At 38.8% G+C, this 288,358-nt stretch overlaps 2 protein-coding genes across 12 annotated transcripts; one reads left to right on the forward strand and one right to left on the reverse strand.

The window, feature by feature from the left end:
* Positions 1 to 694: 694 nt before the first annotated feature.
* LOC126267402 (hrp65 protein-like) lies at positions 695 to 140,947 on the reverse strand. 11 transcript variants are annotated; one of them, XM_049972630.1, is made up of 15 exons: positions 140,861 to 140,947; positions 140,594 to 140,754; positions 140,205 to 140,415; positions 118,190 to 118,408; positions 117,921 to 118,091; positions 103,332 to 103,462; positions 98,755 to 98,863; positions 95,758 to 95,944; positions 95,155 to 95,345; positions 94,279 to 94,390; positions 93,648 to 93,673; positions 16,648 to 16,732; positions 6,853 to 6,898; positions 1,066 to 1,168; positions 695 to 953 (listed from the first exon to the last, which is right to left on the reverse strand). In XM_049972630.1, exons 3-12 carry the CDS (start codon positions 140,409 to 140,411, stop codon positions 16,676 to 16,678), a joined length of 1,410 nt encoding a protein of 469 aa, XP_049828587.1. In that variant the 5' UTR covers positions 140,412 to 140,415; positions 140,594 to 140,754; positions 140,861 to 140,947; the 3' UTR covers positions 695 to 953; positions 1,066 to 1,168; positions 6,853 to 6,898; positions 16,648 to 16,675. The 11 variants fall into 11 exon arrangements, with proteins under 11 accessions (XP_049828587.1, XP_049828584.1, XP_049828582.1 ...); XM_049972627.1 differs by having other exon boundaries at positions 6,643 to 6,898; XM_049972625.1 differs by having other exon boundaries at positions 6,643 to 6,898; positions 140,570 to 140,754.
* A 498-nt stretch (positions 140,948 to 141,445) lies between these two features.
* Positions 141,446 to 185,571, forward strand: LOC126267405 (magnesium-dependent phosphatase 1-like). Its single transcript, XM_049972633.1, has 4 exons — positions 141,446 to 141,535; positions 141,742 to 141,802; positions 141,897 to 142,115; positions 185,176 to 185,571. Exons 1-4 carry the CDS (start codon positions 141,493 to 141,495, stop codon positions 185,345 to 185,347), a joined length of 495 nt encoding a protein of 164 aa, XP_049828590.1. The 5' UTR covers positions 141,446 to 141,492; the 3' UTR covers positions 185,348 to 185,571.
* Positions 185,572 to 288,358: the final 102,787 nt, after the last annotated feature.

Raw genomic sequence — 288,358 nt, forward strand, 5'->3', positions numbered from 1 at the left:
GTTGTGTGTGTGTGTGTGTGTGTGTGTGTGTGTGTGTAAAACATTCCACATGGGAAAAATGCAACTAAAAACAAAGATGATGTGACTTAGACACACGTACATACACACAAAGTTCAAGCTTTCGCAACCAACGGTGGCTTCATCAGGAGAGAGGGAAAGACGAAAGCATGTGGGTTTTAAGGGAGAGGGTAAGGAGTCATTCCAATCCCGAGAGCATGAAGACTTACCTTAGGGGGGGAAAAAGGACAGGTGTACACTCGCGCGCGCGCACACACACGCGCACACACACACACACACACACACACACACACACACACACACACACACACACACACACACACACACACACATTCATCTGCACATACACAAACACTATATATGCACTTCTGAAAGTAACTGTTGCTTCAATGTTTAATACTGATACAGCAATTGTGAACCAATTAAAAGATAAATTTTTGTGTTTTCATCGGTAACACCAAAGTTTCATGCAAATTTGTTCTTTCATAAATGTTTTAAAAATGCGAAAGTAATTCAGACACAATCAATCGCTCCACCCTTTCCTACAGTGGTTCACCTACCTGTAAAATGTCCCCAGAAATATTGACAGTAGTTGCTGGAGATTCAAAAGGTTAAGTTTCCAATAAGCAATATCCCAACCATACTTGCAAGATGAGACATCATGTGAACATTCACATACTAAGTAGGAAGTTGTATCTGTTGTTTTTCAACAAAGGTTTACACATTCATTGCAAAATGAGAAAGATTAAAAGAACAGAAAGGTTGTTACGACATTTCTCTCATGTATAAAAACAGGCTGGACAGCAAGGCTACAGAAATCATCTTCCCCGCTGATACTCCAACTTAATTCATCGTAGCTGGAACAGTTTTGCCTTTCTTCAGCTGCAAGACTTCAAATCAAAATGCTTCCATGCAGCTCTAGATTTTCTGGCACCCTATAACAACAACAACAACAACAAAATAAAAAGCTGCACATCCTTGATTGCACAATTTTCATATAACATTGTATATTCACTATTAAAAATAAATTTACAGCAATATACTTACTTTTTAATTACGTTACAGAAGTATCACAAGTGGAACCACCTATGCTGTCGCTAGTATCATCTCAACAGGTATTTGGCAGCACTATCCAAATTCACCGCACTACCTGTAAAAAATTGAGAGAACTTTGAAGTGATGGCCAAACAGTATACAAGTTTCAGGTATTACAAATAACTAAAAGCAAACACTGCAGTAGTAGTATTAGCACATTGTTGAACACTGTTCATTTTAATTTTAAATTCTGGTTTCACAGGACCAAATTGAGGAGCAAATTTCTGTAGTCATGGAACGAGTCAGTACATGAAATAATACAACAACACAAAATAATAATAATAATAATAATAATAATAATAATAATATTATAAACAAATCATTGTACTTCAAGTGGGCCAGTTTCAGATATAGTCTCCACTTTACCATTTCTGAATCCACTTAAATTTTTCGAGTAGACTCAATGATTTTTGGATGCATATGTACGAAGTTTCAGCTTGATATCTTCTTTGGTTCCATTTTTATAGTCTCTCGTAGAAAGGTGTCCCAATTTTGCACCAACTACATGCATGATGAAGTGCCAAATTTGATTAACTTTTATGAAAGGTACTCCAACCCTTTTACAGATGTGGACGAGTTAACCCACCATGCTCTGTCACTCTCCAGGTGCTGAGAACATGTTTAAATGCAGTCCTCAAGTTTTCCTTAAGCTCTATTGACATTTTTACTCATGCCATTTTGCCAATCTCTCATTGCAACAGGTAACTGCTTCTGTATCTCTGTGAATTAAAAAAAGTTTTGCTTATTTATCACACAATTGTGTGCCACGTTGCTTGCTCTCACCTGTACAAAAACTCACTTTGATATCTGTAACTTTTACGAAATTGAGATTGTTATGACCAAGATTCCAGACACACAGGGAAGGAATTGGGCACACTGGCAGATACAGAAACAAGTGGACTGAATTGGGTATGCCGCACGTTGCTGTCTGCTGGATATGAAACCCAACAACACGAGAACAAAAAGCTATATTGTTCTGCTCTAAATTTTAAATAAATTTTTATTTCTTATCCACATTTCGTACACAGAAATGTCCAAGATAAAATCAACCACATGCAAAGTTTATGAAATGTATTTTCACCTCTGCAAATACACTAATATTACGTGAAATGTTTCACTTTGTTTAAAGTAGCATAGTAACTATGTCAAATTCTGAAAATATTCGAGTCCTTTGTCAAGCGAAGATATCAGAATGTAAGATGATGATGATGTTGATAATGATGATGATGCCTTCAGACCAGAGAAATAGTTTGATGCTGCTTTCCATGCTATTCCAGCTGTGGAGCTGCTTCATCTCCCAGTAAAATGTACAAATGTCAAATTGTTTCACCAAATACTTTTCTTAAGATGAGTATTTTGTAGTGGCTGGAACTCCATATCTCATTGTAGGTAGCAGTGTTAGGGAAATCAGTACAGCTATAACAAAGCCTTGCTTAGCACGGGGTGCAGAGACCACATCTGCAGCAGTCAAAGGATTAGCTTACAAGCCCCTGCTTTTGTATACTCAACTAAGTTTAAGCTTCAAATGTTTGGTGCATCAGTTACATACTAAACCTGCCAGACAAGAAACATAAATCAACAAGAGTATTTATTGACTTATCGAAAACTTCTGACATGGTGGATCTGCTGTCAAATCTTGTAAAATATGGTATTCAGGGCATATCCAACAATTGGATCAGTTCCTTCCTGAGTAATCGTAAGCAAGCATTGTGCATCAAAAACATGAATGTAAAAACTATTTCTGACATTTGTCAGATGATAACCTAATTACATATGCTGCACCTCAAGGATCAGTAATGGGACACCTCCTGTTCCTCCTATACTTCAATAATTATAAGCTTAAATGCAAATGGTCATAAAATGATTACATTTGCAGATGACACCACAATTCTATTTAAAGGGAAAGTAAGGAAGGATTCTCGAGGGGAGAGACCCGAGGGTAAGGGGAGAGACCCGAGGGTAAGGGGAGAGACCCGAGGGTAAGGGGAGAGACCCGAGGGTAAGGGGAGAGACCCGAGGGGAAGGGGAGAGACCCGAGGGGAAGGGGAGAGACCCGAGGGGAAGGGGAGAGACCCGAGGGGAAGGGGAGAGACCCGAGGGGAAGGGGAGAGACCCGAGGGGAAGGGGAGAGACCCGAGGGGAAGGGGAGAGACCCGAGGGGAAGGGGAGAGACCCGAGGGGAAGGGGAGAGACCCGAGGGGAAGGGGAGAGACCCGAGGGGAAGGGGAGAGACCCGAGGGGAAGGGGAGAGACCCGAGGGGAAGGGGAGAGACCCGAGGGGAAGGGGAGAGACCCGAGGGGAAGGGGAGAGACCCGAGGGGAAGGGGAGAGACCCGAGGGGAAGGGGAGAGACCCGAGGGGAAGGGGAGAGACCCGAGGGGAAGGGGAGAGACCCGAGGGGAAGGGGAGAGACCCGAGGGGAAGGGGAGAGACCCGAGGGGAAGGGGAGAGACCCGAGGGGAAGGGGAGAGACCCGAGGGGAAGGGGAGAGACCCGAGGGGAAGGGGAGAGACCCGAGGGGAAGGGGAGAGACCCGAGGGGAAGGGGAGAGACCCGAGGGGAAGGGGAGAGACCCGAGGGGAAGGGGAGAGACCCGAGGGGAAGGGGAGAGACCCGAGGGGAAGGGGAGAGACCCGAGGGGAAGGGGAGAGACCCGAGGGGAAGGGGAGAGACCCGAGGGGAAGGGGAGAGACCCGAGGGGAAGGGGAGAGACCCGAGGGGAAGGGGAGAGACCCGAGGGGAAGGGGAGAGACCCGAGGGGAAGGGGAGAGACCCGAGGGGAAGGGGAGAGACCCGAGGGGAAGGGGAGAGACCCGAGGGGAAGGGGGGAGACCCGAGGGGAAGGGGGGAGACCCGAGGGGAAGGGGGGAGACCCGAGGGGAAGGGGGGAGACCCGAGGGGAAGGGGGGAGACCCGAGGGGAAGGGGGGAGACCCGAGGGGAAGGGGGGAGACCCGAGGGGAAGGGGGGAGACCCGAGGGGAAGGGGGGAGACCCGAGGGGAAGGGGGGAGACCCGAGGGGGGAGACCCGAGGGGGGAGACCCGAGGGGGGAGACCCGAGGGGGGAGACCCGAGGGGGGAGACCCGAGGGGGGAGACCCGAGGGGGGAGACCCGAGGGGGGAGACCCGAGGGGGGAGACCCGAGGGGGGAGACCCGAGGGGGGAGACCCGAGGGGGGAGACCCGAGGGGGGAGACCCGAGGGGGGAGACCCGAGGGGGGAGACCCGAGGGGGGAGACCCGAGGGGGGAGACCCGAGGGGGGAGACCCGAGGGGGGAGACCCGAGGGGGGAGACCCGAGGGGGGAGACCCGAGGGGGGAGACCCGAGGGGGGAGACCCGAGGGGGGAGACCCGAGGGGGGAGACCCGAGGGGGGAGACCCGAGGGGGGAGACCCGAGGGGGGAGACCCGAGGGGGGAGACCCGAGGGGGGAGACCCGAGGGGGGAGACCCGAGGGGGGAGACCCGAGGGGGGAGACCCGAGGGGGGAGACCCGAGGGGGGAGACCCGAGGGGGGAGACCCGAGGGGGGAGACCCGAGGGGGGAGACCCGAGGGGGGAGACCCGAGGGGGGAGACCCGAGGGGGGAGACCCGAGGGGGGAGACCCGAGGGGGGAGACCCGAGGGGGGAGACCCGAGGGGGGAGACCCGAGGGGGGAGACCCGAGGGGGGAGACTCGAGGGGGGAGACTCGAGGGGGGAGACTCGAGGGGGGAGACTCGAGGGGGGAGACTCGAGGGGGGAGACTCGAGGGGGGAGACTCGAGGGGGGAGACTCGAGGGGGGAGACTCGAGGGGGGAGACTCGAGGGGGGAGACTCGAGGGGGGAGACTCGAGGGGGGAGACTCGAGGGGGGAGACTCGAGGGGGGAGACTCGAGGGGGGAGACTCGAGGGGGGAGACTCGAGGGGGGAGACTCGAGGGGGGAGACTCGAGGGGGGAGACTCGAGGGGGGAGACTCGAGGGGGGAGACTCGAGGGGGGAGACTCGAGGGGGGAGACTCGAGGGGGGGAGACTCGAGGGGGGAGACTCGAGGGGGGAGACTCGAGGGGGGAGACTCGAGGAGAGACTCGAGGAGAGACTCGAGGAGAGACTCGAGGAGAGACTCGAGGAGAGACTCGAGGAGAGACTCGAGGAGAGACTCGAGGAGAGACTCGAGGAGAGACTCGAGGAGAGACTCGAGGAGAGACTCGAGGAGAGACTCGAGGAGAGACTCGAGGAGAGACTCCACTGGAGCGATTTTAACCAAATCTGGTACATGCATACCTCAGTGTCAGGCAACAATCATTGTATGGGTAAGAACTAACTACTTATCATAGTTCAGGAAATATGACAATATAAATATCTATATGTATGAAAAAAGAAAAAGCCACATCCTGCATAAAGTTTTAACACATTTATTCTTGAGACACATTTATTCTTAAGACGCTAAGACACTACTAGAGTCACATGAACTTATGAAAACCTCTGACAACTGGCAGCATTTTTGCCAGCTTAGAACTACAAAGTTCAAACAGGTAAAGGGGAAAATGACAGCCGTCTATAGAGCTGCAGAAAAGTGTAGGCATAGGGATGTTTACAAAATTGTGCTACAGATGTGTGAAGCAGCTGTGCACAGCATACAGAAACTGTCCGGTCTCATATTTCTTAATTTGGATGTTGCAATTTTACATCTGTACATTCTACACATTTCTCTGCTCAACTATTTCATAATTTCAAAGGTTTTTCATGAATACAGGGAAGACATTTTTTCAATACTTCCCTACAAACACAGTTCATGTTTTGTTTTCTAATAGAAAACTGACGAAATGAACACCTATGCAATGCTGGGCTTTTCAGGTGTGTGTGTGTGTGTGTGTGTGTGTGTGTGTGGGGGGGGGGGGGGGGGGGGGGGAGGAGGATGCACTTTACATGTTACATCTTTTCATTACAATCGAATAGATTATGAACTCCAAAGAAATAAAAAAATGCAACTGCCACTTCCTAGGTTAGGCTGACAGCACTAAATGGGAGAAGTGCTACCCTGTTCTGCTTGTCTCATCTCCCGATCGGCAGATAAATGCCAACACCTCACATGACAAAATAACAAAAGTTTAACAATTACTATTTACTTATTCCCCTTTCCAGGTTCCTTCAGAAAGACCAAGACTGCACTTTGCGTATTTCTGTATGGTCTACTTACTATTATGCAGTATACTGAGTAAATATTTATTACGAAAAAGCCAGGATGGAATAATGACAATATTATGAAAAGGATAGACTGTTATTCACTATATAGTGGAGATGCTGAATCACAGACAGAGACTCAACGTTTCACTGTATGGTGAATAACAATCTATCGTTTTCCGGTTACCGTCAACAACTAGAGATGTACACCCGTTTTAAAAGATTAGCAAACAACAAACTCTCTGCAGTTTAGATAAAGTGTTCACTAAATTTACTTTTCTAGTTAATTTAAAACAAGTTCATACAGTATCACAGCAAAAAATTAAAATTATTAAAATTACAAAAAGATTGTTGAGCTGTCTAATACTTACTTATTAGCATACTCCCAGTATAGCCAGTACAAATGATCACAAAGAAAGTACTATCAGTTTTCAGAGCCACAGGTTTTTGCTGAGTAGAGGAAACTGTTCTACACTTTGAAGAGGTATGCAAATTGTCAAAGGCCCAGCCCAACTGTCTCTCTGTGAACTGAATAAATTTCTGAACAGAAATTTCCTTTTCACACAGTAAAGATGTCTTACCATTTTGCTCTTCTCCGTCATTTTCAACCACAAATCAGTCCCTGCACTGAAAGAAATGAAAGGAATAACATCAGTTTATGTATTAATCTTTTATATACTTTCATCTAAATGTAACTGTGTAATGTTAGCTACAGCAACATCCCGAATACATAAATGAGGAGGGGAGGGGAGAGAAGAGGAAAGGGAGAAAGATAAATCTGATCTTGTTGGGGGAGTCAATCAACAGAGTACACAGTCATGTTGATAAGAATACAGATTACTTCAGTATTTGAGTGTGCCACTAGTTATATTTTCTTGACACTTGACAAATTCACATGCACACACTGCACCTGCACATATCGCATAAGAGTACACATACAAATAAACATTTTTAGGAGCGGGGCCACCTGATATTTCTGAAACAGAACAAAATGTGAAAAATGTGATTAGCCAGGTACGCACCTGTCAGGGCCTCACAGAATAGGCAGGAATGCACAATCCACCGATGTAAACAAACATAACTTACTTTGTTTTAAAATAGCATATTATGTTTTTTTCTACTGAAAAGGAAACTAGAGGTACGGTTCGTGAGAGCAGGCTTTTTTCAGTGCCCTAAACTTAATACCTTCTGAAAAATGTTGATTTTTAAACAATGACGACAGCAATGAACTAAGAATGCCTACAACAGGCTTCAGGACAGTGAAAGCAGATCACATTACAGCAGGAGCTGTGGCACCGTTTAGGAAGTATAAGATTTAGTGCAGTGAAAAAAAGTTTGTCATCACATTCCTTTAGCTTTCATTTCAGTAGGGGGAAAAACCTGTGCCATTTTACAAAAATATACCTGTTTTGATGTGATGTTTGTTTACTTGTTGGGATTTTTCATTTCTGTCCGTTGTTTGAGTCTGACATAGACGAATCCCTGGCCAATTACATTTTTCATGTGTGTTTTATTTCAGGAACAGAAGAGATAGCAAAGTAATGTGGGACACACTATACACAGCAGTTCAGTTCCTATTAACCTTTTGGCTACAATGGACTGCCACAGCAGTTGTAGTATACCGAGCCTTTTCTGAGATTGGCAGCAGCAGCTGTTTTGAGACACACACTAGATCATCATTGTAACATGATGAAATAAAGAGGTCAATTTGTGATTGTTGCACGGCTGCTGAACTAACACAGTTTTAAATCAAACACACATAATTACCTAAATTACTTTGTTGCCAATTCAATGTATACTTATGGTGACATTTCACAACACTTTATACAGTAGTTTGCTGAAAATCCAAAAGATTACATTTAAATGTTTATCCCGTAATTTTGGTACAATCTGCTTCCTTGCAGTATGGTGTGAGACAGCTGTGTTGTTGCTGACTGTTGTAAACATGTGGAAATATTCTAAATAAATTATCCCAACCCTCAGTACCAATCCAAAACCCATAATGAGAACAAGGCTGAGAAATTGTCAGTGCACTGGAAATCCTCAGCACTGAGTACTGCAAGAGGCATGGCAATGCTGTGCCACAGGCATGATTACTAAGGGGCAATCCATTTCAAATCACCCAGGCGATGTTGCTTAACATTTTTGATTTTCTTGATCATGACTTCCCTATAGACAGCCATTCACAAAACACTGTTTTAAAATTTTTTGTAAGTGATAGTTTTTTCTGGCAGCCATTTTTACAATGGCGGTTGGGCAAATTTTAGTGGAAATCGACATTTGCGGAAAGTTTAATTGCCATGTTATGTTAAAAGATATCAGAATAATTCAAAAACCAATGTGCTCAGCATGAAATGAACTTCAGGCATATTTTGTTTTTATTTCTCTATCATGCAGGAGAGTCACTCAAACACTTTCTGTAAAGACTTTGAAAAATTTATCAATCTTCACTTTTTAAGGCCTTCAATTTTCTTGAAGGAAGAGACACACACTAATAATATGTTATCTCTGTGTTGTGTACTTACATAACTACCTGCAGTAAAAGTTGCAGTCCTGAGAATGCACTCCTGTTTTTTTTTCTAGAGCTTTTCAAAAATGGCCATAACCCTTCTGACACCAATTTTCCCAGGTCAATATCTAAAAAGGGACTGAATGAAAACAAGTCAAAATTTTTCAGAATGTTCTTGATTCTCATGGGCATATCTCACAAAAAAATGACAGACTCAACTACATTGAGAGTAATAGAGCAGCAAATTTCAGTAAAAACACTACCCCACTATTACAGTTGACATTGCTCAAATGATGTTTAAATCATTACATACAATAAATTATCAAATATTTTTACTTTTAAATAACAATGGGCAGAGATAACAATTGGTAAGAGTTCTAATTCTTAAAATTAACAGTACATTTGTTGTACTACACTTGCGTACAGTATACACACAATGTTTCTCCATGTATACAGATTTAAAACTTGAGTTGTAGGTACTTGCCAGCTGCAATTTTCATTAGGGAGTTAAACACGATATTTCATTGCATAGTTTGTCAGTTATGTTGGGTGTTCTACCAGACACACTGTGAATTCCAGTGGAGTTACTTTTCATATTACTTTCTTTGCAGGACCCAACAGAATAAACAAGGGAATAAGAGTTTTGTAAGTTTAGATCTGAAGTCTCCCACCTTCAACTGTTTTCAAAAATAGTAGATTTTTCCAGCATTGAAATGAGTTGTTTTGTGGGTGAACTAATAAGTGAACAGTGCCATAAACAACACTACAAGAAGAAAGTGCATCAAGAATTAATAAGAGTGAGTGACTTGCCAGCTGAAGAACAATGTTTGTTAAAATTAAGAATTTCAAAAGAAATTTCTAATATTTGTTATTACCACAAAGATAAATATTTAGAAAAATACAACCACAGTTTTGGTAAAAAGTACTGAGCCATCTCGTACTCACAAAAAGCCAGTTAAAAACTGGCTTGCATAAAATACTAGTTGAACACCCCTAATTCCTGGACAAGCTCCAAGCCCAACTTGCGCATCAAGAATATTTGTAAATAAACCAGCTGAAAAAGTGGCAATTAGTGTTGAGAATGAACCTAAATTTCTTCCTGGGCCTTTTGAATTGGTTGACGATGATCCTGTGCATCAAGTAGAATCAATCTGTGAAACTTTGGAATTATCTCCTTTACGTATAATAAAGTTCAACAAAGACCAGCAACTATCAGCTTTACAAAGAAAAACTGATAAAATTACAAGTTCTGTCAAGTGAAAATTGGAAGAATCTTTCCAAAATGACTTAGATGCTCAGAATGGAAATAGTACAGAAAATGTACAAAGTGAGTATGATACACCTATTACCAAAATGAAAGAAAAATTCAACGTTTCCAGTAAAGATGACAAAATTAAAATAATTAGCCTCTTGCCAAGATCATGGTCAAAGAAAAAAATAATCGAGGAATTTGGTGCATCTGAATCCATGGTGAAGTTAACTAGGCAGCTAGTCATGGATCAAGGTATCTTACCACATCTTTCGAAAAGACAAGGTGCCAAAAAAATCAGTTAAGTTTTTATTAATAGTGTTAAAGAATTTTACGAGGATGATGACAATAGTCGCATGTGTCCTGGTAAAAAGGAATTTGTTTCAACTGTGATTGACAATGTCAAGGTGCAGAAGCAGAAAAGGTTAATTATTCTCTTGCTGAATGAGCTCTACAGCCTCTATAAACAGAAATACCCAGATAACAAAATTGGCCGCTCTGTTTTGTGTTCTACAACCAAAGCGGTTCTTCCGGGTTCATCAGGAACTCATACTCTATGCGTTTGCAAGCATAATCAAAACACAAAGCTTATGATGGAAGGAGCAAAGCTTAATGCAACTTATAAAGACCTTGTAGCTTTCATAGTACGTGATATTGATAATGAAAAATGTATGCTTGACATATGTGCAGGATGTCCTGGACCAGATACCCTACTTGATATCTTAAAAAATGAACTTGACATTTTGCTTGATTAAGTAGTTTTCAAACAATGGGTACAAACAGAGAGTTGAGCTTATTACACAGGTAGGTAATGCCCAGTGAAGAATTTGTACAGTCTCTTGTCGATAAACTGGCGCTTTTAAAATCCCATCACTTTATCTCAAAACCTCAAGCTCAATATTTTAAGGAAACTAAAGAAAACCTGCAAGAAACCCACTGTTTAGTGATTTTGCAGAAAACTAAACATTTACAGTACAGGATGAAATTCAAAGTTTTCACTAGACTAATGCACAAGCGACACTGCATCTGTTTGTCATCTACTTTAAAAAAGAAGACACGTGTTGCAAATCTATTTGTGTAATTAGTGACCACCTGCAACATAATACCACAACTTTGTATGCATTTCAACATCACCTCATTAGAGAAATGAAGAATATCATACGTAATGTTGAAAAGATAATCTACTTTAGTGATGGCGCAAGCAGCCAGTACAAAAGTAAGAAAACTTCATTAATATCTGCCAACACAAAATTGATTTTGGTTTACCAGCAGAGTGGAATTTCTTTGCCTCATCACACGGAAAGAATTCTTGCGACGGGATAGGCGGAACAACAAAAAGAAAAGTTACATGAACTTCCCTTCAAAGACCTTACACAGAACAGATCCTGACTCCACAAGATTTGTTCAAATACTGTCAACAGAATATTACTGGAATTAGATATATATTTGTTTCTTCAACTGCAATTGAAGAAATCAAAACAAAGCTGACAGAGATTTGATTGTTGTTTACCATTGAAAGGAACAAGAAGCTATCACAGATATGTTCCCGTAAGTGACAATCAAATAAGATGTTACTTCCAAAGGCTCCAACTTTGATGATGATCAAACTTCAATACTTTTCACAAATGTATCATATTTTACAAATAACGATTTTGTTGTTTGTATGATGAGAAGTGGTAGCTTGGAAAAATTTAAGAAAAAAGTGAAGATAATGGTGTTTTATTGCATTTCTGTCACCCTTCTCGCCTTTCAACTTTCCAAAAATGATACTGCTTTGGTGCCTGCAAACAAAATAGCACAAAAGCTGACTCCACTGGAACTCACAACTGTGTCTGGTAGACCACACAACATAACTGATGAACTATGCAATGAAATATCATGTTTGTTTAACTCCCTAATGAAAATTGCAGCTGGCAAGTAGTTACAACTGAAGTTTTAAATCTGTATACATGGAGAAACATTATTGTGTGTATACTGTATGCAAGTGTAGTACAACAAATGTACTGTTAATTTTAAGAATTAGAACTCTTACCAATTGTTATTTAAAAGTAAAAATATTTGATCATTTATTGTATGTAATGACAAACATCATTTGACCAATGTCAACTGTAATAATGGGATAGCGTTTTTACTGAAATTTGCTGCTCTGTTACTCTCAATGTAGTTGAGTCTCAGTCATAATTTTTTTGTGAGATATGCCCATGAGAATCAAGAACATTCTGAAAAAAATTGACCTGTTTTCATTCAGTCCCTTTTTAGATACTGACCTGTGAAAATTGACATCAGAAGGGTTTTGGCCATTTTTTAAAAGCTCCAGAAAAAAAACAGGAGTGCATTCTCAGGACTGCAACTTTTACTGCAGGTAGTTATGTAAGTACACAACACAGAGATAACATATTATTAGTAAGTCTCTCTTCCTTCATGAAAATTGAAGGCCTTAAAAACCCAACTGCCACTGTAAAAATGGCTGCCAGCAAAAAACTGACTTCTAAAAAATTTTAAAACAGTGTTTTGTGAATGTGTGTCTATAGGGAAGTCATTATAAAAAATCAAGAAAATAAAAAATGTTGAGTGACATTAGAAATGGATTGCCCTTAAGTCCTACATTTAGTATTCTCACACCATTGCTGAAATGTGCTAGATTCTGATCCTGCTCAAAACTTATTAATCCCTCAGAATGTCATTGTTACACTAATGGAATCATCACATTCCCTATACGCAAGTTCACTGAGCTGTGTTGAGCTTACCAGTTAATCTGTGAAACATTCATAATCCGCAGAAAATGATCCAACCCAACACTACATACAAACACTGCCACTATGAGGTGACTTACTGATATATTTGGAGTCATAAAGTCCACCTTTCACCCTGCATAATAGTCTGACCACTTTTGCTGAAGGAAATATAAATTGATCTATACAGGGTGCGTTCCGAAAGTAATGCAATTATTTTTTTTAAAGTAATTTATTGAACAGATTTGCACAAACACTTAAAATTCTTCAAAGTACTGTCCTTGGGCCTCTACACATTTTTTTTCCAGCGACTCTGCCATGACCGGTACGCGCCCTGGAAGGCGTCTTCTGGGACCTCTCGCAAGGTCTTCGTCACGGCGGATTGGATCTCGTCTATGGACGAAAAACGGGTTCCTTTCAGGGCTGACTTAATCCTAGGAAACAAAAAGAAGTCAGCTGGGGCGAGGTCAGGACTATAGGGGGGGTGGGGCAGCGTTGGCACCTGGTGTTTGGCCAGGAACTCGCGGACTCTTAGCGCGTTGTGGCAAGGTGCGTTGTCGTGATGGAGTTGTCAGGTAGCGGAGATGTCCTTTCTCGTCCTGACGACCCTTTTGCGGAGTCTTTCCAGCACATCCACGTAGTAGGCAGCGTTAACTGTCTGTCCTTGAGGAACAAACTCCTTATGGACCACTCCTTTGCTGTCGAAAAAGACAATGAGCATTGTTTTCACTTTTGATTTGCTCATTCTTGCCTTTTTGGGCTTGGGGGACTGATCAGCGTGCCACTCAGAGCTTTGGCGTTTTGTTTCTGGGTCGTATTCAAAAACCCAGGTTTCATCACCAGTGATGACGTTGTCCAAATAATCAGGTTCAATTTCAACACGTTGCAAAAGTTCACTTGTAATTTCCGCTCGGATGGTCTTTTCGTCGTCTGACAACACCTTGGGCACAAGCTTGGCGCACACTTTCCTCATCGCTAAATCTTCAGTAACAATGCGAAAAACAACAGTAGACGACAAGTTCAGTTCATTGGCAACTATCCTGATACTCAATCGACGGTCAGAGTCCAACAGTTGTGGCACACGAGCCACATTGTTGTCGGTTTTGCTGGTTGACGGCCGCCCAGAGCGTTGTTCGTCGTGAACCTCTTCCCGGCCTTCCTTAAAGGTCTTTAACCACCTCGAAACTTGTGAGTAGGACAGAGCAGAGTCCCCATAAGCCTCACGAATCATTTTATTAGTCTCCTCAAAAGATTTGTTCAGTTTAGCACAAAACTTAATCGCGTAACGTTGCTCGATCGTAGATTCCATTTTTTCCGTGACACGGTCGGCGCGCAGAGGTTTACAATAACAGACGTCCTGCCGCTTCCACAGCTCGGAGAGCACTGAAACCGGTTTCGCGGCAAAGATTAGCGTCCCCCCCACCTACTCCATGTGGCCCGCTCCCACTCCGACTACTAGGAGCGGCGCGGGAAATTCAATTGCATTACTTTCGGAACGTACCCAGTACTCAGTATCTGCTTCTACAGACAGCTTGGCAGAGTACTTTACTGTTGTCTGCATTTCCAAGAAAAATATCTACTGTAAATAGAATTAATACTGTATGGAGCACAATCAATTCAAACAATATGTTTTAAAACCCTTTTCTTATTCTTAGCTGTGCTTCAGCCATGTCCGCTAGCTACAAAACAGGAATAAACTCTGATGGTTATTTTGGTGTTCCTTCAGCATGTCACATCCATCCTTAGTAGAGTGCAGGTTCACAAGATCTTCAAATTTGCTGAAGATAGGTCCACTATGGTAATTTACTGTTCCCACAATTTGTATAGTTGAGACTTAGTAATACAGTGGGAAATATATGGCAACTTATTGCACACCAATTTCCCAATAATTGGAATTATTCACCTGACTTCACTTCACATTCTTGTGTGAAACCTGTGGTATGTTCCAACTAATTCACAGTCAAGATGTAACATGAATTGCAAATTTAATTATTCAACTTGAGAAGGTCACTCCATACACATGGTGTCCCAGGAGGAATGGTCAATATTAGAGGATATCTGCCAGTAACAAACATTGGAACCAAAATAATCTATTAATACAAGCTCTAAAATGATACATTTCTACCAAAGTAGTTCTCATAGTTCTTAAGGTACACATTTTAGAACCCATTATTACTAGACTTTTTTGCTTTGAATGATCGTTGTTGTCATATCCTTTAATACTGACAATGCCTCCTGGAGCAATGTGTAAAGTTTTCTTTTTTAAGTTGTGAGCTTTGTATCTTTATCACCGGAGTAATGACAGTTCTCATTATTGCAGCAACATAGTAATACAATGGTCCAGCATTTCTGCTGGTGTGGAACTACCTGTAATATTCTGTTCCAATCTCAACTAAGAAAAATATTTTTGTATCAGTCTTTCTTCCTCTTATAATCAAGGTGTAAACTGCCACATCTATCAGGAAAAGAATCTTAGGAAAACTACACATTTCTACTGCTGCTACTGCTGCAAAGATTGGAAAATCAGTGTTTGAAAACCATCAACATTGCACACTACTGTGAAGAATGTTTGTTGTTATTTCTTGCATATACCAGAGCCGGTTTCCCAGTGGCGAGCTGACAGCGGTAGCCACCACTGAATTTAGAGGCTGTCATGAAATTTACCAAAACTGTTCCAGACATGGCATTAATTTACAGCCGATTTAATGTTCCGTAAGTGTGGGATATTAGATGCATACTGTGACACAAAATGATTATGTTTCACGTAGTACAGTGGAGACCATCATAGAACTTCATTTGTTGCACCAAAAAATGTATATTACAAAAACCAGAGGGTGGGGTGGGGTGGACAATCACTGGTGAATATTTATTAAATGTATCTCAATAATGACGGGACGTAAAAATCGAACGATGTAAAAATCGAACAATGGAAAATCCAGGATGTAATGTAACAATATTAGAGAAGGAAAGTTGCTACTCACCAATAGCAGAGATGCCAAGTTGCGATAGGCACACAAAAAGATATAATTGTGCGAATATTTTTGTTGTGCCTACTGCGACTCAGCAACTTCGCTATATGGTGAGTAGCAACTTTCCTTCTCTAATATAATGACAACATGTAGTATTTCCAGGAGCATTTGTGTTATCACTTTGACAAGTCTAAAATACTGAAAGAACAATTTGCAAGTAAGTAACATGTCCTCTGTGTACGAAACACACAGATCAATATTTACATTTAGTGTTTGATTTGCATCAGTACTGTCGAAACAAAAGAATAACTCTGGCTGTTATTTAAGGAGGCCAACTTTGTATCCTTAATTGTATACACAACACTAGTAAAATTACCTTTGAATTAACAATTTACCAATAGAGTTATTTTTAAACAAGTATTACCGTAATATATTATTACACTGTCTCCAGTGGCATTTATTGGAAAAACAGTGACAATACAGTAAACAACTACAGTGGTGAATAAGGGAAACACATCACATTGTGTATGATTACAGGACAGTTGTGGATATATGAAGCAGTTCAGCCTACCACAGTGAAATAACAGGACAAAACCTCATGATACAGAACTATGTTTACAGTACTCTGGGGAAACAAATTTGTTTTCTAGCACATAATATAATTTATATTAAGGCATGTATACTATTCACCTCTACAAATTAGTGTCAAGCAGACATGAACACCTTGGAGGGAGGGAGAGAGGGAGGGGGGGGGGGGGGGGGAGAGAGAGAGAGAGGGGGGGGAGGGGGGGGGGGCAGGTGGCACAGAGGGGGAGGGAAGAGTACAAGGTACACAGTATTAACAGTTAAATATTCCACATGTTTTTCAACAAATTGCAGAAAGCAGCCACAGCATACAGAAAGAAACAGTTACTCACTTTATCTCACTGTGTATCATTGCACTGATCAATAGTAGTGTTCACAGTCAGCATAGTATATCTGCCAATGATCTTCATAGCTCACCTGTGAAACAGAACAATTATTGTTTAATTCTGCTTAATCAACGAGAGAATGGAAGTGATTTCCCAGCATGGGAAAAAAAAAGTTCAATCCCGAGGAATATACACACCAACAGTTTATAGTTTGGCTCCGTTCTCATATCTATAACCATAGGCACCAATTGAATCCGTCACAAATATGCAAAGACATGACATATGTGGAAAATTACTTATTTTGCAATCCATCTGTGACTAAAATAAGCAGTGTTATATTTATGCTGGATCTAAACTGAAGTGCAATACCCTGCATTACAGGCTACCAATATTATTGCAATGATTAACTACAGACAGTCAAAACCATCTGAGGGCAGACAAAACCACCCGAGGCCAACATTTTATTTGTTGGTGAACATTTTGACAAAATGGCATATGATTAGAAACTGATGTCCATTAACATATAATACAAGGCCAATTTTTACAGCGATACATAATTTGACCACATTCTTGACAATTACACATTTAATTACTGGACAAGTTCATGCCATAATACTGAGGCTGATCCACAAGTAACAACTTATTCTGTTTTTGTGGCTTTGCTGTTTATGTCGGCCATACAGACAAATGTGCAACATGTTTTTGCTAAACTTGTCTGTACACGACTACTAATCACTGAAAATCAGATCTATGAAATTGGCTGATTAAAAATAATATTGAGGATGGTGAACTGATTTTGTACCTGTATCAACTTTAGACACATTTGTTGGATCTTACAGTATCACCTGTGAAAATTGCAACACGATGAAGGGCAGATTCGTCAGAAACAAACTTTTATATGTAATATGGTGCATAAATGATTAGAATGGCAGAACTGTACATCATCAATACTGTGTAAGGACTACAAGTGCTGCAACAGCGGTAGGAGCAGGTTGGTTGGTTGATTTGGGGGAGGACGACCAAACAGCGAGATCATCAGTGCCACGGGATTAGGGAAAGATGGGGAAGGAAGTAGGCTGTGCCTTTTTAAAGGAATCATTCTAACATTTGCCTTAAATGATTTAGGAAAATCACAGAAAACCTAAATCAGGATGGCTGTACACGAGTGAACAGACGTCCTGAATGCAAATTGGTAGGAGGAGTGATAATGAATAACCATACCTCAGCTCTGGTAAATTTTTAGGCCCAGGATGCAGTACCTGTCTTTCTTCGAAGATGACTCAAATTCCCAAGCTTATGTGAGCAGAAATTAATCTGCAGAAATATAGCTTGAGGAAAAATCTGAACGAGGCTATGCCTCAGACTAAAATTTTCTGATGTAGCCTTCTGTTCACATGCCCTCAATTAACATGAGAAACACCTGCTCTATTAAATAATGCTAAAAATAATCACACTTGTGTTTCTTATCAGTGAATGTTTCTATCATGCTGAGGGTAGAATAGTAAAAGTATGCAGTTTGTTACAAAGGTTGAAGGAGAGCCTACTTTAAACAAATTTTGCCATCCACAGTGGATGAACCGGTATGATCTATTACAGCCACACACAATAGTGGATGATAATCCCCATACTGCTGCCACAATACGAGTTCTAGTATGTATTCTCAACTGTACACAACTCTTGTATGAACTAGTTTCAAGACATCCATTTCTACTGTGTAGTAGCATGCTCTGAATGAATTGCTGTGTCCTCATAATACATAAACTGCAGAACCTCCCCACGCACCGTCCTTTCAACTTCAATAACACACCGATATTGCACGCACACGCACACACACACACACACACACACACACACACACACACACACACACACACACACACACACACGCCAGTACTTACGTTTTACTAAACAGATTTCTGAATATGGCAAGACACTGTTTCTTATCAGACATGAGATGTTACTGCTGATTCTGAAAGACTACCTCCCATTAAAATTAAATTTAGTGCTATTACACTGGTCTAAATGTTAAAAGTTTGGATTCATTTATGCTATTTCAGACTGTTGCAATTTCCACATATACTGTGTTTTTATATCATCTTTAGGGGCATTAATGCATCTTTTTAAATGTAGTGTAGCAGTAATTCTGAATGGCATGAATTCAACAAGTTCTTGGTACATTTCCAAAGTATGCAGTATCAGATATCTCACACAGGTCACAAAATTATGGGTTGTTGGTTTGTGGGTGTGGAACTGGTGCCCAATAGCATCTCAAATGCATTTCATTGGGTACAGATCAGGCAAATCTGGTGGTCACGACACCAACGCAAGTTCAATATTGTGCTACTCAAACAACTGTAGCACAGTTTTGTCCTTGTGACAAATGCACTTATCCTGCCACAACATCCCATTGCTATCAGAGAAGACATCGAGCAGCTAGGAACGCAAATGGTCAGGTATGTCACATAGTCTACAGCAGTTATGGTACTTTGAATTAATACCACATGCCTCAAGGAAGTCAGGCTCATGTCCCTCACTGAGCTGCATTCATGGGAGATTGCATGTTTTGAGCAATAGTTTGCCGGGACTAACATCTATACAGCCATAACCACTGACTTGGTCACAAGTAACTCTGTTCATCTGACCAGGCAACATGTTTCCATTGATCCACATCCAATCTCTCTAATCCTGTGCAGACTGCAATCTTAAATGATGGTGTCATTGAGTCAACATTGAAATGCACAGTTTTTTAGGCCTACAGTCAATTGTGTGTGCTGAATGGTTTGCACCAAACACTTTTGTCTGCTTAGGTCAACAAATCAGCCACAGACCACCACATATCTTGTTTCACAGTACAGGCAAGCCTCTGACATCTGATGAGGCACACATCCAATACCTTGTCACCTATTCATGGTTTCATTGTCTTTCAACCACTTTCAATAGATGCTCACGACGGCAGCCCTTTTTTAATGTCAGTGGATTTCTCCCATTTGCAGGACAAGTCAACTGCTTCGCTTACATACTTTTATTATGGCATCATGTGCCTGCATCACCACCTTTCAATAACACAGTCACAATGTTCTGGCTCATTTCGTGGTTGTCCAAGAAACAGCAGGCAATGAAATGTTTCTACATTATTAGATTGACGGAATTTGTTGCCGCTCATGGTGTGTGTTCAGCAACAATGAGACACTAAAATATTTTTGAGATCATATCACAAATGTACATTGTCATAGAAAGTAGAGAGATTATTTATGCTGAATTATGCCAAAATTTTGATGCTTAAAAGGATGCTAGGGGAAAGAAATCCTCTCAAAAACTAATAATATGCTGCACACAACTTTCAATGTGCAGTACCCATAACAGAAAATGTTAGAAAGGAATACAATTCCTGCACTGAGGTAAAATTTAGCAACTCAAAAGTAGAGTACAGTATTTTTCATCTGAATTGCTAGACATGAAATTCACTCATGAAAAAATGTTTATCTCCTTAGTTATAGGGTCATTCCTTCCAAGTCTATCCTTTTCATTTTCTAAACTGCTGAATTTTTGCTACATAACCTTTTTTCAAAAATTAAAACTTCCTCATTATTAAGTTATCAAATTGGGCTTTATTTTCCTCGAATTTGCATGCCCAAGTTCTTAAGACTTAAAAAGCCCTTTTCAGCTATACATAGGTTATGTACTGAGGTTCACTACTACTTTCCCTGTTGTTGAATTATTGTTTATCAACATAACGGTCCACATGGCTTTCTTCATATTTTTTCTACATACTAAATACTGCATCTTGAACTTGTGGAAAACACACTTACAGCGATAAGGAAGTAGTTTCTTTGATAATATAAACCGTTACTAATTTATTCTTCCATTTGTGATGCAACACAAGATAGCACAGTAACACCCATTAAAATTATTTTAATTGCTTCTACACTATCTTGCATCAATAGGTGTTTTTTTTATAACTTACATTCACAAAGTTTCAGTAATCTGCTGACAACAGTCCTAAATCTCATTTAAAGCCTAACCTTTGCACTTAGCTCACACTGAAGACTTACAAAACAACAAAAATTACCATATCATCAAGTAAGACTGCAATAGGTTTCTTATGAAGGTCCATGATCTCTCTTAAGAAGCTGTACACACAATGCTGAAGTGTACTGAATCTATATCTGTTTATTACCACAATGACACACATTACCAACTGATGCCTGGATAAAACTCTTCCCCACTTAATTTAAATGGCAAAAGCCTACTGACCAATGCATAGAATGATTGATCGTCAAATACCTGAGACACCCTATTAATTAAACAATGGATTTATGTCGAAATTTTCATAGCCAAATTATGTATGGGGCACGGACAAATGAGGTATCAAACTGGATTAGCATTGGTCTAATTTTGCAAAAAAGTAATTAAAAACTTCCTAGCCGTTTAAAACTGTGCGAGACTGGGACTCAAACATGGGACCTTTGCCTTTCGTTGCCAAGTGCTCTACCAACTGAGCTATATGAGCCTAAATCATGATGCGCCCTCACAGCTTTACTTCCATCAGTACCTAATCTCCTACCTTCCAAACCTTAATTTCTCCTGCATACTGCACTCCTGGAAAAAAAGTGTAAGTTTGAGAGGTAGGATATTAGGCAGCAACATAAATAAAGCTGTGAGGGACTGCTTGAATTTCCCAGCTGGCAGATCACTAACCTGCTAAAGTCACAAAACTAAGGTTTGACACACACACACACACACACACACACACACACACACACACACACACACACACACACACACACACACACACTTAATCTGCATAAAAGTTTCAGAACATACACACTACTTAGGGTGAAAATTCATCTGGAAGGGATTTAATTGCTCGATAAGAGTAATTACGAAAAATCCACAAACAAACATCCTCTAGGACTCCTTAAAATCCCAAGTTGAACACTGATAATTTAAAATCTCAATCAACCCCTCATTTGCTTCCTCTTTATTTACGTACTCTTCAAATAACAATAATAACAATAATAATCATAATAACAATAACAAGAAGATGAAGAATCTGTATTAGCCGTTCAGTATTTTCTTATACAATGGGCTTTGTCGATAAGTTCAATTACAGTATAAAGATGGTTATATACTAAAAACTATGTACATATAAATCATACGAATGTTAGTGTAGTACAACAGCAAACATTTGGAATTTTATATAGTGTTAATTTCACAATAAAAAGAAAACATTATATAAATTTATATTAAGTGGAGAGTATTCATGTTGATGACACTATTTCATTATCATATACATGTTGATAACACTATGTCATTATCCTAAGATATTGATACAAATATAGAGCATTGGAAATAGGTGTATGCCTATATGTTAGATATTGTTTTTTCCAAATTTAGGTCCTACTACAGGCAGAGGTACCTTTCTCTATGCCAAAACAGCAAATCTGTATATTGAGCAAGCAGCGAAGGAAACAAAAGAAAAATTCAGAGTAGGTATTAAAATCCATGGAGAAGAAATAAAACTCTGAGGTTCGCCGATGACATTGTAATTCTATCAGAGACAGCAAAGGACCTGGAAGAGCAGCTGAACGGAATGGACAGTGTCTTGAAAGGAGGATACCATATGAAAATCAACAAAAGCAAAACGAGGAAATGGAATGTAGTCTAATGAAGTTGGGTGTTGCTGAGGGAATTAGGTTAGGAAATGAGAAAGTAGTAAAGGAATTTTGCTATTTTGGGAGCAAATTAACTGATGAGGGTCGAAGTGGAGAGGATATAAAATGTATACTGGCAATGGCAAGGAAAGCGTATCTGAAGAAGAGAAATTTGTTAACATTGAGTATAGATTTAAGTGTCAGGAAAGTATCTGTATGGAGTGTAGCCATGTATGGAATTGAAACATGGACGATAAATAGTTTGGACAAGAAGAGAATAGAAGCTTTCGAAATGTGGTGCTCCAGAAGAATGCTGAAGATTATATGAGTAGATCACACAACTAATGAGGAGGTATTGAATAGAATTGGGGAGAAGAGAAATTTGTGACAGCTTTACTAGAAGGGGTCGGTTGGTAGGACATTCTGAGGCATCAAGGGATCACCAATTTAGCATTGGAGGGCAGCGTGGTGGGTAAAAATCGTAGAGGGAGACCAAGAGATGAATACACTAAGCAGATTCAGAAGAATGTAGGCTACAGTAGTTACTGGGAGATGAAGCTTGCACAGGATAGAGTAGCAGGGAGAGCTGCACTTTGTGTTCATCAACTGAGTAAAATGATTTACCTTTGAGCCATTGATCCAATGCTGTCTTAAATTTATTTTTAGATACTGTTTGTACAATTTTAGGGAGCATAGTAAACAGTTCAAGGGCTACATTTTTGTAACTATTATGTATCTTGGACAATCTAAAGTACGGCAGATCAATTTTGTGGTTTCGTCTTGTATTATGGGTGTGGACAGATGTGTAGTGCAAACAAGGAACCTTCGTAAGTTTTTTTGATATGTTCCCTGCATGTATCACTAGGAGATATACATCGAAGAGCTTTTCTTTGCCATCTAAAAATCTATACTGAATAGAAAGAATTTCCCCAGAGCACAATATCATATGAAAGATGGGGGTGGATATAAGCAAAATATGAATGCTGCAGTAAGTTTTGCCTGACATTATTCCTAAGCTTATAAAGTAGGAACATAGCATGTGCAAGTTTAGAACAGACATATGTGAAATGTTTATCCCAGTTAAGTTTGTGGTCCATCATCAAACCTAACAGTTTAACACACTTATTCTCTTTGTTTGATTCCTTCAAATTAAAGAATATTTCCTCAGTTTTTGTTTCATTTATGTATAGTGAGTTTGCACTAAACCAATTTTTCAAATATACGATTTTTTCTCTTACTGATACAAGAGTCTGTCCTAAATTGATCAAAGTTGTATTGTCCGCATAGAGGACTGTTTTACAGAGTAAATACTGTGGCATATCATTAATATACACTACAAACAAGAAAGGCCAAATATGTAGCCCTGTGGCACACCTTTTTATGGTTTGTGGGTTTGACAGCTGTCCATTTTACACTAACAATTTGTACTCTGTTGCTTAAGTAAGATTCAAATAATTTCGAGGTGTCCTGTTCAATGTCAGTGTCTTAATTTCATGATCAGAGTACTATGAGATACTATGTCAAATGCTTTACTCAGGTCTAGGAGAGTAGCACAGGAGATTAATTTGTTTTCAAAGCCATCATATGTATCACAAACAATATTTTCAACTGCTTTAACTGTGGATAGTTTATACCTGAATCCATACTGTGAGTCACTTAACAGGTTATTCCTCTCAAAATAGTGATTCATTTGTTGGTGAACACAGTTTTCGATTATTTTAGATATTATTGGGATTAATGAGATAGGGAGATACTCAGATTTGATTTATCTCCTTTCTTAAATATGGGAATGGTTACTGCTATTTTCAAACAGTCGGGGAAAATACCTTGCTGTAATATATGGTTAATGACAGTGGTTAGAGGGGACAGAAGTTCACTGTATCGTCTTTATGACAAAGTTTGACAAACCATAGAAGTCCTCTGCTCTGGAACTACTTAGTTTGCCTACTGCTTTGCTAACATTTTCAATTACTGTTGCCCAGCAGAATTAATAAATTTATAATAATAATAATAAACTAATATTTAAATATTTTATTTAATATTTTCTGAACAAAATAAAAAAGCCAAATGTTTTATGAAATGAAATATCAACTAAAATAGACTGAAGAAACATTTTCTGTATTAGAGAAATATTTGGTGCACATCTGAATGATTGGTGAAATCACAGAAAATGAGGTGCCGATTGAGAATTTAAAGCCCAATGTGCAAATCTGAAGCAAAGAATTTTAAAGAGCATCGGAGGATATTTTTCTAGCAGATTATGCATATCATATCATATCATGCAGTTTGCTGTTGTGTGGCCTTAACAAATTTCCATATTCCATACCCAATGGTGTAAAACGTGCACCAATTTTACAGTTTAAACAATGTATCACTAGACATTACTCCAAAGATCATCAGTAAAGTGAGAGTTTTTTCCTTACAAGTGCTGTTGACATTGTTGTTCCTGCTCACTGATGTTTCCGATTTAAAAAATCAGGTTACAATACAGAATAAAATGGAGCCATATAACAGACCATTTACAATCGAGCTGCAGATACTGTTTATCGCTCACTCTACGTATTTAACACAGGTGTGTTCCTGCTGCTTTGTGAACCAATGCCAAGCACATTTTTCCTTCACTGTTCAAATTGCTGTACATCATTTTCAGCATCATCCAAAGGTGCATTAATTTCTCTATTTTATTTCTCACGTTAGACAAATCATTTGACCATTTTTTGTATTCTGATTTTTTACATGCTTTTTGTAAACTGCTGAATTACCACATGGTCATATCAATAGTTTCATTCACGTACTGCAGACATTGTGAAAGCACCTGTCGCTACAGATATGTTAAGAGGTGGGGGCGATTTGGCGGTTACTTTGGGCTATTGTAGTATTGCTGGTACCAAGAAGTTAAATTTGTTGATCTGATTTTATGTTCCTTGTCCAAACAATATTAACTTCTCTTACATAATAATTACAAACTTGGGGAACACTGTAAAATGAACTAATATATTCTCTGCTTACCTTTATAATTTGTAATGTGTAATACTGTGTTAAACACCCATCAGCCAGACATCAAGATTATTTACGTAATAGCATGCTGGTGGTCCTTTTGCATGCAAAATATATGAAATGCTGACTAGATGCAAATGACAGTGTATTTGTGCTGGGTACTGCATTTGGTGCAAAATGGCAGGTAGTTTGTTCGCTCTGAACTGTCAGTTGATATTTCATGCTCCACAACTTTATTAAGACATTCTCATATCTTCCACACAAAACTGTGATAGCAATATTTTCCAGTAATTACTTTCTCATCTGGTACATCCCATTATACACTTCAAAGTCAGCCAGTTAAAACTACTTACAGAAAAGGCAGCCTCACTGTAGCTTTTAGAGCTACACATACAAAATGGCAATCTTAAGTTGTTTCATATGAGCAACGGGGCCTTAAGTGCTTAGTCATTTAATACCCAGAGTATGGTTTCCTGTATGTCAGCATTCTAGGATGATCATCCCATGTTCTATAACAGACGCATTATCCATCTAAAATGTAGTTCTTTCATAATTACAACCATAAATATTCCTTCTCGTGGCTGTTCCACATAAACATACTCCGAAACTGATCATTCATAGGGATGAGAACCAAGTGCTTGTCATAAAAAATTACCACTGCTTCAAACATTAAGCACGTCTCTATGACCATTCGAAAATAAGTTACATGGCGCACTGAGATTGACGCCTTGCCTGAAGTATTACAGGATGCGCGCCAGAGGTAACACCTACTGTTCGCAGTGAACTATGTAGTTACAGGCTAGAAAGTCCTCTACACCATACAACACACAAGGAAGGAATTTGCTGGGTCATTCAATATTGGTTATTCATCTGATGTAAATAAGAAACATCTATATACTAAGAGGTGGCAAAGAGCTAGGCTATAAAGACAAATCTGTGGGAATCATGTCCAGTCAGTGCTAGGATGTTTTCTTTTGGTTAGTGTTTCTTTCACCTGACAATGAGTTATTAATACGACAAAAGTAAAGTTGAGTCACATTTCGGAAGCCACATTAAGCTGTAGGTCGTTTTACTTGATAGGCAGTAGGCCTGTTGATAAAATATCAATCTTTTCCAAAAAATTGATACATATCGGCGCTCGGCCTTACCAACAAAAACTGCAACATTTAGCTTCACCATGTAATTTTGACATTACAACTGCTAGGTCGCTGGCGTTGGCAGAAATGAGAAAACAGGGAAGCCAAAGTGTTTCAGACAAACCTGATATGTGACGACGGACCCATTTTATAGTGCCACTTAACACTACTAGCAAAGTGATTGTCACCACGCGCAAATATGCATAGTTTTTCTTTCAATTTCTGCCTTAAGGAGGTTAGGCAGGCTGTTTGCTTGATGATGTTAAGAATATCTTCTAATAAAGCCAATACTTATACAGCTCTAAAATCAGCAGTATATTTACAATCTGCAGCTAATATTTTTATAGGCAGGTATGTGTATATTTTTTTCCGTTGATATATTGAGAGCCGATAATGAAAAAAAGGAGGGGGGGGGGGGGGAGAGAGAGAGAGAGAGAGAGAGAGAGAGAGAGAGAGAGAGAGAGAGAGAGAGAGAGAGAGAGAGAGAGAGAGAGACCTATTGCCCAAGTCAGTTTAAAGATTAGAAAAGCAAAACTGTCCACCTCCAACACAGCATGCTTAGTAAAGCACTGCAATGTTTTAAATCTTTTTTACTGGCGGAACTTAGGAGTCCCAGCAGATTGTGTGTGGAATTATGTACCTCAGGAGCCTATTACACTTGTAGGCACAGACAGGTCCCATTCCACACACTTTTGTGATTCCTACACTTGATATTAGCACAGTCTGGAAGCATTTTGAAAATTTTTACATCGCCTGGGATGTGAACAGCTGTACAGAAAATGGCCGTTTGGTAGGTGAAACAACACTGCTAGGTTTAAATATGAACTGAAGTAAGCTGCACAATGTAAGGAATGTTGTTTAGTCTATGATGAGTTGATTGTAAATAAAGTTGTTTATGCTACAATGAGTTAAGTGTTGACCAAGACCTGGTTTTCAAAACAGTGTACAAAGTACAGCAGGTTCGGGTCCCCCCCACCCCGTACACAAAGACAAATGAGTGGTGTAAAGGAACAAGTCATCATTCATACTTCAAGTTGTTTTTGTTTTGGCAATTGAGAAAGATTTGCCACCTTAAGTACCAGAAATTTGATACATTGAATCTAGAACATCCAGTTGCTCAGAAGTAACAGCAGTAAGTTGGAATGTTAATGGAAAATTGAGTAGTGTCTGGATATATGCTCAAACAGCGTAATTATTATGATAATTGCCCATAAGCAGGAGATCCAGATCTGAGTTGGACCCTGACAAGTTTTCAGTATCCACGGCATTTTCAAGTTTCATTTCTAGAACAATTTTAGGTCAACAAACCAAGCATTAAAATTGATAACTTCATACTGCACAAATGAAACTAAAGAGTTAAACATAAGAATGTAATATGAAGGTGCAACAACAACTAATTTTACAAATGAAGCAAAATATACATTATCAACAAAACGTCAGAACAAATTCCAAAACAAAAGTTCCTGCTACTTCGCCTTCGACCTATCTATCCTTTAAAGTAGGGGAACAGCTGGTACAGTATGACTTCACAGCAACTGTTTGTTAACACTTTCACTGTGGCTAATGCTAATCAGCATCAACACAAATCACTATCCCAGTGATACTAAAGCTTATAAGCATGTCCGTCCACAGGTGTTATATTAATTTTTGTTTTGCATACCAAGGAATAGTTTTTTGCCTACAAACGCACGCCCCCCCCCCCCCCCCCACTACACACACACACACACACACACACACACACACACACACACACACACACACTTTTCCTGAGCCTCCCATGAATCACCCAATATCATTTAATATTGGAACATTCTAAAAAACCACCTGAAGTGGGTGTTTTCTCATCTACCACAACTGTGCACTTACATCACACCTACTCCCAACCACTTGTCGCATGTGTAACAACACTATGGAATGCTCACGTTCAAGGCCTATCTGCTAAAATTTCTGCAGAGCATTTCATTTGGGGATGACCACCGACCAGCTGGCCACTCCAATGAACAGCTACTGCCAAAAAATGGCCAAGAGCAGAGTTCATCACTCAGTGGAGAACACACTGCTGACAAAAGGCTCAATTCCAATGACTGCTTCACAACCCATGGCATTCAAAGGATTCCCTAGCACTAGCTTCTTTGAACTGCTTTAGACGGATGTTCTCCTTGCAACACGTACTTCAATACCTAAATCATTCTTGCCTCAAAATTCACTAGCCCCTGCCCCTAGAACCCTAATTTCACCTATTCTGCACTCTCACCCTCCTACCTGTAGCCTCCGTCTTCCTCTGTTCAATCTCCCGTCCCACATGACAATGTGCAATATACATAACTCTCCCTGACCGCAGCCACAACTAACAAGCTCATCAGTGCCACAATCCCATCTCTCATCTGCTGCCTCACCCTCCCAGGTGTCAGCCAACCTGCCTCAACCCCCCTCCACACTACCTTTGTCCTATCACCCAGTCTAGTAACAAGCAGAATGTATTCAGTTGAGACAATTTAGCTGTAGAAGAACCTACTCATATAAGGTGACACACAGCATGCTAGCTTACGAGACAGGAAGGACAGTCGGAGGCAGATCAAATCCACATGGCAAGTTAACAACTGGCTGGTGAACAGGGCAGCTTTTATGTAGTTTTTAGGCGTTTTCTTACGCTCGTTTAGACACATGCTAGGCTGGACCTGTTCCCACAACAGAAAATGATAAGACACTAAAACACTACTACACACAGAACTAAGTTTACACATCATGGACAGGTGGGCATCACTTCCTTCCGTAAGTAACTGATGACTGCAGCAAGAGGCAGCCCATTCGGCCACAAAATTAAATAAATTTGACAAATCTTGAGAACAGCAGATTCCGCACTGCAGAGGATAATCCAAAGAAGATTAAATAGTGCATGCAGGCATGCACATGTGTATACGTTGGGAGGGGGAGGAGTGTGGCTCTATAGCTCTGCAAGGTTTTACCGTAAAGCTAGTAACACTCTCAGCCTATTTTGTGTGTCTTGGCACCTCAACTGTTTAGTGCATTGTTACCTTTACTCTGAGTTATTTATATTCTACCAACGACTTTGTATCATATTTAATGTGCTTGATTTTAAATTTAGCAGCTGAAAACCGATTGATTCATGTAAGAGCAGAAAGAGGTGGTAGTCACAGCTTATCAGATTTCTTGGCAGCTGTACAAAATAGATTCATCTACTGTACTTACTGCCTGTCCCTTCAAAACTTCAATTCACATGAAAGTCTGCAACTTATCTACAGAACAACTGTGCAGCTGACAGATCATCACTATATTATTTCAGAATGCTTTTGAAAAGAGTCACAAAAACAACTGGGTACCATAAAAGAAGACATGCATTGCTGTGGGAAGGCACAATCAATAACAAAATTAGAGTGTACTGCTGTTATGTTGATTCAGAGCATAAGGAAAAATATAGGCAATCACTAGTTAGTTCTGGGCAAAATATGCAACAATTTTGTCAAATTCTAAGATAATCCATACTTCTAAAACCAAAAAGAAGGTACTTTTCCATCAATGTTAGATAAAGCCTGTAGTTAATTAACAAGAAAATTCTAACAAATTTTTGCCTATGTTGAAGAAATAAAATAAATCCACGAGTTTTGCACATGCGAGCGTGGGGGAGATTCATTTTGCTTCCCAGAGGTGAAAGACGCCAATTACTTGAAAATACAAAGACATTATCTTGAGCATTATTCATAGAAAAGAAGTGATCATCATTACTGCAAGACAGTGGGTGGAGACAGCAAGTCGCTATGAACCACGTATCGGTCACCCACAAAGTGAGCCAATTTGTGTTTGTGTTTAGCATGGAAATAACTGGTTTAGTTAACATCCGGGTCCAGGCCATGGTCACGAAAAATAGATTTCATGTAAGAACTCTTAACTGAAGTTTGGTACATTATTAAATAAGGTTGCAAAACACAATTTTTACAGTAGAAAACTGCCAAACATCCATGACTGGAGATGACACTGCACACACTTTCTGTATAGTTTGATTACATACAATAAATTCCGGGCTACTTATTCCGAGTGCCTTATTTTCTTAACTAGCAATGCATTTTGCTTTTAGTTTTTCCAATATTGCATGGCACTTTATTTTGACATTTTGCAAGCTTCCAGAACTAGTCTTCATTTCTGTTTTCATATACGAGCTCTGAACACACACACACACACACACACACACACACACACACACACACACACAGTGTGTACTTTCCTCTAGGCAAATATGGCTGCAATGATAAATTCTGCTTATCTGTGAGTAGCACATAATACTGAACAGCTAAATTCTTGTGTGTCCAAAATGACAGCATAAAAAAATTAAAATGAATTTAATATGGAGCATAATTTTAACTTACCTGCCCAAATCTCTTCTCATACTTCTTATGACAGTGATTTTTCCATCTTCAACTTCTTGCAACCAATTTAGAAGGCTATTTTTCTTTTGTTCAGTGTCATCCTCCACTGCCAAAGAGTTCCACAATATTCAAGAAGCGAGGGAGACAAATACCACATGATACTCCGTAACTCAGAAAGCATCCTATTATACAAAAATACTCAACCCACAACAAAAGAAAGTAAGGCTGTGTATGCACAAAAAGTAAGCTGGAGGTGAAATATTGGATGAAAACAACGGTGAAGATATTGATGAAGGATATGAAGCACTAATAGAGGAGCTGAATGGAATAACAAATGCTTGACAGACCTGTAAAATACTGGATAGAGCTGGCTATTCGCCTTTATTCAATGCTTTAGGGACTGCTATGCAGAAGCAAAAATGGAGGGGGGAAAAAAAAAAACTGGACTTCTTATTCATAGTATGTCAACGAAAAACGGGGTATAACTAACTGAAAACGTAATTGAGGTTTTACAGAATACGGTAAGAATAATTTTAAGGAAACGTCAATAAACCAACTTTTTGCAAAACAATGCAGTGTATCTATTTTGTAGTCTTAGGAGCAAATAATAATGAGAGATTAAGCAGAACTGAAAGTTATGAATTAGCAGACAACCACAAATAATTTAATCTTTTTTTAAATAAAGCAATGGAAATGCCAAGTAGGAATATCAACTATACAGGATAAGACAGATTGCTACTTACTGTAAATATGACATGCTAAGTTGCAGACACGTACAACTGAAAGACACTTACACATAAGTGTTTCGCCACTGACTTCGTCGGAAAGAGAGAAAAACACACCACTCATTCACACAATCAAGCACACCTCACACACACATGACTGCAGACTCCAACAGGTCGGGCCAGAATGCAATTACCACATGGAATTGGAGCAGCAATCTGGAGCGGCCAGGAAAGGGAAAGCAATACCAGTGTAAGGATGGGTGACGACAGTATGAAGTGTGCACGGACTAGAAACCCAATAGGTGCAGATTCAGGATTTTATGGGACATGGAGGTGGGGAAAAATGGGCTGTAATCATTGTACAGCGATTTATATTTGTTATGACCTTGGACAACAACATGCTTTTTTCAATGGCTGCTTCAATACTCTAACCAGCTGGATCCTCCTCTCCACCACCAGCTTTTCTGAAAGCACAAATGGGAATTAACCCAACAACACATTATCCACTTCTGGCCTAAACCTACGGTGACATTGTGTTTCCACAACCTTCACCCAACAGTCCCCCCCCCCCCCCCCGTTCCACCACCTCTCCACCCTAATCTCCCACCCTCTGTCAACAAACCTCCCTGCCCCACAACCTGCAGATAATGTGCCTGTTGGCATTGTAGACCCTGCAAACAGCACTTCTCTTTTCATACACCAATACACTGCTTCGCCCCTTCCCTGTCACCACCAGATTGCTGCTTCCATTCCACACGACAGCTGCATTCTGGCTCGAACTGCTGGAGCTGGCAGTCTCTCTCTCACTTGCGTGCACGTTCTCAATGAAGACTGGCTGAAATGTTATGACTAAGTGTCTTAACTGTGCGTGTGCAACTTAATGTGTTAAGTTTTATAGTAAGTGGCACTCTACCTTTTCCTATGTTGTTGAGTTTTTAAATAAGGACATTTCTGTGCTTTTGTCAGCTTTGAGGTCAATTCGCTTTTTTCAGTTGAATACATTGCACACAAAATTTGAGATTCTGAAAGGTCTTCAGAATATGCAACTATGTTGGGCAAAATACCTTTACATCCAGAAAAAATGTTGCATGTAGTAGTACGCTAAATATGGTTAAAATTATGGATTTTCCTGCAATACAAACTTTAACCTTATTTTCCTATTACCAAAGTACAGTTTAAGTATGCACATTGTTCTGAAAATAATGCTTTTACCCTCATCCCAATTTTACAATTTGGGAGTTTTGTCATGTATATCCATCCAGGTGACCCAAAAGACTCACCTACTATTTCACACTTGACAATGTAACCAAGAATCCCTTTTGCATGAATGAAACATTGGTCTTAAGTTTTACAGGAGATGCAATATACTTAGGTGATCAACCACTGCTTCATTTGTTTTAGGCATGCACTGGTGAACCCTTGTCTCAATCATAACAAAGTAAAGTGCATACATTGGATTCCTTTCTTTCCTAATCTGAATATTCCTTAGAAATCTTTTTACAAATTTACTTTTGGTCAGCCTTCAACAGCAGCATACATCTTACACAATGCTTTCATATAATTCTGTTTTTCTTCTTTTGTGTCTATAAAGGTTGACGTCTCATATACCTCTCATCACAGATCTTTCTGTATTATTTGTCCACTTCACTGATGTCATATACACCTGCAACTTTGGATGTCCTTGACATATGTCCCCTTCAAGATAGTACAGTCACCTTTGACTTCAGCCGTCCATCTCCCAAGTACTGAAAACAATGCAGCCAATTCCTACAACTTCATCACTTTATAAGCATTTCCATTCTGACATCTTCTCTTTAAAAAGACATGGTATTCCAGTTTCCACAATTGCATGAAATACTCCACAAAACCAGTAAAACAATCCTACAGACAGACTCACTGCAAGACAGAACAAGAAAAAACATTTTGCAGTTCCTGGCTGATATCTTTTCACCATACCCTTTGGAAAGGTGAAAATATATTATTTAAGCAATGTGTTTCTGGAAAAAAAAGAATGGTAACCTTTAAGCGGGTTTGAACCATATTCCTCCCGAATGTGAGTCCAGTGTGCTAACCACTGTGCCATCTTGCTCCCAAACTTTGAATATGCTTTGAGCAGAAGATATAATTCTACAAAACTTCCTGTACCCACTAAAATACCCATATTCAGGAATTGTTTCGTGCTCACCTGACAATAAGACAAAATATTTGCTCTAGAATTTCTTGCTCACAGGAAGTGGACAACGAAGGGCCATGTGACAGAGTCTGGACAGGCAAAGCCCATTTCTATTTCTAAGGATATGTCAATACACAGAACTGCAGAACATGCCCAATGGAAAAAATCCACTCCCACATCAACCAGTACCTCTTTATTCTGCAAAGGCAACTGCCTGGTGCAGGTTGATGGCATCATGCTGACACCCCCCCCCCCCTTTCATCAGAGTAACTACTTTTACTGTGAACATGCAAGTGCACTGCCTCAACCCCCCCCCCCCCCCCCCCAGACAGGCAGGCAATTCCTTGATGCCTCAAACCAATTTCTTCTTTTAATTAAGATGCACTGTAAGTTTTTCCCCCTCCAAATTTAATTCAGTATCACTTCCTTTGTTAATTTACCCATCTTCAGAATTTATCTATAATATCATATTTCAATGCTATCTTCCTGTCTGGATTGCCTACTGTATACATTTTACTTCTACGCAAAACCATACTCCTGACATTCACAGGAGACTTCCAACACTTAAATTTATATATGTTAAATTCCACTAAATCCTTTCTTTGCTACTGCCAGTCTGCATTTGATATATTCCCTATTTGCCCATATAACAGCACTAATCTACTACTATTAGTGCTGCATTTCCTAATCTAATTCCTCCAGCCTCACCTGATCTGATTACATTCCATTAACTTGTTTTAACTATTGTTGATTTTCATTTTATCACTCTTCATAATGCTATACCAGTCAACTGCTCTTGCAAGCCATTTGACATTTAGTATAAAGTAAAATGTCATCAACTAACTTCAGATTTTATTTTTGTTGGATTTCATTCCTCTTCCAAATATCTCCTTGGCTTCCTTCACAGTTTGCACAATGCTCAGAGACAGGCTACAAACTTATTTCATTACCTTCGCAATCAGTGCTTCCCTTTCATGTCTTAGAACTCATTACTCTGGATTTTTCACATGTTGTAAATAACCCTTCCCTTCCTGTATTTTATTTCTGCTATCATCAAAATTTAAATGTGTAGTGCAGTCCTCACTGCCAGAAGCTTTCGCAAATCCACAAATGCTAAAAATGCAGACTTACCTTTCTTCAAATTAAGATTACATGTAGTGTCAGTATTGACATACGTCGTCAGTACTGGCTCACTTGCTCCTACATTTCTCCATATCCCAAACTAGCCATCCCAAGGTTAGCTCCTACTCTATTTACCATTCTTCCATGAATAATTCATACCAATATTTCAAAACTACGACATACTAAACTGATGGTTCCGTAGTATTCACACTGTCAGCCTCTGACTTCCTTGGTATTGGAATTATTACATTCTTCCTTAAGTATTTAGGGATTTTACATTTCTTTGTATCTTGTACACCAAGTGGAACAATTTTGTCATAGTTGTCTGTCCCAAACACCTCAATAATTCTGAGGGAATGTTCGTCACCTCCAGGGTCCTTGTTTCCACTGACTTATCTTCGAAAACTAATATTCGCTTTGTATTGCATTAATTTCCCACACTACAGTCCAACATTCCATAAGAGTCGCACTAAAACTTGCATCTATTTCCGATTTATTCAGTTTATCCACCTGGCGTCAAAATTCATCTGAACATTATGATACCAATCTGAAACCTTCCCATATACCCAACATCTATGTATACAACCACCTAAAATGATTCTTAAACGGAATGTTTGTGATTAGATTATGCTCTGTGCCAAATTCTGTAAGGTGACTTCCTCTCAACCACCCCACATTCTTTTGTTTCCTTCCCTCACTTCTATTACCAAATTCCATCCACCCAGCACAATTAAACATGTCGTCTCCTGTAACTATTCATCTGCGCAACTATCAGGCATATAACCTATTACTGTTGACATTGGTGTTGTCTTTGAGTATCTTTGCTACAATAATGTGTTTAATACATTGTTTGTAGTAGCTTACTCACATTCTTATCTTATTCATTAAGAGGCCTACTCCTGCAGTACCACTACATGATGTGTGTTGGTAACCCTGTACTGACTTTACCAGAAGTTGTCCTCTTCCTGCCACCACCCTTCACTAATTTCCACAAATTCAACCTATCCATTTTCCTTTCTGAATTATCTAACCTAACTAGCTGCCTACGGAATAAAATACTCCGCACAATGATACCTGTAGAATGAGTTGTTTTTCCTGACAACAGCATCCTCCTGAGCAATTCACACACAGGTCCAAATGGGGACTATATTAGCTCCGGAATATTTTACCCACGAGGATGCTATCACCATTTAACCATGCGGTAGAGTTGCCTGTCCTTTGAAAAAATAACAGCTGTAATTTCTTGTCACTTTCAGCAGTTTGTAGTACCAGTACAGTAAGACCTTTCAAGTTGATGTTGCAAGGCCAGATCAGTCAATTACCCAGATTGTTGCCTCAGCAACTACACAAAAGACTGCCGACTTTCTCCAGGAACAGCAGGTGAGCCTCACCTCTCCAAAGTTACCCACTGTTACAGTTGCACCTATAGTAAAACCATTGGTGTTGAGGCACACACGAAAAAAATGTCTGCGAAGGCCTTGATTGATGAAATGTATAATTTCCTCATCAAATAATTCAAACCAATTTACCAGACTATGAATCCTTGTTGAGTGACAATTTCTTCTCCACTGCACCAACAGTAAACTCAATGTAAACCGTTGACAAATTCACCACCCTCCTTCCAATGACCCACATACTAGCAGCCCCAGAACAATGTGATCAATAACTGGAAATTAATGATTTTTCTGGCACTATGCCAACAGCATGTACAGGCAAAAAAGTCAGATATCATTTAACACTGACTATAGCCCCGAATATTAAGCCAATAGGCAATACACCAAAAAGTCACTACAAAAGCCTAAACAATTTGTTAAACCTTTTCTATTCACTAACTTTAAAGTTTTTATTCTCACATGCTTCAGAAAAATTCAGTCTACAAGAAAAATTGAGAGTAAAAAAATTAAGCAACATGCTTTTAATGTATTTTTGTTACTATGCAACTTCCAATTTATACCTTGTTCAAGCACCAATGAAACCAAACTAAGATACATTAAACAATGTTTTAGGCGTCTTTAAATGGGCAGAAACCCAATTAGTAAGTTATGTTCCAGACATTCAGATGATTTAATTCTGCAACTTCAATTTAACAGCAGCTTGAACTGAATACCTGCAGGAAAGCATAAAAATATGTTCATCACATATTAGATGCATGTATTAATTCATTACTAACAGCAAGACTAAACTTATGCCTAATGAAACCCAAGAAAAAGGAAAAATGAACAGAGTAATCATGAAACTCAAAGAACAGAAATGCAGCTAATATATAGTAATACGTTAGCAACATGCTACTTCAAGCACTTGTATGGGAGCTTCTGTTACGAGTATATTAATTCATGCATTACTGTACATTACGTACAGTGAAACTGGTCGGAAGGTGACATTCAATTATTATGTCTTAATTTTATTTGATCTCCTGAACAATTTGATTTATTATTTGTCAAATAATTCTAACTTTTTATCATTTCAAAGTTAACACTGCAAACTCAATAAAATCTAGCTGTCATGCATTGACCACACTCCCTTCTCTCTGAAAGTTTTCATTCTACAAGACTGTGGGTTTCAGTTGTTTATTCCTCGATTTCATGTTCATGATAAGAGGTTGGATGCATTGCATAAACAAAAGTGGTGGTATTTCACTTGCATCTAGCACTTTGCAAGCTTAATTGTACAGATAGCACACTTTAAATTTTGAAGGAAAATTTACAGATGAAACATTGTTAAGAGTCCAGCATTATTATGGAATGACAATAAGTTACAACCCATATGGGCTACAAAAAATTAAGAGCAGTGTGGGCTACATTCTTACACATATCACCCACTGATGATACCCTTATAAAAGACTTTGGCCACCAGGTGCTGAGTTATAGCACAAGTACTGTGAAGCACAGGCAGCAGGTAGGGGGGGACAAACTTTGGCACAGAAACAGCATACCATCCACAGTGATGGAGGTTATTAAACCAATATATTGAGTGTCAGCTCATAGTGGTCCTTCCAAATGTCTCCATGGTTGAACCCAAGACCTGACACTTAAAACCACACACTAAATACAGAAATTTTACATAGTTATGCATCTTGGTGTTTGATATGCTGCAATAACTTAACAATGGTGCCAGCACAACTTTATAGCACTCAAGAGCCAACACTTCAAGCCTTCCAGCAAATTTATCAATTTAGAATTGTGAAATTCCAGCGTGCAGCAGAAGAAATGACTAAAGGAGCAACAGGCAGGAAAAGAATATAGACAATGCTGATTATGGGCTTGGCTGTTTCTAAGCACTATTATCTAAACTTTGAACTTGCTGAAAATGACTTTTTTAAAAATATTTGACCCATTACCTCAGAAATCATTACAGATTTCTTTACCAGATTTTAAACTTTGTTACCTCTTAGTACACTGTACCTAAGTAAATCTACCTCCTCCAATTTCTTAATTACAGGTGGAAAAAATTGAGTTTTTAAAGAAAAAAATTTAACACAATTTAAGAAAATTAATTATGCCTAAGTCCTGAATCTGCTTCACTAATCAAAAAAGGAGCTTTAAGTTTCCTAAAACTTCAGGGCTATCAAAATTTCTGAGATAATGTGTCATCAATTTTAACATTCACGTTTAGGGCATACTTACTCCCCTTAAAATTACTGCTCATATGTGACAGGACAAAATAATGTTTAGCAGATGTGCCAAAGAGCTACTATGAAGGAAGACATGTAATAACTCTACCATCAAGTGCACATTCCAGGCGGTATTCTAAACTGTTCTGGTCGACAGTCCAATGCATGTACATTATTAACAAGAGTATATTTGACAAGTGTGAAAGTTAATCTTGTATGCATGAATGTATTTATGTATTTATTTATTTAATGGGTGTGGAAGCATTTGACACATGAAAGAAAGCTGAAGAACTCTAAATACAGGGTGATTGTAATTAAGGTTAACTTTCAAAATGCTGTAGAACGAACACTGCTGGCAATGACATCAAACTGCAACGGGATATTATCAGGGATAACTGTATGGCAGAAGAAAAAGTGTACAAGTCTATCAATAGATGGCACTGTACGTGTCAGAATAGGTAAATGAAAACACCTGTCATGAACAAGACCCATTGAAGTTTGCATAAACACACCGGTTATACGGCTTTTCCTCCTTTCCCAACTGCAACATTCGCCATGACTGCCTCAATGCAGTATCATGCTCTGCTTGTAAATCTGTATTACAAGAATGACTACTGTGCACACGTTGCTCTGCAGAAGTTCCCGACACTTAATGATTTGAAAAAAGTCATTGGCCCGATGACTGCCGTGGGGTCTGGAGAAAATGGTTCAGAAATTTGAAAAGATGAGTCCTTTTGGTGTGCAACCTGGTAGAGGGACGGAACAAATTAATTTGACATCAACGGCAGCAGTGGCCACAGCATTGCAGGAGGAGACAAGTGGTGGTATGCGAACATGTAAGGCACGAAGAATTGCCCGAACACTGGACATACCTGTGAGCAAAGTGCCTAAAATCCTATGAAACATCCTTCTATGCCCTATCCATTCAAAATGACCCATGTGCATGAGTTGCTTCCTGTTGACCTCCCAGCAGGAGAGACCTTTGCTTTAGAATTTCTTCTTCACATGGAAGCAGATAAGGATTGGCCGTGGAAGATTTTGTGGAGGAACGAAGCCCACCTTCATTTGACACGGTAAGTCAATACACAATAAACAGAACTGTCAAATAACGGCAACAAAAAATCCACACGCAAATCAACCAGTATCACATCATCCTGAAAATGTTACTGTGTGGTGCGGGTTTGCGGCATCATTTATCATACAGCCATATGTTTTCGAAAAGGCAGTTGCTTCCGGTACTGTTACCTGTACAGTCCCTGGTAAACACTACGAGTGTGTTGTGCAACAATGTCACTCCAGCTCTCCAACAGTGTGGATGGGAACATTTTTATGCAAGATGGCACACCTCCGTACATTGCAAATCCAGTTAAGCAGCTAGTGGAGTGCCATTTTGGAAATGCTAGAATTATCAGCTGCCGTTTCCCTACAGCCTGGCTGTCCCGAACACCTGATCTTAAGCCGTGTGACTTCTGACTGTGTGGCTATATGAAAGATGTATTCAGTGTTCTGATTGTAAACTTAGCAGCATGGAAGGCATACTCTGCGCAACACATTCCGAATGTGACCCCAGAAACACATTGAACACTTGTGGAACATGCCGTTTCTCGATTTCAACTTGTTGCAGATAACGGTGGACAGCATATTGAACACGTTTTGCACCAGTCACTTAGAAATTAATAATCTGATTTGATTTTGATTGACGCTTTTCATGCGGCTTTAGGCGTCAAGGCCAATAAAAACCAATATTTCCCGTCCTATGTGATTTGACCTTGCTAAGATGGATGGGCTTATGTAACAGTATCACACCTGTACACCCACGCACACAGTAGTACAGTTAGTTTAACGTCAAATGTAAAATGAGTCATACAGCAATGACTGAATTGGTCATTTGCAGTCAACCACTATTAAATTATGACGCTTAAAGCACCATCTATTGCTACATTTTGTAACTTTTTCTTCTGCCATATGTTTTCCACTTCTAGCAATTTCACGTCATTCTGACCAGGGGTGTAATTTCTACAACAGTTTGAAAGTTTAACTTTAATTATAATCACCCTGTACATTTTACAAAAGTGACAAATACATAAAAGCTACAAGGTAAATTAAGATAAGCTAATCTTGAAACAAGTCAAGGAAAGTAAACTTTAAAATATATTGCTGCATGCTCTGTTTTCTCATGTGAATTAATTCACCACCAATGCTCATTCACCATTAGCATGGAAAAAAATTATAGGCAAACTTTTGTCTTAGCACACTGTAAAATATTACAAAGAACATAACTGGCCAGTTACAGTTTTGTTGTAAGAGACACTCAACTATTCATAGCTAATACATAAGGTGGGTTATTTTCTCTTTGAGCTAACTGACCTCTGTTAGCCTTCCCCAACTCAACTCCCCCTCCATCCATTTTCCTTTCTTCTCCAGATGAAGAAAATTTAACCTCTTTGCCAACTATTCTGTCTACTTTTAATAGTATTTTTTTCCAAACAAATTCTTCTGAGACAAATACCAATCAGAAAAGCTTCTGTAAGTGGAAACTCTAATGGAGTTGTCCAAATTAGTACATATGCATGATATTTCATGTTCTATCAGCTTTAACCACAAGGTCAAAAATTTCTATCTTTATTAAAACACTGTATTGTTTATTAGCAATTAGCTGAGAGTATTGGCAAGTGTTATAATCCCAGAAGTGGCATTTACAAACACACTGTATGACTGAACATCTCCACCAGAAGTACTTTTCAGACTATGCATCCACAAGCAAAGCTGCCAACCATACAGATATGTTTTGTTTGAATATGCCAAATTCTACATTGATTTAACGGTTTAAACACAGGAGGAAGAAGCCAAGTATGCAGTAAATTAAAATGTCAGTTAAGCACATGCTCATACCTATTAACTTATGAGAAGCAGGAATACCAGGGAAGCACTAAATTATAATCATTCTTGTAGACCCAATAAATGGGGCCTACAATTATAATGTACACTACTTTGTCAGGTACTGACTCTGAAGGCACTGACTCATTAAGAGGCAAAGAAGTATCCCTGCCATACTGGTGCCCGTAACACACAGATAGGAGGAACATGTATTTTTATTTAGAATATGAACAAAACTTTTTGATCTGCAGAACAGTGGAAATTACTGTGGTGGAGTGATGAGTCACAGTGCATATGGCATAAGTAAACATGTGGTTGCCAAGCAAACATAATGCAACAGTGAATTGAGACGAAGTCCAGGGATGGGGTGATATTGTGAGCTGCTTTTACCTCATTAGGTCAAGTGCCATTGGGTTTTGGTCAATAGCAAAAAGAGTGCAATGTACAATTTTTTTTTTTAAATCTGATCTCTCCTTTTTCATCTTATGAGGAATGGTTATTCCAGGTAATTGCTTTACATCTTTTCTACATCAGGATAAAAATTCTTCCGCATCAGGACATTTCCATCACAGTTTCCAAGTAAACAAAAATTATGGTTAAATTCTCACAATCTTAAGACCTATTGTCCTCAACATTGCAAAGATCTGAATTGCAACTAGCTTTATGAACATTAAAAATTAATTACTACATACAATCTATGTTATCCTACAACAGTAATAAAACAAAAATCCATCTTTAATGATAAGCCACAGAATACATCAGTTTCTACTAGGCCATTCTAATTCACCTTTCAATGTACTCTTCAGGGAGCCTAGCTGAATTAACAACCTTATAACTTATCAGTTTGAGAGGAGTGGGATGATTGTCACTGGTTTGATTCATACCACCAATCTTCCCCTTCTGTGCCAATTCCACCTCAAGAGCACACCTCAAGTTTACATTCCAATCCCCAACCTCTGCAATGTTTTTGAACATCGCAGATCAATTTACTACTGTGAAAATTTTTGCATGGTGTCGTAACTGTCTTCTAGTTACAATGTTCCACATATTTGTTTCCTGATTTTAAGAAGAAACTCATTTCATATTTTAACACTCTACTGCATTGTCAATCATTCTGGATAACACCATATCAAATTGTTCAATTTATTTTCTGGCTTTTCCAGTCGACAACTCATTTCAGTGCAATGTTGTGCTCCAAATGCACATTCTCCTGATTTTTTCCTTCAAAGCAAGCCCAGCATTCAATACTAGTATATCTTTTAGTGGGGAACACCCTCCTTCCGTGCACTGTAGTGGTGTGCAACTAGGCAGGTTGTGCTTTCTGTGCACAGAGGGACAGAATACTTTGCAGCACTGCCTATTAGCTTTCCATCTGTGTTGCTTCAGCTGTTTACTACAATGGTAACTGACAACACTGGGTTGAGTCCCAGATTTGGCCATGTTTCTGCTCCTGACCCTGCCTTTATAAACTTACACTCAAAACTACAACTCTTTCTTCTTAACATAACACATGCTGTATTTACTTTGTGACACTCATCATGAACACTACTGTAAGTCTCTTCACCAAACATACATTAACAGAAATTGTTCTACACACCAACAAAGTGCACACTGCAGTCAGATGTGGTAGTATGACATTATCGGTTAGAGCAGCAGGTCATAATTGCCGAACAACAAAAAATCACCCCACCATCTGCTTCTTTCCTGCACCTCTAGTCTGCATCTCATATCCTCTTTGCTTCTCCATCACACTTTACTTTGTCCCCAATAGAGCAGAATTCTTGCACTGCCTACTACTTGGTCCCCATTTTTGGTGTTAACACTACCACTAACTTCTGCTACTATTAATTACTTTTATCTTTCTTTAAAATTCATCCAATTTATATTCTGGGCCCAGGTGATGCATTCAACATACCTTCTTGGAAGTCTCAATTTTGCCAAGCATAACAATATCAGCAAGATTTTTTTCATTGATATATTTTAACCCTGAATTTTAGTCCCACCAACACTTCTTTTATTTCTGTCTCTGATTCTGCAATCTACAGGCAGAACATTAGGGAATAAAGAATGTCTCTGCCTTATGTCCTCTTATTACAAGCACTTCATTTTGTCTTCCATTCTCACAGTTCCTGCAACATACACCTTACAATTTAAACTTTCAAACACATTTTACTGCTCAACAGATCCTATGACAGTGCATTTAGTCCATTATCAACCAACATCGGTACTGCCTCTCTGGTGCTGTTATGTTACCTTTCCTATGTTTTCTTTTCCATTCTTCTGTATTATTCTTGTTGACTTCTGAGCTGTCTAGTTGACTGTGTGACAGATCTGTCACTTGTCTGTCTTTGATATCTTCAGCATTGTGTGGATAATATTCCTGTGGAAGTTTAATGGTAAGTCCCCAATCTCAAAGATTCTACAAGCAAACTTTAATAACTCATTGTCCCTAGCCCCAATAATTTTAAAAATTCCGAATGAATACAGCGTATTCCTTCTGCCTCGTTTGATTGCAAGCCTTTCAAATACTCCAAATGCTGGTCCTCTAAGTCTTAAAAATTGTTTATCATGTCAGCAGAAAGTCTCTCCCCCTCCCCCAAAAAAACCACTTGCTCCTGCAATTTCACAACATAATTCCTTGTGTGTTTACATCCTTACAATTTCACAATATGTTAGTTTTTTTTAAATATAAATGTAGATAATGTGACCATAAATTACGTACTTATGTTAGTAATGGGATTCTGGGTATTGGTTTGCAGTGGTCTGATCATTAATATCTGAGTTTCTAATTTCCGTGAATTTTAGCCACGTAACAACTACTGAACTTATATTCATATGGTGTGTTTTTCTCTGACACGTCTGAAAGAACAGACACCATTGATGACCTGCAGCCGTCTAGAATGAAATAAGAATTATATATTAATACCTTCAGCTGCTGACGGGCATTGATATACATCAACGGGGACAGGTGAAAATGTGTGCCCCGACTGGGACTCGAACCCAGGATCTACTACTTACATAGCAGACGCTCTATCCACCTGAGCCACCGAGGGTAAAGGGGATAGTGCGACTGCTGGGACATCTAGCGCACACCTCAGTGGCTCAGATGGATAGAGCATCTGCCATGTAAGCAGGAGATCCCAGGTTAGAGTCCCTGTTGATATACATCAATGCCTGTCTGCAGCTGAAGGTATAAATATATAATTCTAATAATACTGAATGTTACCATAAATATGCCAGCATCCACTATGCGATGTACAGGGACTGCCTGCTTGGAAGAATATGACCAGGACAGAGCACTTTCCGAGCTTAACTGATCTATCACCGCCACATTATTGGCAACAATAGGGAATGCTACTTACCCAACTGAAGCAGTGACAAAAAAATTGAAAACCATTTCACCTCCTAGTCTGGAATTTTCCTAAAAATTGCTTCAACATTAAAAGGATCAGAAATGGTGAATTTGGTAGATATTTAGGTAGGTGCAGAATGGAAACACACACACACACACACACACACACACACACACACACACACACACACACACACAGAGAGAGAGAGAGAGAGAGAGAGAGAGAGAGAGAGAGAGAGAGAGAGACCAGTAATGGACGAGGTTGTTCAGGATCAAGTTCCGATCTGCAGTGAAACAGATGTGCTATCACAGGTAAGTATACAAAATAAGCTGTAAAACAAGTACCCACACCACAGTTATTTCCACAGGTATTCATTCTTCTCAGGACGTCTTCAGTTTTACATACCAATTTATTGTAATTCAGTTCTGCCTGATACAGCTGAAAAATAGTAATTACTGATAATTGAAAAAATGATTGATAGATTTATGTAATCTTGGCACAGGCCAATCAAAACAATCTGCTATTATTTTATTGCTCACCAACTTGTTCGAACTTGTCTGCAATTGTGGAGGGAACAGAATATGCATTAACAGACAGCCAACAAAAAGAAAAGAACTTTCATACATACTAGTCTGCTGCGAAACATCTCTTATTTGACAAGTGGTGGTATATCCTTCATACTTCAATTTCATATTGGTTTCCCAACAATTTAAGGAAGTAACTGTAGTAATGTATCATTAGCAAAACCAGGGACAAACATTTCTCAGTACCTTGCATGAAATTACAGACGTGTGATGCAGCACAATGAATAGGACATGGATACAGCAAGGCTCATGTGAAAAGGCACTTACACTATCACATATAATTTAATCTGTTGTGTTACTTTCAAAATAGCTTATCTACAAAAATACTACCATTTTATGCATTGGCATAGGGCCTCCAAGTGCCACAATAGTCAGTAGCGTATTATACCCTTAATATGAAACCCAGGGTTCTCATTTCTGTTATTCTGACAAACTTAAAAACCCAATTATACTCGGGGCAACTTAAGAAGACCCATTTGAAAAAATAATATCCTGCTTAAATCCATTTCGGAACCGATAGTTACTTGTTTGGCTGCTGGAGAACATCTGGTACTACAATTTAAAGTCTGGCTGCCATCTGACATTGAATTTAGCAGCTCAGAAAGTGAAGACAAATGTGATGTCACTTCAGTAGGCATGCAAGAACAGTTCCTCTGCTGAGCGACAAGTGTGGTATGAAATCACTACGTTCATTGTGCTCCAGCCAGGTTCTCCAAGACATATGTTCACAGGAACTGCTGTGAAATACATAGTTAGGACTCCATAGCTACACAGAAACTACATAACATCAAGTTCCAGGATACTTTCTTCTAAACTCCAGTGCAAGAGTATACTCGGGATTTTATTACTAGTGATCTTCAAAAAGGTTTCACTCATTATTTTGAGGTTTAAAATTAATCTAAATACATGGTTAGACTTCACAGCTATAGAGAAACTAAAAAAGATCTTAAGTATCGAGATATATTAGTCAATGTCCACTGCAGTCTACTCGGGGTTTCATTCTTTGCAATTCTTTTATTTTGAGCTTTAAATGCCATCTTTGTACATATATAAGTTATTTTGTTCATTAGAGGATGCTTTCCCTTAATAAGAAAATTATTTTTGGAACATAATTTGGAACAAATCTTTAAGGGTTGAATGAGAAAGTGAAAAGCATCCTCAACTCTTTCAGTACAGAAATCAATTCAAAACCACACAATACTTAGTGGATTGCAATGAAGTTACAAAACAATTGTCCATACGGTAACTGTGTACTTGACTGCGAGTTCAATCCATGTATAAGCTACCTGTTCAACTACCTGATAAATGGACATAAGAGGAATTTTGAATTACAACCATACATGTAGTATCAGTAGATTGCTTTATGTGTGTAAGGGCACGAGTCCTGTTCCACCCCACATCCGATTTACACAGTGCTAAAAAGTGAGAATGTGTCCAAGCAACACTGTAAATTGGCCATGAGCTGCTACTCTACTTTCTCTCTCAGGTGCAGAAACTGAGTATTTCTTTATCTTAAAGCAACCATGCCGCACTGTCAATTCATTCTCTCTCATTCTCTCTCTCTCTCTCTCTCTCTCTCTCTCTGTCTCTCTCTCTGTCTCTCTCATTCTCTCTCTCTCTCTCTCTCTCTCTCTCTCTGTCTCTCTCTCTGTCTCTCTCTCTCTGTCTCTCTCTCTCTGTCTCTCTCTCTCTGTCTCTCTCTCTCTGTCTCTCTCTCTCTGTCTCTCTCTCTCTGTCTCTCTCTCTCTGTCTCTGTCTGTCTGTGTCTATACAACTGTCAAATTTAAACTGTCACAAGGCTTTCAGAAGTGCAAAAGCATATGAGTATACTTTCAACTACTGATACTTTATTAAAATGACTAGCAGACATTTCAGCAAGTGAAATGGTAGGGTGCTAGCCATAACCCTTCTTTACCAGATGTCACATATGCTTCCTGGGATGCAGTCTTGTCAGAAATGGCTGTTATTTGTTGCACAGCTCTAAAAGGTTTTCCTTTTTAGATAAAAAAGTGAAAATCACTATTGTTCAACATATCTTCTTTCAGATATAGACCTTACCGGCAACTTTGCAGAAATCACTTGGTTCAAAATATTATATCCCAACTACATGGTCTCAGCACAGCTTGATTGTAAATTTGCTTCATTTTCTGTCTAAAATGCTCTGAAATTATGTAATCTACAATTTTGAAACGAAGTGTAATAACTGGATACTCTGCATTCGTTGAACACACCACAGTGTGTACAAAATTTGGGGAACAATTTTTGTAAGGCTGAAAGTGAGTCATATCTTACCCCAGTCCTGAAACTGGTAAGTTAATAAATCCAAAGACGCATTTACGAGGTCTGTTCAAAAAAATCCACAACTTCATCCACAAATTTTTTAAACACTTATTTATTGAGCATTGTCTCTTTGAAATACCTCATCTGCAGCTGATACATCGCTCCCAACAAACACTGTTCCCACTTCCCACAGCAATCTTTGTACACCTCTTGTTGGATCACACAAAGCGCCGTCTGACTTTATCTTTTGTATCGTTGCAAATCCTCGTCCTCTGAACGGGGATTTCAACTCTGGAAATAAAAAGGAAACTATCGGCATGGCTTTGACAGTTGACCTGACCAGACAATCATTTTTGGTTATGGAGAACCTAAGAACCTATCTTGAGACACTTAAGACTGAACCTTGGTCTAAATACCCTCACCAGACTCAAGTCTAATCACCAGTTATGACTTTCTCATAGGTGTAATCCAAAAGCTCTTCACTGACTGCAAGGTGAATGTCTAACTTGGCAGCAACACAATGCAGTCCAGGATTTCGTGACGTGATCCTACTGAAATGTTACATTCTTCTGCAATCTCTTTGACACTCAATCTTCAACTGGCACTCACAGTTTTGTTGACATTCCTGACAAATGTTGTCAGTCGACACCGAAGAGCATCCTGAATGAGGGGCACCTAGTGCCCTCTTGCCTACTTTTAAACTGTGTGAACCATTCGCAACACTGAATACAGTTTAAGCATTCATCAATACTCACTTCCTGCATAATTTGATGCGCCTGTAGAAGTTTCCTTCAGTTTCGCAGAAAATTTAATGCAGATGCGTTGCACCTCTAACGCGACAATTTGTAATTCGCTAACTGTGCGACACAGCGTTCTGCTCCGTACAGCACTTAACAATAGCTAACATATGACAGTAATCCCAAAAGCAAGGTCTCCAATATATATATATATATGAAAAAATGAGCCCCGACCGGGACTCGAACCCGGGATATCCTGCTTACATGGCAGACGGTCTATCCATCTGAGCCATCGAGGACACAGAGGATTGCGCGACTGCAGGAATCGGTAACGCGCCACGAGTAATTAGTATAATGGGTGGGGGCATTACGAATATAGTGTGGGACAATATGTTGTGAATTTGGGTTTCGCGGGAGGCGTGCCAGAGATAAATCCCTGCAGTCACGCTATCCTCTGTGTCCTCGGTGGCTCAGATGTATAGTCTGCCATGTAAGCAGGAGATCCCGGGTTCGAGTCCCAGTTGAGGCACACATTTTCATCTGTCCCCGTTGACATATGTCAACACCTGTAAGCAGCTAAGGGTGTTTATTTCATTGTAATTTCTACAATGGCTTACATCAGTTTACAGCCTCAAAATTTAACTATTTTTCGGCATAATCACAATTTCTGTCCATGCATTTTTGTAAACGCTGTGGCAGTTTTTGTATGCCCATGTCATACCAGCTCGTCACCATGTTGTTCAGAAAGTTATGAACCTCTTCTTTCACCTTGTCATCGGAGCTGAATCGCTTTCCAGCCAAATGTTCTTTTAACCTAGGGAGTAGGTGATAGTCACTGGGCACTAAGTCAGGTGGGTGGGTGGGTGATTATATTCTACTGAAACTGTTGCAGGAGGGCAACGGTTTGCCAAGGGATGTGTGGGCGAGCGTTGTCATGGAGAATGTGTACGCCCTTGCTCAACATTCCTGTACTCCGGTTCTGAATTGCCCATTTGAATTTTTTTTTTAGAGTCTAACAGTACCTATCAGCGTTAACTGTGGTCCCAGCGATTCAGCTCCGAAGGAGAGGTGAAAGACAAGGTTCATAATTTTCTCAACAGCATGGTGGCGAGCTGGAATGACACGGGCATACAAAAACTGTCACAGCATCTACAAAAATGCAGCAACAGAAATGGTGGTTATTTTGAAAAATAGCTGAATGTTCAAGCTGTAAACTGATGTAAACAATTGTAGAATAAACAGCTCTATGTACTTTTGAGATTACCCTCATACATACAACCATGAGACTTCTGGCAGTTATGTAGGGATGGCAACCACCATTTCACTCTAACACAACATTGGCACAAAATTATGAATGTTCTGTAGTTTTTTGAACAGACCTCGTATTTTGCTGGTCGATAATAGTGGAAACTGTTAATCAAGACAGGGCCTTTATTTTTAATGGAAAGATGTACTTTAACTGCATTAGGAACAACCATTAGAATGATAAACACCAAAATAAGTAGTAATGATATTTTTTATTTTTGCAGCTGTTGTGGAACAAAAAGGGAGGGGGAAAGCCCCAAGATGCTGTCAAGGAGCAAGACCACTTTTTTCCTCCTTGCAGGTAAGTGGGGTTGGCATACAACTGTGTGTAAATTGGCAGTGGTTTGCAAAAATCCTGTTTAAACCTTAATGAGCCCTGTAAGATGCATGTAGCACAATCACACTGGAGGGGCAGAAGACCAGCAGAACCCACTCCCAATAAGCTGCAATAAATTGATTTTTAAATATTTGGCACAGAAAGTATGCAAAGCAGGCTACTCACTGTTACAGCCTTTCCTTAGAACACTGCATTATGGTATAATTGCATGATGGTGTAATGTCTCGTCCCCCTTACGATACATTTCATTTCAGACAAACTTTACAAGACATGAACATAACACTGAATCTCAATCACAGGTGTTTTCTTGACCTGTATATTTTGGTACTTGGGAAATCTTCCAGCAAACAATTTATCCCTAGTAAGTCAAATGGCCATATCAATCTAACTACAGCTGCACAACCTCTTCAGCGGATTGTTTTATCCGCAAAGTTTTCACCGGCACATGTAAGCCAAAGCCAAATTGTATATGAGGGAGGGAGCGAGGGAGGGACTAAGCATCTCCGCTGTCTATTACTTCAATGATCTGTATACTTTTTTGCCACTGGGAAATTAGATTGATCAATTGGATTTTAATCTTTGACAGGTGGTTTTAAAGGACCCCAACTGGAATGCACTGTTTCCAACAACTCTTTGAGCCATCAATCATTTAAAACTCTTTTAAATAAAGAGTCACCATTCCTATGCAGCTCTTCACAGAGGTCCACCTGCCTCTGGATATAGTTAAGTACTAAAATACAGGTTTCTTGCCTTCCAACTGAGGGTGCTACAGCAGGCTCCTCTAATGTGGCGGCCAGCATGTCAGTGATTTTTTCCACCTTTGTTGCTGCACCGCAGCTTGGCGTGGCTTACTATCCAGAGCAGATAAAGGTCAATTTGCTTGGATGGCTACAAAAGCAGACAAAAATCTTGTATAACATGACAATCTATGTCCCTTATTTGTGTGTGGAACATTTCCTCTTCCCACTGGCTATCAAGGTAAAGTTATGGTAGCATGTATTTTGTCCCATCACATCAACTCAATTCAGGTCGCATGATCTCAACTTGCGAGGCTGTCCTCAGCTGTTTTTATACAGGAAATGCGCATACACAATATGGGAGCACATTTAAGTGGATGCTGGAACCAAAATTTGTACGAAAATGACATTTATCGGGGACACACGATTTTGAAGTGTTCAGAGAGAGCCTTTATATTTGAGAAGGAATACAGAGTTGCAAAATGCAAAAAATTAAAAAATGGGTAAAAAATAATGTCACTAAGTGCGAGCGCGCATGCACTTATAGGAGTGTGAATATTATGAATATTCATTTTATAAATATTTTAGAGTAGCAAAGCTCTAATTTTTTGTTTCTTGCATCAAATTGCAGCCAGAATTATTAAAAGTAACAGTGTTACGAGCTGCCATTACAACCCAAGAAAAACTGGTTTGCTGACAGTTAAGTTTAGTTGCAAGTGCAGTGCAGTGCAAATTTTTGTGCAGCAAGTATATCTCCCTAAATAACTTTACTGTCAAGGTTTACAGGTTTTCTTTACAATTTGTAAATGACTTTGAATGGCTCAAGTGCCTTATTTGCACTGGGGTTAGCTAGTGAAACAAGACAATTACTGACCACCAATGGTTGCAAACAGCCACACAACCTACAGTGCTTTTTCACTTCAAGTTGCAGCCACATTGAACTCCATTTCAATGTAAAAGGTTCAATATGGGTACATATAAAAATCCACAGTATAAATATAGTAGAGGGCACGTAATTTAGAGAAGTGCTATTGAACATCCATTTCTGGCACATAACACCACAAATGGGAGATGGTTGAAGATTTTTAGGCATCAGATCTATCCCATTTTTAATTTGTTCTGCAATCCTCCTTTCCTAACGAAGTGAGGATCACCATCTGATCATGTTGTGAAATTCAGAATGCTCTGTTTCAATTAATATTTCAGCATTCATTGTAAAATCAAATTTTAACAAAAGAAATAACGAAACAATTTATAACAAAAACAATGGATAACAAAGACTTACAATAACAACTGATATCAACCACAGATAGCATGTTGAAACTAAGTGTAGCAGGCAGAAAAAAATGAGCTTTGGGTCACAAGACCAAAAACAATGATGTTAGCTGTCTGAAGATTCTTTCCAAGAAACCTGTGACATGACGTGATGTGGAAGTCAGTGTGGATGCTATGATTTTAAATGCAATGCTGGCCTTTTTTCTTCCCTTTTCTTATAGCATTGCATTCGCCTAACGTTTGTGGCACTTCTAATGCAGCTCCTTGTAGATATGGAACTGTTTTGCCCATCTCTTCCAACATTCCTGCAGTACTTTCTTCCTGTGAGCCTCATCAAACTCTGTCATAATTGCAGCAGTAGCCTGGTGACAGCCCGAGTCTCGTGGTTCCCACCGTTGTATTGGAGCAGAATGAAATTATGTCTGCAAACCACCCTAGACACGCCAGACTGATATAGTCTGCTGCAGGTCGGTGTGTAGGCGCAGTGACACACACACCTTTCTCTTCTTGTGCTCTGTCCTTTGTGATGTGATCGCAGGAGTGCATTGAAAATGTGAAATCTCAGCTTAGCTACTCAAGTCTAAGTGACAAGTCTACATTTTCTTTACCAGCCATTATCCATCAACTGACAAATACAGCCCAACTTTATAAAAACAATTTTTTTATCTTTTACTTCATGAGGGAAATGTGCAAAACAGGTCCTACGAAGACCTGTTAGTTCATACGTAGTTGTGCTCCACATGTGAACACAGATAACCTGTGTGTGCATCTTACTTCTGAAAGTTGCCACATTGTAGCAACACCTTAGTGGTATGTCACGAAAACATTACACATATATGACTGACATCACTGAAGGTGGACTGTTTGTTAAGACAATTAAGCAATGCTACAAGTCCTCTAAGCACTGACATTTTCTGAAGTGATGACACAAATCCCCAAGTAGGATCTTACTGTTTACCAACCATCATCCCACAGCATCTCTTATTAACTTCCCAACAGCTGAAGAATACTTCAAACAAATACATCAAGTTTCTGGGCAACACTATATCTACACAGAGCAATACATAGACAAAAAGTTTCTATTTCTGCATTATGAATACCACACCTAATAATGTCACATTGCACAAGATGTCAAATACTGAAATTCAATTTTTCAAAACCATGGAAATTTTGTTGTGCACATTTTTCCAATTTATCTTTCATATATAAAACGTATGTTTGAGGAAATATGGGACATTTTATTTGGTCTCAAGTGTACCAAAGTGCAGCATTCTTCTGCCATACATCACTGTATTTCACTCTGAGGAATATTTTTCTAACAGGGTTTGTCATACCTGAAACAGACTACCAATATCTATAATTTTGCCGTTGCTATTAACGTGCATTTTTTGTTTACTGGAATGTAGTTTTGTGAATTTCTAATCTATTTTCATTTGGATGCATTGTTCTGTGCTTGTTTCTGGCATATTAACACAGAAGATGCCTAGAATTTGTTGCTTCGACCATAAATAATGCAACTTGTGAACTGATACACAATAAAGTGTGTTTCAACACTGAGTGCTTCAAGAAGGAAACCTTTTTCAATGTAATGAAAATGGAGGCTGTGAATCTGAGGGTTCATGCAATATTACTGTTGATATTAATATAGTGTCACAGTTAATGTTGGACAATTATGTGCAAGCACCGCTTTGGTGTGCAGTCTCTCTGTAGCGGATGATGAGAATGCCAGAAATAGCCTAGCTACACATTTTATCTGTAGTCTGCAGTAACTGCACCCTTGGTGTGTCTTCTTTGACATCTCCAATCTTGAACAAAGGATATGATGTGAATGTGATGATAGCGCATGGCATGTGCTGTATGTGTTGGGGACAGAAGGCAGCAACAACATTTTGTGCTGTGACAAATCTTTCACTCCCCCAGCAAAATTTGAGATCTATTATGGCTTACCACTTAGTGGAATAAAAGAAGTTGCAGAATCAATGAGAAGTGCTGCTGAAGAATTTATTGCCAAAAATGATGGTGACGGGGACATAGTGGTTGCTTTTGATGGTACGTGGCAAAACTGAGGACATGTTTCGTTGACTGGAGTGGATACAATTGTTACTATGGCTTCTGCATACATTGGCAAAATACTGGCTGTTTCGAATTCCGATAACTTGAAACAGGAGTTGGATCACCTTAAGGTTGTTTTCAGGCAGAATGGGTATTCTGATCACCAAATTACTCGTGCTTTTCAATTCGGACCCCCACGAGAACCAACGGTGGACACGTCCAAATCAGTTGCTTTTTTACCCTTCTTGGGAAGCATTTCTTCGAAAATTTCAAGAATCCTCAGGAAATATATTAAAAAGTGTCCTTATTCCTTTGGCCAAAACTAGATCCCCTCTTGGATCGGTTAAAGATGATTTGGGACCAAGAAAGCCTGGGGTATACAAGATTCCTGTCACTGCGGAAAGGCCTACATTGGATAGACCATTCGTACAGTTCAAGATCAATGTGTGGAACATCAACTGCATACCCGTCAGCTCCAGCCAGAAAAATCAGCCGTTGCTGAACACTGTCTTAATGCAGGGCACAATATGTTGTATAAAGAGACGCAAATTATTGCCTTGGCTTCCTGTTACTGAGACTGCGTATTGAAAGTATCAATTGAAATACGCCTGTCTGAGGACGATATTAAGAGAGATACAGGTTTTCCTTCAAGTAAGACATGAAATCCTATTTTATCACAGATAAAACAACAACGGTCTGGTTTCCGACCGGCTGCATTTTAATTTTGTGATTCTTCGCTTTTGACAGTTTTCACAGCTGGCGCTGCTGCAATTATTCTCCTCACAGAGGGCAGCTCTTCCGTTGCTCGCGCACGCGCAATGGCCAGTACCCGTGGTATAAAGGAGCCGCCGAATCTGAGGTCTCTTCAGTTCCGGCGTGATTGTGCAGTCAATCGCACCTGAAGATGGCGGCCAGATGGTCCGCCGAAATATCATGTCGCCAGGACGATGGAACCCGGTTGCAAACCCGTGAAAAATCATCAGTGTATGATACGCCGGGAAAATCTACGTTATATATTATGGCTTACCAATAAGAAGGCATAAAGGTGACCAGTAAAGCACAATGCAAGCAGTTTGGGCTGTATACTATCACAAAAATGTCCACAGACAATGTCATCCACAACTTGTGCCCAAAGGGAAATGAACCATTTAGTGATTACCAAAGACCAATTGCCAGTGGTGAAGAATGTCATTACAGGAATTTTCTTGTATCTGCTCTAATGGAAGCAATTAAACATAGAAACAGGGACCTTTAGAATGAAAACTTATTTAAGAAATATCTCCATGACAGTAGCCAAAACCCAAATGAAAGTTTTAATCAGTGTATATGGGAAAAATTGCCAAAAACCACTTCTGGGGGAAGAAATGCACTTGCTATTCATGTTTATGGTGCACCTTCACATTTTAGTGATAGTTTGCATTGTAGAAAAATGTTCTACAGAAAATGGGAACTGAGCCCAGAGTAATAATCTGCATGAAAGCTTTGCATGCAATAGAGAGCTTGTAGAAAAGGCACAAATCATTTTTGAAGGTGACAAACTCAAGAAGAGTTCAGCACAAGAATGTGAAAAGGAAGAAAACCAATACAGAAAGTGAAAAAGGGCCTGCTTATGGTGCTGGACAGTTCTAAAAGAATGCCAAATACAAAATGCAGTGGGCATTTTCCACCGAACACAAATTTGTGTACATAGGTACAGGTAACACCCAAACTTTCAAACACTGTTGCTTATAACACACAACCTCCTTAATCCAAAATTCTAGCATTTTCCAGGTATATTAAAATGCGGTAGAAAACAAGATAATGAACTACAAATTCTGAGTTTATAACATGAAATTGAAATTTCAAGTACTTATTCATATCTCATCAAATAAATTCTAGAATTTCCAACACCTGTGAGTATGCTCTGCAAATTGGAATGTCCGTGGTACCTCTACTGCTCCCAGTTGGGGGTTTTGGTTTCATTTCATTAATGTGGGTAGGACATCAAAAGGTGAACAAGCAGCTCTGAGAGCTCTATGGACATATGCCTTTAATGCTGAGACAATACTATGAACCAAAGAAGATGTGCCACGACTACAAAGCTCATTGCAGCCGACCAGTTAAAGCATGGGCCCACTGTGAGAAACGAATTGAGCTCTTCAATATTACCAATCTAGAGTTATTAAATGTGGTCCAGCCAATCAAAGATTCAATTATATTCTTTTTCTCTTTATTTCTTAATTATGTTTTGAGTGAAGTCATGTAGAAACACATCTTTATTGGAATAGGGAACTTGATTCACTTCTCTGTTGGTGCTTCTGTTTCAATGTGTCAACTGATGAACTGAAATAAAACTACAGCTACAACAGATCATAAAATAGTATAATGAGACAGGTAGAAAATGAAATAGTGATAATCATGTAGAAAAAATAGTGACTCAACCACCAACAACAAATAATGTGGAAAACATTTATTGTTGAGCATAGTTGCATGCACTCCTGAAACAAAATTAATTTTCTAACTTTGGCCAGCCCTGGCCCCAAGTATGAATCCAAAAGTGTGTGCCATGATGCATTACAGTGGTTCTCACGCACTCTTTGCCCACTGTTCCTTTGTGGTGCTGGCATGTCTAGCTGTTTGCAGTTTAAGTATGTTGCAAACTGTTCTTTCCTTATTTACAAAACAATGTAATTCAAATAAGGAACAGAAGCTACTGATCCACTCTCAAAAATACAAATATTTCTACTAGGTTTATATTTAGGTTTCTTGACAGTTAGCATGTTGCTGAAAGTAAAAACACTGCACTGCACTAGACTACTTTACACAAGTGCAATTTTATGCCAGCATCCTACTAGCTGCAAATCTTATTTGTATTTGAAACTGAGTGACAATTCAGTACTTTCATGTTTACCTAAATTGTGTAATGATATTTAAACAATACATAATAAATGAAGTTTCTTTGACCAGAGGTAGAGGGGGAAAAACACTTCAAATGCAATGACAACACTGACTGGAGAATGGTCAGACATTTTGTTCAACGTGCATATGAGAAACCTTTCGTAAATTCTTTTAGCAGCACTGTTACTAAGATTTTCAAAGTTGATGCACTTCATCTACAAATTAACTGCTGCAAAAGTTATTAGGAAATATACCTGCTGTTAAAGTGTCTATCTTAACAGACTGCTCCCCCGTGGTTAATAATTTTCCCTACATCTGTTCTTTGTCCCCTACATAACTCAAAATTGGCTTAATAATATCGCCAGGGAAATTCACAACAAATCCCACCTAGATGCAATGAAACACAAAACTATGTTCCTTGTTACAATTTCAAAAACCATTGTATCTTAAATACCTTAAGAATTGCTTTGTGGAAAGAACAATGAAAACTGATCAATAAAAGGAAACAAAAGAAAAATTCTAAATAGAAAGTACTTACCACTTTAATGGGCTGACCAAATCTTCCAAACCTACACTGTATTAAAATTGAAAAGAATCAGTTTGTATCAGAAACCTGCACAATTCTCTACTGGCTAATGCCCAAGTTATGCAAGTTGTCCCGCAGTTTTCAGTAAGTATGTTTATCAACTATTAATTCAAGCAGCCAGAAACAAATCTCCAAATAGTACATGCACAAACACTGCCAAATGAGATGTTCATGCACATTTCTAGCCTAGCCAGCCACTGCATCCATAATCCTTTCCGAGCTGCTAGTACCTGTATCCAGCGGGGAGATTTGATTTTTGATGGTTTTGTTAATCGCTCTGCACTCACTAATAGTGATGTTCAAGATTAGGGCCAGTATCAATTCCATGAAGGAAAACATAGAAATTTGTGCTTTGCTACAAATATATATATATATATATATATATATATATATATATATATATATATATATATATATATATATATATATATATAAATAAAACAGAAAGAAACTTCCACATGGGAAAAATATATTAAAAATAAAGATTCCAAGACTTACCAAGCGGGAAAGCGCCGGCAGACAGGCACATGAACAAAACACACAAACACACACACAGAATTACTAGCTTTCGCAACCGATGGTTGCTTCTTCAGGAAGGAGAGGGAAAGACGAAAGGATGTGGGTTTTAAGGGAGAGGGTAAGGAGTCATTCCAATCCCGGGAGCGGAAAGACTTCCCTTAGGGGAAAAAAAGGACAGGTGTACACTCGCACACACACACACACACACACATATCCATCCGCACATGTCTGCTTGTGTCTGTGTATGTGCGGATGGATATGTGTGTGTGTGTGTGTGTGCGAGTGTACACCTGTCCTTTTTTTCCCCTAAGGGAAGTCTTTCCGCTCCCGGGATTGGAATGACTCCTTACCCTCTCCCTTAAAACCCACATCCTTTCGTCTTTCCCTCTCCTTCCTGAAGAAGCAACCATCGGTTGCGAAAGCTAGTAATTCTGTGTGTGTGTTTGTGTGTTTTGTTCATGTGCCTGTCTGCCGGCGCTTTCCCGCTTGGTAAGTCTTGGAATCTTTATTTTTAATATATATATATATATATATATATAAGCAAGCAAAGTAAGGACAACATAGAAATCTGTACACAGTTTGTGGTAAATAAAAATTCTGTAGATCGTGAAGTGTTCCAAATGTTCAGCAACTTATGCTGATAAACATTTGATAAAGTACAAATGAGAAAATCTAGACAAAAGCAGTAGTATGAAGTAAGGTAATAATATATGGATTCACAGATGTTCCGTTGTTCCCCTTAATGAAAGATACTGTGGTTGCAGCCATTTGGAACACTGAAGGGAAAGACTGATAAAACTTCACAGGCTGCAGTGAATAATGGTCTTCCCCTAGATCCAACAGTGCAAAGGAATTGCTGTCCCATCCCACTACTGCCCCACCACAAATGGTGGAAGTAGTGAAGTAGTATGATCAGAAAAACTCCAGTGATGACAGTATTGCTTTCACTTACTGTGTGTGTGTGTGTGTGTGTGTGTGTGTGTGTGTGTGTGTGTGTGTGTGTGTGTGTGTGTGTGTGATCTTTCTATTACTGTTAACATCTCTCTGCATTTATAAGTGCAGGATTCGTCTCACTTGTAATTCCCAAGAGATGCTCATACAGACATACTTATTATTCATGATACCATAGTTAATAGTGCAAGTATTGGTAATCAACACTGTTTCATTAAAAGTTTATTTCATTGTAGGAAAGGATGAAAAGATAAGGAAAGCTTTACAGGATTTCAACAAATCATGTTCCTCACAGTGCCCTTCATTGTAGCTTTGTAATTACCAGGAATAGGATGCTAAAAATGCCAGCACTGCAGGTTTTTGAATACACTAACACAATTATAATGGCCCTAAAGGATCTGTGGATGGAATATCTGTTACAGAATAATTGTCAAATTGGTAAAAGTGAATCTACGTAGATGCAATTTAAGATTTTATAATATGTCTTTAAGCAGCCTATATCTTTGTATTATTAAATATCTGAGAGTCACCTGAAAAGATATGACAAATGTAACAGCAAAAAAGATGAAGTATAGGGCTAGTGCTAAAATTGAAGAGCAGACTTTATTTTTCCTCAGCAAAAAATAAGTCATTCTACTCACATTTACAAACACTTCTTAGAGGCTTCATCAAAAAGATGGCTGGTAAAAAAACTGAAAGGGAAGGCTACAACCAGAAACTACAGACTCAGATTTTTTGTAACGACTTGCAGAATTTACTTCCGAGTTCTACTGACATTGCCATGTAAGCTATTATTTAAATATGTACACTATACTAAAAGCCTGCAAGAAAAGGATTTTCTGCTTTAAATGACCTCACATACCAAGTTTTCAGACACACTTCATTTTCCAAAACTGAACTATTAAAAGTACATCAAATGTTACTTTTATTGTTCCTTTTCTTGTCCATTTCCCCTTTCCTCTACCCTTTGCTAAGAGATTATTTCAACAACAACCATACCAGGAACACATTACTTTGCCGATGTTTCCTGTGGGGAGCATAAGACCCAATTTTCTGCTTTGAGCATTGATTAAATTTAACAAGCAAAGCACAATGAACAGCTTTATGAAGTAACAAGATAAATAGGAACACTGCATCCTGTTCAAATGAAACTTACTCCTGACACACATTAAAATGTAAAGGATGAAGAATGAAGCTATGGCTGCAGTTTTATAACATAGCCTATAATTTTTCAATGTACAATTTCACAGACATAATAAACTGACTAAAGGGAGTTCTTGTCCACAGCTGGCTGTAAAATTTTGACTGCAACGTGCTATCTGCTGATTTCAATTTCAATGGAGTGCCAAGTAATGTGTTGACCATATGTGCCATACAGCACTGCTGTAATGCAGTGAGAGAACTAGTGAGTGCAGGAAAGGTGCCAGCTTCATTGCTTCTTAGTTGAACCTGACCTCTGCAGTACCAGAGGGTATAACCGGGAACATCATATGAGGCACAATGAACATTACGTAGACTGACAACAGAGCCCTGTTGTATCTCAGTAAAACTTCATGTTGTGGTATGGAGGCAGAATAATTAGTTATTTGTATGTCAGTATTTTGCAACAACTAACATGAACTGATGAAAATGTGTGAATCCACACCCGACAACAGGTTTTAGATCTTATTTAACAACTGCTGAACCTACAGTACAAGTTATTTGGTTTTCCAACAATTCATATGTAATGAAAATTATGTTCAGCCGAATGTACAGCGTCGTTTCACTACTTGAGGGGGCCACATGAAACCCAAGTGATTTTATAGCAATGAAACTTTGTGCAAACATCTATAAGGACATGTGGAAGAGAGATTTACACATGAGAGGGTAACTTATAAAGAATCTACAATGTTTACATTCCAAGTTACAAATGTTGCCCTCTGTGATTACCATCTGCATCCACAATAGCCTGGAACTGCACTAGAGATGTTCAGTTTTTGTGCCAGAGCTCATGCACTGCTTTAAGATCACACACTGCATTCAGAATTCTCAACCATGGCAACACCAACTTCAATAATTTGTGGTGCAATTTGCCATTGGTCTCTTCCAGGAGCAATTCCCAAATCAGTCAGAACTTTTTAATCATGTTCTTCAACCTCAGTGCAGAAAGATGACCTCTTCATATTCCTTTACCAAGTCGGTACTCACAATGAGCGTAAGCACAACTGCCATTTTGATAGGGCTTCCCTGGGGCATTTCTGATATTACTTCTGATGAACACTTGCCATAAAGGATACCACACCAAGTTATTTTAACAGAAGACACTCATATCTTGAGAATCTATTCTGTATGCTTGGATCTTCATTTGATAGTCTGCAGTGGGGCACTGTGTCCTACTGCTTTCCAGAAATCTAGGACATTGCACATAACATTGTACGAGGAAAGAGGAAGACAAGTTTTTATACAAGAGATGCTTTCAAAACCTGTGCTGATTTGTAGATAAGTTTTTCTGTCTCACGGAACTTTATTATCTTTATAACTAAGAGTACTCTTTCAATGGCAATGTGGTGATTAAAACACACATTAAAATACTTTCATTCTTGTTTGAAATGCTCTGACAACTCAGTTCATTCAACAGTACAACAGCAATCCTTTGCCTTCATTACTGTCCTCCCCATTGTCTCACATAGCACCTTACATGTACAATACACACAAGCTAACTACAATATATATGAGCGACACTGAAAAGTAACGGTCTGATTTTTTAAACATAAATCACAGACTTTTCAAAAAATAAAAATAAATTTGTTTGCTTACATATTTTTTCCAAATATGTTTCCATATTGGCTCACATGTGTCAACATTCTATGAGCTTGTGTATCCATGATTGACAGACGTCAACCGCCTGTTACGACACCCAGTCTAACTGTTTCATCCACCTAATTACCTTTTGTGAAACACTGCCTGCTTCATCAAGTTAGTCACCTTTCTTGAAGCACTAGCCATCGAGATAATCCTCTAGGAAGCGCAACTCACTAAACTCTCTCAGTCCCAAGTCTGGACTGTATGGTGGGTTAACAATCTGTTCCCATCCTAAAGTTCTGATCATAATTTGGGTGTGAATGGCAGTGTAGGGTCAAACTCCTCAGCAACAGAACTCCAGACATTAGAAGTCCACAGTGCTTTTCCTGTATTGCACATCAGACTATTCACGGTAATGCAGTATATGACTGTGTGTATTGTTCTTGCTGCTACCCATTAACATGGTTCCCTTAAACTTGCTTGTTGTGACTGCTTGCTTGGCCCCGACAAACTGCTGTTCTAAGTGCCCTCAATCTGCTAAATTTCAACTTTTCAGAATTCAGGCACTACAATGCTGAAGTTCAAATTGTGATTTTCTGGTCCTAACTAATCTCAGTCCATGTATTGACAAAATCTTTCAATCATTGATGGTCAGCCTGATAATAGTTCATCATGGACATTTTCCTACCTGTCCTTTAAACCTCTCATCCACTTATGCACTTTACTGTCATTACTCACATTGAGACCAGACACTCCACATCTGTTGGCGACTTTACACTGCTGCCACATCCTTGCTATCAAAAATCCAATTACTGACTATTTCACAGTTGGCACGTTGATCCAGTATTGTAAACAATTTTAACTGACACTAAAAAGCACACCACAACAATACCAATGGAAATGGTCCCATCAGATAAGCAAGGGACACGGTGCGCATGCACGTTTCAGTGTGTGCGATGTTCTATTGACTACAGCGATTCGGACCAAACTTTCCAAATATATCTCTCATTATCATATTACACAGAGCTATTTCAAATCCTCGCTGTATTTACCATGTCCAAACCAGCACTCACTGCCAAGTTCCTTCAATGTCAGTTCTCTGCAATCTTTAATAAAGAATACTCCATATGAATAGCAGCAATGGAAATCACCTCTCAGTATAATCTTACAGGGGAATAGAATTGACTATCAATAGTGAATGGGTGTGCAAACCTAGGAAATTTAAACTTAAATCATTTCCACAACTAATTATTAATTGAAATACTGGAAATGAGCATCACTAAAGTCTGAAACATCAAAATTTAAGAAAATGGGAAAGCATGGCATTTACTCTGTAGATCATTTTATTCACAAGAATGCAAATTATGATAGTATCACATCGTAAAGTCCGACAGAAAAAGTGTTGCAGAAGTGTAGTGAAAGTTTCAAGTGCTATGCTTCACTTTAAGGAATCAGTGAATGTGCATAGCATATTTCACCTATTTCTAAGCAATAACAAAGAACACAGTACTGATACCACTGACAACAAGAAATAAAATTCCCTATATTTCACTAAGAAAAATTGATCATGGCTAATACATCCTTTTTACAGCACTCAATTTGGTTGGGCAATTCAAGGTGAGGACTATTTCTTATCATGGGAGGTCATGCAGTTTGAATCGAAAATTACACAATAATTGCTTTTATTTCATTTTGCTGCAAAACATGCTGTTGAATTCTAATGATTTCAATTTGCATCATGTGATAGTTCTCTCGGCAGCAGCTGTCCTATAGTTTGTTACGTACAGCTTTCATTGAATTCTTAGGTCTTCTCACCTTGCCTTTCATACACATCAAAGCACTGGAAAGATTCACATTGAAAATAGCTGAAATGAAGAAAAATGTCCTCTTTCATGTTACTTGTAGAAAGGCACAAGAAACGGACTATAATGTGCTTGAACAGTCCACAGGTGTACTGCTGGTGCACAGTGTCCAACAGGTACAATATTTCGGCAATCAGACACGTCGCCATCGTCAAGTGGGCAGCCTGAGCCCTAGAGGGCTGGCAGCCGTCTTCAATCCCCTTCCTCACGAGGCATTTTCTCTGCGGTCCCGCGCATCAGCGGCCAGTGAGACGCTGGCATTGGCATCTGTAACTGCCTCATCCGCCCTAGTCGCCCATTTGTTTACTTCACTGAGTATTAGTTACAACTCAATGCTGGTTCCCATGCTCTGCTGAGGTTGTAGCCATTATCACACGAGGGGAGAGGATTTAAGACAGGCACCAGCCCTCAGCAGCTCAATTTGTCACCACACCTGACATATTGTGCCCATTGGACACAATGGACCGGCAGTACAACCGTGGTCTGAGCAAGAAGTACACCGTGTTCAACGCCATGGACAGACATGCTCAAGCACATTTGGAAGCCCTAGTGTCATGAGTAAAGGAATTTTTAACGCTATTGCATAGAGAGGAGGAGTTTTCAAGTAAAAGGACACTTCTCTCATACTAATCCAACAAGATATTAGCTATGGCACATCCAGTGGCTTACAGGGAGGGGGGCGACCACCGCAATGTTGGCACTTTCAGTGTTTTTAGTCTTCAGTTGTTGGTAATTTTTCAATATTACTAACAGAGACTGCTGTTCTGTTAAGTTATATACATGTGCGTGAATGCAACTGCATCACACAGCATACATTTCAGTCTCTGAAACACCACTGGTAAGCACAAGGTAACAACTATGAGTGATCCCCATATTTACCACCAAATGACAAAAAAGGCACTTTAATTTGAATTTAGCCTCTCTGAGGTGTGTAATATTGTTTCCAGCTATGGCAGAAACAAATATGCGACAATCTTTTTCCTTGTTCTGTAATGCCAAACAATCAACAAATCTGCATCATAAACGGATGTGTGATAAAACAAGTAGTTACTGGCCAGTGGATACGAACAATGTTATCACTGCACAATTAACTGAAGATTGATAAAATTTAATACACCACTTCTAGTATTTTTATGCTCACTGAATTAATCATTTAGGCTCTCGCCCGCCATTTCTTAAACTTTTTCCCACCAGACTAGCAATTTTTAAATTCCCATAACTGACACGCTACCTAGCAATACTGTCTTCTCTACACCAACAGTGTCCCTGAGTTGAACAAAGTCATGAAACCCATATGAGTGGCCTATGTAAGTTTTTAATTATGGTAAAGATTCTTACAGTTAATGGTCCGACATTCCTAGTGAGAATTTAGCTGTGAAATTTCTCTTATCAATTCTATTAACATATCTGCCAACCTTGAGAAGTGGCTGTCAGTAATTACATTGCAAATATGGAAGTGGGTATTATTATTATTACTATTATTATTATTATTATCATCATTATCATTATCACAGGGTGTATACGTGGAAAAACTCCCGGATTTCCTGGTTAAAAAATTTTCTCCCGGGTGAAAATGCACTTTCTCCGTGTATACTCTTCCTCGGCATTGTAAAGCTCAATCCTTTGAACGTTCATGGTTTTCTATACCAATTTAGAATTTTCTGGCACTTCCATTAGCAAGATCACTCTTACATAGTGCAAACACACAAATAAGTTAATGGTTTAAATAAATATACATAGCATTGACATATAATATTGGTATCTAATATTAATAAGCCGAAGAAAAATTAAGCTTTCAAGTATTATGATTATCTTTTTTGTGCGTGCTACTCTAAGATACATCACACAAATGTGCAAGTAAAATTTTTAAAGTAAATTTCTGATGATCTGGGCTCTAAATTCTTCTGAATAGAAGTCCTCAAAAGAGTTGATTTTGAAATCTGAGTCAAACACTTTGTGATTTAAGAAATTCATCATACAGTCTTGCACATAGCTCATCTTGCACGAAAGGAAATTTGCTTTGAATGTGACGCTTTTCAAAGCACCATTCGCAATACTTTCCCGCGACCTGTTAGAAATAGGTTCGTTTCAGCAGTTGCAAGATAGTGCCAGATAACAGCAGTCACCGCGCTTGCACAGCTACGATGACGTAGGAATTCCATATATATGTTTGTACATGTAAAACATGTGAAGATCTTACATTACGTCATAAAAGAAACGAGACCTCAGAGGATACTTCAAAAGCATCAGAATTTTGTGAATCATACGAAAATGCACAATTCGGCTTACAATGCACACTCTAATGTAAATTTTCTTGGAGTACCAGTACCATATTATCTCATGTTTGGCTCTTTATTATGGCATAATGCCATACATACACTTTAAATGCAGCGAACAGTTGAAACTAGCCAACAGTGTTAAATTAAATACTTCATTTCAAATAAATTGACTGCCTCAGCAGAAAAATTAAATGAAAGCCAAACCTCTTTAGCAAACCGGCAAAAATAACTTCATTGGTCCGCAAAGCGATTATTCAGGGTATATATGGCCCGGGAGATCCAGGAAAAACCCGGGAATTTTTTCATCTGGGACAAATCCAGGAAAAACCCGGGAATTTTTTAGAATTCCGGGATTTTTCATTGTTTTAGATTTCAGTTAAAGTTTTGTAGGTGTGACGTGTAAGATCTGATACGCTCTCAAAGAACTTTAGTCCACTACTGCTGACTAATACTGCAGCAATGATACAAAAATCAGAGACTAACACCAAAATAAAAGTTTAGTTGTACAGAAATGGGTAATTTAGACAATGCACAGACCAGTTTGCCGCCACCGAAAAGTGTCAAAGGCTTTAGGTCAAAGATTATACAGTATGTCCATAACAACTAATGTGCATTCGATATGCGTCACGTCAGAATTGTTTACATTTCTAACTGATCACCAGAAAATATTACGAATAGTGCCTTGAGATGCATTACTTACAAAATAAATTTCCACTCAAGATGATTTATGTTACGTGTGAGAATGAGCAGACAGTGCAGCGTATTTCTTAAATAACAGGGCGTTATAACTCACATTCAAAACTTCCAACACTTTGGGGATCAGCCACTAGAAAGATGTCGGGCCCAGAAGGTAAGTCATTTACGCCACTATTTAAAATTTTACCGGCACATTTGTATTTGATATGACTTAACGTGTAACACACTAAAAAAAAGACCGAGCTTCAAGTTAGTTTTCATATTTAATGTTCTTTCATAGATAACAAATTATGCTATCAATGGCAAAAAGAATAACTGACCTTCAAAAAAATGTGCATAATGTGTTACTGAGCAATGTCAAGTCTTTTCATGCCAGAACAACTTTTCTACGCAACTGATAATCATTTTGGTGCAATTTTAATTGCCAAATTAGAGCCTGTTAGTAGGCCTATGGACTACCTATCATTTTAGGACTAATAACAGTGGATGCCAATAGACAACACAATTCTCATTCGTACATACACATCTATTTACGAGTTAACCGGCGCAGAAATGCACTTTGCTGATTTGAGCGAGCTCGGCCTACCTTCGTAATGTACGCGCCGCAGCCTGTCTTTCTCGTAGGCCTCGTGCTCTGAATAACTGCCGTCACTTGCTAGCGAGATTACGTGACATGAGCTATGACTGGCTGACAAAAGTCCATCGCTCAACGCAATCTCTACTTTACAGTTTCGGAAGCTACCGTGCTGTAATTTGTGTACACACTTTCGCAATACGAAAATAAACTTTGTGCATATTGTCTCACGTCAAACAACTTTCCAAACGCAATGTTTTTCCTGGATTTCGTTTCCTAAAATACTGGGATGTCCCCCGGTATAAGACCTTTACGATTCAAATGACTGCTACGTTTTACAGCTCCGAGGGAAAGCATACTGTTACTTAACATGGATGTATTTTCACATGCTTTATACGTAATTTCATCTGGGAGAAATTAGGTTTTTAACCGGGAAATCCGGGAATTTTTTCTTGTCCACGTAGACACCCTGTTAATGCTTGACTGTCAAAGGTGGAAATAATAGCTGAAACTAGTAATATACTTTGGCCTTCCATAATTATGTGAAAGTATTTTAATTAATTTGATAGCTCCCGACCACAAAAATCCATTTTGTTTTCATTTAACGTGAGAGCAACAAATTAAGAGGAAACAAAATAACTGAACGTAAACACAGGTCGCGTGGAGACAACCCACCTCCCCACATCTGAAACTTCTCTGTGCATCAGCCCCAGATTTACTATTTCCGAACTGGGGCAATAGTAAGTAGTGGCACCCAGCCACACTTCTGTAACAGGAAGCGGGAGAAGATACTACTAATATGCAACTCAACTGTGCATGCGAAACAGCCCACGCGCAATGAATCTAATTGAAACAGTTGTCGAAGCATTGCAATCTTCCTAAAGCCTTTGACACACTGCTGTCGGCAGACGCTTTTATCAGCACTATTTTTTGTTGTATATGGCGCATTTCCTTGGCAACTTCATATGTAGTAAAAACCTGAGAAATCCACCCGTTTTTGTTACTTGCTATCTAATCGACTTAATGCCAGAACGTCACATTGGCCGCTCTTCCCTCTGAAACGGCTACATTTTCGTGTGCAAAGCTATGTCGCGTGCTCCGGTATGCGGAGACACTAAAAGCACCTTAGAACACAGAAGAAGCTTCTAAGTTGATGTAATAGCCAGTGAGAAGCAGTACAATTCAAGTTTTAGTTATCGATTATTGACTTTTTAGCCGGTTTTGGTGCCTTGGACATGAGCTAGGACCTGAAGATTTGGCATGAAGGGAGGACTAGCACCCGCGTTGCACGGGAGAATGTAAAAAGTGTTCATATACAGTAAAAACCTGAGAAATCCGTCCATTTTCTTCATTTGCTATCGAATCGACTTAATGCCAGATTGTCATATTGGCAGTTGTTTTCTCTGAAACTGTTACATTTATCGTGTGCAAAGATAAATCGCGTGCTCCGGTATGCGGAGACACTAAAAGCACCATATTAGAACACAGAAGAAGCTTCTAAATTGATGTAATAGCCAGTAAGAAGCAGTATTATTCTGCAGTAGTGGGATACGGTGACATTCTTTGTTAGAGTATTGGTTCTTACCAGTCAAAATCACAAACATTTAACTGGAAACTAAAACAATGAAAAATTCCCGATTTTTCCCAGTTTTCTCCCAGACGAAAAAATCCCAGGTTTTTCTCGGATCTCCCGGTTTGTATACACCCTGTATAGTTGTGGGGTGCGGGTGGTGGGTTAAGAGTGTAACATGCCATTGTGAAAGTCATTTAGAGAGAGAGCCAAAACTCTGAAAGAGGGCAACCGATTTCCTTCCCCATCGTTGACTACAGGAACAATTTTGCCATTGGTTGGAGAGATTTAGCTGGAAACTTTTAGAAATCAGAATTGTGTTTTAGCCCTTTAAACATTATTTAAGACACTTTCTGGCCCTAAATAAAGAAGATTTTCTAGCAATTAAAACAATTGAAAATGAAAAACCAGGTTACATGGAAAAAGCTAAAAAGGTGCTTTACAAACATTTGTGTAATTTACAAATACTGCAAAATTAATACATATCTCTCAAATTATTGATTAAAATGAAAGTAAAACATGTAAACAAAATCCACTTACATCATGAAATGAGATGCCTGTCTTCAGTGTTTTATACAAACGTATTCAAGACTTTCTCATCCACTGCCTCTTCTTCTTGGGTCTGCATCTAATTCAATAATACAGAATCTTCACTGGTGACATGACAATTTTCTCTTGAGTGATAATCTTGTTGCACTTTTCGAAGCCAGAGTCTTATACTTAGAAAACTTATTTTGGTGACATGTTATTCCTGAAGGTAAATGATTCACTTTACTCATGATCAAAGCACTCCAAGCTTCCTGTATTCATGTTAGATTGAAGTTCAGTAACATTTTTCCTAACAGGATTAAAAACTGTTGCAGGCAGCAGGGCTGTGAGGAATAAGCAGTAACAAGCATAAGCTTGCTCAGTGATGGATGCTTTTTAATCCCTTATGCATCACACATGGCAGATAATTTGCAGCAAACAGTATCAGCTCTCTTCTTCCACCATTTCAAAGTCATTCAAATTATCTTTAAATTTTTTTCCCTACAATCATTCAGATTTTCTTTTCCTACCTACAATACCTAGAGCTAAGTCTTAAGAAGTCGTCATGTAGTGGAAAATTTCCTTTGACATAATTACACGAGTTAATAGAAAATCTGACAACTTCATAAAATTTTTTACTACAGATTTTTCAAGCTTAGTATGATGAATGCGGCTTCTGGTGTCCACATCAATGACAATACCTTTGTCCCCTTTGTGATACCTGTTTTTGTTTTAATTTCAGTTCCAGCAGTCTACCAACACTGCGACAAATCATAAATAAGATTTCAGGACACTAAGACGTCTTAATTACTGGCTCTTCTTTCAGAAGGGATAGATTTGGGCGGGTGTGTTCCCACAGTCCAATTATTCTTTCTATTGATTGTAGCAGACAGTTATTTTATGAGGTTTAATGTCACATTTTGACAATGTTTAAAGTAGACTGTCCTTTTGAACTCTTTGAGAAAGAAAATATCCATTACAAATTCTTCAGCATCAAAATACTGTGGGGTTTTTCACACTTTTGGTGCAGCTAAGTGAAGCACGTGGCAGGAACAAGATTGAATTCTTATGTGTGGTTGCACTCCATAATAAAAAAAAGAAAAAAGAAGAGGCAAAAGCAACTCTTTTGTCCCATTATTGTATATGCATTATCGCATGCAAATAAAATGCAGGTTTTTCCAGGAAATTCCTTTTCTTAGCAGTTCAGCAATCAAGAGATTAAAAATTCCTTTGCCAGGATAGTATTGTGGTAGACCTCTTTCCCTGTTTAACATCAAAGTAACAATTTGACAATGTTTCACATTTTTAATGTCTGTGCTACCATCAGATGCAAGATAAAAGGTTCTCTTTGAAGTATTCTACTACATTATTGAGTGTACCAGATAAAGAACAACTGCAGTAGTTTTTCTTCTACAACTTTTTTTAGCAATCTGAGAATTGGAGACATATTGGAATAGTTGTGAAATTTGATCTGTACAAGAAAATGTGCAGTCAGTGTTCTAAAGTAAACTAAAAAGTATATCAGCATTGGTGACAGTTTTCCTCAACAGGTTTTATTTGAAATAATGACAGTGATGCATTTTAAGACTTTAGGTTTGTTAGGTCCCCATCTACTTTAGATAAAATAAGACGACCCCAATCTTACCGACCACCATGCTTTATAGAAATGTCTCTTAAACTGTACAAAATACATGCTATCCTGATTTGAGTTTTCCAAACTTTACCATTCTTTACTATACTGTTTCTGAACTTTCTATCCAGTTGTACATTTTCTGTTGCACTGACAGCCACTGCAACACCACTTTGAAATTACACAACATTATTATCCAAGTGGTTTCACCCAGGATATCTTTCACACTGCTCAATTTCACATAACCATTTTTGTCAGGCTTTTCTTTACATACACTTAACTGTTGGTGAAGGAACAAAAAGAGTCATCTCCTTACATCTTTAACAAAGATGTTTTCAATTTCTAAATGGAGAAGTATTATTACCAAAAACAATGTAGCGACTACTGAAAATCGCAATAGTCTATAAACAATGCACACAGTATGGCCTTCGGATGTGTCGTCTGACACACACTAGACAGACAACCTGATCACTCAGAATACCACGCGAAACTCAAAGGGGACTGTCCGATTTTTTTCAGAGTCATTCATTTGAATTAAAAATTCAAGACAGCTCAGGGTTCCTATTTACTAGGTAATAGTTTGTTATTTATTACATAATTTTTGTTCTCTTATGTAAATAACACAGAACTATGCTCCGATACATGTGCACACTACTGCCACCTAGTTCACCTATGCAGATTCACAGATAGTTACAACTTGCGCATGTTGATGACAATTTTTTAGTCCCACCAACAGATGGCTCTCATACTAGATCTATACCTCCATCATTTGCAGACAGGTTTACTATGTACTCTGCAAAGAGATTACTATCTATAAAATATTTCAGCAGCACATGACTGGCAGAAAGCAAACAGTAACTTTCAGATTTTTTAAAACATAAAATCTGTAGTATTCATTTCCATAATTTAACACCTCTCTGTGACGAAGGTGATAAATATATAGTAATCACTGACAAAGTTTGCAGCTGTGCATTAACTAGGCAATTCCAACGGATAACTTCTTGGCTACTACCAAGTCAATCATCCCTCACCAGGACTGCATAATGACACTTTTCCATTGTGGAATGTAATGACTAGTGAACCATTTTAAAATCCTTAAAAGAATTTGCGAACTTCCATATTATAACGTAGCACAACATTAACATATTTAATCCACACAGCATTACTGTAAAACAAGAAGCAAAATTTTCCATAACATTAATATCTTCCGAACAATTTCTAATACTTTCATAGCAAAGCTACTACTACAAGAGGTCACTGACAGTTACTCACCAACAGCTTTGATGTTTTCTTGAAGGTCTTCAATGTTCTGCACTATGATGCTCATTTAAGGTCAGCATGTGTTGACACTTCAAGCTCAAACTCTGATATGACTGGATTATTAAGGAGTTATTTATCAAAATTTTTGGAGGAACCAAAATTTTGACCCTACCACCTGTGGTTCGATTTTTTTCTTTCATCAATGCGTTGCAAACATTGTAGTAAGAGACACCAACAAGAACTGCACTTTGAAGAGGTGCCTTGAAGTTTTTGTACCCCCATCACTAGCCAATAACTGGAGGAGGATTGCAAAAGTGGCACTAACTAGCATACTGCCATTCATATTGGTACTGGTCTTAATTCTTGGAGAAATTACTTAAAATTGCATTTCAGCACTCTGGAAAAGGCGTGTATCCAGTACCAGTTCACAACTTAATGTTATGAAAGCAGTTCACTTACTCAAAAGGAAAATCCACTAATGCTGATTAAACCTTGCTAACTTTTTCCTTGTAGAATGCAATGCAAGACAACTGTACTCACTTTCTCTTGGTTGCTTTTGACCATGTAGGCACATATAATTTTTACAGCCAATGTTCCATGACGTCTGACAAATGCAGGGTGTGGTATGGATTGTTCTCTCATTTTACAACAGGTTTTTCTATATACTTTGCACAGAAAGGAGAAAAATTACAAACTGAACACTACTTGGGAAGTAACATTACTAGGGCCTATACATTTAGATGTTAAAAAATACTTTAAACGTGACAATATTTTTAATTCTAATTCAGTTTATATGAAGATGAACAATATATGGTACACATGAATGCTATGCAAGCTGCTAAAGAATTACAATACACAATGAGATTCATCCTCTAGTTGTCCATCACAAATGACTATTACAAAACACTACTGTATACTGGGACAATGAAAGCTCCACCTCGCAAGACTTCAGTCCCGTAAATTTACAGTAAGCAAGTTGCTTGCTCACATCGATACCCCTTCTCGACAGCCAGCTAACATGTTTGAAATTTTGTACTTTGAAACCCAGTTTGTTTCCAATCAATCATCTGAATTTATTTTTTAAACATTTGGGCTGTAGATCCACCAACAAGTTCTCTCCATGTCATGACCATGCTGGATTTCTCAGGAAACAAGTTAGCCAATACACAATGCATATATGCCACATTAAACGAAAAAAACAATTCTATTCTTTGTCACTTTAATTTCCATAGCATCCCAATTGACATTAAATAATCTGTCTAGCTACAGAGGCAAAACCATCAAAATTTCCATGGAATACAGGACTGCTCGAACAAAGTACGCCGCCGCCTTATAACTGGTGTGGCTGACAGTGGTAACATTTGATTTTTGGTCTTGAATACATGAATTATTGTTGGCAATGCGTGTAAAACGACCTGCCATTACCTTTGTATATGCTGCAACATACATTATTAACATTGAAATATGTTAACTTCACATAACCTGGACACTAAATTTGCACTCCCTCATTAAATGAACTTGCAACCATCACACACTTCATAGTAGCCATTTCTTGGCTCAAAAGAATGTTTTCTGCTCACTTCACAATCGTTTCAGCATCCCAACAACAACATACCTAAACTTCCTGTCAGTAGTCTCGAAAGTTCCACCAAATATGACCCAGATTTTCTCATTTTCACACCTGGAACAAATCTGTTCCAGTGTCCATACCACTTTTTTCTTTAAGCTGAATCTTTTGGAGTTTCAAGATTTCACCATCTGGAGAAAAACTTCATAAACACTGGATTCTTTAGCTTAGAATGTCAGCTGACAAATGTCCTATATAAATCTCCAGAAATTGGAAGAACAACCTAGAACTTTTTCACTAATTAAAAGTTTTTTTCCCTCATATTATATGAAGAAACTTTGCTTCCAGTGTTGCGTAACTTGAAATTGCTGTAAAGCCTTTATTGCTTTCCTATATGGTTGACAACAGGATGTGTCCATACAAACTAAAATTATCCATAAATTCTGCAAAATGCTGCTGCAAATGATAACTTATTGCTGCTCTTATGTATTGTAGTATCACCTCACACTTCAAAGCCCAAGAAATTTGTGAATTGGAAGGATGCAACTTAGCTATAGACAAGGAAGTACCCAGCTTCTATGGCGAATGTGACTGACCAGATTAACACAAGATTGTAACCTCATATGCAGATACAGAACGACACACAATGCCTTTAGGGTAGTATATTTTTTATATTTTATGTAATTCAGCAGTTCTTCATTTCAGTAACAAAAAAGAAAAAATGAACATAGAATAATGTTTCAACTAGACATTTGCACAATAAGTATGTGTGCAAAACCCCGAGATTGGTTGGTTGGTTTGGGGAAGAAGACCAGACAGCGAGGTCATCGTTCTCATCGGATTAGGGAAGGACGGGGAAGGAAGTCTGCCATGCCCTTTGAAAGGAACCATCCTAGCATCTGCCTGGAGCGATTTAGGGAAATCACGGAAAACATAAGTCAGGATGGCCGGACGCGGGATTGAGCTGTCTTCCTCCCGAATGCGAGACCAGTGTCTAACCACTGCGCCACCTAGCTCGCTCAAAACCCTGAGACCTTTCCATTACTACATGATTTGATTTGAGTCCATATAGCACAGAAATCAATGAAGGAAGTTATGGACACGACATCTCCGAAATGACAATGCTTTAAACAGCTGACCTACAATTATATTAACTACTTGGTGCTGCATGACACGTGACCAGGAAAAACATGGTGTATGGAACGCCAAATTCTTGTTATGAGAAAAACATACTTGAAGCGTAGGATATAGCCAACCTGCTCACTTAGAAAGTTTACTGAAAATTGATTCAGTATGAGAAAATGGTCAGCATTTAGATATGAGGCAAGTAGCAGTTATCTCAATTTTGAATCAGTTTGACATCCTTGCTATACATATAAAGGGGAAATCAGACGTTCCCCATCTTTAAGCATTGTAGCTCTTAATGCTGTCCATAAGCATTATAAAATGTTGAAAACACCCAGCAATTATCTGCTTTGCAATAGCAAACAAAATGTTCACTGCTTCAAAGTAGCTAAAGAATCAATTAGATGAAGAGATCATGCACACGTTGTGTTCTCTGGTAATTGTGTATTCCATTTCCTTTCATGATCTATTGGTTTCACGTGTCACATTCGCCAGGTAGGGTTTTTCACTAAAATTGATCAGTGACAACCCTCCCTCTAAAAAATTTAATAGTGTTATAATGATCAAAGTTAGTTCATGGATATACTGTTTTGGTTAATATGACCAATTTGTTAAGATGGAGCAAGATCTGGATGTAATTTTATAGACCAATAGGATAATCTAACTTGTTAGGCTGTATACAACTTTATTATTAAAAAAAGTGGTTTTATCTTACTGGGATTCATAGAATCTTGACAACCATGTTCTTTATGTACACGTCTTCACAGATGATTTTTATTTCCTTTGAAGAACCATTTACCTCTGAATTTAGTTGCATTCCAACAAAGATCTACTCGGTCCACAAAACAATTGTGTGCAAATATCTGGAGTCTCATTGGGGAATAGCCAGTGGCCACCAATTTTTCATGCGTTTGCTGTTGTATGCTTTTTCACAATGAAAGCATTATTAATAGTCTCATTGATGTTAGACTATATTGTTCTATCTTTGCCGACATTGTTTCACGACAAGTCCCCCCCCCCCCCAATTCTGTCTATCAACCAAGTGTCAATGGCCCTTTAAAGCTCTGTTGAAATTTAGTCGTAAGTACCTTTGTCGTCTCTCTGGCTGAATGGCCATCATAATTCATCTTACTGATAAATACGGCTGTTTTATTTTGACTTAAATTGCTGTATCAAAATGAACTACAAATTACTTTGTCCGTTAGCACTGTGGACATTATGAATTTCCCATGTAGTTCTTAGTAGTTTCCTTCTTAGCAGCAGACTTACCAAACCTTAAGTAGTACAAACAAAAAGTGGCAGAACTTACACTCTGATCTCTTAGATCCTCAGATCTTGAAGTGCTGCAGAAGCTGAAAGTTACAATTCTATTGCCTGTTAAAAAAAAACAATAGTCTGTGCATAGCTGACAAAACAACTGCAGTAGTTACCCAAATCCTCACTTCCAGAAGCATTACTTATTATCTTCGCAGCGAAGATCATTTATAGTCTTAACATCAATTGGCAATGTTCGTTACAGTGAGTATTCATTAACTACAAACTAAACAGACACTGCAGCAGTTGAGAAACTGCTGCACACTTTGCCAAGAGATTCCATGCGAACAATGATAGAAAACATCAGTTTTTTAAAAATGTCTAATATGTAAATAAATCCTCAGCAAATGCGACAAATGACACCACAAAAATAAAAACTGGTTCTATAACCTGAGCATCACATACATAATATTACTACCCAAGGCAAAATTATCTTAACTGTCATTTTAGTCACAAAGTTTTTGCAGCTAAGGACACATGCCAACTGTAGACTTCACAGATACTTAAAATTGCTAGCGTCTGTCAAAATGTAACCTGTTGAACCAGAGTTAAATCAGTTATCCTATTCGAAATGTGTCTTCCTGCCTCAGATGCTTTGCTTATTATCCTTAGCAAATACACATCAGCAAATACACATCACATTGGCGTATTTCACTTCTCATTCTTGGCCTCGTCAACAGTTTGGAGCTTCACTATGTAACCTCTAACCTTGTAATAGACAAAGTATATTATCCTATAGAGAAGACAAGCGTTTCTCAGACTTTTGCATGTAATACATACACCATATTGGTTACACCCAAACCAATTAAAAATAAAGTTCATCCAATTTTGTCTTTTCCCCACGTTCACAGCAGAACTTTAGTACAGTGTTTGGTCGATCCTAGCACAATACACTGCAAATTCATTGTTTGTAATACGTTTTTAAAACTGATGGATTTTCTGAGTGGCACTATGTTCCCTAAAGAAATGCTTGAACCATTAACGAGTGTGTGTGTGTGTGTGTGTGTGTGTGTGTGTGTGTGTGTGTGTGTACTTGCCCCCAGCCACTTTGATCAGACACTACAGAAATATATAACTACAAAAAAGAAAAAAGGCAAGGACAAACCATTACTACTTCCATCAATATTTATCATGATTATTCACCTTGCAGTTACGCTATTACTGCACAATACAGAAGTTTCACTCACTCAAGGTTCTCTCTTAACCTTAATTCAAGCATTTTAAGGCAAATAATAGCTTTCCACTCATTGTGATTTTTTACAGTTCCAACGAGATGGAATAAATCTTTAGAAAGACAAGTGAAATCACACAGATCCTTTCCACACTCTTCAATTACTATAACAAATACACCATAAGAAGTGCATCTATGAACTTTAAACAAGAAAGTAATTATTTACTTTCATTTTGTACAGTGAAATCAAAAAGTTTTATGTTTGGACTATCATGTTTTATATGTTCCAGCATTTTTTACTCCCAAAAGTTTCAACAGGTCACTGTATAAATAAAGCACTATGGTTCTGAAGTGTATTTGACCACCACCCAAATGAAATCTCGCCTTTGTGGAGAAAATCAGAACTAAAATTCTCTCTTCATGGTTTCCTGTCATTTGTGCACTATTCCACATTCTGCACTTCAGTAACTCTGCAGCACTCCTCCTGAGATTTTATGAAGCACTTTACACTATTTTGTCCTCATCCTCATGATACAATACAACAGCTTTCATATCAAATGTGTGCTAATAATCTAAAAACTGTTTCAAGTTTTGCACATGGATGTCTCAGAAGTTCTTCATATTACCATTAAGCTAGAGTATGAAGTTATAAAATATTGCCACATGAAATCTGAGCAACAGAAACTCCACTTCATAAATTGGCATGTTTGACATTATATCCAGAATCCATACAGTCTATTTGGTACTCTTTTCAGTACTTCTCTACCAATCTGACACAATTATTCAATGATTCCTCACGTGTGCTATGAGAGAAGTTTTACACAAATACATTTGTTCATACTGGGTTCTTAAACAGTTTACCAAAATTAATTCATGCAATTCAGGCAAAACTAAAGGTGGGCGTTTTAGAAATGTCAATTTAAGTCTCCCTTCTTTAAGTTAAGGTACATTTAAATTGTTACTTCATTATGTTTTCAAAAATATCTTCAATAGAGTATCTGGTCTGCATTTGGAGGGTTCAAACCTTGTCTATGTCAGCAATAGCAGCACAAATATGTTTCAGCATCTCACCCAGGGTCCATGGATAATTGGTATACCTCAAGAATTTAAGGCAGCCCAATAAGGAAAGGACCCAGGAGCTAACTTAAGGTGATCACACCCTGCCTATCGAACCCATGTTAATTTAGGCAAGTATTTGACCCATTTCTGAAAAAAACTATTTGATGCAGGACCTTAATATTTTTACTGTATGTTACATGATGCTAATAGTCAACTGTACTAAAATCAACTTTACCCATTTTATAGTTTAAGAAACTTTTTTTAAATTTATAACAAAAAATATTAAGTTTTTTGCAGAAAACATTTTTATGGACTTCCTAAAGAGGGAATATTAATGAACACAGTACCAGAGGTGACTTTTTACATTATGCAGAGTATCAGAAAATATAGTTTGATATAATGGGGCTTATGTATTAAAAATTTTAGTTTGCGGGAAATTGACTTTAAAGAAAAACTTTTGAAATTTGTTACTTACAGTCAATTAAAACTGTCCTGTTGCATACGATGGCCCTTCTTTGACCTCTAGCAGGTCTTCCAGCTTCTTTTTCATCTTCCCGGATGTTTGTCTTGCTTTCTTGTCCATATTAGATGCAGACATGTCTGCATCGGCTATCATTTTATTGCAATGTTGTAGCCCAGTGAACATATTTTCACCAGGATTAATTCCCTGCTTTTTCAGTACCCAACACTTTCCAATATTATCACAACTGAATCTAATAACAGCACCATGAACTCAGTTTCATTGTATGCATGTCTACAAATACTGCTTTACGAAGGTAGTTCCAAATTATGCTGCTTAAACATTCATTTGGGTTCTGTGTGTGCCCATGCAGACATTTCCTTAGGTCAGGATGAGCCTAGTCTCTGAAAATATGTTTAATTGCCTTAATAACAGCAACAGGAAGAGAATGCTGTTGACAATAAGATTCTCCAGTTGCCAGAGCCCTATTGTATTTGCATCACAAATTTTCTCCTGATGGGCACAATTCATGACATGGCTTATCAGTGGAGGACTTACAGAAGAATATGGTCCAAACATCTATTACCTCCAGGTTTTGTTTCTCCCAATTGCCTGCCCATAGTATAGCTGCAAAGTTTTCTATTTCTGTTTTAGTTAACCAACTCTGTCCAGTCAACAATTTTTCCATTGTTAATATTTTCCTCTCATATAAACAGTTTTCTCAGCCTTTTTCCCCAAACGTTTTTTTAACATGCCCTACACATTTTATTTTGCTAATAATGGCATCTCTATATGGCTTAGAGTTCACCACACTGTTTTATGTCTTACTGTCACCATCACCCAAATATTTAGTCGTACGCCTCTTGTTTCTACTGAACGATGAAATATATGTTTTACTCTATGAACTTCCATACCACCACTTATTCCTCTAAAATTAGCCACACAGTTGAGTTCTTTATGTTCAGACTTTATAACATTTGCAATATTTAAACATTATCTCCACATCTAACACTTTACCAGTGTCTACAATGGTGGCAGTCACTACTCCATTCAGAGAAGTATGTCCTCTTTTCTGCCAACTTCTATGAAGTGCAACTGCAATATCCAAACCTCCATTTTCTTCCACTGCTCACCTAACAGCCAGTTTCATGCTTTCCACACTGACCCCACAGAGCTCTCTAATATTGCAGTCAGTTTTTCATAATTATTTGGTGGTTGATGCAAGTTCATCACTAAACAAAATGTTCTCCCAGCAGCCATGCCCTTGCCAATGGAATGTAAGGCATTAACTAATCTAGTATTGATTTCATGAGGGCCACTTGCATCAAGTTTTGAAATTAAATCTGATAATATTCTCAAATTTATGATGATGTTACTGCACCCCTTGTCACTTACAGTAAATTTGTTGTAACTCTTGAAATGGAGAGCGCTTCTTTGATGATGCACTTGTCGAAAATTACAATTACAAAACATTGTTGCCATGTGACCTATCCTCTTGTACAGAAAGCTTTCTAACCTTTTTTCCTCTAAATTGTTTCTTGCAAATGCCTTTAAATTTCGTCACCTTCAATAAACACAACAAAACACAGGTAAACAGACACTGAAAACCTAAGCATAACAACTACTCGCAATCACACTAACAAAACTAACAGCTTGTTTGAAAGCGTGTTTACAAACAGCAGAAACAAAAGAATACCGACCGTTGCATTCCAAAGATAGCCAATACACTCTGGAGTAAAAAAAAATCTGTAACGTGCAATGTAGAGTTTATAAAGATTTAAAATATATGCAGAAAAGTGGCTGACAGGAAAGTGGGCATGGCGAACGTGGTAGGAAAAGGCTCTTCAAATTTCCAGAGAAGAAAAAAAAAAAAAAAAAAGAAAAAAGTTTCGGCAAAATCCTTTTCAGAGTACTTAAATAAAGCCTTGATCTATCGAAATATGATTAAAATGAAAATCGATTTTTTTCTATCTGAACCACAGTGTGGTCCCCTTAAATCATGCAAGTATGGTGGCCTCTGAAGACCGCTCCTCAAAGAAATGAGATGACGTTCAGGAAGGAAAAACTGTCATCCAGACAATGTTCAGAAGTGACCATAACTGCCATATCATTCTCTCAAACCACCCTTGTGGATTCATGCCACTCCAATAATGCATGTGGTGTTTATTCACAAATCCAGACAAATGAAAATTCACTCGTCACAGAAGACCACAAGGGCATCATGAGGCAGGTTTCCAATCAGGACTCTCATGCAATTTTCCGTGCAACAAAATTCTGTGGGTCAAGAGCGTGCACCATTGCCAGTTTGTATGAATGACATTTCAACCCTTCATGAATTATTCCCACTGTGAGACCAGAAATTGCCGTGCGTGCGTGTGTGTGTGTGTGTGTGTGGGGGGGGGGGGGGGGGGGGGGGGGCACGCGCGCAGATTGCTTAGGTTTCCAGTAGCCATGAAGTGTGCACTCATTTTCAATCAAACATGACCTGCAGGCCTGATAAACTGCTTCCTGAACACACACTGGGTTGTGATGACAATGTCCATTGGAAATGCAGTCACCATAGTGAATGCACATTCCTCGACTGCACGACCACTACTAAAGTTACCTTTTGAAAGTTAGGTCCAGCCCTTTTGAATGCATTCCAACCCCACATAAGAATGAACTATGTGGTGCATGCTTAAAGAAGTTCCCACACTGCACCCTAATTAACTATATCAACCAAATCACCAATGGCGTGTGCTTATGAAGGTTATAACTATAGTCTAACATTAAGAGCAAAAAGCACAGTGGGGAACAGTTTCCTCTAGAGAAATCAACTGCTATACATATGGTACAAGGAAAGCTTTGCAATGCAGCCATTTTATTTTATTTTTTCAAAGTAATTTCCACCATATTGAATACACCTCTCCAGCCTCCATTTCCGTTGGGAGTAAGGCTCACTTGTTGTCCCATACCCTGTGAAGGTCCTCATCACCCAAAAACTGCACTCCTTTCAGCTTCATTTTCACATGCAAGAACAGTGCAAATTCACAAGCAGCAATGTCTGGACTGTACAGTGGGTGCTCCAGAAGTTTCAGTCCTGTACCCCACAAATCACCTTTCACAATGTTATGCACATACTGAGATTGTCCCTTAGAAAACTACTTAAACATCTCCTGGCACCATGTCACCTGCTCCTCCATCAGTCTATGCGGCACCCGGAGACAACAGTCTCTTTACTTGCAAATGTTCATGGCATAATCTAAAGAATTCGTAAAGCATTTGGCCCTAATGTATCCCTATCAGCTTATAGGTCACACTCGTATCTTTGTCTAGAATTTTCATCATAACATCTACATTTTTCCTCCATAACTGATGCTCATGGCCTTCCCACCTCCTCCAGAGTGACATTTCATCTTTGGGATTTTCTGTACCACTTGAATATAGTTGTACGATGAGGACACACAAATATTCATTTCTTTGAAGCACTGGTCCACATTTAAACAACATGCAAAGTTTCACCGCAAAACTGCCTGAATCTCACTTTGTGACCACAATGCTTCCCACTTCTAACCAACCCTGCTAGTTAATGACTGCACCCACAGACTTGGCAGGCAAGTGCGAAGTATTCTCAGAGCACAGCTACAATACACCTCCCGTGACCTCTTGTATTGTCATATTGCAAAACTTTACTAGTATGCTTTGTAAACACTTTGATCTCCATCAAGCAGTGTAATGCAGTGTATGGTGAAACACCTAAAGCTTTTGTGTGTACTCTCTACATTAGATTACTTACTAAACTCCATATGGTGAAAAGACTCCCCTCAACTACTGGCACTGATGTTCCTGCTATCAGCACTGCCTCTTAAACAGTCCCTTAGAACTGCAAGAACACTGCGGTGTTGCTACTTCAAATTATGCAAGTTGTTCTTGTGATCGCAATAAGCAATCTCCTAAACCTAACTTCAATTGTCGGACTTACTTTCAACATCTACACTATTATTTACATTTGTTATTGCTGATTTAATTTATGGATTAGAGGGTTAGGTGAACTGAGTGTTGTTTAGCGAAGTTCAGGAATAAGAAAATGGACGCAATGAAAAATAAAGTATTTTCATTTAAAATAGTGTTCATCCGTTACTAGTGCGATTAGTACTCAAAGAGATGGCACAGAAGCAACTTGCCTAGTACGGACTTGAAAAGGCTGCAATCTGTGTAAAAATCAGCATTACAAATGTAATGTCACATTATAATGGCAAAATAAAGCCAATGGTTTACAGACATCAATAAAGAGGACCACAGAGAACTGGTTGGAAAACATTACAGTAAACAGTTTCACCAGATCTGCAATCACAAAAACTGATGATTTTTGTATTGACCATTGTCGAAGTAAGGTATTGCTTATGGGAAAACAGAAGCTACATTTTCGATCACAAAGATGTTGCACACAAGCACTTTCCAAAATAGGGTGCAATTTAAAGTAAAAGATACTAATGGAAGTAAGCAATTAATAGAGTAAGATTTTTTATACAGTCTTCGTTTTTCTGACTAAATGTATCGAGATGGACTGGAATTGAAGTTTTTTTTTATTTTTACTACTTATAGATCCTGTTTGAGTAAGTCACTCTACAACGTAATTTGAAAGAACATCTTTCTGTATTTAAGATGTTAATACATTTAGGGGGGAAAATGTATCCCCATTTGTCTGAATGCATTTTTGCTGGAAAGGGGCTAGTATATCGTAATGGAACCACCTACTTTCATTCCTCCGACATGGCTGCATAAGTGTGGGGATTTAGTCTCATTCTTCAGTCTATCAACTGACTACATACTGGAGTTTTGACGCATTAAATCCCTGTATACTGTAAACGTTTGCAAATTTTTTGGTATTGCGTTTTAAAATCCTTGAACCTCTCCACGAACAAGACAAGCAGATTTAGCGAATTAAATGGATCAGGAAAGGTGCGATAGCATCAATACAATAATTATTTATGGATTTACATTTATTAATAAAAAGTTTGTCAATAACATAATCATTACAAGACTATTCCTATTTAATCAGAACTGTTCTCAATCATACTTAAACTTAAAAAATCTATTTCATAATGAAATAAAAGAATCTACTGATTATACCACCAGTAGGATACTGAACGTTAATTTAAATCAGTGAATACAAATTTCCACGCTATTTTAAATGTGGATACTGATTCAATTTCAGGTTGAATTAAAGTTAATTTTGACAGCTCTGAACCCTTTCTTGACTAAATATTTCTCCAGAAGAAGAACGTCATCTAATAGAATTAGAAACATCCATGATTAACTTTTACTCATCAAATCAAGTTACCTATGAAATATTACACACTTTAAAAATGTGAAGCCACATTTCAGTTGTGAGAAATCTTCCCACTTCATAACATGACTGCAGCCATAAAACAGTACACACAGAAGTCATTTAACAAAGGGGAAGCAGCTCTATTGTGAAGCACGAAGTAGTGAATCTACTGTGTCTTTGTACTCTTGACACCTTTTTGTCCAATTATTTCCCCTAAAGAATGGAATGTGCCACTGAAGAGTCAAGAAAGGGTTATGGAGCAATCCACTGTTGGAATCTATGTCCCTAGTAGCGCCGCCTTTTTGAGGGGTAGTCACCCCCCCTACGGTCAGCACCCCCAGGGCCCCAGCGGCTGCGGCTGCCTGCCGCAGGACCCCCCAAATCCTCCCTCAAGTCACCCCGGGCACCTTCACCGTAGCGACTTGCACCTCTGTCGTAAGCATCCATAAAAGCCTTTGGATCCTAAGTGTAAATATGACATTTCACAACAGGGTTTCGAACATCACGGAGCGTCCACCAGCACGGTTAGCACATAGAAAGAAATGAGAAAATTTTCTGTTAGATTCTTCATTAGGAAGATCCTCATTACCAAATTAATTCTAAGCCAAATTCAGAGTTACACGAATAACTTTTATACAGCTGAACGGAAATTCAGACCAGAAAATTGCCAAACACAGAACTGTCACATACATCATGCTATTAGTGATACGAGAGAAGCTAATCGTTTATATGGCTAAAAATCTGGACGGTAATTTGCATACAGCTGGTAAACTGAACAACAGAAACAATTGGAACACAAGAAAAACAAACAGCAGCCGATTGGCCTGCTCCCGCAAGTGCAATATTGCATCTGCAACTTCTTATGGAAGATTAACACTGAAATTACTGAAGAACTTCAACCAACAAGGAAGGCATATCAAATTTAATGAAGCATCTTCAAAAAGAATGTGGTAATCTTCAAACTTCACCATTTTCAAATGCCTTGTGATTAATTTTCGAGTTGCTCTTTCACATCAACTGAGCTGCAAAATGTTTAGTATCATGGGACTATAATGTCTAGTTTTATAAAAAAACATTTAGGACAAATCACTAGTTAAGAAACTTTTCCAACAACTGAAACGGTGTCATCATTGGGATGTAAACAGGAAACAAATATGTTCAACCCCCAATAGGTATAACACTATTTACTAGGAGGTACAAAAATTCTTGCTCATGAGGTCAATGAGGTAGAGTCCATGACCAGACATCCGATATCACATAACACAGAAACAAGAATTTAGATTCATATGCAGCTTTCAACAACTAAGCATTATGTAACTAATTAATGCCCTGAATAAGTTTCCCATGTAATTTACTCATTGCATTTTCATTTTCAAGTATTATCAGGTAAAATATTTACTTAAAATATATAGTCATGATCAACCATAAAGGATATTTAAAGAGGCTAAAACGTCAGTTTACCATCTTGTCGTCAAAGTGGATTTCAGTTTTAGTTAATTTTCATTTATTGTTGCAAATTTCATCTAGCACACAAAACTGAACACTTATATACCATCAGGTATAGTAACTGAAACTTATGTTAAATAATCATTTCCTCTTTGCACAAATAAACAATTGTGATATGCTGGTTTGCTCAAGACTAGAGAACACACAATACTGGCTTATGATTCACCCCTCATCAATTCAAATATATTTCACAATAGGTTAGTAAAAATATTCCACTTTAGTGAGTTTTTTGGCAGGAAGGAAAAAACAATGGGTGAAATCTAATTTCATTAACAACGAATATATAGCAAGAATGTAAGTTATTCATGTCAACATTCTACAAGAAAAATGGCAGCACGAAGTTTGTTCATAGAATTTGGAAAGTTTAGATAAATAAGGTTTTTCTGAAGCAAATTCTAATTCAAAATTATGAAGAAGTCAAATGCTAAGCATAATATATGTGACATCATAATAGTATTTGGCATTTCCTGGTCCCACAGAACTAAATGTTTCACAGTAAACTGATCATTCTGTGACAATATCTCTTAGGCAGAATTTTAAGCACTATAGAGGTCTCAGAATGTTCAGCCACCAGCAAATATGTTTCAATACCAGTACAAAAATATATATCATTCATATCATGCATGCCCAAATTTTTTCAACACTCTCAAACAAAGTTACACACCAACAACACAATGACATTCACTCACCAATAAATCATTTTCCATTAAACAAAAACAGTGCAGAATTTGTATTACTACTGCCTGTTGAACTTTAGTTAAGTAGCTTTCAGATTTTTACAGAAATATTTGGCCTACAATACAAAACCACAGTATTCAAAACTTGCTATAGAAATTAATATGTCAAGGCAGCAGGAAAATTGAATTCTCTAAATACTGAAACAGTTTGGCAAGGTATAAGAACAAGTTAAGTTACCTTTCCACCAGAAAAGGTAACTTCCACATACATTTACAATCGCACTCGGGTGAACTATAGATTTACACCACACCTTTCGAAACACTTCTTGAGAAACTGTCTTTCATGCTCATTTTTGTACCACATAATGAGCAATGCTTAGAATGTTACTATTTCATTTAAAAACCATCAAGCCAGGGCCTGAAGTGCATAATTCAATCATGCAGTTTACACAGCACAATTTTTGTCAGTGGTGTGTAACTACTGAATGTTCAGAAAAAGAAATGTTTAGGCAATATTTGGACTCAAGAAGGGTCACATATTTTGTAGTCTAACTGGATGTAAAGTAAGTAGCTCCTGCAACTATCATCCATTTTGAATCTGGATTAACTTCAATGCAAAAGCTGTAACGTACATGACATACAGCTAAAAACATAAAAAACGCACAGCAAGATCTCTTTACAAGTAAATAATACATCAGAAACATGAAGTATACTTAAATTTATATTTCCCAAAATGTATTAATGTGGCACCACAGATGACTATTTTCTACAGCCTAGGAATAATAATTACTGGCTTGAAGGTTCACAACATCATTTCTTTCATATTAATGAGGCACTGGTAAGCACAAACATTCCACCCACCTTAAACAGCTACAAGAAAAATGAACTAAAGTGACATCGCACACCTTTAACACCATCATGTATGAACATGAATCAAATAGTGATTCGTGTAATCCAAAGTCTCAAAATGCTCAACACTATGGAACAAGACCCAAGATTCAACAACACTGGCTGCTAGTCTGCCACTATATTGTGCGCAGAAGTTCCAAATCCTTAACCACATACAGTGGTTCCTGATTTCATCTTTCTTTACCTACTCTGATTTAGGCAGCCCTAATATGGCATTTACAGACATTACCACAGGGCTTTATGTATGTTCTAAGCCAATTACAACAGTTCAACAGAGCAGGTCAATGACCCAAGATATCTACTGTAATACCATACACAAAGATAAAAAGGCTTTAAAAGAAGACTGGAAGACGCAAGGATCACAATAGACATAACGTGAAGACAGACCTGCAAAGGAACAAATCAACAATACAGAGGAAAAGCTGTGAGCTGCACTTGACACTCAAGTGAGTTAACCTTTTTTGCTTCACTAGATCAGCTGTAATGCTACACTATAAACAGCAAGTCACCACTATACCAACAATTCTAATTGCACTTTAGTTATCAACCTGAATTAGAGTTAAAGCATTCTAATGAGCAATATATTGAAAAGAAAACATACAAGAAATTAACTGAACAAAAAAAATGGATTGGGTATCTGAACGATGATATTGAAGAAACCATGTTGAGAAAACCATCAATCTCTAAATTTTCTAGATGTCTCAACAGCCACAATTTAATGTAAAAATGTATACCTGCGTTTTGGAAGTGGAGCCACTGCACACAGAAACAAGTAACCCCCCCCCCCCCTTAAAATTGCATTTGGCAACATGAAAAAGATGGCCTGATTTAGTCAGACGCAAGCAACAAACAGAAGTGAACATATATGCAGCAGTGAATGCATAAAACTTTACAGCAACATACTAAATAGTAGATAAAAGGAAACAAAGCAACAACTTTTTTACAAATTAATTTAATATTTTCTTTCCCTTGTCAGACCGGTGTGAACTATTTGAAGAAATTCAAATTAACTTATTTGTGTATCCAGTTACTAATAAGCCTGAGTCACATACAACAGTAGTATTTTTAAATACTGTTAACCTTTAGAAGGCCTATATTAAATTGCTGACAAGTTTTTCATCATCCCCTGTAACAGTCAATGGAAATTATTAGTCTTGGTGACTTTAGTACTGCAAATGTGGCAGCAGTTAATAGAGCATTTTTAGTATTGCACTGTTTGTCAATTTGTAGAGCAAACAAAAGAAAATATTGCATGCTAATTGTGGAATTACATTTCTTCAATTAAGAAGACTTTGTTTAACCCTTCTCTTTAGTTTAGAAATTTCTGAGCACTACACAGTAACATCTACTACTAACTTTTAGCTGAAGATAGCATACTGAGGAAAAAATCCAATTTTAATACAGCACTGAGGTCTTGCTTAAAGGTTTAGCCAATAATACATTGACAGATACCAGTATGCCATACGATTTAAGGCTTGCAGTAACTGCAGTTCAAGTAAATTTTATAAGTTTCCAAAATTGTCATAAAATACAACAGTGGTTAAGTATAGTTATGCAGATATTTGAGAGAAAATATCACTAGTGATGGGTGTCTACAGTAAGTACCAACAAGGGGCATTTCAACCCACACAAGAAATTTTTCTCACTACAAAGAAATTCCCCCAGAACATACAGAACTTTTATAATTCTTGTTTTTGCGTAAATATTTAATTCAGAGGATTAACGCGTGTTCAGTGTTAATTCTAAACTAATGACCAGTAAGCATACTCCAAAGGCAAGACCAATGAAGCAGACTACCAACAGTGCAGTTGTAACCAGGGAAGCAGCAAAATTCAGGAAAACCTGATTTCACAGTTACATCAATAAGTGAACATTTTCTATGCTGTTTACATTGATCGTTGTTCTCACAATTCACACCATGAACAGTCTATTTGTTGTTGGAAATACAATAGTGCCATAACAGCACTATCCATATTCTTGAAAGCAATAATTCAACATGAATAATTACACTTCACGAAAATTTAAATTTTTGAGTGCAACTATCGATTTTAACAATAGATACAAATTGTGTGGAACTGGATAACAACTCCCCTACATATGCATCTAAAAACTGGCTATACAAATCCACATACTGTGAAAATGGAAGTATACACAACATCAAAAAGAGTTCACTGTACACACTGGTGAATCCTCTTAAGTGGTGTCAACCAAGACCATAAAATATGCTCAAAATCAAAATAATTTTGTCTATTAGACTGACAATAGCTAGTTCTGTGTATATCTTTGACTAATTAGTTTTGCAGAGCAAATATCAAGTAGACAACAGTTTTACAGTTTTATTATACAATGTGGTATGTTTACCGTAAAACTCTGGTGCTGCACAAGCCACTGAAATACAAAGAAAAAGTTTTGCTGAATGCGATTTATCTGAACGAAGACAACATTTTACACCTGTTCCCTTACATTTAACCACAGAGGGCATGTATGAATATATTTGCAAATATGCAAGCAGGTATCTGAGTTGATTATCTTGTAATTAACTTTCCAGACAGACCTCCACTAACTTAAGTTAGTTTTAATCTCACCCAGCAAAGTGTTTATAAAGAAACAGTCACTCTTAGAATGGAAGTGTAAATTACAAATGTAATCTACTGACTGTTTTGGTCATTTCATTTAATTGTTTCTTGCTGGCTTTTAGAGCACATAATGGAAATTACGTGCCACATATTTAATTTCACATCTAACAGGCTTGATCAACAGTATTGATATGGATAAGGAAGGTTACTGAATGACCAGTCGGTCGGCATGCATCGCAAGAGTGGGAGACACTACACTGACCTATACTCACACCAACTGAAACCACATCACATCAATAATGCATCTAACAGAATTGTGAAGCTATCTTCACAGAAACCAGGGCAACTGCAATAACAAACTGAAAAATGATTATATTATTAATCTAACAAACTGCCACAAACCACATGTCTTTTGTACAGAAGTACTCAGAAGATATCCCTGAACACCTGAAAGTTTGTTGAGTTCTGGAACAACAATACAGATTCCTGATTTAAGGGACAACTTAAATCAGCATTGCATTATAAATGATTTTCTTGAAATTTTCAGCCGTCAAGCAGTATGTATTCACTCTTCTTTCTGACCGATTCAATGTCACCTAACATAACATTGCACATAAAAAAATTAAAATCAACTTACACATAACCCGCAACTCAAAGACAAAAAGCTGCACAAAATCTTTAAGTAGAACACACAGTTATATCGAGTATCAAACAGAAACTCAAACTTGGAATATCAACAATATAAGGAAAAGTACATTTTTACTTGCCATGAAGACTATATGCCAAGTTGCAGACAGGCGCAACAGAAATACTGTCACATTTAGCTTTCCACCAAAGCCTTCTTCACTACAAAACACACACACACACACACACACACACACACACACACACACACACACAAATGGATCTCTGGCAGCTCAGGTCAGAATACCACTGTCATGTGGAACAGAAGCATTAATCTGGAGAGGGTGATAGGATACAGGTGGGACAAGAGGGGCACTGTCTTGTGGCAGGTGCAGGGACTAGCTGCGAACAACGCAAGGATGACAAGACTGCTACCATGAGCAGCATCTGCACGCTTTGGGGCAAGGAGTGAAGGAAGGTAGTGTGGACAAGAACAGAGATCAGCAAAAGAGGAGCAGGGAAATGGAAGAGAGAGAGAGAGAGAGTGTGTGTGTGTGTGTGTGTGTGTGTGTGTGTGTGTGTGTGTGTGTGTGTGTCCAATGAGGGTAATGGGTTTTAAGTGTGAATAGGGTGAAGGTGATACCACAAAGAGGTTGGAAATTTTGGAAGATGCTGTGGGGACAGTATTCTCACATAGCGACAATTTTGGGAACCAAGAACATGATTTAAGGGTAACCCCAAAACCACCATCTATGCAGTGCAGGAAAGCTGGTGGGTGAATGGCAGCTCTAGATGGCCCAGGCTGTGAAGCAGCCACTGAAATCAATGTTACATTCAGCCACATGCTGTGCCACAGTGTGGTCCACTTTACTCTTTGCCACACTTTGGCAAAGGTTGTTCATCCTGGTGAACAGCTGGTTGTCGACACACCAATATAAAATGTTGCACAATGATTGCAATGGAGCTAGTATATGGCATGGCTGATTTCACAGGTGACCCAGCCTCTGATCGGGGAGTACAAGTCTGCATCTTCCACAGGTATACGATCCCTGTGGCAAGGGGTTGGGAGGGGCATAATGATGGACTAGGATATTGTGGAGGTTGGGTGGGCAACAGGGATGGATCTTTGGTAGGATGTCCCTCATTTCAGGACATCACAATTGATAAAGACCTGACTAAGTATGTGGTTGGGGGATGGGAAATGTAACGGGAGATTTGTTTGCAAACTAGAACATTCTTTGCTTACCCATCATCATGCCCTGAAATGAGGGACATCCTAAGAAAATGTCCTCCCCATCTTTCTGAAAGATGCTTTCCATCATCCACCATACCTCCCAACATCTTAGTCCACCCCTACACCAATCCCAACCCCAACCCCTTGCCACAGGGGTCACATCCTGTGGAAGAACCAGGTGCAAGATTTGCCCAATCCAGCACTTCTTATACCTGTCCTGGGACAAGAGTATCCTACCCCACCACTGGCTGGGTCATCAGTGAAAGCAGCCATGTAATACCAGCTCTGTTGCTATCATTGCACAGCTTCTCGTATTGATATGACTACCAACCAGCTGTCCACCAGGATGGAAAGCCTTATCAAAGTGTGGGCAAGAGCAAAGCAGACCACTGGTGGCACAACATGCAGCTGAACACAACACACACTATTTCAATGGCTTCTTACAGCACATCCTCTGCTCCCAAAATTATACTGGCCTAAACCTACAACAACATACTGTCCCCACACCCTCAACCCAAGTTTCTGCTCCCTTTGTGGCAACATCTCCACCCTACTCACACTTACAACCCTCACCCTCATTGTATGATGCTCGATGCTCAATGCCAATGCACCCAGCTGTTTTTCCATTATCTTGCTCCTCTGCTTTCTCACAAGCCCCCTCTCCCCTAACAAAGTTACACCTGGTGTTCACTGCCATTCCTCCATGCTCTTCCAGACAACACTTCTCTCCCTCCCTCTCCCTCCACCTGTATCCTGCTATCCCTTCCCATTCCCACCCCTGCACACTGCTGCTTTAATTTCATGATAGTTTAATTCTGGTCCCAGATACTGCATATTGGGATCACAGGATGTGAAGTAGGCTTTGGCAGAAAGTTACACATGTTCATTGTGCCTGTTTAACTCTTATGTCATTTACGATGAGTAGCAATCTGTCCTTTTCCTTTTATTATTTACATCCAATATCAGGCATCTAACCACACACTACCCCAGGAGTAACTACATCTACATCCATGACTTTTTTGGAATACAATCTCATTGTTCCTACATTGTAGGACAATGTTTTTCAAGTTTATTTAAATCACTGGTCTCTCATAATATTGGTGCGACATACAAACTAACATCCAACCACACAAAATCCAATAAAATAAGTGGTGCCCCCCAACCTCCTTCATTTAATGATACAGAAGTGATTCAAAATAATGTAGGTGTACTGAATGTTTATAATTAGTTTTAAAACCTAGTTATAAAACACAAGTTAAATTCAGAGCTGACCATTACACTACAAACTTTCAGCCACTGTGAATAAAGCAACTCAATTTTAATGGACCTTTTGTATTTTGCAAACATAATAAAGTTAGAGCTGATGCACTGTCACTCCTCTTCAGTGAGACACAATTCTTATTCTTATTAACGATCAAACACTAGTTTATGAACCCAGCACATCAATATTGCTGCTTGCAATGGGCATTAATCAAAGGACACTAGTAAATTTTATGACCTTGTAGCCATTTACACAAGTGTTTCAAACATAAACTACATTAAACATATGTTTTTTCTCTGGAATGTATTATTCATGTCAATTCTGCTACATGTTGCCCATCAAGCTTGATTCTGCTACATGCTATTTATATTTTTGAGATATCAACCGACAATTAACAGCCAGCAAATGTTCCAAGGCAAAAAATTACATGTCCACTATTTTACATGAAACTTTTCTTTACAGCAGACACACAAGGCAAAACTGAGTGTTCAGTTACATCAAAATCTGCCAGGAACTGTCCCTTTTCAATAATGAACTGGTATCTGAAAAACACTATGTCCCCAACTGCTTATTACGTAGTTACGGAATAATTGTTGGTATTGTTTCAAAAACAAAGCAATGTTTGTGAGAAATGAAAACCACCACACAGCACACACAAATGTACTATTAGTATCCATTATCAATGTGATAAAATTTTGGCAAACATTTCATTCATAGGCCAGTGCTGAACAACAATATTTTAGGAACTAATCTTAATACTCACCGGCGGGATGGTTCCTGCCTCAGCACCTGTGAACGAAACAGAGTATTAACTTATGTGCAAATCAATGGCTGAAATTAATTTAATACTAGCACAACTTAATATTACCATTGACAAATGCAGTTTTTAAGTTTGTCTTGAGCTCAGAGAATCTGCCAAACTGAAGAAATTTTGTGACTACTATCCAGGAGACAAAATTCACACACTGCCACTTTTAATCCTATGATATATCATCAAACCAATTCTTTGGGTAGTGGTGGAGGGACAGAATTCTTTACGAACTCAAATTTAAGGACTACCTCAATAATAAGAATATGGTGAAGTATACTGTTTACCTGCAGATTTCAGTTCCTTGCAGCCTATCTCACTTTTCTTACTTGAAATTGTAAGGAAATCAAATTACATCATTGAAGGTAGTATATTTCTGCCATAACCATGCACAAGTCATAATTAAAGAACACTTTCTTGGAATATGAGAACTCAATATTTTTGTTATGTAAAAATCACTTATGACATGTAAGCACATCTCTTGATTAGAAGTAATTTTTACACATGCATACACACAAAAATTCGTGACTAATCTAAAATTTTCCAACCACAGGTCTGGTAAAATCAGACATACTTCACAACTTACCAACTGCATCATAATCACGAATGACTGGATCGGCAGCTGCTGCATCATAGTCTGTGGGATTGGCTCTCAATGCCTGTTCTTGCTGTTCCAGGAGACTGTTTAACTGATGCGCCTGAAATGACAATATGATTGTCAATTATCTGCATGCTCCCTTGGTAAGAGAAACAGCATACTTACTTTTGAGAAATTATGCACAAATTTGCAACCAATCGTTATTTGCAACCAATCGTTATTTGCAACCAATCGTTATTTGCAACCAATCGTTATTTGCAACCAATCGTTGAAAAATTTAATAAGCGATGTATTAACACTAATTTTAATGACTATGTTGACTTATGTACAGAGTTGACAATTCAACATTATCAAATTAATAAGGCGAGATCTGAGTAAGAACTGACATCATGGGTACCACTGTGAAAACACAAAGCAACTTGCTATTTACTAATGCTAATTTTTCAGCACTACCACAGTAAATTTATTCAATATTTATTCCACAGGTTCATTGGAAAGAATCAATGTCTCTACCTACCAACACTGTAAACGATAAAATACCAGGACCTTTTTGTAATCAGAAAGTTGCATCAATGCACATACTTAAAATTTAAACCTTTATGTCCACATCCAGAACACTGAACAGAGCTGAAGCAAATTTACATACAATTACACTTAATTTGCTTCATTACCAGATGAAGTCATACTTTGTTTACATTCAGTTTGGCCACTGGTAAAATATATTTTACAGAAGGAGCTGTGAACATATGCTTTGCTGCACATATGTGAAATTTAATCCAATAATTTCCTGTGGCTACAATTTCAGAAAAGGTAAATAATATTAGTGTGCAGAAAAATGTTAACTAAAATTTTGCACTAACTTACCTGCATGAAGAGATTGTTTTCCTGTTGTCTTCTGCGAAGTTCTTCTTCTTGGTGATGCATTCGATGCTGCATTTCTTCCTGTTGGCGACGCATACGCTCTTCCATCTGCAGGCGCTGCTCTTCCACCTGTCGTTCCTTCATTTCCCACTCTTGTTTCTGTCGTTCACGGTCTAATTCACGCTGCCGCAGTTCTGTAAAAGCACAAATATTACACTGCATCCCCCTCCCCAGTACAAAAATTCCTGTACTCACAAAATCAATTTTACACAATGATTACTTAACCATTTGTTCTCCAATGCTATCTGCTGACAGTTATTTTAATTTTGAACAATGATATAAATATGGCATACACAACAGCAGCAATATTTTTGAATATTTCTAAACTATTCCTTTTTACAACAATTATGTGCTGCTTGCACCAAGCAAAAGTAAGAATTTCTTAAGAACTACGAATGAAATAAGATTTTAAAATTTCCTGCTATATTACATCGGTCTCAAAAAGAGCTTTTGTATGTACAATAAAACCCAATATTCAAGTTCACAACTAGCTATCAATTAAGCAAACAAGCCAAGTACTGATAGAATGCTATTGTAACTACTTACGTTCACGCAGCATCTCTGTCTCGTGTTCATAACGAGCATATTCCATTTGAGCTTCTAGTTTTTCTTCTTCCATCTTCATTTCACGACGCAAGGAATCTTCCTTTTGTTTGTGCAAGTCATACAGTTGCTTCCAACGTGTACCATACTCGTACTCAAAGCTTCCTGGTGTTGCAAAACGTGGTCCCACCTACAAATAACTCAGCTTTAAAGTTCAGCCTGTTAAAGCGCACCACAGGGAAAATTTGGTTTATAATCCTCATCGTCATCGCCGCACTTAACTTTCTACTTGACGACAATCTGCCAAACAAGGCAATTTCAGTAAAGTACCGTATTCACCCGAGTATAAGATGACAACCGCATTTATGATTTTTCTTGGGAAAAATTATTTTTAATGTATTCTGACTAATCAAAACCGCAAACTGTTTTACTGACAAAGAGGCTGCCCAAAAATTTAATACCATACCTATTCTAAATCTACCCTATTTGTTGACTGACTATATTTTGATAATACAAAGAGAAAAACGAAAAAGGGTTTGCTTTAATTTGTGGACTGTTTTCTACCATTTTGATTTACCAACTATCATCTATGGCATTCATCCTAATATCACAGCTGTGAAATTTTTATCTCCTTTTTCACAAATATTTGCCCGTTTCTTCCAAATTTATTGTAATTTATAAGGTTGTGGTTACCGAGGGACCTAGCACCACATCTAGTTTCACTTCGATAATGAATTGAGAATGTTACAATGTTTCTCGCATACAAACATATTTGCCTGCCACTGACTGTAGAACCAGCAGCTGACACACCCTTTTCATTTCTGTCAATATTGCAGCACAATAAATGAATGCCACAGAGCTCTTGCTAAACGCAGTCTCCTGCAGAAACAAATACTTCTGTTGAGTATTTGTCAAATTTTGAAGTCAATTCCAATACTTGCGGATACAGGAAAACAGCAGTTTAAGTGTGCTAGATGTTCTAAAAAAAAGCCGAAGTCTGCAGTATGGATTTCCATGGTCGGTATCATGACAACTTGCTGCCTGCTCGTGACCCCTACTTCTCAGCAGAACTGGTATCACTGTTCCTCTCAAGCCTTTCTTAGTCCTGTGCTTCAAGTTGTAAGAAACAGCAGCAGATAATACGTGAATAAAAGCTAGCAATCTGACACGATTCAGTCCGATTCTTGAACTTTCACTCGTCCCACAATCTACCATGTCTGTTAGTACTATCCCCACAACATTACTTAGCACGGCAATTGACAACAATTACAATCAATATAATGTAATTGGATAGATAAATCTACTCAGCAAGTGACAGCAGGAGAAAACACCTATTTTTAAGTAAAGGATTTTACACATGCAAGCTTTCTGAGCCAGTGGCTCCTCATGCAGGCACAAGGGTTGAAGGAGAAGGAAGAAGTTTAGGTAAAGGGTTGGAGTTCAGGAAAGTGTCCAAACCCCAGGTCACAGGACACTTACCGGACTGTAGGTCTCCCTTGACCCAGGGTTCTGGTTGACTTATGAAATCTACCACTTTCCTCAAAGCAATCTCGTCCTTTTCCATTCAATCCTTCTGGCACAAGGAGACTGCATACGTAAACTCGTGTGTGTTCTGCAGTCACTTTGCGAGTAGATTTATCTATCCAATTACATTATATTGTCAAAAATTTATTATTTTCATCATTTTTACAGATTTTCTAATTCAGTTTCACGATCAAAGAACATATTGATCTGGATTCACAATGAAATAATGTTATTTGAAGGACAACATTCCAACTTTTGATTGTCACCTTTACTTAAAAATAGAATCAATTTTTTACTGCACACTTGTCCAAATACAATTACAGAGTTTTTAAGATGATAGCATTAAATTCTCCCTCCTCCTGGGTTTCATGAAATTGTCAAATTTTAAGCAGGGCAATAGACTGTTTTAGTGGCTAGTTCTATCACTTTATCGTTGAAGCAATGTCCATACCGTATCGAGCATTTTGGCGTATTGGGAAATCCTGAGCCGTTCGAATGCAAGAATAGTTTGCTCACACTGCCCTTCAGAATTCCTAAAAATAGATCTGCACGTTAGCTTAACAGCCAAAGCTTCATCTGCAAATATGACACTACCCTTATACGCTTTATTAAAAAACTAAAGTGTTAGTTTCAGTTGCAATAGTTTAGTCTAAATATGACACCATATATTTTGAACAACAAATTTAGGAAAAAATGTCTCCTTATAATCAGGTAAATACAGTACTTACATTTACCATCACAAAATATGACATCTCACAAAAAAAACTGGTGGCTACATTTGGTAACAAATTAACACTATTAAGACATTTATGTACCAGGAAAGGATTTCTAATAGTTTGCATTCAACAAACTATATTATTGTTTGACCTACTTTCTTCCTTAAATGACAGTATTTGCATGACAAATTTTGAATTTAGAGACACTGGCCAGTTCCAGAAAGGTTTTCATCTGAAAACCAAAAGTTCTCAAATTTTAGCTAAGTTGAAAATTCAACAGTGTATGCAAAGCACTTATACTAAGTGTGTAGCTAAAAATAATTTCCCCATTAACCTACATGACAGACCTTAATATTTCTGTGCAGCTTCACATTACATTAAATATTTTTTGCAAATCCTTGTACAGTTTTAATTCCTGGTAGTGATAAGCAATATTTATACAATATAAAATCAATCTTGCAAAATTCTGAAGAAAAGACTAAAATGATGTTCAGACTTAAAGATAATATCATTAGTAACACCCTACGTCTGGACGGAGGCCATTATTTTTACAAGAGCGGACAACTGAATTAAAAAGAACCTGTATATATTACAAAAAACCACAGGGCTCAAAATCTGACTCCACAAGTGAACTATCAGATATTTGTATTGGCCACAGAATTGATTAGAACAGTTGAACTAATAACAAGGAATATCTACTATAGTATTTAAATGTTGCACCAAGGTGTCAAAAATATCCTTAAAGCTACAGCACACTCACTTCTCTCATCTTGTAGTACTCTGGGTTCTTCTTAGGCAGATTTTTCTCCTGATAGCCATCTGTGTCATCTAATGGTTCATATGGTTCGATAACAACAGGGCGCAAAGACCTGCAAGCCACAAAATACAATTATTTCTCATGTTAATCTATCACTGTAGTAAAAAGTAATGAAACAATGAAAAACATGCACACGTTTAAAACAAGGAAACCTTTAAAACTTAACACCAATGTAACTTAAATGAATCAACTCTTAACTCTGGACCTTTACCTGGTGAGGATATAAAACTATACACAAATAAAAGTTCACATTTAATGAAACAAATCTAAAATACAATTTCCGTACTAGTAATGAATTTGAGCATGTGTACTTAAGACTGTATCCATGACATCTATTGGCATGTCAAAGGTTTGACAAAATAGGGGTAATAGAAGTGACATTGGCTGAGGCTTGACACCAAGATTTCACAAATAATTTAATTTGTTTAAGCCATATCAATTCAGTAGGACAGACTCTTTCGCACTTAGACTAAGGATTAAGTAAATTGGCCCATATTTTTGTTTGTTTTTTGACTAAATTTCTCTATAAATGTCTTCAAAGATGACACCCAAAGTAACGTTCTTATTGTACATCATATAGCTTTTTTTATTTTACAGATAATTCTCTTTTCACAAAAAGAAGAAACTGCAGTCAGTTAACCAATAATATTCCATTGTGTTTCCAATCAGTTTTGGAATGGCATACACTGTAATAATGTTCACTCTGCAACTATGGCTGTTAAGCTGAGTAAGAGAATATTTAAGAGTTCCTGAAGTTTCAAGTTTTAGGATTTTGTCCAGGTAAAGTGTGAATTTTCTTTCAAATACATCACATGAAATGATGGGTTGCTGAAACTTCAGGCTCCAATGGTTCCAGCGCAAAACTACCACCTCAAAACAACTACTTTGTCAATTTGTTCCTGTATCCATTGGTTACTATGATAAAGGTTAATTTTGTAAAACTGAAATTATAAGTTTTTCATTGTTTGGACACAGAGTTAAAGAAAACAAGAATGTTGCTAATTCCGGGTCAGATTTGACCATGCATTTGAATGATAATAAAAATGAGTAACAGCTGGTTTGGTAATCTCTCTCACCGTGAAATTTTTGATGAACATACAGATTTGTACCACAAAAATATTTTAGCTTATATATTTCAGGATACTGCTTCAGTTAAGTTTCTGCAGTGTGTGTTTGGAGCATTTCCTTTTAACCACAGTTTTGTTAACTTTAAGAAATGGATAATGTGGTTGTTACTAATTGTGTTTCATATCCAAGATCTATGTTCTTTTACTGCCTAGTGTTTTCAGTACCCACACACTATTTGGTTCTCCCACTCACAGCAGCAACTTCCCACCTACCTACCACAGCTGCATGAAAACCATGTTTTAGTGTCACACACAGCATGCCATCTTGCTGGTCTCTCCCTCAGCTGTTTACAGTTTTCCTGTTAGTACAGCCAGACGAGTTAGATTAGCTGCTGTCACTTTCCTATGTAAGTGTCTTTCACATATTGTGTATTCTGTTTCACACACACCTCAACAAAAGTTTGGAATATCAAGAGTTTAATAACATGACTTCTTTTAGTATGGCCACTGTCACCTGTCAAACACCTTAAACTGCACACACAATTCCTTCAGAAATCCAGCAGTTTTGGTTAGTCACAAAAAATCATTACAAAACAAAGTAGGGTCTCTTCTGGGTGCAGATCTTAAAAAACAGTGAAAATAATAATAATAATAAAATAATAGTAATAATCTAGTAGTGACTGTATCCTCTCCATACATGGATGAATTCTTCCACTCAAGCATGCTCTGGATAATACCGTCATGTTTATCTTAGGGTGTAAGGTGCAATGACCACCATCAACATGTCCCATGCATGCTCAATTGCATGCGCTGGTCAATGCATTCCACTGATGTTGCATCTTTGAAGATACAAAAACTTTGGCTTGGCATAGACTAGGACGAAGTTGTCACCAAGTTCACATATCTAGGGCCTTAAGATTATTTGTATTATCTCTGAGGTATAAGGGACCAGTCAAAATGCCACAGATGTGAATTAGAGGGGTCTGCCAGCCCATCTTTATTGCTGCCCACAAAATTCACTTACAACTGCAAATGGATGAGCTTCCTGAACCTATCTGTATTCCTGGTGTATTTGTAGCCTAGGACTTTTTCAAACCCTAACATGCCTAGGTCAAGTCGCAAAACAATCCTGGTCTCATCAGCAAACATGACATTACTCCTTTCTGCAATGGTCCAATGTTGATGTGAGAGCCCAGCACTTTTGACTGAAGCCATTCCATTGGTTCAGCACAAAACATTGTTCTTCTTGGATGGAAACCACCCTGATACTATCTTCTGCGTACTGTTTGGTCTGAGGCATGGATCCCTGTTGCCCAAGAGAAGTCATTTTCAATATTTCTGGCAGTTGACATTGGGCCCCTGTGACCTGACATTTGGAGGAAACAATCCTGCATTCGTGTTGTCATAGGAAAATGAGCCTCTAGGACTGTCTTTCACATTTCCCGTATCTGTACTTTTTCCACACCACTTTTGAGTGACCTGTAACTGGCAGGCTATATCTTGCTGTTTATGACCTGCCACCAACTATCCTGACAAAGTGTCATGCCTCTATGTAGCACACTACTGCAGTGCTTTGTGTTGTTGCAGTGGTGATATGTTCAGATGACTGGGAAACAGCCACAAACCATGCCAGTACATGGGCTCTAACTGGATAACAAATGACCTACTTAGATCAGACTAGTGTGTGACTACATTTTTCACTAGTATCATTTAGTTGAGCTGTGTATTTTAATGAGCAAGGATGGTGGCTCAGGACACACACACAGATGTAAATAGCCATGTATTTTAATAGCCGAGGTCCATAGCTCAGGACATGCACAGATGTCTATGGCACTGTAGGAAATCCCAAACAGCGAGCATATACAAAACCAATGCATTTAGGGGATGGTGGAGCAGAATGAACACACATCCATAACAGCGAAACAGTTTGAGGGCGAGTCAAATGAAAACAAATTTGTAATAGCAAATTGAAATTTGTGCCGTTATCCTGTAAGTTGGTAAGTACTACAGTGTGCAGAATGGCCTATAGGTGGCAGCATAGTGCAGATACATACCGCCGCAGTATCAAAAAGGCATCAGTTATTACCAAGTTATATTTCACAATAGGTTTTGAAAGATAAAGCTTTAAAAAACTGCAGAATCTGCTATTTAGAAACTAATTAACAGAAGTTTTTATTATATCATTTCTGCACGGAAGTTTGTAATTTGGGAATACGGACAATGCTATAACTGCTATGGAAGTAAAGTTTCCATTACATCACTTCCACATCAGTAACTGCTTGAAACGAATGACTGGAGGAGGGAGGGGAAACAAGTAACAGCGTGTCATTCTACAGTAGGATGATTTACTTTTAGTTATAAGCAATGTGAATCGTTAAGGAGACGATCATCTACGAGTGGTAACCAATCACAGCTATCATTAATGAGGAACCTTTTGATCACAGTAGTCCCCCCAGTGGCATCAGGACAATTTCACTATGAACAAATCTGTGCCAAACTACTTATAAGATGAAACTTCCTGGCAGATCAAAACTGTGTGCCCGACCGAGACTCGAACTCGGGACCTTTGCCTTTCGCGGGCAAGTGCTCTACCAACTGAGCTAACCGAAGCACGACTCGCGTCCGGTACTCACAGCTTTACTTCTGCCCCCAGGCTGTGGCTAAGCCATGTCTCCGCAATATCCTTTCTTTCAGGAGTGCTAGTTCTGCATGGTTCGCAGAAGAGCTTCTGTAAAGTTTGGAAGGTAGGAGACGGATACTGGCAGAAGTAAAGCTGTGAGTACCGGACGTGAGTCGTGCTTCGGTTAGCTCAGTTGGTAGAGCACTTGCCCGCGAAAGGCAAAGGTCCCGAGTTCGAGTCTCGGTCGGGCACACAGTTTTGATCTGCCAGGAAGTTTCATATCAGCGCACACTCCGCTGCAGAGTGAAAATCTCATTCTGGATACTTATAAGATGCTCAAATTCTCCTTTAGGCAGTATAATTCCACATAAAAATCAGAATGTCAAAACAATAAAATGCTTATCACGACTGCTTGCGATGGACACTGTCGACTATTTTCATTCGATTGTTACCGTGGACTGGAATAAATAAGTAATACTACAGATATGTAAACTTATGAATGACTTAATGGTCTGGATTCACTCCAAAGAATGAATGACAAATTCAATCACTACTTACAACTATAACCACATAAGATGACATTTTCTAGGAAACAACTAAATCCACCGTTTTCACTCTGCTGTTCCAATCAAATAATAGTTTGCAAAATTTTGGGGCCAACGCTATAGGGTTATAAATATTGTTCTGAATAGCATTACTTATTTTTGTTTACAAATTAGCCTTCTTGTACTGAGTTCTCACAATAAAGACCACTAGAAAAAATAACTAAAGTTAATGCATGAAACCCACAAAGTCCCACAGAATACCAAAACAAAAATTTGAAGATAACTTACGCTGTAAGGAAAAAGCAGCCTTCTGCACATCTGCGCATAGCCATCTGAGCTGCAGGCTTACGGGCGAATTCAACTATACCTTCCTCCATTGATTTTCCTCGGTCATCCACAATGACAACAGCTCTTTCAATCTAGGGAAAAAATTTTCAAAGTGCATTTGTAAAATAAAATATAGTTTGAGGCAAGTATTGCATTACACATTTTAGTCACAAAATGCCATATCTAATCTTTTCACCCTACTATTTTAATTGCTTTGCAAAGAAAATTTGTGTGTGTTCTATGTAAACAATAACGTCTCATACAGCTTCTTAACCATCTCTCAATCTGAAATCCAGCTAGTAGCTCTGAAGAGACTACAGTAGCTAAAATATAAGTTTTAAATTTTTTTAACCATAAAAGTAATTGCTGTCTTAGGTGGACATTCAAAATTTAGTATTAAAACATTAATATATAACTGCTCCACAACAGGCATAGGAAATACATTACTTCCTACTCTACAATTTATTTCTATGTTGCTGCTTACTGTAGAAGGACTTTAAAAAACTGGTAGGTAATTTGTATTCAAAGACAATGCAGACAGAATATGAAAATGTCAGCCAGGTTACACACACACACACACACACACACACACACACACACACACACACACACACACACACACACACACACACACAGTATGCTTATGGTATGGGATACTATTGTGTTCTGATGCTTGCCGTGACTCCCTTAAAGAGTTCTCTATATCAATAACACTATTATTACAAATCATAGAAAGGAGTGGCGTAAGTAAATATTAAACAACTACTGAGAATTTTCAGTGACTAAGGCAGGAAGATCAGAGGCAGTGGAGAGTGCATGTATGGTCCATCATTTGAGCCTACAGTTGATCCAGATTTCACTAAAGAGACTGTAACGAATAACAATTATGCAAATTTCTTAAAAAGCTATCTGCTTTCTTAGAGGAAGAACAATTTCAGACATACTACTACAAAATTACATTTCCCCAAAATAATTTAACATCCTCAATATTCTCCCCATTGCGAGCAGAGTTTATGAAAGTGTGAAGTCAGCTGGAGCAGGATAAGGTGGGCTGTGGGGCGTATAGTTATTCCTCTTGCCCAAAAATTGAACTCGAAGAATGAGACAGTAGGCATGCCATAGTGCCAAAAAACTACTTATCCTCACATTCTGAGTCAGGCTAATCCTTGTGAACAGTTGTTTTACAACATTCACACAGAATGTCCCAGTCAATCTGACAAAATGAGAACTTCATGAGAAAAAATTCTCTGGGAGTAGCACAAGGTACAATTATCTGGTGATATTCATCATTACCCCTTTGGTTGCTGCAGACATGCTTGTTACACAGTGAACCAAATGCTAAGTATTCTAAATCCACCTAGCAATTGGAACTGAGAAAAGCTGATGAGATGTGATGAGTAATCTGCTGTGTGCATTAACAGCACCTGTGGAACAATTTCGTCAGCACGCAATGAAGGATTCCTTTAATGTATTTAAATATGATTCACCCCTTTTTGACAGTGTCTGTTAGCTACCACATCAAAGTTCTGGGACATGTGCATGAACTGCTCTGTTTGCTCAGTTGTCAGCCAGCACAAAACTTTATATCATCTTCCACACAACTCCCATGTGCAATATTGTTAAATGTAGCTACAGCAAAACTAAGTTCCCTGTGAGGTTTTAATGCTACTTTGTTAGTTAGCAATAAACAAATTCCATAAACTACTTTCATCATTTTGTCTATCAACACAATCACTTTCTTTGACAAACACTTCAATACAATTGTTGCATCATTTTATTTTAGTTGCAGTTCACCCACTTGTCAAAGAGATCTGTTTTATGTTGTACCATTTTGATAAAAACAAAGACACACTATATCACAGTGTTCACTTTAAATATACATCTGCCATGTGCTAAAAAACTTAGGGAACTCCAGCTTACAGTTTTGTAAAGCAATAAAACCACTTGTTTCATGTCCAAAAATTCCAGTGCTGAAACTTCCTGTACCATCAGTATATAGTACAGAAATGGGTGCCAGTCACATAACTAGCTCATGGCTAAGAAAGCATGCAACCATCACTTCCTTGGCCAGTGGATATAATACGAACACATTGTCCGTTAACAGCATTTGAGATAATTTATCTTTTTCTGTGGGGTAGCTTATGGTCGAATGCACAAGTTACAGTGTCCTAAGAGGAAATCAAATTTAGATTGTTGCAGCGTTTGAAATAATAACTAAGGAACCTGTTCAGTTTGTGAGAAGTCCTTGCACCAATAGCTGCAAATGTGCATTCCAGTATCTTGAGTATTTAAACAATGACATACTGAATTTTATGAAGCACTTATGACACTATCCTTTTGTGATTTATCTAAATTGCTGATGTAACATTACAGTGTAGATTTTATGCTTTGTTTATTGTGGAATTACTTAATGTGGAATGGACCTTGCAAAGAAAGTCAACTTGCGTGCCTTTGTTAACTGGGGCATTGTTCAGTTGATGTGTTGGGCAAGCTATATGAAGCAAAGTGCAATTAACACAATTTAAAAATTCAGTTTTCAAACGAAACTGAATATGTAATTAGACACTTAGTATTTACACAATTACACACCTATCGGCCTGACAACATTTCCACGTGGTAATAAAAATTTCCTTATCATACAGCAATCTGCTGAACTACCTATAGGTTTTTAGAGAATGAAGTCAAGCTAATGTGAGATTTAAGATATTGGCAGCATAAATTAGTACACTATTTCAGAAACACAAAGACAATACTGACGTCTAATTAATACACTTATGACACCATTCAGTAGCGACTTTCTTACAATTTGAGGAAACAATTATATCTTAAAAGGTTCCAGAAGTATTTGCTATTAAGTTTATTAGTTTAATCCTGTATATATCTTGTGTGGACATAATATTTAATATTTAACAACATCTACTCATTCAGAAACAAGCAGCCAAGTAGTTTCTTCAAACCACATCAGACGGTAATTCCAAGTTTCATCATGCTGAGCAGATATCATTAACAATAGATAGTTCATTAGATAGGAAAACTTACACTTAACATTTAGCAATAAGTTTCTTTGAAAAAGTCTAGGGACAAGATTTTTTAATGTTGGTACCAACAATTGGCAACGTTTATTTATTTATAATTGGAGTTCACGTCTACAGCCTGTCATCTGTCCAAGTGATTGTAATTCTAAAACAAAATCTGTCCCAACCACAGTTCAACAGTGAATTATGCTACCAGCATACCAAACTGTACAAACTGGATAGTTGCTTCTTCCAGCAATGCAATTCTTAACACAATAACCACAACAGTAATATTCAAAATGCGTAATTTTATTGTGTTATCACCATGAAGATCAGTTTGATGTAATTGTAATTCTCCACACTGATCCATCCTGTGAAAGCCAATTGCTGCACAGTTACTACAACCTACATCTACTTTATAACTTAAGTGTTTTAGTCTATCTTTTTACTCCCTCTGAAAATTTTCAACAGCTCTTTTCCCACACTTTCTTCCATTAATAATCTATTCCTTAATCCATAAGACAGTACCTTACCAAACAATCCTTTCTTTCAGATAAGCTGTGTCAAACTTCCCTGCTCCCAATAGTAATTAACTCTTCATTAATATTTTTATTAAAGTTCCTGCAGAATGCACAACCTTAGAATTAAACAAGACCATCACTCACAAGGAAATAGCCCTCCAACCTCGTCCACAAACAGATTTCCCATGCCATACCCTCACACATCCCTAATCCTCCCACCACCTCCAAATGGTTCTAAGCACTATGGTACTTAACATCTGAGGTCATCAGTCCCCTAGAACTTAGAACTACTTAAACCTAACTAACCTAAGGACATCACACACATCCATGCCCAAGGTAGGATTCAAACCTGCGACCGTAGCAGTCGCGCGGTTCCAGACTGATTCCATTCTTCCTCGGGTTCCCCTCGTCAGAAGATGGTCCCTTGGTGGTCTCCAGAAATTGCTGCGGCCATGAAAGACTGCCGCCGTGCTCTTCAACACTTCAAGCAGCACCCTTCTACTGCTCTCCTCCTGGTCTCTAAACTATTCCACACCCGTGCCTGTTACCTAATCAAATTTCAGAAACTGATTTGCTGGGAATGATATGTGGCTGCAATAGGACCGCACATCCCCTCTTCACAAGTCTGGGCGAAACTCTGGTGAATTTTTGGCAATCGTGCTCCCTCCCCCCCCCCCCCCCCCAGCATTTCAGGAATTTCTGTGCATGGTATTGTCCCTACCCCTACGGACTGTCACAGAGCATTTCACTCAAGACTTTACCCAAACCTCTGCATCAACTCAGTATATGCCCACATTCTTTCCCCTGAAAGACTGTGTCTCACTTCATGCTGCTTGTGTCCTTATAATGCCCCATTTAGCGAGTGGAAATTCGTCAGCACCCTTGCCCTTTGTCCCGACACTGTTCCTGGACCAAATCAGATACATAACCAAATGCTCCAACACTTATGAGTGGCTGGTCACCATGGTATACTGACCCTTTTCAACTGCCTGGAGTGGGTGGGGGGGGGGTGGTATTTCCTACCCAGTGGCAGGAAAGCACTGTTATTCCTGTGTTGAAGACTGGGAAGCCACCTCTTCAGGTGGATAGCTGCTGTCCAATTAGCCTTACCAACACCCTCTGCAAGCTCCTTGAATGCCTGGTGAGTCAGCGGCTGTTTTGGATCCTTGAATCCTGCGACCTTTTGTCGACTCGAGGTCGTTTTTGCTGTGGTCACTCTACAGTGGATAAACAATTCCACCTGGAGTCTGCTATCTGGTCAGCTTTTTCCCATTAACACCACCTCATTGCAGTCTTCTTTGACCTGCATAAAGCCTACAACACCACATGGCACCACCATATCCTCACCACCCTTCACGAATGGGGCCTTCGTGAGTTCTGCCCATGTCCAAGTTGGTTCCCCCTAGAGCCCTTCCCAACTGCAAGAAAATGGGGTTCCACAGGGTTCTGTGCTGAGCGTCCCTCTTTCTCATGGCCATTAATGGAAAGGTGGCAGCTGATGGGCCAACAGTGTCCCCTCTTTGTATGCTGACAATTTTTGTATTTACGTCGCTTCCACTGTCAAGGATGCTGCAGAATGCCACCTACAGTGGGGCAATCTACCAGGCACAACCTTGGGCTCTCTCCCATGGCTTTCGGTTTTCAGTGGCCAAGTCGTGTGTCCCGCATTTCTGCTGTTGCCTTACAGTCCATCCCCATCTGGACTTGCTCCTCGATTGCCAATCTCTCGAGGTGGCAGACACCCATCGCTTCTTGGGTCTGGTCTTCAATACCCAGTTGACACGGCTACCACATCTTCACCAGCTGAAGAGGACTTGCTGGTTACATCTCAATGTTTTTAGATGCAATACCACCTGAGGTGCAGACCACTATTCTACTGTGACTGTACAAAGCACTGGCCCAGTCTCGTTTAGACTATGGCAGTCTTGTCTATGGTTCTGCATCACCTTCAACATTGCAGATACTAGACCCCATCCACCATTGTGGGGTACGACTTGCGACTGGTGCCTACCGGACTAGCCCCGTGATTAGCCTTCTCACACAGGCAGGTATTCCACCACTGCAAGTTTTGTGCAAACAACAGCTGATATCTTACGTGTCCCACATTCACTGCACCCAATTATGGCTTCCTTTATCTAGACACTGAGATTAACCTCCCACAGTGGCAGCCACGATGTGGGCTTACTATGGCTGCCCGCATTCAGTCTTTTCTGAGCTCCAGCACTTCCCTTTGTAGCCTCTTTTCTCCACTCTTGCACATACCCCTCCGTGGTGAGGGTCTCAGCCACAGCTCTGTCTGGATCTCTCCATCAATTCAAAGGATTCTGTCCTTCCGGGGGAGGGGGGGGGGCCTTCACCAATTCTACTGTCTCCTCCTCAGTTCATTCCAGGGTTCAGAAGTGATTTCTACTTAAGGCTCCATGGTTGCTGGTCACACTGGTTATGCTTACACCTATGCAAGACATGCAGAACTCCGTTCCTTGCCAGATGACTAGTTTTTTTACTGCAGAATTGGTGGCCATCTTGCGTGCACTGGACCACATCCACTTCTGCTCAGGACTGTCGTCCACTATCTGTAGTGACTTCTTGAACAGTTTGTGCAAGCTATCTGCCACTGCAAAGGATTCTACATCTATGGGGCACTCCTTATGGGCACCTCTTGAGGCTTCTGTCATCCTTTGCCAGCTCCACATTGGCCATAACTTGGCTGACTCCTGGTTATCTCCTACAGTGTGAGGACCCCCTCTGCCGTGGATCAATGTTGACTGTGGTTCATCTCTTACTGGACAGTCCCAACTTAGACACCCTGTGATGGACTTACCTTTACTGACTCACTACCCCTGGTGTTAGCTGAGATTACCTCAGCAGCTGATGTTTTACGATTTCTTCATAACGGGTTTTTTTATCACTTTATGTAAGGGTGGGACCTTCAACCTTGTTGGTGGGTAGAGGGGATGGCAGGCTGTCTTGCTCCCCCTGCACCCCGACTGGCCTGGCTTCGACGGGGCTTGTTGGTTCAGCTCCGCCCTCTGCCTTCCCACTCCTTTCCTTATGGGGTCTTTTCTCTTGAGTATATCTTTTCTACCTATGCTTCTTCCTTTATGCCCGTCATTTGCCACTTTCTTTCCCCCCTCTCTTCTTCCTTCCTTCTCTGTCAATAGTTTGTCATTTTATGGGCATTGTAATTCTTTCTTATGGTGTGAGGTTTTGTTGGTTTTAGTTATTCTAAGGTCGGAGGGACTGATGACTGCATAGTTTGGTCCCTTCTCCAACCCAACCAACCTAGCTGGCAAACCAGGTGACTCCTGAGCCACTAGCCACCAACTCAGCATTGCAGTCTCCCCAACTATCAGAATAGCACTCCAGCATCAAACAAAACCTGGGATCCTGCATGGACCACAGTTTCATTTCATTAAACCACCTATGCCTGGGTTTTAGGGAGGGTTGCCCCTGGATGGAACCAAACAGGCATTTCATTAAAGCACCTATGCCTTTGTTTCAGGGAGGGTCCCCAATTTCATTCGATGTTGAGGTGCCATACAAAGTTGGAAGAGCCTCTGCAATGCTGTTTGAGTTTAGGAGGAATACCAGGTGGGCTGAAGCATGAACAGGAATTTGAATTTAGTGAGGCAGGCAGGCTAGTGTTAGCCACACAGTTGTGCAAAGCCACTGCGCCAAGGTGGCATAGTGGTTAACCCATCAGCCTAGTGAGCAGGATGACCAGGATTCAATATTGGCTTTGAAACAAATATTTGTTCATCACTTCAGCCTGCACATGAACATAATGCATTTTAAGATTGATATGCACCTATTGATAGCACTCTTCATTGGTTACCTGATCTGTCTGTCTAATCTTCACTATTCTTTCGTAGCACTGTATTTTCGAAGATTATGTTCTCTTCTTATGTACTGTTTTATCGTTCATGGGTCACTTACACAAGGTTTCACTCCATACAAATGTGGAATACTGATTAAAATTCTTTTATGTGATTAACACTACTTACAATATGGTCATTCCATGTCAAGTGGCCTAAATTTAGACAAGCTCCCCTCTAACATCTTCAATTCCGATGAAATGTTTAGAGGATGAAGCATTACATGAAGCACTGCCAAATTAGTTTCATAAATAGTATGGTGGGGGGGGGGGGGACCCTAGCCCTAGCCACCTTTTTGTGAAGACTCGCTTTTTGACATTGCTACTGAAATGAATAAATGGTCAACTTTGTTTTACCATTGTTGAGGATCTAAGAGACCTGTCTTGACAAAACTGATCCTGTTAAACTTTTTGGGCACAATAGCTTAGTTGTACAAAAGGTCAAACTATGGTAAATTAATCATAGTGTGCTATCAAAGTGGCTCATAAATCTTGTCGTACCAAATTTTGGCTGTACTTTATTGCCTTGTATCTACTGAAACAGTAATTTTCTGAAGTTAATACTTCAGTTATCTGCAGCCTGCCACCATGTCAAAGCTCTGCAAGTGGCACCCAAATTGCTCACATAACTGAGTTACCGAAGTTCGAAGTGCTAAAAAATTTAATCTGTCAATTTTGGCTACCTTTCAAACGGTCATATCTCAAAAGGGATCACTCAAAATTTGATTTTTCAGGGTACCATTGAAAAGAGCTCACCCTATTGGATCAGAAAAAGGGGTTTTATTTTTGGAGACTTTGCATTTAAGAACAAATAAACTAATTTGCATTTAAGAACAAATAAACTAACATTTTCATTGCCATTTCTCGACAGTGATGCAAATGAATAAATGATCAACTTTGATTTACCATTACTCAGGATCTAACAGACCTGTCATGCTGAAACTTTGTGATCTTGTTCAACTTTTTGGGTACAATATCTTAGCTGTAAAACAAAAGGTCAAACTATGCTAAACTCATCATAGTATGCTATCAAAGTGGCCCTTAAATCTTGTCATACCAAATGAACTTACACTTATATTACATATAAATAAAGAAATATATGTACCAGTCATACTCTTTATGGTTCCCAAGTCAAATATTTCAGTTCTTATTCAATCATTTGCTGAAATGTGTTACTAATAGCAATTAGAGTTGATTCTAACAAGCTATAATGTCAGCCCATTCTTGCTGCTGATAGAGCTGGAATGACGTGTTGGTTTGGAATGCAACAAGCATTCTGCCTAGCTGGCCAATACAATGAATGTGCAGGTCCATTGGGGTGCATGAAACAAACTTTCTTTTGAAACTTCAGACATTACCAATCCACCATTTTCAATCATATATACAGGCAATGTATTGGCCCAGTTGTAAGGCTGTAATATTTCTGAATGAAACTGTTGCTTGACTGGTCAACATTTGAAAAAAAAAGTGTCCTTGGATGCTCTTCTAATACAAACTTGCTTTTCATTTAATGGCACAACATGGTGATTCTCTTGTTCCTGATATTGTGCAGTCATTTTTGAACATGGCTTCCTGCTCCATTGTTAATGTTAACATTTCTTCTTTTGAAAGAAAAATGAGTTGTATTCCTCTGATATTCTTTGTACAGTATTTAAACAAATCAAATGGTGTCAAAATCTGGTCCTCAGTTGGTCTCTGAAGGCTTCCTCTAGCTGCCAGTCAATTTACAGTACCTCCAGTTCCATCACATGGAGATTTTGCATGGCTTGTAGCAAAAATGTTTCATTCAGCTGAGATTCCGAAGTAATTTTGATGGTTGTAGAGATTCAGAGAATTTTTGAAGTTTTTGTACTGTGCTGCTGGCCCATCACTGTAGTACAAGTGTGAGAGATTTTTCTAAGGAGACACTTCAGATCTATTAATTTCACTATAAAAGCATTGACAGCCATTGCATCATTTTTCAGGCTGCCACTTATACAGTAGCTTGATGCTCCAGACATCCAAGTTATTTCTAAAGTACACAACAACTAGGTGTAAAGTTGATTGTTATTCCAGTGAAAACCTTGAGGTGTGTCCTGGACAATGAAGGAATAATTTCCAGCAAAGTCCAGTAATATGATCAGTTCAGTTGGCTTACAGCTTTCTTTTATGCATTTTAGGTGCTTGCTCTGGTGCTTTGCAACATAATGAAGGGAAAGTGTCAATTTTTGAGATCAAATCTTCAATAAAATTCTCAGTCAACTGCTCGTTTTCTAATGTACCTCTATCATTGTGCACCCACTGAACTCAATGGTATCTGGATCACTGTCTTCAAAACTACTGTTCCAGTAGTTCTTTTCCCAGAGAGATTTCACAACAATGAACCATGCAGTCTTTAGCTTCCAAATCACACACCGTTTTAGCAATCAGACTCTTAATCTTCTTTAGCCAAGTGTTTGCAAGCATCAGTTTCACATTTTGGTGTAAAGTGCAAACACAGACTGAGTGGGTTCTTGCAGCACCCACAGCGATGCACCATTTTGGCCTCAACTGCAAAATTTGCTGCATATCGACTTCAGCAAGGTCCTTAAATTGGATTTTCCAAACATTTCTTTCAAATTATTCAAAAGAATGTATTTTTGCACCAGAACTTTCTTTCCTTTTATATTAATCAATACACAATCTTCTTTAACTGGACAAATTAAGCTAAATTAGTCATTCTCAAAAAATGTTACCACACTTTTACAGCATCTGAAATCATCTTGCCACACTTGTTCTTTGACAGAGCTAATACACCATTTTCTGACTAACTTCCTAGCTGCTTTTTACCATTCTCTCTGAAACACCAAATTCATGCATTGTCTCTCATAGTTCAGCTTTATGGTACTAATGTCAGTATTTGCAATTTTTCAGGTTGCCTTGACAATTGCAACTTCTCTCAATTCTTTAATCAGCTGCTTATAATCTTCACAATAAGGACATGTCTTGCTTGTGCTACATGTTAGAAGATCTTTTGTGGCAGATCCTCCAGCAGCAGCAATGTTGTTCGCAATTGCCTCTTGAGCTTCACTTATTTTTTGTTTTGCATGACCTTTCACAACCTTTTTATACTCTGAAATTTTAAAGGGGAGACCCCAAAAGCAGACCTGAATCAATTGATACTTCTGGATATGAGTCATCTTCTGACCGGTTTCAAGTGGCATGATTTTTCTTTCTTTGCTAAAAATTGTTTTCTGCAAGTTGGACAAATCTTACAAGGTTTCAAATTGCTTTTAGTCACAGTTTGCAATTTTTTTTGCCGTTCCTACACTGACAATCTGCAAACCCTTTTTAACAGAATGGTTCTTTGCACATAAGTATTACAAGATCTCTGTAGGAAGTCATTTGTCCACAAGTATTACTTTGTGATGAAAGTTTATTTGTGCATTTTCAGTAAGACATATCTCACTCTTTGGTTTATTAATTCCTGTTGCTCTACTGAAAATTCTTTGATTGGAATGAAGCCTTGTTGATTGTATGTTTTCACATGACATGCGGAATTATCTGCAAGGTCAATGACATGGTACTGAAACCACATTTATATCCATTACAATACAATTAAATTTATGCTTCCAATTGCCATGTGTTTCAATACTGAGTAAAGTATAAGTGGTTTGTATGTCCAACTGAAAAATATTAAACAATCACAGATAATGGGCACTTCCTTAAGAATTCAACAAAAAAAATTAAATAACCTGAAATATTTCTAAAGAGTCACCCTGCACCTTGAAATAATTTTTACTTGCTGAAAAAAGATGTTTATCTAGTAATGACAATGCACTTTTACATCAATTGAAAAGGCACATACAACCTCTTAACACACTTCACTACACAATAGTGTGCTTCAGACTTACTGTTTAAGCAGGTTACCAAATTCCATTGTTGACACTGAACTGGTCTCTCCAAAATAAAAGCAACTTTTTCTGATCAGACAAGGTGATCTCAGATAACATCTGGATGCCACTTTCAAAGCCTTATGACATGCTGACAGGCTGCAGATAAGTATCAGCTTCAAAAAGTTACTGTTTCAGTAGATAAAAGGCAATGAAGTACAATAGAGTGTCAATTATCCGAACGTCTGTCAACCGAATGACCGCTTAACCGAACTGTGTACTCTCCCACCCTACCATCCATCATCCCCCTCACTCCCAAACCAAGTTTCCCACAGTAGACTCCAGACTGGGCCACTGCTGGCGGAACATTGCTTTTAATGGGACCTTCACAAGGTGCTGCTGACCGGCCAAGCCACCAGTCGCTGTGTTTCAAAAATCAGCACACTTCTGTTGGCTTGGCACTGGCAGTAGTAGTAGTAGTAGTAGTAGTAGTAGCAGCAACATTATCAAAGCTGTTCACAGCAACAGCTGCGCCAGCTTATAGTTGAGGCGTGCCGCTTCGCGCAGTTTGAAGAACTGCGCACCCCCAAGAAGAGCTCACGGTGCAAACAGTCACCTTCTGTTCTCTGTTATGACCAATTGTGTGCTGCTGCATGAAGTGAACTTGACGGTACAAAATGCTTAAACATAAACGTGTTGTCCATTCTATGTGGGACAAGTATGAGATTATTACTATATATTCCTACTGAAGTTGCCTTTGTATGTTACTTTAATACTAAACGAGATGCCTGTTTTTATGAATAAATTTACTGTACAGTACTTCTTTTTGGCAAACAAAGATGTAGAGTTCAATTATCTGAACAAACCCATGTCCCCCAATTACTTCGGATAATTGACACTCTACCGTATAGTCAAAATTTGGTACGACAAGATTTATGAGCCACTTTGATAGCACACTGATGAATTTACCATACTTTGACCTTTTGTACAACTAAGATATTGTACCCAAAAAGTTTCAGTACATCAGGTCTCAGATCCTGAACAATGGTAAAACAAAGTTGATCATTCATTCATTCATTCCAGTCGCAATGTCAAAAGCCAAGCCTTTATGAAAAGGTGGTTAGTGGCCCCCATGCTACTTATGAAGCTGTAATTTGGCAGTGTTTCTTTTAAGGTCTACACGTACATCCAGTAAAAATTTCATGGAAACTGGTGATGGTCGAGTGGGGACCATTAGCCCATTTAACATGGAATGACCCAATGCTGTATCAGCAAACTAAATATGACATGCATGAACCACACATCTAACTGTGTTACTGATTAGCTGCCTCAGTTTAGTCTGTTTCATATAGGCGGACATTATTCAGCAGCATAGAAAATTTTGTTCAGGAAGTACTACGAAAAACCGAACTTTTAATGGTATAGGTTCAGAAACCAAGCAGCCAAGTAGTTTCTTCAAACTACTTCAGACGGTAATTCCAAGTTTCATCATAACCAAGCAGACATTATCAAGTTCAGAGGGAATCAATTTTAAAATTATTGATAACTAGGCAAACTTCCATACTATTTTGCGTTATTGGGCTGTACACTATATATTTTCAGATTTGTATTATTTCTCACATGGTAAAGAGAAAAGTTTTACTTGTGGATAGCAAGACATTCAAGTCTTGTATATTGTGAAACTTAAAATTTCTGTTCATTCTACTCAGTCCCATTTATAGATTTTCCACAATACAATACTTGGAAGCTTTTATACAGCACATTATTTTTAAGAAGGAAGTATCAAGCCATTTTCATCATGTTACGTTACTACAAGTGTGAGAAGAGACGAAAGTAATACACAGTACGAACTACCTTTCTGTGTACAAATGAAAATACTTGATTTTACAATGTTAAAACTCCACAGTGGAATACATTATTTTTAGTGCTCAACTGCTTGAATCTAACCAGCTTTCAGAAGTCAATATTTAAGTGTGACTGATTTTCACAAACCATTTTTATTTGTGAATTTCTCAACCAAATTACATACAAACTGATGTTTTTAGCAGAATTGTGCAATAACATTGTCATGGGAAAGACAACCCCTATCCACATTTAATACAGAATACCCATCACTGATCAGTCAGTCCAGTATTCAGACAAATTCAGCTGGTGCATGTCGTACATCCAATGATAAGACCTGTGTTACAAGCTGAATGAACACACAATCTGACTAAAAATGAATAACAGATCTGCCATATTAAGCACCCACCAAGCAAGCAGACCATTTTTGGGAATTCCAATAATACTGAGCAGTTTACATGTCACAAAATTGTGGTATCTATCATTTATTCAACATTGAAAAAGGCTTAAAAATATTAAACTGCTTATTTAGTTGTGGCAGCATAGCTACAACTGTTAACCATTTATGCGGTTGACAAATGTAGACAAAGATCTTGTTGACTGTCTAGTTCCTTATGTATATTAATCACAAAAATTAAAATCTATAGTCAGTAACAACTAATAAACCCAAGTATCAATCAGTTTTTCCTCCTGATCCTGAGACCATGCATACACTGATGTATACATACAAAACCTAATCTGTATCCCACATAAAACATTTTTATTTAAAGAATTACCAAGGAAATTCTTTTTTATAAATGACATCTACTTGTTCAGAATTATGCAGCCATGAAATTTCTTCAAACATCAGACGGTAATTCCAGGTTTCATCATAACATAGCAGATGTCATTGTGACTGATGGTCAAAACAGAAAAATATGTTTGAACACATTCAGTATGCCTTTATGTAAGGCATGTCTTTAAGGCAAACAGGAAATTGTGATTTCACTTGACGTGTACTTAATTTCCTACAATTGGCACCTATTATTGAACAATCCTAACAATTCTTTGATGATGATTTACAAATTTGCCTATCGTGCAGGTAATGTTGCACACATCGCTGAAAGGGTGGGCAACACGCTTGCTTGCTTAATGTAATAAAACGGTAAATGGCAGAATTTGGTTACCCAGAATCACTGAATACAATGACACCAAAAAATACCAACTGAATAGGTGTTCAGTTCAAATGTCTAACTAGCAGCCTAGTATTACTCAAGAAAGACTAATTACAGAAATTTGTCAAATTACTGTCAAACATCTCCAGCCTTAGTATTTGGAATTGGACGCATCAACTTCACTCATCTAAGGATGCTTTGTGATTTTATTTTCAAGTGTTCAGATAATAAGTCAATAATAGTAATAATACTTATTGCCATAATTAAAAATTCAACAATTCCAAAAATACTTACATCTCCAAACACTGAAAATGCCTTCTCTAAAAGTTCATTTGACACCCAAGGTGTTAGATTTTTAACTTTTATAGCAGCTCCAGGTGGTGCAAACCTAACTTTAATTGAACGGCCTTTACGCAGAGACCCATCAAGTTCTCTCTTCGCCTTTTCAGCATTTGCACGGTAGTCCTGAAACAAACACACAAATGTCACTTCTGTGTATTTATCTTACACTGTAGGCACCAACGGCAGGTGCACACGCACCTTCACACACATGAAAAACTTACCATGCGTATGAAAGCGAAGTTCTTTTCCTTGTTAACAAACTGTTCAGCCACTTCTCCATACGGACTAAACATTTCCCTGATTTCATCGTCAGTAACATCAGCTGTTAAATTGCCTATATATAATCGGCAGCGGCCGGAGAATTTTTTTTCTGTTGTATCCATTGGCGGAAGATCATGTGTTGGAGCCATCAGAGCAGCTAGCCGTTCATTCAGTCGATCCTGAAATTAAGATTAATTTACTTCAATAAATTACAAAATCACTGGTTCAGCAAACAAAGTGGAAGGAAAGGGCCACTACCACCATCTAAACTATATTTTTATTGTACCACATGATTAATGAAATTGAAACCTTTTCAACATAGCATTAATCAATTTAAACATTGCAGTTGAAACTACGGTGATGTGGATACAACTTCGAATGTATTAAGCAGCCTATTTGTTAGAATTTCACAATGTTTCCATACATGAATAAAAGGCATTAGTTTCCATTGGCACCATTTATGGCCTACTCATTCTGGCAAGGTGAATTTTCACTCATACCATCTATTTTACTCATATACAAATACCTTTTTTATTTTATTCACATACAAACACCAATTTTAATTTATGTGCAGTATGTAGGGTCATTATGTCTCGATGAAATTTGTTAACCCTGCACTTGTGTACAATCTCTGTCAGAAACTTAATGATCTAAATACTACAAAAGTGGAACTCACCACATCAAGGAGAATACCAGAAGACATTGAGGACCATCATCAGATTTACAAGTCATTAATGAGGCATTGCTTGGAAAAGTAAGGCATTTGCTCAAAACTTGTTAACACATGAAATCAAGTCGTATAAAAAAAATATAAGCTGTGTTGAGAAGTCCCTTATGTGTACTGATGTGCAAATAGTTTCAATGCATTACCCAAAAAATCAGAATGGAACAGAACATGGCAAAAATGTGTACGATGTTATCCCATAGCGTTAACGTTTAACCCTAGAGCAGGCATGCTGTGCACTTTGTACACGTCAAGAATAGCTATTTTTCTGTTACCAAGGTAAACATGTACAAGCGATATTACAGTCTAATCCATGATATGCCAACTCGGCCATTTCACAAGCATTGGCCGGCACTAGTGAAAGCATCGGTGCTCAGTTGTGCCGGTGGGTGGGGGAAGGTGTGGGATGTAGGCACAGCACTTGTCTAGTAGTTTGGTGAATGGAACTGGGCACGTAAGACCACATCAGAGGGCTTACCAGTATTAAACAAGTAATAATGCCAATTTTGTTTACAGACTTAAAAGTAGTTTTATTGCACTCCTTAGTTTGCACCAATTTAGAACATTATTTTTGGCATCACTTGAAAGCGACATTTTCTGATATATGGAACAATCCTTTTGGCATTTGCAATTCGAAGTATAGCTTCCAGTGAAGCATCGGACAAACTGAATCTGTTTTTGTTTAGTTAATATTTATATTTGAAGTCTTTTTCACAAACAAAAACTGTTCCAAACATAGCAACACATTTTAAGGCGGCAGCATTAATCCTTGTTGATCAATCACCATTGTAATGGTAATAACGATCTGTCAGAATTTAATCACACCGTAGTTTTATCAGCTAAACATTGAGACTTAATGGGTACATATTCCAGGCACACCAAAAAATTTGGTCATATAAACGAACTGCAGTTTTTACTTTTTTATTTCTTCATATTTTATGTAATGACTAATGCTTGTGTAGTCTCTGATGGTTTCATAAGTACATAAATTCAAGGATTTGAGTGAGAAAAAATTATCGAAATTTCCTACTTGAAGCTGACTTAAAAAGCAACAGCTAACAATTTGAAACTTTCAATTTGGTCACACACAGTACAGATTAATTTTTTTCACCTTGTAACAAGATATTTATATCTTGCGACTACCCTGTGATGTCTTTCACAAAAGCAAGGTCACCAATCCATTGCTCATCATCCAAGTCTGACTGGCAAACCTTCAATATCAGTGAACAGAGCCATTTCTGGTCAAAAAACTGAAAAAGGTTGAGAATACTTTTGAGCAACTTAACAACTGTGTAGCACAATAAAAAGTAATGTCTTTGTGAATTGACTCAAGGCCTCCCCAAAAATCCTTTATATTCCCAGTGATTCGAGCTCTGCTTTCTACAAAAATTCACAATTTTTACAAGTTTATCCATGATAGACCTAAACTTGTGAAAAATTATTGCACATAGCTGTTACTGATGTAAAAGGCAGTGTACTGTCAAAACTGGGGGAAGCCCAGCATCACGTACTTTTCATACAACGACTTTACAGGCATTCAAGTAACAACTGCCTGTCGTTCAGAATCACCTAGACAGCCAGGAAAATACCTTCCACAGTTGTGGTACTTCTGACATCCAACAGTTCCTCAGTAACAGTGAAATCTTTCACACCACCACCTATGGAAATTGAAAGCTGAGCTATGCTGCAACTGTCAGTGCTCTCATCAAGGGCAGTCAAGTGCTCTACAAATTTACAACATTTATTGTGCAACTGTTCCTTTAATTCAGCACAAATTTCTTGCACTCTTCAAGAAATTGTGTGTTCAGGACACGTAGAACACCTCAAATTGGGCCACTTCAGAGGGGGGCTACCTCCAAACACTCTACAAAATTCTCTTTTACAAACTGGCTGTCCATAAAAGATCTTGCACTTTGTGCAACTTCTAGTGAAGCAATGTAGCTTGCTCAAACTGCCCTTTCAGGTGCACAATTCAGCTCACATGTCTGCACAACAAAAGCAATAATTAACTTTAAAATCTTACCGCACAAAACAGTCAACTTAAATTAACAACAGTACCCGAGAGAAATAGTGCAAGTTTTTTATACATATATGCAAGGAGAATTACAGAAAGACTAATTTGGTTTTTCTTTTAGAATGAACAGAAAAAACACTGCTTAGCTCTTCAGATTGTGGCAATTCTGATTTTAATTTAGTAATCAGTTCTTCTGGCTGATCTAACAACCTCCTTGTTTGTTGAATGTATTTTCGTAGTGACAGCACACTGTCGATGCTTTGATATTTTCATTAGAGTGGTATATTACGCACAACACTTTCTTAGAATTTAGAAACAAATACGAATCTTCACACCTAAATCCCGATCTCCTATGCTTGTGCTGAATGCTCGCAAGACAGATTAATAGTGTCTCATTCGATAAGATTCTAAATGAGTATTTCAACACACTGAAGCTGATGTGAGACTGAGCACAAGTGATGCTACAGCCACTACATGGGAGAGAGGAGGGAGGGGAAAAGCACCAGTGCCACTCAGTGCAGAACCAGTAGGCATAAGCACTAAGTGCTGGAGTTTGGGTGGTGTGGTCAAATCTTAGCTTAACACGTGTTTCCCCACAGTAATGACCCATTGAAAGCACTCGACAGTAACAGTTGCATCACATCCCTCCTGACCCCTTACATTATCAGTAACTATTTCTTAGAAAGAAAACATTGTGGGTTTCCTATTAACTATGTGTCTTTTTTGCAAGAACCTTACATTTTTCTCACTTGCCACTTACTTGGAAGTATGATAACATAACTTAAGTGTGTTAGCTGAAGCAATAATGAAAGATTAGCTATGGGCTTACAATTGTAAAACAATGGTGTGGTACAAAATAATGTCATTCGTGATTGATGCACTTTGTGCACAGGCACACCCAGTCAAAGGTTAACTAATGCAGTGCAATTACACAGAAACTACTGCAGCCATATCTACATGTTGCTGTTGTAAAATGTGTCTTGTCTTTATGGGTTTTGGAACAGACATGTCTGTACTTTAAATTCTTAAATTCCAGATATTTGAACCAGGGTATTTCCCTTTTGTGATGAAGTCATGCAATGCAAATATCTACCACTTAGTATTCTTATATTAAAGCATATGCTATACACTAAATGCTTTAATTACACTTAATTATAAAATTTTATTTACAATTTCCATACCCTAAAATACTTCACACCATAAAAATTAAAAGTAACTAACAGACTATTTTAGTTGCCACTAAGGGGCAGATGGCTGAGAACTATGGGATTCAACATCTGTGGTCACAAGTACCCTAGAACTACTTAAACCTAACTAACCTAAGGACATCACACACATCCATGCCCGAGGCAGGACTCGAACCTGCGACCGTAGCAGTCGCGAGGTTCCACTAAGGGGCAGATGTTTCCACACAAATATTTTTATGCTTATAGGCAAGAACTATAACAGAAACAACAAAATAGCACACCACAATCTTATCTGAAACTTATTTCACATAAGAATGTGTATTCTATGCAAAAAATATTTTTAATAATTGTTAAAAATGTCAAATTTCTTTGTTTTAAGATTTAAATTAAACAAACTCATGTACTCTTATTAGGAGAACACAATCTGAGACCACTACACAAGCTGCATCACTATCTGAAAGGGGAATCCCTATTTATGATGTCTATGTCTGATAATATGTAAAAAACTGTCTTCAGTCATTGCTCTAGCCTTGTTTAAAGCAGAACATTCTTACCATACGGTTTCATAAGAAGTGATTGACAATATAATGCCAGAAGTAACTAAACTGTACACTCTCGGTTGGACCAAGATGTTACCAAATTTATGGCATCTTTACAAATGACAGAACTATTCTGTCAAAAATTATGGGAAATCAGTAAATGCACAACAAAACTTTCACGTACTTCAGCATTTAAGCAGGTAGTAAACATAGAACAGCTGCTTCGCATACAACTTCAAGCCAAGTTCTTTTAGGTGAAGCGGCTTATTTTCAAATACACTATTTTTCAAAAAAGCTCTGAATATTATGCAAATTTATGAAACATTCCCTTTGTGTGATATTCTTGTATATAAACTGGGAAGTCCAGTACTCAGAAGATATTTCCTTACGAAACACACAAATTTAGCCAATACCAGAACTATCCAAATTAAAACATCGGCATTATCAGCCAACAACAGTTCATTTATTCAATGAATCTCTGCAGTTATGAGCAAATGAGGTGAAATTTGATGATGATTTGCTCTTTCTTACGGATGCTGCACCATACACAAGTCACCCAAGGGCATTTCTGTAAACTTCCCACACTTGATAAACATGAACTTTTTAGTACACTGTTTGTGCAGAGTATGTAAGCAGATACATTGTATCCTAATGAATACAAACTTTTCTCACAGGGCAAAAGGTGACAGTGGCAACAGCCAAACATTGTGATAGTACACTTCCACCTATACTCAAACATTGGGTGGTGGTGATTTGTGGTGAGGGGCATTTGACATGATCAAGAAAACCCTGACAAGTAAGCATGCCAATCTCAAGGTTGGGTACATAGGCTGTTCCACATGCTAAGCAGTTTATAATATATTAAGTCTGCCTCCCTTCCTCACCAATTTGGGGATGAAGCATGACAGTTCAAAAAATTTCACTACTCCTAACACTGGAACCAATATCTGCTAACATGGCAGGCAGATCTCCATCAACTAAGGGCTGCCCTAATATCAGTATATAGGACATGTCACCAAAATATGCTGAACTGAAGTGGCATGCCACGAACTAGTGTGGTGGATTCTCCCACTACTGGAGGAGGAAGTCATGCATTAAACAGCTGTGTCCAATGGGTAAGAGAATGGGTTACAGAACCTCCTCCTAGCAGTGAGGCTGCCATGAAGTCAGCCATGTCTGAGTGGTCTATTTGAGTGACCAGTGTTTTCTGTCATCTGAAACCACTCCATCACCCCCAATGGTGTGTGTGTGTGTGTGTGTGTGTGTGTGTGTGTGTGTGTGTGTGTGTGTGTCAGAAAATGGGATGATGGCATGCAATTGGATGGAACAGTGATGGACAGCACCCTTCCCTCCCAACATGCTTCCTTGGCACCTCTGTCTACCATGTTTCCCAGTATCCCACTGTGGTCGGGTACCCAGCAAAAGATCACCCCTTTGTCAGTGTTGGAGCCACTGTAAGGAGTCATGGATGAGCTGAATCAGCTAGTCTACTGTATACATTTGGTGAAGTGCTTGCAGTGAGTTGAAACAGACAAACTTTGTATGGTGATGCCTGAATCCTATAGTGCCATCACAATGCCATATAATTCCACATCAAAATTTGTAAATTGTTCCACAAGACGCACTTCAAAACCATATCAGTGAAAACAGCAGAACTGAGGACATTCTTTTGCTGGGACCCATCTGCAGAAACAAGGATAAAACTGTGGTATGTACTTAAAATGGGTGAAAATGAAGTTATAAACACAATCTGGAGTACAAGTTTTCCTGTATTGTCAAGCTTAAAATCAATTTGAGCCTCTGAAGAAACCACAGCAGCAATGTGTTCCATCCCTGGCTGTGTATTTTGATGTCTGATAGACCCTTTAGACAGTCAGTAGCATGTATCCCAAACAGCTTGATCACATGGGCCTAATTGCTGGGTGGTGGGTTGGATCAATGCACTAAATGCCGATGATTGAGGTGACACACAATGGCCAAAAGGATATCCAGAGTGGTGATTTGGCAGCCTCTGCACACTAAACTGGACTGGTCCGAAAGGCTCCAGTCGGTATACGAAAGCCCTCGTAGTGGACAGTGCCTAACATCTTGAGGTAGGAAGTATGGGCTGATCTGTAGACCATGCTGATAATGTAAACATAATGGAACAAATGCCCTACAAAACTGTTGGAGGTGGGAACTGAGAGCTCCTCTTGTTTTTCCATTAAGCCATTTTAAAACGTTTAATGACTGGAAGCCCTCTGTTCATATGTCTTTCAGCTGTGGGGCCAAGTTAATTTCAAGTCTAATAAAATTCCCCAAAAGAGCACAGTTTCTTGAAAACCACAATATTGCCCCCATTGTGAGCATAGGTTGGTTAAAAATTTACACGTGTAATCATCTTGGGTGAGAACCAAAAACTAGTTGTCCTGGCCCAGGTCTCCAGTCTCTCAATGGTCAGCTGTAGCTGCCTCATTGTTATAAGATCAGAGTAAGAGTAAAAGATTGCAAAATCATCCACAAACAAAGAGCATCTGACAGGTCACCCTTACTGTGGAGGAAATACCATTGATAGCAATGGCAAACAATGTGACACTGAAGACACTGCCTTGGGGGACCCCATTCCTTGAATATAGCAGTCTCACAAGGCATTGTCAACAAGATATCTAGAATGCTAGTCCTCGAGAAAGGAATGAAGAAGTGGCAGGCATCCACATAGTCCACATTCAAGAAGTTGGCAAAGGATGTTTTATCTCCAAGTAGTATCCTAAGTTTTTCCAATGTCTAAACACACATAAACCAAATGGTTTTTGTGTAAGAAGGACTCTTGTATCACTGTCTCCAGTAGAATTAAGTTGTCGAGGGTGAAATGGTAGTGCCTGAAACCGCATTGGGAGCATCTCAGGTGATCTAGGGATTCGAGCAGCGAGATGAGGCAGCCGTTTACCATACACCTGGTAAGTTGTATGGTAGTAACTGTTAGGGGCACTATGGTCCTTGTCTGGTTTCCAGAATGGAATACTGCCTCCTCGCAAGTCATGGGGTACTGTGCATCAAACCAGATCTGAGTAAAACAAGAAAGGAGCTGTACTTTCACTTCAGGTCACAGATGAAGCATGGCATAATGTATCTCATCAGATCCTGAAGCAATGTCTTTGGCTGCAGACAAAGCCAACTTCAGTTCCCTCATCGAGAATGAAAGGTAGTAGACTTCCTCATTATCCAATAAGAAATTGAGCTTCCTGATCTAAACAGTACTATAGAAACCAGAAAACCAGGAGCTTGTCTGGATGAATTAGTTACAGTAAAGAAGTGTTCAGCTAAAACCAAAGATGTCTTCGGGCATGTCTACCAAGATCGCATTACTTGACTAGGCTGTAAAGGGACGTGTACTGCCATTCTCTGAAATCCATCTTACTGAATCCCAAAATAGTGCAGTGGAGGAGGACCCTCTTCCATTCTTTTATCACTCGCCTCACAGATGTGAAGGCATGAGGGTTTTCTGCTGTTGGATTGTGTTTGAAGTTCCGCAGAGCTGTTCGTCTGACCCTGATTGCCAATTGACTTCTTGCCAAGTTGGGGGAGGGGACCAAACACCAAAGTCATCGTTCCATCAGATTACACAAGGAAGGTGGCCATGCCCTTTAAGTGGAACCATCCTGGCATTTGCCTTTAGTGATTTAGGGAAATCATGGATAGCCAGACATGGGCTTGAACAGTCATCCTCCCAAATGCGAGCCCAGTGTGTTGACCACTGCGCCATTTCGCTCAGTGGCCAATCAACAGCCTTTATGCCACCAAGGTACAGGGCGTCATCTGAGGTTGCTGCTGGACTGGGGATGGACTCCATCTCTCAAGTGATATGGCCCACCGTATCTTGTACGCAATTCTTTTATTCAAAACTAACCTGTCAACTATACTGCAACCAATTTGCCCTTTCTACCATCCACCTGTGATCTCCAATCAATCACCATTCTAGTCGGCAGATGGATCCATACTGGGAAGTGTTCACTAGAATCTAGATCTGTAGCCACTTCCCACTGAACAGTCTGCAATAGCTGGGGAACAGAAACCAAAGTCAATGGCTGAAAAAGACCCTGTAGCTATCTGACTCACATTCAGAAGGCAAATGTTCTCAGAAGGGACAAGTCGCTCAATCATCCAAACCCCTTGTGGAAGTGTTAAGGAATTAATGTTAGTTGATCTTGATACAACTCTTGGTACTTCTCATTTCCTGTGTTCCTTTCATATGCATTTCCTCTTCCAACACCGATTGGTCAAAGTAGAAGGATGCGTTTAAGTTTCTCTCTTCCACAAATTTCATCATCACACATCTTCAATTTCCTAGCACCTTCACCACTTCCCTTGAATTGACAATCTGCATTGCACACAACCTGGTGTACATTACATAGTATGCCACTATCATTCACATCTTGTAAATTTTATCAAGCATCCTTGAAACACGTAAGCACTAGGTTTCTTTAACTACTCCTCCCTTAATATCTGTAGCTCTTTTTTTATCCACTGCATGGTCACACTACTGCGACTTATTCAAAATCTGTTCTTTTCCTACTATGCTTCACATCTTCCATGTACATAATTACATTTAGTACCCACTCCTTGGACAATGACTCATTTACTACAAATTGCTGGAGATGGGATTTGAGGCTCCCTGCCCTATGAACTCTGATGAACTACACTACTTTACATCTGTTTCATTTAAGCACTTATTGTCGTCTACTGCTGTACGTTGTCCACACAGTACAGCATATACGACACCACACATTCCAAGAAACTCAATGTTGCAGAAACACTAATATTTCATCTGCCCCTTCTTTCACATTCTGCAAAATTTCTTTGATTCCTTTCTGACAAAATGTCAACTCTGGCAACTTTTGTAGAGCTAATGCAATGTTTAGCAGTCTCATTGCTCTGCTTTGTATCAACACAACTACCAGTTTAGCACTGTTACTTGTTGACTCAGCAGCTACAATCTGTAGCCTCGTGACGTGCTCTCCATTTGATACCTCCAGTCCCAACCCCAGTAGCCATTAGCCATCAATATTGTGGCTGCATGGTAGACAGTACATGGAGTGTTAAATGTCATATCATTGGTCTTTTGCAACCTCACACTCTTAGGGTTCCTTGTCAGGTTCCAATCAGTTTCAATTAAAAATTCCTCTCTCTGGAGACTAAATCAATTCTCGTTCAGATTTTCATTGTGATGTGTGTGTAGTCTCATTTCTAGTCCCATAGCAAAGCACTTCTCTCAAAGCCATCAGAATTAAGAATGCAGAATTATGGATTGTGGATAGAAACCATCATTGAAGACTACTTTCCTTAGTTAAGGTGTATCACTGATCTACAGACTAGTCGCTACAAGCTGCCTCAACGCATATACACAGTTTCTAACTAATAGTTCTCTTAGTATAAACCTGTAACTTAAGATTATGGCCTCTTAACGAGTAAATTATGACAGCATTTCAAATTTTAATTTGGCCAATATGTGTTTAAAAGTGAGTCAGTATTATTAATTTTCATGTACCCAGTGACCTTTGTGTGAGCACTATATTGAAGCCATTTAAGTTTGCAGTTCACAGTGTCAGAACTGTGATGCACCAACAACAACCCAAAGAACAGTAAAAGACACATTCTGACACTAACAGGAATGACAAAACCTTTCAATGATGTACGAGGGCCACCAAGAAAGTAACAAACGTCTTTAAACAAAATAGAATTATTCCACTTGCATGGCAAGGTGCGCTTGTAGGTGTGTTAAAAATTCTGGAGGCGCTGGGTATCGATCCCAGTACCTCTCGCACACTAAGCGAGCGCTCTACCATCTGAGCTACCAACTTTCTCTTCCGAATGCGAAAATATTTTGTTGAGCCCAACCTACATAGGTAGGAATGATCATCAAAATAAAATAAGAGAAATCAGAGCTCGAACAGAAAGGTTTAGGCGTTCGTTTTTCCCGCTCGCTGTTCGGGAGTGGAATAGTAGAGAGATAGTATGATTGTGGTTCGATGAACCCTCTGCCAAGCACTTAAATACGAATTGCAGAGTAGTCATGTAGATGAAAACAAATTTTATTACACAGGTCTTTGAAGTGCACTCTAGCTGTTTTTCTACATAATCACCTTTCAAACAGGAACTTTTGCCACACCATTGCCCAAGTTTTCCAATAACATCTCTGTAGAAATCTGCTGCCTGCTATTACCACCACTGGTTTACCATAGCATGCAGTTTAGCGTCAGTATCAAAGAATTGGGTATCAAGCTGTCTTCAGTATGGAGAAGAGGTAGTAGTTATTCAACACCACGTGGTGGATTATCAAACACCTAAAAAGCAAAATCCAACAGTAGCTCTGAAGTACAAATGGCCATGTGCAGATGTTCATTTATCATCAGAAAAAACTTTTGTGCTTAGTTTTCCCCGATGATTGTTTTGTATCACCTGTCAACTTTGTCAGTGTTTAACAATACCTCTGAGTTAATTGTAGTGCCATGTTCAATGAAATCAACAAAAATCACTCCCTTAGAGCCCCAAAGCACAGTGGCCATGATCTTGCTTTGACATTTGTGAACACTTCCTTAATATCTTGCAAGAATGTGTGTCCTCTTTCCATTCCACATCTACATCTAAAAGTCAATACTCTGCAAATCACACTAACAGCCTGTCAGAGGGTTCATCCCACCACCTTCACAATAATTCTGTGATTTCAATCTAACAGCAAGTGGAAAAAAACTAACAACTATATCCTTCCATGCAAGCTGCTATTTCCCTTATTTTAGTGTGATGATCGTTTCCACCTATGTAAGTCTGCATCAACAAAATATTTTCGAATTTGGAAGAGAGAGTTTTGATTAAATTTCGTAAGATTCTGCTGCAACAAAAAACACATTTTCATGATATCCACCACAAATCCTTTCTTCCCTACTTCGCGATAATACAGAAAAGGTTGCTCTGAACTTTCTTGATATACTCTGTTACTGTTAAGGATCCCACTCTGCAGTAGTATTCCAAGAGAGGATAGACAAGGATAATGTAGGCAGTCTATTAGATCTTTCATCTCCAATAAGCTTTCTGCGAATAAAACAGTTTTTGGTTCGCTTTCTCCATGACATTTTCAGTGTGTTCTTTCCACTTTTAAGTTTTTCATTAGTGTGATTCCTAGGTATTTAGTTAAATTTATGGTCTTTAAATTGACATTTATTGTGTAAACAAAGTTAAACAGATTCCTTTCAGCACCATTGTGAATAACTTTACACTTTTGATTATTTAGGATCAATTGCCAATTTTCACACCATACATATCTTTTCTAAATCTGTTTAGCAATGTTCTAATCTTTGCCTTTTAGTTTCACAATTTACACGCTACAGGTCTCATTCCCAGTAACGATACAATCCGTAACTTTCCGCATTTCTTGTAATCTAACCAGCACAAAATTTATCCTAACCAACCCACCTCCTCTTCCACAATTTTTGGAAAAGTCTTTCGGAAGTCCCATAAGCATGAAAATTTGCACGGATTTTATCATCTATTTTCAACACTAGTTACTCACAGGGCTACTATTGTGGTCCTCATGAGCATTGGTACAGCCATTTTTTTAAATCTATGCACCATTGCCCTACTCAGATTTCACTCATTACCACTCTTTGTACATACCACAAAGGCTGTGATAAATTTCAACTGATTTGCAGTTTTGCCCACGAACATCACAGGACACAGCACTTCACAAAAGGCAGGATTCTCTATTGCAGCACACATCACATGTCACAGAAAGCAATGTAGCAGACACAGATCACACTACCACCACTGCATGCATACCAAGTGTACGAACGTTATGGCACCAACTTGGCAGCTGTAGCACTGTCCATCACCAGACCCAAACATCTGTTACTTCCTGGATAGCTCAAAATTTCATGGAATGTGGTGCCTCAACTGCCAAACTTGGTACTCAGAAACTTAGATAATTTTGGACAATTTAGCAATTCAGAAATTTTCTGACTCCAATACACTGATGGAAGTTTATGTTTACAGCGTCTTTCACAGATACTTTTTCCTTATTGAAAGATGGGGAAAATTTGCCACGACTTTTTCCAACGAGCTTCAATAGATTGTGCCCTTGCCACAGCTTTGTGAATCGGATTATTTACACAACCCCATCAAAACATTATCAAGTCTCAAATATTTGAAGAATGACATGGTTACTGGCAAGAAAAATAAAAGATAAAAAAGAAAAGTTATCAGCAGCTCTTGGCAGTAACTCTTCAACTGTATAGGTCAACTGATGTTTTTATACCTATTAGAATTGGTTTGCAATAATTGTGACTTTTTGCAGCTTTGAAACCAATCACTGTATTCCATTTTTCTGGTTGGTCTGATCTGTAAGTTTTGCTATTATGGTTTTGCAGTTATTTTACTTTGGCTCTACTCAAAACACATTTGCTATTATGTCACATTAGTTTCGATAAATATCATTAAAAATGTATACAGTTATATGGTTTATGTTTATACTCAACTACCACATGAATGTGTAATGCCACTGACCATGTATATAATTGTGTTTGTTTTTAGAGTCTTATGTCACTGGTCAAAGTCAATGGGTGGGATCAAAATCTATTTTATCCCTGAATCTTATTTTTATTATGCAGAATTACATTGCAAGCAGGAGTTAGATGAGAAACTGGTACAAGGAATGCTAAAAAGAAACTTTTCAAGAGAACTGAGGTAGAACAACAATCAAATGAAGTCTTTATACGCAGTGGTCACCCATGTTCTTGAAAGTGACTTCCTTAAAAAGGATCCTTCCATATAGCTATAGGGTACCACTCTTACAAAGATAATAAGCAACAACTAATAAAGAGTTATTCATAATTTTCTAGCTTATATTCATCTAAGCTAATATGCCATGTTGGCTATGGTTTGTCCATTTGATGCACATTTAAAACAATCACAAGCAAAAATGCAAGTGATAGTGTAGGCAGTTAACTAGTTATAGCCCAATGTTTGTAACTGATGTGCCAGGGGAACTGAATACAACAAATTTTGAGTTCGTTGAATGCTAGTTTGTAAATACAGTTGTCCAACACCATGTCCTATTAGGTTAGAACTGAACCACACTGTAGGAAATTTTAGCAGTCTGAAGTAAGACCAGGATATGTATATTTACACACACACACACACACACGGAAAAACTCTTAGGTTTTCCCCAGTTTCCCATTGAAAAGATACTACTTCGCAAATGAAAAAACACTTTCATGTTAAGTGACAGTATACAATCCCTCACAGTTGTGAAACTTTTCAATCTGTTGAATGGTGAGGGTTTTATACATGGGTGCAGAGTTTTCCAGCACTTTAGGAAAACAGAAAAAACAAAGTCTTTTTGAAAGATCTTTGATGCACAGCAACATGTACACAGCTTATTTTCTTATTACAACACAGCTTATTTCTATTATGAAGTATATATACAAATTCTACAAAGTATAACAATTTGTGAAGCACTGAAATGAAGACTGGGATACATTTTTGTCAACCAATAGCAGCCCATGTCGTGTGATCTCACCAGCCAAACAAAAGCAGTTCACTGGCAAGTAGTGCAAACACACAAATAGGAAAAGTTAGTGGTTTTATTAATATACATGTACTATAACTACAAGCTAAGTTTTCACATACAATAGTGGTCTTTTGTGTTGCTCTTTAAGACCTACCTAACAAAAACACCGGTAAAATTTTAAATACTGACAAATGGCATGCCCTCAGAGCATAAAGTTTCGAACAACATCACTTATTTTCCCATTGAAAATAATTCACGTTGCGCAAAAGAGAAAATTAAATTCAAAGTAATGCTTCTCAAACAGCCATTTGCAATATTTTCCCCACAACTTGTTAGAAACAATTGCATTTGAGCAATGCTAAAGTGCCAGAAAAATAGGCATTCCTATGATAAAAGTTCATGCTTTGTGTTTGCCTTTTGACACATTTTTGTTTGGAATTTCATGCACAATGGGGCATTATGTGACCATTTACTGCACTGCAGCATGTTGATCGAAGGGGACATATGAATATACTGTACTTAGGGTAACTTTCACAATAGCATAGTTTTCATCATAAAGGCCGAGATTTTACTGTCAGCAGATTCTAATCTGCTCTGTGTTTTGTTAATAATGGCACATTTTCTTTGCAAATTGAGTTTGATTTGGCATTTTCCTCTCATTTATGTTCTATTTCTGGAGTATTATTCTGCAGTAGTGGGCTAAAGTAAAATTTAGTTTTTATCAGTCAAAATAAAATTTTAACTGAAAAATAAAACAATGAAAAATTCCCAGGTTATTACTGGATTTCCCAGGGCTTATATACCCTGGAATAACACTGGTGCACTTGTATTGAAATGCAATTATTGTACATGCAACTGCAGAGCAAGTTCTCACCAGCTATTCTGAAAGGACTATAAAGAAATATTTTATGAGAATACAATACCAATTTCTGCACCATGTCAAAGAGATGAGTGTATTTCATCAAATTTCTTTGTGGATGTAGTGTCAGTGTAATAACCCAAGGCACAGACTGGTCAGTCACCAAACCCAATTATTTTTGTTTCAAATTCATCGACTTCACCAAACTACAACCACACTTTTGATGTTTAACTTATCTAAACCTCTGGAAAAACTACAAATCAGCGCCTTACCATAGCTAGGTTTCTTGCAATCACATCTGCATTAATTTAATTTTCCTATTTCAGGCAGAGATGAAACCACTGGTTCATATATCTACATCTGCATTCATACTCTGCAAGTCACATTGCAAATTACCTGTATATTCCTAGACTCACCATTTAAAGCTATTTCTTTAAACTTTGTAAGCTTTCTAAAGTTACTGATAAAATTCAAGCATGCATTCGCACAGAGTCATTTAAGATCGACAAGATTTTGGTGGAGTAATATTGGCCATGGTCAAGTGGTGACAGTGTGCTGGCTGCTGTCTACATAGCCTGTAGCTTGGGAACCAGCCACTGAAAGGTTGAAGTATGGACACAATGAATACATTCCCTTATATGTCACTGGGGCAAGCAACAGTAATGTCAGAGAAGGCATTGCCACTGTTACAATCAGCAACAGGAACTCTGAGACAGTCACCACTTGACAGTATCCAAAAGCTGGTGGATTTTAAAGCATGGCTTGAAGCGTTCATATTCCTCAGCACAGTCTGCATCTATAAGAAAGCTTAATAACTGTAATACAATAGTGCTTTCAATTAGTAGTATTTTCTGAGGTATCACATTCTGTAACATTTTCCAGCACAGTACACACAAAAAAGTACAATAATTCAGTATCAGGCTAGAGTGTAATATTAGACTCCCAAGATCTTAAATGTGGGGACAATAATCTCCAGCAGAGCCAAAGCTTTGGGTTAACTAGAAAGGCAATAATGTCCACACAAGAATTCAAACCTAACTCGTTCCAAATGAGTAGGAAAATTCAGTGCACAACCTCACAGGGTACTTTGAGGATAGATCTTTATTAACAGACATTAGAATCATAGAACCTATCAATTAGCTACCAAACCCTCTTGACAACTACACTAGCTTATAGTTATTCTTATAGCAGAGTTAACTGAAATTATTTTACTTTCTAAAGGCATGTCCAGTTCATGCATTTTTCCCCTTTAACTATTGCTGACACATAGGAACAAATGCACAAGCAAAATTTTGTTGATAGAGCACATTATACACAAGGGTGCTGATGTGTTGAGATGTTGGCTCATTCCAGCAGCTTTCTATGCATCAATTTCTTTGCCTGTTAACGTATGTCATGGTGGTTGTGATGAAAAGTGACAAAGAAAGAAAACATGAGGGAAATTGGGTAAAGTGACATTTTGTTTGCAACTTTCAGGAGAAGTTCACAGCAAGAGTGATTTTCAGTCTGGGGAGCTGTACTTTTATGCATAAACTTCTGCAACCATACGGCTGGAGAAATATTATAAGCTGAAAACTGGCCATGAATACCAGTTGCAGACATGTATTCACGTTTTTCTACGCAATGCATTTCAGCAATTACTGAAACTTCGTAAGGTTTACAGGGGTTTTCTGTAATCTGAACTTTCACCAACTTTCAATACATAATTTGTGATCTATTTCATAAAAGAGTCATTTACACAACTTCTTTAAAAAAATAAACATCAAACAACAAATGTCAAGTTGTAATGTAAGGAAAAGGGATTGCTACTTACCACAAAGTAGACATAAGTTGGAGACAGGCTCAACTAAAAGACTCTTGTCCATTGCCTTTTGGGCATAGCATTCGTGAGGAAAGGACACACACACACACACACACACACACACACACACACACACACACACACACACACACACACACAATCTGATATGAATATAATAGAGGGAAACATTCCACATGGGAAAAATATAAATAAAAACAAAGATGCTGTGACTTGCCAAACAAGAAAGCACTGGTAGATAGACAATAAAAAAAAAACACAAACCCACAAATTTGAAGCTTTCACAACCCAAGGTTGCTTCATCAGGAAAGAGGGAAAGAGACATCTGCTTGTGTGTATGTATGGGTGTATATACCTTTTTTCCCCCTAAGGTAAGTCTTTCCGCTCCCAGGATTGGAATGACTCCTTACCCTCTCCCTTAAAACCCACATCCTTTCATCTTTCCTTTTCCTTCCCTCTTTCCCGACGAAGCAGCCGCCAGTTGCGAAAGCTCAAAATTTTGTTTGTGTTTGCGTGTTATTTTATTTATTTATAAAACACACAAACACACACACACAGAATTTGAGCTTCCGCAACCGGCGGCTGCTTCGTCAGGAAAGAGGGAAGGAAACGGAAAGATGAAAGGATGTGGGTTTTAAGGGAGAGGGTAAGGAGTCATTCCAATCCTGGGAGCGCACACACACACACACACACACACACACACACACACACACACACACACACACACACACACACACACACACGTGTGTGTGTGTGTGTGTGTGTGTGTGTGTCCTTTTTTCCCCCCTAAAGTAAGTCTTGCCACTCCCAGGACTGGAATGACTCCTTACCCTCGCCCTCAAAACACACATCCTTAAACGCAGGAATTTCATACACCCCAGAATCCATTGGAATGGAGACTGCTTTCCAAATCTATTTTTTACCTCACCCTCACTGTCTACTTCAATTTCATGGAGTTTGTGAAGAAGCTCCACGTGTTCAATCCTTTTCTTTTCAGATATCAGCATCCTGAGTTTTTGGGCTTAATATGTCACTATAGCATGAATATTTGTCCACAGTTTCAACAGACAATTTTCACAAATCTGTATAGGCTTCTTGTTTGTTACCCTACTTGAAGACATATTCTTTAACAGTGGTAAAGAAACTAGTTACTACAATGTCATGCTAATAATTTACAGTTAGAGCATCACACCTAATTTTTATTCATCTTTTATTTAGAAATTGCATTCCATATGACATTTGTTACCAGTAAAATTCTGGTTCCTTTCTTCAGAGTATATGTCAGTACACAAACACCACAGAAACAACGTCCAGCCTTTCTCTGCCCTCTAATGCCCAGAGGGATCATTATAATCCTTACTATGTAACGATCAAATTCTGAATTATTTCAAAATTTTATGCAATTTTTATTTTTAATGTTTTTACATGATTTATATATCATTTACAGCATGTATACACGGACAGGAAAAAATATTCCCAACTTTCACTAAGATTTCCATGTTAAAAATACACCTTTCGCCAGTGTTAAATGGCTGAACACTCTCTGAACAGTAAACCTTATCAACCCTTTGAAGGATTAAGGTTTATACACTTTTATTGAGGTTCCCGGCACTTTAGAAAAAGAAAGCCCTTTCATGTGCAGCATCATCTACACTGCATATATTCGTATTACAATACCCTGCACATTTTCATATTATGTAAGTTTAAATTCAAATTCTACCATATAGGACATTAGTTTCTGAAGCGCTGAAATTGTGTTGTGCTTTTGTAACACCATGGCTCATGTTGCACTATCTTGCCAGCTATGACATATTCAGAGCAAAAGATACATGATGTAGTCTGCCAGTAGCAACATCACTGAAGTGCATGAACACATAATTAGAAAACAATGGTTTAAATCAATATATGTAGTGTAGCTACAAGAAAAGCTAAGCTTTCACATATAGTACTGATCTTTGTGTGTTGCACTTTAAGGGACATCACACAAATGTGCCAACAAAATCTTAAATAATGACAAATGTAGTCTTCTGAGACCAAATTCTCTTAAGCAGGTGGTCCTGTGATTTAAGACACTCACCACACATTCTCACATGTAGTGAGAGTCATCTTGCACGAAAGAAAATTTACTTTGAAAGTAGCACTTTTCAACCCATTTGCTCGCAATATCTTCCTGTGACCTCTTAGAAATAGTTCCATTTCAGTAATTGCTAGGTGCCAGAAAACAGGCATTCCAGGCTTGTACAGGTATGACGACGTAGAAAGCCCACGTGTTCACACATCCAAAGCACCTAGAGATCTTACATCAAAGGAAACAGGACATTAGAGGATACTCTAAGAGCACTGGAATTTCATAAACCAAACCAGAATGCATAATTTAGCTTGACGTGCACATTTGTATGTCCAGATTCATAGTGAAGTAGGCTCCAACCTGATAATCTTTTCAGTGTGGTTTTTGGATTATCTCATGTATCATGGTATAATACCTTAAGATGAGAAAGTGCATTTTAAATTCAGCAAACAGTTTAAACCAGCCAATATTGTGGAATGAAACACCGTTTCAAATTGACTGCCTCACCAGAAAAGATTAATTGAAGCCAAATTTTTTTTTAGCAAAGACAAAAATGACTTCATTGTTCTGCGAGGCAATTAGTGCTCGATTGCCACAAACATAAATCACAGAACAGACTAAAAACATTTTAGCCTTCCCTAACTATGTGAACATATTCTAATTCACTTGCCAACTTTCATCCGCAGAAATCTGTTTTGTTTTCATTTGCCATGAGAGCTATAAACAAAAGAAGGAACAGCAAAATCACTAAACAGGTCATGTGTCCATACTTGCCAAACTTAAGCCTGGAAATGTGTGAGCGAACAACTACACTGAGAGGACAAAATTTGTGTGTTAGTGATAGGCACCTATACAGACAATTTTAGTATCGTGTACAAGGCATAAATGGGCTGTCATTTATACTAAGGTGACTCGTTTAAAGGTTTCCTAAGTGATTATGATCACATTACGAGAATTGAGAGCATTAGAATATGGAATTCTAATTGGAGCTAGATGCATGGGACATTTCATCTCTGAAATCATAAATTAATTCAATATTCTGAGAAAAACAGTGACGAGGGTGTCAAGAATACTAAATCCCAGGCACTACCTTTCACCACAGACAACACAGTGGCCAATGCCTTCACTTGGCACAGCAACAACACTTGGAGTTGCCACTGGTAACAGGCAAGCAACACTTCAACAGCAGAAATCAATGTGGGATGTATGACAAGTGTTCCCATTAGTAAATGCGTCAAAATGCATTAATTGGGCTTTGGCAGCAGACACTGAATGCGGCGTTGCGAACATGACATTGCCTGCAGCACCTCTCCTGAGATCATGACCACATCAGTTGGACACTAGACAACTGGAAAAGTGTGGCCTGATCAGATAAGCTGTGATTTCAGTTGGTAAGAGCTGGTGATAGGGTTCAAGTGTGGTGAAGACCCTACAAAGCCATGGACACAAAAACTAGTAGTGGCTCCACAATGAAATGGACTGGGTCCTCTGGTCCAACGGAAGCGATCATTAACTCAATATGACTGGCTTTGTTAAGACCATTTGCAGCCATTAATAGACTCATGTTCCAGAACAGCAATGGAATTTTTGTGGATTACAATGTCCCATGTTACCAGGCCATATATCTTCACAATTTGTTTGAAGAACATTCTGGACAGTGAGTGAATGGCCAGCCACACAGATCACCCGACAAATACCATCCAACAGTTACGGAACAATCTAGAGGTCTGTATTCGACAATTTTTTTTCCAGTAACACTTTCAAAATTATGGATGCCATTAGGGCAGCATGGCTCAACATCTCTGCAACGGACTTACAATGACTTGTGTCCAAGCCATGCATTAACTGGTAAAAAGTTGTCCGAAAGTGTTAGGAGGTATGATTCGACACCTCAGTGTAGTATTTTACTTGCAAAGAAATGCTAATCTATCGTTAGGTCTGATCTGGGTTTGTGACTATTTCGTTTCCTATGAATTTGTTCCTGCTGAAACTAATGCAAATTAATGTCTAAACATAAACAGAGCAAACTTCTCATTCAACCTCAGAAATCTTACACAATTCTTTTATACCCGTTTTTACAGAAAATAGTGCGTCCCTGGAGTGCATCATAAACTATGGAGGTCTTTACTTGTGCATTCATTCGCAACACAAGCATAAATGTCAACTACTATGGACATTGACCAGCTGCCATGTGTTAGTAGTTCTCAAGTGTGCCACTGTTGAAGCACATTTCAAAATACATTTGATTATATTGATGTCTACGAACAAGGGTCAAGAACTCTGTACCCCCTCCGTCACTTAAACCACAATGATGCAAACAAAAAACATCAAGAAGTAAAATGGCTGAAGTTTGGGAGTGCATGAGAAACATTTAAGGCATGCCACCAACAAATTATTTTAAAGGGGTGAATATGACCCCTCTGTGGTTAATTTTTTTTTTTAAAGGCGATTGTGCACAACGCACTGCTTTCAATACACAAAGCACACATTACAACTGGACAAAATTCATGACAGGAAATATTGTTGCAATATCTTTATGCAACATTCTTTTTAAAAAAAATTAAAATTAAGAAAAATTGACCCCTCTGGGCGTGTATAAAAGCATCAGCTTGTGTTTAAGCATAAACACACACAGAACCCAGATGCATGTCTTCTGCTAAACAGCTCAAGATACTCAAACCAAACCAGGGACGCAATGCACTCCTTCGATAAAAAATTGAACAGACGTGGGTGCTGTTTGAAGTATGTCCACCAGTGGACAGGAAAAAAGGCATGGCATGTTAACAGCTAAGCACTGCACCACCTCCCTGGGTAATTTGAATCCTTCAAGCTAGACAATGCCATCATAGATATAATTTTAATAAACAACCAAGCCTACTTTGTAACTATTCTACAATTAGTTCCTTTACGCACTACCCATCACGATGTGCTATGCCCATCGTCGACAAATGTACGATAACATGCGTACATAACTTCAAACCTATACAGAATATAACATTACTTAAATAACATCGTAAAAAATCCATTTCAGGCATTGCACCTCGTGTTGAACCAAAATAATAGAAATTGTAAACATACACGTTAAACAGCGTCCCTAAAACTTAACAAGAAATGTACACTACAAAATAAAGAGTTGAAGGGGGGGAGGGGGGCATGCTACACCGCATAGACCCAAGCCTTACTGTATCTCGTCACTAGGACTACATAACTAAATTTTTAACACTTACATCAGGATTTCTGCCTCTGTTGTCGTCTCTGGGACGATTCGCAAATCTGCCTCTGCCACCACCAAATCCACCACCGCGGCCATCGAAATTGCCCCGGCCTTCACCACGACCGCCACCGGGATGATTGTTTTGCCCGGCATGGTTTTGGCCTTTCCGGTCGTGTTCCTCTTCATTCTTAATGTTCATTTCATTTGCAGCGTTTTCCATTGCTCTACACGTAGTAAAAAGAAATTTATAGAAATCAGTAAAATAAACACTCAACCGCAGTTCGAACAGAATTCGTTATACCACAATAATGCGCAATACAATGGGAAACCATGCAAATAAAAACATAATTCTGTACAAACTGTTGAAAATGTACTTACATGTTAAGTTATAGTACTTTATACCTGTTTATGTGCTATACTTCACGCTTAAATCACCGCTCACGCTACAACCGGACTCTAGATGCCACACGTACCAGGATAAAGGACTAATGGCGGCCAAGTAAAGCTCCTTCCGCGCACGAATGGCAAGTGGATCGAGATGCTTCCGCGCAACGAAGTGCGCCCTGAAATGGGGGCGAAAAGAATCCTATTTTGACACCTAAGTATATAAATCATTGTCAGACCTGATATTTATTCTTAATATAAATTTTTTTTTCTTAAAAAGCTTACCAGTATAAATTAAAATGTTACCACTTTCTTTCGAGTCTTAAATGACTGTAAGCTACAGTTGGGATGTTACTTGATAATCGTTTATTGGTTCTTCAGAGGTTCATTGTAATAAACTTAAAACAACATAATACAGTTATTTCATATCTTACGCGCTGTCAGCCACATAATTTGCAGCATGAAGAAATTCGCGGAAGATAAAACGCTAACGATTTACTCCACAAGAAATCCACAAAAAAATTAATTTATGGCTTTCATAAATTATTTACATTGAAAAAGTATATCGATATGATATTTTGTGGATGACTGTCTTGCAATTTTTTGCAGAAACATTGCACATGCTGACTACACGCATTGTCTTGAAAGACAAGACGTAGAAGTGCATTTATAATATCAGTAATAATTGTTTTATTTAATAACCGGTCAAGTATAACAAGACCGTTAATGGAACACTGACGAATTATAATTTTTCGAAAAGGAAGAAAATAGATTATTTTCGTAAGCAAATAGCTAGTGGACTCCAGCTTTGATTATCGACCAATCAGATGGACAGGAGATCCTTAGAACAGTACGTGAGTCGCAAAAATAAGATAAAAAAGCATTGCGCAAATTGAGTTATCGGGATTTATTTAGGCATGAATTTAGAAAGGAGACCAAAATTAATTGTATTCGATTTAGGTGAGATCCACTATTTTTTTAGGTCTGAGAAAAATAGAAGCTGCTAGCATAAATTAAAATACCAACAGCAGAACGCTATTACCAGCGGCAGATTCCAATAAGCTCCTTCTTACATTAGCGTGTATATATATAAAAATGATATAAATTTACTTAAAACTAGTAAGAGAATTTTGTATTGCCTTAATTGTTTATTTAATGAGTTACAGATTATACGTTATGGCCGTTCTGGGTGGATACTCACGTTTCATTGCCGCTGCGAAGAAACAGGTTGGTCCGGAAAGATTCTGTTCGAAACGTTTAGAAATAAGTAAAGTATTATCTACGGGAGAAGTCAGTAACTCTCGTTTCAATGTGTCAAAAGTATAGGAAACGTCGTAGATGCCGCTGGAAGGAAAGTTCCTTACTACCCCGAAGTTCCAACAGTACTTGAACATTTGAAAGCTCAGGGTTACACCTTAGCAGTCGCATCAAGAACAGGGGAAATAAGAGGGGCCAATCAAGCCCTTCAGCTTTTTAACTGGGACAAGTACTTCACGTACAAGGAAATATACCCCGGTCGCAAAGTAAACCATTTTAATCAGTAAGTCAAATAAAGCACAAATATCATTATGATGACATCAGTGTACTTCATTGGAGAGGCACAACCATGTAACAAAGGATGCACAGTAGTTTGTAGTAAATTAAAATGACAAAAACCTTAGAACAACTTAGTTGCTTCATATTTTTTGCCCATATCGGTTATGCTAATGTATCACCAAATTTTAAAATACATTGACACGTATGTAGTTTGCCACTTACTGTGCTTCAGAGGTCTTTTAGTAACGTTTCATAACACTTTAACAGTAGTAAAACTACTGCTATTCCACTTTACAAGACTAAATAGAATGTTTGTTACTCACCTTGATATATACCATATATATTTCTCCTTTTATTTGTGGTTTTGCCTTATAAATTCCAGCTCTTTGATACTATGTTTCAGTCTTCAAATATTAAATAGTATATTAGCAATGACTGTATTGTCACCTATAACTTTTTTAACCCATTACCCAAATCCTTCCCAAAGCAGTCAGTGAATCTGTTAGCAGTTCTTCATTGATAGTCATTCTTTCTCAAGTGGTGCCAAAGTAATCTGTGAATTTTATTGATGCTAATATCTTTGTGAGTCTGACTGCATTGCAGTTTCAAACTTTTATTCACTTGATTTACCACTAATTAAGGCCTAAGGCAAAAGAAGTGTGTATTGTTCATGATTTAGTATTAAAGTTTAGAGTTAGTCCATCAAATAAGTAATCAACATTTTGTTCCAGCTACAGGGGTTCATTATATATTGATAAAAGCTATACTCAAGTCTCTTCAGCATGACATTCTGGTAAACTCACACTTCAGAACTGTCTTCGAGAGGAAAGAAGTCATAACGTTTTTAGGGTTCTCAGCTGAAGATTATGAATGTTGGATAATTAAGCCACATTTTTCTCTTTAATTTTTTTGCTATATACCTAAACAAAACTGAAACTGTCATGATAGACTTTGTATTTCCCCCTTTGTTGTAGTTCTGGTCTTCAGTCCACAGACTGAAGCTCTCCATGCTACTCTATCCTGTGCAAGCTTATTCATCTCCCAGTACCTACTGCAACCTTCATCCTTCTGAATATGCTTAGTGTATTCATCTCTTGGTCTCCCTCTACGATTTTTACCCTCCACGATGCCCTCCAATACTAAATTGGTGATCCCTTGGTGCCTCAGAATATGTCCTACCAAATGATCCCTTCTTCTAGTCGAGTTGTGCCACAAATTTCTCCTCTCCCCAATTTTAGTCAACACCTCCTCATTAGTTATGTGATCTACCCATCTAACCTTCAGAATTCTTCTGTAGCACCACATTTAGAAAGCTTCTATTCTCTTCTTGTCCAAACTATTTATCGTCCATGTTTCACTTCCATACATGGCTACACCCCATACAAATACTTTCAGAAATGACTTCCTGGCACTTAAATCTATACTCGATGTTAACAAATTTCTCTTCTTCAGAAAAGCTTTCCTTGACATTGCCAGTCTACATTTTATATCCTCTCTGCTTCAACCATCATCAGATATTTTGCTCCCCAAATAGCAAACCTCCTTTACTACTTTAAGTGTCTCACTTCCTAATCTAATTCCCTCAGCATCACCCGACTTAATTCGACTACATTCCATTATCCTCGTTTTGCTTTAGTTAATGTCCATCTTATATCCTCCTTTGAAGACACTGTTCATTCCGTTCAGCTGCTCTTCAAAGTCCTTTGCTGTCTCTGACAGAATTAGAATGTCATCAGCAAACCACAAAATTTTTATTTCTTCTCCGTGGATTTTAAATCCTGTCCAAATTTTTCTTTTGTTTCCTTTGCTGCTTGCTCAATATACAGATTGAATAACATCAGGGAGAGGCTACAATACTGTTTCACTCCCTTCCCAACTGCTGCTTCCCTTTCATGGTCCCCCGACTCTTATAACTGCCTTCTGGTTTCTGTACAAATTTTAAGTAGCCTTTTGCTCACTGTATTTTACCCCTTCCACCTTCAGAATTTGAAAGAGAGTATGCCAGTCAACATTGCCAAAAGCTTTCTCTAAGTCAACAAATGCTAGAAATGTAGGTTTGCCTTTCCTTAATCTATTTTCTAAGATAAGTCGTAGGGTCAGTATTGCCTCACGTGTTCCAACATTTCTCCGGAATCCAAACTGATCTTCCCCGAGGTCGGCTTCTACCAGTTTTTCCATTCGTCTGTAAGAATGGGTTCTTATTGGTACTTCTGACAGGATCCCCCATATTCATGAGAATGGGGTCCCACAGTGCTCTGTACTGACTGTTTCTCTCTTCTAGTAACTGTCAATTGTCTAGCAGCAGCTGCAGGGCCCTCAGTATCTCCCTCCTTGTATGAAGAGACTTTTGCCTCTACTGTTCCTCCTCAGTAAACTAGATAAAAAGCAGTAGTGTTGTATCTCAATGAGGCACTTGAAACTTTCAGCACATGGTGGGAGCATGTAGAGGGACTCTGGCTGAAGCTAAAAGAATAACTGACGATGCACTGGATAGCTACGTACCAGTAAAAATAAATCTTGTCAAACCAAATTTTGGCTATACTTTATTGCCTTGTATCTACCGAAAGAGTAATTTTCTGAAGTTAATACTTTACTTATCTGCAGCCTGCCAGCATATCAAAGTTCTGCAGGTGGCACCCAAATTGCTCACATAACTGAATTATCAAAGTTCAAAGTGCTAAAAAATGCAATCCGTCAATTTTGGCTTGTTTTAGCTGAAAAAATAGCATTAGTTTTAATGTCAGGTCGATTTGTTGCCATTAGATCCAATACATTTCCATCATGAGTGGGGTCTACCGAAGCTTCCAATCCCACCTGTCAGTTTTGACACGTGATGTAAGGCTGTTATTGTGTGTGACGGCACGGAATTTAGTTTGGAGAGTGGCGTGTTTCTTAGATGTCGTTTTGATGCGATCGGTGGTGCTCTCTGGTGGTGTGTTAGGTGATGTTATTTGTTTAGTTTGTGAGTGTGGCGTCGTGTGTGAACTTTGGTAAATTGCTTTTTTTATGTCTTTGGTAGGTATGGGACAGTGCATTGTCTCTAATAAAATTTCTTCAACTATTCGGATTTTTGGATGAAGTCGCGAAGTGTTCAGTATGTCGTGAAGAAATGAGGCTTACTTAAAGTTCCGGCATTTCGGACCATGGACGGCTGTGGAGATGTCGTAAGGATAACAGGTCAAGGGAAGTGTTCAATCCCAATGTGTGGCTGTGAATGTTGGTATTGGGAGATGCTTTTGAGCTATTTAGGTCAAGGGAAGTGTTAGGTCCTAATTTATTGGATTGGGAGCTGCTGTTGAGGTCAAGGGAAGTGTCCTATTCCAGATGATATTGTGTTTAGTGGTATTTGGGGAGTTTTGTTATGTCAGTTTTTTTCTTCATTTTGTGTGGGGCTGGATGTCTAAATTTGTTTATATTTATATTAAAAATTCCAAGACTTACCAAGCGGGAAAGCGCCGGCAGACAGGCACATGAACAAAACACACAAACACACACACAGAATTACAAGCTTTCGCAACTGGCAGTTGCTTCGTCAGGAAGGAAGGAAGGAGAGGGAAAAATGAAAGGGTGTGGGTTTTAAGGGAGAGGGTAAGGAGTCATTCCAATCCCGGGAGCGGAAAGACTTCCCTTAGGGGAAAAAAAGGACAGGTGTACACTCGCGCACACACACACACACACACATATCCATCCGCACATACACAGACACAAGCAGACATATATATTTTTAATATATTTTTCCCATGTGGAAGTTTCTTTCTGTTTTATTTACATCGTCATTAATTTGTTTATATTTAGTTTGACCCCACCCAAATCCCCCTATTTCCCGTGCTTGTCCCGTTAGTGTCATTAGGCTTTTTGTGGAATGAGTGTGTGTTTGTTTTTCGATGTATTTTCGTCCTCATAATTTCTACATAACGACTTTATATGCGCCACATTGTAATCATGGTTTATGGTCGTTTCCACCATATTTTTGACATCATGGGTCAAAGCAAACGGGTGGGATCGGACGCTTCCATATTTCCCATGAGTGGGATTCTGAACTATCTATCTAGTCTCCACCGATGATTACAGTATTTTTGAGGAAATTACATATATGCAAACCTCCCAAAGTCCCACAGTCTGGTCACAGTACGCAGTATGATCCGGGACTGGAGCAACTGAATTACATTCTCAGCCAGAGTTTTGATTACCTCTCGTCGTGCTCTGAAATTAGAAATGTCCTCCCCACTGCCCTTTCCACCCCTCCTACCGTGGCATTCGACTGTCCACCGAACCTACTCAATATACTCGTCCATCCTTACACAACCCCTGCTCCCAATCCCTTATCTCATGGCTCATACCCCTGTAATAGACCTAGACGCAAGACTTGTCCCATACAATCTCCTACCACCACCTACTCGAGTCAAGTCACTAACATCACTTATCCCATCAAAGGCAGGGCTACCTGTGAAACCAGTTGTGTGATTTACAAGCCAAGTTGCAACCTCTGTGCTGCATTCTACAGAGGCATGACAACCAACAAGCTGTCTGTCCGCAGGAATGGACACCGACAAACTGTAGCCAAAAAACAAGTGCACCACCCTGTTGCTGAATACGCTGCCAAACATGATATCCCTCATCTCAGAGACTGCTTCACAGCCTGTGCCATATGGATCCTTTCCACAAACACCAGCTTTTCTGAATTGCAGAGGAGGGAACTTTCCCTGCAATACATCCTACATTCCCATAACCCTCCTGGCCTCAACCTTCGTTAGTCACTGTCCTCACCCATCCAGCCCCCTCCCTGTTCCCATTCCAGCACTACACAGCCGTCATTTGACTGCCACACCCAGTCTTTTAATTTCTTTTTATTTCTCTCCTTTCTGCTACTTACCCCCTTCCCCTTCACACTTTCTCTCCTGCCCTCCATCTAAACTGCAATATTTCAGTTTCCGCCACTCCTACCATACTATCCCCCCCCCCCCTCCCTGCCCCAGCCTCCTCCTTACCCTCACCCATTCGCCACTCCCATCATGCACTGATGCTGCTGTTCGCAGTGTGGTTTCAGCTCTCTGAGACTGCAGACGTGTGTGCAAATCGTGTGTGTGTGTGTGTGTGTGTGTGTGTGTGTGTGTGTGTGTGTGTGTACTGCTGACAAAGGCCTTACTGGCCGAAAGCTTTAATTGCGTGAATAATTTTTTGTTGTGCCTATCGCGACTTTTGCATCTCCGCTGTATGGTGAGTAGCAACTTTCTTTCTCCAGTATTGTAGCAAAATGGTTAAAAAAGTAATAAATCAATACTGAATCAGTCGTCACCCAAGTTATCTAGATCGGTTGCTGAACTACGATAGTCTAATTTCAGTATTATGGTAGAGTAAAATTTGGGAATCATAATAAAAAATGCCACTATCTTAGCATAAAAAAAGGCGATTATGTTCTGGGCAGAGTTAAGGATGTAAAAGAAGGGACACACTCTTCAACTTATCTAGCAGCTTCAAAGACACTAAAATCAAAACCTCTTGACATATTTCACACTTCTTCCCACAGCAGTGAGCTTTCTTAGACTCACCCCTTTTACATATTTGGTCAGGGGTGAGAGAACAAATTTATTTGCTTCTAGGTAGTGGGAGGCATTTACAGTAGGAAGAATCTGAATATTCGAGAGTAGGAAGTATCCCAGAGTGGGTGTGCGTGCATCCTGAACTGTAATGACACATTGTGTCATATTGCACTACTTGCCAAAAATACCATGTTAGATGACATGATGGTGTGCGTCCTGGTATAAAACACATCATCAGATAAGAGGTCTGTTCAAAAAATTCTGAAACATTCATAATTTCACACCAGTGCTGTGTTGGAGTGAAATGAAATTGGCATGCCTGCACATACCTGTCTTTAAGTTGTAACTTACAGAAGCTTCATTGTTGTATGTGTGTTAGTTATTGTTCACTGCTGCACTGAGCAGAATGTTGTGTTGCACAGTTTGCGAATTTTGAGATGGCATAGTTAGATGTGCAACGTGTCTGCATTAAATTTTGGGTGAAACTGAAGGAAACCTCTACATAGACACATCAAATGATGCAGAAAGCCCATGGTAATGAGTGCTTAAGCCATACTAGCTGTTATGAATGGTTCACATGGTTTAAAAATGGCCAGATGGAAGTTAAAGATGAGCCAAGCCTAGTTCAGGATGCCCTCCATCATCTACTGATGACGATCATGTCAGGAATGTCATTGAAGAATGGAGTGTCTGAGAGTTTCCAGAAGTATGTTAACATTTCAGTTGGATCATGTCATGAAATCCTAACACAGCATCTTGGGATGTATCATGTTGTCACCAAGTTCGTCCCACAGTTAGTCAGGACCAGAAAGGCCTTCACCTGTGAAATCTTTGTACTGCCTCATCCTTCATATTCTCCAGACCAGGCCCCTGCAGACCTTTTTTTTATTTCCAAAGTTGTAAACTCTATGGAAGGGATGAGGATTTTCAACGGTAGACAAGAGAAAAAAAATTGTCAGATGGCGGTTCAAGTGATGCAGCAAAAGATGTACCAAGACTGCTTCCAGAAGTAGAAATGGCTTTGGGAGCAGTGCATCGATTGCAGATGAGTGTATTTCAGAGGAGATCATGCGCAATAAGTAAAAGGTAAGTGTAGAAAAACTCTGTGGACAGTGTTCCGGAATTTTATAAACAGACCTCGTATGTTACTGTACTTGACATAATGCATTACATTACATGGCAATGGTACTAATACTAACAAGTAAAAAAGGTCAAATGTGTCAAGATGTTTTGATTTAAATGTTTATGAAGCTGCCAGGTAACTCAAGAAGCTAGTACCCTTCCTTTACATCTCTAACTCTGCCTGTTTTTGTGCTATGATAGAATTTTTCATTCTGGCATTTACCTACCACCACTACTCCTCATCTTGTGGGATCTTTATGTTCACAACCCATTGTAGAGCAGGTCCAGAATTTCTAAGTGAGATTTTTTATTTCAGTGTTTGTTATTTAACTCCCTTTTGTTTTAGGCCAGTACAAGGAACCTTCTTGGCTATTCATCTCCTGACTAGCTATGGTAAAGTGTATGATGATTTATGATACAGTGACCACCGGGATTCAAATCACCACCCTCAACAGAAGCGGGGGGTTATCAAGACGTTAGCGGACAGAGCTAGAAATATTTGTGAACCTGAGTTGCTCGACGCTGAGATGGAACATCTCCACAATGCACTAATGAAGAATGGATATTCGTCCGCCGAAATAAAACTTGCGTTGAGGCAGCCATGCGGAGGGAGTTCCCCCCTTCTTGCAGCGGTGTACCGTAGGTCTCTAGAAGAGCGTAGCGTTCCAAAGGATTGGAAAAGGGCACAGGTCATCCCTGTTTTCAAGAAGGGATGTCGAACAGATGTATAATACTATAGACCTATATCTCTAATGTCGATCAGTTGTAGAATTTTCGAACACATATTATGTTCGACTATAATGACTTTTCTGGAGACTAGAAATCTACTCTGTAGGAATCAGCATGGGTTTCGAAAAAGATGGTCGTGTGAAACCCAGCTTGCGCTATTCGTCCACGAGATTCAGAGGGCCATAGACATAGGTTCACAGGTAGATGCTGTGTTTCTTGACTTCCGCAACGCGTTCGATACAGTTCCCCACAGTCGTTTAATGAACAAAGTAAGAGCATATGGACTATCAGACCAATTTTGTGATTGGATTGAAGAGTTGTGAAACAAATACTAACAAAGAGATAGAGGGGTTGGCTAGTACTTACCTCAGCTCAGTACAGCCGAGGCCGTCCCATTGTAGCAGGCTTCATAGCCCCAACAGAACGTATCTCAGCTCTGGTAGACCAACACCTCCAACCTATCATCCGCAGACTCCCATGCTACGTCAAAGGCCCAAAACAACTTCCTAGAACGCCTCAAATCCATTACCACTCCTCTCCCACCTGAAACCTTTCTTGACACCATAGATGTTACGTCCCTTTACACGAACATCCCACATACCCACGGTCTCTCTGCCCTTGAGCACTACCTCTCCCAACGCCCACCCGAAGATCTTCCAAAAACCTTGTTCCTTATCACACTCACTAACTTCATCCTCACCTTTGCAAAAACAGACATAATGTCTTATGGGATAACAGCAATCAGTGATTTTTTAATGTTACTTAAAAACCGTCTTGATTGCAAATTTTTTTTATTCATATGACCGGTTTCGGTTCATTCAGAACCACCTTCAGATCTGATATTTCAGTTACAGGAGTAATGAACTGAAACAGGTCATATGAATAAAAAAATTTGCTATCAAGACGGTTTTTAAGTAACATTATAAATTCATCCTCGCCCATAATTACTTCACTTTTGAAGGCCAGACCTACAAACAAATCAGGGGAACAGCCATGGAAACCAGGATGGCTCCATCCTATGCCAATCTCTTCATGGGCCGCATGGAGGAGGCTTTCCTGACGAACTAACAGCTGCTTCCCCTGGCCTGGTATAGGTTTATAGATGACATCTTTGTGGTCTGGACTCATGGTGAAGAAACACTCCTTAAATTCCTCCATAACCTCAACTCCTTTTCGAATCTGAATTTCACCTGGTCCTTCTCCAAAGCCCAAGCCACCTTCCTGGATGTTGACCTTCATCTTGTTGAAGCTCACATCCACACCTCTGTCCATATCAAACCCACAAACAAATAACAGTACCTTCACTTTGATAGCTGCCATCCATTCCACATCAAACGCTCCCTTCCCTACAGCCTAGGTATTTGTGGCAAACTTATCTGCTCCAGTGACGAATCCCTCAACAATTACACCAATAACCTGACCAGTGCTTTGCTTTCCTCTCCCGCAACTATCCTGCAGACCTTGTCCACAAACAAATCTCCCAAGCAATACATTCCTCCCCATCCAACAACAATGTTCCTACCCCCAGACCACACAGAAGCATCCCCCTTGTCACACAATATTATCCTGGCCTCAAAAACATCAACAAATTACTCTGCCAGGGATATGACTTTCTCAAGTCAACCCCTGAAATGGAGATCATCCCTTGACAAAATTCTCCCCACACCACCCAGAGTTGCCTTTCGTCGCCCCCCTAACCTCCGTAACATCCTTGTTAAACCCTACAATATTCCCAGACTACTTTCTCTACCCAGTGGTTTCTACCCCTGTAGCCAACCCCGCTGCAAAACCTGCCCCATGCATCCCCCCACAACCACCTACTCCAGCGCCGCTACTGGTGAAACATACACGATTCAAGGCAGGGCCACGTGTGAAACTACACATGTCATTTATCAGCTGACATGCCTGCACTGCACAGCATTTTACATCGGTATGACAACAACTAACTGGCTGCGCGCATGAACGGACACAGACGAACTGTCCGCCTAGGAGATGTCCAATACCCAGTAGCGGAGCATACCCTCCAGCATAATTCTAGGGACCTAGGAACCTGCTACACCGTATGTGCCATTTGGCTTCTCCCACCCAACACCAGTCCCTCTGAACTGCGGAGATGGGAACTTGCACTCCAACACATCCTTTCATCCCGCCATCCCCCTGGACTGAACCTACGTTAAACAACCTCACTCCCATTTACTCTTCAGTCTTCTCATCTTTAGCCATTCACGCATCTTTTCATCCTACATAGTTGTGTTTATCTTTATACTATATACCTCTTTACTTCTGTATGCATCCTCTTTGGTTTGAAGCTGGCACAGTACTTACAGTAGAATATCTTTGGCTTCCCTCTGTCAACCATGCTTCCAACCTTGCTACCCTCCCTGTTTTCCTTTCCTTGTTGCTTCATAACCTGGGTTGTGAGTAACTGAATCCACTTTCCCTTCTTCCCTTTCTTTCCCCTCTCTCCTCCCTGATGAAGAAACATTTCTTCCGAAAGCTAGGAACGTAAATTTTCGGCTCTGTTTTTTGTGTATCTATCGGCTGTACTAAGCTGAGGTAAGTACTGGCCAGCCCCTCTATCTCTTTGTTAGTATTTGTTTCACATCTTTATATGAGATTTTCCATTAATCATTTGGACTGAAGAGTTCCTAGATAACAGAACGCAGCATGTCATTCTCAATGGAGAGAAGTCTTCCGAAGTAAGAGTGATTTCAGGTGTACCGCAGGGGAGTGTCATAGGACCGTTGCTATTCACAATATACATAAATGACCTTGTGGATGACATCGGAAGTTCACGGAGGCTTTTTGCAGATGATGCTGTGGTGTATCGAGAGGTTGTAACAATGGAAAATTGTACTGAAATGCAGGAGGATCTGCAGCAAATTGACGCATGGTGCATGGAATGGCAATTGAATCTCAATGTAGACAAGTGTAATGTGATGTGAATACATAGAAAGATAGATCCCTTAACATTTAGCTACAAAATAGAAGGCAGCAACTAGAAGCAGTTAATTCCTTACATTATCTGGGAGTATGCATTAGGAGTGATTTAAAATGGAATGATCATATAAAGTTGATCGTCGGTAAAGCAGATACCAGACTGAGATTCATTGGAAGAATCCTAAGGAAATGCAATCTGAAAACAAAGAAAGTAGGTTACAGTACGCTTGTTCGCCCACTGCTTGAATACTGCTCAGCAGTCTAGGATCCGTAGCAGATAGGGTTGATAGAAGAGAGAGAGAAGATCCAACGGAGAGCAGTGCACTTTGTTACAGGATCATTTAGTAATTGCCAAAGCATTACAGAGATGATAGATAAACTCCAGTGGAAGACTCTGCAGGAGAGACGCTCAGTAGCTCGGTACGGGCTTTTGTTAAAGTTTTGAGAACATACCTTCACCGAAGAGTCAAGCAATATATTGCTCCCTCCTACGTATATCTCGCGAGGAGACCATGAGGATAAAATCAGAGAGATTAGAGCCCACACAGAAGCATACTGACAATCCTTCTTTCCATGAACAATTGTTGTTGTTGTCTTCAGTCCTGAGACTGGTTTGATGCAGCTCTCCATGCTACTCTATCCTGTGCAAGCTGCTTCATCTCCCAGTACCTACTGCAACCTACATCCTTCTGAATCTGCTTAGTGTACTCATCTCTCGGTCTCCCTCTACGATTTTTACCCTCCACGCTGCCCTCCAATGCTAAATTTGTGATCCCTTGATGCCTCAAAACATGTCCTACCAACCGATCCCTTCTTCTAGTCAAGTTGTGCCACAAACTTCTCTTCTCCCCAATCCTATTCAATACCTCCTCATTAGTTACGTGATCTATCCACCTTATCTTCAGTATTCTTCTGTAGCACCACATTTCGAAAGCTTCTATTCTCTTCTTGTCCAAACTAGTTATCGTCCATGTTTCACTTCCATACATGGCTACACTCCAAACAAATACTTTCAGAAACGACTTCCTGATACATAAATCTATATTCGATGTTAACAAATTTCTCTTCTTCAGAAACGCTTTCCTTGCCATTGCCAGTCTACATTTTATATCCTCTCTACTTCGACCATCATCAGTTATTTTACTTCCTAAATAGCAAAACTCCTTTACTACTTTAAGTGTCTCATTTCCTAATCCAATCCCCTCAGCATCACCCGATTTAATTTGACTACATTCCATTATCCTCGTTTTGCTTTTGTTAATGTTCATCTTATATCCTCCTTTCAAGACACTGTCCATTCCGTTCAACTGCTCTTCCAAGTCCTTTGCCGTCTCTGACAGAATTACAATGTCATCGGCGAACCTCAAAGTTTTTACTTCGTCTCCATGAATTTTAATACCTACTCCAAATTTTTCTTTTGTTTCCTTTACTGCTTGCTCAATATACAGATTGAATAACATCGGGGAGAGGCTTCAACCCTGTCTCACTCCTTTCCCAACCACTGCTTCCCTTTCATGCCCCTCGACTCTTATTACTGCCATCTGGTTTCTGTACAAATTATAAATAGCCTTTCGCTCCCTGTATTTTACCCCTGCCACCTTGAGAATTTGAAAAAGAGTATTCCAGTCAACATTGTCAAAAGCTTTCTCTAAGTCTACAAATGCTAGAAACGTAGGTTTGCCTTTTCTTAATCTTTCTTCTAAGATAAGTCATAAGGTCAGTATTGCCTCACATGTTCCAACATTTCGACGGAATCCAAACTGATCCTCCCCGAGGTCTGCATCTACCAGTTTTTCCATTCGTCTGTAAAGAATTCGCGTTAGTATTTTGCAGCCGTGGCTTATTAAACTGATAGTTCGGTAATTTTCACATCTGTCAGCACCTGCTTTCTTTGGGATTGGAATTATTATATTCTTCTTGAAGTCTGAGGGTATTTCGCTTGTCTCATACATCTTGCTCACCAGCTGGTAGAGTTTTGTCAGGACTGGTTGTCCCAAGGCCGTCAGTAGTTCTAATGGAATGTTGTCTACTCCGGGGGCCTTGTTTCGACTCAGGTCTTTCAGTGCTCTGTCAAACTCTTCACGCAGTATCGTATCTCCCATTTCGTCTTCATCTACATCCTCTTCTATTTCCATAATATTGCCCTCAAGTACATCGCCCTTGTATAAACCTTCTATATACTCCTTCCACCTTTCTGCCTTCCCTTCTTTGCTTAGAACTGGGCTGCCATCTGAGCTCTTGATATTCATACACGTGGTTCTCTTCTCTCCAAAGGTCTCTTTAATTTTCCTGTAGGCAGTATCTATCTTACCCCTAGTGAGATAAGCTTCTACATCCTTACATTTGTCCTCTAGCCATCCCTGTTTAGCCATTTTGCACTTCCTGTCGATCTCATTTTTGAGACGTTTGTATTCCTTTTTGCCTGCTTCATTTACTGCATTTTTATATTTTCTCCTTTCATCAATTAAATTCAATATTTCTTCTGTTACCCAAGGATTTCTAGCAGCCCTCATCTTTGTGCCTACTTTATCCTCTGCTGCCTTCACTACTACATCCCTCAGAGCTACCCATTCTTCTTCTACTGTATTTCTTTCCCCTATTCCTGTCAATTGTTCCCTTATGCTCTCTCTGAAACTCTGTACAACCTCTGGTTCTTTCAGTTTATCCAGGTCCCATCTCCTTAATTTCCCACATTTTTGCAGTTTCTACAGGTCATAAATGAACAATACGAGACTGAAATAGAAAGGAGAACTGATAGAGGTACTCAGGGTACCCTCCGCCACACACTGTCAGTTGGTTTGCGGAGAATGGATGTAGATGTAGAATCACTGCAAAATCTAAGGTTTTCCTACTGTTTGTTAAAAATGTAACGGAAAGAATAGGAAGGATCTTGACGAGGCGGAATATTACCGTAATTTACAAGCCCACCAAAAAGATACAGGAATACCTTAAGCCTGCCAAGGACACTCGCAAACCATTGGAAAAAGCTGGAGTGTATAGGATTCCATGCAGTTGTGGTGATGTTTATGAGAGTACCACTAAAAGAACTGTTTCTAAACGTTTGGAAGAGCACAAGGAAAATTGTAGAAGAGGAGAAACGGAATGATCAGTTGTTGCGGAGCATGCTTTCCAGCCAGGGAACCACAATATTCATTTCGAGGAGACGCAAGTAGCGGCCACAAGCAGATATTACGAAAGGCTCTACAGGGAGGCAATCGAAATTGCTAAACACTCAAATAATTTCAACCAAAAGGAGGAGGGCATGAAATTAAATGGTATATGGATGCCGGTGTTAAAGAAGATTGGTAACACCTGTCCACCACTGGGTGATGGCAACGGCGATGGACAGCGGCCAATTGCACTGACGTTTCCAAAACACGTGACGTCACGCCGCGGCGTAGGTGTGCGCGGACACAGAATTTAGCGGCAGTCAGTAGCGAGCCAGTGGGTGTGTTAGATCTTCCATCGAGCTACGGACCCCCTTGAAGATGTCTCCCGCCGTTGGAGACGAAACGTTGGGAATCGACACAGAATTCATCAAACAATCATGGCATAACAGCCCGGATAATTATAATGGACAGAGATGTGGATACTCCATCTGTGGATTTGAAGGCTCCAACTATTACTTAACTAAGCTGTCCATTTACCTAGCCTTAAAGGCCTGACATCCTCAGTCTGGTGTCCTGATACCAGCCCATCTATAATCAGTCCCCTATGAACTACACATCATCTTTCAGAACTCATGAGCATGTTTTTCAGCAAGCCAACCCACCTTTTGCAGTTGTGATGCCCCTTTAACACTGGTGCACATTTTAATGGAGTGCTACACATTTGCCATGAACTCTAGATAACTGTCTCGTTACCTTCAATTTTACCTTGTAATGCCAAAGACATAATTTTAACCAACAGTGGGGCTTATACAATTTTATCTGAAGGTCAGGCAGTACTGTCTTGGGGGACATCATGCAGGATTGATCACTTCCCACTGTGGTCCCAGCCTGTGCCTGGCAGGTAAGCAGTACCTCATATCCTTTTAGTTCAGTTCTGCTTCTAGATTCCATGTTATTTTAATTCAAGGCTGTTACTATTCTTTCTCCTGATGCATGTTTGATCTTACACACTGATGAGGAAAAAAATAATTAACGTAGAATAATGAAATTTTGAGAGTACATCTGTTAGGTAACATATTTAAGTGATTAACATTGCAAGATGAAGGCTCAAGTAAGTTTAAGATAAGCAATTGCAAATGTGAAATTCTGGTACATTAATAACCAGTATAACTGACAAAATCTTGACAGAAAGCATGCAAGTGTGTATGCAGTTTGTTGTACAGGTGCTGGATGTCATTTCTGGAATGGAGTTTCATGGTTAGTTAGGGATGGTTAATACTGGTTGTGGATGATGCTGGAGTCGTCGTGTGGTGACGTCCCTTAAATGCTCGATTGGAGAAAGATCTTGTGATGGAGCAGGACAATGCAGTATGGGTTACAAGAGCAGTATGTGGGCATGCATTATCCTGTTAGAAAACACTCCCTTGAATACTATTCATGAATGGCAACACAGCAGGTCAAATCGCTAGATTGACATACAAATCTGCAGTCAGGGTGGTGTAGGATAACCACAAGAGTGCTCTTGCTGTCATATGAAACTGCATCCCAGACTATAATTCCAGGTGTAGGTCCAGTGCATCTAGCAGACAGACAGGTTAGTTGCAGGTCCTCCATTGGCCTCCTCCTAACCAACACACAGCGCTCACTGGAACCGAGGCAGAACTAGCTTACATCATAAAACACCTCTACCCTGCACCTGAATGAGCTCTCACTTGACACCACTTAAGTCGCAAATGGTAGTGGTTTGTGGTCAGTGGAATGCACGCTAAGGGGCATCTGACTCAGAGCTGTCCTCGAAGTAACTGATTTGTAACAGTTCATTGTGTCACTGTGGTGTCAACTGCTGCTCAGATTCCTGCTGCATAAGCAGTATAATGTGCCATAGCCATGTGTCGGACACGATGGTCTTCCCTCTCTGTAGTGCACATGGCCGGCTGGAGGCCAGTCTTCTTGCGACCTTATGTTTCTGTGATCACCACTGCCAGCAATCATGTATAGTGACTACATTCCTGCCAAGTCTTTCTGCAGTATCTCAGAAGGAACATCCAGCTTCTCTTAGCTCTATTAAACGACTTCGTTCAGACTCGGTGAGGTGTTGATAATGACGTCTTTGTCGCATTAATATCATTCTTGACTAACACCAACTCCTCACATCCAATCTCAAAAGCAACCAACGTTCATGACTGTTACAGTGTGTATTTAAAATAAACCTGATTTGCATTCTCATAGTGGCATTATTAGTGCCACACTTCCATGACTAGTGCTAAATTTGAGTAGACATCGTCTTTCAGATGTAGAAACATGCCTACCAGCTTCAATTTGTCACACAACTCCTTCTTGGTGCTGCAATTTTCTTCCTTTTTTTCTGTCTGTGTATCCTACCAGTCTTTTACAATGACTGGGGGCCCTGCTGCAATTTTCTTCCTTTTTTTCTGTCTGTGTATCCTACCAGTCTTTTACAATGACTGGGGGGCCCAGAAGATATGGCTCCCAATTCATGACAAGCCTGAGATAGCCACTAGATAGCGTGAGTCGTGCTTCGATAGCTCAGATGGTAGAGCACTTGCCCGCGAAAGGCAAAGGTCCCGAGTTCGAGTCTCGGTCGGGCACACAGTTTTAATCTGCCAGGAAGTTTCTTTTCTATCTGTTTTATCCCTCACCCTATGATACTTTCCTTTCCTTTCATAGTTGGTTTTATATTTCCCTTGTTCTACTTTTTAATAATTCTGATATTACAGAATTTTCAGTATTTATTTTCTTTGCGATTGGCACCATCACTGCCTCCCAGAAATTGCCACGCTGTATTTCCTCATAACTACAATATCTCCCTCCTCCCATTATCTAGCCATTTTACAAGTTTCATATGTAGGTGGAATACTTTTTGACCATATATAGCTTTGAAAATGAATAAATCATTTATAGTAGCCCTGAACAGCTGTTAAGGGTATTGGCAAGGGGCTTCAGAAGGCATTTATGATGCAGGGTATGGCTCACATTACAGTAGTGCCAGCTGAGTCTATTGAAAGATCAGGTTTCACTAGGCATGGCCTGCAGCTCAGTAGGTATGAGAAGAGGAGTTTGGCAAAGCTTTTAGGTGGCGGCTGGGATCACTTGGGAAAATCCCTGTAGTAATTTGTGTCAGAGCTGTACCTCTTTTGAGACTGAAGTCAGTTGATTGTGATCACTCCCTAAGTGAAGTCTCCAACAGAGGGATCACCATCATAAACATGAGATATGAAAGTAATGAAAGAATTATAATATTTCACCAACATTTAAGGGTTATTAGAGATCAGTTTAGTGAATTACTTATAGTTGTTGACACCCACATTATTAGTATATCAGAGATTCACTTAAACAATGCAATTCAGAGGCTTCCTATGCATCTACATCTACGCTCTGCGGGCCATCGTGTGGTGTGTGGCAGAGGCTACTTTGTGTACACCTGTCACTACCCCCTTTCCTGTTCCAGACAGGAATAGTTCGCAGAATGAATGATTGCCAGTAAGCCTCCTTGTGGGCTAAAATCTCTCTGATTTCATCTTCATGATATTTCTGTGAGATATACGTAGGACGAAGCAGTATATTTGTTGGCTCTTCTAGACACCAATAAACAACGCCCAATACCCAATGCCTCTCCTGCAGCATCCCCTCCGGAGTGGCTGATGATTTCTTGTGATGCTTTCTGCTTACAAAATGAACCTGTAATGAAACATGCTACTCTTCTTTGGATCTTTCCTATATTTTGTGTCAGTTCTACCTGGTACATATCCGATACTGATGAGCAACATTAAAATATTGGTTAAATGAGTGTTTTGTAAGTTATTTCCTTTACTGATGGACTACATTCCATGCCAATTCTTACACTGAAACTCAGTCTGGCATCTGCCTTATTCACGATTAATTTTTTGTCAGTCATTCCATTTCGTTGTACGCCATATGCATACTCCTAGATATTTTATGGAAGTATCTGTTTCCAGTGATAGCTCTGCAAGAATGTAATCATACAATGAAGAGTCTTTCTGTCTATATGTTTGCGATATGTTACTTTTGTATATGTTGAGGGTGAGTTGCCACTCCTTTCCTCAAACGTCGATCCTCTGCAGGTCTTCCTGCATTTTGCTAGAATTGTCTAGTGTCACGAATTCTCTGTATACATGCACATCATCCGCAAAAAGCTACCTAGTAGTCGGACATTATCTACTAGGTCATTTACATAGTATTGTGAAAAATGATGACCCTCTAATACTACCCCGCAGCACAGCTGAAGTGATTTTACATCAGAAGAGTTATCTCCATTCAGAATGAAATGCCATGTTCTGTTTACTAGAAACTCTACAAGCAATTATACAGTTGGTCTGATATTCTGTACGCTTGCATTTTGTTCACAAAATGGCAGTGTGGAAGTGTATTGAATACCTTCCAGAAGCAAGAAACGGCATCTACGTGGGTGCTTGTATCTACTGCTTTCAGGGTCCCGTGGAGAATCAGTGAGCTGGGTTCTACAGAGGAGATTTTTTTGGCTCCAGAAATGTCATAATACGTAAGCATTAAACATGGTCCAAAATTCTACAGCTGACAAACAGCAAAGATATAGGCCTATAGTTTTGTGCTGTTCAACTAACGGAAATGACTTGCACTTTTTTCCAATCATCAGGAACACTTTGCTCCTCCACAGACCTTTGGTGCACTGCTGTAAGAATAGGGGCAAGTTCATAGAGTATACAGATTAGCTGGCTATTTTTCCAGTAGCCCTTAACAGAGTGTGGTAGTATCCATGAAGATGAAAAATGTTATTTCATTTGAATCCACTAACTTGTCAAAGCACTGCACAGAACAGGTTATTGAATTCTGTGTGAGAGCAGTCGAATTTAAAGAAACTAAACAGTTTATTATAATTATTTATGGGTCCCCCTAACTCTGATTTCAGGACATTTCTGTTCAAGCTAGAGAGAGTTCTTGGTTCACTTTATAGAAAGTATGGAAAATTAATTGTCTATGGTGAACTTCATATTAATTTTGTAAGGGTTTGTACAAGGAAAAGAATGTTGGAAGATCTCCTAAATTCATATCATCTGATGCATATTGTAGTCTTTCCTCTCAGAGTGTAGGGGGACAGTTACATAACTATAAACAAAATTTTTATTCATTCTTCATTACTGGAGGGGCATTCCAAAAGCAAAGGGATAAATGGCCTTTCAGATCATGATGCACAAATTTTAACAGTAAAAGGAATTTGTGTGGACAGATGAAACCACACACACACACACACACACACACACACACACACACACACACACACACACACACACACACACTTTAAATAGAATTATGAACTATTTGTAAGTGTTAATTCAGTGGCAAGACGGACTTTTTTAAACCTCATTCAAGAACAACAGTGGCAGGATGTTTATAGTGTTGATAAAGTGTATGATAAATATAATGCTTTTCTTAGCCCATTCCTCTTGCACTTTGGACGTTGTTTACCATTAAAATATTTGAAAGACGGTAGCAGAACTAATAGCCAACCTGGGTGGCTGACTAGTGAGAGAATGATATCATATAGAATGAAGTGGGAATTATATCAAAATGTTAGAAATAGTCACAATCAAGCTTCCAATTACAAACTGCACTGTAAGTTGCTTAAAATAGTTATTATGAAGACAAAAATTATGAGGTATGCAAATAGAATAGGATAGAATTAAAACAATACAATCAGTTGTGAAGCAAGTGTGGCCAACAGCATGAGGTTGAGGATATAATCAATAAGTAGTAAAGTGCTTTTGTTAGTGGTAAGTCTGATATATTTGCAGCATTTAACTATCACTTTCTTAATATAGCAGGTAAATTAGATAAAAAACTTCGTTTCTTTAGGCAATTATTTAACCCTCAGAAAATGGCTTTCCAGTACTGCTATCTGATTTACACCTCAGTGATACTGAAAATGTGAAGATTGTGTCAGCAATTAAATCACTGACGGCTAAGGACTCTCATCAACACAGTGGAGTTGCTAGCTTGATTCTAAAGCTCTGTGCTGAATATATTAGCCTCATACTTGGCCACATTTGTATTTTTTTTTTTTTTTTCCTTCAGTCAGTTCCCTGAGTAATTAAAGTATTCAGTAGTGAAACTACTTCATAGAAAAGCAAAAAGGTATAATGTAGACAGTTTTAGGCTTATTTCTATGCCCTCTTGTGTTTGCTAAAGTTTTTGAAGAGGTAAATGTCAGGGTAACCAATCACTTCAGTTCACGTAATGTCCTGTCTAATTTACAGTTTGATTTTGGATGTAGTTTCGTAAGTGAAAATGTGAGACACTGGACAGATTAAAAAAAAGTTGTGAACATTAGCAGTCTTCTTTGATTTATGTAAAGTGTTTGTGTTGATCACAAAATATTACTGCAGAAGCCAGGCCATTGTGGAATAAGAGGTCTAGCTCACAGTTAGTTCCTCTCATACTTTAAGTACAGGCAGTAAAAGGTCATTCTCTGCATTGATGAAAACACCTCAGAGTGGGGCGCAGTTAAGTGAGTGATGCCTCAGGAGTCAGTGCTAGGACCAATAGTGTTTCTTGTATGTCAAAATTTCTAAACATAGCTGAAGCAGCAACTGTTGAAAATCTTGACGGTAAATGATAACAGCCAAACAGTTGCAGGATAAAGATTTACTGAAATCCTTGACCATGATTTCGGTATATCTAAATATACCTTCATCAGAAGCAAAAATACACCTTAATAGGGAGACACCCTCATTAACAAAAAACTTAGCACAATAACTGAGAGAGTAAAGAAACACTCATAGCTTAAGTAACCATAAAATTACCAAAGTATTACAAGCACAAAAACTTTCAGTCACTTACTAAAATTACTTCCTTCAGTGGAGATGCATAAAACAACCGTTCCAAAGGCGTCGTCAGTAGTGAAAATTAAAATATCACCTCCATTTGTACAGCATAATTGTGAAGAGAAGATCGATGTGAACATTGCATATCAAGAGTACTTAGCATGTGCACTGATGTAAAGAGGGTGTGGAAGCCCTAGGGCAGACAGTTTCACCGAGAGAGGGCACTTATAGTATGCACGAGACACTCGTGCAAATTAAAACCCAGGGATACATACTCATGCGCATCAAAATTTTAAAATTTGTGCTAATTTAAACCCTCTGTCTTAATAAATAAAATATATCAGAACCATTTAAGACACCTACATACAATGGAAAATATGAAACCAATTTGCCTGTGTCCTAGTATCAAGCAGATGGAGCTTGTGCTAAGGAACACATGTAATGAGAGAGGGCAGTAGTGTTACGCACAAGAATCTTGCATAACTTAAAGACTGGGATACACACTAGCAAAAACAAGCAAAATGTTGCAGTAAAATTAAACCATCTGTCATCGTGAATAAAAAACATAAAAGAATCATGTAACCACACATACACAATGAAAACCGTGAACAGCAAACATAAAAAATACATAAAAGCCTCACAAGTAGGAAAGGTGCATCTCACCAGCATCAACAGACAAGAAAACCAACGTCTAGTTAGCCAGACTATATTGTGTTAGAGTAAGGAGGGGTTTGAAACCATTCAAAAAGTTTTGTTTCTAAGCTGCACCTGTTCATTAAGAATGAAACCATCTTTTTCAGACAGATACTTGAAAATCTCTAATTCCTTGAACAGGTCCAGTTTGTAACCCTTACTCACTTCGTGTAGCAATTTACGTAATCCAGTTTACGTGGTGTATGCTGTAAGAGCCATAGATGTTCAGCAAACATGGAATTGTACATGTTTTGCCCATTTTTACCTAGCACGTGTTCTTTATATCTTACTTTAACGGTCTACCTGTCTGTACAATGTAATAAATAGTTTGGGTAGTCGTTACCAGTAATTTTGTAAACTCTGGATTTAGTGCCAAATTCTTCCTGTGCCCCAATTTTTAACAGTATTCATGAGAAAATGAATTTCTCGAAAGAGTTGCAAAGCGATGAGAGAACTCAATTTTCTTGATTTGATGCTTAAGTTATTTGATGACACAATTAGCTTCAACATTTTTTGTAAAAATACTTTTTCTGATAATATTATCCCAGCAGATTCTTGTCATCCACAAGCTCACAAAATTGGCTTCTTTCATTCTGCAGTTCATCGTGCTATGAGCACACCTTTAGAACAGGATTGTTTAAAAAACGAAATACCTTTAGTAAAATCTATAGTTACTAACAATGGATATGACTAAGTTAATTGACCAAATTGTTAGGGAAAAAAAACAGCTATAAAATGTTTAACCTTAGGAGATAACAGGGCATAAAAGAGTGAGGGTAATAACTTTATTTGTATTCCATTTTTGGGGAATGTATCATACAAGATAAGGAGACTTCTACAGAAGAAATACATTTACAGAGTTGCCTTTTCCATAAATAATAGCTTGAAACAGAGTGATTCATACTATTGGGGCATGGGAAGAACTTGGCACTAAATATGGAGTTTACAAAATTACTTGTAATGACTGCCCCAACTATTTCATTGGACAGACAGGTAGACTCATTAGAGTAAGATATAAAGAATACATGCAAGGTAAAAATGGGCAAAACGTGTACAATTTCACATTTGCTGAACATCTATGGCTCTTACAACATACGCCTCGTGAACTGTATGACACAGAATTGCTACACGAAGTGAGTAAGGGATACAAACAGGACCTCTTCGAGGAATTAGAGATTTTCAAGCATCTGTCTTAAAAAGATGGTTTTATTCTTAATGAAAAGGTGCAGCTTAGGAACAAAATTTTTTGGATAGTTTCAAACCCCTCCTTGTTCTAACACAATATAGTCTGGCTGACTAAAAGTTAGCTTTATTGTCTGTTGATGCTGGTAAGATGCACCTTTCTTGTCTTGTTGGGATTTAACGTATTTTTGATGTGTGCTTTTCATGATTTTCGATGTGTATGTGTGGTTAAATGATTGTTATGTTTTTTATTCACGATGACAGATGGTTTCATTTTACAACAACGTTTTGTTCATTTTTGCTAGTATGTATCCTAGTCTTTAAGTTACGCGAGATTCTCATGCATAACACTAGTGCCCTCTTCCGTTAGATGTGTTCCTTAGGCAAGCTCCATCTGCTTGGTACTAGGACACAGGCAAATTGGTTTCATATTTTCCATTGTATGTAGGTGTCTTAAATGGTTTTGATATATTTTATTTATTAAGACAGAGGGTTTAAATTAGCACAAATTTTAAAATTTTGATGCGCATGAGTATGTATCCCTGGGTTTTAATGTGCGTGAGGTTTCTCGTGCATATTACAAGTGCCCTCTCTCGGTGAAACTGTCTGCCTTAGGGCTTCCATACCCTCTTAAAGTTAGTTCACAGTCTAAGTACTCATGATGTGCAGTGTTCACATCGACCTCCTCTTCACAATTATGCTGTACAAATGGAGGTGATATTTTAATTTTAACTACTGACGATGCCTTTGGCACAATTGTTTTATGTATCTCCACTGCAGGATGTGATTTTAGTAAGTGACTAAAAGTTTTTGTGCTTGTAATATTTTGGTAATTTTACGGTTACTTAAGCTCTAAGTGTTTCTTTACTCTCTCAGTTATGATGCTAAATTTTTTGTTAGTGAAGGTGTCTTCCAGTTCAGGTGTATTTTTGCTTCTGATGAAGGTATATTTAGATATACCGAAACCATGGTCAAGGATTTCAATAAATCTTTATCCTGCAACTGTTTGGCTGTTATCATTTACTGTGAAGTTTTATATACATACAAGGTGAATGGGAATTCCACCAACACACTTTCATAGGTGCTGTTATGGACCAAAAGAAGGAAAAAAATCTAGTAAATGTGGTCACCAAACTGCTTACTGTAGAAACAAAGAGCACTTGTTTATCTTTAATACTGCAAAACACATCCTTTCTAGTGAAAGTTCTTTGCTTTCCATATTTAAGGAGGAGTCAGTATGCACCAAAACAAGAAAACAGTGCCCAGTAAACATGGGCTTTAAAATACATACCTTAAGAGCTAAGAACACTACCTCAGTAGCAGAGATTGTTTCAGAGTAGCAAAGATGAAGAAGTACTCATAGCTCTTAGGCTGAGCATAACCAGACTCGCACTCATCCAACTAGTCGAATGGCTGTATTCGGCTGACTATTCACAAGACATGTGGCGACACTGGCATGCACCGCATACAGCCTGTTGACGGGCAGATCCCAGCAAAATGGAATTGGTTGGAGATAGTTGATGTAAGAGGACACCTGCTGTTGCTTCTGTGAGGATGTGTTTCACACTTAACTACCAACTATGAACATGGAGGAGTGTATAGGACTAGTGAATAACAGGTCACTGTGGAAAAAGCAGGCCAGATCACCAACACAACTTACAGAGGAAACAATAGTTGAGAGTTGCAGAAGACATGAGTGTGGAAGCTAAGTGGAAACCCTAATCATAATGTAACAAAAACACTATTCCTGTGTCATCAGGTTTACTGAATACATGACATATAGCATACATTCAATAAGACTGAGAATGAAGTCTTTCATGACAGCACTGTTGTGTAAAACATTTTCAGACTTCTTGCCACGTCAATTCAGGGTGAAACATCGAGCTTTCAGTGATTTCCACTGTCATCTTCATCAGGAGCAACTGACAGTCAGTTGCTCCTAATGATGGTGATGGTGGAAATTGTCGAAATCTCGAGGTTTTCCCTGAATTGATGTGGCAAGAAGTCCAAGAATATTTTATATATTCAATAAGATTGTTTTAAAAAATTGTAGAAACGGTTCTAAAATCAAAATTTCTCCCCCTGAGTGAAAGAATGTCAAATTTATGTCAGGTTGAATATGCTGCATTGACACAGCAGAACTCGCTGACAAAAGCATATCTTTTTGTTGATTGCGTTCGCTGGTAAGTGAATGCAGCTGCTGGTTTTTCCCCCTTCCTTTTCGATTATGATGTGTAACCAGAAAACACATGTGAGTATAATTTCAGCATTACGACGCTTATCAGTACCAGTACTTTTTGTAGCAATCTCCATTTACTAGTCACTGTTCAGAATGCACATTCAATCAGATATCAAGTGTCAGTTTTGACATTGGGAATGGGCTCAATAGATAGTTCCCTTGCCTTGTAACTGACTGGTTGCTGGTCATGTATTGGATGTTATGCAACTACAGTGTATGAGCTTCATTGGTTGGCCGTAATCGTATGACTGTACAGACAACCTGTTAGTCAGACTAATACAGCCCCTATGGATATACAGGCTGAAGATATGCATTTTAGAGCCGATGTTTACTAGACTTTTTTTCTGGTTTTTTATCCATACAACCATCTATAAAAATTTGTCAGTGGAATTCTGTTTCACACTGTGTAGGGATACGCCTTCTAATATGACAGGTAATTCCAAAATATTTCTGCTAGCTGATGACACTAGCTTTGTAGTGAAGGATGTTGAGTACAACATAGGCAGTGTATCAAATAGCGCAGTTCAAGTTGTACGTTCATGGCTTCTAGAAAATAAATTGATTCTTTGTCGTGATAAGACTCAGTTTTTACAGATTCTAACACACAATGCAACTAAAGCTGAAATTTTACATACATAGAATTGGCATATGATCATTGAGACTGAATAATCCAAATTCTTAGTTGTTCGGATAGATGGTGAACTGTCGTGGAAATATCATGTCCAGGATCTTGTTCAAACACTGTATGCTGTTACGTTTACCATTAGAACAGTATCTGTAAAAACTTATAGTGCTACACAAAAATTAGTGTACTTTGCTCATTTCCATTGACTTATGTCATACTGTAGTATGTTGTGGGGTAGCTCTTGCCATCCATTCACAAAGGGTATTTTTGGCTCGGAAATTGCCAGTTGAACGTTTGTTTTCAGCCCCTGTTCAAGAGTCTGGGAATCCTAACAATGGCTATTCCCAAGGTTTAGCAGTTTTTGCTCAGTTAATACTTAGAAACTTATTTTTCACATTCTTTGGAGCCTGTTTCCTGCATGATACTACCAGACCTACCTCTTTAGAAAGTACATATAACCACTCATTATTTAAGTGCATCCAAATACTGTTATATAAAGTTACTGTTTTTTTTCACATAATCATTTGAAATGTTGTGTACTGGCAGAAGCAACTTTGCTTCACCCTTTTCCTGATCAAAAGTGGAGAGTAGTGCAAATCTTCATGTGCAGAGTTGTTCATTCTTACGTAATTTCTTACAGTCTAATTGTTTAGCTGACAGCTTTGCATGCTGTCTTCTGCTTCATCAAGTAGCAAAAATTCTTTCTCAGTCTGAATAAAGATATACTTCCCTTTTGAGTGAGGAATCTTAGTTGGCAATGGAAATATTCTATACAAATTTAACATATTATTATCATCTAAAAAGACATTTATTATGTAACTTAATATACTTCTGGCCATGAATACATGCCAATCAAACGACTTTAACAAAGCAATACAATATAATATAATGTAAAAACAAGAGGTGCCCTGATGATTTGGTAAAAGGAACACGAAGCTTTCAACTTGACTATTATTAAAGTTAGAAACTTAACAATTTGTGTGAGTTGCTGTTGCCGTATGCCGTTCTGCGTGTTAACAATGGTGTTTATCATACGCCCATATTCTGCTTCTACATTGAAATACTTGTTTACATATTGTTACAAAAGTTGCATCCCTTATCTGTTTCTTTAACCCTAATGAATGTTTCCAACCTTTCCATTCCTGACTTTAAAATGTTTTAATTTTCTTTTATTGCACTTAACCATTCTGCTTACTCAGTTATGTCACACTTTCTCCTGAATTAGCCTCCAAAGTCCTTCTGATTTCCTTTCCATAGTATCTGTGTGTTCCATATGATACGTAGCATCAGTTTCATGTAACGTGCCAAGTACAATTTTGCTTACAAATTGAACAAAGTTACACACATCTCTCTTCCTCTTTCTCTTGTGCTTTATCAGCAGGTGTATCAATTTCTGTTACCCGGTGACTTTCTGCTTGTTGTTCTACAGTGTGTCCCTACATCTCTGCTTTACTAATTTTTCATATATTTCAGCCTTCTGAAAATGTTTGAGAATCTAGATTTAAATATGTTACAGTGCTCCAAGTGGATCAGTAAGTCTCGACTTTCCCTATATAATCATAATATATGATTATATATGATTTTTCATAACTTCAAAATTAATCTGCCGTTTTAATCTGTTTGCATGTACTGAGAGGGTTCTGCCTAGCAAAATCATATAATTAAATTAATTCAGTTTTAAGCGTAAGTATTGTGTGTACTTCCCGGCTTTATAAATTATTTCCACTGAAATGGTGTGTGTGTGTGTGTGTGTGTGTGTGTGTGTGTGTGTGTGTGTGTGTGTGTGTGTGTGTGTGTGTGTGTGTGTGTGTTGTTTTAATATGCAATCATCTTGTGTGGTGGTTCTTACCATTGCCTAATCAGACGGGCCCTTTCAGCATGTGTGAAGTTGTTGCACAGCAGATCCAATTCCTAGTGTGCATATAAGTTTTTAAAAATTGTTACTTGCCACAGACAACAGAGAATCAGGTCCAGCTCATATCATGTGCTACAGTCAATACCTGGGGCATGCAGAGAGTGCCAGTGTTTTAGAAGAGAGGGCACCATACATAATACCTTTCCACAATGAACCAAGTCGTCATCAGGGAGTGCAAATGGCGGAGTATGACAGAATCCAGTATGTAATTCTGTGAGCCTTGCAGTATGTAGCTATAGCGTGTAAAATTCGAGATCAGCTGCTCCACGGCATCCTAGCAGTGATGGAATGTGTGAAGGCAAGGGGAACTGAAAGTAACTGAGACTCCACAGTGTGGCCAAGTTCACTGACACCTCCAGTTAATTAGGGCAAATGACTGCATAGATGGCTGTGATGACATTACGTCCATCTGAAATACACCTATTGTAGAAGCTTAGTCTTGGTGTCTGGTCATTCTGTCTGCTTCTCTGATTCCAACGAAGTGGCACTCTCACCAGTTACAGTATAACTTGGTTGGCTAATCGTGATGTGCTGCATGCTGCCAAGAGAAGACTTTGCCCCTGAGACTGCAACCAGGCTGCTGTATTGAAACTTAGCTGCTGAAACTCCCGTTGCTGTTCAGTCACCACAGTGAGTGACAGAAGATGGTGACCAACGTGAACCTTCACCTGATGAAGGGTCATACCAAGTGACCACAAACTACTACCTTCAACCTGTTGGGTGAGGCATCTCTGTGCCATTTCCCTGGCTGTACACTGTGTTGCTGATTTGGGTCCTGGGCTTCCACCTTCACAACACCCACCACCCATGATATGGTGTTGGCACCTGCTTAAAAACACTTCTGTCATTGAGTGCTGGGGTGGGCTGTAATAGCTGCTGGTGAGCGACAGTACACTTGTGCATGAAGACTCTACTTGCCCAATATCTCTGTTGGGTTCTGACCTACACCACTACCACAGCTGACACACAGTGCTGCATCAAAAATCCTTATCGCACTCAAGTGTGTGATTCAGTGCATCTTCCTCCCTGCTGGAAAAGACAACCCATACTGTAAGATCACAAGCAATTAAAATACATTTCCAGGCAATGCCATTTTACTGGCACCTTAGGGTGTATGACAGCCACCTACACCAGCTCCCGAGCTCAGTCTCCCACACCTGTTATGTCTCCACCTCACCTTATTAACCTCCACACCCACTACATATCCTGATTCAAGATGTGACCATTACAGCTGGTTCCAGAAGTGAGTCTCACTTCGACACAGCCACAGTTGATATGCAGAAGTGGCCCTACACTAACAGAGCTACAGCTGGCATCAAAAGTGGCTCACCACTGTGATGACTGTTGACCACAAGTGGGCCTTGCATTGCAACTGGCAATACACTGCTATTGGCACCAGTGTCCTGGTGTCTCCATCATCACCACAGCGCCTTATCTTATGTTGCAGTCAGTGCTTCACACAATGCGGGACTCTGAGAGAGTAACATTTTGTTTACCTTGGAGCTGGCTGTTTTCATTTTGTAATTAATTTGGTGTGGTGGATCGTAGAGATGATAGTACAGATGTTAATTTTAATCTGAGGGTAACTTTTCTACAGCCAAGTGAACCTCCTGTCCTGTGAGCTTTTAAGGAGAACTGATGTAAGTCATAACTTAACACCTGTCAGGTGTGCATTCTGTAGCATTTCTGGGCACGAGTTGCCATGCACAAAGTCTGTGCCCCCCACACGTTTCACTTGTTGACATTAGAGACATTTGGCATGAGACAGTACTGAATGTAGATGGGCTACAATATACCATAAGAACTAGAGTAACTTTTTGGGCATTGTGTACACTGTAGGGTGAACTGCATGATCTTTCCTTTTTGTATTGTATATTCCTTTATTGTTGAGCAGTAGTAGAATAATCAAGATACGAGTAGAAGCAAGCACCATTAATACATGTGATTATGTTGTCACCATGATGGAGCAGCTCGTCAGATTACAATGTTAGCTACAGTCAAGTCTAACAAAATTTGCCTTCATAGCACCAATTTACAGTTGATTTGCGAGGCTAAGGCACATGTTACTTACCATGAGACCTTGACAGATGTGCAAACATTTGAACAGTTGACTGGGAGTGAGGTGGGCAGGGGTTACGGCAGTGGTATATTGTAAGCAGAATAGTACTCACTTCTTTAGGAAGATTTTGAATATGTTAACAAACAGGTGTAATGAGTCAATTGAATCAGTCTCGAATAGGATCCAGAAAATCAATGTCAAAGTGTACGAGCTAATGCAAAATGAAGAAGCCGTTATAGTGGTTGAAGCCATTATAGTGGTTCATGAAAAATAGTGCTCTCAACATATTTTTGTGCAGAATTCCCACTACAATGTCATGTAGGATCAGAATGGAGAATCCTTCTGATTTTGCCATAGCTATTATTATTGCCACACAGTTGGAAGAGGTAGATATAGCAATTAGGAGTTCTGGTGACCAATGTGTGTGTGCTTCAGTAATAAAATGTCACAGTTGTGGAGACAAGCCCCATTTCCATCAGCATTGTTATCAGCCAGAATGCTATGAGTGCACAGCAAAAGTGTTCAGTAAATGCAAATAAGAATGTATCATCCATCAGAAAACATTACCAACAAAATGTAGTATTGCACAAGTTGATTCAGAGATGGAATTCTGCTTGTGGAATTTCATTGGTGGCAAGGAACGTAAGCTTTTAGGAGATATGGGGGCACATGTATTGGTTGTCGCACTAGATCTCTTGGGTGGAAAGAGACTAGGTTATGTGGAGTTGGTTATAATGATATAAGTTGTTTGTGAACAACGCTACCCAAGTTTTAACATTGGAGCTAAGGCACCTGTTATCCTGGGCCTGAAAAAATGATGGCACCAAAAAATATCATTTTTGTTGCAGCTATAGACTTGAATGCTAGAACCAGGACCAATACCTATCTGATACGTATATCACGTAGGCAGATGCAAATATTTCTCCCACAAGGGATCTTCGGAGTGGTTACCAGAGGCATGCACCGAGCCTGGACAAAAATTCAAAGTTATAGCAGATCATACGTCATTGAAACAGGTTAACAATGTGAGCACATAAGTTGAGTTAGTTTGGTTTTGAAGTGATTCATAAACCTGGGAAGAAAAACAAAAACTTGAATAAATTGAGCTGCAAAGTCGCAATGCTGCAAGCACTTGGATTGGAAAAGCACCTATGTCTGGCAGAGAGCACAGGCAGATGATGCAGGCCTGACTCTCAGGAATTTAACACTCGAAGACTTACTATGGAAGTCAACAAAATACGGGCTGTTGGTGGGTGCCATTGTCCGTTTAAAACAACCTCAGCTGGTTACAAGTATATATTAACAGTTATTGATCATTTTTCACGGTTTTATATCTGACAGCAGTTCCTGCCTGGCAGGCTCCTGTGGTTGCTTCTGCATTAGTGAATAATTGACTGCCTAATCAAGGTACAAACTTCTTATCCATTTGGATGAAACACCTGTGCTGTGCATTTGTGTTTACAAGATAAGGACAAGTCCCTTCAATCCACAAGTAAATTGGTGAACAGAAGGCATTCATTGAACAATCTGGAAGATGACAAGTCATATTTGTTAACAGCCAACATACAGATTGGGACACACATCTCCAATTTGTAGTCAGTGTGTTCATACTAGTCTCTCACTATACAGGGTTATCCACAGAAGGAAAATGGCATGTCTCTCCAGTGTGTCACAACCTAAGTTAGGATCCTGGGCTTCAGCCTTCAGGGCGCCTGCTGTCTGTGATATGCTCTTAAGCACATGTGTCACTTCAGGAGCATTGGCTACACAAGCTGTTGGTGAGGCACGGTAGGCTTGCATCTACAGACTCCTAATCCAGCTACCTGCATGACATCGCTATGGGTCCTGACGTACACCACAGCCACACCCAACAAAGTGCCATGTGCACATTTCTTGTTGCACTCAAGTGTGTAATTCAGCACACCTTCCACCTTGCTAGAGAAGACAACCTCTACCATAAAACACAAGCAATAAATATGTTTCAAGTCAACACTGTTTCACTAGTGGCTTAGAGTGTATGACAGCCACCCACACCAACTCCCAAGCTCGGGCTCCTGTGCACCCGTAGTATCACTACCTCACCTGCTCAGCCTTCATGCCCACTAAAAATCCCAACCTGAGAAATGACTGCTACAGTGTGTTAAACCACAGCGATATCAGTAGGTTTTCGGGTGTAACTTACTCTTGTCAGAATGCAATAATATAATCGTAAGAGGCTCTAAGTGTTAATGCTGTAGCGTAGAGTGAATAATTGGATGCTAATCATATTTGCAAATGTCAGAGTCAGGTTAACAACAAATGTTACTGCCAATTTCATCATACTTACCACCATGAGTAATCCTTCTTGATTTATAGCGTAAAAACATCTATCATGGGAAAATAGGTGCATCTCTTTGGAATAGAAGGATTTTTCCCCTCTATAGTATGTGTCTCTTATGGCAGGGAAGAAAAAATTCATGTTGTAAATTAACGTGGAATTGAACTTCTGCCCCTTTATACAGAAAACCTGCAGGTTGAGGATTCAGCTACAGTGAGAACCGATGATAATTTCCCTGTTAGAAGTCTGTGTAGTGTAAGTATAGGTAATAACAAAACATTTCATTTGCAGAAAAGCTTTTGTGTCTTCTTGGAATAAGTTTAGAATAAATATATTACTGTTTTTGTGTAATATTCGACTTAATTCCTCCTCCACATGTTCTCACTATCTTCCATAAAAAATTGCAAATAGCATGTCATTCATGTCAGTGCTGTAAGGGACTTCAACTCTGGCCATGATTTTAAGTCCCCAGGTGTACTTGATAATGTGGAAATTATTGTTATTAGAGAACTCTATGTGGTTTCTGATTTTGAGAGTTCAGTATGATGTGAAATTTCCACTTGCTGCAACCAGAGTCTTAAACACAGCAGCATGGCACCAACCATCATGAACAAATTGACAACCAACTGTACCCCAGACATTTTCAATGAGCAACATGTCAGTTGAAGTGCAATCTAAGTGAAAAATTGGTAGCAGTCCTTCAAAAAAGCCTTCCACAATCCTCACTGTATGTGGCTATGCACCGAATGCTGAAACACAGATTTTGGGGGGAAGAAGGTATAGTACCTTAAACTCTTCATTCCTGGTGTAGTAGTTGAGCTTTGTATTGTCCTCGGTATCCAGGATTAGAACTTACATGTTGTTTCTGATAGGACATGCAGCGTTGTCTGCTATGCTGCTCAACAATGCTGACTGTCAGAACGTCACCACCACAGTATCATGCGGCTGTCAGTATAGGACAGGTTGAAGTGGGATTTGTCAGTAAATACTACTTTTGCCACTCAGCATGTCAGTGAGGGCTTTCATGTGCCCATTGCAATCCATTGTGTTTGTAGTTTTTGGCTAGAAGTTGATTCAAAGGCAAACATGCCAACAGTCCAGCAGATGCCACTGAAGCATTGACACAGGCATTCGCACAAGTTACAGTGCTCAGTGCAGAGCCAACACCATTGGCAAAGTTAAGATACGCACTCACTTGCTCCTGTATACAACTCACTGCTACAAAAATGCATCGCAGTCGTAATGTGCTCTGAGGTGAAACATTACAGCATGACAAACCCATTTGCTTGAGGCCAATTATTTGGTGCCATTTGAACTCACTCATATGCTGATAATGTGTGTTTTAATTTCAATGAAGCATACTGGCACTCAGTACCATTTTTCCATTTTATTTTACAGCCTCTCACGGAGCTTGGAAAAGCAGTTCTTACCAAATCTACATAAAAAAAGCACTTATAAGCCTGTGTGTATACTCTATTTAACCTTATTCACTTATTGTTGGTAAACTTATCTACACATTTTCTGAGTGTAGAAATCATTCAAGCCACTTTTTTTGCGTACTGCAATTTTCACAATCAGTAGTGCAAACTTGTCAGAGAATTAAAAAAACATGAATGTAAGTATTGACTGTAGCAGTAATTTCTGTACTCACACTAGAACATTTGGTGTAATTTTAATTGTACATTTTAATTACAATCCAGCATGGGAAATAACTTGCACAATACAAGATCTTGGGGTTGCATTTCAGCATGATAGTCTGTTACTGAAATCAATCAATATTTGAACTATGTTTCATACTGCACTTCAAAGAAATTGATGTGCTACTCAGAATCCCTGGTGAACGTCAATAACAAAATGAAGAGAGACAAGCATTCAGTAACAGAGACATAAAATGGAGGAAAGTTACGTAAATAGGAATTTTAATAGCATAGTAACCTGGACACTAAGTTGGCTAACTTCTAAATGTTTGGTATGATGTTCTAGTTGTTAGAGGACAAGGGTTTTAGTGCGAGATGAGGTATATGAGAATGGAATCGCATCATCATCATCATCATCATCATCATGATCTCAGCCCTTCCCCACATCATGTGGGGTCGGCATTGCTTTGCTGGATCCTTCTCTTCCATAAAAGCCTATCCAGTGCTTTTTCTCTGAGGCATCCTTTCTCTCGTAGCCCCTGCCACCTTGTCTTTCCATCTCAGTTTCAGTCTTCCTCTTCTCCTTGATCCTTCAATTACTAGGTCTTCAACTCTTCTCCCCATGTAGTACTCCCCTCTTCTCTGCACATGTCCATACCATCTTAGCTTACTTTCTTGGATCTTCTGCCCTATGGGCCCCACTTTCAATGTTCCCCTGATGTACTCATTCCTTAGTCTATCCTTTCGTGTCACCTCACTCATCCCCCTTGACATTCTCGTTTCTGCCACTTCCATCTTTTTCTCTTGAGCTTTTGTAATTGGCCGAATTTCTGCTCTACACAGCATCGCAGGCCTCACCACAAACTTGAAAAGTTTCCGTTCATTCAGCAGCTAACCTTCTTATCACAGAGTTCTCCACTCAGTTTCCTCCAGTTCATCCATCCACTATTTATCCTGTGTTGTATTTTGGCCTCCAATCCTCCATCACTTTGCATGTAAGAGCCTAGTTGTTTAAATGGAATGGAATCACATAATTAGAAGTACCTTACACAAGGAGTTGTTTTCATTCAGCAATGGCTGTGCCACTGTGTTCTGTTCCTGTAGCGTGTGCTTGGTGAATAGTAAAGAGGAGCAGAATATGAAAACACCATGTTCTATTTACCGACACTTTGTAAATTTCCAGTTGGAAAAGAGCACCATTAAGATGCAATATGATAACTGTGAGCATTAATAAGAAAAAATGTGATATAAAAAAGTGTATTTATTTAACTTCATCAAAATAATTTAGAGGTGAGACTATCAGATTAATAGTGTTTTCTGTCAAGCCTGTTAAACGGTTGTCATGTATGATTGGTGTTAAAAAACATTTTACATATATGTTGTGAACAGCGGTTTTCCAAAATTCTATCACAACTTGCACATGCTGTTTCCAGCTTAGAATATTAAATAATCTCCTATCATATTCAACTGGATTCATAATCATATTTGTTTCCTCCTATTTATGGCATTGCCCTCCTTTTCCGATAAGAATTATATTGATTCAGGTGAAAAAATGTGTGTTGTTTTTATATTGTTCACTAGCAAACCCTAAGCTGACTGCTAGTTTGTTGATGCACCCCTCCATTGGGTGGTACATAAATAACAAACTCAATGAAATAGAATCATAGCACAGCAACATAGCTGTTGTTGTAGTGGTCTTCAGTCCTGAGACTGGTTTGATGCAGCTCTCCATGCTACCCTATCCTGTGCAAGCTTCTTCATTTCCCAGTACCTACTGCAGCCTACATCTTTCTGAATCTGTTTAGTGTATTCATCTCTTGGTCTCCCTCTACAATTATTACCCTCCACGATGCCCTCCAATACTAAATTGGTGATCCCTGGATGCCTCAGAATATGTCCTACCAAGCGATCGCTTCTTCTAGTCAAGTTGTGCCACAAATTTGTCTTCTCCCCAATTCTATTCAATACCTCCTCATTAGTTGTGTGATCTACCCATCTAATCTTCAGAATTCTTCTGTAGCGCCACATTTCGAAAGCTTCTCTTCTCTTCTTGTCCAAACTATTTATCGTCCATGTTTCACTTCCATACATGGCTACACTCCATACAAATACTTTCAGAAACAACTTCCTGACACTTAAATCTATACTCTATGTAACAAATTTCTCTTCTTCAGAAAAGCTTTCCTTGCCATTGCCAGTCTACATTTTATATCCTCTCTACTTCGACCATCATCAGTTATTTTGCTCCCTCAAATAGCAAAACTCCTTTACTACTTTAAGTGTATCATTTCCTAACTTAATTCCCTCAGCATCACCCTATTTAATTCAACTACATTCCATTTCCTCGTTTTGCTTTTGTTGATGTTCATCTTATACCCTCCTTTCAACACACTATCCATAATGGTCAGCTGCTCTTCCAGGTCCTTTGTTGTCTCTAACAGAATGACAATGTCATCAGTGAACCTCAAAGTTTTTATTTCTTCTCCAGGGATTTTAATTCCTTCTCCATATTTTTCTTTTGTTTCCATTACTGCTTGCTCAATATACAGATTGAATACCATCAGGGATAGGCTACAACCCTGTCTCACTCTCCTCCCAACCAATGCTTCCCTTTCATGCCACTCCACTCTTATAACTGCCATCTGGTTTCTGTACAAATTGTAAATAGCATTTCACTCCCTTTATTTAACCCCTGCCACCTTCAGAATCTGAAACAGAGCATTCCAGTCAACATTGTCAAAAGCTTTCTCTACGTCTACAAATGCTAGAAATGTAGGTTTGCCTTTCCTTAATCTATTTTCTAAGATAAGTCGTAGGGTCAGTATTGCCTCACTTGTTCCAACATTTCTCCGGAATCCAAACTGATCTTCCCCGAGGTCGGCTTCTACCAGTTTTTCCATTCGTCTGTAAAGAATTCGTGTTAATATTTTGCAGCGATGGCTTATTAAACTGATAGTTCGATAATTTTCAGATCTGTCACCCTGCGTAACGTTCGAGCCTCAGCATCTGAGAATTATCAACCTGCTTTTCATGTCGTAATACAGAGCGTGGAGCAAAAAGCAATTATCTTCACTACACACCACCTGGAGCCATATCATGCTTGATTCAGCGAGTGGTAATTCGTCAGTATCGTAGCCCACTGCCCTGATAGAGACCCAGGGCTGGACTGCATCCACAACTAAATGATGAAGCACCTATTAGTGGTTTGTCAGCATCATATTCTTGCCATCTCTAACGCATCTGGGGTGAGGGTGAGTTCCCATCGCAATGGCGAGAAAGCATCATTGTTCCAATACCGAAACAGGACAGAGATGGAAAGTTATCAGCCAGTTAGCCTAACTAGTGTTTTCTGTAAGTTGCTTGAACACATTGTGATTCAGCGGCTGTGTTGGCTCCTTTATTCTTGAGGTCTTCTTGCTCCTTCTCAGGGCGGTTTTTGCCAAGGCTGTTCTACTACTAATAATCTTGTTTATATGTAGTCTGATATTCAAACAGCCTTTACCAGATGTCAACACCATTTATAGCCATCTACTTTGACCTGCTATAGACTCACGACACCACATCCTAACTACACTACATGAGTGGGGTCTCCATGGTCCACACCCAATTTTCACACATAACTTCTTGTTTTACTGTACTTTTTGGGTTCTAATTGGTACTTCTGACAGGATCCCCCATATTCATGAGAATGGGGTCCCACAGTGCTCTGTACTGACTGTTTCTCTCTTCTAGTAACCGTCAATTGTTTAGCAGCAGCTGTAGGGCCCTCAGTATCTCCCTCCTTGTATGAAGAGACTTTTGCCTCTACTCTTCCTCCTCAGTAAACTAGATAAAAAGCAGTAGTGTTGGATCTCATTGAGGCACTTGAAACTTTCAGCACATGGTGGGAGCATGTAGAGGGTCTCTGGCTGAAGCTAAAAGAATAACTGACCATGCACTGGATAGCTACGTACCAGTAAAAATAAATCTTGTCATACCAAATTTTGGCTATACTTTATTGCCTTGTATTTACCGAAAGAGTAATTTTTACTTATCTGCAGCCTGCCAGCATATCAAAGTTCTGCAGGTGGCACCCAAATTGCTCACATAACTGAGTTATCAAAGTTCAAAGTGCTAAAAAATGCAATCCGTCAATTTTGGCTTGTTTTAGCTGAAAAAATAGCATCATGGTCACTAATATTAGTTTTAATGTCAGATCGATTTGTTGCCATTAGATCCAATACATTTCCATCATGAGTGGGGTCTACTGAAGCGTCCAATCCCACCTGTCAGTTTTGACACGTGACGTAAGGCTGTTATCGTGTGTGACATCACGACGGTTTCTACCAGTTTTTCCATTCGTCTGTAAAGAATTTGTGTTAGTGTTTTGCAGCCGTGGCTTATTACGCTTATAGTTCGGTAATTTTCAGATCTGTCAACCCCTGCTTTCTTTGGCATTGGAATTGTTATATTCTTCTTGAAGTCTGAGGGTATTTTGCCTGTCTGATACATCTTGCTCATCAGATGGTGGAGTTTTGTCAGGACTGGCTCTCCCAAGGCTATCAGTAGCTCTAATGGAATGTTGTCTACTCCCGGGGCCTTGTTTCAACTCAGGTCTTTCAGTGCTCTGTCAAACTCTTCACGCAGTATCGTATCTCCCATTTCATCTACATCCTCTTCCATTTTCATAAAATTGTCCTCAAGTACATCGCCCTTGTATAGACCCTCTATATACTCCTTCTATCTTTCTGCTTTCCCTTCTTTGCTTAGAACTGGGTTTCCATCTGAACTCTTGATATTCGTGTAAGTGGTTCTCCTTTCTCCAAAGGTCTCTTTAATTTTCCTATAGGCAGTATCTATCTTACCCCTAGTGATATATGCCTCCATATCCTTACATTTGTCCTCTAGCCATCCCTGCTTAGCCATTTTTTGCTTCCTATTGATCTCATTTTTGAGACATTTTTATTACTTTTTGCCTACTTCATTTACTGCATCTTTGTATTCTCTCCCTTTCATCAATTAAATTCAATATTTCTTCTGTTACCCAAGGATTTCTACTAGCCCTTGTCTTTTTACCTACTTGATCCTCTGCTGCCTTCACTATTTCATCCCTCAGAGCTACCCCTTTCTTCTTCTACTGTATTTCTTCCCCCCATTCCTGTCAATTGTTCCCTTATGCTCTCCCTGAAACTCTGTACAACCTCTGGTTCTTTCAGTTTATCCAGGTCCCATCTCCTTAAATTTTCCCACCTTTTTGCAGTTTCTTCAGCTTTAATCTACAGTTCATAACCAATAGATTGTAGTCAGAGTCCACATCTGCCCCTGGAAATGTCTTACAATTTAAAACCTGCTTCATAAATCTCTGTCTTACCATTATATAATCTATCTGAAAACTTCCAGTATCTCCAAGCTTCTTCCATGTATACAACCTTCTTTATGATTCTTGAACCAAGTGTTAGCTATGATTGAGTTATGCTCTGTGCAAAATTCTACCAAGTGGCTTCCTCTTTCATTTCTTACACACAATCCATATTCAACCAGTATGTTTCCTCCTCTCCCTTTTCGTACTATCAAATTCCAGGCACCCATGACTATCAAATTTTCATCTGCCTTCACTATCTGAATAATTTCTTTTATCTCATCATACCTTTCATCAATCCCTTTGTCATCTGCGAAGCTAGTTGGCATATAAACTTGTACTACTGTGGTAGGCGTGGGCTTCGTATCTATCTTGGCCACAATAATGCGTTCACTATGCTGTTTGTAGTAGCTTACCCGCATTCCAATTTTTTTAAATTCATTATTAAACCTACTCCTGCATTACCCCTACTTGATTTTATGTTTATAACCCTGTATTCACCTGACCAAAAGTCTTGCTCGTACTGCCATCAAACTTCATAACTCCCACTATATCGAACTTTAACCTATCCATTTCCCTTTTTAAATTTTCTAACCTACCTACCCGTTTAAGGGATCTGACATTCCATGGTCCGATCTGTAGAACACCCATTTTCTTTCGCCTGATAACGACGTCCTCTTGAGTAGTCCCCACCCGGAGATCCGAATGGGGGCTATTTTACCTCCAGAGTATTTTACCCAAGAGGACACCATCATCATTTAACCATAAAGTAAAGCTGCACGCCCTCGGGAAAAATTACGGCTGTAGTTTCCCCTTGCTTTCAGCCGTTCGCAGTACCAGCACAGCAAGGCCATTTTGGTTAGTGTTAAGAGGTCAAATCAATCAATCATCCAGACTGTTGCCCCTGCAACTACTGAAAAGGCTGCTGCCCCTCTTCAGGAACCACATGTTTATCTGGCCTCTCAACAGATACCCCTTCGTTGTGGTTGCACCTACGGTACGACTATCTGTATCACTGAGGCACACAAGCCTCCCCACCAACGGCAAGATCCATGGCTCATGGGGGGAGGACATAGCTGTTACTTCTTTAATTTTTTTTCTTTCTCTGCAGGTTTTTGCTAGATTCATCACAGAAAAGGAGATCTTGAGTTTTTCTAAACAATTTTTCACAAATAACAGCCATTTTGTTTGAGCACCAGGCCATACCGATATGTCACCATTTTTGTTACACTTTCCATTCATTCTATAGACCCTATTTTGAAGATGAATCTTCAGGGCTGTGAAACTTCTGAAGGTATCCATTAACAAAGTGAAGCATTTGTTAGAAATTACATAAATAAATATTGTTAAACTGCTCTAAACTATTTGTGGCTACACATTGTAAATTAAGCACAGTAAAATTAAAAGCATTGCCACTACTTTGGGGAAGGAAAAGCAAGGACGTTGCTTATTTCCTGTTGCTAGTTTAATTTCTTCCAGACTGGGCCATAGGAACAGAGGCCTATTTTCAATGCATATTTATATTTATCATGCAGCTCATTGAAATATTTAACTCTTGAGTCTTTATTATCAGATAATTTGGAACAACAGTGGCTACCCTTTTTTTTTTCTCCAAAATAGATAAGGCTTTTCAACTTCTTGCTTTATGTCACATGGAAGGCTGCTGAGAACCTCCACCTGAGAGGACAGATCCCTACTCCGAGCCACGGACAGAGTCAGTATCCTTCAGAATCCCAGTTTAACTGAAGCTGATTTTTATTATTAATGACAAATACAATTAAGGAGTAAATGCATTGGGAAGCAAATTTAAGAATTCAAGATATTTAAAGAGTCTTCAGCAAGACGTGAAGTTAACTACTTTACACAGTGTCTTACTGCTCTATTTCTTTAAATAAATACTTTACTTTGGTTGCGTTGGTGCAGAAGACGATCCCATAAACCAGCATCTTGGTCTTCAAGGCACCATTTGGAAATTAATTGTAATTGCAAAACTTGTGGAATTGAGATTCTTGATTAATTTACTGGTATGTTGGCTTAATCGTAGCTTATTAGTAACTGGCCCCCCAAGAATTTTGCAGCAAATGTTTCATTTGCGCGATGACATGTTTAATTTTGAAAATAACTCAGTGCTGCAATGGTTATAAGTTCAACTATATCAGTGGTAGTCGCAAAGTTTAAATTTTCACTTTAAAAAATTGTTTGTTTCCAGGTACATGTCTACAGTCCTGGTACGCACTGAAATCCCTGGGCCATAGTACCATAGCGCACCGCTAAAAGAGCATAAACAAAATGGCACAGTCCATCAATAAACTTGAAATAGGCCACACCGGTTTATTGTAGCTGCATGTATGGACCGCAGACATGTTGCTGCAAACAAACAATAAATTAATTATCTGATTATCGTTGAGAAAACAAAATTTCCTTTCTGCAAACACATACAGTGAGAACAGCTTACTCCAGAACTGATGGCATCTGTGGTTTTTCTAATTTTATCATAAAGAAAATAACACACACTATATGCAATCCACTGTCTTAACTAATCAATAGGATGTTTACAGAAGGAACCAGACTGCCTTAAACTGACATTTGTCTTGCCTACATTCAAAAAAGGAAACAGAATTTCACCCGAAAATTACAGACCAATTGTAGTAGTACCTGTAATATCTTAAATTATTGAAACATTAATGAAAGACCAATTAACTGTTTTTTTTATAACCTCCTAAGTAGTGGATTCTGAAGTGGGCAGTTAAGGAAGTTGTATTATCAATATTACATGGTTTTGAAAATAGGGAACACACATGTGCAACTTAAGTAGATTTAAGCAAGGCATTTGACACTGTTCCACATAGCATTTTAATATAAAACTTGAAAAATATGGAATAGCTGATGTAGAACTATTATTGCCAAAAACATATTTGACAAACAGAAACCAAAAGGTAGTTTCAAATTCAAATAACAAATCTTATCACCTCAAGGTGAAATTTGAAGTCTCACATGGATCTGTACTGGGACCTTTCTTATTTGTTGTGTATGTGTAGGAAGTCATTTCTGAAAGTATTTGTATGGAGTGTAGCCATGTATGGACGTTTGGACAAGAAGAGAATAGAAGCTTCCAAAATGTGGTGCTGCAGAAGAATGCTGAAGATTAGATGGGTAGATCCATAACTAATGAGGAGGTATTGAATAGAATTGGGGAGAAGAGGAGTTTGTGGCACAACTTGACTAGAAGGGGGGATCGCTTGGTGGGACATGTTCTGAGGCATCAAGGGATCACCAGTTTAGTACTGGAGGGCAGCGTGGAGGGTAAAAATCGAAGAGGGAGACCAAGAGATGAATACAGTAAGCAGATTCAGAAGGATGCAAGCTCCAGTAGGTACTGGAAGATGAAGAGACTTGCACAGGATAGAGTAGCATGGAGAGCTGCATTAAACCAGTCTCAGGACTGAAGACCACAACTACAACATGTGTAGTTATTATGTTGTGTCCAACCTGTTAACACACAAATTTGTTATGTATGCTGACGACGCAACTTTTATCGTGTAATATAGTGATGCAAATGTTGTCAAACAAATGAACAACTCAGTGATGGAAAAGACAGCTCAGTGGTTCGATTAAAATAGACTGTAACTGAACACATCCTCTTTTCCCTTAGAGATGTTAATAATGGACCAAATGAACTCAGACATTCAGTAAAATTGTTAGGCATATATCTAGATACTAAATTATGCTGGAATACCCAAACAGAAGAGCTGTGCAGTAAGTTGATAAGAGTTTTATCTCCTTAGTATTGTTAAGGATTGTGTCACTATGGAGTGCATGCTTATTGCATACTATGCCTTTTTCCATACACAGTTGTATTGTGGAATACTTCTTCGGGGAATCTCTGCTGGGGTAAAAGATGTTTTCCTCTGGCAGAATAAAGCCAGTAGACGTATTTTTGGTTTGAGCAAATTAACTTCTTGCAGACAGTACTTTACTGAGCACAAAATACTTACAGTCCTCAGGCTGTACATATTCAAAGCACTAATGCAAGCCAAACAGAATTCCCACATGTATGAAAGCAGGTCAAATGTGCACTAGTATGAAACCAGACAGGAACTTATTAGAGATTCCTTGGACGTGTTTGAGTAAAGACCAAAATAATTTTGTACTCACTGGCAAAACATTTTTAACACTGTATCACATGACACAAGCGAATTGCATGAAAATAAATTTAAAGTGGTGGTAGAGACATGGCAGAAACAGAAAGCATTCTATAGTGCAACTTATTTCATACATAATGAAAAAATACAATGCTCTTTTTATTGTAAATGTGATTGCAAACTAACAAAATTGTAACTTATGACATACAACAAAAATTGTCTGTGCAACAGGTGTAACAAAACTAAATATGGATGAGTACAAAATATGCAATATCTATGTAATAATATCCATATATGATAACCTTTGTATAACCATTTATGTAACCATCTGTAGTTTTATGTATCTACCTTTTGTATAATTTGTGTAACCAATTGTACAATTATGTAACAAATGACGATGCCTTATACAACACAAAAGTTGTTTACAGGAAAATAAATCCAATTCAATTCAGTTCAGTCCTAGAGACATACCAAATAAACATTAAAAGGAAGTGGACTAAATTTTTAACAACTATATTTTCAACACAAGCAGTGTTGTTATTTGGTTAAGGCACTGCATTTTTTGTAGAATTGTTATTATGCAGAGAGATAATATTCTTGAGAGTATTATGCTAAAAATGTATCTTTTCTTTGACAGGTTCAGGAAGATATCTGGCATACAGTTTCAAGACATGCTCTTCTTTGATGATGAATATAGAAACATCAGAGATTTAGAAGCCCAAGGTGTGACATCTGTTCTTGTTGATAATGGAATATCATTTGCAGTTGTAGAAGAAGGGCTCAAAGCTTTTAGTTCTCGAACATCTTGACATAAATTGTTATGTTCTGTTGTGTAAGCACTGGTGATGTCAGAGTGGCTGTAAAAATTTATATCGCTGTATACAATATTTCCAGTGAAAAGTAATACATCCTGTCACTTCATTAGTTCTGTAGAGAAAGAAAAAAAAAATGTTTCAAATCAAACAGTTTCTTTAAACTGAAATACTTTAGGCTGTCCAGGAATAAATAATAAATGAATGTACTGTTGAAAATACTAGTAGCAATCAATTGTTTCCAGCAGTAGAGGAATTCTGCAAAAGTTCACAGTAATTAGTAACACTAAGCTATCTGTGTAGAAATTTCTCTTGCTTGTAACTCATTGCTTTTATGTATAGCACAAGTGAGTGAAATGGGATTTTTTTTTTTTGGGGGGGGGGGGGGGGGGTGATGGTGTCGATTAGTAGAATCCAAAAATTTGTGAATAAATATATATATATAGGATTTAAAATAATTATAGAAAATACACAACAGCAGCAATTTCAGAAGTCTCAAATTATCACTAATATCTCATTGTCATTTATTTGTTGTTCACAGGAGATTAGAAACTTGTAGCATAGATGGAAATTATTACCTATAAAGGGTGTCCTATAAAGAATGCAACTGTTGAAATGTCCACTGCTACTTTTTCTTGTAAGTTGTCAGCACTGAACATTGCACAATTTTCGTCTGTACTCTTTGTGTTTAGTAATGGAGTACTTCATGATGAAACAGCATGTTGTCACACTGAAAATGTTTACACATGTGGTGAATATTGTGTAGAGACTATTTACATACTCCAAGGAATCTTTAGTCAATGTAACACACAGAAATTAAACCCTCAAGGCGTTATCATTGTAGTCATTCAGTGGAAAAAATCATGATCGTGGGTCGTAATGTTGCTTTAATTCTGGTAAAATCTATTTGCAAATGTTCACAACAATTGTACAGTTCCAGAGTAACCACACAACAAATTATGAAAGAAGATTGTCACCTTTGGTCTTATAAAATCCAGTTGGCATGAGAAGTGAAGCCAGACAAGCACCAAGCAGTTGCCCTTTGTGTGCTTGCGGAACAAAGATTAGAAATTAGTTTCATCAGGAAAATAATGTGCACTGATAAAACACACTTTCTGTTGAGTAATTTTGTGTACAAGCAGAATGTCAGGATTTGGTGCACAGAAAACACTCAGGTAACTGGCAAAGCCGTAACATCCCCAAGTGACTGTGTAGGGTGTGGAAAACAGGTTGAGGGTGTAATTGGGCATACTTCTTCAAAGATAATGCCAAAAACAGATTAACAGTGGATGCTGAATGCTACTGCTATATGTTAAGTGTGTTTTTGTGGTTGAAGTATGATTGTGTGAATATTAGAGGTTTGATTTCAATAAGATAGCACAACCTTTTGAACATTGACTGCAGCAATGGACTTGTTACAAGAGAGGTTCCCTGGCTGGGTAATTTTGTGCAATGGTGATGCAAATTGGCCACCCAGATCTTGTGATTTGGCAACCCATGATTTTTTCTTATGGAGATATTTCAAATCTTGTTCTTATCTCAACAAATCGTGATGCTTTCCAGAGATCAAGGTTTGAGATTCAGCATGTAATTTCATTATTACAGTTGCAAGCATGCCCTGTAGAGTTGTGGAAGGCATTCAAGTAATATTATATTTCATACATGATTGCAGGTAATGTATTTTTCAATAAGAGTGTGGTTTGAAAAGTTCTTGGAATTACCATGAGAGGTCAGTGCTAGTGCAACGATTTGGTCACGTGATATTTATTTGACTGTTACCTGTAAACATGTGCCACGTCAGTGCTCTTGGAAGAGAGCTGTGCCGGTGATGTGGCTCTGTTGTTGTCCCCGCTTAGTGATTTGCGAAGGTGGAAAAGTCGAGATTCAAGCAGTGATTAAGTACTTTGTAAAGAAAGGTATGAAAGCAGAGTATATACCTGCCAATTTCCAGAATACACTGGGGTACTCTGCTCCTTCATATTCAACTGTTGGCAAGTGGACAAATTAATTTAAATTTGGTTGGAGGAGCTTAGATGATGACCCACACAGTGGTCAGCTAAGATGTGTCACTACTCCAGAAATCATTGCAAAAGTGCACAAATGGGTCATGGAGGATTGCTGATTGAAAGGGCGTGAAATTGCTCACGCTTGTCAGATGTCTTATGAAAGGGTATATCACATTTTAACTGAAGAATTGGAAATGAAAAAATTATCTGCAAGATGGGTGCCGTGAGTCTTGGCGCTGGATTAAAAACGCGTGAGAATAGACATATCGGAACAATGTTTGATCCATTTTAGGAGAAGTGAACAAGATTTTTTGCGCTGGTTTGTGACCACAGATGAAACTTGGGTGCACTACTATAACCCAGAGACAAAACAACAGTCAAATCATTGGCAACATGCTAATTCTCTGCCACCAAAGAAAGCAAAGACAATTCCTTCGGAAGGGAAGGTCATGGCTTCAGTGTTCTGGGATGTGAAGGGAATTCTGTTTGTAGATTATCTCTCCACTATGCAAGCAAATGCTGGAGAATACTATGCTAACCTCCTCAACAAATTTCAACAAAAGATGCATGAAAAAAGACCAGGTTTAGCAAGGAAGAAACTCATCTTCCATCAAGACAATGCGTGCCCGCACACATATGCCATTGCCATGGCAAAATTACATGAATTAAGGTATGAATTGTTGCCACATCTGCCTTATTCACCCAATATGGCTCCATCAGACTTCCATCTCTTCCCAAAACTGAAATTTTTTCTTGATGGACGAAGATTCATTTCGAACAAAGAATTGATAGCCAGAGTTGACAACTATTTTGTAGGCCTGGAGGAAACTCATTTTCAAGATGGGATCAAGTCATTGGAACATCATTGGACCAAGTGCATTAACCTACAAGTTCTGAGAACTTTTCAAACCACCCTCTTACTATGTAAATCACTTAATTTTGTCAATAAATTTGTATATTATACGGCAGGTGTGGCAACAATTCACACCTTAGTTCGTGTAATTTTGCCATGGTCACGGCACATGTGTGCAGGCATGCATCTAGAGTCACAGCACCCATCTTGCAGATAATTTTTTCATTTCTAATTCTTTAGTCCAAATGTGATATGCCGTTTCAGATGACATCCGGCAAGCGTGAGCAGTTTCACACACTTTCAATTGGCGATCCACTATGGCCATTTTGTGCACTTTTGCAATGATTTCTGGAGTAGTGACACATCGTAGGCGACCACTGTGTGGATCATCATCTAAGCACTCCCAACCAAAGTTATAATTATTTGTCCACTTGGCAACAGTGATTATGAAGGAGCAGTGTCCCCCAGTATATTATGGAAATCGGCGTGAATGACCTTCGCGTTCATACCTTCTTTACGAAGTACTTAATCACTGCTTGAATCTCAATTTTTCCATCTTCGCGCAAATCACTACGCAGGAACAACAACAGAGCCACATCACTGGCACAGCTCTCTTCCAAGAGCACTGATGTGGCACGTGTTTACAGGCAACAGTCCAATAAATATTACGTGACCAACTCGTTGCGCTTGTGCTGACCTCTCATGGTGATTTCGAGAACTTTTCATACCACCCTCGTATGATACACTAAAAAGTTGTGTTCTTTGCGGGGCACCCTTAGGTGTTTGCTAAATGTATTTCTAAAAAGATGGTGATGGATATATAGATGAGCTTCACAAAAATTTGTAAAGCATGACCTTAATCTACTAATGATTTATTAACCGTGTATTCAAACATTGCTAATTCTGAAAAGCATTTCCTTTCAATAACATTCCAGTAATACAGAGTTAAATTTGAAATGAAGTTATGTTCAAATAAAGTGTCATGTGAAGAAATAATTTTCCTCTGAAACTATACCTGAATTTACAGAGCAGGGTATTGTTAACAGTGGATAAATGTTGCTGCCTCACAGCAAACAAACAACACAAGCTAAAATTTAATTAATTTATGTAACAGAAGTTAATGCCTAATAAGGAAACGTTACAAAACAAATAGTAATCCTTTAGCTAACTCTCTCGTGGGGCATAGACAACTATTCCAGGTGCTTCAAGCAGTTGGGCAATTCTGATAACAAAGTGTAAGGTGCGACTGGTGGGAAAGACACCAGTAGTTGCTGGGTCTGCTTTTTAGAGAGCAGCAAAACTAGCTGCTGACAAGTTGGTGGCAGTAGCAGTCTGTAGCGTGTTCATTAGTTTACTTGGTGCTGCAGTCCAAAAGCATCTTACTATGATCTGTTGGGTGGCTAAGAGACAGTCTTCCACTTCCTTTGCCTCTGGTTTGGCTGCAGAACTCATGCTTTCAGTAGTTTCACAGATTATCATTGGTAAAGATGTTATAAGCATGATGTGTGAAAACTTTATTTTTTTAAGCCATGCAACTGAATAATGTGTGATATTTGTTACATAAGACCAACACAAAACACTTACTTGAGTCAACAGTTAGAATCACTAGCTTGTGATTTTAATACATTACAGTGTATTTATGTGGTTCTATTTTTTCAAGTTTTGCCCCTTGACAGAAGTAATGCCAACAGTTGCTAGACAGTATACAAGATGCCATTAATGCCAATGTAAGGTTCCTGACAATGAGCTAGTCGCGAACACAGGTTGAATGATAAGTAATCTGTATGTAGCTTAACCCTTTATTAGGCGAATTTTTTGTGGTGACTCAGCGAAGCTAATTTTTTTTCTGCATCGAATTAGAATTGTGATCAATTTATTATATTTTATTTTTTGATAATTTTATTTTTTTGAGTTAGGTCTAAAAATTATGGTGGTAAATATATCACCACAGCACTTTTTTAAACCTTACATGTTTGGTGGTAAACCGATTTCCCACTTGTGAGCTTTACACTTTGGTGGGAAGAAGATATCCCATTTCCATTTTATAAGCTGTAACATGTTGGCATTACATGTAAAAAATTTTTAAGAAGACGGTGATTTCTTTTTATTTTACTTTATCTCAAAAACATTTACATTACAAATTTACAAGTAATAATTCTAATTCCAACAAAATGTTCAAATGATTGATTTAAAAGTAATAATTCTTTTTCAACAAAATGTTCAAATGATTGTTACATTTTCTTTTTATTTTCCATGAAACTGATGGAAGCATGGTTCGATACACACGGGTACGTTGCAGGAGCAGCATACATATTTTGTTCTCTTGTCACGAGCTTTTGTTGAACACTTTCGGCACCGTCTGTAGGTTGTTTCTAAAACAGGCATATGATAACCTACTCTTGCCAGTCAAACATGATCTGGTACGATGTTGTTCTTGGGTAGAAAGGTTACTGGATGTCCTCCTTTTTTTTTTTTTTTCAGGATGTAAAGCCATCTATCAATTGTTTTGTGAGTCGTAATCGAAAGTTCAATTGATCATCATATCCCACTTGTCCTTTATTAGTTTTGTACAACTGGTGTGTCTAATAGGAAATAGAGAAAACGATGCCACCGCTTACGAGAATGTCGACCTATTGCATAACGGTCTCTAAGTTGATCAAAGTGATCTACACCTCCCATTTTGGTATTGTATGTTGCCACAGCTGTGGGACATGTAACCATGCTGGTTGTGCCATCCTTATTCTTTCTTGAGAAAAGTGTGGTATCTCTAGGATTGTCTGAAGTTTTCAAAATAGTGACAGGTTTGTTGTCCATCCATTTTATAGCTGCAATGCCGCGTTTGCATTGAACCTGAAATTCTCCTCTTTCCAATGTACATTTATCTTACATCATTGAAGGAAGCCCTTTCCGGTTTGCTCTGACAGTCCCTACACAGTAGATTCCATTGTTCAAAAGCATTTGCATTAGGTTCTCTATGGTGAATAAGTTGTCAAATGATACTAAACTGTTACTATATTTCAGGTATTGGGTGAAGCTAATGACTACACGCACTCCCAGGGAATTTTCTGTACATCCGTCATTTGATTTTCCTGTGTAAATATCAATTTTTATGACATAGCCTGTCTTTGAATCTGCTAAACACCATACCTTGTATCCTTGTTTTACTGGCTTGAGAGGCATATACTGCTGAGCGAAGACCGTCCCATGAAAGGTATCATGCTTTCATCCATAGCCAATACCTTACTAGCAGAGTATGGCTACGAATTATGTTGTTCAGAAAGGTTATAAGAGGTCTGGCCTTGTGCAGTTTATCGTGGTTTGGATGCCCTCTTGGAGGATTCAGCCTGTTGTCATTTATGTAAATAGTTTCACATATCATATTGAAATGTTTATATGTCATAGGTTTCGATATGTAAAGCTGACCTAAGGCAGGTTCTGAACACCAGTAGTTCACTACACTTGGCAACACAATCACACCCATCAAGATATTCATTCCAGTCCAGGCCTGTAACTCCTCTACAGATAATTTGTCCAGTTATTTGTTGACTTTCTCACAGTCTGACCACATTGCCATTTTTGTTTCTGTTGCTCTGCATACAGATTTGTCTACTGAACCACATACTCCAGCATCTCATAGGTAAATAAAGAAAGGAAGTAATCTCTCTGTGCTGTGTTTTGTCACTGGGTGGTTGACAACTGGTTCTACTTTTGTATCAACACGAAGAAAGTGGAAAATAGCAGTGTCATCGGACCATTCCTCTTCTGCCAATGGCTCTTCTGCACTTACAGTACTGTCACTAGAAATATCGACACCCGTGTAGCAAGAACGTTTGCACTGTTATTGATATTAGGTTGTGGAACCAAACACAGATCAATGTCTGAAACAAATTCATCTTCTGATGCTTCATCACTTTCTATTTCAAATCCTCAGGATCGCTAGGTAGTGAAAATAGCAACTCCAATGCTTCTTCTGGTGTGTATTTCTTAGTATAGGCATGCTTCTTTGACATTTTTGCTACAAAAAGTAAAGAAAGATTGTGAGGCGAACAATTACTGATAATACAATATTCCAATTATATTTGCCACCAATATTAAAATTTACTTACCACGATGAGAAAACAGTAAAGCTATGAGCTGATAATAGTGACACAGACATATACTTCAGAAGCGAAGCAAACTCTTCTGACAACAGTAGTGATCCCGCAATACACACAAACTGATTGTTGTAGCAGTTTTCATACACCTGGTACAGTGTACTACCACAAGATGTCAGGCAAATACAGTGGTGGTAAGATGTATTCCCAGAAGCATTGTGGTACCTTGACGTTTGTGGTAAGTATGCTTCCCAAGGACCACAAAAGACATTGTAGTATATATATTTCCCGAGCTCCTTTTAGAAACGACTTTTGGTGGTAACCATACTTCCCAAGAATGCTGGGAACACCATTGTTTGGTGGGATATATACTTCCCACAGCCCTAAAAGCTATGTTTAGCAACAAACAGAAACCAGAGCTAGTGCAGCAGACTACCACTAGGGGCCAGGAGCTACGGAAGTGGCAACACGTATTTCCATGAATGCAGTAAAGGAATACCGTTAGTGGGAAGTATATCTCCCACAGCCCAAAAAAGGGTTAAAGTTAATTTTAATGATTTCATTTGAATAAAATTATTCTTTTTTGCCATTTAGTACCCCATTCCCTTTAATTCTTTTCCATCCACACACTATGTACCCATCCTTTACCTCCTTCCCTCCCTCCCCAGCCAAAGAAACACTATAATGAGTTATTAAATAAGAAATACCCAAATAAAAATTATAGTTCTAGACAAAAATAAAGAAAAAAAGACTTGAACACACAGAGAAAAAATACATGGTCTAAGATGAAAAGCTTCATGTCATTGATCCCACAAAACAATATTTTAATTAAAATATATAAGTAAATTTAAATAATGAAATACCCGTTCTTTAAACAAAGAATATTTAAAGGACGACATCTCCAGCATCATCCACAAACAGCATTAACTGCCACTGTATTGACCAATCAGGTGCAAAAGACTTGGAACTCCATTCCACAAACTGACACCTAGAACACGTACAATATAATGCATGCACATTTGTATGCTTGCATCCAACATTATGGCAGTTACACTGGTTATTAATGTTCCAGCGATTCGCATTTGCGGTGGAGTACTTTGTGCTTACTTTAATCACTTACGTATGTTACATAGACAAATGTATTCCCAAAATTTCATTGCTGTATATTAATTATCTTCGAGTATTGCAATATTTTTCCATCAGTGTATATTTCATAGAAGTTGTCATGGGGAACAAATGTTGGGGGGGGGGGGGGGGTGAAATGTGAACAATGTCCCCTTTACTTCACTTCAAGGTGCACTTGATCTTATCTTGAGTGGTAGGTGTACATCAGTTATTTCAAAATCAGTTGTGTAATTAAATCTGCAGCCTGTGACTCTTCATCCCAGCAACTCAAAACCATTTTCTTTGTAGGCAAACTAACTACATAATAAATATCTCAGCACAATTTGATTGGAATCATCCAGTTTATTTGTAAATTAAGTATAAAGTAGTATAAGACTGACAAAAGCTGATACAAGACTGAGATAAAGTGGCTTCTGTCTTGCTGCTTGCCTAACAATTTAACAATCACATTCATAAGTTACTATTGTTACAAAAGAATTTTCATAAAAATACAATTAGAACTCTGTCAATTTGTACTTTATGCCCACCTTTTGAAAATATTCTAATCTAGCTAAGTATTTTATACTTTAAAATTCTGAAAAAGTTATTCTTCTTAATGTTTCTTTATAATAGATTCCATAATTGTTCTAAATTTTTCGGTAAAGCATAACCCAAAAATTTTGGACCCTTCTTACACATTTATATACCTTTAAAAAGTATGTTGTAAATAAAAGTCAATGACAGTTAACGAAACAGTATTTTTTAAAATTTTAAAGCACGCCTCCCCACTGTGTACACATCACAGAAAATGTGTTAACATTCATAAGAGTGCGGTGGAAGATATTTTCAAGTTCTGCACCCTACTTATTATTTTTCAGTGCATCTTTAAAAACAATGTTGTTGATAAACGTTCACAGTACCCCCGCCCCTCCCCCTGCCCATTACTATGCATTATGGAAAATGCGTTGTTATTGCTAGAGTTAACCCTTAACTACTATAGACTGTCTGTCAGGCTGCTACTAATTTTTGTGTTGAGATATTTCTCACACCCCTGCAGAGCCAAATGGACTCTTCTGTGTACCCTCCTATTGGCTGTCAAGCTACACATGTCAGCATTCTTGCTGCTCTTTGTTTCGTAATTATTAGCCTTGAGAGATCTCACAGACGTATGTGTGTTAAATGAGATAGATGTGGATGAAGACTTTGATGACAGCGATAATGACCCATATTTTGAGATATTTAATCATCACAACACTAATTCAGCGCAGGAAACAAAAAGTGATGATGATGTGACAGCTGATGACAATGGAGCTCACTTCTTCGGTAAGAATAGATGTTTTCGATGGAGAAAAAAGCAACCACCAGCTAACGTAAGAACAAGGCTACACAACATCGTCTTGCAGCTTCCTGGACTGTGACAGATGGCGAAAAGTCTTGGAGGAAACCCTGCTGTTTTGGAGGTATGGAAACTGTTCCTTACACCAGACATTTTAGACGAAATCATTCACCGAGCGAGGTGGCGCAGTGGTTAGCACACTGGACTTGCATTCGGGAGGACGACGGTTCAATCCCGTCTCCGGCCATCCTGATTTAGGTTTTCCGTGATTTCCCTAAATCGTTTCAGGCCAATGCTGGGATGGTTCCTTTGAAAGGGCACGGCCGATTTCCTTCCCAATCCTTCCCTAACCCGAGCTTCCGCTCCGTCTCTAATGACCTCGTTGTCGACGGGACGTTAAACACTAACCACCACCACCACCACCACCACCACGAAATCATTCAATGGACGAATCTTAAGATATCTAAGCTTGGAGCACAGTATGCTAACAATCGCTTATACTATCTACAAGACGTCGATATTATTGAATTAAAGACTCTAATTGGTCTACTACTGTGTTCAGCCATTTTCAAGTTGAGGAACGAGTCTGTTTACAGCTTTTTTGCAACCAGTGGAATAGGCAGAGATGTTTTCAGATGCACTGTAAGAAAGATTTCTGCATTTCGATTTGACAATCCAGATGATCGGGTTGGAAAGAAAGAAAATAGACAAATCAGCAGCAATGCTACTTTCTAGTTGCAACAGTGTGTGTCAATGAAATGCTTGTTCCATTTCATGGAAGGTGTGGGTTTAGAATGTACATGTCAAACAAACCAGCAAAGTATGGCCTGAAAGTTCAATGTTTGACTGTCGCTCGTACGAATTACTTGTACAGTGGAAAACTCAGCAATGGTCACACCCTTCCCAGCCATGAGAAAGGTCACAGTGTTCCCACACAGGCTGTTCTTCAACTGGCGAAACCCATCGAAAACACATGGAGAAATGTTACAGGTGACAACTGGTACTCATCAGTAGAACTAGTCAATGAACTTTCAGAAAAAAGGTCTCACGTACATTGGTATGCTGAAAAAGAACAAAAAGGAGATCCCACAGAACTTCTTACCTAATAAGAAATGTGGTGTGAAGACATGACTTTGGTTTCCTTCATGCCCAAGAAGTCCAAAGCTGCAATACTGATCTCTTCTATGCACCATTCAGTAAACAATGATCCTGAATCAGGAAAACCTGAGACCATCCTTTTTTATAACACAACAAAAGGTGGTGTGGACTGCCTCGACCAAAGGTGTGCAGCTTATTTATCAAGTCACCAGACAAGAAGATGGCCTTTGGCCATTTTATTCACATTAGTGGATGTTTCTTCCAGTGTTAATTGTTACGTGGTACATCAAACTTATCCAAAGGCAGAAGTAAAGACGAGATTGAGCTTCATGAAGAATCTAGCAAGAGACCTAGTTGAACCTCATATGAAGCATAGAATTTATATTGGACGCTTGCCACGAGAGTTGAGTGACACCACCTGAAGAATACTTCACTTACAAGATAAGCCTCAAGACACCGAAAGAAGAATTCGAAAGTCAAAAAAGTGTTCCTTTTGTCCTCCATGCCTGAAGAGGAGAACAAGGTAACCATGTCAACAGTGTGGTGTTCCGATTTGTTTGGAGTGTTTGCAGGTGGAAATTGACTAAAGTATGATTCAGTGGCACTTGAGAACAAGTATTTAGTTTTTACTTGTAATGTTAGAAGTAAAATGTGGCAAAGTTTCTCCATTCATAGACTTAAGAACTGAAATATTCTCTCTGCATTACAAAGATGAGTCGTAAACTGAAAGCTGAATTCTCACTCAATTGATCGAAAGTGAAGTTGGATTTTTCCATCTAGTTATATTGCCACTTTGTAATGTGAACCTTCTGATGAAAATCTGTTTGTGAGTAGAGAGCTAACTATTTGCTGTTATTTTCGTAACTCCTAAAATAAAAATATACTCCAGATTTCACTTTAACTGTCAAAGTGTTTAAAATGCTGCATTGTTTAAAAAAATAAATTTCTACAAAGGCCACCTCTAAGAAGTGTAATGAATGACAGGAAGTCAAGAAACCATATGCACTACTGGCCATTAAAATTGCTACATCATGAAGATGACGTGCTACAGACGTGAAATTTAACCGACAGGAAGAAGATGCTGTGATATGCAAATGATTAGCTTTTCAGAGCATTCACACAAGGTTGGCGCCGATGGTGACACCTACAATGTGCTGACATGGGGAAAGTTTCCAACCAATTTCTCATACACAAACAGCAGTTGACCGGCGTTGCCTGGTGAAACATTGTTGTAATGCCTCGCGTAAGTAGCAGAAATGCATACCATCACGTTTCCGACTTTGATAAAGGTTGGATTGTAGCCTATCGCAATTGCAGTTTATTGTATCGCAACATTCCTGCTCGCGTTGGGCTAGATCCAATGACTGTTAGCAGAATATGGAATCGGTGGGTTCAGGAGGGTAATACAAAACGCCGTGCTGGATCCCAACGGCCTCGTATCACTAGCAGTGGGGATGACAGGCATCTTATCTGCATGGCTGTAAAGGATCGTGCAGCCACGTCTTGTTCCCTGAGTCAACAGATGGGGATGTTTGCAGGACAACGACCATCTGCTTGAACAGTTCGACGATGTTTGTAGCAGCATGGGCTATCAGCTCGAAGACCATGGCTGCGGTTAACCTTGACGCTGCATCACAGACACGAGCGCCTGCGATGGTGTACTCAACGACGAACCTGGGTGCATGAATGGCAAAATGTCATTTTTCCGGATGAATTCAGGTTCTGTTTACATCATGATGGTTGCATCTGTGTTTGGCGACATCATGGTGAACGCACATTGGAAACGTCTATTCATTATCGCCATACTGGCATATCACCCAGCGTGATGGTACGAGGTGCCATTGGTTACACGTCTTGGTCACCTCTTGTTTGCGTTGATGGCACTTTGAACAGTGGTCATTACATTTCAGATGTGTTACGACCCGTGGCTCTACCCTTCATTCGATCTCTGTGAAATCCTACATTTCAGTAGGATAATGCACGACTGCATGTTGCAGGCCCTGTACGGGCCTTTCTGGATACAGAAAATGGTCGACCGCTGCCCTGGCCAGCACATTCTCCAGATCTCTCACCAATTGAAAACATCTGGTCAATGGTGGCCGAGCAACTGGCTCGTCACAATATGCCAGTCACTACTCGTGATGAACTGTAGTATCATGTTGAAGCTGCTTGGACAGCTGTACCTATACACGCCATCCAAGCTCTGTTTGACTCAATGCCTAATCACATGTCAGTTATAGTATAATATATTTGTCCTATGAATACCCGTGTATCATCTGCATTTCTTCTTGGTGTATCAATTTTAATGGCCAGTACTGTATATTCTGCAAAATTCTGGTTTGATATATAAAATATAAAAATGCGGTCTGTGAGACGCCTCCATAGTAATTGTGTTCCTGAGAATGACCATAGTAGTTAAGGGTTACGAGCCATGAGCACTTGTTGACCTCTACAAATGTAAAATACATCTCTTCTACCACATACCCAACAACATGATAAATAGCCTTTAGTATACTTGTTTCTCAGCAATTGAATTGAATTTTATTTGATCCTGTAAGATTACATTGTGTACAGTAAACGTATGTGTAATATAGGACATGTCAAAGTATTAACATTCTTTATCACATATTTTTCTACACCCTTAGCTTACATTTTTACATCACTGATAGTGGATAACAATATATACAAATTTAATGGCATAAGTATTCTCCAACACTGTAAAACTCTTTTTCATTGAGATAGTCTTTAAGTTCCTTTGGAAAGTCATTGTGAAGTACACAATCTTGCAGGTTTTTGGGCAGAATTCTTAGTAGTCTGATACCAGAGTACTGGGGTCCTTTTTCTAGCACTGCCAGTCAGTGGGGTATGCTCCGTACTTCATTCTTCCTTCTTGTATTGTGGGTGTATACACTAGCATTTGTAATCCGGTCCTCACTACCTTTTTTGATTTGCATTATTATTTTGTATATATGCAACGTTGAAAAAGTTAAGATACCTAAATTCTTGAAACAGTTTCTGCACGTTTCAGGGGTCTTTCTTCTTAAAATGGTCCTAATTGCTTTTTTTTTTATGTGAACACTCATTTTGTCTCTTGTTTGTTTGAGTTTCCTTACATGGTCACTCCATACTGTAAGTATGGTTCGAAAAGCCCATGATACACTGTACACTGAAGGTTCTTGTCTGAATACTGTGATAGCTGCATCATTAATAATATGACAGAGCTCAGTTTCTTACAGACATTATTAATATGTTTTTTCCATTTCAGTTCATTATCCACAAGAATACCTAAGAAGCTAGCAGATTCTACTTCTTCCAGCCTTGTTCCATCAACCTCTAAATCCATGTCTACAGCTTTTTCCTTGTTTTTAAACTCTGCATACATAGTCTTTTTTAGATTTATAACCAGTTCATTTTCCAACAGCCATTTAGCTGTGACATTTGCAGATATGTATGCTCTTCTCTCAAGCTGTTCCATATTTTGGTCACTATTTAGTATTGCCATGTCATCAGTATACAATATTTTCTTTTCTTCCTCCTCAACACCTATATCATTAACAAACACATTAAATAACAATAGCCCCATTACCGAACCGTGCGACACTCCATATTTGATGGATTTGGTTTCTGATTGGTACGAGTTTCCTAATGATACATACTGCTTGCGGTTGCACTAGTATGATTTTATTCATTCACCTGGTTGCCCCCAAATGCCATAGTTGCTTAATTTTTGTATCAGCATTTCATGGTCAATGGTGTCAAACGTCTTTGAAAGATCCAGAAACATTGCAGAGACAACATTTTTCTCATCTAAGGACTGTAAAATGTATTCTGTTAGACAGGCAATTGCTGATTCTGTAGATTTACCCTTTTTGAAACCATGTTGCGAGGGTATGAGAATGTTATGTTTGTCCAAATAGTTAACTAATCTGGTATACATAAGCATTTCTAGAATTTTTGAGAAACCTGATATCAGTGAAACTGGTCTGTAGTTGTTGGGATCATCCTTGCACCCTTTCTTGTACACTGGCACTACCTTCGTTATCTTCAGTTTTTCCAGAAAAATTGCATCTGTGAAAGAACAGTTTGCCATGTTCAGCAGTGGTGTTATTATCTCCTCACATACTAGCTTTATTACATGATTTGATATTTCATCACCACCAGCTGATTTCTTGGACTTCAGTTTCCGTATAGTTTTCCGCAATTCATCGTCCGTGACTGGTCTTAAGAACATAGTAGTGCATGATCTTTTTGGTACCTTAATACTCTTCTGTTTTTGACTATTTCTTTCCAATTTTAAGTTTTCTACTACACTGATATTATTATTATTCAGTATGTTTGCTATTTCCATACCATCTTTGACCACTGTGTTGTCTATTTTAATTGACCTAATACCTTCTTCTTTGTTTGACCCATGTTTTTCCTTTCTTTCAGCATTGATTGCATTCCAAGCTGCCTTTGCCTTGTTTTTTGAGTTTGCTATAGTGGTGTCAATTGCTCTTGCTTTGGCTTCTCTTATTGTTTTTCTATACTTCTTTTTTAACATTTTATAGTTTTCAGCTTCGCCCATCTGTCTCACATCCTGAAGCTTCCTTCACTGTTCTAGTATTTCAATGGTAATCCACTGTGTTTGATCTTGCTGCCTTTCTTGTCTCTTTACTTTAGAAAATGCTACATTAAAATGGTACTTAATTGTTGAAATAAATGCATCATATTTTTCATTTACACTCTGGGCTTGTAGGGTTTCATTCCAGGTTTCCTTACTTAACATTGTTCTAAAGATGTTGATATTTTGTTCACTGATGATCCTAATTTCTTTGATTGTTTGTTTTGGTACTGATACTGTGTTATTACTTCTGCAAAAGCTGATTAGTTGTCCATGATGATCAGATATTTCTGTCTGAACTACATGTGACTCATAGTTACACATATTAGTAATTATGTTGTCAATGACTGTCTCACTTTGTGAAGTCACTCTTGTTGGTGCAGTTATTGTCACTTTCATGTTATGCTGTATTAACAATTCTTCAAAATCCTGTCTTATTTTTGTGTCTTTTCCCATGTCAATGTGTGGAAGTCTCCACATATAATAAGATTTCTCTTCATATTCATTCTCAATAAGCTAGCAATTTTTTTAGAAAGATGTTAATATTGCCACATTGTGACCTGTACACACAAAACACTCTAAAATCCTCTGCCACTATACCAGTAACTTCAAAGTCTCTTTCTCTAGCTATGGAAAATGTAGCAGCTTCACTGTTTACATTCTTTGATAGAGTACCTGTTTTAATATATATACAAACGCCACCACCCTTATATTTAGATCTGCAGAAGTAACCAGCTAGTTTGTAGTCGTTTATTGCAACATTATGTATTTTACTTTCAGTTAGTCCATGTTCACTTATTCATAATATGTCTGGTCTTACTTCACTTAGGAGTACTTCTGCTTCTAATTTTTTGTTACCAGAGTATTGAATATTTTGATGAAGTACTTTTATGTAATTTTTCTTTTGTTGGTTTACATGTTGTGAGCTGTATTCTGGGGCAAATTCTTTAGTATCGTCTTTTTTTGTATGGTGATTATATTTTTCTTTTCCAGCTGAAGTGTATGATTTTTCACCCCCTTCAGGCCATATTAGTTTTCCTTGCTTCTAATGATTTTACAGACAACTGCAAACATTCTGCTGAACGTTACAGACCCCAGTCTATTTAAATGCAAGCCATCCTTTGCTAGTGAGTTTTCACATAGGAATTTGTTTGGGTCTATAACAATTGCCCCAAGACGATCACATTGTTCTTTAAGAGCACAGTTTATTTTGGTGATATATTTTTCACTCACCGACCTTCTGTTTATGATTACGCTAAGTATCAGACAAGATCCTGCATACATATTTCTTGCAGAACAAATCATGTTTCTTGTTTTGTTTGCCATTTCTTCCTCACTGCTGCTCCTTAACGAATTCCTTCCAACATGTATAAACACCCCTTTATAGTTATGTCTGGTTTCAGAATCTGGTTCTGTAGTATCTTGTCTTGCATTTACCATATTTTTAAAATGTTTACCGAGTTGATGTGTTCTAATTCCAGGTCGTACGTCGATCTTGCAATTGGGAACAGCAATATTCTTCAGCAGCGAATCGCCAATTATTAAAAAGTCATTTTCCTTTTGTTGCGTATCTGTCGTCTTGTTTTTCCTTTTGCTGTATGTCACCACCTTCCATTTATATTTATCTTCTGGTTTCTGGCTTACTGAGATTACATCAACGGGAACACTTGAAATGTTGTTTTTAAAGTCCGATCGGTCACTCGTATTTTCGCGATCTTCTTGCTTTTCCGTTTGATGGCTTTTACACACACGAACAAATGAAACAAAAGCATAAAGCATTTACTGATGTTGTATCAGGACTAGTCAAATCACAGAATGACCAAAATTAGGAATACATTAATATTTACAGAAGTGGTAGCATAAAATGTTACGGTAGGTATTATAGCAGTGTGTGATGTCCGGAATTAAAAAAAAAAGGGAAGGTGGTAATTTTTTGTTTTTGTTTTGTTGAAAGGAAAGAAAGAAAAAAGGGTGAATAAAGGTGAAGGGAAGTGGTTCTATTTTTACTGGAATGAACTTATTGATGGACATCACAAAAATTTATTTTACCTATTTTTTTTTTTTTTTTTTTTTTTTTTTTTTTTACTCATCGAAGAAGACAACACAACACATATAAAAGAAATCATCACACTAATATTATCCACAGAATGATCGTTTCACAAGACACTTTCTAGCTCGACTGACTCTTAAGACTGGACAAGACTCGACCGACTCTACTCTCTCTCTGGACCACAGCCTCTTCACGTCCCTCTGGACCAGAGATATCAACTGTGATTAGCACGCCGATTATTTAATTAATCGTACAGCCGCTGGGCACGCGCTTGGCGCGTCATTTAAATGGGGTTAAACGCACACCGCGAGAGGCGTGGGCTAGCGGTGTCTTACAGGTATCGCCACACGGCCCCCTCTACTGGTGCGTAAGTTTTTCAAACTTCGCGGCAGTACCAGATTTGAGTTGACGAACAAGGTTGTGCAGTGTTTGCACCAGCATTATACAACATTTTCAAACATATGACAAGTACATACATATATAAAGAATTATAGCCTAAAGTAAAAAGTTTAAGTAAATATACATAAATTGTTGCACATTACAAAATAGCCACTTTGAAATTGATCAATGGATGATTCATTTTTTTTTTTTTTTTTTTTTAGAGAGATGCCTGCACCGTTGGCAGTCCTGTTATTAAAACAATAGCTGCTACCCTGCATTCACAGTTCTTATTGTGTCGACCAGTGAGCACTATGCTTTGCCTCAGTTTAGTGTGGTGCGTCGTGCGAAGCACAGTAAAAGTCACAGCACCACAACTTTGTTTACTTTACAGTTTGCACATCAGGACAATAGGTAATGAATCTGCTTACGACAAAAGAACACAAAAGGTCATACAATTTGGTTTTAAGTTGTCGATGACAACAAAGTTCATGTCAGTATTGTTGGTGTTTAAGAGTGGCTGTGCGTGCACGAGTGCAGTAATTTTGATAAAGTGGTCCATCCACCACGCACCGCGGCACTGCGTACAGCCTCGCGCTCGGGTCCGCTGTTGAGGTATAATAGGCGGTGACACGTCTGGCGGCGCCACCCCTTACGACGGACGCGACAGTACTGGTAGCCGCATCCGAAGACCGTACAACGCAGACTTCCAAGCACTTTCCAAGGTAGGGATCACTGTGATACGCATCATTGCACTTTATCGTAGAATTTGAGATTAAACTTATCACTTTGTACGGAAAACACTTTTCTATCATATTTTTACTCTTGACTGGTTGATTTCTCTTTATCAACACTATTTGATTTTTTTTACACTGTTCAGAAGGGAGGTTCGACGTCCTGTTCCTTCTGAGAACACATTTTCACAGACACTTCACTTTTGAGCAAAATTACACTTTGCATCTTTTCTCCTTTTATATTAGGTGCACATAGTAAGACTGTTTTGTGTGTAGCCTTCACAAGAGGACATTTAAGTTTTGAATAGGCAAGTTCAAAATTACATAGAAAAAATGGACATGTACATATACATAAAATGATTACCTACTATAGACATGAAATTCAATATACATAATACAAATGAACTTCTTCGTAGCTAAGTTGCTACATAGCCATTGAAATACTTTGCTAGTCGTGACCTGTGAAACTCTCCCAAAATTCATATTTATATAGAGAATACTAGTTGTTTACATCTTCAAAAACTTACAATTAGACATGTTTTGCTAGTCGTGTCCTGTAAAACTTTTCAAAATTCAGATTTATATTGAGATTGCTAGTTGTTTACATTTACAAAATTTTACAATTAGACATGACATGACATATTTATGTACACGAAATTCAGGTTGTGCCATCTATTTCTTGCTGTGCATGTGCACTAACGGAGTACTATATCCTTCTTTACAGAATATTGAAATCTATGGCATCTGCCATCAAGAATTCTGCCAAACTCGACGAGAGACCCTAAGTGCTCCAAATTATGAATGGACAAAATATACAAAAGAATAGTGCAAAAACCTCACTACCCCACTATCCATCGTCCAGCAGTGGGCAAGGAGGTGGGAGTAGGATCAAGATAGAAGGATTGGGTTATATTCATATTTACAAAATCTTCATCAATACAGTAGTGTTTTCACACATGTGTGCGACGAATAGTGTTTCTGTTTGCGTAACGTATGCATCATAAACTTTGCCATTGCGCAAGTGTCATTGACTTTAAGCCAATTCATGTTGTATTCAGTTTCATCCTTTAAAGTTGATCCGAATTGCTGTTTAAGCAAAAAGAAATTCAATGATCATTGTCAATCACTTCCTGTAAATCAGTCAAAGATTTTTGCAAGAATCAATGTGAGTACCGTATACGGTTTAATTCACTCGTTGAATCAGTCATGTTTAGGTAAATACGCGCTTAATGACACGGTAGTTTATATTCCTGAAAAAAATTCGGTCAGTAAACGTACTAATAAATGACTATAGGATCCTTCCATAAGAGGTGTACTTTAGTGAGTATCACGTAGTAAAATAAATACATGAATTTCCTGTAGGTAAAGGAAAATGAATGCGCTTTAGTTTCCATAAAGACAAGAAAATCGCTGTGTCCACGAAGACAGCTGCGTCGTACTGCTTCACACACAAATCTTCAAAAACTTATCCACTTTGCTGAAAGAGAAAGAAAAATCTCATACACTAAAGTATGTTTTCTTGTAATCGTGAATTGTACGTCGTACCGGTAGTCGTGTAGTTTTGTAGTTAATGTTAGTGAGTTCATAAGTTCGTAACCATTAAACACGACCTTCGTAAATGTAGAATACGAATCTTACGAAGGCAGCCTGCATGCATGGTACTACACAATTAGCCTGTGTAAAGAATGAGATTCTATAACGACAGCAATTTTTATTCGCTACGTAAGCAGATTATTTATTTCGCTGTGGCTGATAAACATTTTTCCTCCACAATGACCTATGTACAAAATTTACTTTTGTTACGATGGAGAGCACACAAACTCTTTATGCCAAGCGTGAGATAATGGTTTTTTAAATAGGGCACATACCAAATAAGTTTTTCTTTCTCCTTTTTTATTGCCTACACAGCGAATCATTTCTCATTAACATCTATCAGTATTCATACACACGTATCGTTTTCATTCATACAGCTTCATATAAATAATATTCACCTTTCTTCTCATAGAACAGCTTCAATATAAATCGCAAATCATCAAATAATACTACGTGGTGGCATCATTGGCTCACACACAACGAAATCCTCATCATCATCATAAAAACTACCTTATAAACTAAAATTCACATTCATTCTTTCACACTCATTTCAGCACAATCATTCACTCATGCTGGCGTATAGTATAGCATTCTGGTGGCTCTCAAATTCATCACAGTTATTAACATAATAAAATCTTTTTTCTTGTACATAGTTTCCTGTTCTAGAAAATGCCTGTTTAAGGAGTAAGTTTGGTCGCTAACTTCGTTGTCCTTGGCTAGTAGTCAAATTATTCGTAGCATAGTAAATATAACGTAGATTAAATAGTTCTTGGATTGCATGTAATGTTTAACGTAGATTTGCTATAGTTTAATGCGTTATGATTCTTTGCATTGACTAACAATTAACACTAACATTTTAGCTGTAACTAGCACATCCTTTCTCTTTCTCTTACTTTACATACTGCTTTAAGTGGTGGTGGGCGTAAAGTCCTTTAACTTTCTGTGTTGTAGGGTATGCTAATAAATAACATCCAGGGTGAGGAATATCGACGATCCGGTATGGACCTGAGTAAACTAATTGCCATTTCTTAAGCAAACGTTTTAGCCTCGTAGATTTGGGATGGGTTGTGAGCAATACCAAATCATCAATTTCGAACACACGTGTCGGTCTGACCCGTTTATCAAATTTTTTCTTCCGGAGCTCCGCAGTGTGTGCCAGGGTAATGGCAGCTTGCCTTACCTTTTCCTGCAAAGAAATATCGTTCGAAGACAACTTAGGCAGGGGACTTGACCATGAGTTTTTTTCTGGTTCGTCTGATAATAACTCGGCAGGTGAGAATCCGGTTGAACTATGTGGCAAATTGTTCACAATGTACTCGAACGGAGCGAGGTATTCTATCCATTTGGAATGTTTTGTAGAAGAATGGATGCGCATAAATTGATTAAATTCTTTAAAAATTCGCTCAACGGGGTTACCCTGTGGGTGAAATCGGGAAGTAAGAACAAGTTTAATATCGGAATCTTGCAGAAATGATTTCCACTTTGCACTCGTAAAGTACGGTGCATTGTCCGTTAGGACAGCGACAGGTTTTCCGACGCGGGCTAGGTAGTCGGCCGAAAAGCGTCGAATGATAGCCGCAACAGTGGCTGTGCGCAAGGCGTACAATTTCACATACTTAGTAAAAACGTCCAGTATAGCCAAAATGTATTTAGCACCACCGCGGGATTGTGGATAGGGTCCGCCAATGTCTACGGAAATCAAATCAAGCGGTTGCTTTGGAAGAATGGGATGCAATTCAATTGATGCATGTTTGTTCAAATATTTTGCCTTCTGGCAAATGATACATTTGCGAATGACCTGCAGGACTCTACGTCGCATGTTAGGAAAATAGCAGAAGCGTAGGATCTTGGCGGCACATTTATTAATGCCATAATGTCCCCAGGTTTTATGGGTGAACAAAATGAAGTCATCAACATAAGCTTCCGGTAAACATACCAACCAACGCTCTGACACGAGATGGGAACGATGAAACAGTACACCATTGTTGATCTTGTAGTAATTTTGAAGATTAGAATTTGAATTCTGACATAATTTTGTTTTTACTGTAGACCACCTAGGATCGGCATCTTGTAACTGTGCAAAATCCCTGCAGATTCGGTGATAGTAGCGGTTGTAGGATTCGTCATACATTAACATGACCTGAAAGTCGGAAGTTTGCTCATGCAAATCTGAAAGATTTTTCGCATCGTGCGGAAGACGAGAAAGAGCGTCCGCAACAATATTGGTTCCGCCGGAGATGTAAATAACTTCGAAATCGTACTCTTGTAACGACAAACACCAACGAGTGAGCCGGGAATGAAGTAATTTGCAAGACAGTAAAAATGATAAAGCTTGGTGGTCTGTATAGATGCGCGTATGTTTTCCCCAGAGAAAATATTGAAATTTTCGCATAGACCAAATAATTGCAAGGGTCTCGCGTTCCGTAACTGAATACGATCTCTCGCATTCAGTTAAGGTGCGACTGGCAAAACTGATAGGTTTTACTATTGTTCGATCATGTTCAACAGACAGTTGAAACAAAAAGGCCCCAAGTCCATAAGATGACGCATCGGTCGATAGGCAGAAGTCTTTTGACATGTCCGGATGACAGAGGAGTAGTGCGTGGATTAATGATTGTTTAATTTTTTCAAAATCGGCTTGACATTCTGTAGTCCATCGCCAAAGGGAATTTTTCTTTAGAAGATTTAGAAGATGTGGGCTGTTAAGAGCTTGCTGTGTCACGAACTTTCTGAAAAATGACGAAAGACCCAAAAATGCTTTAAGTTGTTTTTTGGTTCGGGGTGCAGGAAAGTTGCGAATTGCTTCAGTCTTTTTAGAGTCCGGCCTGATGCCTTCCGGCGTGATGATGTGGCCAAGGAACTTAATCTGTTGTCGGGCGAACCTTGATTTTTACAAATTGATTGTCACGCCTGCATCGGCGAATTTAATCAAAATTTGTCTTAGAAGATCGACATGTTCTTCCCAGGTGGCAGTCGCCGCCACAACTAAATCATCCACATAGGGAGTGATTTGTGAAAGTAAATCTGGCCCGAGGACGTCGTCAAGCGCCTCGATAAAGATTCCTGCACTTATTCGTAACCCGAATGGCAAAACACGGAATTGGTATGATCGTCCTTCGCACAAAAATGCGGTATATTTACGTGATTCAGGATGTAGAAGAACCTGGTAGTAGGACGATCGTAGGTCGATATTAGTCAGAAATTTGGCGTTGTGAAATTTCAGGAGTTGTTCGTCCAGATTTACAGGGCGAGTATTTACCGGTATAATAAATTTGTTGATTTCGCGTGCATCGAGAACAAGACGCACGCTTCCATCGGGTTTCGAAACTGACAACAAAGGGTTGCAATACGGCGAGTGCGAATTTTCTATGATTTTCCAACGTAGCATTCTGTTAATTTCCTGCATAACCGCTGGTTTTTTAGACCACGGTATATTGTAGTGTGTACGACAAAATGTTAGGTGGGGTTTGACATCCATCTTGTACACATACCCACGTATGATACCAGGTTTATCTTGAAAGACTACTGAAAATTGTTGAAGAAGGTGAAACAGATTCTGTTTTTGCAAATCAGTTAGATGGTAGGCTTCGGCACACTTTTCCCACAGAGTTTTACTATCAGCATTGTAAGAAGAATTGCAATTGTTTGTCATAGAAAAATTAGTGATGGGCACAGATTGTACTTTCAAGTGACGTACGTCCCGATAAGAATTGTTGTTATTAATTGTTTTAGATAAAGGTATCAAAATTCTTTGCTTTTCAACCGTCAATTGACAGATACCATTCCCTAAGTCAATCACTGCTCGATACTGATTTAAGAAATCGATGCCGAAAAGACATGGAACTGTTAAATTATCCACAACAAGGAAATGATAACGAACATGCACGTTGGAAACAACAAAAGTTAGAAGAGCTTGTAATTTGACATTTTTTGATTTGTTTCCAGTGGCACCGGTGATTCGGCAGTTCTGCACTGGAAACGTCGGAAGTTTAGAACCTTTATCTAGATCCAATTACAGGGAACTAGAAATCACGCTTGCTGACGCTCCAGTGTCGAATAACACTTCTACAATGGATTTCTCTAACTACAAAACAGCAGTTGCCTAAACCGTTACCTTTACTTTGTCGTTATTACTAGACTTATTATTCTCGGCAAGAAGGTCATGTTCCATAGTGTGTCCGTCTTGGAATCTCAAAAAACAATTTGCAAGATTATTTGCGCCCGTGCTCACGTTCTCGACCGGGGGTTGGGCGCTTACGCCGGTCTGCTCATGTTTTCCGCCGCGTTATTAGGCGACGCATTTTGGTCATCACTTACCTCAATAATATTTATCCTTTGTTCATGGACATGTTTGGTATTCGGTGGAGTTTGATTACCGCAGTCCTGATTATTAGCATTGTTTGTTGGTACAAAGTGTCGTGCATTCGGAAACATATAATTGTAGTTGTGTGGTGTATAGTTCGGGTTTCCCCACTGAGGGGGTGGATAACTGACTCTAGAATTTTGACAATTTGAATTATTCTGCTGATATGGCGAATTTCTCTCAAAATAACCAGGGTTGTATCTTCCATCCTGACGTCTGTTTTGATTGTTGTTGTTTCGGTTACGGTTGTTGTTGCCTCTGGAGTACTGACTGTTGTTGAAACTACCATTGCGTCTGTTGCCATTACTATTACTTTTTCGATAAAATTGACCAGTACCAAAACTGTTGTAATTGTTGGAATTTTTGAATCGGGGATCGCAAGATTGCTGCGAATATTGTGTGAAGTTGGGCTGTTGTGATTTTTGCCCCTGATTTTGAGGAAGCGGGTTTGCATTCCACATGTTACCGCTGTTGTTATTTTGATTGAAATTATGGCAATTGTTTTGGCGAGAGTTGGAATTAGCATTATAAATATGTGGAGTGTTCCCTGAATCTCCTCTAAACACAAGGTCTACTTCATTCAAATAGTCTAGAAATTTCTTGATGTTAGTTTCCGGAACACCAATTAATTGTGTCCGGTAATGCAGGGGTAAATGACTTTTTAAGGTGTTAATCACATCGGCAAGATCGGCCGGTTTTGACCAATAAAGTGTTTTGTCCAGGTATCTTTCAAAATATTGACGCAAAGTTTCTTTACGAGGGTTGTATGGTTCGGGATTGTGAACTTCACGTCGAAGTTGTTTTTGCTCATGTTTTGACCAGAATTCCTGCAGCTCCCCATCTGGATGCTCGCCCCCTCAACAGATTACTTACAAAAAAAATCTTTTCCGCATCTGACCAGTTGTGCGGAAACATTCCGTCAAAAGACCTAATATAAACAATCGGGTGCACCGCTTGGGTATCATCGGAACTGAACGTTGGAAAATAGGCATGTTTAATCATGTTACCGTCAACAATACCGGCAGGCACTATAGGGCCTGAACTATTGGTCCCTGGTGAAACTTCATGGCACAAGGGTGGTTGAGAATTACTGTTTTGTGCGATCACTGAGAACGGCTCTGTTTGATGTTTTTCGCTCGCAAGTGATTCGCTGTTAGACTGTGGAACAAACTGCACAGTGAAATTAGGCGGTGAACTCGTTGTGAGTGGGGTTGTAGGCGGAACAGTAACTACGTTAGAATCGGGAGTTAATAACTGAGAAATTTGGTTTTTTAAAGTGTTGGTCTCGGTTTGCACCTGCGACATGGCCTGGTGTAAAATCTCTTTTGTAGCGGTTTCTACCCTTTGCTCAATGAGCTTGTTGCAAATACCACATTCGTGCACTAATTTTTCTGCAATGTTTGCGTTACACTCTAAAGAAAGCGATTCTGTTTTTTCCTCCAAATGGGAAATTTTTTCTTTCATTTCTAATTGTTGTAAGCATACTACGCTAACTTGTTGAGTAATACCTTCGATATCCATCGAAATTTTATTTTGTGAGGTGGTTTGATTTTGCACGAAATTCTGAACTAGATCATTGACCTGAGCCTGAGCGTTCGTGACCTGATCCAACTTGGTTTTACATGACTGCATTTCGGAATTTGTCACTGTTTGATGTTTAACAAAGGAATTTTCGTGAGTGTTTACACGACATGACAATTCGTTGAAACTTTCGGTCAATTGTGTCGTTTTTGAATTAAGTTCTGAGATTTGGTTAGCCTGTTTTTCCAGAGTAGATGTTACCTCAGAAGACAATTGATCGAATTTGCTGTTTAATTCTTTTGTACTCTGCTCCTGTTTATCAAATCTAGTGTCTAGTTTCATTAAGGATGCTATCCATACTTCGCGTAAGAAGTTGTATTAAAATTCCGTACTGATTCGGATCAATGTTTGGATCATTGTTCCTTTCACTAGAGTTGTGCAAATTAGGATCGGAGTGGGAAATCCCTAGTTGGACACGTCTACTATCGTTTTCCATAGGATCAGGATTATTGGGTGTGTCACCTGATGAATTACTTTCGTTACTTAGTATTATTTGATGTGATACACCTGCAGTAAATTCCATAGATTCTGGGCTGGAAAAGCCTAGGAAAGGGGATGCTGATGATACAGTAGCATCACCGTTATCAGTTTGCTGTTGCTGTTGTTCCATTTTTGCCAATAATTAACAAACGTGAAATATACAAATAGTACACCCAGAATGGCGATGGCCTGCAAAGTACAAAAGATAAATAAAATTTAAATAGTTAGACGGTAATAACTATTACTTGATAGAATTTCCAAAAATGTCTGAATTATTATTGTGGTTGTAACCGCATTCGCGTAGCTAATCTGAAAGTGGTGACATGACGTAACAAACAGGATTGACTCATAACAATTTTTTTATTTTATTTTTTATTTTATTTATTTTGTATTCCATTAATCCGTATTGTGATAAATCACAAGGATGTGGAATGAGTCATGATTACATACAACAGATATAATACACATATATAAAATGACAAAAATGTACCATAAGATTATGAATAAGTTTGTAGGTTAAAATCAAATCAAAGGTATAGCTCAAGTAATATAAAACAATACCTAAAAAGGAAATATAGTACATTTTCCAAATTAAACAAATAATACACATATATAAAATGACAAAAATGTACCATAAGATTATGAATAAGTTTGTAGGTTAAAATCAAATCAAAGGTATAGCTCAAGTAATATAAAACAATACCTAAAAAGGAAATATAGTACATTTTCCAAATTAAACAGTTAATGTGATCTATAGCAAACAAATTTTTATCAGTATAAAAAATCATTGCTTTATCTGTAGATACTCATCAAGAGAATAGAAGGAATTTACCATTAGGTATTCTCTCACTTTACATTTAAAAGTAGGTAAGACATTAATGTGATCTTTAATACCTGATGGAAGGGAGTTGAAAATTTTTGTGGCTGAATAATGAACACCTTTCTGAACAAGACTTAAATGTTTCATATCCCTGTGTAGATCATTTTTAGACCTAGTATTATGATCATGACATTCACTATTAGTTTTAAAAAGAGATAGGTTGTTAGAAACAAAAATCATCAAAGAAAATATGAATTGAGAGGTAAGTGTTAATATTTGTAACTTATGAAACAGACTTCTGCAAGAATATCTTGGATGAACACCACTCATGATTCTAACAGCTCTCTTCTGTGCAGTAAATATTTTTTTGGCTAAAGGCTTGTTGCCCCAAAATATTATGCCATACGACATGATAGAATGAAAATAACCAAAGTAGGCAGCTTTAGTAGCGTCCTCATCACCAATGGGGGTGATTACACGCAGAGCATAAGTTGCCACACTGAGCCTTCTATGTAGGTCTAAGATATGCTCAGACCAGTTCAGCTTGCCATCAATTAGAATGCCCAAGAACTTAGATGATTCACAGTGTAGTATATTTTGGTTACCACAGTTTAAGTGGCATACTTCATTTTCTTGTTGAGATGTGTGAAATTGCATATACTGAGTTTTCTGAATGTTTAGAGTTAGTCCGTTGCACTTAAACCAGTGTAGGATGTCAACGAGTACAGCATTACATTTATTTTCTAGGTTACTGTTAGTTCGACTTTCAAGCAGAATAGTGGTGTCATCGGCAAAAAGAGTAAATTTACACTCGGTGTCTGTGCAAAGTGGGAGATCATTGATGAAGATAAGGAAAAGCAAAGGTCCTAGGATGGACCCCTGAGGCACACCACACTTTAATGTGCCCCAATCAGAAGAAATGGGACTACCATTGGCACCATTAATTATCACCTTCTGTTTTCTGTTTTGCAGATATGATTCTATCCATCTACCAATGCTACCTCGCAAGCCATAAAAATTAGCCTTATGTAAGAGAATGTTGTGGTCCACACAGTCAAAGGCCTTAGACAAGTCACAAAAAATTCCAATAGGTGACATTTTATTATTTATTGACTCTAAAATTTCATTTGTGAGAGAAAAAATAGCCTGCTCAGTTGATCTACCTTTTTGGAAACCAAACTGGTTTCTGTTGAGTATGTTGTGGCTGTTAAGATGTTCTACAATTCTTGTATACATTAGTTTCTCTAATACTTTTGAGAAACTACTTAGTAGTGATATTGGACGGTAGTTAGATAAATTAGTTTTGTCACCCTTCTTGAAGAGTGGTTTCACAACGGCAAGCTTTAATCTCTCTGGGACAACACCTTGCTGTGATAGACTCATTAAAAATGTGACACAGGACTTGATATATGTGGTCACTACAATGCTTCAGTATTTTTGGTGAAATGTTGTCAATACCAGTGGAATTTTTATTTTTTAAGGCCTTGATGGTATTTTTAACTTCAGTAATAGTAACTGGGGCAATACAAATTGGGTCATACGTGTTAGGGTTAGCTCTGTGTAATAAATGCGTAGCAGCATTTAAGGAACCGTTACAACCTACTTGTTCTGCTGCAGTTATGAAGTGATTGTTGAATATGTTGGAAACTGTTACAGGATTATGAATAACCTCATCCTTATAGCTTATCTCTGTGGTATTAACATTCTTGTTACTCTTGTCACACTCTCTCTTTATAACATTCCAAACTGCTTTTATTTTGTTCTCAGATTTATCAATTTCAGACTTAATATACAAGCTCTTGGATTTGTTTATCACCCTTTTTAAAATTTTACAATATAACTTATAATGAGACATTTCAAGGGGATCATTTGATACTCTTAGTGAGGCATGTAACTCCCTCTTAGTCCTGCAAGAAATTTTTATACCTCCAGTAATCCATGGTTTACTGGAAGAAACCTCATTGTTCTTTCTGACAGTTTTTTTTGGGAAAGCCATTTCAAATACAGATATAAATTCATTTAAAAAAGGTTAAATTTATCATTAACATCTGATGTGCTGTACACTGGCTCCCAATCTATCTGTGACAAATAGTCGTTAAAGGCAGACACAGTTTCAGTGTTTATACATCTATAGGACCTATAGGTGTGGGAGATTTTATTGCACAAACTGATGTTATTTACTTTCAGAAGTTGTCCATCATGGTCAGACAGGCCATAAATTACTTTGCTCACACTAGCACTGTTGACTCTATTCTTGTCAATGAAAATATTATCTAGAAGGCTCTTGCAATTTTCTGTAACTCTAGTGGGCCAGGTAACCATCGCAGCCAAGTTGTAAGAATTCATTAAGTGGTCCAGGTCAGTTTTGAGGTTGTTATCAGTTAAGAAGTTGACATTAAAGTCACCTACAATTATTAAATTTCTAGTTTTAGAGAACAATTTGGTCAAAAGAGATTCTAACTTATTCATAAAGATGCAAAACGTCCCTGCTGGAGCTCTGTAAATTGCAAGCACAGTAAGTAACATGTCCTTTGCAGAAATTTCAGTCCCGCAAACTTCAAAATGTTGATCTACACAATACTTACTTAGATCTAAAGATTTATAAATGATTTTACTGTCTATATAAATTACAGCACCACCTTTCTCCTTACTTGTTCTGCAGTAATGAGTAGCTAGATCATACCCATCAAGCTGCAGCCCATCAATTCCAACTGTTACATGATGCTCAGTAAGGCATAAAACATGAGGACGGTCAACAGTGTCCATGTCCCCTAAATTTACAGATAAAAACTCTAATTTACTTTTGAGACTTCTGATATTTTGATGAAGAATAATAAGATTCTTATAGCTACCTCTACTGTCCTTCTGCTGGTCTGCTTGTCCATTAACACTGTTTGTCCCCGTTGCACTCAAAACTGTGTTGGATACATTAAGACCTATGTCGCAGCTGGAGATTTGTTCACTAGATGTCGTTGGCGAGGTCGGGTGGGTGCTGGCCATAAAAAAATCACTGTTTCTTTTTGGAATTCTTCTTTCTCTCGTAGAAAATCGGGGATGACTTCTGCATATCTTACTGTTGAATTTCAATGTTACAATAATAGAAATTCCATTGACAAAGGGTATGATTCTTGTTTAGGGAAAGGCATGGGAAATGGGAATAAAAGTTAGCATAGGCGGGAGGCGCACGCTGGACAATGGCATAGCAGAACAAATGCTTTTGCACTACTCACCGCGATGCGTTGAAGCTTGCAGAAATCTTGTTAATCTTGAAACAACGTTAGCTCTCGTTTTCATATTGGGCATGAAAGAGAAAATTACAGTTTTTTAGCCAATGTACAAGACAATAAATATTACTACACGTATGATTTTACTTTAATTTGCCCTTGTTAAGTTCATTCCAGTAAAATCCGAAGATTGGCGTCCTGTAAACGGTCGCCAGTGTGATGTCCGGAATTAAAAAAAAAGGGAAGGTGGTAATTTTTTGTTTTTGTTTTGTTGAAAGTAAAGAAAGAAAAAAGGGTGAATAAAGGTGAAGGGAAGTGGTTCTATTTTTACTGGAATGAACTTATTGATGGACATCACAAAAATTTATTTTACCTATTTTTTTTTTTTTTTTTTTTTTTTTTTTTTTTTTTTTTTTTTTTTACTCATCGAAGAAGACAACACAACACATATAAAAGAAATCATCACACTAATATTATCCACAGAATGATCGTTTCACAAGACACTTTCTAGCTCGACTGACTCTTAAGACTGAACAATACTCGACCGACTCTACTCTCTCTCTGGACCACAGCCTCTTCACGTCCCTCTGGACCAGAGATTTCAACTGTGATTAGCACGCCGATTATTTAATTAATCGTACAGCCGCTGGGCACGCGCTTGGCGCGTCATTTAAATGGGGTTAAACGCACACCGCGAGAGGCGTGGGCTAGCGGTGTCTTACAGGTATCGCCACAAGTGACAAATATTTCATTAGTTAGAACATGACGTGTCTAAGTAAATGACATCTCTGTGAAAAACTACAGAATAGTCACAAATCAAGAATTGTTTGTCTACAAGCGCAGTAACTAAATTCATGTCTCTTGTAAGATAACAGATGTCCTCCTAAAGGGCATAGTCAGTCAGGTAAAGCAGCGTTCTGAAAGATTACTTCATCATATGTGAGAACAGATGAGCAGTACTTTTAACTGTTAGGAACATTGCTCAGAATTTATTGACTAGGGTGGAATGGATGGGTTGACAGAAGATAACTTTTTTCCTTGGAAAACAAAAGTAAAAGAAAATGAAGACACGAAGATTTACACCCATGTGAGGTCATGTTTGAAAAACAAAAGGAAAGAGCACAGAACAAACACTTCTATCAAGGTCACAAATCTTTACATGGCTGATCTAACTGCCATCGTACGATGTATGTTTGTAAGTTTCAACTGAGTTATATTTCTTAATCCAAACATCTTCCTTGACTTAATATAAATTAGTCTGAAAGCATTTGGATGAGGAGTTTCCAATACCTCAAATGGTTCAATGTAAATGTCAAACACATTCTTCAGTTCACCACAGACAGCTTTGATTTCTCATTAGTTTCCACAAGAAGTAGATCTACTCTAAACTGAGTTACTTTTAGCCTCTTATCATGCCTTTGCTTTCTGATTTTGCCTTGCTTATCCATAGTTTTCCTGCATACCTTCTCCCTTTCTTGTGTATTTAAATCTTTACATTCTAAGTATTCTATTAACTCATTAATGAGATATGTGTCATATAGTATTTCATGAGCTGAAACACCAGTTAATGAATGTTGTAAACTATTTAAAATCCTATCTCCCTCTAGTACTTGATGCATATGGTGAGATTAATAGACAATTTTTATATTATCTCCCTGAACACAATCATTCCAAGTTCTGTAGTGAACTGAGGCCCATTGTCAAAATTTTCTTTGGAATATCCACATCCCAAAAAGAGTCTTTCATTATTTACAAGATTATGGTATTACTAGTAGCCTTCTTTAAAGGATAGTTTTATAAATTTTGAAAAATAAGTCCACCATAACAAAAATAGATGAAACCCCCCTTTGTCTTTGGTAATTCTCTATACAGTCGACTGCCACAAGTAACGTTTATTTTTTCTGAATAGGATACTTGCCTGTTTTCTGGGAATTGCCTTATATCATTTTATGCCCATAACAAGCATTTTCCTCATGAATTTCAGTATTTAAAAAATAGGAAATTTAAATAAGTTGAAAGCCCACTAAAACGCTTTATTTGAGTCGTGATGCATGTGACAATCTAACGCTTCCAACTTAAAGTGTGAGTGTGAATCTGGTTTATTTCAGTTTATTCCCCCCAACCACCTTCCACTTCTTTATGAGGTGACATATTTGGAATTTGCAGCCACTTTTCTTTACTGGATATCCGGCAGCTGGAAACCCTCTTGACTTCTTCTCCGTCAAATAACGCTAGGTACAGGAATTTTTTGACTCCGTTTGCTTATGAAATAAGCAGACATACAAACTTTGCTTTTCGTCAATTAATAATGTATTTGACTTTAATACACAATAAAACTCTCATTTTAAACATAAATATACAACTTCTGGTAAGTCCCTCATACAGTCGAATGTCAGAAACAAATTGAATTACAGTTAAAAGAAAGTTGGCTTTGATACCATAACTTTTCTTAACATAATTCAGAAAATAAGTCTTGCCTGTAGCAAGGTTACGTCAAGAGTTCTTTTTCAACTGTCTTTGGTTTAATAACACTAGCCAATGACCCAATAAGCACAGAGCTGCATAGAAACTCCATGGTTCTTCCTTACACACTCACTAAAACATCTATGGATTGCCCGACAGGTACTTGTGAGTGCCGTTCATCTGCCGCATCTACTTTCTTCCCACGACTGATTTTAAACCTACACACACAAACATGTGACACGCAGTAGGTACGACTCTACCATACCACACTCATATCCAGAATATCGTGTGTTTGAGACAGTAGAAGGCTGAGTGGTTCTAGAATTTTCACAGAAATTCTTGAATCACTACAACGTTACTGGCTAGCTTGCTGCTTCTATTATTGCACAGCTCATTCACAGTGGTATCTTGTTTTGGAATTCACATTTTAGAAAATGTGTTACAAGAATGGTTTGTAGTACCACACTGTACAAATACGTCTACAAAAACTTGTATAACATTGTTTTAAGTGTTCCAAAAAATGCGAATATGCATAAAACATGGTTGCACTGTACTGCCAAAATGCTGACACATTGATGCACAAATTCCCTAACTGAATTAAGAACATATTGCACTCTAAAGTCTACATTAATTGACCTCCAAGATATGATTCCCCACCAGTGAAAGAATGGGCAGCACTATTCAAGGTAATTAAAGTAACAGTGAAAACTGTGAGTATTTGACTATTACTATGTCCAATGTTACATGTACTCTTCTGTAGCTCAGTTGGTAGAGTATGAACTGCAATGATTTATAAACAGTTATCCATAGGACGCTAGTTCAGGTCCAGTCCAAAGGTATATTGTAACTTATTTGTAAACAATTCAACAGTTGTCTCATAATATGAATGCCAAATCACATTTACATCGTTTCGCAACACTGGTCAGAAACACAGTATTGGTGAGTTTTCTTTGCCATTTACATACGCTTACATTTGCATCCCACAAGTCACCATCAAGAAGATTCCTAGTTAATGTGACCATATCCTTTTTACATTATTGCGGACAATCCGCTTTTATCTTAGTACTGTCCAATTAGGATGCTTTTTGTTTAAAGTTCCATCATCTTAGATGTTGTTGTTGTTGTTGTCTTCAGTCCTGAGACTGGTTTGATGCAGCTCTCCATGCTACTCTATCCTGTGCAAGCTGCTTCATCTCCCAGTACCTACTGCAACCTACATCCTTCTGAATCTGCTTGGTGTACTCATCTCTCGGTCTCCCTCTACGATTTTTACCCTCCACGCTGCCCTCCAATGCTAAATTTGTGATTCCTTGATGCCTCAAAACATGTCCTACCAACCGATCCCTTCTTCTAGTCAAGTTGTGCCACAAACTTCTCTTCTCCCCAATCCTATTCAATACCTCCTCATTAGTTACGTGATCTATCCACCTTATCTTCAGTATCCTTCTGTAGCACCACATTTCGAAAGCTTCTATTCTCTTCTTGTCCAAACTAGTTATCGTCCATGTTTCACTTCCATACATAGCTACACTCCATACAAATACTTTCAGAAACGACTTCCTGATGCATAAATCTATATTCGATGTTAACAAATTTCTCTTCTTCAGAAACGCTTTCCTGGCCATTGCCAGTCTACATTTTATATCCTCTCTACTTCGACCATCATCAGTTATTTTACTTCCTAAATAGCAAAACTCCTTTACTACTTTAAGTGTCTCATTTCCTAATCTAATTCCCTCAGCATCACCCAATTTAATTTGACTACATTCCATTATCCTCGTTTTGCTTTTGTTAATGTTCATCTTATATCCTCCTTTCAAGACACTGTCCATTCCGTTCAACTGCTCTCCCAAGTCCTTTGCCGTCTCTGACAGAATTACAATGTCATCGGCGAACCTCAAAGTTTTTACTTCGTCTCCATGAATTTTAATACCTACTCCAAATTTTTCTTTTGTTTCCTTTACTGCTTGCTCAATATACAGATTGAATAACATCGGGGAGAGGCTACAACCCTGTCTCACTCCTTTCCCAACCACTGCTTCCCTTTCATGCCCCTCGACTCTTATGACTGCCATCTGGTTTCTGTACAAATTATAAATAGCCTTTCGCTCCCTGTATTTTACCCCTGCCACCTTTAGAATTTGAAAAAGAGTATTCCAGTCAACATTGTCAAAAGCTTTCTCTAAGTCTACAAATGCTAGAAACGTAGGTTTGCCTTTTCTTAATCTTTCTTCTAAGATAAGTCGTAAGGTCAGTATTGCCTCACGTGTTCCAACATTTCGACGGAATCCAAATTGATCCTCCCCGAGGTCTGCATCTACCAGTTTTTCCATTCGTCTGTAAAGAATTCGCGTTAGTATTTTGCAGCCGTGGCTTATTAAACTGATAGTTCGGTAATTTTCACATCTGTCAGCACCTGCTTTCTTTGGGATTGGAATTATTATATTCTTCTTGAAGTCTGAGGGTATTTCGCCTGTCTCATACATCTTGCTCACCATCTGGTAGAGTTTTGTCAGGACTGGTTGTCCCAAGGCCGTCAGTAGTTCTAATGGAATGTTGTCTACTCCGGGGGCCTTGTTTCGACTCAGGTCTTTCAGTGCTCTGTCAAACTCTTCACGCAGTATCGTATCTCCCATTTCGTCTTCATCTACATCCTCTTCCATTTCCATAATATTGTCCTCAAGTACATCGCCCTTGTATAAACCTTCTATATACTCCTTCCACCTTTCTGCCTTCCCTTCTTTGCTTAGAACTGGGCTGCCATCTGAGCTCTTGATATTCATACACGTGGTTCTCTTCTCTCCAAAGGTCTCTTTAATTTTCCTGTAGGCAGTATCTATCTTACCCCTAGTGAGATAAGCTTCTACATCCTTACATTTGTCCTCTAACCATCCCTGTTTAGCCATTTTGCACTTCCTGTCGATCTCATTTTTGAGACGTTTGTATTCCTTTTTGCCTGCTTCATTTACTGCATTTTTATATTTTCTCCTTTCATCAATTAAATTCAATATTTCTTTTGTTACCCAAGGATTTCTAGCAGCCCTCTTCTTTGTACCTGCTTTATCCTCTGCTGCCTTCACTACTACATCCCTCAGAGCTACCCATTCTTCTTCTACTGTATTTCTTTCCCCTATTCCTGTCAATTGTTCCCTTATGCTCTCCCTGAAACTCTGTACAACCTCTGGTTCTTTCAGTTTATCCAGGTCCCATCTCCATAATTTCCCACATTTTTGCAGTTTCTTCAGTTTTAATCTACAGGTCATAACCAACAGATTGTGGTCAGAGTCCACATCTGCCCCTGGAAATGTCTTACAACTTAAAACCTGGTTCCTAAATCTCTGTCTTACCATTATATAATCTATCTGATACCTTTTAGTATCTCCAGGGTTCTTCCACGTATACAACCTTCTTTCATGATTCTTAAACCAAGTGTTAGCTATGATTAAGTTGTGCTCTGTGCAAAATTCTACTAGGCGGCTTCCTCTTTCATTTCTTAGCCCCAATCCATATTCACCTACTATGTTTCCTTCTCTCCCTTTTCCTACACTCGAATTCCAGTCACCCATTACTATTAAATTTTCGTCTCCCTTCACTATCTGAATAATTTCTTTTATTTCATCGTACATTTCTTCAATTTCTTCATCATCTGCAGAGCTAGTTGGCATATAAACTTGTACTACTGTAGTAGGTGTGGGCTTCGTATGTATCTTGGCCACAATAATGCGTTCACTATGCTGTTTGTAGTAGCTTACCCGCATTCCTATTTTCCTATTCATTATTAAACCTACTCCTGCATTACCCCTATTTGATTTTGTGTTTATAACCTGTAGCCACCTGACCAGAAGTCTTGTTCCTCCTGCCACCGAACTTCACTAATTCCCACTATATCTAACTTTAACCTATCCATTTCCCTTTTTAAATTTTCTAACCTACCTGCCCGATTAAGGGATCTGACATTCCACGCTCCGATCCGTAGAATGCCAGTTTTCTTTCTCCTGATAACGACATCCTCCTGAGTAGTCCCCGCCCGGAGATCCGAATGGGGGACTATTTTACCTCCGGAATATTTTACCCAAGAGGATGCCATCATCATTTAATCATACAGTAAAGCTGCATGTCCTCGGGAAAAATTACGGCTGTAGTTTCCCCTAGCTTTCAGCCGTTCGCAGTACCAGCACAGCAAGGCCGTTTTGGTTAATGTTGCAAGGCCAGATCAGTCAATCATCCAGACTGTTGCCCCTGCAACTACTGAAAAGGCTGCTGCCCCTCTTCAGGAACCACACGTTTGTCTGGCCTCTCAACAGATACCCCTCCGTTGTGGTTGCACCTACGGTACGGCCATCTGTATCGCTGAGGCACGCAAGCCTCCCCACCAACGGCAAGGTCCATGGTTCGTAGATATAGGCGAAATAAATGCTACACACACTGACGTTAGTTTTGAAATGTTGCAGCTCATTCCCCATATGATTCCAAGAACTAATTTAGCTTCTCTCTCCCATGACTGTAAAGCTAATTCAGGTTGCTTAAGTAACTGTGTATCATTAGGCAGGACCCATGCAGGTAATTTCACCTTTTGAACACCAAAATGTAATTTTAAATAACATCATGTTGGACCACTCATTAATATTAGATCCATCCTGTGCTAGGAAAGTGTATAATCAATTCATTTGGTTACAATTAGAACCATTCTGTTGTGGACAATTAAGTAACAAAATAGACACAAAAAATACTGCTTTTATAATGATTGAAATGTGTAACAACTCTGATAAACATACTGTCAGCTACTGTACACACCACCACCTAATTACTTAGTAGTTACTGAAACTCATAAAACAAAATCTTATTGACAATGTAAGCCTAGCAATTATTTGAACTACTACATTGTTTATTAGTATTCTGTTCACAGCAGAAAATAATGTACGCGTATTTGAAATCATTAACATATTAGGAAGATTTGGGTTGGAGTTGTTTCTGTGTAATTAACAAAAATGTAATCAGTATTGTTTGTTCAGAGCATTTCAATGCTATGTCTATAAAATCAGAAGAACTGAGTTGGTATCACATTCATTGCATTTCATTTGTAACTAACAGATGATGTTAGTTTGTGTAATTTTGATCTTTCGCAATTGTAATTAGTGGATTTGGTGTATGTAACAATGTATTGACTGTTATAAAAGGTATATAAAGAGTGTAAGAGGGGAAGTATGGATGGTCAGTATGTTGTAAGATTTTGACGAGGCCTCTGTGACATAATAAACAGTACACCTGAAACAACAACTGTCTCTAAATGATTATTGAGAACCAAGCAGTTCTCCAGCTCTTTTTCATTTAACGAACTTCCAGGAAACAGCATCTGCAGTGAAGCCTCAGGAACATAAAGAGTGAAATAAGTTGTGTACATTAACTATTGTTTTTAAGGTACTGAGCTACACGCACTAATGTACAAGAACTTTATTTACAGCTGCCATTGACGTGTTGTGACCACCAACAATGAACGTGTGGTTATCAACTTTGAGAAGAACTACATTGATTCATGATTTTATGATCTCTGAGTCAGTCTGGTATGAATATCCCTTGTGTGCACTCACTAGTATCGATGTAAATTGTTAATAATAATAAAGTGCTTCATTTCTACATTTGATTGTTTGTTGATAATAACCTCTGCCCTGCAATTCAATGTAGGAACAGAAACTGCCACATTGATGACCCCTGAAGTCTTCCGTTCAATCATGTTTTTGTGTTGACATGCCTAAACAGACACAATGGACTGATAACAGTTTTATGACTTGGAATCTTCCATGTATTCACAGACAGTGTTTTTTTTTTTTTTTTTTTTTTTTTTTTTTTTTTTTTTTTTTTTTTTTGTGACACTCTTACCATTTAACCTATACTGAAGCCGCCCTTGCTTGTATGTACCAGCTTCCATCCATCCACAAATGTAAACCCTAACCTCTCCATGCCGCTGCCACCTTGGCAGGAACTGCACAAGGGACATGTCCACTTTCACAATGTGCCCAATATCCTGATTTCACCCCGCGCCAAATCAAACAAGAGATGTCTTCACTTTTCCCAGTGCTGTCACAACAGACATACACACATAATGTGGACTTGCTCTCTCCTTCTGCTACACATGGAAATGTACTTCTGTGTGTTTCTCATGCCAACAACATTCAATTTCGGTAATTCATAACCACGGTTACACCATTCACAATGATTGCATACTCATCAGCAACAACCACATCATGAGACATGTATGGGCAGAATGTCACTACCTCTGACTGATAACCACACAGTTTCATTCCTTAAATCTCCAAACCAACCAACCAATCACCACTCCTTGTGGAGACTTCAGGCGATGTACCAGCATCAACATCACCGCAGCACTGCCACTCGCCTCTTACTGCAACACCACAACAGGTGCCTGTTGGACATTTTCCTAAACTACCTCGACTGCAGAAGGAGAATCCCAAAACATTGTTCACCTTGTTTGAAAACCTGTTGGACACTCACAGTGTTCTGGGTGACAATGCATGTTTCATATGCATGATTAGCCACTTACATGACAAAACAGATCTCATCAGTGACTTGCCGCTGGATCTGGCGCTTCAACATAAATACACTACAGCTTGGCCCCGCATTATTGTATGCATATCACGCCCTTCTGCCAAACCAATTTGTTACATCATTCATGATGTACAGCTGCAGGATTGCACCCCATCTTAATTGTAAAGCTATCTACACTCTCAAGTCACATCTGAGGAGAAACCTGACATCTTGCTGTGGGCCCTTTGGGTGGTTAAATTGCCAACCAATCTTCAGCTACATCTTCTGCTCACAAGTCAGCTTTTTTAGAAGATAAACTATGTTTTGCTGACCAAATCTACAGTATTATCCAGCATTGCGGCTCCTTTCCTCTGGGCTATGGATTCTAAGGTCGGCAACATCCCTCATGCCTCCTCGCCTAGCAGGCAGGTCGTGGGCGGCGTGCATTCCCAGGAGCTACCTCCAGTGCCATTTGGCAGTCAACTTGTGGTACTGTCTGCTCCCTCCTCCCACTCTTGTCCTGTGATCAAGAGAGCATGAGGTGTACCAAGCAGCTTGGATCACACACTTTATTTTGCATACCCATTATGTTGGTACGATGTAACTTTTTGTGACTGCGCGGTCTTGTCATCCACAGTGTGCATACCCAAACTCTGGCCATGAGTCCGGCTAGGTGCCACAGCTTCCAGCAACACTGTAAAGCACCACCACTTTACTCAAGCCATCCGACACACTGAATCCCACAGGCAGGCTATACATTTTCAATTCAGCCAGCACTCTCCAATGCCTCATCAACACCATGGCCAATGCCAGTGTCTTGTCATCATCATGCATTCCTCTGAATTCTTTTCCTGCATCACTGTTCCTCTGTGCAGCTAAAATCTCCAACATACCTGTCTGTGGCTCGGCCGACCGTCATCTCCAACTTGCACTGGACGGGTCATTTCTTTGACCTTCCAGGTTTTTGATGTTGACTGCCCCATCCTCTGGCTCTCTTCACCTACAAACCCCCTCCCATCCACTACTCAGTGCATCACACTCGTTGGTGCTACCTGCACATGCTCACATGTGACAGCAGATCTCGTCGAATTGCTGGCCCAGCTTACGACTCAGCACCAAGAGATCACTGACCACAACAACCGGCATCTGCTGATCACTGACATGTCAGCCAACTTGATGCTCATTCTTTGCACAGTCACTGACCTCATCGTGTTGCAGCCATAAGATGTCACTGATGTTTCACCTAGTCCTGACTTGCCTCTGCCTCCACCTTCACTGCTAAATCTGCAAGTCGGTGCCAATCGAACTTACAGTGTTTCGAGTATCTTACCTTTGTCATGAGTATTGTTACACATGCATTTCCCTCTTTTATAGGCCGTATTACTAATGGCATCTGCCATAGGCTAGTTGCTACTGAGGCCCTCCTGTCCAGACCTCAACCCCACGGATCTCAGCCACCGTAAAATCACAGCACAAGGCCTCTTATAGATTCTGGGATTGTGCATCCTTTGCGCAGTAACTGGGCATTGCATATGCACCTTGTGCGTAAATAATGAGGGTTCTTTCTGCTTGTGCGGGTACTGTTGCGACCTCAATGCTCGGATGATCCTTAACAATTTCCGATTCCACAATATTCAGGATTTTGCGCAGCAGCTGCACAGTGTGCCGCTTTTCAGTGTTGTAAGGCTTATCACCAAATATCAGTGCACTCGAAAACAGACGTTATTACGCCATTTGACTTATCTGAATACCACTATATGCCTTACAGCCTTAAAAACGCCGTGCATATGCGGCAAAGTTTGATTGATTCAGCCTTGTCCATCTCCCTTTCTGCTATGGTTACCTTGATGATATTCTCATCTACTGCCTTTCTGATGTAGAGCATGAGCTCCATTTATCACAAATACTCAATGCACTCGAGTGACGTTGAGATAAACTGTGAGAAATCTCGACTACATGCAACCAATGACACTTAGCAGGGTCATACAACCTCCACTGTTGGTACTTACCCTATGTCCAACCATATCACATGCATCTGCAATTTCCCACTACCCAAGACGTTTCTTGACCTCCCTTGTTCCCTTGTAAAGGTTAATTTTTTCGAGCAGCACATCTCTCACCCTGTGTCACTATGAGCCCCTCTGAAGATACCTTGGCAGATAAGAATACTTCTGGTGCCAGCAAAGTACTATGATATTAAAAAACTAAAAACCTGCCTCGATTGCGAAAAAAGCACCTAGTGTTAACCTAGGTTTTCGGCGTAGACAACTACACCTTCTTCAGAACAACAATAAAACCCACAAGTGCCTAAGAAGACCTTTGTCAATGATAAAAGAACGCCATAGCTATACATTTATAAATCAAAAAGAAAAGGAAAACACAAACAGTACATATGCACAAAGTCAAAACCACTACTAAACTTAATGGTGTACGCTCCACCTCACATCGGCCTATGTAGCATTTATGGCGGGTCATGACAGCCATGAACCACACTGGGGGAGTCTGACAACAATGATTCCAAGGGGGTAGGAGCCAACTCAGCAGCTAGAGGACATGCTGAGGTATCAGTGTGTGGGAGGTCATTTTCAAGCGTCCAAGCTAGCTTGAGTCTGTTGATGGAGACAGTTTGTGACTTACTATGTAAGAGAACATCTAAGGTGTAACCAGAGCACTTTGTGGCCAGAATAAGGCTGTTGGAGAGGAACAGCATGGTATTGTCACAGAGCATTACACAGTCACAGGGCTTTAAGGTTTTATGAGTAAAGACAAGTGGGGCAGTGTGAGCACATGGAGGTGGGGTGCAGATATGGACATTGTGACCGCAGACACACTCGATCAAAGTTGAGAGCTCAGAAGGGGGCAGAGGCTCGAAATCTTAACGGTGAAAGATCAGGGGTTTGCCACAAATTATGTCATCCAATGAAGCTTGTAAGCCCTCTTAAATGCCATGTGAATTCCAAGCAGGACCCATGGGACTAGATTAGGAAGTAGAATGACACATGAGTGCTGCCTTAAGGATGCAGTGTCAGCACTCAACCAACTCAATGCCCTGGGGATGGTAGACCATAGTGCAGGATTTATTAGCACTGCAGAAGTTGCACAGCTTGCTGAAAGGGATGGATTTGTACTTTTGCCACTCATCAGTAGTAATGGAAGAGGGGCAACCAAAGCGAACAATCCAACAGGTGACAATTGTATGAGTGACAATATCTGCGGTAATGTTCATTAGAGGCACAGTCTCAATCAACATGGTGACATGATCAAGTGATCAATAGTAGACAGAATTTACTTACAACCCTCCAAGAGCAGGGGTGGGGATTGAGAGGACCAATGAGGTCAACGTGATCATGTCGAAACTGTCCTTTGGGAACACTGAATTTACCCAGGGAAGGGTGGGCATGGCATCTGACTTCACTGCATTGGCATAGGAAGCATCCATGTGTTCAGGTACAACAGTCCAACTTAATACCATCCAAACGAAACACTTGGTAACAAGACAAGTAGTAGTCTTAATATCCAGATGGGCAAGGTTATGAATTGCCGAGAAGACTTTGCGGCATAGGGGGGCAGGGACGAGGGGGTGGAGAGGACCTATAAAGTTATCATATAGCGCCAAGTAGACATCAGAGCTCGATAACAAATGAGATGGTGTCATTTTGTTACAAATGGTCTATATCTGGATCATCCTGTTTGAGAAGTGTCAGGTCGTTGAAGTCCAATAGCGAAGAGATGGTGTGTACATGAGGCATATAGCCAAAGATGATGATATGATATAACAAACATCAATGATGTACTGGCAAATGAGGTCCGTGTGATGAAACTGCTGAGGCTGCAAGTCTTTAGCAGGATTATGGATGGCATCCACAAACGATTTGTGATCTGTGTAGATAGTTACAGACCAGTTTTCTGTGTCCTCATGAAAGTGGTGGACCACCTTGTATATCAGCAAGAATTCCCTACTGAAGGTAGATCACTTACATTCTGAGGCAGACTCTTTCTTGAAAAAGAAACAATGGGGTTGCATCGAGTTCTGTTGCAGGAAGTCACCTATAGAAGACTCACACGGATCATTGGTGATAGAAATGTGCACATCAGTGATGGGGTCAGCAAGCATAGCAGTGATTGTCAGTGCAGTTATAAGTGCACAAAAGCACACCACATGTCATCAGACCATAGTACTTTAAGAACCTTCAACATTGCAGCACATCAGCAATCGCTGGTTAATATATTAAAAAACTAAAAACCCACCTCGATTGCGAAAAAAGCACCTAGTGTTAACCTAGGTTTTGGCGTAGATAACTACACCTTCTTCAGAACAACAATAAAACCCACAAGTGCCTAATAATACCTTTGTCAATGATTAAAAGAACACCATAGCTGTACATTTATAAACGAAAAAGAAAAGGAAAACACAAACAGTACATATGTACAAAGTCAAAACCACTACTTAACTTAATGTTGTGCGCTCCACCTCACACTGGCCTCTGCTTATGTGTTTGAAGCAGAGTCAGAACACATTTGATCTGTCACCCAAAATATCATGTGTTAATTTACCTTTAAAGTAACTTGGTTTCCATTAATCAGATTCTGTACGTGGAGGTCCTGCAAAGCAGTATCTCGATATAACTGTGTATAACATTGGAAAGAATTAAATTCTTCTCCTTTGCAACTGTTACTGGTGGCAGGAAAACTGATATCTACTCTACTTACAAAATGATATTAACATTTCTTCATTGAATGTGTTGCTTCAATGGGTGTACAGTTCATGATTTCTTTGTAATTTGAAGCTGATATAATATAAATTCAACATCCGCCTTGAAGGCTCGACAAGAAATGTGTAATACTTCATTTTAGAGCTTCCTTTGTTCATTGCTGTTTACATTCTTGGAAAGGGTGTCTGCACCTTGACAGCCAAGATACTGCCAAGCTGCAACATCAAAGTATAAAAGGTCCCGCCGACAGCAAGTGAAGATGTTAATTCACCGCTGCACCTTGCTGATTACGCAGACCACATCTCTCCATTCAGATTTGCGCAAATATGAAACAAAATGACCATGCACAGTATGTATTATGTGACTTATTCCCTACCTAACACTACTTCACTATTTTGTTTAGATTGTCTTGCTAGTCATAAATAGGGAGTGGGAAATGTCACTTACCAAAACCACATGTAACACTACAAGTTAAGATTAAAGGTGTCACTGGAAAAATTAATAAAGTGATTACCAGATACATTTTATTGTTCTTTAAAATAAATGTTGTTCCTTTTCTGCATGAGTGTTTATTTATTGAAGATTTAAACAAAAATTTAATATTGAGAATGAATTGGATTATCAAGGCTGAAGTTACTTTTAATTGTAATGAGATGAAATTAACATTCACTGATTCTAAGAAGAGAATTTCTGGGGAGACATGTACTGTAATGATAAAAAATAGTAATAGCCATCAGATCAGGGGGGTAGAAGAATTTGGTGACTAAGGATGCTATGCGGAAGTGAAGGTTTTTGTGGTGGGGAAATAAATGATTTTTACAGTGAACTAGTAGCAAAAAAGACATGGGAAGCTGAAGCTTTGAGTACAGAGGGTAAAGAGGAATTAGAAAAACATTTATGGGACTATAATGATGTTTTGAAGAGAAACCAGGTAGAGTGAAGAATTATAAATGTAAACACAAGCTGAAATCTAGTGATTTATTTCTCATTAAGCCCTATAGTGTACCATTTTGTAAAAGAAAAGCAGTTGAGAAGGAGATGCAGAAAATGCAAAAGTGCAAGATAGTGGAAAGGAGCTGTAGCCAGTACATACCTAATGGTGTACCCATTTGTAAAATAAAATTGGTGGAAAGGAAACCACAGCTGGTGAAAAGTCGAAAATTATCTAAGCCCTTAAGAGGAGGAGGAGGACGTGTAGATTATTGTTTAACGTTCCGTCTACAACAACGTCATTAGAGATGAAGCACAAGCTTGGATTGGGGGAGGAAATTGAGGCATTTGCCTGAAGTGATTTAGGGAAATCACGAAAACTTAAATCAGGTTGGCCGGACATGGGTTTGAACCATCATCCTCATGATTACAAGTCCAGTGTGCTAACCATGCACCACCTCACTCGTTTAAAGTCTCTAAGGGGGATGCACACTCACTCGTGCATCATGCATGTGGCAAACACAAGGGTCTCAGCTATGTGACATTCCTTCTACAGTAACGCATTTCTCATGTCACGTATTTTGTTAGACTTCTTAAGCTCTAACTGAGACCTCTGTGTATATACGCATTTCTATTTGACATGTACACTCTGATGTTTGGATATGTATATACTTGGCAGAGGATGGAGCTTTGATTATGACGATGTACTTTACTTTTAACTACACAGACGTTTTGCTTTTATGACACTTGTACTAGGGAATAATTTTGCGATGCTATGATGAGAAAATTTTGCCTACAGTATTCCATATATATTTATATCTTTTGTCTACTAACAATTCTTGATTTGTGGGATTACTGTACTTTGCCAGGTATCTGGTAAACTACTTCGTTCATACATTTCAGAATTCAATACCATGAATAGAGTCAAACCTTGGGCAAACAGTTATTAAGAGTGGAAGATATATTTAGCTATGTTGAGGGCAGTAATTCACTGATGTTTATGGATATCGGTTATTAAACTACACTGTGACACTTTAAGTGAATAAGAAATGATGCCATATTTGTTTGTTCAGATTGCTACTGAAACCTCCCCCCCAACCACCCCCCCCCTTTGTCCTACCACAGAAATGAGGAATGGAGATACCCTTTGGAGCAGGGGTAGGTAGGACACAAGGATCCTGGTGTGAAAGGTACTAGGCACAAAAAATGACATTTACTTTATTGACAAAATTGTACTTCGGCAGTTGAGCAATACACACAGTTATTAGGAACAACAACATACAATTGGCATCACCCACATTACATAACAACACATGCCAGTTTTCAATTTAATACAACAAAACCCAACCTATCAGGATTCTTAAGGGGAGTTGGAACGCCCTATCCCTACAATGTTTAATTTAGTAATTTGGCTTCCCTGTATTTCAGGAACCGCTGCAGTCTTTAACATGAAACTTTTACAGGACATCAGAGTATATGTTCTGTGTCTACTGAACTACAATAATTTCATTTCAGACACTGCTTTCAGAAATACAATTTTTTGATTGCATGGTTAAAATTTTGTGTAATTTTTTTTGTACATAATCCTAAATAATTTTAATTATACATAACATTATGTTCTTCTTTTAGTTCAGTAGACTCAGGATATGTATGTTATTATTCCCTGAAAATTTGAATACTCTACTCGAAGTGGTTTCTGAGATTTAGGGAAAAATGTAAGTTTTCAGGAACAGCTTCTAAAGATTCAAAAACTGTAATTCACTTAATATATGCTTAATTTTTTTATTTTTAGTCACTCAGAAGCACCCTGAACCATACTGTATATCATCTTCTTGATCTTTTTCTAAGTTTTTTTCTTCTTTCTGGACTTCTTAGTGGCCAATAGTGATGCATACTCTGCTTTAACAATGCAAAACTTGTCCATCCGTTCAAGTTCTCTGATGCAGTTTCCTCCAGGATTAATTCCCATGTGCTGTAGCAATTTCACCCTACCAATGTTGCCATCATTAACAGCAGTAACAGCATCACTGACTCCCCACTTTACTATCTTCATTCCAACAAAAACATTTTTTGGTAAGTAAGTCCATATAACATTATTGAACGACTCATCGGGATTTTGAGTCTGACCATGCAAACACTTCTTCATTAATTCAGGATTTTCCAGGTCTCTGTAAATATTTTTTATGCTATCCATGACTGCTGCTGGGATGGAATGTTTATAGCTGTATGAACTGTTTGAGTACTGGGCGTTGTGGTAATTGTGCCATGAATCGGATCCAGGAGGGAAAAGGTGGTGTACTGGTTTTTGATCAGTTGACAGTTTGTGGAAGAAGGTAGCCCCTACTACCTGCTTCATTTTCAACAAATCCTCAGTATTATTTCTAATGGCCATCCCATAATACTTCTACAGTTCATCAATCATTTCGTTTGTCAGCCCGCCCCCTATGGTTTTACCATCAGAAAGGTTCTTCTCTCTGAAACTGTGTTTTAACTTCTTCAACCTGGTGCCCACCCTCTTCTGGACATGACAAACACATTCCAGTTTTGTGATAATCTTCTCATCACAAGGCTGAGCAGCTAATACATTGTTATATGCTTTTTGAGTCTCCATCACCTAAGAACTTAGTGTAACACACTCCCCTTTCATTCACAGATTGACTAAAAATTTCAATAGCTCCAGAGGCCTCCATACCACCACTTGTCCCTTCATAATTTCTGTCACAGATATGCCCTTCTTCATTCCCTGATTTATACTTATAACAATGTTGAGTTAAAATCTGGAAATCTATTACCTTTCCAGTATCCACACCGGTCACCATAGCAACAGAATTCTTAGAACTGTAGATTAGATTAGATTAATACTTGTTCCATAGATCATGAATACGACACTTCGTAATGATGTGGAACGTGTCAGGTCGCGCTTCTGCCTAATACCATCAAAAGTGTGAGGCATACCATCATTTATTTCATCAGCTTCATTTGCAGCACCCTTCATTGAGTCACATGCAACAGATTCTACAGCAGCTCCAATAAATCCTAGATACTTGTCGATTTTACAAAGTGGGTGTGGCCTATTCATAATGGCATACTTTGTATCTGCTGCAGTGTGTCTTTTGCCAGTAGCTCCCTATCCTTAAAACCACCTAACATTTACTTCAAAATAACTATCTTTACAATTATCAGAATTCCAAAATGAATGAGTTCATTTACAACTTGCACAATTAATTACAAGTTTCCTGGCTAGACCATTTGATACCTCGCTGTCTTCACATAAACTAACTGGCCCTCCAGATATTTTACAATACACACATTCACCTAACACCCTTGTTAGGATGTGTAAATCTACCAGAATATAACCTAACCTACCATTTACATCACTTTCATTTTGAGAAAACTGTGTATCACAATGTTTTATTTTAATCTTCGAAGCACTAATGGGTGTTTCTCTAGATACTGACGAGTTTGCCTGTTTTTCATTGTCTGTAACTTTACACATCACATGTTGAACACAGTGTTTCACTTTATTCAAAAATCTATTACCATGAAACCCACATTTCTTAAAAACACTTCGTTTTGGCGTCATACTTTACTTTTTGAGAGATTTACCGATCTATTCATAACTTTTCCTGAGAAAAACATTAGCACTTTGACATACAATGCATGTTTATACTTTGAAACCATACTATACTGTTTTTGACAGTGCTACCAATACAAACATGTAATTTAACCTTTATAACACAGCAATCCACAGCCTTTTATACAAAAAGTTACCAATTTTATTAGATCTTGAAGTAATGCCTGTAAGAATTTCAACATTTTCAACAGATGTAGACTATATTTAAAAAAATAAAATAAAATGCTTCCCATGTGAGTTTATAAGTGGGAAAAATGTATATAAAAAACAAAGATGCTGCAACTTACCAAACAGGAAAGTGCTGGTATTTTGATAGACATAATAAAAAACACACAAACACACACACAAATTTCAAGCTTTCACAACCCAAGGTTGCTTCATCAGGAAAAAGGGATGGAGAGGGAAAGACGAAAGGATGTGGGCTTTAAGGGAGAGGGTAAGGAGTCATTCCGATCCCAGGAGCGGAAAGACTTATCTTAGGGGGGAAAAGGACAGGTATACACTCGCACACACATGCACATATCTGTCCGCTCATATATATGTCTGCCTGTGTCTGTATATGTGCGGATGGATATGTGTGTGTGTGTGTGCGAGTGTATACCTGTCCTTTTTTCCCCCTAAGGTAAGTCTTTCCGCTCCGAGGACTGGAATGACTCCTTACCCTCTCCCTTAAAACCCACATCCTTTCATATTTCCCTCTCCTTCCCTCTTTCCTGATGAAGCAAATTTTATAGAGAGATAAAAATCCAAAAATGTGATTTTTTTCCCCCCGTTCTAACTTCCATTAAGTTTCAACTGGCCCAAGCCACCTTGAAAACAGATACACAAGCTAACAAGTAATACAAATTCAACTGGCCTTTCAAAACTAAATAACTTCAAGACAATAAGACCTTGATATTGCCTACAGTTCTCAGCAGTCTCACCAAAAAGGATCAAACAATCGAATGTAACAATATTATAAGAAGAAAAGTTGCTACTCACCACATAGCGGAGATGCTGAGCCGCAGATAGGCACAGCAAAAAGACTCTCACAATGAAAGCTTTTTGGCCATTAAGGCCTTAGTCAACAACGCGCACACACACACACACACACACACACACACACACACATATGACTGCAGTCTCAGGCAACTGAAACCACATGTGTGTATTATTGAGAAAGGGCTTAATGGCCAAAAGCTCTGATTGTGTGAGTCTTTTGTTGTGGCTATCTGGGACTCAGCATCTCCACTGTACGGTGAGTAGCAACTTGCCTTCTCACAATATTGTCACCTAAAAGGATCACTTATGATTCTCAGTTCCAACTGGCACTATCCCCTCTATGGGAAACACCTCATACATTATGAAATGTTTCAAATCAGCAATGACTCTAACCATCTTCATATGACTAACTCTAACCATCTGCATATGACTACGAAACACTCAAAATCTGACATATTAATCGGCATGTAGCTGCCTTAAAACACTTAACTCAAATTCCTTACTTGAAGTAGCAACACCCGCTTTAATTGCAAACTACATACAATATAAAATAAGATAAATTTACCAGTGGTCTAAAGATTGCACAAAGAAAAAACATAGAGTTTAACTCAGCACTTAGCAGTATTTGAATTCACAATTTGAGTTGACACTAGCTGTATAAATTTTCAGACTAAAAAAGCTGTTAAATATTGAAATGCTGATGGTGCTAACCATTTTGACAGCTTACACAGACAGATTAAATTTTAACTCAGTGTTTAGCCACCTTTAAATTCTCAGATGAATGAATAAATCTGAATTGGCACTAGCCGTTCAAATTTTCAAAGCACACACGCAGTTAAATATTGATGTGACCACGATGCTAACCATTTTAGCAGCAATAAATGAAGAGATTAAATTTTAACTCATTGTTTTACTGTCTTTAAATTGTCTAATGAATTTACCAATTCGAATCAGCACTAGCCTTTTTAACTTCAGGAACAGACCTTTTATATTTAGAAAAAAAAAAATCCGGCCCTTGGCTGCATAGAACACACAATAAAATTAAAACAATTTCATGGCTCTAGCCACCACTAAGCTAAGCAGGTTAACAATTTTTCTGAGCAATGTCAGCTGTTTCAAAACCCAAATGAAGCTGATACTCTAACAGGACATCCTCAGACATAGGCCTTAATCAACACAGCACACAAAACAATACTTACATTAAACGGAGCCTTCAGTGCTGATGACACACCCCATTCCACGTAAGTCAAGCCAGTCATGTGAAATGTTTGGGCACTAGCTGCTTGATACTTAATCAGACATAAGGTTATGACTTGTCAATGAGACATAAGATTATGACTTGTCAATGAATAAGCCCTCAAATCTTTCAATGTCAATGACACAAGATTATGACTTGTCAATGAATAAGCGCTCAAATCCTGCAACATAACAGGTGGAAGGTTGTAAAAGTATTCAGTGATAACAATTCAAACATAGAAGTGTGATTGGAGGCTAAACATAAACTATTTTACTGCCATAAATGACACTAAAACAACGCATATGGCAGTACTGCCAGAGTATGTTACAGATGACTACAAGAATAATAACAACAGAGAATATTTCAACTATGTGGTTCTAGCTATTCACATATCAACCAATAGCTCATAAGCAATATTTGCTTTGCTAAAACAGTTCACCGGCCTATGTTGGTCCCAAGTGTATAACTCGAAAAATATCGGAAATAACAACCACTCAGCCACCATTGCAGCCACGCATCAGACAGTTTAATGAGGCTTTATACTCTCTGCATTTTATATGTTTTTAAGCACGCAATAAATTTAAGTCTATAGGAAATAGCTACTTGGTAGAAACCAATATTAGACCAGATATACAATGCCTATTAAATTTTAGTAACAATGCTTTACATTTGCCCACCAAGACACAACTTAGGAGCATTATCACTTTTCTAGCCAAACCTGCACAATATTCTGCATAACCTGAGGCTTTCAGCACACGGCAGCTTAAACTTTATGAAAAATAACTGATAAATTCTCCAGGAACACTACTTGACAATGATGAACCTAAGAGTAGTAGTTCCTGCTCCACGTTTCCAAGCCTTTGGGATGCGAGGCACAGTGGCTCGTTTCATCCTCGCTAAAGAGAACCATGCCAGATCCTGCTACTCTTGATGTTGGGTCACTCATGCCCTCAATGAGTCCACAAACCAGCTCCTCTCTGATGTGTCACTTCTTGTATATTGACTCATCTGCTGCTCCCTGTGCTTCCTTCTATCACTATTCCACACCACTCTCCTCGTTCAAGCCCTGTTCTCGTGATCTCATGCACCTTCCAACAGTGCAGCCAGTGCTGCATCTATCACTGATGTGAATCAATAGCCAAAGAACTCAGCAACATGCATCAACCTCCACTCCCCCACCCCCAAGACAAGCCACCAGCAGTTTCCGAACCCAAAGACGATGTTTTATGAGTCTTCCACTATCTTCCCGTGTAACTTGAACTGGCTCAAGTGTGTATGTAGCCTCTTGCAGGTCTCCACATCTTCCACTAGGAAGCTCACATGCGATAAGATCTTAATCATCTAGTAAGAACCCACAAAGCTGATGAGAGCTTCCTAGTGTCACCTAATCACTCCTGACCTGTTCATGGACATTATGGATTGTTGTCTACCTGCAGCGCCCTGGTACTTCTCCACTGATTGTAATACTGCACTTGCCTTCGATGAGCGTGCATTATGTTGCATCTCACTGCCTCCCTTGTGGTTTTTAGATCATCGGGATCCACATGCTCTAGCAGAAGATCGTTCAGTGACCAAATGTTGCTTAGTGGAGAATTGACTTTTTAAGTGAAGATCAGCACTGCTGGTGTGTCCTTGTGAGACTCATGTCATGTGGTATTCAACACTATGCTCAACCAGCCCAGAGATTAGTCCAACTTCCTCTGAGAGGTCCTATGGTAAATAATGAGGGTGGACTTCTGGTTTTCATCAAGGCACTCTGCGAACGATGGCTGCAGGTAATTTGATGTCGTAGTGATCTGCTTAATACCGTGGCTGAAACAAAACATCTTGAACTCCCTTGAGGTGAACTCTGCTGCATCATCACTCAGCAGCTCATGGAGTGGACCGAAACTCGAAAAGATAGATGCTGTATTGTGATAGCAGCCATAGTGCTGTGACTGTGGACCAACCAACAAAAATGTGTGTATGTGTCAAGCATCACCAATACGAACCAATTGCCCTCCTTTGTCTTGGAAAGCGGTCCCAGGTAATCTATGAATAATATATCAAAGGGCTAAAATTCACGAGTGAACTGTAAGGCTCCAAGTTTGGCTTTGCTACTTTACATTCAGGACACCCTCCCATCAAATCATGAATCTCATGCTTCATTCCCCGCGAAGTCACTCACTCCCCAATCTTGGTATAAGTCTAGTTTACACCCAAATGTCCCCCACAGAGAGACTGGTGTAAATAGGAGAACATTGCAGGAATCAGACAGCAAGGCAAGTAGATCCTATTTCTCCCATCTCCTTTATCCTTATAGCAGAGCACCCCATTCTCCTGGAATATCCCTCCACTGGATGTCCACCTCAGTTTTTTGAGTCATGAGTCTTTTGACCGGTTTAATGTGGGCCTCAACGAATTCCTCTCCTCTGCCAACCTCTTCACCTCAGAGTGACACTTGCAACCTACATCCTCGATTATTTGCTGGATGTAATCCAGTCTCTGTCTTCCTCTGCAGTTTTTGCCCTCTACAGCTCAATTTAGTACCATGGAAGTCAGTCCTAATTGTCTTAACAGGTGCCCTATCATCATGTCCCTTCTACTTGTCAGTGTCTTCCACATATTCCTTTTATCTTGATTCTGTGCATAACCTCCTCATTCCTTACCTTATCAGTCCATCACATCTCAAATGCTTTGATTCTCTTCTGTTCTGGTTTTCCCACAGTCTGTGTTTCACTATCATACAATACTGTGCTCCAAACAAAGATTCTCCAAAATTTCTTCCTCAAAGTAAAGCTATGTTTGATACTAGTATACTTCTCTTGGCCAGAATTGTCTTTTTTGCCAGTGCTAGTATGCTTTTGATGTCCTCTTTGCTCCGTCATTGGTTATTTTGCTGCCTAGGCAGTAGAATTTCATAACTTCATCTGCTTCATGACCATTAATCCTGAAGTTAAGTTTCTTGCTGTTCTCATTTCTACTACTTCTCATGACTTTCATCTTTCTTCAATTTACTATCGGTCCACATTCTGTACTCATTAGACAGTTCATTTCATTCAGCAGATCATGTAATTCTTCTTCACTTTACCTCATGATAGCAATGTCACCAGCAAATTGTATCATTAAGCTGGCAAGGTGTGTCCAGCCAGTGAACCTGATGAAGAATGTGGTACGTGGATAATGGCTGGTACCGTTGCAATAGTGTTCGGGGGGTGATAGTGGTGGAGCCACAGGGCGCCGGACCCACGAACCGGCATGGGCGGAATGGCCAGCACGATTATAAAAGTGAGCAGAAGGCAGTCGTGGTGCAACCACAGTGTGAAGGTCACAGAGACAGGCGCGGTCAAGGCAACTGGCATCACCAAAATGGGGTGCGGGAAGGGGGGCGGGTGCTACAACACTATGTAAATGGGAATGCGCTACCCCGTGCATTGTAATGTTCGATTCACAGTCCTGGAAATTTGCTGGCATGCCAAGCCATCCCAAAGGTAATGATTTACATGATGGATAGACTGCAATGTCTTTAACTGGAATGTCCTCCATATTGTGTTTAGACAGCGGGTCACTGTCCGTGTTGTGGCTGTTGTTGTGCTGCTACACTAGGCAGGACATAGCCAGGCATAAACAACTGTCCACTTTTAACCAAGTTTGAAGGAGGTACAGTTGTTCACTCATGGTCGCAATCGGCAGAGTTAATGGGGCCCGTCACACTTGCACTGAAGGTCACAGGTAGATGCATTGTGGTGTAAACAGTGCAGTCTGACATTCAATGTGAGTGAATGATGGAAAGGCAAGCACAAATGATGCTGGATGAGACATCGACGGTGTTGGTGTCACCACTGTGGTTATCACAGGAGATTAGACGAAAGATGACTCACTTCGATTATAAAACATACATTTATTGAACACTTGTACACGTGACAATTATGGCTGTTACATATATCATGAGCAGAAAGTTCACACCAGACTGGCCAGCCCAAAGAAATAGGTTTATAAAGATAGGGTGCTGTGTGCCAGAGGTGCCCCAAATTGTTCTTGTCTCCACTGAACCTCCTGATGCAGGATCTCAGTGGCGAGTGAAATGATGAGCAGATAGGAGTTGACCTTATAACCATGTGAGTAAATATTCCTTCCCTAATAACTTTTTATAATACTTTAAATGAACGCTTAAAATACACATTTTTAACAATGTTGGTAGGACAGATTCAATCATACGTCCATAAGCTACCACTTACCGAAAAAAAAGGGTGGCGATACATGAATTAATAAAATGAAGAGCATATTTCTTACTTTGTTTCGCATAGATATTTAAAAATGTATCAAAACATTATCCTTGCTACAAAATAACTCATTAATTTACCTTTGGTGACGTCTTTGGTTTATAGCTTGTTCAGTTTACATGTAGCTTATATATAAGAAAAGAAAGAAAGAAAATTAATATGATTCAATACAATTGCCCTCCACTGTGTCCTGACCTCATACAGAAGTGTGCAGTGGCTGAGCGTATTTTCCTTTCTGAGGTTTGATAATCGTGGCAGGTATGGACATAGCCTTATTTTCAGCCATTGGCGTTATGGTTATCAATTTACATGAGCATCTCAGCTTTTTTTAACACATACGTATACAAGTTTTCTCTCCTAACAAAGTGTTTGCTGTACCTGTATACTCCCATTATTGTCAGCATCTGCACAGTATTCAGTTTGTAAAGTATGTGCACGCAGCCCAACATCTGTTATCACCACAGTTTACGCTCACAAGTTCAGTACGAGGCCAGAGTATCCTTGTTGTGTTCAGTGGCATCATCTTCTGTGAAATCTTTGATGTGGTGACAACAGGTTTCCATACCAGCAGACCAAGGAATTTATTCATCTACATCTACATGGATACTCTGCAAATCACATTTCAGTGCCTGGCAGAGGATTCATTGAACTACCTTCACAATTCTCTATTATTCCAATCTCGTGTAGCGCACAAAAAGAACAAACACCTATATGTTTCCGTACAAGCTCTGATTTCCCTTATTTTATTGTGTTATTGTTTCTCTCTATGTAGGTCAGTGTCGATGAAATATTTTTGCATTCGGAGCAGAAAGTTGGTGATTGGAATTTTGTGAGAAGATTCCATGACAACAAAAAACACCTTTCTTTTAATGATGTCCAGCTCAAATCCTGCATCATTTCAGTGAGCGTCTCGGCATATTTCGTGATGATACAAAATGTGCTGCCCTTCTTTGAACGTTTTTGATGTACTCTGTCAGTCCTATCTGGTAAGGATTTCACACCGCACAGCAGTATTCTAAAGAGGACAGACAAGCGGAGTGTACGCAGTCTCCTTAATAGATCTGTTACATTTTCTAAGTGTCCTGCCAATAAAACGCCGTCTTTGGTTAGCCTTTCCCACACCATTTTCTTTGTGTTCCTTCCAATTTAAGTTGTTCGTAGTTGTAATTCCTAGGTATTTAGTTCAATTTACGGCCTTTAGATTTGACTGATTTATCGTGTAACTGAAATTTAACAAATTCCTTTCAGCATTCATGTGGATTACCTCACACTTTTCATAATCAACTGCCAATTTTGGCACCATTCAGATATCTTTTCTAAATCATTTTGCAATTTGTTTTGATCCTCTGATGACTTTATTAGTCAAATGGCTCTGAGCACTATCAGGCTTAACTTCTGAGGTCATCAGTCCCCTAGAACTTAGAACTACTTAAACTTAACTAACCTAAGGACATCACACAAATCCATGCCTGAGGCAGGTTACAAACCTGTGACCACAGCAGTCACGCGGCTCCAGACTGTAGCGCCTAGAACCGCTCGGCCACTCTGGCCGGCCTTTATTACTCGATAAAGGACAGCATCATCTGCAAACAATCTAAGACTGCTGCTCATATTGTCTCCCAAATCGTTTATATAGGTAAGGAACAGCAAAGGGCCTATAACACTACCTTGGGGAACGCCAGAAATTACATATTCAGTGGAGAGACCAGCTGAATGTTCAACATAAATGGACAAGGTAAGTACCTTGCCACTTTTACAATGTTTTCAAGCACAGAAAATTCATGTTACATGAAGTATTGCCATTTTAACCACGCAAACACCCTCATATTGTTTTAACACACGTACACTTTGCAGCAGGTTTCATATGTTTTTGCACCTTGTTTTTGAGCATCTTGCATACAGTTGCATTTTAGTGTCCTTTCCACATACTGTACACTAACATAACAAAATACAAATACAGTTACAAAATACAATTATCCTATTCATTTGCTGATATGCCATTACTGTCACTCATAGACATTGTAGACTAACATATTCTCCCCCTTTGAATATATAGTGTCATTTGGTTTTAGTACAGTTTGTCAGATTTCACTTTCATTACATTATTCGATTACAATTATATGAGTACACATTTTACTTTTTTTTATACATGCTTCATATAACATTCATACAGTAGTAGATTCTGTGTTCATTTATAGCATAAACTGACATACATTTCATTTCAATTTACAATGACTTTCTGTCTGAGGAGATTTCTCAATTAAAAAAGAATCAAAGAAGTACACAATAGTCACTACAATAGATACTACGTGCCGCTCAGATAACTACGCACAACTTCGCCCCTCTAGCATTCTCCAGGAAGGATCTACACACTACAGGGTTGTGGAAAATCTGTGGAGAAGCATTTATGTGCTCAGTTACGTCTCATTAATGGAATTAGCTGTGATCCCAAGAACAAAATAGCTTCTTGTTTCTAAGCACAACTCAAATCTGATGATACCAATTGTATCAAATACCTATTCAGTGTCCGAAAGTATAGCTCAATATTTACTTGTTATGTTGACTGTATAAGGATAACCATTTCTTGTGCTGAGGTTTACAGAGTTGTATCATCAATACAATATATTATGTATAATGAGCGTAAAACAATATTTACATAAGTAACAAACATGCACAAAAATTTCAATGTAATTCAGGTGTTTTACGCTTTCATGGGTAGTCAATGTTCACAGTAGTTAGGTTTCGATTATTTGCTAGTACTCAACCTTAGTTCAGCCTCGTGATCTGTGTTGTACTGCAACTGTTTTCTTCTTCACATACATTCACACTATCACGTTCACACGTATCATAAACTTAAAACTATATTTACTTGCGGTGCGGTCCTTTCTTATGTTTATATGGTATAGGTACCTAACCCTCTACAAGCATTTATCTTTCTTCACTTTAGGATGTATAGATGCATCGTTCCCTGGAAGAAAAAACTTAAAACTAAATCTTCATAGATAAGTGTACAGTGGCTCATTTGCTACTAATACTTTCTTCATACATTCAACCATGTATTCATTCACTTCAGTGTGCAGTTGGGTTTTCACAAAACTTATTTCATGTCATGTGTGCATCCCTACTTACCTTCTAAATTTAAATGATAAAGTGTATCAGAGGAATGGTGCGGCCTCTTGTTCAATTTGCCATTTATACTCTACTCACTTATTTATCTTCAGCAAGACTTTTCTCATCTCTCAAATGTGATTAGTGCATGCATTTTCAATACTTAAATTTGTAGATATTGTACATATATGAATATAATGTATATAGTAACAGGTTGCTGTTGTGGTCTTCAGTCCTGAGACCGGTCTGATGCAGCTCTCTGTGCTACTCTATCCTGTGCAAGCTTCTTCATCTCCCAGTACCTACTGCAACCTACATCCTTCTGAATCAGCTTAGTGTATTCATCTCTTGGTCTCCCTCTATGATTTTTACCCTCCACACTACCCTCCAATACTAAATTGGTGATCCCTTGATGCCTTAGAACATGTCCTACAAACCGATCCCTTCTTCTAGTCAAGTTGTGCCACAAACTTCTCTTCTCCCCAATCCTATTCAACACCACCTCATTAGTTATGTGATCTACCCATCTAATCTTCAGCATTCTTTTGTAGGACCACATTTCAAAAGCTTCTATTCTCCTCTTGTCTAAGCTATTTATCGTCCATGTTTCACTTCCATACATGGCTACACTCCAAACAAATACTTTCAGTAACGACTTCTTGACATCTATACTCAATGTTAACAAATTTCTCTTCTTCAGAAACCCTTTCCTTCCCATTGTCAGTCTACATTTTATATCCTCTCAACTTCGACCATCATCAGTTATTTTTCTTCCCAAATAGCAAAACTCATTTACTACTTTAAGTGTCTCATTTCCTAATCTCATTCCCTCAGCATCACCAGACTTAATTCGACTACATTACATTATTGTCGTTTTGCTTTTGTTGATATTTATCTTATATCTTCCTTTCAAGACACTGTCCATTCCGTTCAGCTGCTCTTCCAAGTCCTTTGCTGTCTCTGACAGAATTACAATGTCATCGGTGAACCTCAAAGTTTTTATTTCTTCTCCATGGATTTGTAATACCTGCTCCAAATTTTTCTTTTGTTTCCTTCACTGCTTGCTCAATATACAGATTGAATAACATCGGGGAGAGGCTACAACCCTGTCTCACTCCCTTCCCAACCACTGCTTCCCTTTCATGGTCCTCGACTCTTATAACTGCCTTCTGGTTTCTGTACAAATTGTAAATAGTCTTTCACTTCATGTATTTTAACCCTGGCACTTTCAGAATTTGAAAGAGAGTATTCCAGTCAACATTGTCAAAAGCTTTCTCTAAGTCTATAAATGCTAGAAATGTCGGTATGCCATTCCTTAATTCATTTTCTAAGATAAATTGTAGGGTCAGTATTGTCCCATGTGTTCCGACATTTCTACGGAATCCAAACTGATCTTCCCTGAGATCGGTTTCTACCAGTTTTCCAATTTTTTGTAAAGAATTCATGTTAGTATTTTGCAGATGTGCTTATTAAACTGATAGTTCGGTAATTTTCAGATTTGTCAATCCCTGGTTTCTTTGTGATATTCTTCTTGAAGTCTGAGGGTATTTTACCTGTCTCATGCATCTTGCTCACCAGATGGTAGAGTTTTGTCAGGACTGGCTCTCCCAAGACTGTCAGTAGTTCTAATAGAATGTTGTCTACTCCCAGGGCCTTGTTTTGATTAAGTAAATATCTCATATTTTTGCATCCCTTTCCTGTGTGTATAATCCCTTAGCTAATCTTTGTGTGTGTGTGTTGCGTAGATAGTAGTAGTTGTAGTACAGATTCTCCTTTAATTTCTATGTCTTTGTTTCTTCAATAGCTTTACAAATGCTAGTGCAGGCTGCAGTTCATCAGGCTTGTTTGTTTTGGGTACTCCACCACTTCCAGCTCTGCCTGTCTGGCACACATGCGCTTGCTGTTTGTTGACCAGCTTACTTCCCAATGTGCATGCGCTGTGTCACTGTAATACCACATTCGTCATGGCAAGTTGTGTACTACATTGCACACTACCGTGTATTTCACAAGTTCATTTATTTGTTTGTAACTGGGCTACATGCAAGGTGAAGCTTTGTATTTAGAATATCATTGTCTCTGGACATGTAAAAGTAAAATTCTTCCTTGATACAAACACTCATCATTTACTCATATGACATATAAGAAAAAAAATACAAACAAAAATGTTCCTTAACAACTGACAACATAAATTCTTGAATATGACTTTCCAGCAGCCTAAATGCAATATTATTATAGATATAAAACTAGAGGGTATACAGCCCTTCTCCAGTATATAAACATTCTTAAGTCTTTGTGTGGGTAAAGGCCCTTGTCTTTACCCATGCTCACGTGGACCAATCTGTATGCTCCCAGGTACAGGATTTTGGTAACTATGTATGGTCCAGTGTGTAGTAGTTGCCACTTACGACTCAGTTTTCCAGTTTATGTGGATTTGGGATGTGTTCTAAGTAACACCTTCTGTCGCATACAAAATTGTGTTGTTTGTTTCAGCTTTCTGTCATAAATTCCTTTCCTACATTTAGCCCAGGTTTCAGGGTTGATTACTGCTTCTCATATTTTATCATCCAGTGATAATTCCTGTATCAGTATCTCTGTGCCTCTGTGACGTGCATGGCGTCGTCGCTGGCTGCGCAGCGTACCTGTGTATCGCAGTTTGAAGGTGATTGATATTGACTTGGCTGGCCAGTTTAATAAACAGCAATTGATTGGAGGTCCAAATGTTTTTCGTGGACTCCATCTGAACTTTACTTGTGATGTACAAGCATTGTTTGGAGGCAGTACCTGGCGTACGCTTGCTGTTGTATGGGCAATCAAGCAGAATATGGTGGCCTTGAAGCATTTCCAGACGCTAATATTTTGGCGTGGAAGACATGGAGTGTTGCTGAGACTACAGGAATTTTGGCTAAGCAGCCTTATGGTACTCTTGTTCCAAGCATGCCATTTGTTTTGACTACGAGAAGGAAGAAGAAATTAAATGCTGATCAGTACCTGTTTATATGGGCCAAAGTTGTAAGAAGGGACTGACATAATGAATTACTTTGTATGTTTATGAGGTATATAGGTTCCCACAAACCTGTTAAATTCCTTAAACACCCTTTCTAAGAGGGGTGCTTTGGGATGAAATTTTGATACTAGAATGTGTTTGATTTGGTTAGACTCTATAAACTCTGTCCATTAACATCCAACGGAATATGAGGCATTATCTGTTAATACGACTTCTGGTTTTTTGACACTTATGAAATCATGACTGTGTACACGTGCACAAGGGAAAAAAATCCCGGATTATTCCCGAATATTTCGTTTAAAAAATGTGCTTTTTCCCCGGGCGAAAATCCACTTTTTCCGTGCTAAGTGACTGAAAAATTTCCCTCGGACCTGTAAAACTTATTCTTTGAATGGTTAGCGTTTTATACATTCGCGTAGAACTTCCCGGGAAAAAAAAAGAGGGGGGATAAAAGTTTTGAAAAGACCTTGTAGCAACATACGCTGTATATTTTCGTATTACGAAAGTATAAATTCGAATTGCACCAAACACAGCGCGTTAGTTTCCCGAGCGTTGAAATCATGGAGGTAGAATAAGAGGAGATGGCGCTACAGACTTACGCTGTACGTTGTTTTGAAGCCAGTGGGCGGGGCCTGCCGCCATCTTGGATCCCCCAAAACATTAGCAGACGACTGTTTACAATTGCTTCTTGTTCGTTATTTCTGTCGTGTGCACGCGATATTCGTTTTATATAGTAAATGTTACACTGTTTTCGTCAAAAACAAAGCATAAGGAATGCAACTTCAAACGTTTCTCTGGTCTTAAATACGTATTCGATACAGTAATACGACACGAAAATATGACGCCTCTGGCTCAGTACTGCAATTCCTTTTTGTTTATACACTTCGAATAACCGAGAAGAGAAGTATGTGCTATGTAAAGCGTGCTTTCTTAATCCATATCTACTCACTTTCATTGTGTTTGTGTCGATAATTGATAAAGCCAGAGCTCCAAAAGTAGTTATTTATAGTTTAGAGGCATTGGTATGTATTCGTTATATTTTCAAGCCAAATGCAAATTTTAAATGTAACTTACCTTGTTTCCTTTGGTGTCCCATAGATGTATGCAGGGATGATATAAACGAGCCAGATGTCATGTCAACAAAGTGAAAGATTCGTTAAATTACGAAGGAAAAGAACTGAATTTAAGATTGTCAGGCCCATTGTAGTTTACACATCTGCGTTGTTTTTAAATTTTACCTACCAAATGACATTCAGTGTTGCAAATAACAGGAATTTACAGGGTAACACGACAACACAGTGATTAATGTAATGATCTAAGCCTGGTCTTAGATAAGGAACTTTGCTTTAACAAATATGTATCCCTTTATGTACTTATAATTTAACCACTGTAACAGGTGTTCCACACATTTTACTGAAGAATTAATTAACTAAATGTTGTTACATTACTTTTATATTAAATTATTGCATTTTAAAACATTAGTCCCCATTTCCAGGATATTTCTTGCCAGGACTTTTCGGTTACTTGGGAATAACCAAACAATGAAAACCAAGTGTACTGCTCACCTCCAGAGAGCTCTTCTAAAGTCAAATCACAGAAATAAGACCATACTGTAAAACTTCACAGTGCATCAGAATTTCAAGTATATATAAGAAAAAAGAGCTTAAAGAAGCCCACTTACGAATTAAATTTGATTTGTTTAAACTTTAGACTACAATCAGAACGATTAGTACGTCAGTAAGCCACGCAAGCCGGTATTTTTTATCAAAACACTTCACGACTACACGGAATCAAACCACCAGAAGCGAATGTTTTGGCGGATCTTCACTTAGGTCGGCTTCAAGTTTGTGACGTCATGATAACTCTTATTTTTACCTCCATGGTTGAAACCGGGTTGCGATGTCCTTTTGTAAGCCAATCAAACAGTATCTCATGCCACGTGATCTCGTCAGCGGATGACAGGAGATGTTCAGAGCATAAGTCACGTGTTATAATCAGTCAACAGCAAGATCACTGGTTGCCATATTGGTGTTTTATGCTGGTTACCTAGCGCTAACACACAGAGAGAAAAAGTTAACGGTTTATATTAATGCACATAGGATAGCTACAAGATAAGCTAAGCTTTCACATGTAATATTGATCTTTTTTGCATGTGCTATACTTTAAGATACATCACACAAATATGCCAGTAAATTTAAAATTTTGAATTAAATGTCTGAGCTCGAAATTCCTGTAAGTGGCTGGGCCTCAAACCGCTAAATTTAAACGCTCTGTGATTTAGAAATCCATCCCACTTTCTCACACGTAATTCATCTTGCGTAAAAAGAAATTTACTTTGAAGGTAACGCTTTTCGAACCACCGTTCGCAATACTATCTGGAGATTGTTAGAAATAGGTTCGATTTACCAGTTGCCAGAGAGCGCCAGAAAACAAGCATTTTTGCACGTGAGCAGCTGCAGTGGTGTAGGAAGCACACATGTAAATATTTATAAAGGAATATAAAAGAAACAGGGCATCAGAGGATACTCCCAAGAGCATCGGAATTTTGTAAATCTTGCTAAAATGCATAATTCGGCTTGAAGTGCACATTGGTTTTTTCCAGATTCACCAATGAAGTCGGTCCCATCTGATATTAAGTTTTTCAGTGTGGTTTTTGGGATGTAAATTTTCTTGGAGTATCAGTACTCTACTATCTCATTTTTGTTTCTTTATTATGGCATAATGCCACACATGGCAGAAGATGATAACGTGCACTTGAAATTCAGCGAACAGTTGGAACTAACCAATACTGTGGAATGGAACACTTCGTTTCAAATAAAATGATTGCCACAGGTGAAAGATTAATAAAACCAAATTTCTTTAGCAAACTTTGCAAAATTAACTTCATTGTTCTGCAAGGCGATTAATGCTTGGCTGCTAATAACTTATGTGAATGTATTTTAATTCACTTGATAGAAATCCGTTTTGTTTTCATTTGACGTGGGAGCTGTAAACGAAAAGAAGCAGCAAAATCACTTAACGTAAACACGGATCACGTGGAAACTAATCCCCTGCAACACTACAACTCTGCGCATGGGCGAATCTGGCAGCTAGGGAGCGCAAGAAAATTTTTTTTCGTTTAAGCATCTTGCTGCTAATGCCTGTACACCTAACAGCCACACTTCGAGCAGCGGGAAGCGGAGAAGGTACTGCTCATACGCAGGTTAACTGCGCATGCGCATCAGACTGATGGCGACTGGTCAAACAAAGCTAATATGAGCAGTTATGACGTCATGCTTATAGCAAGCAGTTAATTGTTACGAAGAATTACATAGTCTTCACCCTACGGCCTTTGACATAGTTTTGCTATTTGTAGATGCTTGTGCGTGGACGATGTTTTGCTGTTGTAAATCGCGCATTTCCTTTGCCACTAAAGTCTTTTTTTTCTTTTCCTCTTGTTTATGTTTTATTGGTGCAGTATCGTCCTCCAGTAGCAGGATATAGTAACATTTTTTGCTAGAGATTAAATTCTTACCAGTCAAAATTTCAAAAATTTAACGAAAAGCGAAAACAATGAAAAATTCCCGGAATTCCGAAAAATTCCCGGGTTTTCCCAGTTATCTCCCGGATGAAAAAATCCCGGGTTTTTCCCGGATCGTATACGCCACGATTATCCTCTTTCATTCGTCTTATAATTGAAATGGCTGTAAAGTTCTGTACAGCATACAATTTTAGCTATTTGGTGAAAATATCTTACAGACCTACAACAAACTGTACACAACCATAACCTCTGGGTTAGGGTCCAGTCACCTCCAAAGACACCTTTAGTAGAGATTTTTTTAGCCACAATGGGATGTGGTTAAATCTGTCAGGAGATAGGAAATTTTAGAAATTTGTGGTAAATTCCTTTGGGACCAACTTGCTGAGGTCTTTGGTTCCTAGGCTTACACACTACTTCGTCTTAAACTAAATTACGCTAAGGACAGCACACACACTCCTGCCCAAGGGCCCAAGGGAGAACTCAGACATCTGACGAGGGTGGGAGGGGAGGGGGGGGGGGGGGGGTGAGCTGCATGAACCATGGCAAGGCGCCTTAGACAGTGCGGTTGCCCCACACAGCTATTTGGAGATATTAGAATGTTTTGTTTTCTGGAAGACAATACACTTTCTTACCACCTTTAGTACTATTCGTCTAAGGTTGGGGAATTAACAATATTTACTTATTTTGTCAGTGCACTTTGCAGTTCCATAATGGACCCAAGTATTGTGTGTGTATAAGATAAAATCACGTATTCCTCTGGCAAGCACATGTGCCAATGTTCTTGTTTGGGGTGGTTCCTAAGGAACAAAACACCTTTGTGAATAGTGAAAAACCTTATTCCAGTGTGTGTGTCCCTGCTGTAATTGCTCCACGTGTTTACACATGTGAGCATAGTATGGTCAGAGTGCTTTGCCTTCCATCAACACAGCTCTTGTTTCATCATCATACTCTAAATTTCTCTAAGCCTTGTGGTAATCGAGAAAGAGCTTCAGCTATTATGTGCTGGTTTCACTTTATGTACATTTCAAAGGTGAATTTTTGAAGAAACGTACACTACCTGGCTATACGTTGGTGTAGTAATTTACAACTTAACAATAATGGTAGGGACTGATAGTCACAGTATACTTCTGCATGTTTACCCCAAAGTAAATATTCAGACTTTTTAAAGGACCAAAGTACAGTCAAACCCTCCAACTCCGTAACTGAATATCAACGTTCAGCTTTAGATAAGATGCGGCTGGTTAAGCTAATTACTTTAGGGATGAGTTTTCCTTCTTCTTCTACCATTTGAAAACATCATGCACCCAGACCTTGAGAAGACGCATTGGTGCATAATCAAAAATCCTTCTTCATATTTGGCTGAGAGAAAATGTTAGCATTTAATAAGGCTTGCTTGGTGTTCTTGAAATCAGTTTGACATTGCTTGTCCGGTAACTAAGGTCTGTGTTCCCAGAAGAGATTGAGTACAACATCACTGTTCATAAGTTGGTTAGGAACGAATTTCCTGAAAAATGAGGCTAGGCCTTAGTATTCCTTTAATTGCCTCTTGTTTCGAGGAGCAGGACAGTTCCTAATGGCCTCAAGTTTTTTAGGAGTTTATGTGTCCAAACAATTTTACATTTCCTCAAAATTAGATTTCTTGTGATCTGCTGGTACTCCATGTTTGGAAAAGTGGCTCAATACTTCTTCAAGTGGGTGTGGTAGCTAAAAGATCATCCACGTATACTGTTACCTCGCTCAAAAGTTTGGGTCCTAATACTTTGCCCAGAGCACAGATAAATACACCTGCACTTAGGTTCACTCCAAACAATAACACTTGAAATTCGAAGCTCCTGCCCACACATATGAAGGCGGTATACTTCCGACTTTCTTCATGTAGTTGTTTTTGCCAAAATGAGGACTAGAGATAGATTAAAGTAAGAAATTAGGATCATGGAATTTCATAAGCTGTTCCTGTAAATTGTCTGGACATGTTCGTGCTGCACTATAATATTATTAATGATACGTGTGTTGAGGACCAAGTGCACCTTGTCATCTGACTTACTCATGGCCAAAATAAGACTATAATAAGGGGAAAATGATGGTTGCCCCCAATCAAGCATCCTGTTAATCTCTTTTCTAACTGCTCCCCTCTTTGTTCATGGGATAGGGTATAAAATAGAACAAAAAGTTTCATGAGGATATACTTCCATTTTCTACACAAAATCCTTAATGATCCCTGTGGTCTTTTGAGATACATGTATATAAGCAAGTATCAGTACGCTAAGTTCCACTCGCTGTTCTTGAGACAAGCACTTTGATTCACTTACCTCCATTTTTATTGTGTCAACATTCACCTCTTCTGACAACTGTTCGTTGTTGTATGTGTTGACAAACATGACTGTGGGATTGTCCGTCCCCAGTAGCTGAGTGATTAGCATGACAGAATGTCAATCCTAAGGACCCAGGTTTGATTCCCGGATGGGTTGGAGATTTTCTCTGCTGAGGGACTGGGTGTTGTGTCCTAATCATCATCATTTCATCCCCATCAATGCCCAAGTTGCCGAAGTGGTGTCAAATTGAAAGACTTGCATCCGGCAAACGGTCTACCCGATGGGAGGCCCTAGTCACATGACTTTTGCATTTTTACCAATAGAACCTCCAAGTCATGAGTAACTACACTTTTACGTCTATCAGTACTTCCCCTGTTTAGGTGCATTGCAAGTAATTGGTTATTTACTGTGAAATGACATTAGCCCTTTCCCATATCAATTTGTACTTGGTATGTCCTAAATGTATCCATACCAATTAAACAGTCAACTATTAATTTCTCTATCAAAAAATTGCATCACACAGAAAACTATCCTAATTGGACCAGAATTAAAGCTTGTATTTTGACTACTTCCAATTTCTTACCAGTTGCAGTTTGTACCTTGCAATTTTGCACTGGTAGTGTGGGTACACATCCACGTTTCTTCAAAGAATCCCTGTGACATCTAATTAGTCATAGCACCTGTGTCGAGCACAACAGGTACAGCAAGGTCAAATATTTTGTCTTTAATAGTAGCTTGTACCTTGCCCTCTGTCAAGTTTCCCTGTGTATACTCATTACTTTGATACAGATCATCTTTCACATCACTACTTTGATCGTAGCTGATGAAACAAGTGTCGATCAAGCTCATGCCCCCACTCCCCTCCCAGAACAGGGGCCTATCGTGACAGGTTCAAGTTCTTCGGCATGGCAGTGGCGTAGGTCTCTGGGTTACACGTAACTTCTACTATATGGACTGTTGGTGTTTGATTATGCCAGTTAACCTCCAGTGAGGCTCTTGACTCAAATTCTCTTTGCCTTTGCGTGTTATTTGGCATATGTGCATTACTTTGCTGGCTGAATTCTGCTGTCTGTGGATTATTCATCTGTCTGGTATTGTTTTGTGCTTGCCAAGCGATTGGCTGATTATCCCCAGTAGCTTGTGTCCCTACATATTGTACAGGCTGGCCATATGCTACTTGCCATTGTATTTGTTTTTGTTAAATTTTTGCCCATTTCTTTTATATCTGCCTCGTGAATTTATGGCCTTTGCCATTGCCGTTGTGATTACTGTTACCATTACTGTAGGTCTGTGTTGTGTAAGGTTGCCATCCATGTTGAAGCACGAATCTGTTGTTCACTTGTTGGTCCGTAAATCTCTGTGACACTATCTGCGTATTAATAGGTTTGGGTTGTGCTGGTCTCTCTTCGTAAATCAAATTTATTGAGTCCAATACAGACAGAAAGTATTTGATGTTGTGTTTTCCCTAATGTGGGCAGGTAGATGGCTCTTTAAAATTTTCAGCATCATTACTTGAGATACCAGGTTCATACAGTATCTGGTTTTATTAAAATATTTTTCAAAATAGCCTCTTAAGCTCCCATGTTCGCTACTGAATGGAGCTGGGTTGAATACTTCACATCTGAGCCTCTCTTGTATGGTTTCAGACCAATATTCATTCAGAAAGGCTCTCTCAAACTGTTCATAGTAGTGGCAATGTCCCGCCATGTTTGTAGTCCATAGCAGAATGTCACTCTGTGTAAACCATTTCGAAATGCTCAGATAAAGACCACAGGGTTGGTTCTCTTCCCTTCAGAGGTAAATACCAGAAACTGTCATTGCCTAAGAAATTCTTCATCTGCAAGTAATGTTGACAAACACGCCACAGTGTCAGTGCCAGGTGTGTTTATGTTTGCTTGTGCGTGATAATTACAGCTGCTGGTAAGTGTTGTTGCATTCTGCAACTTTCGCTATTTTCTTTCAACGGGCTAGACAGATATTGTGGGTAACCAGTGAAAGTATATAACTTGTCTAAAAACATGTGTTTGTTTTCTGTCAAATGTTGTTTTGGAATATCAGTAGTTTTAGCAATACTGCCCTGTAACCTTTTCTCTGCTTCCTCTAACCTGAATCTATTTTAGCTAGAAATTGACTTTCTTTCTCTTTTAGAGCTGCTTCTATTGTACCTACATAATTCTTGCACTCTGACACTAACTTTTCAGCAATGGTGCTGCCTTATTCAGCGTCTCAGCTTCAGCTTTTTCAGTTATTTCCTTTACTTCTACACATACCTTATGTCTCTGGTTTTTTCTTCTGGCAAATTTTGACTCTCAACTTAGCTGGTCCACTCTCAGACTTAACTTTTGTACTTCTGTATGTAAGTTTTTGCACGCGTCTTGCAACCCGCTGACTGCATCCATCTCATTTTTTACCGATGCATCCACTTGAGATTGTGTCTCCTGAATTTGAGAATACACTTTGCTAAGGTATTGTAACTCACATGCAAGTTGTTCCTGTTTATCGTCTACAGATGATACTCTTACTGTTAACATATTTATATTGCGGGATATGTCGGTAATTATTTCTTGTTTTAGTTGTTTATGTAGCACTGTCAATTTCCCGTATAGTTCATCAGATAATAGAGTGCATATAGTTTTGCTCACCTCACTGAACTGGTGACTAAAACTATTCTTGAAATCGTTAAATACCTGATTTTGCTGTGTAAACTGTTGTCCTATATTTTCCTGATGTTCTGTGAACTGCTGTGTCATACGCTTAAGTTCTTGTGTTATTTGTTGCATGTGTTTTGTCAAATTGTGTGTCTCACTAGTATTTACATTGTTTTTATGATCTGTTTCCTGTTCTTGCGTTTGCGAGGTTGTGAGCAAGTAATCAAAGGAATTTTCACTGTTGCACACTAAAGTTTCATTGTTTGAAAAAATGTTTCCCAGTGAGAACTGACAAACTGTCCCATCAAGTGTCATAAATGTGACATCATGATTAGTTATATTACCAGTGTCACCAATTATTAATAGTGGGACACCAACCTTGTTGTTTCGGTTGCCATTGGCCAGCTCACGAGCTCATGCAGTACCTTCAGCTGTTGCCAAGGTTGGATTTCTGACATCTTGGCATATTGCATTTTGTAATGAATTTTCAACAATGGCCATTTCCTTTGACTCCATTGTGAATAGTTTTTAACAAAATTATGAATAATTTTTTTTAGAAATGAAATTTTGTCTGTGTCGGTACTTTTCAACTAAAGTAGGTTTAGTTGCACATTCACTAATGGACCTGATTATTATCTGACACAGTCTTATAGAATTTATTTAGACTTTAATGATGACTTTGAAAGAGAGTATTCCAGTAAACATTGTCAAAAGAGTAAACATTGTCGAAAGCTTTCTCTAAGTCTACAAATGCTAGAAATGTCGGTATGCCTTTCCTTAATTTATTTTCTAAGATAAATTGTAGGGTCAGTATTGTTTCATGTGTTCCGACATTTCTACGGAATCCAAACTGATCTTCCCTGAGGTCAGTTTCTACCAGTTTTTTGCATTTGTCTGTAAAGAATTCATGTTAGTATTTTGCAGATGTGGCTTATTAAACTGATAGTTCGGTAATTTTCAGATCTGTCAACCCCTGGTTTCTTTGGGATTGGAATTGTGATATTCTTCTTGAAGTCTGAGGGTGTTTTGCCTGTCTCATACACCTTGCTCACCAGATGGTAGAGTTTTGTCAGGACTGGCTCTCCCAAGGCTGTCAATAGTTCTAATGGAATGTTGTCTACTCCCGGGGCCTTGTTTTGACTCACGCCTTTCAGCGTTCTGTCAAACTCTTCACGCAGTATCATATCTCCCATTTCATCTTCATCTATATCCTTTTCCATTTCCGTAATATTGTCATCAAGTACATTGCCCTCATATAGACCCTCTATATACTCATTCCACCTTTCTGCTTTCCCTTCTTTGCTTAGAACTGGGTTTCCATCTGAGCTCTTGATATTCATACAAGTGGTTCTCTTTTCTCCAAAGGTCTCTCTAATTCTCCTGTAGGCATTATCTATCTTACCCCTAGTGAGCTAAGCCACTACATCCTTACATTTAACCTCTAGCCATCCCTGCTTAGCCATTTTGCACTTCCTGTCGATCTCACTTTTGAGACGTTTGTATTGCTTTTTGGCCACTTCATTTACTGCATTTTTATATTTTCTCCTTTCGTCAATTAAATTCAGTATCTCTTCTGTTACCCAAGGATTTCTATTAGCCCTCATCTTTTTACCTACTTGATCCTCTGCTGCCTTCACTACTTCATCCCTCAAAGCTACCCATTCTTCTTCTACTGTATTTCTTTCTCCCATTCCTGCCATTTGTCCCCTTATGCTCTCCCTGAAACTCTGTACAACCTCTGGTTCTTATAGTTTATCCAGGTCCCATCTCCTTTCTGCAGTTTCTTCAGTTTTAATCTACAGGTCATAACCAATAGATTGTGGTCAGAGTCCACATCTGCCCCTGGAAATGTCTTAAAATTTAAAACCTGGTTCCTAAATCTCTGTCTTACCATTATATAATCTATCTGAAATCTGTCAGTATCTCCAGGCTTCTTCCATGTATACAACCTTCTTTTATGATTCTTGAACCAAGTGTTAACTATGATTAAGTTATGCTCTGTGCAAAATTCTACTAGGCGGCTTCCTCTTTCATTTCTTAGCCCCAATCCATATTCACCTACTACGTTTCCTTCTCTCCCTTTTAATACTACCAAATTCCAGTCCCCAATTACTATTAAATTTTCGTCTGCCTTTACTATCTTAATAATTTCTTTTATTTCGTCATACATTTCTTCAATTTCTTGGTCATCTGCAGAGCTAGTTGGCATGTAAACTTGTACTTCTGTAGTAGGTGTGGGCTTCACGTCTATCTTGGCCACAATAATGTGTTCACTATGCTGTTTGTAGTAGCTTACCCACATTCCTACTTTTTTTTAAATTATTAAACCTACTCCTGCATTACCCCTATATGACTTTGTATTTATAACCCTGTACTCGCCTGAACAAATTGTCTTGTTCATCCTGCCACCGAACTTCACTAATTTCCACTATATCTAATTTAACCTATCCATTTCCCTTTTTAAATTTTCTAACCTACCTGCCCGATTGAGTGATCTGACATTCCACACTCCGATCCGTAGAACGCCAGTTTTTTTTCTCCTGATAACGACGTCCTCTTGAGTAGTCCCCACCTGGAGATCCGAATGGGGGACTATTTTACCTCCGGAATATTTTACCCAAGAGGACGCCATCATCATTAACCATACAGAAAAGCTGCAGGGCCTCGGGAAAAAATACGGTTGTAGTTTCCTCTTGCTTTCAACCGTTCGCAGTACCAACACAGCAAGGCTGTTTTGGTTAGTTTTACAAGGCCAGATCAGTCAATCATCCAGACTGTTGCACCTGCAACTACTGAAAAGGCTGCTGCCCCTCTTCAGGAACCATGTGTTTGTCTGGCCTCTCAACAGATACCCCTCCGTTGTGGTTGCACCTACGGTATGGCTATCTGCATCGCTGGGCCACACAAGCCTCCCCACCAATGGCAAGGTCCATTGTTCATGGGGAGTACACCTTCTTCTATGTGACATTATTCTGGTGGAGGCACTGGACCTTGTGATAGCGCCCATTATCAATGACACAGTGGCTCCCATCAGGCCGTGACAGAGCTGCCATTAACATGTCAAGAAACCTGATTTCAAGCCATATTCAACAGATCGCAATATATCGGGGACAGAAGAAGAAGACATAATGATGACAGCAACTGTGTGCCACCACATGAGACATCCTTCCGGGTTCTCTGGTGATGATGGCCAAGATCCAAACGAGTGGCTGAAGGTATATGAGCGTATAGCCAAATTTGACAAATGGGATGACACCGTGTGTTTGGCTAACATATTTTTGTACTCGGTGGGCACTGCCAAGCAATGGTATGAGAACAATGAGGAGAAGTTCACAAGCTGGGAAGTATTCCAGATGGAACTGCACAAGTATTTCGGCGACACAAAACGACAGAAGTGCAAGGCTGAAGATAAACTAAAGTGCAGGGCACAGTGTCTGGGAGGAACTGCAGCATCCTACATTCAAGACATCTTGGAGCTGTGTAAAATAGTGGATGCTAGAATGAAGGAGGATGATAAGGTTGCACATCTCATGAAGCGTGTTGCTGAGGACATGTATCAAGCTCTACTCCTGAAGGAGGTTTTGACAGCAGACAACTTCATAAAATGATGCCAGTATCATCAAAAAAGAATTAAACGCAAGAAGTTTGAACGGCTTCCAAATGTCGTATTGATGTCTGTGATGGAGAACTCAACTGATTTCCCAAGTGTTCTTCGTCAGATAGTGAGAGAGGAAGTTCATAAGGCACTTGGGTTGCATGGTGCGCAAAAAACTGAGACACTTCAAGAGGTCATAAGGGAGGAAGTGGAAGAGACATTGATCCCAATCTCTCGTCCTTCATTTCCCTTTAAAACGGAGAAAAAGTTGAGACTTAGGCGGAGTAATGTTTCTACAATGCCGCATGAGGTACCTGTTTGGGCGCCAAGGAAGACTATGTCTGGAGGACCCAGGATAACAAATCAGTCTGTTTACACTGTGGGCAACTGGGACATGTGGTGTGCTTTTGTCAGGAAGGGCAGTGGATATTTGATGATGCCCGCACCAGAAGACAGCAGATCGATCTTAGCCAATGCCAACTCTGGAATGACGAAGATGAACAAGAAGATGTGGGTGCAGGACAACGTAGGTCACCATCGCCACAAGCTAGCCACTGGTGAGGATGCTCCCCAACACACTGATCAAGGTCTCCATCACCATTTAGAAGCTCCAGCCGATCACCTAGCCGCCGCAACCTGGAGAACTATAGGGTGTGACCTTCCTTGGAGGTGAGGCCACCGAAGAAAAAATCCTTCGCCGTTGATCACTACAAAAATGATAGGAAACTACGTCGATATCCTCATGGATGGCCAACCAGGCCAAGCTCCTGTTGACTCAGGAGCATCACATTCAGTCATTTCAGGGAAGTACCATTGCCAGTTGCAGAAAACGGTATTTGTCAACAGCACAACATCTCTTGCTGTGATCTGGACCATGTGCAGATTTCGACAGTATCACTATGGGAGGCCTTTCACAGTTGTTACAGACCATCATTCACTTTGTTGGTTGGCAGATCTTAAGGATCCAACAGGGCGACTCACCAGTTGGGCACCACGTCTTCAACAGTACTACATTACCATAGTTTACAAAATTGGAAGAAAACACCAAGATGCTGACTGTCTATCAAGAAACCCTGTGCAAGACCATCAAGACTTTGATGAAGATAGTGACTGTCTCGCTAGACTCCAGGATCTGTCTACTGAGCAGAAGGAGGACACCAAGATATCTCAAAGTATGCTTGCCTTAAATCGGTCAGATGATGTGAAAGGACAATTTAAGGTAGTTAATGGATTACTTTGCAAGAAAAATTTTGATCCATTTTGAAAGAGGTGGCTAACAGCGATTCCAAAACACATGTGCTTAGATGTTCTACAGAAATTCCATGACACACCTGAGGCCAGACATTTAGGATTTATTAAGACATATGATAGAATCTGCAATAGATTTTTCTGGCCAGGTTTATTTAGGAGTGTCCATCACTATGTGTCGCACTGTCAAGAGTGCCAGAGGAGAAAGGCAGCTCCTCAGAAACCACCTGGCCGAATCATACCAATTCCACCAGCTGAAACACCTTTCCAGCATGTTGGGATTGACCTCCTCAGATGATTTCCAACATCTGGTAGTGGCAATATATGGATTATTGTTTGCCCTGATTATCTGACATGCTATGCCATTACAAAAGCCATTAAAACAGCCAAAGCATCCGAGGTAGTCCAACTCATTGTGGAAGACATTGTATTAAAACATGGTGCCCCAAGGTCATTAATTACAGATTGAGGGAAAGTTTTTCAATCGAATCTTGTGACAGTGATAAACCGTCGATTCAACATTACTCATCACATGACGACTGCCTACCATCCACAAATTAACAGGCTTACTGAATGCCTTAATAAGACCTTGGCCGACATGCTATCAATGTTTGTCAATGTTGAGCAGAGCAACTGAGGTGAGGTGCTACCTTTTGTGACGCTTGCCTACACCACAGCAAAATAAGACACCACAGGTTTTACGCCATTTTTCCTGGTGCATGGTCGTGAGGCGACTACGACGATGGACACTGTGTTTCTGTTACATCCTGATGATGGACGATGACTACATTGGACAGGTGTTAACCAGAGCTGAGGAAGCTTGGCAGTTAGCTTGACTCTGCATGCTGCAGGCTTAAGAAAACGATCGATGAAGGTATGACGTGAGCCACTTTCCTGTTGTCTACAAGCCTGTTGACCTCATCTGGATTTTCACTCCCGTTAGGAAGGTTGGTCTCTCTGAGAAGCTCCTCAGGCACCATATTGGATCTTATAAGGTTGGAAGACAGTTGACTGATGTTACTTATGAAGTTGAAGATTTCGACCCCTCCACAAGATGACGAAAGATCTGAGATACAGTCCACATCATTCGAATGAAGCCCTATAAGGATCCTGCAACCCAGGGTAAATTTGAAGCTCCAGTGACAGGCAACAAGCGGAAAGGTGATGAAGAGTGTAGCGGCAAAAGAAGTTCTAAGAAGATCACCACTAGGGAGAGAATCAGTCATCAGGAGTCGGAGTATGCAGGACTGATGACTCATTCCCAGAGTAGGAGGACGTAACATTGAGACACCGTTCTCTTAAGGACGGAGCAATGTAACAGAAGAAGCTGAGTAGCACCTTGGTGTGGTGGTGATGATACTAAACTGTTGCACAGAGGGTCTTGAGTTCAAAACTCACCTGGACTGTACAATTTTAATTTCTATATTCGGTTCGAGTACAGTCTAGAAGTATCCACAAATGTGAAGAATCAATGTACTGGAATGTTCTGTAGCTGTATATATACTGTATGTCTTCTGGCTGTAGGCAGTTCGCTCCACGCTCCCGTATGTGCAAGTGCTGAATAAACCTTCATTAAGCGAAGTTAGTGTTCATCTACTTACACATTCTTCTATGGGACAATATTATGAGAAGGAAAGTTGCTACTCACCATATAGCAGAGATGCTGGGTTGCAGATAGGTACAACAACAACTCATACACGTGACTGAAACCAGTTTCAGTTGCCTAAGACTGCAGTCGTGTGTGTGAGTTGTGTGCGCGCGCGCGCGTGTGTGTGTGTGTGTGTGTGTGTGTGTGTGTGTGTGTGTGTGTGTGTGTCTTGTTGACGAAGGCAAATGGCTAAAAGCTTCAATTGTGAGAGTCTTTTTTTGTTGTGCCTATCTGCAGCTCATTATCTCTGCTATATGGTGAGTAGCAACTTTCCTTCTCATAAAAGACTTATTATTTTCTTAAAAGCTTAAAATTGAAAGGACAATACTAAAAATAGCATTGAGAATTGTACAAGACTTGTGCCTTCATATTAGAGATGGAGTATTTTCTCCTTAACAAAAGGTCAATTAGCATTAAGTAATTATGTGTTTTGTAATTTTGTGCTATGAAAATTCGTTTGTAACTAGTTGAGTAAAATGTTGTTCTGACTTTTTTTCCTTTAATTGGGGGAATGTGTAGTGTTACATGCCATTTAGGCAAACTAAATTTCCCACTTCCTATTTATGACAAGGAAAGATGATCATGACGAAATATTAAAGTAGTATTAGGTAAGGAATAAGTCATGAAACACATACTATGGGTAGTTGTTTTGCTTCACATGTGTGTGGAGCTGAACAGAGAGGTGTGCAGTTTGAGTAATTTGCAAGGCGCAACAGCAAGTAAACATCTTCACCTGCTGTGGAAAGGGCCTTTTCTGTTTTAACATCATGGCTTGGAGGTCTCTTGACTGCCAAGGAGCAGACACTCTCTCCAAGAATGTAAACAGCAACAAATGGAGGAAGCTTAAAAATGAAATGTCACTCACTTCTTGTTGAGCCTTCAAGGTGGATATTGTATTTAATTTATATTGATCTGCTCCCAGTTACAAAGCAATCATGATCTGCACACCTACTGAAACAAATATAAGACAGTCAATGATGAAATGTTGACATCATTTCCTAACTATAGTAGATATCATTTTTCATTCCACCAACAGCTGCTGCAAAGGAAAAGAGTTGAAGTTTTTCCAGGGCTAGACACAGTTCTACAAAGATTCTGTTTTGCAGGACCTCCGTATAGAGTAGGTAATTAACAACATCCAAGTAACACAAAAAATAAATTAACACATGATACTTCAAGTGACAGATCAAATGTGAGTATTCTGACTCAGCTTCAAACACATAAGCAGAGTATCAAATGGTAGTGCAAGTAAACTCAACATTTTTTTGTATTTTCTGTTCAACTAATTCCTGTAGGTGCTCCTCCAAACTAATTAAATCATTTGGTGTACATATGCAGACGAAGAGCTGAATGGAATGGACAGTGTCTTGAGAGGAGTATATGAGATGAACATCAACAAAAGCAAAACGAGGATAATGGAATGTAGTCGAATTAAGTCGGGTGATGCTGAGGGAATTAGATTAGGAAGTGAGACACTTAAAGTAGTAAAGGAGGTTTGCTATTTGGGGAGCAAAATAACTGATGATGGTCAAAGTAGAGAGGATATAAAATGTAGACTGGCAATGGCAAGGAAAGATTTTCTGAAGAAGAGAAATTTGTTAACATCGAGTATAGATTTAAGTTCAGGAAGTCTTTTCTGAAAGTATTTGTATGGAGTGTAGCCATGTATGGAAGTGAAACATAGACGATAAATAGTTTGGACAAGAAGAGAATAGAAGCTTTCAAAATGTGGTGCTACAGAAGAATGCTGAAGATTAGATGGGTAGATCACATAACTAATGAGGAAGTATTGAATAGGATTGGGGAGAAGAGAAGTTTGTGGCACAACTTGACCAGAAGAAGGGATTGGTTGGTAGGACATGTTTTCAGGCATCAAGGGATCACCAATTTAGTATTGGAGGGCAGTGTGGAGGGTAAAAATCGTAGAGGGAGACCAAGAGATGAATACACCAAGCAGATTCAGAAGGATGTAGGTTGCAGTAGGTACTGGGAGATGAATAAGCTTGCACAGGATAGAGTAGCACGGAGAGCTGCATCAAACCAGTCTCAGTACTGAAGACCACAACAACAGCATGCAGACGAAAATTTGTCGCAAGGCCTGGATTTGGAACCCAGTCTCTTGCTCACTAGGTAAATGCACTAACCACTACACCACCCTGGCACAGTGGCTTTGTACAACTGCACGGACTACCCTACCATGCCTCCCTCCTCACTGCATACAGTTGGAGAGCCTCTGCAATGGTTTTCAAGTTTGGGGGGCATACCAAGTGGGCTGAGGCATGAATATAATTTTGATTAAGGGTTGAAGGAGGTTAGTGTGGTCTGTACAGTTGTGCAAAGCCATTGTAATAAGGTGACATAGTGGATAACAGATCTGCCAAGTGAGCAGAAGACCTGTGCTCAAATCCTGGCCTTGGTGCAAATTGTCATTCATCACTTGAGTCCGCATATACACATCATAGATGTTTGAGACTTGAAAAGGTTGTTGGAGCCATATGCCGTTTTTACCCAATTATAAGATGAGGTTTTTTCCAAATTCATGATTCAAAACATATGGGATTATCTTTATTTGCAGATTAAACATTGCTACTGATGCCAAAATTTTTACATTGTTTAATAAATCAACATAATGCTCGCCTTACATATATAGATGGTGTTTTGGGTGTTGAGATTCTGTACAAATATATATTGATCAATACTGAAGGGTAAAGCATATCAAACAATATTTGCATTTGAATAGGCTCAAGATTTCCTTATACGCTGAAGCGGTTGATAAGGTATCAACCTTGCTAGAACAATCATGTAAATTTGACACACAGTGCTAGCATGAGGGGTATATGAGAAACTCTGAAATAGCCACTAAAACAATGTAATGCTCTGCTTAAAAATGGATAATTTTGTGAAACATAGGAGTAAATAACATTAAATTCTATAATCTTACAAACTTTTGTTGTATTTGAACAAAACTACAATAAAAGATACTGTACACTTACATTTATGCTCCTTTTCAAATAAAGGTAATATTCAAAGGGGAAATTCTTATCTTTCAAAAACTATTACTCGAGTCTGAACCTAAGTCAATATTTTATTTCATTATGACAAAGTAATGATTTACCAAGGGATTGCAAATAACAGATTTGTTCACTGTGCACACAGTAGAATACTGGAGAAAATCGTTACCAGCTTTTTAATTAAGCTTAGAACTAGATGAAATGAAAAGGAAAATTAAGCCAGAATGAAATGTTTAACAAAGGACATAAATCATACTAAACAGACTCTAATAGCTGTCACAAGAATAAATTATAGCAAAATGATCCATTGTGGGGATTATGGGACTACTGAAAGATCAAAAATTGGATTGAATAGCAATTGCTATCCTTTATTTGTGTATTAGTTGTTGCTGCTCATATGACCTGCACCCTAGAAGATATTGCTGTCCATATTTCACTGTTGCTCAAGCACAGCAACACGGGAAGTTGGAGGGGGAACAGAGCCCAACATGGCTAAGAACTGCAGTGAGTGTCGGGAGGGGAGTGTTGAGCATTCATAAATTTCATCATGCAGTCAACCTTGAGAATGTATTCTGTGTACTTTGGCTTTCTACAAACATCTACAATGTAAAAAATGCAGTTTGCCTGGATCTATATGCAATCAGAATCAGATTTTAAAATTGGACAAATACTCACCAATAACATACATTTTTGCAGGAGATGCTAAAAGTCTAGATGGGGCTAGTGGTGTACTTAAATGTTTCGTGTAGCAATGTTGTCAATGCTCACCCTGACATACAACAGGAACTATTCAGCTGCTGGTTCTACAAAGCCAATGACAGAGCCGGGGGCAGATGATATTTTTCAAATCAAGTAACATTCTCATATGAAAATAGAAGCAAAATCCACTATGTTTACAGGAGAAAAAGAAATAAACAGCTGTGTTCTCAGGAACAACAGTAACCACAACCTCAGAAATCACAACATACTCAGAAGAAACATCCAAATATTTGTGACAACAGAGATATAAGATTCACACCTGTCCTGTTAGGAGGATGACAATGTTGAAAATAGTGATACCTCACATGACAGGCTAAATTAAAAAAAAAAAAATAATAAAAATAAAATTTTTTTTTTTTTTTTTTTTTTTTTTTTTTTTTTTTTTTTTTTTTTTTTTTTTTTTTTTTTTTTTGCCCCCAAGGAGCTTCTTACAAGATGGGAGTTGTATTATATTCAGGGTCATAGAACACACAGGTAAATGCGGTAGTTTCATTTGATTAAAGCACCCGTGCCTGAGTTTCATTCAATGCTGAGGTGCTATGCCTATGCAATTGGAGAGCCTCTTCAATACTGTCCAAGTTAAGGGGAAATACCAAGTGGGCTGAGGCATGAATGGGAATTTGGATGGATGAGGGAGGTGTTGCCGTGCTTCCTCTTGTGAGTGTACAGCGACTTGATTGTAACACCATAAGTAGGGAACACTGTATGGTGGATCTATCAGTGCGATGTGGTCTAAATTACTTTGATTGTTTCTATCATACAGTTGCTTTTTAGTTTTGTTATCATGGTCTGGCTGCTCCATGCCATGATAACATACCATCTCTCACTACATCTTCATTAGTAATCTTCTATATTGTCCCAACAATTTACATCAGTTGTGAAGACAGATCCAAATGTCAGTAACTCACAAATTCAGACATATCAATCAATATGCCTGACCTCATCGAACTTGACTTAAGATCTAAGATTTACAATCTTCATTTTTCTTGAGCATTTACACTGTAGGATGCCTGTTTTCTCTCAGGTGCTCATGACACCTTCAAGGGCATCACCAAGGCATAAATGTCCACATCTAGCAAGTCCTACGATGCTCACCATGCCGTGCCCTTGCTGTGTTATGTCACTGCATATGTACTATCTACACAGATCACAGATCAGGGTGCACACAGTGGATTTCTTCCACTATATAAAATGTTTATAAGACACATGCCATCTTTTGCTACGGTGAGTGTCTTCCGTAGAACTTAGGTCATTCTTATGAATAAGCCATATTACACTGCAGCGTCAGTGTATCTGCCTAGTAAGCAGAAAACTGGGCTCGAATACCAGCCTTGGTACAAATTTTCATTCATCGCTTCAGTCTATATATACACATTATACATGTTTGATATTAGAAAAGATCACTGGAACCATATAGTTTCATTTCATTAAAAAGTTTGGGGCACAAGTCACTGCATCAAAATCTTTATTTGGCTCTACAATCTCTACCCAACCTCGTGCATCTGAGATCTGAATATATAGTTACTACAAGTGTTTCATCTTAATCGTCTACCTCTTTATACCAGGTGTTCCTAACAAAATTTTCTCTAGGACCCTCTCATCGAGCATGATTGGTACCTTGTCATATCAGAGTACCAAGTACCTAAAAAGGCAAATTAAGAGTCTTTTTATACATTTTCTACTTTTGGTACTTAGAAAAGACATAGACGTATTCATTAATGACAAAATATTGAGCTTAAAACTTTTTCAATTTAGCCATCATTGTACTGCTAAATTTTTTATTATTGCTCAAAATCTTTGTCTTCAAATCTAGGTGTTTAGTATAAAAAACTCCTTAAAAAATAAAAATTGAGTATGAACTGAAAATGACAGGAAAAAATTAGAACTGAGTGTATTGGTCTCTCAAGTGTACTACACTTGAGACTGCATTGAGTAGACATGTGTGAAAAATAAGAAAACACTAATTTCATACAAGGTGTTATTTATTTGAAAAAAATACAGTTACAGCGGAGTACTTCATCAGTATACAGTTAGTTTTAATTTTCAGTTCTTAATGAGATGAGTCAGCTGCAAAGAGGCAGCGCGCACAGTCTAACGGCATACAGCAGAACTATTTGCCTCTATCTAATTCTAGTTTTGCGCTAGAGTGTGCTAGTGTCAGTTGGCTCTAGGAAGACGTTAGGTGCAGAAGTTATCGTTCGCTAAAGCTCTGCTCATGCAGGAAGTGGCCAAAACAAATAATCTGTTATCATACAAAATATATTTAATATATTTTTTACTCTAATGGGAACTTGCAGACCATTCTGGCATAGCTCGCGGACCATCTGTTGGGAACCACTGCTTTATACTGTTCTTTAACCTCCTTGCATTCTATGTTTAAGTCTTTAAAACAATTAGGCATTTCATCAAATTTATTTAATTACACCACTTGAACGTTCCTACTGTTTGATAACTCCTCCAGTTTTTGCTCAATTTCTGACATTCCATTATGAACTTTCTGAGTGGTGACTGGCACACATTAATAATAATAACAGTAATATCTATCCTTTCAAACACAGACAGCCTATTTTCTTTGTTTAGGCCAATGTAAAGAATCAATAAAACACATATCACCCACACTTCACAAATGGACTACATAAAGAAAAAAAAGTAATGTCTTATGTGGCTACTGTGCAGTGGTTGTAAAGTCAGCTAAGAAGTCGCTTCCCTTGGATGTGGGACTGCCTCCCTACCATGTCAGTCAGCTGCCATAAAGATAGTCTTGTGAATTGCTGCTACACATGTAGGCACAGAAGCAGCATATCAAAATCTTCTGTTTTGGAGACATAGTGTTTCCTCAGTCCCATGTCGACAGTTATTTCAACATGTAAGTATTTATTGTTGTTGACCTTGTTGCTATGGTCAACTAATCTCTTTTATGCCCTCTTTCATGCAAAATCACACTTGTTTGGTTTTTATCAAGTCACCAAATATGCAGTGAAGAGGGAGGCATGGTAGGGTAGTCCGTGCAGTTGTACAAAGCTGCTGTGTCAGGATGGTGTAGTGGTTAGTGCATTTTCCTAGTGAGCAGGAGTCTGGGTTTCAAATCCAGGCCTTGGTACAAATTTTCATCTGCATATGTACACCAAATGATTTCACTAGTTTTGACAAGCACCTACAGAAATTAGTTGAACAAAGAATACAAAAGAATGTTGAGTCTGTTAGCACTAGCACCAATTCTTTGGGGATATTCTAGTACACCAGATAGAATTTCTAAAGTCCAAACTCCAGTGGTGGCTATGTGATGTTCTATTGAGTGCACATAGAATCACTGCAGATGTTGTGTTACTCGCGTAATTTGTGCTATAGAAGAAAAGAATTTAGTGAAATGATTTAAGAGAGCTATACATTCTCATTACAGTAATTATTTACCGAAGGCGAAGTTAGCCTAAATTTTTTTTCATTTATTTATTGGTTTGTAAATGAGAGGAATTTTAATGGAGAAAATTTATTTATCATAATTAATGTAATTAAGTGTTCATCTGTTTTCATTTGGTATGATAGAAAGTTTAGCATTAAATACAAACTGCTGGTTCAGGGATGAAGCATAAGCTGCATGTCACAAATCTTATCCCAGATGCTGTGTTACTGCATATTAAATTGGTATTCCCTTTAATGCATTTGAATATTGCATTAATATTAGAAGGATTGAAGGTTTATTTTTGTGATGTGTAAGGCATCCTTTATGTTGGTTTGCAGCATCGCTAGAAATGGAGACACTGAGAGATTTTACATTGAACTGAATGATGTTAGCAGATAAGACTATAGGAATACTACTTTCTTTAAATAAATTGAGGTAGAAAGACCTCATATAATCATTTATATTTTGTTTGGTCAAGAAAGTTGACTTTATAACAGTGATTCAATACCGAAATTTAAATCCTCAGGAGAATTTGTGTACTTCGCAGATTAGGCAGATTGACAACAGCCAAGTTCAATTAAATTGCTTCATTACTTCATGTTCAGCCTTCCTGGGGCAGTTTCTTTCTCTGTAAATACCCTAATTTAAAACGGTTGCAAATGTGTTGTTATATTGTAGATGAATATCGTAAAACATAAAAATTTATTGCCAAATATTTTTAAAAAATGAGTAAAAAATTAATCAAAAGTTGTATGCATAAAACTGATTGGATTACACGTGTTAAATATCACGTATGAAAGCTGAATTTTTGGTTCTGGTAATATTAAGCCTAAATCAGTGTAAATATTCATGTATGACTTAAAAATGTGTATTGTAAATCACGATGACTTTTACAATATCATATTGTATACCTTGTACAATAAATGATTAAAAGGACCAATAAAAATTGAAATAAAATTACCTTCACATTTGTACTTTGCATTGAATGTCCTTTTCTAAGATTTGCTCTTGTTTCACTTATTTATGAGTACAGTCATTCTCTGGACATTGTTCTGAAGCTGTTGGAAACATGGCTTTCTGCTGGGTTTTTATTGACCACTGCTTAATCTAGCAGTGGAGGAGGCATCATATGTCAACTGACTATTGTTTAGTTTCAAATGCTAACAAAGAGATAGAGGGGCTGGCCAGTACTTATCTCAGCTCAGTACAGCCGATAGATTCACAAAACAGAACAGAAAATTTACATTCCTAGCTTTCGGAACTTTGTTCTTTCACCAGGGAGGAGAGAGGGGAAAAAAGGGAAGAAGGGAAAGTGGGTTCAGTTACTCACAGCCCAGGTTATGCAGCAACAGGGAAAGGTAAACAGGGAGGGTAGCAAGGATGGAGGCATGGTTTAGTTTCATTCATCAATAAAGTAACCACGATGTCTGAATGGTTCACTTGTGGTGAAAGTGTTATGGATGGGGTAGATCTGACACTGTGAAGAAAAAAGCCTTACAAATGTTTACTGAAACGATTAAGAAGAGAAAGGAAGGTGAACATGTTGGATTGGGTTGTTTGGGGAAGGAGACCAGACAGCGAGGTCATCGGTCTCATCGGATTAGGGAAGGATGGCGAAGGAAGATGGCCAAGCCCTTTGAGACGAACCATCGCGGCATTTGCCTGGAGTGATTTAAGGAAATCACGGGAAACCTAAATCAGGATGGACGGATGCACGATTGAACTGTCGTCCTCCCGAATGCGAGTCCCGAATGCGAGTCCAACATGGTGAACATGTTGTTTTGGTGAACTGTACATCTGATAAACCTCACAAGAAGTGCAAGAAATCTTATTATAAAGATCACTGTGCTGCTGTCGGTGCAGTAAAAAATGAGTCCCACTTTCATTGATCGTCAGTTTAGAAATTTTACCTTAAAACAAACTTTATTTTGTGGGGGAAGACACATCACAACATTACATGAAAATTGTAATGAAGAAACAGATTTTTTTAAGAACTGTTGTTGATTACATTACAAAGCCATTTTAAAAATCGAATAAGGGAATGGCGATGAAACGGAATAATGACTGAGGAACTCAAAATAATGAGTAGAGCATACTGAAGATATCCTTGTTGTTGAGGGTGGATACCATGGTAACTAGGCAAGAAGTTTTTTTAAAATCTAGTGTTGCATCTTACAGTAGTGTTGAATGACCAAAAGATAACAAGGAATCTGCCTGGTGAATTTAATCTGTGAGTATTTGGAAGCAAATGAAGCTGTATAATAGTTCACACTTTAAGACAGTCAGGTACTAAACTGACGACCAATGAAAGTGGGACTCATTTTCTACTGCACCGACAGTAGCACAGTGATCTTTATAATAAGATTTCTTGCACTTCTTGTGAGGAATATCAGATGTACAGTTCACCAAAACAACATGTTCACCACCGAGCGAGGTGGCGCAGTGGTTAGACACTGGACTCGCATTCGGGAGGACGACAGTTCAATCCTGCATCCGTCCATCCTGATTTAGGTTTCCTGTGAATTATAATGGATACTTCCAGAGACCTAGATGATACAAAAACAGCTGTTCTACAAGTTCTATGAAGAGTTGTTATTTGTGGGAAAAATAAATCAGCGGGTTACACTCATTTAACAACACTTCATGCATGAGACAGGCTATGGCATGTACATCACATCATGTGATATTACAGGTCTTACGAGTGCCAGCAGCCATCACTGGCAGAGTGCGAGTAACTACTGCAAATGAGTTTAATAATTCTTGATGAGCAACTATTTCAGGCGACTGTGTTAAAATAAGGAAAATAAAAAATAAGAGCCTTAATGTCCCTGACTCCAGTTGAAAATATAAACTAAGCCCACTCAGCATTTCAGAAAAATGATGAACGGCACAGCAGCTGTAGGACTCATAAATTTTTTCCCTCTCTGGCTGTGCCTTCAGACAAGCAGCTAAAACTCGAAGATCATAGAAGCAATTCAGAGGCGGGCTGCTAGATTTGTTACTGGTAGGTTTGATCATAATGCGAGTGTTACAGAAATGCTTCAGGAACTCGGGTGGGAGTCTCTAGAGGAAAGGAGGCGTTCTTTTCGTGAATCACTACTGAGGAAATTTAGAGAACCAGCATTTGAGGCTAACTGCAGGACAATTTTACTGCCGCCAACTTACATTTCGCGGAAAGACCACAAAGATAAGATAAGAGAGATTAGGGCTCGTACAGAGGCATATAGGCAGTCGTTTTTCCCTCATTCTGTTTGGGAGTGGAACAGGGAGAGAAGACGCTAGTTGTGGTACGAGGTACCCTCCGCCACGCACCATATGGTGGATTGCGGAGTATGTATGTAGATGTAGAAGTATTGTTTGTCCTGTTTAGAGCTACAGAGATATTTATTTTGACATCCAAATATCATCATTATAGTGTGTAAAATCAGATATTGCAGCTGATATCGGTTCCAGGATCTATTTCCCACAGTGAAGTGTCTGTGAAAGGAAGACTGGGAGGTTTTGAAAGTGTGTACCAGAATCTGTTGTGATCTTTTTAGAGTTGGATACAAGTGTGGTGGTATTCCTCGGAATAAAAAGTGTTATTGCTTCACAAAATTGAAGCAAACTATTGTTTGTGCAGCAACCTTTTTGAAAGCGTATTTAGAGATATATTCAATTGGATTCAACGACTCCTGAAGCGGCTCATGCTCAAGGACAAAGAAAGGATGTAATATTTCCCACAAAAGTGTGAGAAGTGTCTGAGGGAGGAAGGCTGGGAGGTTTCACAAGTGTGCCATGATCTTTTTTATATTTAGTGTTCAAGTGTAGCAGTATTCCTCAAAATAAAACGCGTAATTGTATCGCACATTGTTGAAATATTCTTGTGTCATCTGCAAAGCTCTGTCTTTGTGCAGTGGTAAATTTAGTTCCTATGACATCTTCAAGATGTGTATGTGACAGTATTTCATACATTGCTTAGACACCAAATTTAATAACTCCTGAAGCATTCTGTGTTCAATGACTAGGGGTATTCATGTGTCACAACGAATGAAAGCACACCAGGGATGAGGAGGAAGGCTGTGGGTATTTCCGGCTTAGTGCGGCTGCCCTTCGGTTGTGAGCGGCCAGTGTGGAGTGGCCCAGTGCATGGAATGCGCACAAGAGAATTTTTCAGATATGTTAAGTGTGATCTGTGACAGTCTAACTATATAGTTCCTTTCAGTATTGGAGTTAAAAAAAAAGTACGCAATTGTTTAACATCGTCTAAATTGTTTAAATCCAGTGTTAAATTTGAGGTGTACTGTAGTTTCAGAAATACATAAACACTATGCTTAAACAAATTGTTTAAACATTGCTTTGTTCACATTATATTATTGGTAGGTTCTCTCAGTCCAGCAGTGACTGAACAACAGGTATTACGCCACAGGAGGTGGAGTTGGGAGCGTCAACACCTTCTAATGGTGGTGTTGTGAACCAAGTCAGTTGGCCTCCAGACCTTAAGATGAATACACTGGAGGGGGCTACTGTCTAGTGCTCGATCAATGACAATTCAAATTGTTTAAATAAACACTATACCCCACTGCATACAAAATAAAGACTAATGCCCAATTGACCTGTTTCCCCGCCAAAATTTGAATTTTCCGCCATGGCGACAGTGCAACGTTGCCACACCTATGGCCGCCATCTTCAATTCGCCATCTTGAACAAATTTGGCAAAATGCAGAGCAGACTATGCTTGTCTGAACATCATATAGCCACAGGTATGGAAATGGCAAAAGTAGGTGGATATAAGCTTTTAGCACATGTAAGTAGAGACACTATAGAGAGAGGAGGAGTTGCCATACATGTTAAAATATGTCATAGTGTGAAAAGTTTGGAAACAAAAAAATTTTTCTTAGAGCAGTATATAGAAATACGTGCATGTGAGTGTAAACTAAATAATGGCACTTTTATAATTGTAGCCATGTATAGGTCCCCATTGCGAAATTTTCAACTGTTTTTGAAAAACTTGGATTCTTTGTTGTGCTATCTGTTACACAGAGGAAAGCAAATAATTGTTTGCGGAGATTTCAATGTAGATTTTCTGAGAGAGTCCAATAGAAAGCTTGACCTTGATGTATTACTTGATTCTTTCAATTTGACATTAGTTATTGGTTTTCCCACTCGGGTGATACAGAAAAGCAGCACACTGACAGATAATGTATTCATAGACTGAGATAAATTTAATCAAATAATAACTTTTCCTGTTAAGAATGGTCTGTCTGATCATGAAGCACAGTTAGTTACAGTATATGATACAGCTCCATACAGTAATGCAAAACTGTCCTCCAAAATAGTGCGTTCAATTAACGATTTAACAATTCAAAATTTTAGGGAAAGCTTGCAACAGTTGGACTGGGATAAGGTGTACAGGGAACATGTTGCTAATTTAAAATTTAACCTATTTCATGATACCTGTGTGAGTATATTTGAAAACAGTTTCCTTAAGAAAATAGTGAAATATAATTGTAAGAAACCATGTAAAAAGCCATGGCTTACTAAAGGGATAAAAAGATCTTGTAAACAAACAAGGTAAATGTATCTTATAGCTAGGAGGAGTAATCGAAACAGTGAAACATTATAAAAACTACTGCACTGTATTAAGAAGAGTTATTAAAATGTCCAGGAGTATGCCCATTATGTCTGAGATTAGCACATCTGATAATAAAATTAAAACAAAGTGAATATTGTTAAAAAGGAAACGGGGCAACCGAGAGCACACGAAGACTGTATTTCTATCAAACACAACGAAAAATTTGTTAACGAGAAGTCAGAAGCAGAAAACATTTTTAATAAACATTTTTTAAGTGTTGTAGAGAAAATAGGATCCAGCTATTCATTAGAAAATGTAAGGCAGTATATGGAAGAGGCAGTATATATGCAATTTGATGAAATTGAAATTCAGCCCACCCCTCCTACTGAAATTAGGAAAATAATAAATGCACTCAAAAGTAAAAGCTCTCATGGAATTGATGGCATTTCCAACAGAGTACTAAGCGCTTGTTCCCAACAAATAAGTAGGATTCTCAGCCACATATGTAGTAGCTCACTGGAAGAGGGCGTTTTTCCATACAGACTGAAATACAATGTTGTTAAATCATTGCATAAAAAAGGGGATAGAGGTGATGCTAACAACTACCGACCAATCCCACTTCTGACAACTTTATCCAAAATTCTTGAAAAAGTGATGTATTCAAGAATAGAATCACATATTTATAAAAATGAAGTACTAACAAAATGTCAATTTGGTTTTCAGAAAGGCTTTACAGCAGAAAATGCTATATATGCTTTCACTGATCAAATATTAAATGCATTGAATAAGCGAACATCATACATTGGGATATTTTGTGATCTCTCTAAGGCTTTTGACTGAGTGAATCAGGATAAGCATAAGTATTGTGGTATGAGTGAGACAGTGCACAAATGGTTTAATTCACACTTAACTGGAAGAATGCAGAAGGTTGAAATTAACAGTACAGATAGTCTGCAAACCCAGCAGAGACCTCTAACTGGGGATACATCACGAATGGTGTCCCACAGGATTTAGTCTTAGGTCCTTTATTGTTCTTAATATATATTAACGACTTGCCACTCTATATTCATGAAGATACAAAGCTAGTTCTTTTTGCTGATGATACAAATATAGTAATTACACATAACAAGCAAGAATCATCTGAGGAAATTGCAAATAATGTCTTTCAGAAAATCATTAAGTGGTTCTCTGCAAATGGAATCTCACCAATTTTGAGAAAACACAGTTTTATACAATTTTGTATTGTAAATGGCGTAACACCACTGATAAAAATAGACTATGAACAGAAGTCTGTTGCTAAGGCAGAATACTCAAAATTTCTGGGTGTGTGCATTGATGAGAAATGGAATTGGAAGAAACACATCGATGATCTACTGAAACGGTTAGGTTCAACTGCTTATGCTATTATGGTTGTTGCAAATTTTGGTGATAAACATATCAGTAAATTAGCCTACTATGCATATTTTCATTCACTGCTTTCATATGGCATCATATTTCGGGGCAATTCGTCATTAAGAGAGGAAGTATTCATTGTACAAAAGTGTTTAGTCAGTATAATAGCTGGAGCCCACCCAAGATCACCTTGCAGACATTTACTTAAGTAACTAGGGATATTCACAGTACCTTCACAATACATATATTCACTTATGAAATTTGTCATTAATAACCCATCCTAATTCAAAAATAACAGTGAAGTGCATACCATTGTGGGACTTTGTCAAGAAATTAACAGAAAAAAATTCTGTAATACTCAATATTATGTAATTATAAGTGCATTCTCTGTCAAGACTGAGTCCTTACTGAAGTGGACATGTCCTTTTTGTTTCATTATAAGGTCATGAACACTGACGTTTTTATTTTTATGTATACCACAAACAGATCACAATGACTAGCCTATAGACAAGGGGGAAACGTGTTGCAATAGAGCAAATGTAGGAATTGTACACACATCCTGTTTCCTGAACAAAGAGTATTGTTTGTCAGCCAAATAAAGCTGACAACTCCACTGGAGAGCACACAATCATGTTAACTAGCTCGTCCTGTGTGCTGATGGCACTACCTCCAGTGACATTGGTCATCCCGTATGCTTGCTTGTCAATGTTAGCTGCCTCATCCTACATGTCAATGGCTTTAGCGGCAGAAATATGCCAACTGGAAGTGCCATTGGTTTGCAGGAGATCTTTTGAGATGATTGATACCAGCGAAATATTTATGACAAGGAAGAGTATGAATGTTATTGCTCATCATTTTACTTGCCGCAGTTTCAAATTTTCCACTTAGGTTCCTGCCTAACCACACAGCTGGAAATCACCATTTCTTCAGTTATTAGCTAGATTGATAGGGACTGTGTCTGTTGTGTGTGGATGCAGGAGGAGTTGACCACAGTCCAAACGCAGCTGGAAGCTTTGTTGGCCACAGTCAATAAGCTGCACAGTGCCACCTTGAGGTGTGGTGGGAATGGCGTGCCTGGGGCAGCTTCTGCTGTACTAGATGTGCACGGGGGGGATGTCACAGCTCTCTGTCACTGAACTGACCTCAGGTGCAACTGAGCCGGCCCACCCTCTCTCACCGCAGTGTGGGTGGCGGACTGTGTCGAGGTCTCGAGTCTAAAGGCGCAGGCTGCATGGGGGATGCAGGCTCCTACCAAATCCCATGCACTTTGATAATAGATTCAGTGTGCTATCTGATGCTGGGGGGAGGGGGGGAGGCGGGGGGGAAGATGCTGAGCCGGATATGAATGCACCTTTTGCCACAATAGCGGCTGCTCCTTCAGCAAGGTCCGGACAGGCATGTGGGGGTAGGGGTTTGTTAGTTATTGGGAGCTCCAATGTTAGGTGGGTCATGGAGCCCCTCAGGAACATAGTGGCTAGGGTGGGGAAGAAGTCCAATGTTCACTCGGTGTGCTTGCCGGAGGGCTTTGTCCATTATGTAGAAGAGGCTCTTCCAGTGACTATCGAGTGTGCAGGGTGCAGCCAGCTGCAGATTGTTGCACATGCCAGTACCAACGAAGCCTGTCGTCGGGGTTCCATGGAAATCCTTGGGTCCTTTCGACGGCTGGCTAAATTGGTGAAGGCGGCCTCCATATCTCGAGGAGTGGAAGCCAAGCTGATGATCTGCTTCATCGTACCCAGGTTGGACCGGGGTTCTCTGGTTTGGAGTCAAGTGGAGAATCTAAACCAAAGGCTATGTCAACTCTGTGACGAAAATAGCTATAGATTCCTCGACATACGTGATGGGGTGGAAGGTTGAATGGCATCCCTCAATAGATCAGGGGTGCACTACACACAGGAAGGAGCTACATGGGTAGCGCAGTACTTGTGATGTGCACATGTTTTTTTTTTTTTTAGATTAGGTTCCTCCCCACAGGAAACAAACCATTGGCCTGAAAAATTACCAGCTCATGACACTGATATGGGTGTGCCAACTGTAAAAATTATTAGTTTGCCTAAACAGGTCATTCCAAAGGTTTTAAATATGCTTAATCTCATGTTAGTAAATTGTCAAAGTGTCTGTAGCAAGATCCCTGAGTTACTCTCTGAAATAAACAGCCTCAATGCCAATATTGTATTAGGTACGGAAAGCTGGTTGAAACCAGACATAAAAAGCTGTGAAATTTTGAACTTGGACTGGACAATGTTTAGGAAGGATAACTGATGCTATGGGAGGTGCTGTGTTCATTGCAATTAAAAGCTGTTTAAATGCAGTTGAGATCGATACTGGATCGGACTGTGAAATAGTCTGGATAAAGCTGTCAATCAGACAAGGACTGACCATTGTATTAGGATGTTTTTATAGACCACCAGGATCTGCAACAAACATCGCAGAACATTTCAGGGCAAAGTCTTGAGTACATAGGAAATAAATATCCAAATTATCTATTAGTTATAGTTGGAGACTTTAATCTACCACCCATTTACTGGGAAAATTACATGTTTACCACAGGGGGCAGAAGCAAAGATTCGTGTGAAGTTATTCTAGGAGTGCTCTCAACATACAACCTTGAGCAACTGGTTATAAAACCAACTCGAGATGAGAACATATTTGATATCCTGGTGACAAACAGACCTGACTTTTGAGGAAGTTAATCTGGAGGAAGGTATTAGCAACCATAATGTCGTTGTGGCTTCTATGTCAGTGGAAGTTGCAAAAAAAGTAAAGAAACAGTGTAGAGTTTTCTTGTTTGGGAAAGCAAATAAAAGAGTCATTAATGAATATCTTCATAGTCAGCTTCAAGGATTCTCTGCGGGACACAAAGATAGTGAGCAGCTTTGGTCGGAATTTAAGGGAATTGTCCACCATGTGCTAGAGAAGAATGTGACTAGCAAAAATATAGGGGAGGGAAAGGATCCACCTTGGTACAACAAACATATTAGAAAGTTCCTGAGAAAGCAGAGAATTTTGCACAGTTATTTTAAATGTAGTCACTGCCTCACTGACAAACAGAAATCATGCAAAATGAAAGCAGCTATCAGAAGGACAATGAGAGATTCTTTTAACGAATTTGAAAGCAATATTTTATCTGCAGATTCTAAAAATAACCCCAAAAAATTTTGGTCATACGTAAATCTCTGGACGCTACAAATGATTCAATATCTTCTCTTGCTGACAGTACGGGTAATGTAACTGATGATGATAAACTGAAGACTGAAATTCTAAACCTAGCTTTCAAAAACTTGTTTACTGTAGAGGATTGCAGCACCATTCCCCCTTTCAATTATAGAACAAACACACACATACAGATGTGAGTGCAAGTTGCGCGCGCGCGCGTGTGTGTGTGTGTGTGTGTGTGTGTGTGTGTGTGTGTGTGTGTGTGTGTGTGTGTGTGTGTGTGTGTCTACTGCTGAGAAACGCCTTAATAGCCGAAAGCTTTAATTGTGTGAAACTTTTTATTGTGCCTGTCGCAACTCAGCATCTCCACTATATGGTGAGAAGCAACTTTCCTTCTCTGGCATTGTCTAAACTATTTATTGTCCACGTTTCACTTCCATACATGGCTGAACTCCACACAAATACTTTCAGAAATGACTTTCTGACACTTAAATCTATGCTCAATGTTAACAAATTTCTCTTCCTCAGAAACGCTTTCCTTGCTATTGCTAGTCTACATTTTATATCCTCTCTACTTTGACCATCATCAGTTATTTTGCTCCCCAAATAGCAAAACTCCTTTACTACTTTAAGGGTCTCATTTCCTAATCACCGCAGGATAACACAATTTAATTCAGCTACATTCCATTATCCTCGTTTTGCTTTTGTTGATGTTCATCTTATATCCTCCTTTCAAGATACTGTCCATTCTGTTCAACTTCTCTTCCAAGTCCTTTGCTGTCTCTGACAGAATTACAATGTCATCGGTGAACCTCAAAGTTTTTATTTCTTCTCCATGGATTTTAATACCTACTCCGAATTTTTCTTTTGTTTCCTTCACTGCTTGCTCAATATACAGATTGAATAACATCGGGGATAGGCTACAACCCTGTCTCACTCCCTTCCCAACCACTGATTCCCTTTCATGCCCCTCGACTCTTATAATTGCCATCTGGTTTCTGTACAAATTGTAAATAGCCTTTCGCTCCCTGTATTTTACCCCTGCCACCTTCAGAATTTGAAAGAGAGTATTCCAGTCAACGTTGTCAGAAGCTTTCTCTAAGTCTACAAACACTAGAAATGTAGGTTTGCCTTTCCTTAATCTAGCTTCTAAGATAAGTCGTAGGGTCAGTATTGCCTCACATGTTCCAATATTTCTACGGAATCCAAACTGATATTCTCCGAGGTTGGCTTCTACCATTTTTCCATTCATCTGTAAAGAATTTGCGTTAGTATTTTGCAGCTGTGACTTATTAAACTGATAGTTCGGTAATTTTCACACCTGTCAACACATGCTTTCTTTGGGATTGGAATTATTACATTCTTCTTGAAGCCTTGGGGTATTTCGCCTTTCTCACACATTTTGCTCACCAGCTGGAAGAAACTTAGCAGATGAGGTTTGGGAGAGGAAATCATGACCTTGGTCAGATGAATCTGTTGGAGGAATGACATGTACCATTTGATGTAAGTAGGAGAGAGGTAAGGTTAGACGGTCAGTTAGTAGGGATGGATGGTCTACACCGTGGTCAGGTAAATCCATTGACAGAATGACCTGTACCATATATACATACATATGGAAATTAAGGTACATCCGTATCTATAATGATATAGAGGTTTGACACAGTGACTGCCCTTCATAAGCATGTAAGTACAGTGAATACAGATGTATGAAGCTGTATGATGACTGCTGGTCACGATATGGAAGTTTTCTCCAAGTTAGTTCTATAATCTAATGACAATTTTCTGCTTCACTCAGGATTTGAAGTAAGTAAGACGGAGATTCACAAAGTAGACTAACATTGTTTAGCACAATTTACCTGAAAAGGAACAACAAAATAAGAAGACTTGTTAAAAATAAGGTTTTATTCCCTTTTTAAAGAAAGAAACCATATCCAGTGTTTTTAGGTTGTTTATAGTTGTATGTTAATGACATCTTCCCTTTAAGTGGGGGAATATGAAGTGTTACATGCCATTTGGGCAAAAGACATTTCACACTCCTTGCCTAGAACAAGGAAAGAGAACCGTAACAAAATAATATTATGGAGGAAATAAGACATGGGACTTATACTGTGCATGGGTGTAGATTAGGAAAAGAGACACTTAAAGTAGTAAAGGTGTATTGCTATTTGGGGAGCAAATTAACTGATGATGGTCGAAGTAGAGAAGATATAAAATGTAGACTGGCAATGGCAAGGAAAGTGTTTCTGAAGAAGAGAAATTTGTTAACATCGAATATAGATTTAAGTGCCAGGAAGTCGTTTCTAATAGTATTTGTATGGAATGTAGCCATGTATGGAAGTGAAACATGGACGATAACTAGTTTGGACAAGAAGAGAATAAAAGCTTTCGAAATGTGGTGCTACAGAAGAATGCTGAGGATTAGATAGGTAGATCGTATAACTAATGAGGAGGTATTTATTTATTTATTCCATGTGATCTTATGGTACACAGTGTGTTGCAGATGTCAGAAAATATCATTTAACATTGTTAACATACATTAACGTAGGCCTATAGTATCCTAATGTATTATACTGATCAATGTTTTCAATTTAACACAAACAGCAAGATTACCGTTCTAAGTATTCATTTACAGAGTAAAAACAGACACAACAAATATGACTTCACCTAGGAATTTGAAAACAGTGTCGGTATCTATTGACTGGTTATTTATAGTGACAGATGGCTGAGAGGAATTTGCATTTTGTGTTGTGTGGAAGTTCATGGCAGATGTCTTTTTGGTGTTGATAGTTAATCTGTTGATTTTTGCCCAGTTGCTGAGTTGATCAGTAGCCAAGTTCACAGCTTTTTGCACAGCCTCTGTATTCACCCTTTTGAAGAGTACAGTTGTGTCATCAGCAAATATTATTGTTTTGTGTGCATCAACATTCAGGCACAAGTCATTAATATACAGGAGGAAAAGTAGGGGTCCCAATACTGAGCCCTGTGGAACACCTTGCTTTACAATTTTATTACTTGATAGTATTTCGGTTATTGAGTTGCCTTGTCTATTAGTATATTTCATGCTGACACTCTGCATCCGATTGGTTAGGAATGTAGCAATCCAGTTGTTTGCAAGTCCTCTGATACTGTAGTGTTCTAATTTTTTTCAGTAATATTTTGTGGTCAACAATGTCAAAAGCCTTTGACAGATCCAGAAATATGCCTGTTATGGGTTGTTTTCTATCTAACAGTTCTAAAAGGGTATTTATGCAATCATATACTGCAGTTTCAGTAGATTTGTTGCTTCTGAACCCATGTTGAGCTAAACTTAGTAAATCTTTTTTTTCAATGAAGTCCATCATGTTTTTGGACATTATTTTTTCAAAAACTTTAGAAAAGCAGGATGATATTGAGATAGGCTTGTAGTTATTCATAACTTTATCATCACCTTTTTTGAAGACAGGAATTACTTTAGAAAGTTTCAGAGCTTCGGGGAAGATACCTGCCTCAAAAGAACAGTCACAGAGGTGAGTTAATGGTTCAGCAATTGTTTGTTCACAATTTTTGATTACAGCTGCTGGGATACCATCAATTCCAGCTGAATATGAATTTTTTAACTCTCTGAGGGCTTTTGCAACATCATTTTCAGTGACTTTGGTAATGAAAATTGACTCTGCACATGTGTGATATTTTTGGTTTGCTGGTTCGTAATTTGTGTTAGGATTATTTTGGACCAGTTTTTCAGCTATGCTTGTAAAGAAATTGTTGAATGAGTTCACCACAACTTCGGGATTAGAGATAGATTCATTGTTGAGTTTGATTTCTATGTTCGTGTGTGTGAAGCTTTCATTTCCCCTCTTTCCCTTTTTATGATATTCCACATTGCTTTTACTTTATTGCTGGATTTGTCAATGTACTCATCACACTGCATCCTTTTTGCTTGTCTTATCACTCTTCTTAGGATACATGTGTAGTTTTTATAGTATTCTGTTAGTTGGGGGGAGTCACTGCTTTGTTTACGTAACATGTGGAGTATTCTTTTATGTTTGCAAGAGATTTTTATAGCTGGTGTAATCCAACTCTTGTTTCTATTATTATTATTATTATTATTATTATTATTATTATTATTTATTCTTACTGGTTTTTGCGGAAAGGCCTCTTCAAAGTGGTGGATCATTTTGTCAAGAAATATGTTGAATTTCATGTTGACATCATTGGCTGTGTACATCTCTGTCCACTTTTCTTTACTAAGGAGGGCATTTAGCTTGTTCAAGTTCTCTTGGGTGAAAAACCTTCGTAAAGTTTTAGGTGGGACTGGGTTTGAGGTATCTTTGCTAACATCGACCTTTAGAATGACAGCTTGGTGGTCGCTGAATCCTGCATTGTATACTTCTAGAGTTGGGTTAAGTTTATTTCTATTTGCAAAAATTTGATATAGAGCTGTCTTGGATGTGGGTGTTATTCTAGTGGGCTCGTTTACAAGGCCATGCAGATTATAAGTTTTTGCAATGTTAATCAATGTTTCCCTGTTTCTGTTGTGGGTGAGAAAGTCTATATTAAAGTCACCACATATAATCACATCCTGTTTCCTCTGACTTATTTTGGATAGAAACAAGTCCATTTGTAACAGAAAATCATTAATACTACTGGAGGGGGGACGGTAAATTGTAGCTACAATTAGATTTAGATCTGTGAGCTTTATGGCTGCACATTCAAAGATCTTATCTGTTCCTATGTCCTTTAGGGTAGGAAGTGGGCAAAATGCTTAAGTCATCAGTTTTGTTGCTCAAGGATTGGACATTGTGATAATAGATTTCAGGTCTGAGTGGGGTTTACAAGTCATATTTACTGTGTCACTGACCTTTAGTTTAAATTGTGCTGTATTCCAGGTATGTTGATTTCTGGGCAGTTGTACTGGTTCTGTTGGTCGTCCTTGGCAGCCATCTCATCTTCCAGGTGGGCCTGAAAAGTATCCACATGCACTTCACACTGTTGAGGCATCACATTGACATTTTAGAGGGATGTCTCGATAATGTTCACCATCACATTATTGATCCTTTCAGGTTCCTGACCTTTTAGAGGGGTCAGGGGGTTTGTGTTTCGTCTCTGTGACTTCGTGACCCATTTGTCTAGTGTAGTTTGCACAGTATGGCCACTATTACTCTTTTTATTTCTCACCTTGTTTGTCTTTATCCAATTGCTTATTAGTGTCTGTTTATGGTTTCTGACTTTTGGTTTCTTATTGTCCCCCATAGTTGTCAGGAAGACCAGTCTATTGCAGATAATCTCCTTGCCACATTTGTTTAGGTGTAAGCCATGTGTTGTGAAGTGGTTTCTGGCTGGTCTCTCTATTTCAAAGTTCACAGCAATTCTTTTTTTGTACACATATTAAGCTAAATTCAGAGCCTTTATCAGGTGGAGGTTTGCATTATTAATTTTACTATTTAAATTTTGAACATCATATCTCCTGAGTATAGGATGGATAATGATATTCATTTTGTGACTTAGAGTGAGTATTGGTTCCAATGGTTCTACCACATGCTTCAACATTAGATCGAGAGATTTGTCTATGTCGTTAGAACCACCTATTACAATTAAAGTATCACTTGTACCGAAGCTTGAATAGGATTGGGGAGAAGAGAAGTTTGTGGCACAACTTGACTAGAAGAAGAGATCGGTTGGTAGGACAAGTTCTGAGGCATCAAGTGATCACCAATTTAGTATTGGAGGGCAGCGTGGAGGGTAAAAATCGTAAAGGGAGGTCAAGAGATGAATACACTAAACAGATTCAGAAGGATGTAGGCTGCAGTAAGTACTGGGAGATGAAGAAGCTTGCACAGGATAGAGTAGCATGGAGAGCTGCATCAAACCAGTCTCAGGACTGAAGACCACCACCACCACAACAACAACAACAACAACAATGTTCTGTTAACATTACCTGATTACTCTTTATCTAAATACCTTAACTGCTCTCTTCTAACTCCTTTGTAACTGTTTATAACACATATAACGTCACTATGTACTCGTACTTCTCAGACTTATGTATCTTGCTTCTACGTGCTGATACAAATAGCTTATCCTTTACGTTCTTATAATTACTAGATTTAGACAATACAAAAGATTTCATTCGAGGTATTTCTTGTGGATACTCTAGGATAATGTTAGCACTTCTTCTCCTCTTACTAAAATTTTTTCTATGTGGTTCTACTCCTTGTAGAATATTAGTTATCAAAAGTTCCCATTCTTTGGTTAACTCTCAAGATATTGCTTCTTATTAGGCTCCACATGTTAGCCTGTCATAAGTTTGTCTTGCCTTCCATCTCTTACCTGGACTCTTGTCTCCTACAACATGTGACGTGACTAACATTTGTCACGTAACACTAAAAAAAAATCCTGTTAGTCTATTGTTGTCATCATATGTGAAATACCCACCAGTGCAATCCTACTGTTGTAGGTTGTAAATCTACTATATAGACTGTAAAAAGAAGCGATCTGGCAATAGGAACTTTGCATATGGACAAATGGAAGATAGATTTGGAACTCCTAATGGAGGAATAAGAAAAGAACAGTACCCCATAAATGGATTTCTTTACAACCTCCTACCTCAGAGACCCCATCTGCTAAGGTGCTTTTAGCATGGTGCCAGATGGAGAAGTTGTTTGGTATTCCTTATAGAACAGACTTGCTAGGGCTTCACCATCGCAGACACCCCAAAAATTGATCCTAACAACCCCTATGAAATGCAGTGGAATAACGAAGTATATTCATGTAAGTCACCATGAACGGTCAGTATAACTCCTGTGGTTGGTCTACTCATCTATCAATAATTGACAGAGTATCAAAAAATTCAAATACAAACCCAACCATTCTATTCTTCTCTCTTTATGTTTAAAAAAATGTATAAAACCAATAACTTCTTATCCTAAACTCCAGAATATTTAGCTTACTATATTCATAGCTTCTGCAAAGACCTTCCGAATTCAAGTATTTCTCTGCAAGTGTAATAGCACTTTAACGTCCTCCACTTTCATCATATAATAATAGAGCTAAAATCGCTCTTATTCTTGGCTTTTCGAGTACTATATGTACATCATATAACTTAAACATTTTCCTTGAAATGTTATGTTATAGTTAAGTTCATCAACAAAGCTCATGGCAATCTTTGTGTACCAATGCAATTATTATTTAATGAACACTAGATGATACATGTAGAGGTGTTGGGGTTGTATATGTGTGTACGCCTAAAAAATGTGCTAATTTCCTTCTTTAAATTAGACCTATGATGAAAATCATGTACTAAGAACAAATAATTTATTTGAAAGTTTGGTGCAATAGCCTTATCGTTAAAAGTTCTGGTTCTTTTTTTGTGCTTGTGTAATCAAATTCTTTTGTAGCTTCCCTTACAAGTTTTCCAAGTCAATCACTAGTGAATTCAGCAATGTAAACAATTGCAACAGGGGCTCTCCTATAAAGGTTTCACTCATAATTTGTGATTGAGATGTGGGTGTCAGTGAGAGGACGCATAAGCACAACGTTTGTGTAGTGTGTAGGAAACCTGTATACTCTGTTCGCTAGACAAACAAGTCGTATAAATGAGTTTTATTACAGAAAGAAAATTTATAATACTTAACTTTTGCAATTACACAGATGTGTCACAAGCAAAGGGTGACATACAAAATAATTAATCTTCTTCGGTATAGACAGTTCCAAGTTTGTGCTATGTAGAAGGTACAAGCGAAGTGAATGGAGTTGACACTCCTATACAAGTGCCTAATCTTGAAGTTACTATTGAACTGGCCATCATCAATCGGTCACGGCACTTAATGTCTTCTCCACATAGGGGTCGCTGCTGTCACATTGTCGTCCTGGAGTGAGGTCTGGTCAGCATTTAATGGCTGAGTTCTTCTCATAGCCATCTCTTGGTGTGCCGGCGCTTGACTTTACTCTGTAACAGTTTGTAAGAGCTGTCTTGTGGTAATTGAAGGAATACACCATGCTGTGTGTCTACTGCATGTAATGGGCACCAGTAGTGTTCTTACCTGCCAACATGTCTTCAATGGGGCCTGAAGTGAGGCAGTGTCTGGTATATGACATCAGAAAAAGTTACCATGCCAAGGAATTGTCTGAGCTCCTGGTAGGTTGGATAAGGGCCCTTTCATTGATGAAAACCACGTGATCAAATATTGGGCTCACTCCATTGGGGGGTGACAGTGCTACCAAGCAGAATAATATTGTGTCACCAAAGCTGAGCCTTACCACAGTTAATCTCACCCTGTTGTTTGACAGTACTTTGAACACCTGTGATATGTGTTGCTCATGTTCATCAGTGGAGAGGGAAAAGATGAAGATATTGTCAAAATAGGCATAGCACAATGAGAAAGGAAACAGTATGAACTCAATAAATCATTGCCATGTTTGGGATGTATTCTTCAGGTCTTAAAGTGTAAAGCAATATTTGAACAGGCCAAACGGGGTAATAAAAGTAGTCTTTGGAATATCATCTACGTATATTGGAATCTGGAGGTAGGCCTTATGACAGTCAATCACACTGAAGAATTGAGCACCATGGAACTGTTGAGCAGAGTCGTATAAGTGGGTTATTGGGGAGTTACCTATGACAGAACATGCATTATGTTTATGAAAGTCACCATAAAGTCTACAAGAACTGTCTTTCTTAGGAACCATGTGAACTGGCGAAGATCATTTGCTATCAGACTGGTCGCATGATATCCGCATCTAAGAATACTTGCACAGCGGCCTTCGTGTGACGTAATTTCTTAGCAGTTAAGACCTCCAGCTTTGTAATGAACAGGTGGGCCTTCTGGCATGTTTAACCTGTAGTAGGTATTGTTAGCTATTACATATATGCGTGGAACAGATTTACAAGTTGTAGACTCATTTGTCTTCTCGTGAGGATGGGGTAGAAGTCACATGAAGCACTGGAAGAATGAGAGGCATTAACCTTGAGTGAATGTGGTGTGGCCAGAGAAGAAGAAAGGCAGAATCCTCTATGTGAGACTGCCGAGAAGCAGTGGGGTCCCTGATTGTTAGATGAGTATACTCCAAGTTATCTGATGTGTCGGTGAACAGTTGGCGAAGGATGCCATTGCTGGCACAGAGCACCACCATGTCATGGCATTGAGGCATAAGGTGAGGGAGCGAGTTGACAAGGGAAGCTGTACAATGGGAGCACTTGGTAGATAAACAAATGAATGGATCAAGTGATGCAGCTCCGCGTGATGCAGCTTGGACCATAGAGGTGAGGGTGACAGAACATGGAATGTGTGTGTGTCGTAGGGGTGGCGATGTACGGCTACCGCATGAAGGTCCAGAGAGAGCCAGAATTGTCGATTCTGAGCACCAGGCTATTGACTTTAACAACATGGAAAATCCAAGCAAACTGGAACTCAGATATAAGCTTAAGTCGAAGATCAGCAGCACTGTACCACGTTTGGGATCCGCGCACACGACAGATGACATTTTTGTGCAATATTCTCAAACGTCATGTGAAACCAGCATTGCAGATAAAATTGGATGTGGAATGCGGTGGGTGTCACTTGTGTCATGTGTTGCACTATGCTGGTAACAAAGTTGA

This window comes from Schistocerca gregaria, chromosome 4 (assembly GCF_023897955.1).
Source record: "Schistocerca gregaria isolate iqSchGreg1 chromosome 4, iqSchGreg1.2, whole genome shotgun sequence".
Classification (NCBI taxonomy): domain Eukaryota; kingdom Metazoa; phylum Arthropoda; class Insecta; order Orthoptera; family Acrididae; genus Schistocerca; species Schistocerca gregaria.

Excerpts from the sequence above, each read along its gene's own strand:
- LOC126267405 (XM_049972633.1), top strand. The coding sequence starts at position 141,493 with ATGAATTTAGAAAGGAGACCAAAATTAATTGTATTCGATTTAG. Across the intron at positions 141,536-141,741 it reads ATTAATTGTATTCGATTTAG|ATTATACGTTATGGCCGTTC; the intron begins GTGAGATCCACT and ends AATGAGTTACAG. Across the intron at positions 142,116-185,175 it reads AAAGTAAACCATTTTAATCA|GTTCAGGAAGATATCTGGCA; the intron begins GTAAGTCAAATA and ends TTTCTTTGACAG.
- LOC126267402 (XM_049972621.1), bottom strand. The coding sequence starts at position 140,411 with ATGGAAAACGCTGCAAATGAAATGAACATTAAGAATGAAGAGGAACAC. Across the intron at positions 103,463-117,920 it reads CATTTTCAGTGTTTGGAGAT|ATTGAAAGAGCTGTTGTCAT; the intron begins GTAAGTATTTTT and ends TTTTTTCCCTAG. Across the intron at positions 84,560-93,647 it reads AGGCAGGAACCATCCCGCCG|GATCCAAAGGCTTTTATGGA; the intron begins GTGAGTATTAAG and ends ATTTACACTTAG.